This window comes from Pelophylax lessonae (assembly GCF_965119305.1).
Source record: "Pelophylax lessonae genome assembly, chromosome: 1".
NCBI classification, from domain to species: Eukaryota; Metazoa; Chordata; class Amphibia; order Anura; family Ranidae; genus Pelophylax; species Pelophylax lessonae.
In genome coordinates, this window is record NC_138768.1 from 56,684,785 (window position 1) to 56,973,142 (window position 288,358).

A 288,358-nucleotide genomic window follows, 5' to 3' on the forward strand; every position below is an offset into this window, starting at 1 on the left:
CCTATTACTGTCACATGGGATGTTTACATTCCTTGTGACAGCAATAAAAGTAATCAGAATTTTTTTTTTTAGGGAACAGTGAAAAAAAAAAAAAAAATAAATAGGAAAAAAATATATTTTACGTAAGTCGCGCCCGCAAATGTAAAAGGTGTTGAAATCACAAGTGTTAGGTATCGCCGCGATCGTCAGAGTAAGAGCAATAATTCTAGCAAAAGACCTCCTCTGTAACTCTAAATTGGTAACCATTAACATTTTTTAAAGCGTCGCCTATGGAGATTTTTAAGTACCGTAGTTTGTCGCCATTCCACGAGTGTGCGCAATTTTAAACCGTAACATGTTAGGTATCTGCAAAAATTGTTTCAAAAAGGTTTAGGGCTTTTAAGGTGCATTATGAAAAAATATAAAAAGAATTAATAAAAACAGTTATCAATCTTGTTGGGATAATACCACAAACAATTCCTCACAATACCACAAACAATTCCTCGACATGTTTCGCTGTATATGTATAGCTTCTTCAGGAGGATTTAGTTTGGATAATGCTCATACATGCTAGTGAGAAAACATAACACACATAAAAATAATTGAATTACTGCATAGTATTTGAAAAAAATATTTTTTAAAGCAAAAAATCACATTGTTATTACATATTTTGGACAAGGAAATGTATGCTTATAATTGCTGGAACCAATTAAAGAAACAACAATTCCTATAGTGGGTGATTTGTCTGTAAACTTCCAGAAAAGTCTTTATTCTTTATTCAGTGAACCTAGATTCAGGAGGACCCTTAGGATTTTAAAACAAAAACAAATGTCGGAGGGATTTGACATCAGTGCACTGCAAGAGGCAAATCAGGCCCCCGAGTGGTGATACACCTATGGGAGGGACATAATATAATATAATATAAAATAATATATCTCTCATAAATCTTTATCAGAAAAAATAATTAAATAATGTTTGGCGTGCCTTATTGATTCATAAAAAAGGAGAGAAAAGAAAAAACAATAATTGCCTTATCTCATATGTTTGTTTCAAATCACAACTTACTAATGGTATAAGAAAAGCTTATGCCGGAACCAGGAGGAGATTACAGTGGTGGATTCCACTCCAGGGGAAAACCAAAGCTGGACTATCACCCATCTAATAAAAGGAAGGGAAGGGGGATAATAAAGTACTTATTTGAATAATAAAATATTCCCAATAGATTCCCAATAGACAATAGGAATTATTTGAGGTATTATCCCAACAAGATTGATAACTGTTTTTATTATTCCTTTTTTATTTTTTCATAATAAAAATTGGCCATTTTAATATAATGTGTTTTCTCTGATCTTCTGGCACCTTAAAAGCCCTAAACCTTTTTGAAACAATTTTTGCAATTATTTCTGGGTGTGGTGCATTTAACCTATTTGGTACTCTCGTCTATATTAAATACAGTATATACCATGTTAGGTATCTATTTACTCGGCGTGACATCCTCTTTCACAATATACAAAAAATTGGGCTAACTTTACTATTTCTTTGTTTAAAAATTCAGTGAAGCATGTTTTTTTTTAAAAAAAAATTGAGTTTGAAAGACCGCTGCGCAAATACTGTAATGACATAAAATATTGCAACAACTGCCATTTTATTCTCCAGAGTCTTTGCTAAAAAATATATATATAATGTTTGGGAGTTTTAAGTTATTTGCTAGCAAAAATATGGATTTTAACTTGTAAACAAGTGTCATAAATAGGCTCGGTCCTTAAGGGGTTAATCGCATCCCAGTCTTAGTCCGTAGGGTTCAATAGTGAGTTGGCCCACCCTTTGACGTTATAACAGCTTCAACTCTTCTGGGAAGGCTGTCCACAAGGTTTAGGAGTGTCTATGGGAATGTTTGACCATTCTTCCAGAAGTGCATTTGGGAGGTCAGGTACTGATGTGTACAAGAAGTCCTGGCTCGTATTGTCCACTTTAATTCATCCCAAAGGTGTTCTATTGGGTTAAGGTCAGGACTCTGTGCAGGCCAGTCAAGTTCCCCCACCCCAAACTCACTCATCCATGTCTTTATAGACCTTGTTTTGTGCACTGGTCCAAATCATTTGGTGGAGGGGGGGTTATGGTGTGGGGTTGTTTTTCAAGGGTTGGGCTTGGCCCCCTGGTTCAAGTGAAGGGAACTCGTAAGGCGTCAAAATACCAAGACATTTTGGACAATGTCAGGTTCCCAACTTTGAGGGAACAGTTTTAGGATGGCCCCTTACTGTTCTAACAAAACTTAGCACCAGTGCACAAAGCAATGTCCATAAAGACATGGATGAGCGAGTTTGGGGTGGAGGATCTTGATTGGTCTGCACAAACCTTGTGCACAGCCTACCCAGAAGAGTTGAAGCTGTTATAGCTGCAAAGGGTGGGCCAACTCAATATGGAACCCTACGGACTAAGTCTGGGATGCCATTAAAGTTCATGTGCGTATAAAGGCAAGCGTACCAATCCTTTAATGGGTATTTTATTGATATTTAAATAAAATTACTTTTTCTTACACAAAAATGTAATTAGTATCAATATTCAAATACAAGACAGTACCATATATTCAGCAGCATGGTTTCCAACCATAGACATACACAAACGTTTACACTATATAAGGTAAATCTCCGGCAGAACTTGTGTCCAAATATTAGACGAAGTGTTATCGCGTCTACAAACTAGGGGAAAGATTTATGTCATTTTTATTTATTTATTTTTCTTTACTAGTAATTGCGGCGATCAGCAATTTTTAGTGGGACTGCGACATTGCGGCGGACATATCGGACCCCTAACTGACATTTTTGACACATTTGGGGGGACCAGTGACATTACTACAGTAATCAGTGCTAAAAATATGCACTGTTACTGTAATAAGGACACTGGTAGGAAAGGGGTTAACACTAGGGGCGATCAAAGGGTTAAATGGATGCCTGGGGGATGCTTTCTAACTGCGTGGGGGATGTTACTTATGAAATGAACACAGAGACCTGTGATCCTAAATAGGAGGAACACAGAATTCCTGTGTTCATTGCTGACAGAACAGCGGTCTGCCGTGTTTACAACAGCAGACCACCGCTCTGTCACCACAGGGAGCGATCACGGGTGCCCGGCCCCACAGAGCAGCTTCCTTTCTGGCGAATGGGCACGCGCACCCCTATAATCGCTGCCGCGAAGCGACGTACAGGTACGTCGTTTCGCGGGAACCTGCCGCAGTATATCTGCGGCGGCTGGTCGGCAAGTGGTTAAAAAAACACTAGTTTACATGGAGCCTCAAAATTCACAACAGAGGCACAAATACCACAACTACTTCCCCCTTTAATTTCTATACAAGAATCTTGGCAGCCTGTCTGTCTTCTAATGTAGACACACAGCATGTGCTTCTAATTTGTTAGCCTTGTTTCACACCTGCAGGTGCGACCAAGCTCGGGTGCATTTCAGTGTGTTCCTGCACACTTGTAGGGCAGCCCATTTATTTCAAACATGGAAAATAAGTCCATTACTTTTTTTCTAAAAATGTGCCGCTACAAACTGCTTGATTCTGAGGCAGCATGCGGTTTTGCGCATACATTTTTAGATGCATGGGGTTGCCAGTAACAAATAATGGCACCAGACTTTATATTCTTGGGATTTTTGAAATAAAAAGAAATGGCATGTTTTTTAAGGTTTCTTACTGTTTGTTAGTACTATGTACATACTTTAAAGTGGAGTTCCACTCAAAAGTGGAACTTCTGCTTTAAGTGGTCCTGACCCCCTGACATGTCACATTTGGCATTTCATTTTTTGGGGGGAGGGGGTACCTAGTTTTGACAGGTACCCAATCCCACTCCCGCTCGGGCCGCCTAGGTGCCTCGAGCAGAAGTTCTCTTCTCCCCCTCCCTCCCTGCTGTAATGATATTCCGCACTGGACACACAAAAAGCTGTTACAAGCGGCCATGTTGTTCAGTCATTATAGGTCAGCCATGACAGTCTTGCAGAACAGTTATACACGCAGCGATATTAATCCCTGCCTCATGTAATTCATTGAATGCATACGAGCCGTTATCTCAACTCAGGGACATAAAACATATCATTGAGTCCTGGCAGGATGTCTGTTTCTTCCGTCCACGCCTATCGTAAAACTTTGAACAAATCCATTAAGGATAACCAGAACTAATGGGGGTCGTAAGTAGCGATCAGAGAGCTCTGCCAATTCAAGACTTAATGACAAATATACACACGATTCATAAAAGCAGAGAGGAACATGACACATTAAGAAAGTATATATTTGGATGGGAAATTTCATACTGAACAAATTAAGACCATGCATGACCACCCTATCACATATAGAATAGAAGATAGCTGTTAGATATTCCCTGGGTGACATCTGAGATATTCTGTGTTTGGTATTCCTGGATGCAAAATGACATGCTGAATGATAAACTATCAGTTTAAAGAATGTAACCAATACATCATTTAAGATATGAATAGTGGTATAAAACTGTCTAAAGAGGAGGGTCTTGATGCGGTCATAACCCCAGGACAGCCCATGGCCACTCTGTTTAAATTGGTCAGGGGCATCTGTCAACACCCCTTTGATCCCAAAGAAAAAGGGTGACCCCTAACCAGTGAGGAGTTCTCATGGTAACATCAAAGAAGGAACATCTATTTGAGATCACACCTGGCTCATCGATTGAACTCTGATAACACCCAGGATATTGACTGCAAGTATTTTTCCTCCTCAATTCTGCCTTATTTTTATAATTGCTAAATTACGTCTCTAATTCTTTGAAACACCTTGTTTCTGTAAATATTTTATGTAGCACTGCCCCCTTGAGGACTGCTAAATTCTTAACCTTCATGGGTCCCTCTGGGTTACTGTTAGCAACTGCATGCACAAACGTAACACTTTACTTTCCGGCTCAGTCAATGATCAGTCTAGGGGTTGTAGTTGTTTTTGTTTTTTTAATTTAAATAGGGATAGAATTAGGGAAAGTGTGGGATACTCCAAAATTGAAATATTCACAGTTGATGAGGAATCTGAAGGTGCAGCCAAGCTGCAAATTCACCTTGCCACTAGATGAATTGAAGGTAAAGACTCTGTAATGAAGACTTGATTGAGCAACTGTCTTCAGGGTACTCGCCTAGCACCCCCTTTCATTCCACTAGCTTACACCCATCCTCTGACTACTCTTCTCTGGGGTGACCTCCTCACAGGTCAGACCCTCAGACACGATCCCCTGTACTCACGATACTGTTTTTCTAGGTTCTCCGGTGTCTCAACCCCTCTAGTCAGCTCTCCCGGACCTCTGGGTTCAGCTCCTTCCTTCTGGTTTCCCAGGCCAACTGCCTGTGACCACATGCCACCAATGCAGAGAAGGAGACAGCCATCACCCTCCTTCCGGGGCTCTGCTCACCAGCCAAAGGCCCCCCGAGCACATGTGCTCCTGGCTTTTATATGACACCCCAGAATGCACCGAGACAACCAGTCTGTGCCAATCACTGAGGCTGTATCAAAGCCTGTGTACCCATTGGCCTGGTTTCCTCCACTGTCCAATATGCCTCTCTATTGGACCAGTGTGGACACTCCCTAGAACAGATGAATCACACACTGAGCACTATGAGCATACCTAATTCACAGATCCTGCTCTCTGTTAAGCAGAAATCAATATAGAATTTGCCTGCTGCTCCTCTGATAGGCAGACAGAGCCAATACTATACTCACTCTCTAGCACCTACCTAGGAGGGTGCTACATTTATTTGCACCAACTTTGACCTTTTCACTATTAAAACCTTATTTTGAAAAGTGTTAGCCTTGTCCCTAAGCTCTTAATGCAAGATAACAAAGAACCTGTCTCTTAAAGAGTGCTATTGTATAGAATAAATCCTTTTAACATACCTGTCTGTGGTGACAGACGATTATTCTAAAATCATAATTGGTATTTCTAAAATGACGAGCTTCCTCCGGACTCGGGCTAAACGGAGGTGATGGCATGTAAAGGGTTGATTGCTTAATTAGCCCTGTGGCAATCGCTCTTAGCCTGCTGGCACCTAGATTGTGGTCCCGCAAGCTGGAAAAACTTTGTGCAGGATGCAACTGAGATTGGCATTGTTACGTAAGTGACGGCAGGGTGTGAGATTGGCTGTTCCTTTGTCACGTCCGTCACACCTGCAATCATCTGGGACACGTCACAGGTCCCAGAAGATTGCCCGTCCATTCAGAATGCGCAGCGCGACTCGCACATGCGCAGTGCACACCTGGCTGTGAGAGGACAGAGAGATCCAAGGCTCCCCCCCGGCCGCATCGCTGCACCGTGGGACAGGTGAGTCCCTTTTTATTAGTAATGGCAGCGATCAGCGGTTTATAGCGGGACCCCTAACTGACATTTTTTACTTTTTTTGGGGACCAGTGACATTAATACAGTAATCAGTGCTAAATAATAGGCACCTTTACTGTATAAATGACACTGGCAGGGAAGGGGTTAACACTGGGGGTGATCAAGGGGTTAATGTATGCCTGTTGGTGCTTACTGACTGTGGGGGGGAAGGGCTCTGTGACAGGCACAGAGAGTTCGGGGTTTCAACTTAGCTGAAACTCCTGATCTCTCCCTGCCTGTGTGACAGAAGACTCGCCTGCTTTGTTTATATAAGCAGGCGGGTCTTCTGTCAGTTTCTCTGACGACCGCGGGAGGCCAGCAGCGATCGCCGCCGCTCCTCCCGCTGCCTGCACCCACTGCGTCTAATCACCGTGGGAGCGCCGCTTTGGCGGCGCACGCGCACCGCCAAGACCTCGTGCACAAAATCAAGTAGATATACGGGATTTTGAGCAGCCGAGCAGCCCTGCTGCAGTATATCTGTGTGGGGCAGTCGGCAAGTGGTTAAAGGTTGTTCAGAAAAGACGTCAGCCCCAGGAGTGCATTGCCAGCTGACTTCTGGACTTGCATTGTGTAGCACTGCAAAGTAAGAAGCAGAGCCTTAATTTGTAGTGAAAGCAGGGCTTTTTTTCAGCTGGAACTTGGGGGAACTCTGCTCCACCACCTTTGGCTCAGGCCCTCTGCTCCTTGCTCATCACTATCTCTTGTAAAAACAGAGGTCTGGCTTCCTGTGTTTTCCAAGTGCAGTATGGGGACAAAGGAGATGCCGGTGCCTGGGGTGCAGTGCTAATGCTGACACCCCCACTGGATGATCTCCCTGCAAGTGAGAGAGGCAAAGTCATCTACGGTGTGAGGAGAGGTACTAGAGAAGAAGAGGGGTAAAAGTGAGATGTGGATGGGGGATGCAGAGCTAAGCAGCTGTGTGTAACGCTCCTGTGTTTTATGTATGATGTGGATTTTCAGCTGCAGAAATATTCCACTTCAGTAGTCATGTAGAGAAATGCTGAGACACCATTCCCAACTCTCAATGACTCATCATGTGTGGAGGATCTCAATTCAGCAATTAAATACACACACTCAATTGGATGTTTCCTAGAGGTGCTTATGTATATAGTAACACAGTGATGATAGGCTGAAGAGACAGGTTGGGTAGAGATGGTAGATGACAGACACTTGAAAGGAAATGTTCTTGAAAGTAAGATAGTAGCAGATGAGATGCAGATAGGTTTAGCAATCATGTATGGTAGCAGATGACAGAGTAGCAGGTGGACATACAAGAGAGATCAACCCAGTGCAAGAACAGGTGGTAGTAGGCTCAAGAGCTAGCAATCTTAGATAATGCAGATGTAGTAATAGTCCTTAGTATGCAGAGCTAGATAGTGTAAGCTTTACTATGAAAGTTATAGAGGTTTCCCCACGGGGTACTTATCACTAATAGCAATGTAGCAGAGGAGAGGTTCGGCAAGAGCGGATGATCCGGTAGCGGGATACAGGGATCAGCGCAGCGTGGTTCCGACAGCGAGGTAAGCTTGCAAGCATGAGAGCTTCAAGACAGGTTAGCATCAAGGCACAAAGCATACTCCCATACTCTGCACATAGCACACCCCTGAACTCTGCACTGTATATGTAGCACACTCCCGTACTCTGCACGTAACACACCCCTAACTCTGCACTGTATACGCAGCACACTCCCGTACTCTGCACGTAGCACACCCCTGAACTCTGCACTGTATACGTAGCACACTCCCGTACTCTGCACGTAACACACCCCTGAACTCTGCACTGTATACGCAGCACACTCCCGTACTCTGCACATAGCACACCCCTGAACTCTGCACTGTATACGCAGCACACTCCCGTACTCTGCACGTAGCACACCCCTGAACTCTGCACTGTAAATGTAGCACACTCCCATACTCTGCACATAGCACACCACTGAACTCTGCATTGTATATGTAGCACACCCTCGTACTCTGCACGTAGCACACCCCTGAACTCTACACTGTATACATAACACACTCCCGTACTCTGAACATAGCACACCCCTGAACTCTGCTCTCTGTGTGTAACTCCACTGAACGCTGCACTCTGTACATAATGCACTCCTGGAATTTGATGCCCCTTTATGACCCTCTCACTGTTAGTGAAATTTTGACCAGTTTGGGGAGGAGGTTTTGGGGGGGGGGGGGGGATTTGTGGTTGAGTTCCTGCACCGTTTTCTGAGAAAAAAAAGCCCTGAGTGAAAGTATATGACTAACCCAATGTACATATATAATTCTGAATTAAACTAATACAAAGTATAGCACTAATATACAAAGTTTTTAAATTATCAACATTTTTCAGTAAGATTATTAACAAGCTGATCTTTTTTATATGTCTAAACATAAACATTGAAATGACTATTTATTTTCTTTAATACCAGACAGCATATCCTTACAAACATTGACTTATACTTATTGCGTAATGCTATTTTCCCTAGCAGGTAAGAACGCGGCGTAAACAATCATGCCGTCTTGCTTGGATTTGCAATCTGCTCTTTTCTGGTACAGCCAGACTCTGTCTACTCTCCGCCTTCTACCGGCTTCAATTTATATTAATTGCTCACAATAAATTCACAATCGGTGGCACATCATTTGAAGAGGGGCTGCTTAACATTTTCTCTTGGCAGGCTGGAAATGATTGGGTGGGTTGCTGAATGTGATATAATGCCGGTGTAAAGGACAAGCAGAGGACTCGGCCCAGGAGTAAATAATACGTTGTCATTAGTTTTGTCACTAAACCAGGAATTATGTAATAAGTCATCCCGCTATCAGCACAGAGCAATTAATTCAAAGCCGACAGAATGTGGGAGTTCAGACAGCATTCATCCCAGTTACTCCTATTTCAATTTGCTTACAGCATAACTCCAGTTTCTTTTTAAAACTGGTATAACATATTATTGCTCCAAAAGCCATGCAGTAAGTTTAGATGATCAAACATTACCTTTCCTTTTTTTCTTCAGCAGATTTTCTATCCGTACCAGAAGTTTGTAATTTTTTTTCTTCTTTGTAGCCATGGCAAAAGTACACAATTTTTTTATTTCTCCAATAGTTCTCATAACTTAGCTTGGGAAATTACCTCCCAAAGGCTTGCACAGAGGCGGATGTCAAATTACAGACATCTGCTGAAATGCCCCAGTTTCATCTTTAGTCGGATTACTTGAAAACGATGTTAGGATAAATTCACAGCTGCTTTTTTGGCCGAGCTCATGTACTGTAGCTGTGGGAAAGTCAGCAGAGTTTGCCCGATGATTAGCTGCGGGAGGCATCCCCATTGAAAGCAATGGGAGGCTGCCAGCTCCGGCAGTGAATTGCGTGAAATCGCTAAGCACAGACTTCCTGTGAGTTATTGACCCTGGATGCAGACTCTACGTCCAGGGCCAATCCCTCGCAAGTAATTGCTGCAAAGCTATTACATGAGAGTGGCTGCAATTAACTGCTGGCAGCTTCCCAATCCCATTGCTTTCAATGGGGCTGCCTTTTCTTCCATCTATACTCTGTCGGTTGAAAAACACAGGTCTGGATGTAGCCTTACTTAAGCCCCGTACACACGTACCGATTGTCGGCCGAACGATCGGCCGTCTTTTGTCCGTTGCTGTCCTGTCGGCTGAAAACTGCAAAAGACTGCACATGAATTTTGTCGGCCAACAACAGCCGACTGCAGAAGTGATGTCATGTGATGGTTAACTTTCTGTGTCTTTTTTCTTTTCTGAGCATGCCCAGTCGTGCTAATCGGCTGTTTGTCGGCCAAATTCTGTACTGACTGGCGAACAATCGGCCGTTCTGGTGTTGGCCAACAAAAATTTTAATGCCTGCACGACAGATTCTGTTCGGCCGAAAATGCGCTGTCGGCTGTCGGAAGCATCATACTAACAAGCCGACAATCGGCCGATCGTTCGGCGGCCGAATATTTACGGCCGACAATCGCTACGTGTGTACGGGGCTTTAGCTAAAGGAAAGCAGGGTGGGGGGAGAATATTACAATGTTTCTTATTACAACACTGTGAGGCCATATAAATATCATAGTAGGAAGACCCCTCCAATTAGCATTTATTTTTTGGCAAGGTTACGGAATGGCAAATCTCATTATCTACAGAACAGAAATGTGAGAAGATGTTTTGGAAAACATTGGAATGTATATAGAGAAGGACCAGGGAAAAAAATATACATTGGGTACAAACCTGTGTACCAAAGATCTGTAAACTTACCTATTTTCAGGCTGCTCTGGTCTGATCATGTTGTCCCACTGCAGGGGAGAGGAGAGGGGACACCGACAAGAGTTGGGCCATTGAAGCCTATGGGTGAGGTCACACATCCAGGCATTACCAGCCATTGTTGGAGTGCTCTCTCTTCTACCTTGCAGCCGATGATGGCTGACACAAGGGAGATCACAGAACCGTAGCGGCCTTAAAATAGATAAGTATACAGATCTTTTTTACTTTCTTACCCGGGGGGGGAGCATTTGTGAGAGTAGTTAGGTAAAGATCAGAACTCTACTGTAAGTATGCATCAACTTGCCAAAGTCTTCTCTTGAGGTTATCCTCACAGGGGTTGATCAGCATTCTTCTTTCCTAATCAAAAACAAAAACTGGCTTCCCCATTGCAGCACCAATACTCTGGCCTCAGCTTTTGGCCCATGTCTGTTTCTCCACAGATTGTTCTTTCAAACTCTGTGCACATATGCACCCCAACTGGATGCTCTCAGCAACACTGGCTCACTCTCTCTGACAGCATAACATGGACCCAGGGTTGCAGGCTTCATCCCTTTCAACTCTCTACAATGCTTTTGGTCTCCAGGACCCAATCTTAAAGCGGTAGTATCATCAATTTTACAACATTGCATTATCCAAATGATCTGTGTCAGTATTATATTACCCACCTTTTACCCTGCCTGTCACTGCAGCCGTTCTCCTTCGATTTAGATCACTGCAGTCAACTATGTCACTCGCGCATGCTCATTGTGATCTTTTTTTTCCGGCAAGATAATGAGCTTGCCGGAATATTTCAGTGTCTATTGCGGGGCTGCGTCATTTCCTCTCCTAGACGTCAGCCCCATGCTCCCGCGAGACTCCAACCTTCCCCCATTAAAAAAAAATTGGGGAATGGTCCAAATGGTGAATGAAACCAAAACAAGGCTTGGTTTCAGCGTTTACTGCGCATGCGCGGGATTTAGTAACATTACTCGTACTGTGGGCGGAAATACAGCAGCGATCAGCAGAAGAAAACCACAGCAAGGATGGCGCTGAACTTTCCAAAAATCCGAACATAAAATTTGAAATAATACAGGTTAGGAAAACGTACAATTGATTGCTTTCACTCAGTTACATTGAAAATTACATGTTACTGGTGTTGAATGCATTTAAATGATATGCTATGACTGAGTTTACTACCGCTTTAACTGCAAGACCTGTTTTCTTCCACTCAGAACAAACATCCCGGTGCCCCTCATTCTGCATACAGAATATATATGCATTTTACTTCCTGCTCTCCACTTTCTTTCTCCGCTGGGGTCCCCCAAGGTTTTGTTCTTGTACCTCTCCTATTCTCAATCTACACCTCCTCCCTGGGTCAGTTGATTACCTCATATTGTTTTCAACACTATTTTTATGCCGATGACACCCAAATCTATATCTCCACCCCTAAGCTTACTCCATCAGTCTCCTCATGCATCATTCATTTACTAACAGACATATCAGTCTGTATGTCACACCACCTCCTCAATCTCAATCTATCCAAAACTGAGCTCATAATATTTCCTCCCCCTACGTGCCCCTTCCCCTGGTATCTCTGTTAAAATCAATGGATCAACTATCAACCCATCCCACATGCCAAGGTCCTAGGTGTAATCCTAGACTCTGAACTATCCTTCCGGCCCCACATCCAATCACTGTCCAAAGCTTACTGCCTCAACCTTCGCAACATAGCCAAGATATGCCTCTTCTTAACCAACTACACCACAAAGCTTCTAAATCAATCCCTTTTCACCTCTCGCCTCAACTACTGCAACTCCCTCCTCATTGGCTTACCTTTACATAGGCTATCCCCCCTTCAGTCCATTATGAATGTTGCTTCCAGGCTCATCCACCTTACAAACTGATCAGTGACTGCTACCCCTCTCTTTCGATCCTTCCACTGGCTTCTGCTCACCCAACGAATTAAATTCAAGATACTAACAATACCTTACACAGCCATCCACAACTCTGCCCCCAGTTCATCACGAAACTAGTCTCGAAATACCAACCAAATCTTTCTCTTCATTCCCCCCAAGACCCATGCTCTCCAGCTCCCTTATCACCTCCTCCCATGCTCACCTCCAGGTTTTCTCCAGAGCCTCTCCCATCCTCTGGAACCCCTTACCCCAAGTTATCCGACTATCTCCTACTTTGTCGACTTTCAGATTATCCATAAAAAACTCATGTCTCCAGAGAATCCTATCTGGTCCCCACCTAACAACTGTGCATTTATTTTCTCCATCGGTCGATCCCCACAGTTATTACATTTTGTATCTCTTGACCCTCCCTCTTAGTTTGTAAACTCTAATGAGCAAGGATCTCTGATTCCTGCTGTATTAATTTGTGTTATAATTGTGCTGTCTGCCCTACCCTTATGTTGTAAAGTGCTGCGTAAAATATCGGTGCTATACAAATGCTGTATAATAATAAAAAAATAATAATATAGATTTCAGTGCAGCAGGTGCTCATTCTTATGCACATGTGCAGGATCATGAGCATTGAAGCCTAACAACGTGCAAGGACTAGAATGCACAACCACATGAGTATTGACGTGCACGTGCCCGAGCGCGTACACGTAGGCATACGCATGCACACACGTCCACAGATCGTGGCGCTCAGCAGTCTGCCTGGCCTCAGTGCTGGATTGACTTCAGTTCTGGTTCCTGTGTTCCTGGTCCTTGAAAGTCTGCTAACCTTGTTTCTGACCCTGCTGCGTCTGTGTCTTTATTCACCCCCTGCTTGTTATGTCTGCTGCTCGCTTGTGTTACCAACCTCGGCTTGTATTTCTTGCCACATCTCTGCCTCTTGACTTGGTACCTCACTGCCAGAATGTTACCAACTTCTGCCTGTTTGAACTTGATGCTGACCCTGAATCTGTCTGCTTGGTTTCTGCTGAACAAGGCTTGTGAGCTGAGCAGACTCCATACCACCACTGGAAGGACTTCTTTGTTTCCAAGCTTCAGCTCACTACAACAGCTTCCTGGCACCCTTCCACTGCCCTAGCAGTCCCAGTCTCGACTACCAGGGGTGCTTGGATGGGAATAGCGCAACAGGACACCCTTGTCATCTCGACACCTTTGTCATCTCAGGCTCCAAAGTCAGGTACATGACACTGCCCATTCTTGAGATAGTGCCTTATGGAAACTTTAGAACACTGTTTTTGTGCTAGTATACATGCTTGCGAGATGGAAGAAAACATTTGTAATCAACATATGGCCAGGCACTTGTTAAGGCAGCAACTGTCAGACCTTGGTGGGCCTTTAAACATTTATTCCCAGCTTACTCCCAGCTATTTTATCTACTTTTATCTAATAAGACCAAACCTGAACTTGATCTTAAATGGCATAAAAGGCAACCCTGGTCATTAGCCTGAGAACATCGTCATATTAAAGCAGAGTTCCACCCGGGAACGTTTTTTTATATAAAAATACCCCCGGGACAGTCAGGGCTAGTGCATTCCACAATGGCTAGCCTCTGAACTGTCCCGGGTTGCACTTACCTTTTAGAAGAATTACTTACCTTGAAAATGTATTGTCCAGCGCTGCCATCTCAGGTGTGGGCAGCTTGAAGCCAGCGCGATCCTCTTCTGTGTCCTCTTCCGTCTTCTTCGGTCCCACAGTGCACTGCACCAGCCCCGAACTGCAGGCATGCCCAGAAGCTGTTTAGCAAGGTATGACAGCGCATGCACCGGAACTGACGTTGGGGCCGGTGCAGGCGCATTGATTCCTGGGAGCGATGGCGTTCAGCTTCCAGGAATCATTGCAAGCCAGGAAGTGCCGAATCGCCGTGGCCGCCGAGGGGAGGAAGAGGAAGTAAGGTGAGTATATTTTCTTCTAAACCAGGTAAGTAAAAAAAAATAAAAAAATTGTCATTATCCATTTGTTTTTCAGGTGACCCCGGGCATGAAGATGGAGGTAAGTATCATTTTAGGGTGGAACTCCGCTTTAAGATGATGTTTTTCATTGTCACAAACAAGAGAACTGATCAAGAGGACAGAGATCCAGATGCATGATGCTGGATACAGGGGAAAACATGTTTCGATCTGCAAGAGACCTGAGATTGGGGGGTGGGGGGGGGGAGTTTCACCTTACAGCAGGACAATGACCCTAAACACTAAATTAAATATGCACTGGATCCAGAACTGGAAAGTCCTATGGATCAGTCATAACTCAGACCTCCAGGCATTGGAGAATTAGAAGAAAATCCTAAAACAAAATAATTAATCAACAGTCCTCATCCAACTTCACAACATCTGAGAAATTTCAGTATGGATATTTCTCAAATACTGCAGGATCCAGATATGTAACTACTGTATGTTGGAGGATAATATCAAAAGAATCATAGCATTAATTTAAAACTAATACCACATAATAACTCAGAGTAGAGAATACTTATGCCACTAAGAAAGGTCAGCTTTTTTTATTTAATGTACTCACGTCACAATAAAAAATATTTTTATATTTTATTATAAAATAACAAGTATGTTGTGTAAAACAGATAATTCAAATCCCAACAACATCTATTTGAATTCCAGGTAACACTACAAAATGTGCATAGTAAGGTAAATGCATAGCATTGTAAAAGCAAAACAGTACTCAGTGGTTTTTCATGCCGACCTTCATGTCACTACAATGTCCAGTAGAGATGTGAAGGTTGCTGGGAAGAACCACCTGGGGAATCAGGAGAACAAGACTCCTGAAAATGTTGGTTTCCCAAAAGACTTCAGAGGAGGATTCATCCTGGAAGGAGCTGCATCCTGATGGTATAGGCAGCAGTAAATATAGGTATTCCTTGTTACTTCTTTACTAGGGAAATCTCCCAAGTGGAGTCAAAGCCAGCAATAAAAGCTTGGCAAAAGTTCTAATTCCCTTCATCTCTGTGCACAACTGAAGTTTTAACTTGGAATTTGGATTTGAGGTAGCGTTTGGATTAATTTTGTAGTAGAGTTGGGTTTGGTGTTGGTTCTGTGTAATGCCCACCAAAATATGGTGTGCAGGAGGGTGTTGGGGAATACCTTCCTTCATGTGATAATGCTTGGACATGCTTTCTCATACCCAAAAGCACTGTCCACAGAAATAGGCATAACAGCACAGGAAGGGGGAGTATAAAGTGATCAGGGGATATTCTTTATATTAAATCAGTCACTTTGCGCTGAATAAGCAAGTTGACAGTGTCTCTTAAAAGTAAAATGACTGGTTGGCTTACCCTATAATTGCATTTCACACATCATTCACTTAGGCAAGGACTTTATTCCAAACATGGATATTCTAACCTAGGAAAAAAAGGTGGCTGAGCAATATAAAAGCGTTCAATCACCTTAGCAATTGGCGTCAGGAAAAATCTTAAAATTATCGTGTACAGTGAAATTGCACAGCTTTGAAGTTTTTCTATTTGAGAATATTTAGGGAATCGGAAACTTTATTGCAATGCCAGCAGTCCCATACAAAGCTAAAATCAATGACTACATCCAAACAAACAACGGCATTGTATAAATTCAATTCACGTCCTAAGCTTCCACCAGACTGTGAACCAAAAGTGACATAACAAACAGCTTGGTGACAAATACATTTACAGATATTTATTTAGCTAAGGACGTTGTTTAGAAAAAGTAAACAGGTTTCAGAAATTATTCAGAGCAATGTCAATAGAGCGAGTGTGACTTGCATGATTCATTGCATCCACTTAAAAAGCAAATTATTATTTGCCATATTTCCAGTGCTGAATATGTGAAGGAGACAACCTCCCAAACTCAGAAATTACCACTGTCGCCTCAACTTTTAGAATTATTGTGTTAACCTAGCAAACTTGTTTAAAGGGAAAATATAATTGTTTTGCAGTCAATTTTATTATATATGTACAGTATCTCGCAAAAGTGAGTACACCCTTCACATTCTTGTAAATATTTTATTATATCTTTTCATGTTACAACACTGAAGAAATTACACTTTGCTACAATGTAAAGTAGTGATTGTACAGCTTGTATAACAGTGTACATTTGCTGTCCCCTCAAAATAACTCAACACTCAGCCATTAATGTCTAAACTTCTGGCAACAAAAATTTGGCCCCAAAGTGTCAATATTTTGTGTGGCCACCAATATTTCCCAGCACTGCCCTAACCCTCTTGGGCATGGAGTTCACCAGAGCTTTACAGGTTGCCACTGGAGTCCTTTTCCACTCCTCCATGATGACTTTACGGAGCTGGTGGATGTTAGAGACCTTGCGCTACTCCACCTTCCATTTGAGGATGTCCCACAGATGCTCAATAGGGTTTAGGTCTGGAGACATGCTTGGCTAATCCATCACCTTTACCCTCAGCTTCTTTAGCAAGGCAGTGGTCATCTTGGAGGTGTGTTTTGGGGTCGTAAACCATTGGTGAGCCTCAAAAACAGGAAGGGCAGATTAGAGTTTGCCAAACAACATCTAAAAAAGCCTTTGATTTATGATTGTTAATCTGTCCCATTACTTTTGGTCCCTTAAAAAATGGGAGGAACATATACAAACTGTTGTAATTCCTACACTGTTCACCTGATTTGGATTTAAATATTTGTAATACCCTCCTCTAGTTAAGCTGCTAGGCAAATTTTGTTTTTGGTTCCACTGCAGTGAGTGATTGTTTATTTTGGTCTGCTTGGTGTTTCCTGAGCTGAGAGTTTGATTCCTCCCACCTGCTTCTAAAAGAAGTTTCCAGACCATAGGGCAGGGAGATTTAAATGATAAGTTGAATATTTATCATGCCCCAGCCAATCCCTGGAAGGAGACATCCAGAATGTGACCGGGGAGGTGTCAGGAAAGCCGAAATGTGCCCAGGCACATAGTTTTACGCAAGCACAGAATTTCCATTAGCCGCACTCATGCACGTCCACTGGCGAGCAAATCGGCATGCACTCCCGCCACTAAGACTGGCGCCAAGTATGTTTTTTGAATCATCACTTGGAGTTCTCTCAACAGTTTAATTCATGAGCATGGACAATTTTTGATTATGTGTATGTAGCAATCGCACTAGCTATAAATATCGCACAAACTATATATATAAATGTCAATATATTTCTGTCATTGTGCAAATTTTTTGTATTTAATTAATTGGGACATTTATGTTTGATTCACTATTTTAATTTTGCACAATATTTTATGTCTATGAGTTTGATTTATTTTTGGATATGATCATTCTCCAGTCAATATAGTATACACTTGTGGTTTATATGTTTGAATGTAGAGATTTTGGTTGGGCACTAGTAGCGCGGCAATTCATTATAAAGTGAATAACTCTTGCAAAGATTTGGGATTGTGGCCATTGTCAGCAGCTGAGCTCATTTAGTCCGGATTTTAAGCAGCTTGCAGGATTACAACAATTTTGAATGTGTAAGCAGCTGATAAGTGCAAATAAGTCATAGGCTTCTTTCACATGGTCCGCCTCCATAGGCGGATCCGTGCTGCTCAGCGGGGGATCGATACACTGATCCCACAGGCAGATGACAGCTCCCTCTCCACTCTGTGTGCGGAGAGGGAGGTGTCAGAGCCCCATGCATCTCTATGTGGGAATCGGATGAGAGCGGACCGCCTGTCCGCTCTCATCCGATCCCATCCGATCTGATCCCCTGGACGGATGGAAAATAGGGTTTCCATCTGTCTGGATTTCACAGGCAGGATCAGATGCGGATGGCAGCGGGTGTAAGAGGACATGTCTCCGCTGACATCCGTTGCCCAATAGGGATGCATGGGGAATCCTTTCAGATCCGCCTAAAAAACTGACAGGCGGATCTGATCGGATTGCTCATGTGAAAGAACCCTTAGCCTTTGGTTATTTATTTTTCGATAGACAACCATAATTTGTCAGCATTATGGGTGAACCAATACTTCATCGGATCTAGGAGTGTGGCTATATAATTGATGGAGATCAGGTAGGTTCATGCCTCTTTTTTTTTGGTAGTGATTAAGATTGCTAATGCAATTCTTGTTTTTTTACCTTGCCAAATTAGATTGTTGAGTTTGGAGTTAATTTGTTGAGTTTTGGAGTTTGGAGTTAATTTGTTTAAAAAATTTAGAAGGTAATCGGATGGGGAGAGCTCAAAAATAGTAAGGGATTTTTGGTAAAGTTAGCATTTTAAAGGCCACCATTCTACCAATCCATGATAATTGAGTTTTTGTATATGTTGAGAATCTTCTTGAATTTGGATTTAAAGTTTGGGGAAATTTCAAATAATTTGGAGGTCAGGTAAGCAAGATGAACTCCCAGGTATGAAATGGAAGGTTGATCCCAAATATACTTATAATTGAGATGTAGATTCTCAATCGTTTTTGAATGTTGAATGTTCATTGGTAATGTGAAAGATTTTGTACTATTACCCTTTTAGTAAGAAACACTTCCACAGTTGTCTAGAGCCTGTTGAACCTCTGACAGGGATTTTTCTGGGTTCGATAGCGATAAAATGATGTCATCAGCGAACAGTCTCCTTTTGTGTTCAGTTTGTCCAATCCTGATACCACTAATATTAGGGTTGTTTCTAATGGAGACTGTAAGTGGTTCAATAGCTAAGGAGAATATTACAGGTGAGAGCGGACAACCTTGTCTTTTACCATTTGTCAAATTAAAACTTTTAGAGATACTTACTGAGGTGAACACCCTGGCCGAAGGGTGTTGTATAAAGGGACATTATGGTTCTGTGAATAAAACCTGTAAGACTAAACTTTTTAGAGTTTCTGAAATATACCCCCAATTAACTTTATTGAATGCCTTCTCTGCATACAAACTAAGGAGCAGAGAAGGCATTTGACTGTGATCAACGTAGTTGATTAGATCGATCATGCGCCTGGTACTGTCTGGGCCTTGTCGGCCTTTTACAAAACCCACTTGATCTGCTTCTTTTAGGTTTGGTGTCTCATCCAGAAGGCGGTTAGCTAATATTTTGGCAAATATTTTTATTTCTGAATTTAATAGCGATATGGGCCTGTCGTTTTGAGGGGAAGAGGGATCTTTACCAGGTTTTGGGATTGTAATGATGACTATCTCTAACGTTCCTTTAGGGAATGGGTTATCGTTAGCTACTTGAATAAAAAGATTTGTTAGGTATGGAATTAGGGTATGCTTTATAGTCCATCAGCCCCAGGGGCCTTATTTAAAGGTAAGGAGCGAATAACTTTGCTTGTTTCTTCAACAGTAATTGGGTCATTACGTTTTTTTAATGTGTCAGGAATAATAGAGGGTAGATGAACTTTATTTAGAAATGTTGTTATTTCAATAGGAAGGGGTTGGGGAGTTTTGCCATCCTTGTTCAGGTTGTATAAGAGCTCATAATACTCTGAGAATGTTTCTGCTATCTCTTGTGGATTATAGATGGTTTTTCCCAACTTATGATGTATTCGTTTTGAAATTTTATGTTTGTTCTGTCTATGTCGTAGTTGGGAAGCTAGTAATTATCCTGCTTTATTATTTTGGGAGTAGTGGTTCTGTTTTTTGAGGTAGTTAGAAATTTGCTCTTACATCATTCCTAGCAGTGTTTAACTGTTGAAGGAGGGCGGTATTATTGGTAGAGAATTTATGGTTTTCCTCAAGTTTGGATATGTTATCCATAAGATTATTAATTGTTTGCAGTTTTTGTTTCTTTTTTTTTTCCCTAGATGCAACTTATATTAGCAAACCTCTAATGTAGGCCTTATGTGCACACCAAAGATTAGCTATAGAGGTAGTAGTTTGATTGTTAATTGTGAAGAATTCCTTTAATCTTTCAGACAGATGCTTCTCCCGGGAAAGGATATAAGTATTGTTTTTTCAAAGTGATGTATTATTGGGCAATTGGTTTAGTGCGATTTTTAGTGAGATTGGTGCATGGTCTGACCAAGAGATATTATGAATTTGTGCATCTGTAATTTTCTGCAGGAGAAGTCTATCTGTGATAAAGAAAACAATACACGAGTAAGAGTTACCCTTACCCTTAAGGTGACCCTTTTGTATTTTTCTTTTTTACTTCATAATTTTTTGGATGAACTGGTTAGGTTTTTTGTTAGGAACATATATGTTAGCGATTGTGAAAGTTGTGTTGTCGATATTAGCCACCAAAATCAGATATCTTCCTTGCGGATCAGGTTTAACATCAAGTAGTTGAAAGGTGACAGTGTCCTTTATAATGGTAGCCACACCTCTTTTTTTTTTTAGAATAGTTGGAGAAGAACATGAGAGGGAATTTTCTGTGTGAGAACTTGGGTGCTGTCACTCGCAATATGGGTCTCTTGTATGCATGAAATGTCGCTGCTGGTTTTGAGAGCATCATTCCATAAGGATTTCCTTTTGTAAGGCTTATGCAACCCAAGACAGTCCTTTCCGAAAAGCAAACAGAGACAAATAAAAAAAAAAACTTAAAACTGAAGAAAGCATTGGAAGAGGACTTATAGGCTGGTAGTGAAAGAGAATATAGACATTTATCAACCAGGTGCCCTTGTTGTGGGTTCTTCTCTGGAGGGTGTTTGTTGATAACGTTAGCTTCTCCTTTTGGTAGTAACCCCCAAGATTGGAGGATTTTAATGCCATCTTCAATTGAGTATATTTTGTGAGAGGAGTTGCCCCGTTCGATCATCAATTTTATGGGAAATCCCCAGTTGTAGATGATTTGATAAACCGGTGGCCCCACAATACCACAGATTGAAGCAGGGTGTTATATACCTTGTTCCACATATACTGCGCTTCTCTAGAGACTTTTGCCACAGGGTAATTTAAAAAATGACAGGCAGAGGAAGAGGCAGGCCCTTACGCAGGGGTGCCATGCATGGCACACGTCCTGAACTTGGTCGTGCAGCGATTCGTTGCCAAATACCCTGGGGTCCAGGACATCTTGCGGCAGGCCAGGAAAATCTCAGGCCATTTCAGAAGATCTTACACAGCCATGGCTCGCCTTGCTTGACATTCAGCGGCGACACAACCTGCCCGTCAGGCGTCTTATTTGTGACTGCTCAACGCGATGGAACTCAACGTTGCATATGCTTGATAGGCTGCTCCAGCAGAAACATGAAATTAACGACTACCTGTACGAACTCTGCAGCAGGACAGGTTCTGGGGAGCTTGGGTTTTTTTCACTTCGCCAGTGGCTGCTTATACGCAATGTAGGACTTCTGCAGCCATTTGATGAGATCACCAAACCGGTTAGTCATGGCCAGGGTGCCATCAGTGACATCGTACCTTACGCCTTCTTTCTAGAGCGTGCATTGCGTTGTGTCATTGATCAAGCCGTCGAGTAGCAGGAGCAGGAAGATGAGAAAGGCGCAATGTTGGATGAATTCCCAGGGGGTGCTACTCCATCTGAGACAAGTCAACAACAGGAGTCTGAAGAGGAGTGAGGGGGATGGTGCCGGGGCAGATGAGGAGGAGCAAGAAGAACATGCTTTAAACCTGTCTGGATCCCTGGTGTTGTCCGTGGATGGGGGGAAGAGAACGAGGAAGAGATTTTCCTGCATGATGAGCTGGAGCAAGGCCACTACACCGCGTCCAGTTTAGTGCAAATGGGGGCCTTCATGCTCCAGTGTTTTAAGGGGGACCCCCGTATAAAAAGCATAAAGGGCAAGGACCAGTACTGGGTGGCAACGTACTTAGACCCCCGGTACAAACAAAAAATGGCGGAAATGTTACCACCATCACAGAGGGAGGTTAGAATGCAGCACTTCCAAGCCTTGCTGCGAGAAATGCTGCATTCTGCTTTTGCATGCACTGGCAGAGGAATTTCCACACACAGAGAAACAGTTGCGGGTAGCAATCCAACAGCGCCTGCAAGAAGAGGGCGGTTTGAAGATGTGTTGGTCACTTCAGATATATATGAGATCCTTCTTTCAGCTGACCCATCCACAGCTGTACTCCGGATCCAGCATCTGGGAACGCGTAGACCGACAGGTGTCCGACTACATTGGGTTAACGGCCGATGTGGACACTCTGAGGAGTGATGAACCCCTGGACTACTGGGTGGGCAGGCTTGACCTCTGGCCAGAGCTTGCACAATTTGCAATGGAACTATTGGCTTGCCCCCCATCCAGTGTCCAGTCCGAAAGGACGTTCAGCGCAGCAGGGGGGATCGTGACCGATAAGCGCACTCGCCTAGCTCATGACAGTGTTGACTCACTTTATAAAAATGAATGAGGCATGGATCTCTGAGGAATTCAAAACAGATGACCAGTAGACCATGTTTGATTACAATTCCTCATGACAGGCCACAAATATCCGCCATACCGCCATCCACCCACAACAATTCATGGTCCTTGTCTTCGGTAAATACAGCGGCATAAAAGGCATTTCATGTCCATTGAATGCCTAATTTTTGGGGCCTTTCATGGCCGACAATTATTTTTTCTGTCAATGCCTAATGTACCTCCAGCCACAGAATACAACGTTCTTAGCTGTCAGGTAAACCCATGTGGGCTAATTTTTGGGGCCATTTTTTGGCCGACACTTACTTCTGTATCCTGTGAATGCCTAATGTACCTTCAGCCACAGAATACAACATTCGTAGCTGTCAGGTAAACCCATGTGGGCTAGTTTTTGGGGGCTTTTATGGCCGACACTTACTTATTTAGCCTGTGAATGCTTAATGTACCTTCAGCCACAGAATACAATGTTCTTAGCTGTCAGGTAGACCCATGTGGGCTAATTTTTGGGGCCTTTCATGGCCGACACTTACTTATTTATCCTTTGAATGCCTAATGTACTTTCAGCCACAGAATACAACATTCTTAGCTGTCAGGTAAACCCATGTGGGCTAATATTTGGGGCCTTTTATGGTAGACACTTACTTATTTAACCTGTGAATGCCTAATGTACCTTCAGCAACAGAATACAACGTTCTTAGCTGTCAGGTAAATGCATGTGGGCTAATTTTTGGGGCCTGGAATGGGCGACACTTACTTCTTTATCCTGTGGATGCCTAATTTTTCAGGCATGGAATTGAAAATCAATGGGTCTGTAAACGTTCCGCCAAATTGTGGAATGGATGCGGACCCATTTTACAGATGTGTAAATGGACCCTATATGTATTTGACATGTATTTAACGCCTGCTGTCAATTCTGGCTGATATAGGAAAAAAAATATATTTTTTTTTGCTGGAAAAAAAATAAAAAAATTTTAGGGCAACTTTTCCAATTGCAATACTTCTGTTATGACGTTGTCCATGTGGTAGGACTATTTGTGCACAGCTAGTAAGTCTTTTGTGGCTGCAAATATGACCTAAAGGTTTTCAAAGTTCGCCTCCCATTAAAGTCAATGGGGCCCCCTGGCGAACTTGCGGTTCCCGGACATTTGAGAAAGTTTGCGGCTAACGTCCGTCCATCACTATTACTTATCTTGGCTCAACCTAAAGTGGAACTAAAGTCTAAATGTAACAAAATGTTAGCAATCAGGCTCTTTATTGTGGAAAAGAGACATGTAATGTCTGTCCTGCAGTAAATAAATGTACCTGCTTGCAGTTAAAACTTTTCTATGTTTCTAATTCAACATAAAGCCCCGCCAACCTCTGCACTAAGTCTCTTTTCATGGCCTTCAGCTGCCAATACCAGAACTACAGTGTGGAATGGAGGCTTTGCCTTTTGATATTTGAATGATGGGGTTGGGACATTGTTCCAGGAGGGGAAGGGACATAATGCTGAAAGAGATCCACAGGGATCCATACGAAGACAAATGTGGGTCCTGCAGGCATCACAAGGTGCTTTCATTGTCGTTACCTTGGAAATGTATTAGGTCAGGTCAGGTTGATTATATTAAGTGTGTTCCCTGTGGTGGCCCTGCAGTTACAAATTTACAGGCACCATACAGGGAGACTGTCATAGTAAAATACAGGTCTGCCAACTGCATGTAAATCCCGGCTGTGTGAGTTCCTTCCGTAGGACTGGATTTTATAATTGTAGCAAGATCTGCATTAATGACCCTTTTTGCATCTGCTGTGAGTTTCCCCAGAAAGGGGGCTTCAAATTATTCCAGTAAATTGGCAGGAGCTGTGTCTTAACCTGGGGAAATCATACCTGTTGTGCTTTCACAGCAGCCTAATTTAAAGTAGCTCTATCTGTAATTTTATGCAAGAGTACATTACTGATATGTAAAACAGGACTGCTGCACTTTGTACATTATCCTAAAAATTGCATTAAAACACATCATCCCATACTGTGCTGTTCTCTGGTCTACATCAATCTCTATACTGTGTTACATATATGATATACCCCACACCCTGACCGTTGTAATATACATTCCATACAACAGACCCCGAACCCTCCACTATATTTTCCATATCCAACATCCAGAACACTGTACTATTCATTCCATAATCTGTACTCAGAATGATATAAACAAGAAAATAGTGCAGCGCTAAATTAAAAATGAACACAATAAATGTATAATGAATAAATAAATACAATATACATAAAAAATAATGAATTAGATGAAAAATGTCCGTAAAGGCAAACAGATATTGAAATCAAAATCATTGATCCATACGAGAAAAAACACCACTGGTGAAAAGAGAGATGAGTATTGTAGATAGAGGGTGACCAAGATGTTCCTACTTCACACCCACAGTGAGTACCAAAATCTGTTTACTAGAATTCAATGACCACTAAGTTATAAGTGGTCTGATCAGGTTCAGGGAAGTAGGTCTCCCTCAGACCATGTAAACTAGATCCACTCAGAGAACTCTGTCCACTCTCAAAAGACAAAAATCAAAAAAGCGTTTCCATAATGCAGTATCCAACTAACACTTATTGATAAAATAAATGATTGCACTTACAAGATCCAGTACTTGAGAACATCATAAAAGCATAAACAAGCAGAAATCAGACATGTGAGGCGTTCCTGCAGATAGGAGTTACATGATGACTGATCACCGTCATAGGCCTCAACTTACGCGTTTCGTCACAAAGAACGTCGCCTGGGGATAGGTCTAGACGGCGTGTCATCTAATGAATTAACATGAATAAAACATACAATGTAAAATTTATAAATATTGTTTAAAAATATTGTTTAAATAAAGCAGGAACCAAAGAACACAGGAACAACGCAAAACTAAACCATGATCTCTCAAAGCAGTACAGAAGATAAAAAATGGGGATATAGGCATTATGGTCTGTTTCCTTAAAGTATGCGGTAGTAATAATTTGTCCAATATTCAGATCCAGGAAATGTATCTAAAAGTCACTAACCTCGCACTGTAAGGAAATGCCCCTATCATTCTGATTCAAGTTCTCAAAGAATAATTCAAGGGAATTCTGATCGCCCTCCCACAGAAGGAGGACGTCCTCAATATACCTTTTCCAGAGCTAATTGCTCTGGGGGGTTGTTCCAAATGACCTCCTTCTCCCAATGGGCCATGAATAAAGTGGCTATACTCGGGGCTAATTTAGTACCCATAGCGACGCTGCAATTTTGTAGATAAAAATTCCCACCGAAAACCAAAAGTAATTTTGACCAGTCGAGAAATCAGTAGCTTTAACAATAAATTCCTCTGGATCTTTGGTAGGGAAACATCCTGTTCTAAATAATACTGGACAGCCTCCAAACCGTGTTAATGAGAGATGATAGTATATAAAGAGGCCACGTCAGCTGTGGCCAAAATATAACTATCTCTCCATTCTATACCTTGCAGTAAATTGATAACTTGAGCTGTATCTCTAAGGTAGGATGGAGTCTTTACTACCAATGGCTGTAAGAACTCATCAACATATATCCTAATTTTGGCAGTCACTGAGTCAATACCACTGATTATAGGGCGACCCGGGGGTTTAGAAAGATTTTTGTTGATTTTCGGTAAATAGTACATGACCGGGACCCTAGGGGATACAGGTATCAAATATGCTCTTTCCTTCTTATTAAAAATACCTAATTGAAAACATATACATTTGATACCCCAGACCATTAATGCTGTATTATACATTTCATACCCAAGACTTAGAACACTGCAGTATATACTCTATACTCCATACCCTGAACGCTGTACTGAACATTCCATACTGCAGACCTTGAATGCTGTGCTATACATTCCATACCCAAGAGCCCCAATGCTATACTATACATTCCATGCCTCATACCCTATATCATGTACTGTACATTCCACACTCCAAGCCCCCAACACTAAATCCCATACCCCAGATCTTAAACAATGTACTTTATATTCTATACCCCAGACCCTGAATGCTGTACTATACATTCCATACCCAAACTCTAAATGCTGTATTATACATTCCATACCCTAGACCAGTGCTAGGGCAAGGTAATCTAGAGCCTAGGGCGAACATGCCAAACTGTGTGCCCCCACCCCTTAAGATGTATGAGCATTATGTGCCAGCAAGAATTCCCTCTCCCCCAAAAAAATTAAGCAATAATCTGCACGCTTACCCCCAATCATAATTCCCTGAGTTCATTCCCTGAGCTGAAATCCCCCCTCCCAGCACAAATCTTTGCCCCCCATTCCCCAAATCTACTCAATATAAATGCCCCTCCCCCTCTAGCACAAATCTTCTACTCCTCTTTGAGTACATATCGTCTCCCTCTCCCCCCGCTCTAAATGCCCCCTCCTAGCACAAATCCACCCCCTAAATGTCCCCTTCTAGCAGAGATCTCCCCCCCCCCCTCACCATATCACCTCTTGCAGCACAAACCCCCCAAATCCCCCTCCCAGCACAAATCCTCTTCCCCCATTCCCCTAAATCACCACTCCAAGCAATTCTTATCCCCTGCCCCCCCTAAATTGCCCCCCCAATACAAATCCCCTCCCCCTCCATCTCCTCACAGCGACCCCCACCTCAAATAAAGCCACAGTACCCAGGGCAGCCGTCCCTCCTGCCCACCCCTTGTCCCTGCCCTGCACTAGACCCTGAAAGCTGTACTATACCTTCCACATCCCAGACTCTGAATGCTATGCTATACATTCCATACACTAGACCACTGCATTCTGTACACTGTGTTATACATTGCTACCTACCATTAGAAAGTTTCTGTGACATAAAAAAATCTTTGCCAGTTAAAAAAAAAAAAAAGACACACCTGTCTAGTAATATTAATATTGAACATTGTAATAACTGAAACATATTTACTTTTTAAGTAGTCTGATGTTGGCAGTCATCAGTCACTCAGATTGTGCATTTTCCTTGATGATGTCATCTTTAAGCCAGCATATCAGCTATTGCATCATTAATTCAGCATTCCCTATATTTGGTGGATCTGCTCGGTGGATGCTTCAGTCTGTCACTGTCCATGGCATTGCCAGTATTCATAACTGCTCCCCTAAACATTGAGTTAAGGCTTATGGGATATGTAGTTCTAAGTGAGGAGTTCTAACTATTCTTTTTTGGTTGCTAGGTTAAATGGGGGAGGGCGGTTTTCATAGTGGAGAGGCTTTTGCCTGGAGATCATCTTTAATTTAGGCAAATCTAAAATTTAAAAGTTGTTTGGATCTAGTGCCAGGGAATCCAGGGCTGTCTTAAGAACAAATAAGTGTACAATTGCTGGCAATTAACTGCAAATGGATGCAGCAACAGGATGAGCAACAGATGAAAGAAATTGGCGCAAAAAATACTAAGAAAAAACGTCACGAAGTGATCTGTGCATAATCAATTGTAAATCTATAAATGACATAATAAATAATAATATTGAATAAAAAAGTGCATGGTGCTAAATTAATTAATTGATTAAATATGTGTAGCACTGCCCCCTAGGGAGCTGCTGAGTGTGCATTCCCCCGGGTTACCCATAGCAACAGTCTGTAAAACGTATCACTTTAAGACTTGGCTCAGACAATGAACAGTCCAGGGGATTTGGTTTTTCTTTTTCTATTTTAGAACTTGATTGGGAGATGGGATGAGTGGGATACTCCAACTTGAACTATGCACAATTTCTGAGGACAACTGACTGTAGTGTATGTGGCAAGGCCGCTGCTTCACCTTGCCACTGAAGTGAAGTAAAAAATATGTTCCTGAATGAATTCCTCTTCAGGGTCCTAACCTGGCACCCCTTTCTCACTTCCAGTGCATGCTAGCCCCTTGTCAATTGACTCTCCACTGGAGTGGTCGCCTTCCTTGGAAGACCCCTGGCAAGCTTCCCGGTACTCACGGACACTGTTTTTCCCTGGGTTGATCTGCCTTCAGCTCCACTCAACAGTATCCTGGACCTCCTGGCTCAGCATCACACACTTGGTCCCCTAGGCCGGCCGCCTGTGACCACCTTCCTTCCTGACAGAAGGAGAGACAGCCGTCACCCTCCTCCTGGGATCTGGCTTCCCGCCCAAAGACACCCTGTAACATGTGCCCATGGCTTTTATGACCCATGCCAGAATGCACCACTGCTGTGCCAACCAACTGGGGCAGCCACAAAAGCCTGTGTGTCACTGGCTGGGTTTCCTCCACTGTCCAACAGGCTCTCCCATTAGATACAGTGGGGACACTCCCAGAGCCCAGATGAATCACACCCTGGACACATGCAGCAGGCATAACTAATAACCAGGCTCCCCTGATAAGCAGATAGAGCTGCTAAGCTTTTACCAACCTAGCACCTACCTAGAAGGGTGCTACATCTGCATAACTTCTATGTATGTGATCATCCTAAATGGTGATCAAACATGCATATCTAATGGATGTGTAATATATGCTAGCCAAATTCTGTGTGCTAATCTGTGCAAACACACTGAATAAATTCTGTGTAATAATGTGTGCAAATGCGCTGAATACATTCACAACAATTCATAATAGGATCAATGCTAAAATCATACAAAGAATTCCATAAATAAAATAATTGTAAATCATTAGTAATCCCAAAAAGTCCCAAGAAAAGTCCAATAAGGTGCAACAAGAAAAACGTGCAGAAAGTGTAAACTGTGATAAATCTTCAGAGACAATGTGCGCCGTGAAGCACCCTTTGTGCTGCTTCCACCATTCACCCCAAACTGACTCACCAGATGGAGTAGCTGGTAAGATTATAAACCAGCAGTCACCTCTGTGCTGGCCACTCAGCCCCTCCCACTGTAGGCCTTAGATGGTAATCACATGGCGGTGATAGATCCATTGGAGCTGGGTAGAAAACGGGTGAAGCTGAACTGACTGACCGGGACAGCCGAGTGCCGAACATCCCCAGTGATGCAGGAGCATGGGGAGACACATCGCCTGTTTGGCAGGATAATTACTATCGAGTGAGAGAGTACCTGGTGCAATCCTAAATCGCAAGTATAAATCTACATCTATTATACAATGACCGCAGATAGGATCACAAGTACACTATTACTCTGGGATTACAAATATCACGCTGAAGAGTGATAAGAGCTCCAACTGCCGGCGAAGATTCCTCCCTCAAATACCAATGATGGGGCACTATTCCTTCTCCTGATACCAACAATCGGGCAATATTCCTCCCTCGATTACCAATGATGGGGCACTATTTCTTCCCCTGATACCAGCAATGGGGCAATATTCCTCGCTCGAATACCAATAATGGGGCACTATTCCTTCCCCTGATACCAACAATTAGGCAATATTCCCCCCCCCCGAATACCAATGATGGGGCACTACTTCTACCCCTGATACCAACAATGGGGCAATATTCCTCTCCCGAATACCAATGATGGGGCACTATTCCTTCCCCTGATACCAACAATGGGGCAATATTCCTCCCTCGATTGCCAATGATGGGGCACTATTTCTTCCCCTGATACCAATAATGGGGCAATATTTCTCCCTCGAACACCAATGATGGGGCATTGTTTACTTCCATTGATGCCAGGGGATTTTCTACGTTCACTGGCCACAGTCCAGCCTCCTCAAAGTCTGAATGACAGTATACTGGCCCTTTCTTTATAAAGTTTGGAGACCCCTGCCCTAGAGGAGGACAACGAAGATGAAAAAAGGCGTCTAAAGCTGCGTTTTGAACCATCTTAATCTGCGTTTATGTGTGTTCAGGCGTTTGGTGTTATTGCATTCTACTGGCCAGAGTATCAATTTATTCTGGCTATTAGAATTCATTAACCACTTGCCGACCGCCGCACGACTATCTACGTCGGCGGTCAGCCCCTCACAGGCAAACTAACGTAGGGCTACGTTGCTTGCTTGTGAGGGTCTAGGGAGCGAGCGCGCGCCCCCCGGGGCGCGCTCCCGCTCCCGCGTGGTCACGGACCCCCCCCGCGCGTGTGACCAGCGGACCCGATGTCCGCCGGTCACTCGGCGATCGGCGGGGGAGAGGGAGAATGTCAGGCAGCTTGTGTAAACAAACTGCCTGTCATTCTCCTCGCTGCAAAGACACTGATAAAACGGATCTGGTATGTAGATCCGTTGATCAGTGTCCTTACAGCTAGAGCCACAGCCAATCACAGTAGAAACCACGCCCCTAGGGACACACACAGCCCCTCCCTTCCAAATAAAGTTAACCCCTTCACTACCAGTGTATTTTTACAGTAACAGTGCATATGTATAGCACTGATTACTGTAGAAATGTCACTGGTAACCCCAAAAGTGTCAAAAATGTCAGTCAAGGGTCCGATCTGTCCGCCGCAATGTCGCAGTACCGCAAAAAAAATCGCAGATCGCCGCCATTACGCGTTAAAAAAAAAAACAACAAAAATGACAAAAATCTTTCCCTTTGTTAGTAAACGCGATAACTTTTGCGCAAACCAATCAAAATACGCTTTTTGCGATTTTTTTTACCAAACATAGGTAGCATAAAATAAATTGGCCGAAAATTTTTAAAAATTTTGATTTTTACATTTTTTTTTGGGGGAATTTCATATAAAAAAATGTGAAAAATATTGCTATTTTTGCAAAATTGACGCTCTTTTTTTGTTTATAGCGCGTGATCAAAAAATCGCACAGGTGATCAAATACCACCAAAAGAAAGCTCTGTTTGTGGGAAAAAAAGGACGTCAAATTCGTTTAGGTACAGCGTCGCACGACCGCGCAATTGTGCGTTAAATTCACGCAGTGCCGAATCGCAAAATACCCCCTGGTCGGAATGGGGGTAAAATCTTCCGGGGCTTAAGTGGTTAACATACAAACGTGCCTAAATGCACTTGCATTAATGTACGGTAATGTGTGTTTATGCACGTTTGGCGTTTTTTTCACCCAAACGCTCCCCTCCTGAACACGCTGGTGGTGCGTTTGCTTTTCTGCCTGCAAACGCTCCTGCCTCTAAGTGCATGGACACTTAGGCTAAAAAAAGGGACATTTAGAGGCAGAAAAAAATAATAATAATCAAATACCTGTAAAAGCAGTGTTTTTGATGTCTCGTGTGCATGAGGCCTTAAAATTGTTATTTATTTATTAATTTATTTATTTATTTTTTTAAAGCTCAATTCAAACTATGGATTTTATAGCATAGTTACATGAAAATATGCATATCCCATACCTGGCCAATACCCACTGAGGCTGAAAATCACTAGTCTTTTGCATCAGATGAAGCTATCTTGCATGTCCCATACCAAGTTGCTGCCCTGCTGCATAGTTAGCACAGGAGGTCACCTGCCCTGCATTGGTGCCATTCACAGAAAACAGAATGCATTTTCTCAATGAATGCAAGGAGTTCTCAGATTGGACTAAGAGGAGATTGTGATGTCACCGCCCCGCCTCTCCTCTTCTGTATACTGTGTTGTACATTACATTGTCCTGACTAATATACTCTATATAGTGTGTAGTACATTACATAGACAGACCTGACCCTTGCATGTGGACGGGGCTTACTGAGCCCATGTGGGGACCCAGAGAAAGTGCTCGCTAGTGCCCCCAGAGGATAAAAAGCCCAGGAAAGCCTAACCATCACAGTTAAAGCATTAAGGCCTCCTCCCCTGCTCCTCTTTAACAAATGGCACATTTTTTTGGGTGGAAAGCAGGTACCTGGTTTTGACAGGTACCCGCTCCCACTTCCACTCTGGATGCCTAAGGGATCCAAGTGGAAGTTCTCCTGTCCCCACCCCTTGCAGTTTTCTGGGACACGTGACAGGTCCCAAAAGACTGTGGGACCATTCACAATGCACAGTGCAGCTCATGCATGCACAGTGGGCAGCTGGCTGTGAAGCCGCAAGCTGTCACAAGCGAGTGCCCACAGTTAAGATGGCAGTGCCAGGGACCAAAGACCCGTGGAAAAAAAGGCTAGGGTGGGCACAGCGCTGAATCCTGGGACAGGTGAGTATCTGCTTATTAAGAGTCAGCAGCTACAGTTTTTGTAACTGCTGACTTTTAATTTTTAGAATTATTTCTGGAGCTTCTCTTTAACCCTTGCTTCTCAAGACTTACCAATAGTGTTGAGCGAACACGGACTGTATTATTCGTGTTCGTACCGAATAATTGGATTTTTTGTACCCGAACACGGACACGGACACTTTACTGTATGTTCGGGTAAAAATCCGTGTTCGGTCGTTTTATTTCCGGGTTTTGCATGCTTTGGCGCTCTTTTCATGGCGGGCTTTCAACAGCCAATCAACAATCGTTTAACTGGTGTGCCTTAAGCCATCCCAGCCATGCCTGCAAATGTCTCAGTAGCTGTGATTGGCCGTCTGAAGCATGTGACCAAGTCTTTATAAGTTCCAGGCAGCCGCAGCGTCTTCATTCTGCTGCTTAGATCAGGGACAGAGCACACATCAACGTGCTGGCTGCTGATTAGGGAAAGACAGGCAGGAAAAAACCATTTGTGTCCGGATAGAATTGAGGGACAGGTCGGAGTGTTTAGGCAGGGCGAGTTGTAGGCATTTTAGGGATAGAGTCTGCTGAATTATAGGGTCAGTGTCTTCTACAAAGTACAATCGATATTGCTGTGTGGGGTGGGGTGACTCTGCACTCAATCCTTATCTACGATCTCTTCTCAATCCTGTTAGGGAGAGGCTGCTGCTGCTGAATTTTAGGGAAACTGTGTTCTACAAACTATAATCGATATTGCTGTGTGGTGTGGAATAGGAGATAGGCAGGTGTCAGTGATCCACATCCATTTTTCTGTGTGTGAGCTGCAGTGAACACAATCTTTTTGGGGTGCAGTGAACAACGTCCTTTTTGGGGTGCAGTGAACAAAATCTTTTTGGGGTGCAGTGAACAAAATCCTTTTTGGGGTGCAGTGAACAACATCCTTTTTGGGGTGCAGTGAACACAATCTTTTTGGGGTGCAGTGAACAAAATCCTTTGTGGGGTGCAGTGAACACAATCTTTGTGGGGTGCAGTGAACACAATCTTTTTGGGGTGCAGTGAACAACATCCTTTTTGGGGTGCAGTGAACACAATCTTTGTGGGGTGCAGTGAACACAATCTTTTTGGGGTGCAGTGAACAAAATCCTTTTTGGGGTGCAGTGAACACAATCTTTGTGGGGTGCAGTGAACACAATCTTTTTGGGGTGGAGTGAACAAAATCCTTTTTGGGGTGCAGTGAACAACATCCTTTTTGGGGTGCAGTGAACAAAATCCTTTTTGGGGTGCAGTGAACACAATCTTTTTGGGGTGCAGTGAACAAAATCCTTTGTGGGGTGCAGTGAACACAATCTTTGTGGGGTGCAGTGAACACAATCTTTTTGGGGTGCAGTGAACAAAATCCTTTTTGGGGTGCAGTTAACAACATCCTTTTTGGGGTGCAGTGAACAAAATCCTTTTTGGGGTGCAGTGAACACAATCTTTTTGGGGTGCAGTGAACAAAATCCTTTGTGGGGTGCAGTGAACACAATCTTTGTGGGGTACAGTGAACAGAATCTTTGTGGGGTGCAGTGAACACAATCTTTGGGGGGTACAGTGAACACAATCTTTTTGGGGTGCAGTGAACAAAATCCTTTGTGGGGTGCAGTGAACACAATCTTTGGGGGGTACAGTGAACACAATCTTTTTGGGGTGCAGTGAACAAAATCCTTTGTGGGGTGCAGTGAACACAATCTTTGTGGGGTGCAGTGAACACAATCTTTTTGGGGTGCAGTGAACAAAATCCTTTTTGGGGTGCAGTGAACAACATCCTTTTTGGGGTGCAGTGAACACAATCTTTTTGGGGTGCAGTGAACAAAATCCTTTGTGGGGTGCAGTGAACACAATCTTTGTGGGTTACAGGGAACAGAATCTTTGTGGGGTGCAGTGAACACAATCTTTGGGGGGTACAGTGAACACAATCTTTTTGGGGTGCAGTGAACAAAATCCTTTTAGGGTGCAGTGAACACAATCTTTGTGGGGTGCAGTGAACAAAATCCTTTTTGAGGTGCATTGAACACAATCTTTGTGGGGTGCAGTGAACACAATCTTTGTGGGGTACAGTGAACACAATCTCATACTTCTGAAGATTTGAGGGTGCTGCCTGTTCCATACTCCTCCTCCTACTCCTCAACCATCCTTTTAGGGGTACAAACAATAGTAATTGGGGCCTAGGGTGGTGGTGTACGTGTGAGATACATACACTTTCTTTTTGATCATATTTTCTATTCCGCTATTCAATTAAAACCTTTGGGGATCAATTAAATTGCGTGATAGTCTGTGTCGGTACGTGTGAGATCCACCTTTCCAAGTTTTTGGGGTTCATCTCATACTTCTGAAGATTTGAGGGTGCTGCCTGTTCCATACTCCTCCTCCTACTGCTCAACCATCCTTTTAGGGGTACAAACAATAGTAATTGGGGCCTAGTGTGGTGGTGTACGTGTGAGATACATACACTTTCTTTTTGATCATATTTTCTATTCCGCTATTCAATTAAAACCTTTGGGGATCAATTAAATTGCGTGATAGTCTGTGTCGGTACGTGTGAGATCCACCTTTCCAAGTTTTTGGGGTTCATCTCATACTTCTGAAGATTTGAGGGTGCTGCCTGTTCCATACTCCTCCTCCTACTCCTCAACCATCCTTTTAGGGGTACAAACAATAGTAATTGGGGCCTAGGGTGGTGGTGTACGTGTGAGATACATACACTTTCTTTTTGATCATATTTTCTATTCCGCTATTCAATTAAAACCTTTGGGGATCAATTAAATTGCGTGATAGTCTGTGTCGGTACGTGTGAGATCCACCTTTCCAAGTTTTTGGGGTTCATCTCATACTTCTGAAGATTTGAGGGTGCTGCCTGTTCCATACTCCTCCTCCTACTCCTCAACCATCCTTTTAGGGGTACAAACAATAGTAATTGGGGCCTAGTGTGGTGGTGTACGTGTGAGATACATACACTTTCTTTTTGATCATATTTTCTATTCCGCTATTCAATTAAAACCTTTGGGGATCAATTAAATTGCGTGATAGTCTTTGTCGGTACGTGTGAGATCCACCTTTCCAAGTTTTTGGGGTTCATCTCATACTTCTGAAGATTTGAGGGTGCTGCCTGTTCCATACTCCTCCTCCTACTGCTCAACCATCCTTTTAGGGGTACAAACAATAGTAATTGGGGCCTAGTGTGGTGGTGTACGTGTGAGATACATACACTTTCTTTTTGATCATATTTTCTATTCCGCTATTCAATTAAAACCTTTGGGGATCAATTAAATTGCGTGATAGTCTGTGTCAGTACGTGTGAGATCCACCTTTCCAAGTTTTTGGGGTTCATCTCATACTTCTGAAGATTTGAGGGTGCTGCCTGTTCCATACTCCTCCTCCTACTCCTCAACCATCCTTTTAGGGGTACAAACAATAGTAATTGGGGCCTAGTGTGGTGGTGTACGTGTGAGATACATACACTTTCTTTTTGATCATATTTTCTATTCCGCTATTCAATTAAAACCTTTGGGGATCAATTAAATTGCGTGATAGTCTGTGTCGGTACGTGTGAGATCCACCTTTCCAAGTTTTTGGGGTTCATCTCATACTTCTGAAGATTTGAGGGTGCTGCCTGTTCCATACTCCTCCTCCTACTGCTCAACCATCCTTTTAGGGGTACAAACAATAGTAATTGGGGCCTAGTGTGGTGGTGTACGTGTGAGATACATACACTTTATTTTGATCATATTTTCTATTCCGCTATTCAATTAAAACCTTTGGGGATCAATTAAATTGCGTGATAGTCTGTGTCGGTACATGTGAGATCCACCTTTCCAAGTTTTTGGGGTTCATCTCATACTTCTGAAGATTTGAGGGTGCTGCCTGTTCCATACTCCTCCTCCTACTGCTCAACCATCCTTTTAGGGGTACAAACAATAGTAATTGGGGCCTAGTGTGGTGGTGTACGTGTGAGATACATACACTTTCTTTTTGATCATATTTTCTATTCCGCTATTCAATTAAAACCTTTGGGGATCAATTAAATTGCGTGATAGTCTGTGTCGGTACGTGTGAGATCCACCTTTCCAAGTTTTTGGGGTTCATCTCATACTTCTGAAGATTTGAGGGTGCTGCCTGTTCCATACTCCTCCTCCTACTGCTCAACCATCCTTTTAGGGGTACAAACAATAGTAATTGGGGCCTAGTGTGGTGGTGTACGTGTGAGATACATACACTTTCTTTTTGATCATATTTTCTATTCCGCTATTCAATTAAAACCTTTGGGGATCAATTAAATTGCGTGATAGTCTGTGTCGGTACGTGTGAGATCCACCTTTCCAAGTTTTTGGGGTTCATCTCATACTTCTGAAGATTTGAGGGTGCTGCCTGTTCCATACTCCTCCTCCTACTGCTCAACCATCCTTTTAGGGGTACAAACAATAGTAATTGGGGCCTAGTGTGGTGGTGTACGTGCGAGATACATACACTTTTTTTGATCATATTTCCTATTCCGCTATTCAATAAAAACCTTTGAGGATCAATTGAATTGCGGGATAGTCTGTGTCGGTACGTGTGAGATCCACCTTTCCAAGTTTTTGAGGTTCATCTCATACTTCTGAAGATTTGAGGGTGCTGTCTGTTCCATACTCCTCCTACTCCTCATCCATCCTTTTAGGGGTAGAAACAATAGTAATTGGGGCCTAGTGTGGTTTTGTACGTGCGAGATACATACACTTTTTTGGATCATATTTCCTATTCCGCTATTCAATAAAAACCTTTCTAGGGCAAGATCTTAAATTACAGAAATATGAGGAGACCGTCAAATAAGGGCCGTGGCCTGGGTCGTGGTGCTGCTGGTAGAGCTCCTGTTGCAAGGAGAGGACGTGGTCGATCTGTGCCAGCTACACGCACAAGTGAAACACCTTCCTCAAGTGTGAGTAGGCGACAGAACCTGCATCAGTATTTGGTAGGGCATCATACGCCCCTAGAAGTGATGAGGCCAGAACAAGTGGAGGCGATAGTAGATTGGTTTGCTGCTGACAGTGCCTCCAGTTCCTTCACATTGTCTCCCACCCAGTCTACTGCAGAAAGGTCACAGTTGGCACCTGCAGCCGATGTCCAACCGTCTTTCACCTCACCCCCTTGCAAATCAGGCAAGCAGTCTGAGCCCCAAGCCATACAGCAGTCTCTTCTTCTTTTTGATGACTCTGTCAGCAGGGTTTCCCAGGGCCATCCACCTAGCCCTGCCCCAGAAGTGGAAGAGATTGAGTGCAGCGATGCCCAACCACTTATTTCTCAAGATGAGTACATGCAAGGATCATCGCAGCATGTCTCCGATGATGAAGAAACGCAGGTGCCAACTGCTGCGGCGTTCAGCATTGTGTGAGACCGACAAGGAGGGCAGGGGTGAAGACTGGGTGGAAGATGATGTGGAGGACGATGAGGTCTTTGACCCCACATGGAATGAACGTCATGCAGGTGACCTGAGTAGTTTGGAGAAAGAGGCGGTGGTCGCACAGAGCCACCAGCACAGCAGAAGAGGGAGCAGGGTGCAGAAGCGGAGCGGCCGTGCCCTAGACACTACGCCCGCTACTGCCCAACGCAGCAAGGGAACGAGCGCACCAAAGTCAGCTCAAAGGAGTTCTCTAGCCTGGAAGTTTTTTAGAAAATGTGCTGATGACAGGACACGAGTGGTTTGCACCCTGTGCAATCAGAGCTTGAAGCGAGGCATAAACCTTCTCAACCTGAGCACAACCTGCATGATCAGGCATCTAAGTGCAAAGCACGAGCTGCAGTGGAGTACACACCTTCAAAACCAAGAAACGTCTCTGGCTCATCCTGCTTCCTCTTCTGCTGCAGTCTCGGCCGCTCCAGCCACATCTGTAGTGATACCGGCACCTGCCACCCCGCAAACAGACGATCTGTCAGCAACACCACCACCTGGGTCACCAACAACCATCTCCACAATGTCCCGTGGAAGCGTTCAGCTTTCCACCTCCCAAACACTTGAGAGGAAGAGGAAGTACCCCCCTACCCACCCGTGATCCCTGGCCCTGAATGCCAGCATTTCAAAATTATTGGCCTTTGAAATGCTGTCATTCTGTCTGGTGGAGACGCACAGTTTTAAAAATCTTATGTCGGTGGCTGTCCCACAGTACGTCGTGCCCAGCCGCCACTACTTTTCCAGGCAAGCCATCCCTTCCCTGCACAACCAAGTGGGGGAAAAAATCAGGTGTGCACTGCGCAACGCCATCTGTGCCAAGGTCCACCTAACTACCGATACGTGGACCAGTAAGCACGGTCAGGGGCGTTATATCTCCCTAACGGCACACTGGGTAAATGCAGTGGCGGATGGGCCTGAGGCGGATAGCAATTTGGCGCATGTCCTTCCACCACCGAGGATTGCAGGGCGCTTCAGTTTGCCTCCTGTTCCTAACTCCTCCTACTCCGCTTCCTCATCCTCTACCGCCTCCTCATCCGGACAGCGTAACACCTTCACCACCAACTTCAGCACGGCCAGGGGTAAACGACAGCAGGCAGTTTTACAACTTGCCTGTTTGGGGGACAAACCACACACCGCGCAGGAGTTGTGGAGGAGCATGGAACAGCAGACAAATGAGTGGTTGCTGCCAGCGAGCCTCAAGCCCGGCCTGGGCGAAATCTCATACCAGCTCTGGGCCTAGCCGGTTTGACGCACATCCCTTGCCTGGCGCATGTGCTGAATTTGGTGGTGCAGAGGTTCCTTAAAAACTACCCCGATATGTCAGAGCTGCTGCAGAAAGTGCGGGCCGTTTGTGTGCACTTTCGGCGTTCTCACCCTGCTGCTGCTCGCCTGGCAGCGCTGCAGCGTAACTTCGGCCTTCCCGCTCACCGCCTCATATGTGACGTGCCCACAAGGTGGAACTCCACCTTGCACATGCTGGAAAGACTGTGCGAGCAGCAGCAGGCCATAGTGGAGTTTCAGCTGCAGCACGCTCGCGTGAGTCGCTCTGCGGAACAGCACCACTTCACCACCAATAACTGGGCCTCCATGCGAGACCTGTGTGCCTTGTTGCGCTGTTTTGAGTACTCCACCAACATGGCCAGTGGCAATGACGCCGTTCTCAGCTTAACTATCCCACTTCTATGCCTCCTTGAAAAAACAATTTGGGCGATGATGGAAGAGGATGTGGCACAGGATGAGGAGGAGGAGGAGGATGAAGAGGTAACATTTCCAAGGCTTTCAGGGCAGTCATTCGCAAGGGGCTCCGAGGGTGGGTTCCTGCACACACAAACGCCAGGGACACAATTGTCCAGCAGGGGCACAGTTCTGGAGGATGAGGAGGATGAGGAGGAGGAGGAGCTGGAGGAGGAGATGGAACCATGTTCACAGCAGGGTGGCACCCAGGCCAGCTCATGGCCATCACTGGTGCGTGGCTGGGGGGATACAGAGGACACGGACGATACACCTCCCACAGAGGACAGCCTTTCGTTGCCTCTGGGCAGCCTGGCACACATGAGCGATTACATGCTGCAGTGTCTCCACAACGACCGCCGAGTTGCCCACATTCTAACTTGTGCTGATTACTGGGTGGCCACGCTGCTGGATCCCCATTACAAGGACAACGTACCGTCCTTAATTCACTCACTGGAGCGCGATCGCAAGATGCGCGAGTACAAGCGCACGCTGGTAGACGCCATGCTGCCCCGCTGTCCCATCTGACAGCGGGGCCGCAGTGGAAGCACAAGGCAGAGGAGGAGGAGGTCGCCAACGCAACCAGGGCACCGCCAGCACCTCAGAAGGCAGGGTTAGCATGGCCGAAATGTGGAAAAGCTTTGTCAGCACGCCACAACAAACAGCAGCACCAGCAGCTCAGATGGAACGTCTTAGCAGGAGGCAGCATTTTACCAACATGGTGGAGCAGTATGTGTGCACACGCCTACATGTAGTGAATGAGGGGTCTGCCCCCTTCAACTTCTGGGTCTCCAAATTGGGCACATGGCCTGAGCTTGCCCTTTACGCCTTGGAGGTGCTGGCGTGCCCTGCAGCCAGTGTATTATCTGAACGGGTATTTAGCACGGCTGGGGGCGTTATAACAGACAAGCGCAGCCGCCTGTCCAGAGACAATGTGGACAAGCTCACGTTCATTAAAATGAACCAGGCATGGATCCCACGGGACTTTTCCGTACCTTATGCAGAATAGCAATGGATACCGACCTTACCCACCCATTGTTCCATTTTTGCTCTCTCACTCTTTTGGGGTGTACCCTCATTTAAAATTTGTGAAAAGAAGCAGTGTTGGCTACCTCGTCCTCCTCCTCAGGGCCAGATTAACGTAGGGGCTATTGGAGCTGCAGCTCCAGGCCCCTACCTTTTATATAGGCCCCGGGTTGGCCATATTCACTGTTACCGCTCTTCTGTCACTTGTAAACACAGAAGTCTGGCTTCTATGCTCGCTTCCCCAGGCAGCACCCTCAGAACCTCCCCACACAGCGCAAAGGCCGGACAAGGAGGGACAGTTGCCGATGCATGGATGTGTTTATGGGCTTCAGAGACAGCATCCCATGTTGAATTAGGCATGCATGGCTGCACCCTTCCTCCTCTGGGTGCATGCCAAGGCACGGCCCTTAAGGCCCTTCAAAATCCTCAGCACCAAGCCCATGATGCTCTTAATCCGGCCCTGGTCCTCCTCCACCGCCGCTTCCACCTACACCGCCCATAGGTGTGCGCAGCCTATTGCATTAAGGTGTGCACCCCAAAGTTGAAATACACATGCATGTGTTTTCCAGCAGGGAGAGTAATGTATCGGGGCCATGTACCTGTAGGCAAAGAGAAATAGAGCAGAGCAGGTCCGAGGGAGATCTTTCCCATCTCCTCACTGGCAATGCTATGTGCCCTAGGTGATTAGGGTGTGCCCAGGCACACCCGGCACACCCTGTGCGCATGCCTATGTCACCGCCACATCCACCACCACCTCAACCTCCCTCCTACTCCATATGGGCCTCGTCCTTCAGAGATGAAGAAGAACATTGTTTTATTTTTCTGTTTTTTTTTGTTGTTTTAAGTTATTTCCCTATCCACATTTGTTTGCAGAGCACTTGCCATGCTCTTAATTACGTTTTGCTGCCATTTTCAGCACTCTAGCCCTTTCCTTTGGTGTTTTAGAGCCATTTTAGTGCCTTAAAGTTCGGGTCCCCATTGACTTCAATGGGGTTCGGTGTCCGGGAAAAGTTCGGTAAAAGTCCGGGACACGGACCCGGACTTTTTTTTAAAGTTCGGCCGAACCCGTCGAACACGGACATCTAGGTGTCCGCTCAACCCTACTTACCAACACTGCAGGGAAATATAACTAAACAGTGCAATATACTGTGGGCTTTATAAATAAGTGCAACCAAAGCAATGAGAACCACAATAAAAACATGTAAAAAAACACATAAAACAGTAAACCTCTTGGAAGCCACTTCCATACATTTACGCTATAAGCTATGTTGTGTATTGCATAGTCCTGACAAAAGTGTTTATGTTATCAAAAGCTGAATGTTGCTGTTTAGTTGGGAACTAAAGACGTTCTTTAAGGCCCCTTTCACACTAGTGCGACTTTTCCGCGATTTTGGACCGCAAAATCGCATGACAAGTCGTTTTCCATTATTTTCAATGAGCCCCATTCATATCAGTGCGTTTTGAAGTCGCACCGACTCCAAAGTAGTTCCTGCACTACTTTGGCACGATTTTAAAGAGAGGCCCGGAGTAAAGGAGAGAAGAGACATGGACGGAGGGCCGGCATGACAGGGGTTAAAGGGGTTTGGGACAAGGAGGAGTTTTTAGCCCAGTACTATAGTAAATATAAGTGTTGGGACTTTTAATTGGTGTTTTGGCCAGGAAGGGGTGGAGCTATAGGGAGAGGTCAAGCTAGGGACCTCAGGAAGTCTTCAGTCGGAGGAAAGCTGCATTGGAGAATATTTCCCACCCTCCCTCCCATTTTCTTGTTTTTTCTGACTTTTGGTTTTGTGGTCCACTGCCCTTGTTTTTGTTTTAACAGAGGCTTTCTTCTTTTGGGGTGTTTCTTTGTCATGGCAACAAGCGGGGTACAAGGTCCTGGTAGGTTAGTATGGTGCAAACTTATACTTGGTAGGGACCCGTCTGAGGTACGGCTCCCTGATGGTGCAAACTTATACTTGGTAGGGACCTGTCTGAGGTACGGCTCCCAGTAGTTGGTATTTTGGTACCTGCGACTGGTTGTCTCCGAGCCGGTGCTGTGGCGGCTGGAGGCCTAATTAAGTCAGACGCAGGTACCTCCTTCTATGATGCCTACCGGGACCTTGAGGCTCCAGTAAAAAAACTGGGTTTAACGTGTTATTTACCTGTTATGTATACAGTTTGTTAATAAAAGGCTGCTATGGCCATTTAACTCCAACCTGTGGTCATGTGGTTATTTATAATGGAGGAGGAGAGTGATGGTCAGAGCAGAATGGAGACAAATCATCTTTAATCCCCTAGTCATGCGTTTTGAGGTATATAGCCATAGCCATTGCTTTTTAAATCGTGTCAAAATCGTGGCAAAGTCACGGTAAAATCGCGTCGCATAAGTGTGAAAGGGACCTAATAGCTTCTGTTTTTAAAAATTAAAAGTCAGCAGCTACAAATATTATAGTAACTATGTAACTATGTAACTATGTTTTAAAGCGGAGTTCCACCCAAAAATTGAACTTTTGCTTTAGGTACTCCTGACCCCCTGACATGTCATACTTGGCTTGCCATTTTTTTTGGGGGGGGGGAGCGGGTACCTAGTTTTGACAGGTACCCACGCCCACTTCCACTCAGAGCACCGCGGTGCCTCGAGCGGAAGTTCTCCTCTCCCCCTCCCTCCCTGCAATCTTCTGGAACACGTCAGAGGTCCCAGAAGATTGCCCAGCCATTCAGAATGCGCAGCACGACTCACGCATGCACAGTGCGCACCCAGCTGAGCTGTGGAGCTGCAAGCTCTCACACCTGGGTGCCCACACTAGTGATCCTGGTGCCGCCAAGAGGAGAGGGAGAGGGTTGAGGCTTGGGGCGGACACATCGCTGGATCCTGGGACAGGTGAGTGTGTGTTTAATAAAAGTCAGCAGCTATACTTTTTGAAGCTGCTGACTTTGAATAAACACAGAAAAGGCTGGAACTCCGCTTTAACAAATAGGAACTTACCAGCCCATGGAGTTCATAGCTGTCTTCCCCGGTGTCAATTCTTCATCGTGCCTCTGTGTTGGAAGTGGGAACCAGCTGTGACTTCCTGCAGTCTCCTGAGACATGTGATGTTGCGCCACTGTAACACTGGTCCTGTAGTCTCCTGGGATGTGGGATGTGTCCCAGGAGTCTATGGGTGGGAGGAGAGAGGACTAAACTGATGTCATCCTTGCCTAGGCAAGGATTGAGGAAATGGAAGTGGGTATCTATCAAAAAAGGTACACCCCCACCAAAAATAGACTGCAAATCTGTTATAGGGGGTGAGAAAAGGAGGATGAGCGGTATTTCACTTCTGAGTTAGCGTCTACATTAAGGTTAGGCTCATTTTTTTCCATGCAGTGATTACCTGCGAATGATTGGCCCTGGACTGAGACAGATTGCAATGTCCAGGGCTGACCATCCACAGGTAATCGCTAAATGACTGATTATGTTGTCAGGGTACCAGGAAACCAGACCACACGAAGATGCAAGTAAAATATAGCAGTTTATTGGAGCAATACAATAAATGCACAGCAACAGTGAGGAGCGAAATCAGGAACAGCCGGGGTCAAGTCCAGAACGGGTAGTCATCTAAGTCGGGATCGAGTCTAGAAGCGGGTAGTCATCCAAGCCGGGGTTGAGTTCAGAGGCGGGTAGTCTACCGATGCGGAATCGAGAGCCAGGAAAGTCGTCAGCCAAGGCAAGTTATGCACGGAGCAACATGGAGAACAGAAGACTGCTACCAGTGATGCACCTTGGAGCACAAGGGCAAAGGACTGCAAGCCAACAGGTGATATATATAGTCAGGTGTGCAACATCATCACTGAGCGATGCCCAGGAAGCAGGCAAGTGATGATGCAAACAGAGTTTATAAAAGACAGCAGTCTGCACATGTCCAAGATGGTTGCCAACAGGAAGGCAAGGTAAGACCTTGACAAACATGCAAACTGCCACAAATAGGTGGGGTGCTGTCAGCCTGTCATTGGATGAGGCTTCCCGCAACTAATCCTATGAAAATGCCGCTTAGTCTCCCATGGGTAATCACAGTCTGCCTCACTTGCAAATGTGAAAGGGGCCTCAAACCAGTCTCTATTTTGGCCTGGGTTTACCTAATTACAAAGTATCTTCAACTACAACAAGTATACAGAGCTTGAAACAAAAATACCTTTATTGATATATGAGCAGAAATAAAATCTTAGCGGAACACTATATTTCTTTCAGTCACCCGCTGGAACGGACTGCTGAAATAGAGTTTAGCAGGGGTGATTTAAAGCATGTTTGGTAATGTGACAAGATTCTTGCATTGAGTAATAAAAGTTGATAGATGTTATTGCCTCCCTGATATTCCTCTGATGTTCTTACCATTAATATGTTATGGATTTGTGTACTGAAGAGTGATAGCGGGATTGCTTCATTCAGGATAGCTAGAGAAGCCTTGAAGTCAACCCGCGTAAACCATTTCAATAGGTGATTGTGCTGGAACCTTTTGACCCGCCATCGTGTGTTGTTCAATGGTAATTTGTAATGCATGAAGCTGCTTTCCCGAGAAAAGAAATATTTGTAATAGAACTTCAAGAAAGTTTGGTGATAAAAATACTGCAGCATATCTATCATAATCTACATCGGCGTTCCTCAACTTTATTTTCTCACACCCTTTGAAAGTATGCAAAATTTCAAGGCACCCCAGTCTAAAATGTTCAAAACATAAATGTTACTTAACAAACCTCCTGAGCCTTGGACAAGGCAAATAACGTAAAATCAGTCTGTATATGCAGTAAAGCATGCTTGTTCTACTCACTATGCAATTTAGGGATTAATCCTCTGCATTGTGTAAAAAGGCTATTTGATTCTGTCTTTTCTGACACTCCTCTTCTTCCACTGTCCCCAATCCATCTCCTGATAGAACAGAGTATTAGAAGTACTCTGCACATGCTCAGTTTGGTGTGTATTGCTAGAGAGTTTTTTTTTTCTTGGGAGGATGCATGTGATCAGCACAGGGCCAATCAGCACTGTCCAGACAGAGAGTCAGGGGTCCTGCAGCCTCATAAGACAGTCAGAGGAGAATGAAAACTCCTCCTACAAGCTTTAACCAGACACTGATGGAAGTCATAAGACTGCTATATACTGCTGATGAGAAAAGGTATTTAGCAGTTTATATTTACTAAAATAATTGCATTTCCATGTTCTGTGTACTGTGGGAGACCTGATATAGTGAATGCAGGGTCCTGGGTTTAGTAACACTTTAATATCACTTTACATCAGAAGCCCCCATTGACATCAGAGGTCCCCCATTGCATGAGAGTCCCCCTTTACGTCAAAGTCCCTGCATCACTTCAGAGCCCCCCCCCCCATCATGTCAAAGTCCCCCATCCTTCACATTAGAGCAGTGCTGGGACAAGGTCACATGGTGCCCAGGGCGAAGATGGCAAACTGCGCCCCCCCCCAGTTCAGATGCTTGATCGTTCTTACAGGCTTCTACTGGCTTGCTCGGGCAATCGGGGAGCCGGAGAAGGAATCCGCTGGCGGTGTAAGTTCACCATAGAGAATACTGAGGACCAGATGGTCCCCAGCAATCGCTATGGCTCTCGAAAGGCCCGAGCGCAACATTATGTTGTCACGTCCGGCTTGCTGGCAGTTGTAAATACTGCCGTGATCTCGGATAGAAAGGCGGAGATTTTTCTTTTTTTTTTAATCTCAGTCTTTCCTGCCTAGAGGAGAGATGTAGGGACTTATAAACCTCAGATCTCTTTGTAAAGAGGACCTGTCATGTCCTGTTCTTATTACAAGGGATGTTTAAAATTACTTGTATTAGGAATAAAAGTGATAAACGAAATATATATTTCAAAAGAAAATGTAAAAATATAGAAATAAAATAAACAATAAAAAAAAAAAATGTTTTAAAGCGTCCCATTTATTTCACAGTCCTCCATCACATAGGCCACCAATCTCACAGTCCCCTCTTCATATCTGAACCCTACCTTTTGGCTACAGCAGCGCTGCAGAGGGCAGGAGGTGGAGGAGGTAGGGAGGATTTAAATTTCCATCTTCTCCCGAATACTTGAAGCAGTATTGCATGTTGCCTGCCCTAGATCAGAGTCATGCCTTTTTTGTACTGCAGGTGAGCCGGCTAATTTCACCATAGCAACAAATGACACCACCAGTCCAGGCCCTAGAGCAGGGATTCCCAAACTACGGCCCTTCAGCTTTTGAGGAACTACACATCCCATGAGGCATTGTAAAACTCTGCCATTCACAGACGTGGACTAGGCATGATGGGAATTGTAGTTCCTGAACAACTGGAGGGCCATAGTTTGAAGACCCCTGCCCTAGAGCATCATTGGTTGTTTTGGTGCTAGCAGCATGTCCGCCATTCAACACAATGGCAACTCATGATCCTGATCCAAGGGAAACTGGCTCCTGCGCTCGTGGCACCCTGCGGGAACCTGATGAGTAGGGATGATCGAACTTTTGAAAAGTTCGGTTCGACCAGAACACCCGAACTTCACGAAAGTTCGGTTCGGATTTCAGAACCCCATTGAAATCAATGGGACCCGAACTTCTGTAATCAAAAAACACCATTTTTAAGCCCTAAAACCCAATAAATGCCCCTAAAAAGTGCCTAGGGTTCTGGGTCATGCCCCAGGGACTATTAATCACACAAAAAAAAGTTCTTAAAAATTGTCGTTTTTGATAGATAGCCAATTATTGAAAAAAAAAAAAAAAAAAAAAAAAAAAAAGAGATTTCTTTGGATTTAGTGTCTGGGGGGTCTAAAAGGTGTACCTGTGAAGTTTCAGCTCTGTAGCATGTCCAGAACCAGAATTACAGCATACCAAACCTTCAAAAATGACTTTTTTGCTTAACCGCACCTTTCTTTTGCTCCTAATCAACGGCTCAGCCAATGTGTATGATGGGGACATAATGCAGTGCACTGGGAACAAGATTAGAGGTTTTTTTGGAAAAAGGTGCTGTCTCTTTAAATGTGCATATAATTAACGGGTGTATTTCCACAATGGGGCTTTTATTACCAAATGTTTCAAGAAGTCCAAAGATGTATGTAATTGCACTTTATTTCATGTAAAATGGTGTTTGGTGCACTTTAACTTGAAATCTCACAAGAAACAGACATATATGCACGGATACATTGAGGGTTAGGGGTAGGGGCCACAATGTAGTGCAGAGTGAACAAGATTAGAGATGTTTTGGATGAATACTGTTGTCTCTTGACTTTGAATAGAAGTAAAGGATGCTTAAAAATTGGGCATTTGGTGGTGCGGACGATGCCTTGACACCATATCCCTATGAAAGTGCTGGTAATGAAAGCAATAATTGCCTTTGTAAGGAAAAAAATTACAATGATATGCATCTGTGTGACAGGTGCGCAAAAATTGTTGTTTGGGTGTTGGCGGAGCCATACCACTGTAAGCCCAAAGAGCTGGTGTTGAAGAAGGCGTAAAAATTATGAAGGTGTGCACCTGTGGAACAGGTGCGCAAACATGGTAGTTTTGGTGTTGGCGGAGCCTCCCCACCATAACCCCAAAGAGCTGGCTTTGAAGGAGGCCCAAAAATTGTAAAGGTGTGCACCTGTGGAACAGGTGCGCAAACATTGTCGTTTTTGTTTTAGCATAGCCTCCCCACCTTAACCCCAAAGAGCTGGCGTTGAAGGAGGCCCAAAAATTGTAAAGGTGTGCACCTGTGGAACAGGTGCGCAAACATTGTAGTTTTTGTTTTAGCATAGCCTCCCCACCTTAACCCCAAAGAGCTGGTGTTGAAGGAGGCCCAAAAATTGTAAAGGTGTGCACCTGTGGAACAGGTGCGCAAACATTGTCGTTTTTGTTTTAGCATAGCCTCCCCACCTTAACCCCAAAGAGCTGGTGTTGAAGGAGGCCCAAAAATTGTAAAGGTGTGCACCTGTGGAACAGGTGCGCAAACATTGTCGTTTTTGTTTTAGCATAGCCTCCCCACCTTAACCCCAAAGAGCTGGTGTTGAAGGAGGCCCAAAAATTGTAAAGGTGTGCACCTGTAGAACAGGTGCGCAAACATTGTCGTTTTTGTTTTAGCATAGCCTCCCCACCTTAACCCCAAAGAGCTGGTGTTGAAGGAGGCCCAAAAATTGTAAAGGTGTGCACCTGTGGAACAGGTGCGCAAACAATGTCGTTTTTGTTTTAGCATAGCCTCCCCACCTTAACCCCAAAGAGCTGGTGTTGAAGGAGGCCCAAAAATTGTAAAGGTGTGCACCTGTGGAACAGGTGCGCAAACATTGTCGTTTTTGTTTTAGCATAGCCTCCCCACCTTAACCCCAAAGAGCTGGTGTTGAAGGAGGCCCAAAAATTGTAAAGGTGTGCACCTGTGGAACAGGTGCGCAAACATTGTCGTTTTTGTTTTAGCATAGCCTCCCCACCTTAACCCCAAAGAGCTGGTGTTGAAGGAGGCCCAAAAATTGTAAAGGTGTGCACCAGTGGAACAGGTGCGCAAACATTGTCGTTTTTGTTTTAGCATAGCCTCCCCACCTTAACCCCAAAGAGCTGGTGTTGAAGGAGGCCCAAAAATTGTAAAGGTGTGCACCTGTGGAACAGGTGCGCAAACAATGTCGTTTTTGTTTTAGCATAGCCTCCCCACCTTAACCCCAAAGAGCTGGTGTTGAAGGAGGCCCAAAAATTGTAAAGGTGTGCACCTGTGGAACAGGTGCGCAAACATTGTAGTTTTTGTTTTAGCATAGCCTCCCCACCTTAACCCCAAAGAGCTGGTGTTGAAGGAGGCCCAAAAATTGTAAAGGTGTGCACCTGTGGAACAGGTGCACAAACATTGTCGTTTTTGTTTTAGTATAGCCTCCCCACCTTAACCCCAAAGAGCTGGTGTTGAAGGAGGCCCAAAAATTGTAAAGGTGTGCACCTGTGGAACAGGTGCGCAAACATTGTCGTTTTTGTTTTAGTATAGCCTCCCCACCTTAACCCCAAAGAGCTGGTGTTGAAGGAGGCCCAAAAATTGTAAAGGTGTGCACCTGTGGAACAGGTGCGCAAACATTGTCGTTTTTGTTTTAGCATAGCCTCCCCACCTTAACCCCAAAGAGCTGGTGTTGAAGGAGGCCCAAAAATTGTAAAGGTGTGCACCTGTGGAACAGGTGCGCAAACATTGTCGTTTTTGTTTTAGCATAGCCTCCCCACCTTAACCCCAAAGAGCTGGTGTTGAAGGAGGCCCAAAAATTGTAAAGGTGTGCACCTGTGGAACAGGTGCGCAAACATTGTCGTTTTTGTTTTAGCATAGCCTCCCCACCTTAACCCCAAAGAGCTGGTGTTGAAGGAGGCCCAAAAATTGTAAAGGTGTGCACCTGTGGAACAGGTGCGCAAACATTGTCGTTTTTGTCATAACCAAAATGAGGTTCTGTGAACGTAAAGAGAATGAGAGGAGGGTTTGAGGGTGGCACCATGGTCCAGGCTTAAACTGAGGCTCAACTGCCACATCACAACGATAGCCTAGTCTACAAGGTCTGCATCAGGTGCATCAAAGCTTGATATCCACGACTGATTCATCTTAATGAATGTCAAACGGTCGACTGAGTCGGTGGAGAGTCTAGTTCGATGGTCTGTGACGAATCCTCCTGCTGCGCTGAATGCCCGTTCCGATAGGACACTGGAAGCAGGGCAGGCCAACAACTCCATGGCATACTGGGCCAGTTCTGGCCAGTGGTCTAATCTTAAGACCCAGTATGCCAGTGGATCGGATTCGTCACATGAAAAGCCCTCTGTGTCACTTTGTGCCCGCACGTAATCGTCCACCATGTGATGCAGACGGTGTCGATGCGAAGTGGCAGCTGAGAGGCCTGGGCGGTGAGGACTAAAAAAAGACTGAAAGGCATCCGTCAACCGCACGCCTTCTCCAACGCTCCTCTCGTGACCACCAGTAGAATCCATGGTAGGTTGTCCCCGCCCCTGCACCCTACGGGAGTCGGGGAACATGTTCACCAGATTCCTCTTGAGACTGTCCTCAAGGGATTTGATCCTGTGGACTCTATGGGTGGATGGGAAAAGCTCCGAGACTTTACACTTGTACCGGGGGTCAAGTAGGGTGGCCAACCAATAGTGGTTAGTCTCTTTAATGGCCTTGATTCTGGGGTCCTTTCGCAGGCTCTGGAGCATGATGTTTCCCATGCGTCGCAAATTAGCGAAGGCCTGAGAAGCTGACTCCTCGGGGTCACTCATAACGACATTATCTTCAACGGGCTCCTCCTCCTCCCAGCCACGTACTACTCCAAAGTGTCCCGAGGGAGTCAAACGAGGCCTTGCAGATTGCCGCATGTCTTCCTCCTCCTCCTCCTCAAACCCTGCAAAAGTTCCCGCAGAATCGTCCTCCTCCTCCTCTTCCACCCCTGGATCCTGCTCGGGCCTCTGGGAGCTAGGCATAATGGGGTCAGGATTCTCAGGATAAAGGGGGCCTTGAGAGGCAAGGAAGTCCTCCTCTTCCTCCTGCTGCTCTGCCTCCAGTGCCCTGTCCATAATGCCACGCAGAGTGTGCTCCAACAAAAACAGTACCGGTAGGGTGTCACTGATGCATGCGCTGTCCCGGCTGACCATCCTTGTGGCCTCCTCAAATGGCGAGAGGACAGCGCATGCATCCTTAATCAAAAGCCACTGCCGTGGTGAAAAGAAGCCCAGGCGCGCAGAGCCAGTGCTGGTGCCGTACTCGCATAGGTATTCATTGAGGGCCCTCTGCTGCGTGTACAGGCGCTGCAGCATAGCCAAGGTGGAGTTCCAGCGGGTGGGCATGTCACAGATGAGGCGGTGTACCGGCAGGTGAAACTCGCGCTGCACTTCGGCCAAACGTGCAGTGGCACTGTACGACCGCCTGAAGTGACTGCACACCCTTCTTGCCATCCTTAGCACATCCTGCATTCCCGGGTACGAGTTCAAAAACCGCTGTACCACGAGATTCAGGACATGCGCCAGGCATGGCACATGGGTTAACTTTCCCTGACGAAGGGCGGCCAGGAGATTTGACCCATTATCAGTAACCACCATCCCTGGCTGCAGCTGGCGTGGTGTCAACCACCTCTGGGCCTGTGCCTGCAGAGCCCCAAGAATCTGAGGGGCAGTGTGCTGCCTGTCCCCTAGACACACAAGCTGCAGCACTGCGTGACACCTTTTGGCCTGAGACATAGAATAGCCCTTTGAACGTTTACGTGGTATCTCATCATATTCAAAGGACCATTCTGCAGAGGAGGGCATGGAGGAGGTAGAGGAGGAGGAGCAGGAGGGGGTAGAAGTGATCGATCTACCCGGATCAGCGACACCACCAGCTGTTTGCAGACGTGGGGGCAACACTGGCTGCAGCACCGAGCCCTGGCTACAATCCCTTCCACTGGCAAGCAGTGTCACCCAGTGAGCAGTGACAGAAATGTACCGTCCCTGCCCATGTTTGCTTGACCAAGTGTCAGCCGTCAAGTGTATCTTACGGCTGACTGACTTGGCCAGGGACGACACTACATTGCCTTCCACATGTTGGTATAGGGATGGCAGGGCCTTACGGGAAAAGTAATGCCGACTTGGCACCTGCCACTGTGGAACTGCACATTTTGCGAAGTCACGGAAGGCAGCAGACTCTACCAGGTTAAATGGTAATAGTTGCAGAGCCAGTAGTTTAGCCAAACTACTGTTTAGACGCTGGGCATGTGGGTGGCGGGGAGTATACATTTTTTTTCGTTCCAGCATGTGTGGAATCGAAATTTGGCATCTAGATGATACAGCTGGTGGTGTGCTGGAGGTAGATGCGACACTGCCTGCTATATCATCATCCCTGCCAGTGGAGGCTGCCAACAGGTGACGAGTGACTATAGCAGGGCCAGGAACAGACTGATGTGCAGGTGGAGCAGGTGGAGCAAATGGAGCATGAGGAGGAGCGCGAGGAGAACTAGGAGGCCGACTGACCAATCTTTGGCCCTTTTGTGGTTTCTTTAAATGCTCCTGCCAACGGGCCGAGTGGTGGGTTGTCAAATGCCTGTTTAGGCAGCTTGTACCCAGGTGGTTGACATTTTTGCCACGTTTTATACCCTTCTTACAAATCTTGCAGATCGCAACTGTTTTATCTGCATGGGATGTCTCAAAAAAGGCCCAGCAAGATGAGGTGTGTATAGTGGCCCGGGAGACAACAGGTGCGGCCTTAGATGGAGTAGGCCGTCTGCTCTCCCCTCTTGCTTGCTCTGCCTCCTCCTCAACCTCAGACCCAACATCTGACTCCATCAAAGACTGAGCATCAGGCCTGGCCTGGGAGACAACAGGTGCGGCCTTAGATGGAGCGGGCCGTCTGCTCTCCCCTCTTGTTTGCTCTGCCTCCTCCTCAACCTCAGACCCAACATCTGATTCTATCAAAGACTGAGCATCAGGCCTGGCCTGGGAGACAACAGGTGCGGCCTTAGATGGAGCGGGCCGTCTGCTCTCCCCTCTTGTTTGCTCTGCCTCCTCCTCAAACTCAGACCCAACATCAGACTCCATAAAGGACTGAGCATCAGGCTGGAGTAGATGGCCGACACTGTGGTCAAACAGCTCAGCTGACTCCTCTGCCATGTCTGAAATTGGGTCTAAGGGAGGACATGAGGTGGACATGGACTCATCTGTATTTGTTCTGACAACTGCAGAAGACTGACCACTTTTCTCTGCCTGGGTCACTGTAGTTGCAGATGATGCCGATGATGAGGGTTTGTTCATATAGTCCACCACCTCCTGTACATACTGTGGACGTATAGCTTGGCCACTGCCGGAGAACAATCCAAATGGTGGCCTGGCTGAGGACTGACCACCACGTCCACCCCTGCCTCTAGACACCCTAGAAGCTGTGCCCCTTTCCGCAGCAGGGCCACGTATGCCTTTTCTTGGTCTACCAGGCATATTTCTCAATGATGCGTTGGCAACTGTGTGCGGTGAAAAACGCACACTGCTATGCGACCCACAGTTGTCGCTGGATACAGCACAGCAGTTGCGGTTCACGCACAGTAGCAAAGCCTTTTGCACAGTGGACCTAACGCTTTGAACAACAGGCGTTAGGTTGTCACTGATGCGTTAGCAACTGTGTGCGGTGAAAAACGCACACTGCTATGGGACCCACAGTTGTCGCTGGATACAGCACAGCAGTTGCGTGTCACGCACAGTTGCAAAGGCTTTTGTACAGTGCACCTAACGCTTTGAACAACAGGCATTAGGTTGTCACTGATGCGTTGGCAACTGTGTGCGGTGAAAAACGCACACTGCTATGCGACCCACAGTTGTCGCTGGATAAAGCACAGCAGTTGCGGTTCACGCACAGTAGCAAAGCCTTTTGCACAGTGGACCTAACGCTTTGAACAACAGGCGTTAGGTTGTCACTGATGCGTTGGCAACTGTGTGCGGTGAAAAACGCACACTGCTATGCGACCCACAGTTGTCGCTGGATACAGCACAGCAGTTGCGTGTCACGCACAGTTGCAAAGGCTTTTGTACAGTGCACCTAACGCTTTGAACAACAGGCGTTAAGTTGTCACTGATGCGTTGGCAACTGTGTGCGGTGAAAAACGCACACTGCTATGCGACCCACAGTTGTCGCTGGATACAGCACAGCAGTTGCGTGTCACGCACAGTTGCAAAGGCTTTTGTACAGTGCACCTAACGCTTTGAACAACAGGCGTTAAGTTGTCACTGTATTTTGCTGCCTAGCAAGCACGTATACCTGCTGTGATACAGCAGCACTGTGCCACGTGCTCACTAAACAGAACCCTCACACTTTCCCTACAGAAACTACATTTTCAAATCTAACTAATGTAGTACAAAGTTCCCTAACTACACTAGATATCCCTTTCCACTAAATAGAAAGCTCCATACAGCAGAAGACTGACACTGTCCCTTAAGTTTTTTTTTTTTTTTTTTTTTTTAACTCTAAGAACCAGCACAATCGCTGTATCTAACTACACTGGCTGTAAGCTAAATACAATTCTGCTATATGGAGCTTTAGAACCACTCGATATGTAGGAAATGTAGTGTAGCAAGCAGGAGTCAGACAGAACTGCTTCAACTCTCTTCAACAGGCTCTGGATAACTGTGCTAGGGGTTAGGCGGGGCCATCTTATATAGTGTGGGGCGTATTCACTCCTGATTGGCCTCTGGTCCCCGTAGTCACTCCAATCACGTTCCTAGGAGACTCCTGCCCCCTCATTGGCTTTTGCAGACGTTTCTGGGCCAATCACGGGCTTTTAAAGCCCAGTTCCTGTCCCAGTGCATTTTGGGCGGTTCTGGTGGCCGAATACCGAACTTTTGCCGCAAAAAGTTCGGTATTCGGCCGAATATCGAACATCCAATGTTCGGGTCGAACCGATGGTCGACCCGAACCGTTCGATCATCCCTACTGATGAGCACCCAGGGTACCATGGGACCTTGTTTGAGAAAAACTGACCTACATGACCATATCTACCCTATTACATCCATGGAAAGAGAAATTAATTATTTACTAAAATGTTCACCTGGTATGTCTGTTCTGTTTTAATACAGCTTGGTGGAGTACCTGGCATACAGCAGAGAAAACTGAGAAATTATTCTAAGCTATTTGTGGGTGGGTCTCATTGTGCCAAAATGGAAAAAGAGAGCACTCGCTAGTGCCCCCAGAGGTGGACTGAGGCTGACATTTATTGCAAAGCTGGCATTAACCACTTAAGCCCGGGAAGATTTTACCACCTTCATGACCAGAGGGTAATTTGGAATTGAGCACTGCGTGACTTTAACGGACAATTGCGCGGTCGTGCGACGCTGTACCCAAATGAAATTTACGTCCTTTTTTTCCCACAAACAGAGCTTTCTTTTGGTGGTATTTGATCACCTGTGCAATTTTTTGATCATGCGCTATAAACAAAAAAATAGCGACAATTTAGCAAAAATAACAATATTTTTCAAATTTTTTAATATGAATTTCCCCCCCAAAAAATGTAAAAATCTAAATTTTTTAACATTTTAGGCCAATTTGTTTTCTGCTACATATGTTTGGTAAAAAGAAATGGCAATAAGCGTATTTTGATTGGTTTGCGCAAAAGTTATTGCGTTTACAAACTAAGGGAAAGATTTTTGTCATTTTTATTGTTTTTTTTTTTAACAAATAATGGCGGCGATCTGTGATTTTTTTTGCCGGACTGCGACATTGCGGCGGACAGATCGTACCCTTGACTGACATTTTTGAAACTTTTGGGGGTACCAGTGACATTACTACAGTAATCAGTGCTATACATATGCACTGTTACTGTAAAAATGACACTGGCAGGGAAGGGGTTAACTTTATTAGTGATGCAGTGGCTAAGTGTGTCCGTAGGGGCGTGCTTCTTACTGTGCAGGGATGTGGCTTTTCATGTAACAGCAGAGATCTACGATCCTACATAGCAGGACCATATGATCTCTGCTATTACACAGGGGAGAATGACAGGCGGCTTTGTTTACATTAGCCGCCTGCCTTTCTCCCTCTGTAACGGACGACCGCGAGTGACCGGCGGACATCGGGTCCGCCGGTCACACGTGCCGGGACCACAGTGAATGAGCGGGGGCGGGAGCGCGCCTTCGGCGGCGCGCGCTCGCCCCCTATTGGCTCGCAGGCGAGTGACGTACCCATACGTCACTTTGCCTGCACGGGGCTGACCGCCGCAGTATATGTACTTGCGGCGGTCGGCAAGTGGTTAAGGCAGCTTTCCTACTGAAAAGCCATCATTCTCTAAAAGAACACAATTAACTCTATGTAATCCGTGGCACAGTTCTTTAAAGGAGTTGTAAAGGCAGGAAGGTTTTTTATCTTAATACATTCTATGCATTAGGATAAAAAGCCTTCTGTGTGTAGCAGCCTTCCCAGCACCCCCTAATGCTTACCTGAGCCCCATCTTTGTCCAGCGATGTCCACGGGTCCCTCGGCCCTCAGGGACTCTCCCTCCTGATTGGCTGAGACACAGCAGCGACCCCATTGGCTCCTGCGGCTGTCAATTAAAGTCAGTTTGACAATCAGGAGAGAGAGGGGATGGGGCCGAACGGCAGCTCCGTGTCTGAATGGACACCGGGAGCTGCAGCTTGGCTCAGGTGTCCCCATAGCAAGCTTCTTGCTGTGGGGGCACTTGACAGGAGGGAGGGGCCAGGAGCAGCAAAGAGTAACCTTAGAAGATGAGGATCCAGGCTGCCCTGTGCAAAAACAACTGCACAGAGGAGGTAAGTATAACATGGATGTTATTTAAAAAAACAATAAACAAGACTTTACAATCACTTTAACTCTTTACACTCTGTACACTATGGATAACAGTTCTTCAATACACTTCATAACTCTTATCTCTGCATTGTGCAGCATTTCTGAGTCGGTACTGCTAAGCTTGTAGCAGACGCCACCTCTCCAATAGCCCATTACTTCACTCCCAGTGACATTGATTCATACATTACACTTGAATATTTGGAAACTTGGCTCTTGTACAACACTCATGCAAATTATTTTCTCAGGCTTCACTTCATGTTCCATGACTGCCATGCTGGGTCCCTAGGATATCTAGTGCAGCGACTTGGACCCAGTATTGCAGTTCTGGTCGCTAGGGAGAGAACCTAAGTACACAAGCGCCTTCACTACCAGGGCCCTCGTTTACCAATGCCAAGTCACACCACTGGTGACCCATTTGGTCCTTTGAGGTAGTCATACCTTGAATAAATGTGAAAGTCCTTTTAGTCCATTGTCCATACCTCTGGAACCCCGACTGGGCTCCCACAAGGGGTGATTAAGTGCAAAATAATGAATCACTTCCTAACAGTTTTTTTTTGTTCCTTGGATGGAGAGAGATGGAATTGAACCTCCGGCCATCCCAAAATGTGACTCCCTCCCTTTTTAAGTGTTTGCCCCAGCAGAGGGTGGTACTTTCCAAAAAAGCCCAGGAAAACCTGGGCAGCAGAGTTAACCCTTGCCTCCCAGGGAGTACCACCTCAGCAGTGCTACATGGTTACTCTAAATTCTAACCACATACTGTACATCAACTAGAAAACAGTATAACATTTTCAACAAACATAAAATATCCACCTTCTTACATGTTGCCTATTTTGTCACTTTTGGGTGGAACTCCGCTTTCATTTTAGTGTATGTGCAATAATAAAAGCTTCCTTCCCCTGACAATGTCCTTCCTATGACGAAGCACATTGGCTGGATACTAACATTTATAGGTAAAGTTGATCCAGGGAATATCCAATTGCCTCTCGGGGGATTAGTAAGGAATTTTTTTCCCCTGCTGGAGCAAATTGGTTAATGCTTTACTGGGGTTTTTTTTTTTCCTTCCTCTGGATCAACTGTGGATATAGGATTGTGTACTGTATTAAGACTGGATGTGTACTGTATTAAGACTGGATATTTGTTTCCCCTTTCATTGGTGGAACTAGATGGGTGTGTCTTTTTTCAACCAGAATAACTATGTAAATATGGAGCCTGGCCAATGACGACATCACGCCCGCCAGCCAGATTGTGGCAGTGCTACAGGATTTGATCTCTCAATTGCTTGTGAGTATTACTATTTTTTAAATTGCTGATGGTTTAAATTAGGGATAGACTGATATGTTTTTTTTCACAACATATCGGTATCGACCGATATGCACCGATAATTTGTACATTTAAAGTTTTTAAAAATAAAGAAAATTTTTGACACAAATCTGGTACTGAACATGTTAATTTTTGTTTAATGCTTAATGGCTGGATTGCTGGCACCCTGTGGTGGGTGACTGGCTGGCTAACACCCTGTGGTGGGTGGCTGGCTGGCACACTGTGGTGGGTGGGTAGCTGGCTTGCTGGTACAGGGTCTGTTGGCGGCTGGAGGGTACAGTGCCTGTGGCTGGCTGGTACAGGGCCTGTGGGTGACTGGCTGTCTGGCACCCTGTCTGTGGGTGGCTGGCTGTCTGGCACCCTGTGGTGGGTGGCTAGCTGGCACCTTGTGGTGGGTGGGTGGGTGGCTGGCAAAGGGGCTGTGGGTGGCTGGCTGGTACAGGGCCTGTGGTAGGCTTGTTGGCTGGTACAGGGCCTGTGGCTGGCTGGCTCGCTGGTACAGTGCCTGTGGCTTGCTGGCTGATACATGGCCTGTGGATGTGGGTGGCTGGCTGGCACCGGGCTGCTGTGGGTGGGTGTATGGCTGTGATACACTTCCGTGAGACTAGTTCCCGACTCCAGATGAGGCTGTCCAAGGCAAGGGAGGTGGCCTAAGAAGGCAGAATGACGGCACAAAAATATTGGCAACATCAGGCAGTTTCCGGGCCGATACCGATATATCGGGGAAAGTGCATATCGGCCCCCGATATATCGGCCTTGCCGATAATCGCTCTATCCCTGGTTTAAATAGTATTACACAATGTGATTTGTCTTTATGTTTTTTTCCATGGTGTTTGTGAGCTCTGTTGGTTACTCTGACTGACAACAAATGGTCTCTGCTATATAAAAAGTGCAAGGGTCTGTGGCGCTGCCAAGGGAGAGGGGCTACACAGTGTGCAATATTAATGCGCACAGCGCATATAAATGTAGTGTCAATGGTCACATATGGGAAATTAATATGTAAAGTGACCTAGTGCCTAAAAATACATAAATACATCCAAATAAATACACATGAATAAATATAAAATCCTGCAATTGAAATATATTGTAAATGTGTATACACAGTTGTGTTAATAATAAAGGTGAAAACTTAATGGTGTAAAATCTAAAGTGTCCCAGTGCTGTGAATAAATAATCACATCCAAATAAATATATAAAGGTGATTACTGAATCACAAATGTGATATTAAAGTGATCAAGTGAAATTGGTGTTGGGATGAGACCCAAAATATATAAATATATAAATATAGTAGCCGTTCAATGAATAAGTGTGACATCAACAAATCCGTGCTAGTATACATATCAGTGCAAGCATCACACTTAGTAATCCATGCAGATATCCAACAGAGACAGGTGGTAAAATTGTGGCAGTATTCCTCCCAAGTGATGGTAGGCCAGGTGCCTCGGTTATATTCAGAAGGAGGCAGCAGCCCTTTTCGTTATCCATAGCGCTGAATTTTTTTCACTTCAAATGGTCTCTGCTGTTTTTGGCTTGTGGATTCGATTGCTCTTTATGTGCTGCAGATCATTTTTATCTTGGAGAACCTATTCATCTGATAAGGATGGTTTGGCACACTAAAGCAGCTGGCACTTGAATAGAGCGGACTTTTGGCACATCATATTAAAGATATCAACATACACTGCCTGGCCAAAAAAAAAGTTGCCACCTAGAATTAACTAAGCAACTAACTAAACTAAGCTTGCAGTAACTATCCTATTGGATGGCTATTGGACTATTGGATAGTGACTGCATGTGCCCAAAGAATGAGGTCAGCTGACTACCCAAATACACTGAATTACCAGGATATTCCATCAATGGATTTTTTTCTTCCCTGATGGCATGGACATATTCCAAGATGACAATGCCAGGATTCATCAGGCTCAAATTGTGAAAGAGTGGTTCAGATAGCATGAGACATCATTTTCACTCAGGGATTGGCCACCACAGAGTCCAGAACCCCAGTGAGAATCTTTGGGATGTGTGGGAGAAGGCTTTTCGCAGTGGTCCGACTCTCCCATCATCAATACAAGATCTTGGTGAAAAATGAATGCAACACTGGACGGAAATAAATCTTGTGACATTGCAGAAGCTTATCGAAACAATGCCACAGCAACTGCTAAAGGCAGTCCAACGTGTGTAAACAACAACTCACCCTAGCTCCACCGCTGTCACGTACCTGGAGATGGAGCCTGACGTGGAGAGGAAGGCGATCTCTTACACCTCCGGCCTAGTACCCCTGATAATGCAAACAGGAGACACAGAAGCCTGGAGTGGCACAAGTGCCTAGAAGTTCAGATGGTGAAGGCTGCAGATGAGGTCCGTGCGTACTTGGATGCAGACTGGATCGTGATGCAGACAGCAGGTACTTGGCAGACTGACTGGTCACAGGCAGCAGATGCTTAGCAGGCTGGCAGATCACAGGCAGCAGAGTAGTCAGGTTCAGGCAGGAGTTGGCAACGGCAGACAGGCAGACAGCAGGATAAAGCGGAGACGTTGTCGAAGAGCAAGCCAGGGTCGGTTCAGGCAGAGTTCAATCGTGGTCAGACGGATCAGGACAGCAACAGAGTAAACACCAGGAACAGGAAACAGGAAGCAGGAAGCTGTAGACCATAAGGCAAGGTCCTAGTGCAGCAGAGGTGTTTATATAGGTCATTTGGCACCACTTAGTGGCAGGTGTGGAAAGTGAACAGGAATCCAAAGTCCATAGGTTTGGCTAAATAGGCTTTCTCCGTTGGTTAACAAACACTCTCCGTCTGCACATAACTATGTGCCTGGGCTTACTTCTTCTTCCCTGACAACCGCACTGTGGTAAGAAAAAGAGCTAAGTGTCGGTGCTCAGGCTGAATGTCCAAACCAAATATTATATGAATAAACCCGGTACACGAAAAGGCTTCTTCCAAGTAAAATTCTTGTTTCCAGCATGGATAGCAGTGACAACATTACAAATTCTGACACGTTTCGGCTTTAAGCCTTCCTCATAGCATCAAGTCCAACGTGTGTGACCTTTTTTTTTTGGTGGCGATTTTTTTTTTTCGGCCAGGCGGTGTATTTATGAGACCAAGATAATATTGAGACCAAGATAAACTTATTTGGTTCAGATGGTGGGAAGTGTGTGTGTGTGGCGGCAACCAGGTGAGGAGTATAAAGATAAATGTGCCTTGCCTACAGTCAAGCATGGTGGTGGGAGTGTCATGGTCTGGGGCTGCAAAAGGGCTGCTGGCACTGGGGAGCTACAGTTCATTGAGGGAACCATGAATGCCAACATGTACTGTGACATACTGAAGCAGAGCATGATCCCCTCCCTTTGGAGACTGGGCCGCAGGGCAATACTCCAACATGATAACGACCCTGAACACATACCTCCAAGATGACCACTGCCTTGCTAAAGAAGCTGAGGGTAAAGGTGATGGACTGGCCAAGCGTGTCTCCAGACCTAAACCCTATTGAGCATCTGTGGGACATCCTCAAATGGAAGGTGGAGGAGCTCAAGGTCTCTAACATCCACCAGCTCCGTGATGTCGTCATGAAGGAGTGGAAGAGGACTCCAGTGGCAACCTGTGAATCTCTGGTGAACTCCATGCCCAAGAGGGTTAAGGCAGTGCTGGAAAATAATGTTGGTCACACAAAATATTGACACTTTGGGCCCAATTTGCCCATTTCTACTTAGGGGTGTACTCACTTTTGTTGCCAGAAGTTTAGACATTAATGGTTGTGTGTTGAGTTATTTTGAAGGGACAGCAAATTTAAACTGTTATACAAGCTGTACACTCACTACTTTACATTGTAGCAAAGTGTCATTTTTTCAGTGTTGTCACATGAAAAGATATATTAAAATATATACAAAAATGTAAACCACTTGATATGTGTATTGTACCACCACTAAGTGTTACAGCTATGTGTACATGAAGTTGTATTATTATCTTGAAAAATCCAATAACAATTTTGTTGTGAGGGGTAATACTCACTTTTGTGAGGTACTGTATATATAAAACCATGTGTTTATTTAACCACTTCAATACAAGGCACTTTTACCCCCTTCCTGCCCAGGCCAATTTTCAGCTTTCAGGACTGTCGCACTTTGAATGACAATTGCGCGGTCATGCAGCACTGTACGCATTTAAAATTGTGTTCACACAACTAGAGCTTTCTTTTTTTTTTTTTTTTTTTTTGGTGATTTTTAATCACCACTGTTTTTTTTTTTAATTTTTGGTAAATAAACGAAAAAAGACAGAACATTTTAAAAAAAACATGTTTTTCTTCATTTCTGTGTAAGATTTTGCAAAGGGAACTCTTTATTACTACATATACTCAAGCTTACACTGTAGGGATCGTTGGCAATTGGTGAGTGCAGATGTCCACATTAGGTTGTACAGCTGACACTGCTGAGGTTTGCTTCAGCTCACCGTGGCCAGATCAATACACTGTGCAGTTTTTTTGCTACTTGCTCTATTTTCTGTATCATACTGGTATATGAGTGATCCCAGGTTGTGTGTTCTTATATTAACCCTTCTGTGTAGTCTGCTCTTATTACGATCTGTGTTCGATTTTACATATTATGCAACAATAAAGAGGTCACTGCGATCTGCCTAATTCCCTTCCTCCACTATAGAACTCCTTCGGGTTTCTGTTCCCCATTTGAAACAAACAAAAATAAAATTCCCAGTTCAATTTGCTAACCAGCTGATGGTATTACAGGTTAATTTGGTTGGTAAGCAAACTGGTTAGCAAATTGAACTGGGAATTTTATTTTTGTTTGTTTCATGTGCGTTGCCCTTCCATGTGTTCTTTGCTATGAAGGCCAGTTATAGGTGGGGGCAGAGGCCATTTTATTTGTTGTTAATGTGTACTTGTGAGTGGACATACTGGATGCCTTTGCTGTAATACCATCAGCTGGGCTTCCATTATGCCCCCAATTACCTTTCAGGAGGGTTGGGCCACCTCCAGGCTCACCTGCCCCCTAACTATCCATTAGCTTGCATGTGCTTCCACTGTGAAGACTCTTATAAATTCATTAGAATTAGGACTGCAGGTAACACAGGGTGCCGTGGAGTGGCCCTGCAGCTTACACATGCGTTTGCAAATGTGTGCTAACTAAACCCCTGTTTTGACGCAAACTGTTAGACAGGTTAATTTGGTTGGTAAGCAAACTGGTTAGCAAATTGAACTGGAAATTGTATTTTTGTATGTTTCATGTGCGTTGCCCTTCCATGTGTTCTTTGCTATGAAGGCCGGTTATAGGTGGGGGCAGAGGCCATTTTCTTTTTTCTGTTCCCCATTTCCATTATGGCATGAAAGGAAGCCATCCATTGTTTACAACTGTCATGTGACCTTCTGTGATTGGTCACAGCGGTCACATGGTACCAGCAGCGTATCAGACAGATCATGCCGCAGTGTGGCCTCATGTTTGAGGAAAGGCCCTCCTACCCTTTAACAAGATGACAGCCAGGCGGGCCTTTTGTCGACCGCGCTTTGGGAAACTGGTTAAAAAACACTGAGGGGTTTTATTTATCAAAACTGGAGAGTGCAAAATTTGGTGCAGCTGTGTCTGGTAGCCAATCAGCTTCTAACTTCAAATTTACTTTCTACTTCAAAATTATGTGCAAATTTGTGTTGGTCTATCACACAAAATCCCAATAAAATACATTGACGATTTTGGTTGTAACATGACTAAATTTAGAAAATTTCAAGGGGTATGAATATCTATCTATCTATCTATCTATCTATCTATCTATCTATCTATCTATCTATCTATCTATCTATCTATCTATCTATCTATCTATCTATCTATCTATCTATCTATCTATCTATCTATCTATCTATCTATCTATCTACAGCTACTGTATCTTTATAAATAAATATATATATTATATTATATTATATTTCATATATATATATTTTTTTAATGTAGGAACCTTTCCTAACATTCTTCCCTATGTACCTTGGGGTGACCTAGTCTAAGGAGCTTTAGTTTGTGCCCGACTATTTTTAATTACATCATCCATAAAGCAAAATATGTAATTCCATTCTAATTCTTAATAGGCATTTTTTCTTTGACTGGAGCTCCACAAAAATATCTGTTTTTATTTTAAGTCGTCAGGCCAAGCCTCTTATTACTGAAGTACGAATGCAATAGAAATTTTTATACATGACAGAAGGCACTTGAAACTGTAAGGTGCCTCTTGTGGTCTAAGGCAACGCTAACAAAATAAGCCAGGAGACTCTCCGAGAAAATCATTTAGCCTCTCCCTTAGTGGCAGGTGTCACAGCGGAGCACCTTCCTTCACTGTCGATAAAATGTTCACTTGCTTTGAAACTAATTGCCTGTGTTTGCTTTCATCGATTTTTAATTGTAGGTAGTGGAACCAGCCTTCTAAAAAAATGTTCCCAGAAATATTTCTTACAGCTACTAAAATAATAATAACAGTAAAACAAGTAGGTTGCAGTGTTCTTTATTAAGTGTTTCACATTCATGTGGTATTACTATGTGGGAGATCATTCTATTAAATCACCTCTAATTTAGGAAGAATGTGTAATTATGTATATTAAAGTATTTCAGGACACACTACTCACAGTTCGAAGCCACATAGAATGTACAGGTGATTTTTCATGGGAATGCAGGGAAAAAAAAAAACCTAATTTGCAAACAGAAATTGGATGACTTCACATTGTGAAGTTGAAGATTTAATAATAATTCAGCTAGCTATTACAGACTAATAATGGCACTGAATTATACTAAGTACAAACAGAGGTGTTTTTTAAGTATATGTATAGCCATTTTTTCAACACTTTGAAGGAACAGGTTTAATCCCCCATCAATTTATTATTTGCAATTTGCATCCCAATGGAGAGATTACACTTGATTTCCAGTCCCGGAGACGCTGCAAGAAGTAAGAAAATCTCTACAAAATAAAGGGTACGCCCCTCTTAGACAGTTTTCCCTTTTGAACAGATTTCCCCTCACCTCTTATTCTGGCTACAACTCAAAAATGTTGGATTTCCCATAACTTTCAGTCTCAGTGACTGTGGTCACCAGGGGGAATCTCTTCAGAGGGGACACCGACAGCAATAAAAAAAAAAAAACCTCACATGGGTTATAAACCCTTCCCTGCTCTATCCAAAACTAAAAAAATGGCAAAACATACATTAATAAAGCGGTAATTGAAAGATCAATTGTTTGTTAGCCATATTGGTAACATTTGTGGATTTTCCAACAGGATAACCTCCCATCTAGAAGTGACAGGTCCTCTTTACAGATTATTGGTTGCGTCAGTAATGGGGAGATATAGTAGTACATTGGTTTTCAGCACCAGAGTTTCTAAATGCCCTGACCGCTTTAAAGTGCATGTGAACCCAAAATCTCTGTATACATTTTTGTGAATTCATTGCAAAGTTTCTTACCTGGAGGAGCGCCAATAAAAGCACTTCTTGTTGCAGTCTGACAATGCAAAAGCCGATGCTTTACAATTAGCAGAAGCATTGTAAGCTTCCAGGGTTTTTTTTGTCAAAACTTAATTGAACAAGCTGAAGTTAGAAGCTGATTGGCTACAATGCACATCTGCACTAGATTTTGCTTTCTTCAGTTTTAGTAAATCAACCCCTATGTCTGAATGGACTCCCATAGATGCACAAGGTAGATGTCACCCTAAAGCCTCGTGCACACGCACCGATTGTTGGCTGACCGATCAGCCGTCTTTTGTCCAGTGTTGTTGTGTTGGTTGAAATGTGATCTACACTGCACACTAATTTTGTCGGCCAACAGCAACCAACTGCAGAAGTGATGTCATGTTCTGGTCTACTTTTCGTGTGTTTTTTCTTCTCTGAGCATGCCCAGTCTTGCTCATCTGACTTTTGTCAGCCGAAATCTGTACTGACTGACGAACAATCGGCCGTTCTGGTGACGGCCAACAAAAATTTCATAGCATGCACACCAGATTTTGTTCGGCCGAAAAGTCGCAGTCGGTTGTCGGAAGCATCATACTAACAAGCCGACAATCGGCCGAGCGGACGTTGGCCGAAAATTTACGGCCAACAATCGGTGCGTGTGTACAGGGCTTTAGACTGACTTAAGCAGCATCAACTCTGTCACAGCACAAGGACAACATCTTAATACTACCTATTTCAAGTATAAGGACAGTTTTTGCAGACAGAAACCTGATTTTGTAATGGGGTCACTACTGTCTCCAATTGTAAGTAACCCGTACACGGAGGACTTATAGAGGAGAGCTTTGAACTCATTCATTGGAACAACACAAAGTCATGGGTTTAGGTATATGGATGATACATGGGTCAAGATATGAATATCAGAAGTAAAAGAGTTTGAAACATCATGTCAGCCATTATGGCGTGCATGTGAATGCATGGGCACGTCCAACACGGTACGGTACGATCACCTAACTTCTGGATAGGATCATTGCTGAATGGACTTTCAGTCAGAGTTCCTACAACTCCTGAAAACTTATGCTTGACCTTGTTGTTGACCCGGCTTTTGTCTGTCCTACCTCTGGATTATCCTTTTCTGCCTATATTTGCTGTTCATCTTTGTTACTGACCTTGGCTTGGACTTTTTACCAAGATTTTGCTTATGGACTTGTAGGCAGGGGTTAATTGGTTGCCCCTCTGTTTTGCTTCAGTCTATTTAGCAAGGAAGCTCAGAACTCTGCAGTGTATAAATGTGCTGACAGATATAACAAGCAAGATACAAGATGCCTAGCAAATAAACAAAAACTAACGTCTGTAAACAGTAGCAATACAGTTAAAAGTTACATTACTCAGGTTAGAGTGGGTTCATGATCTGTGTAGCAATGAGGACTCAGGCTTAATCTATAAGCATTGCTGGGGATTAGGCGAAAGCGTCTTCAGGTATCTTCTTGCTGGTACAGGCCTTCCTTCCTTGGTGTTTTAGGCATTATGGAGTCTCTATTAGTTTCAGCTGTTGGCTTTTATTTGGGAAGTTTCAGGTTGTCAAGCTTTTGTCGACAATGGCTACAAACTTGTTTACCGTAGTTACAGAACAACAGACTGCTCCAACTGTAGTTGTCAATTAGAGAGGCATTCTGAAATTGTACCTCAAGATGGCATTCTGGTATCATACATGCCTGGGTTATATATATGTCAGACAAACCAAGCTATGTGCCCAGGGTACAGACTTATTTACCGTAGTTACAGAGACAATAAAGACATCTGTCAACTGAAATACAGCAATAATTAATTGTTCCCATTGTATCTAACAGCATTTGAGAAGTCCACTCAAACACTCAAAAGTAACCTAATTTCTGACTCAAGGACCAACTACTAAACATATTGTGCCATGTACAGTAATGTTTGAATAAAAGACAAATTATATATTGTTTATCAAACGCAACACACCCTTTAAGGAAGGTTTCTGCTTTAAATCTTTCCAAGAAGTGAGGTGACTTCACATCCTTCCTGGCAGAATACCTTATAAGCTGTGGGTGGAGACCAGGCAGGGGTTGTAGAAAGCCGATGAGAAGGACAGAGTTTAACTGGAGAGATGGGATAAGGACCTGAAATGATTTTTTTGCTACTGCAGGATTGGCATCCATGCTACTGGGATCTGAAGGTACACTGAGAAATAGATAGAGTCCAAACTGGGGAGACCGCTCCAGGTGAGACAGGAATCAGGTGCCGGTCGGATCCGTAATCCAAAATCACATGAAGCAAGAAGGAATGACCGCACTTCCGATAAAGTTGAAAAATGGAGTGTATTTATTCCACATCAAACGAATGGCAAAATAGAATACATACACACTGTGAATGCAGGACAAAACGGTAGACGCGTTTCACGACTAGATGTGTCACTTACTCATTACCAAGGTTACCTTGGTAATGAGTAAGTGACACATCTAGTCGTGAAACGCGTCTACCGTTTTGTCCTGCATTCACAGTGTGTATGTATTATATTTTGCCATTCGTTTGATGTGGAATAAATACACTCCATTTTTCAACTTTATCGGAAGTGCGGTCATTCCTTCTTGCTTCATCTGAAGGCACACTGCCACATAGAGAGGACTAATATTCTATGAGAGAAAGAGAATGCACTTAATAGAACTGTGACAATGAAACACAGCAAGGAAAGTATGGACAGAGCCATGCAAAAAGGTTAAACGGAGATCCAAGTAATATAACTAGTTAATTGACTTTATTGATTAAGCCTCGAAAAAGAGACACACTGTTGCAATATTAAATAACCAACTCCACCAAACACCAACATTGATAGTGACAGATTGTGATAAATACACTATGTAAAACAAACAGAACTCTTGACCCTAATAAAGTGCACTGGTAGCATGGAAATGATCCAGATCTGCTGTGTAGCCAAGCAAGGTATGGATGCAGCAAGCTCAATTCTCAGTCACGAGTGTGCTAACCCCTATGGGGTGGTCCTTACCTTGCTTGGCTACACAGTAGATTTAGATAATTTCCTTGCTTCCAGTGCACTTTATTAGGGTCAAGAGTTCTGCTTGTTTTACATAATGTATTTATCACAATCTGTCACTTTCAATGTTGGTGTTTGGTGGAGTTGTTTTCATCAATATTGCAACCGTGTGTCTCTTTTTCAAATCTCAATCAATAAAAGTCTTTTAACTAGTTATATTACTTGGATCTCCATTAAACCTTAATGCATGGCTCTGTCCATGCTTTCTTTGCTGTGTTTCATTACATTTTGGGTATTGATCCTCATCTAATTTTAGATGAGTTAATGATCTAGGGTGGTTATCTATACTTGATTTGACTACCACTGCACCTCAACTAGTGGTTTTTCCATTACTTTTTATCTTACAGTAAACTGTGACAATGGACTGTATCAAAAAAACGGAGTTATGTCAAGTCTGTGGCTGCTTGAAGTGTCTGAATTGGATTCCTGCTTCTGTCGGGGATGTAAAGTGAGATAGCACCCCTGTTAAGCCAGTGCTAGACTGGTGCATCTCATGAAGAAACACACACAACACACAATAGGATAAAGGAACCTGGTGAAGCAAAGTGCAAATCTAGATGGGTAGGGGACTGGTGATGGATAGGGAGGTAGGAGACCTATCTGGTAACAAGTGGAAGATATCAAGAGTTGTCCTCAACAGAGGAGAGTTGTTGCTAAGGGTGACCAGGAGTATGGTGAGATGTGTGCTCAGGGTGCACCTTGTCTATGACACACTATATGTGCACATGTGTGGCAGAAATGGAGTTCTGAGTGGGTTGTGGACTGTGTGCAGCCTGGGAGTTAGGACTTATTGTGGCCTGTCTTAGGCGGCTCCCATAGGAGAGCATGTGGGTGACTCAGTCATGCGATTAGACTTGCCTACAGATTTGGTACTTATCTGCCGGCACATTGCTAACCTGTACAATTTGGTACTTTTCTGCTCAGCTGTTTCTGAACCTGGATTGTGACCCATCTCTGCTCATAACTGAATTTGGTGCAATCTGGAGGCCCTGCCCATCTGATACCAGTGCTTCCAAGTTCCAGTCTTCAGGTTTAGTCCTCTAGAACTTGTGCCCTTCCATCACCCTAGCAGAGCCTGTCTTGATTTCCAGGGGGCTTGGAGAGCAATTGTGCACCTTGGGCTCTTCTAACAGATACATGACAACAAGCTTTTAATGATCACATTTGAAAAACATATAGACGTAAACAAAAGGTTTATATGGGAATGCACAAAAATGCAAATGACCCTTTTTCAACTGTGTAATGCATACCATAGTGAGGGGTGAAAGTGTGACTTGTCTCCAGGAGACCTATCCGTAAAGAACATTATATGCTTTTTAACTCTCCCACCTCCCATTAATCGCTTCTCGGCCTTTTGGCTAAGATCAAGTGTAGTATCGACTTTAGCCCTTAGGGGTGTCTCTGCTTTACGGCTAGGACGTTGAGAAACATTTGTATCTATCCAAGCCATTTGGTCCTTGTGGGGTACCCTCTGCTCGGCCTTGTAGGATCGTTGATTAAATTCAGCTTCACCTACTCGCTGCTATTGGGTTAGAGGCTTAGCCCCCACAAGGAATGAGATTGCGATCTTCCCTCCTCCCCCCCCACTCTGCGCTACTACCTTCGGGCAGTAGGCGCACAAGGGCCTTTTTAAAGGCTGCAAAAGAGTGAAGACGCCGAGGAATAAGAAGGAAGCCGCCGAAGTTCTCCTGAAGCGACTACCGACGAACTCCTCCGTCATGGGGAAGAGCACCGGGAAGAAAAAGAACGTCCCCGCCACTTCTGCCAAGACTCCGGGAGAAGTCGCCTCAACCTCCCCCCCCACCCCGGCCGCCACAAGCAAGCCGGGCTCAGCAAGGCCAACCAGGTCCGCAGACGGGCTTCCTACCCTGGAACCCTGGATGAGGCAGACAGTGGTGCTGCAACTGAAGGAGGTGGACGGAAGAGTTCCCGACATGACCCCGGAAATCTTCGGCAAGAAGATGATCCTCGAACAGGGGTTCAGCAAGGCGGAGACACTGTCCGTGCAGACCTTCATGAAAGGTATATTCTATATAACTTTTGTGTCTTTACAGGTCTGTAGAAGATACTGGGAGGCGGTGAAGAATTGTGGCCCGGAATCCCCTTTCCGCAACTTCGTTGCGAACACTCCCATTCAACGGGATGAAAGGCGGGTAACGGTGTCCATGAGGAACCCCCATACCCCAGGAAAAGACATCGCCACCTACCTCCAGAGGTTTTGCATCGTGGCCAAAGACCCAGTCCGAATCCTCGATGTCAACGGCTTCTGGACAGGTAAGTGGGCAGTTTCTTGCAGGTTAAGGAGAGAGCCTTCGGGGGATCTCCAACACCTGAAGTCCCACTTCTCTCTGGGAGCCTCCGCAGGACTCCTGTACTACGCAGACATGCCCCATACCTGCCACAGGTGTGGCAAGCATGGTCACGTAAGTATGGAATGTCAGGAACCTTCTTGCAGGTTCTGTCGGGTTGCAGGCCATGAGACCAAGGATTGCCCGAGGTCCAAGACCTGTAACCTCTGCGGATTGGCGGAGCACGTCTACAGAGACTGCCCCCAGAGATCCCGGTCCTACGCTGGAGCCCTGCTCAAGGGCAGAGCCCCAGACAGCGCTGGGAAAAAGAAGCCAGGGGAAAAGACTGCGAAGGAACCTCGGAAAGCCACTGGTGAGTCCCCCCCTCCCCAGGCCCCTACCACCTCCTCCGACCCATCCCTCCCCAACCCCCCTGAGTCGGAGGTGACCTCACCTGCCCCTGCCCCTGCCCCTCCCCCCCTCCCAGCCCCCCCCCGCCCTGTCCTCCATGGAGGACTTCCCCACCCTGCCCACCGCCCCCCCCCACCCCACCCCCCACCAGCAAAGGCCGAAAACGGAACCTAGACAGCCCGACAACTGAAGAACCCACCAAGCGGCCCACCGTGGCCCAGCAAGATGACATCGCTGGACTGGACCCAGTGGTGGAGGACCTCGAGGACCTTGAGTCTGCGGGGGAAGATGAAGGAGAAATGCAGGAAGGTAAGGATCTGGCTCCCCCAGAGACTGACCTCACCCAGGACCTGATGGACAGCATCCTCGAGGAGAACGGCCTGAACCAGGACACTGGACAGGCACAAGAGGCAGTGGAAGAACCACCCCCCCCTCAGGGGAGGTAAGTTCAGCCCACCTGCTAGCTAGCCCCTTTATCTCCTTTACATGATGGCAGAGATCTCCATCTTTTCCATTAATGTTAGGAGCATCAGGGATGCGTCTAGAAGACAGGTGGCGCTGACTTTTCTTTCCACTCAGCAGAGTGATGTCTACATGCTCCAGGAGTGTGCCCTACCCTTCTCGAGGAGGTACACTCATCTGTCCTCCCAGTGGACCCATGGTCCCTCCTACTGGTCCGGGGGTGTCGATTGTAAGTCTGCAGGGGTAGCCATTCTTGTCAGGGGTGGTCGTTTCACGGTTGACTCCGTCCAGGAGCTCGTCTGTGGCCGTCTTTTGGTCGTAGACGGCTCATGGGCGGGAGAGCCAGTTAGGCTCATCAACGTGTACGCCTCCCCAGATAGGAATGAGCGACTGGAGCTTTTCCAGACCCTGCGGACCCAACTCGTCACCACCAGGGCAGTAGTAATCGGCGGTGATTTTAACTGTCCGATTGAGGAGGATGGGCGCAGCTCCAGCATGTACACAAAGCTCGACACCACGTCTAGGCTGCTCAAGGAGATGATTGCGGAGGCTTCCTTGAAGGACGCCGTGGGATCCATAGGGAAAGGTTCCGTGAACTATTCGTGGTGCCGTCCTGATGGATCTGTGCGTTCTAGGATAGACTTCGTGCTCACCTCCAAGACAGTCAGACATCGCGGGTTCTCCATGGTCCCCTGCTTTTTCTCTGACCACAGGGCCATTCACTTTCGGGGTGACCTGGGCGAGGGCTTTGCCCCCGGTCCGGGCTCCTGGAAGCTGAATGGTACCCTGCTGGAAAATGAGGAACTGCTGGAGGAACTCAGGGAGGCCTACATTACCTGGAAGGAGGACAAGAGGTTCTTCGGAAAGGTAAGCGACTACTGGGAGTTTGTGAAAGTCAAGCTACGCAGCTTCTTTCAGGCAAGGGGACGCCAGCAAGTGTGTGCCAGGAAGAGGGAACTCAGGAGACTGCAACGCCAGATGCAGTCCCTGCAGGACCTTCACCACTGCGGCTGGGACGTTAGGCAGGACCTGGAGGACACCAAGAAGAGCCTGAAAGGACACTTCGAGGAAGAATCCAGGCACCTCGTCTTCCGTTCCAAGGTGGAGAATCTTGAGAAAGGTGAGAAATGTAACTCTTTCTTTTTCAGGAAACTCCACTCAGGACACACTCCCTTGTCTGAGCTGCGGGACGAGACCGGAACACTCCAGAAGGGGAAGGAGGCTGTGATGCAAGTGGTCAGCGACTACTACACCAACCTCTACTCCCCGAAAGAAACAGATACGGCTGAGGCCGACAGGTTCTTGTCAGGTATCACTAACCAAATTGATCCTGCAGGTATGTCGGCAATCAACGCCCCCTTGGCGCTGGAGGAACTGCACTCTGCCGTCAGATCCTTTAGGCAAGGCAGGACCCCGGGCTGCGACGGTCTCCCAGCGGAGCTCTATGTAGCGCTGTGGGATCTCGTTGGCCCGGACCTGCTCGAGCTGTACGAGGAGATGGTGGTGGAGGGCACAATGCCTCCGTCGCTGAGGGAGGGGATGATCACGATTTTGTATAAGCGTAAGGGGGAGAGAGGGGATCTGAAAAATTGGCGTCCCATCTCTCTCTTGAACGTGGACTACAAAATCCTCGCCAAGGTTCTGGCCAACAGGCTGAAATCTGTCATCGGACAGATCATCCACCCGGATCAGACTTGCGGCATTCCTGGTCGCAGGATTGCGGACAGCCTTGCGCTTGTCCGGGACACGGTCCAGTACATTCGAGGCCGCCGTGTGCACGCGGCCCTGGTCAGTCTTGACCAGGAAAAGGCCTTTGACCGTGTCTCCCATGAGTTTATGTGCAGAGCTCTGCGCAGGTTTGGTCTTGGGGACATGTTTTGTTCGTATGTGAATGTGATGTACAATGACATTTGTAGTACGGTGTTGGTGAATGGCTGGAAAACTGACCCTTTCCCTGTTCTCTCTGGGGTCAGACAAGGCTGCCCTCTCTCACCTCTGCTTTTTGTTTGCTGTATAGAGCTCTTTGCCGAATGCATCCGACAGAACCCAGAGATCAGAGGGATCACCGCACCGGGACCGGACAGAAGGGTTGTCAAGTGCTCACTCTACATGGACGACGTAACGGTGTTCTGTGCTGACCAGCGCTCCATCGACTCGCTCGTCCAGACCTGTGAGGACTTCGGCAAAGCTTCAGGGGCAAAAGTCAACTGCGGGAAGTCAGAGATCATGCTCTTCGGAAAGTGGTTCCTGCCTTCTTCTGCATCCATCCCTTTCAGCGTCAGGGCGGACTTCATCAAAATTCTTGGAGTTTGGTTTGGAGCTGAGGGCGCAGCCCTGAAGTCTTGGGAGGAGAGACTGTCCAAGATGAGACAAAAGTTTGGACTATGGAGCCTCAGAGAACTCACCATCGAAGGGAAAACACTGGTACTCCGCAGCGAGATCCTCCCTGTGTTGCAGTACCTCGCCCAGGCCTGGCCCCCCCGGGTCAACACCTGCAAGGCCATCACCAGGGCGGTGTTCCACTTCATCTGGGGCTCCAAGATGGACAGAGTGAAGCGAGCAGTCATGTTCAAGGAACCCCTCAAGGGCGGTAAGGGCGTGCCCGACATCGCAACGTTACTGGGGGTGTTCTTTGCCTGCAACTGCATCCGCAGAACTTTGATTGACAGAACTTCGGCCTCTGGAGGCAACTCCATGTCCCGTTTTTTCCTCCTGCCTCTCTGGAGGTCCCTTGGATGGGACAAATGGGACAGCTCCATCCCCTACAACTGGGACACTCCTTGGTACTACTTGGACACTTTCAAGTTCATCAAGGAGCTGGGGCTGCATGGAGTTAAGCCCGACTTGTGGAAGCCAAAAACTATCTACAAGTTGATCAGAGCATCGGACATTGCTGAGACTGTTCCAGGCCTCCCTTCAACCACTTGCAAAGTGGTCTGGAGGAATGTTTCTTCAAAGAGACTCACCAACAGGCATAAAGATCTGGCGTGGATGGCTGTCCAGGGAGGGCTGCCACTCAGGACATTTATGCATGCCAGAAACTTGTGCAGATACAGGCACTGCCCCTTTTGTATCATCCACGAGGAAACGTCCTTTCACGTTTTCTGGGAGTGCTCATTTGCACAGAGCCTGTTGAGGGCCTTGGAACCTGAACTTAAAGACTTTGTTTCACAGACTGCCATCACACATTTTGCTGTGCTGAATGGACTTTTTCATGGTACTTTTACACAGGAGGACATTGACAACGCCTGGCGGGTGTTGTGTTGCTTTAAGGACGCTTTATGGTGCGCCAGAAAGCGCCTTATCCACCAGAGGGAGAGGATGTCCATTGAGGACTGTCGCAGACTGGTTCACAGTCTGCTCAGAGACTATAACCTGATGGATCTCATGGAGGAAGAGGAGGTCTGAAGATTTCCCCTTCCCCCACTCTCCCTTGTGTGTCTTTTTCCATTCAATAAAGCTTCGGCCTGTGATTTCATTCCCCTCCCCTTACCCCTCTCTCCCACCCCCCCATCACACCTGTTGCTTTTTTGAAATGTTACAGTATTGATTCAGTTTGAGTAACATAACGTATAGACAATGTTATTTAGTTTCATGCTTCAGGGGTATTGCGGCGTCATGCATGATGTGATGGCTCGGGGTATCCTTACTCCGCACAACACATCAGGCATCATACCGCAGAATGAATGTATGTGATTGAATGTATTTATTAGTATGACCGGAAATGTATTGTAATGTAGTGTATTTATGCGCTGCGTCGCAGTACAGGGGAGAATGTACCCCGACAAAAGTATTGTTTTTTGTATATCTTTTATGCAAATAAAGATTACATTTTCAACCAAAAAAAATCTGTTCTTATCAGTTTAATATCTGATACGTCCCCTATCTGGGGACCATATATTAAATGGATTTTTAGAACAGGGAGATGGAAGAAGAGCTTGCTCTGTCCACTCCACGCATCGACCTGGTATTGCAGTACCTCCAGGACCGGTGCACCCCTTTCTTATGCAGTTTTCAAAAAACAGATTCAAATGAAAAACTTGACAAGAAGGTCTCTCTGTCTTTTGCTTGCAATGTTGTTTGCTTGTGTTCTTTCTTGTAAAGTTGTTCGCAGTCCTTTTATTTTGTTTTGCAATAAACTGTCCAAAGGCTAAATATATTAAAATAAAAATAATAATATTAAAATAAATATGTAACCCAGAGCTGGGCATTAACATGCATGCATTAAAGAAGATCTAAACTTTAACTGAATGGCATTTAGTTTGCTAAAGTATTGCGTATCATAAAAAAAGTGCCCTTTTCACTTTTTAATCCTTTTTTTTTAAATCTCAGCACTGCTGTTCTCTTCCTGCCTCTTTCAGTCACTTCTTTCTATATTAGCAGGGTTGTTCGTTGTCTCGGGAGCATGTGTGACAGGGTACCACCATAGAGGAACAGTTGAGAGACAGTTGCCGCCCCATAACAGGATCTGTTTAAACACAGACTTTTAATGAGAACTTTACCCTCTTCATGAACTTTATGTCAGTCCTGCCCCCCCCCCCTTTCCCTTTATATGGGGAAGGCGCCCTTTTTTGTGGACCCTTACTGAATTACCTTTTTCTGGCCAAGGCCAGAACGACATGTATAGTGCCTGGAGCCTCTTGGGATACCCACTTCATGGGTTCCAGGAGGATGCAGGATATTCTACAGCATGTGCGGTGTGCTGTGTCATCAGGGGAACTGACCATTTATTCATGGTTTTGCAGCAGTGTCATCATTATCACGGGGGCCCTGCACAACCCAGAAGAGACAGCTGGCAACCCTTAGTGATGTTAGAAAAAGATGGTGGTGGAGGACTGGGTGTATTGTGGCAAAGTAGCGGATTCCTAGAGAACACAACTGGATTACCAGGCACAACCCGGCTATTGTCAGGGTGTCGGGAAACCAGACCACACGAAAATGCAAGTAAAATAAAGCAATTTATTTATGCAACAATAATAATCACACAGCAAGAGAGAGGAGCAAAATCAATAACAGACGGGGTCAAGTTCGGAAGCAGATAGTCATCCAAGCCGGGATCGAGTCCAGGAACTGGTATTCTTCCAAGCCGAGATAGAGTCCAGAAGTGGGTAGTCTGCCGAAGCTGGGTCTTTGTCTGATGCGGGGTCGTCTGCCAATGCAAAATCCAGACCCAGGAAGGTTGTCAGCCAAGCCAAGTCATGCACGGAGAAACCACAAAGACCAGAGGACTGCTAGCAGTGATGCACCTTGGAGCACAAACGCAAGTGCAAGGTCTGAAAGCCATCAGATGATATATCTAGTCAAGTGTGCAACATCATCACTGAGCGATACCCAGGCAGCAGACAAGTGATGATGCAAACAGAGTTAATAAGAGAAAGCAGTCTACATTTGTTCAAGATGACTGCCAACAGGAAGGCAAGGTAAGACCTTGACAGCTATATAAATCAGAGGGAAAAACATGTAAAAAGAAGGAGGGATAAAATAGGAAGGGGGGGGGGGGGGATTATGTTTCTCTTCAATTGCAGGACCCCCAGGTGTTTTTTAATGAAAGCTGTAGATGCAAAAGAACTGAATTTCTTGAATAAGCCCAGTCTTTTTCTCCTTATCCAGTTTTACCACCAAAAGCTTGCAGAGTTCTATGTTAATATTGTAGAACATTTTCTCACATTTTCTATAATGTGTTGTGATTTGTGAAATAAAAATTAGCTACACTTTTCACAGAGATGATTAAAACAACTGTGATCATTCCCAAGTAAATAGTACGCCTACAAGAGTCTAACTTTGTCTAAACTAAAAAATATGCAAGAGGACAAATAATCTGTGACCAGATTTAATGCCAATTGCCAATTACTTGAAAATGTGCCCAAACACTGTCCTGTTTTCCACAATTGCTCCATATCTTATAGTTACTAATTAGAGATTGTTTGGGATGGGCCCCATCTGTAGATTTACTCTAACAAGCGAGATGTCTGAGTGGGCATTTATTTTTCTGGCATGGCAGCACTGTGTAATTATCACCATCATTTTCTTTCCCCAAAACATCATGAAAGAGTTTTCAAACAAAACAGATTGTGAGGCCGCACAAAAACCAAACACCAACTCAAAATCTGTTAATCTTAAAATTACAGTAAAGAAATGCGAATGCTGTAATTAAAGGGTTATAATGAAACATATTATTAAACAAATTCATTGATTTCACCAAGAATTTTCTATTGGCTCTGCTTTCTAATTTTACCCCCATGTGGAGACGTGAGAGCATCTAATATGCAAATCTGTCGATTCCCGATTCTCAGCAGCTGCACAACATGAAATCTGCATCCTCCCCTGGACTTGTGAACATGCCTGTCTATTTCTGGCCACCATAATGGTTATGCCGGACCATTCTGACTCTCTAGGAAAAGCTTATTGAGGGCTTCAATATGCACAGCAGTCTTAATATTGCAAATTTTTATGCATCCCCCTAGATAATCAGCCGGCCTATTGTTGGCTGTGAATACCACTGTGTTTTTCTTCATTTATGGTAAACTGCATGGCTATATCATATACAAAATGATGAGAGGTGCGTAATAGCCTGAGACATATGTACATACTGCTAAGGTAACACCCATTTATATAAGAAATATCAATATTATCACTACTCTTCCTCCTTTAGTTCCTAGGTTATTATAAATATCTACCCAAGAGATGGTTTTCCCACCTCAATATCTGCCTTGGGCCTACCATCATCCCAGCTAATATATAACTGCATATATATAATGCCCTGCATGCCGCATGTACCCGGTGTTATCTTTGAAGTGTAAGAAACATCAAGTTGAACACGGTTCAACCCAACTCATATCCATTGTCGCTCGTTTGCAATTTCCCTATCAAGCAATCATTGGTATGTATCACTGATAATACTGATAATAATAACAATCATTCAAGTATGTCCCTGGGAGGATATAATATATTATATCCAGTGCAAATGGAAAAGCCCATTTTGATTTTATTTTATTTTTACATCAAAATAACAGGCTATATAAGCCATATGTCCAAACATTGCTACTTAGGTTATCCTTCCGGGATCCCACACTTGCCCGGGAGGTGACATTGCTATCTCTGGATTGAGTTGACGCCAGCCCATGTGATATATCCCCCCACCAGTTGGATTTGGGCCCATATTTGTGAGAAAGCACTGGGATATATATTTAGAGTTTATGCATTCACATGAGATGGTGGGAGTGTTATTCAATAGTTTATATTGGTGTGTTTACAATATATGTGTTATCGCTGTCTTTGATCTGTTTTTTCTTCTAGATTAATTCCTGCTGAATAGTACTCCTGATGAAGCGGATTCCCCGCGAAACATGTAGAGTAAGATTGGAGGCAGACAAGTGGTCCCTCTGTATGAGGAGCTACACGAACATCCAATCTAATGCTAGAGGAATTCTCACTGTTTAACCGCTTGCCGACCGCCGCACGACTATATACTGCGGCGGTCAGCCCCTCACAGGCAGAGTGACGTATCGGTACGTCACTAGCCTGGGAGGGTCTGGGGAGCGAGCGCGCGGTCACGGACCCCCCCGCGCGTGTGACCGGCGGACCCGATGTCCGCCGGCCACTCTGCGATCGACGGGGGAGAGGGAGAAAGTCAGGCAGCTTGTGTAAACAAGCTGCCTGTCATTCTCCTCGGTGTAAAGACACTGATCACACGGATCTACTATGTAGATCCGTTGATCAGTGTCCTTACAGCTCAAGCCACAGCCAATCACAGTAGAAAGCACGCCCCTAGGGACACACACAGCCCCTCCCTCCCAAATAAAGTTAACCCCTTCACTACCAGTGTATTTTTACAGTAACAGTGCATATGTATAGCACCGATTACTGTAGAAATGTCACTGGTAACCCCAAAAGTGTCAAAAATTTCAGTCAAGGGTCCGATCTGTCCGCCCCAATGTCGCAGTACCGCAAAAAAAAAATCGCAGATCGCCGCCATTACGCGTTAAAAAAAAACACAACAAAAATGACAAAAAAATCTTTCCCTTTGTTAGTAAACGCGATAACTTTTGCGCAAACCAATCAAAATACGCTTTTTGCGATTTTTTTTACCAAACATAGGTAGCATAAAACAAATTGGCCAAAAATGTTAAAAAATTTTGATTTTTACATTTTTTTGGGGGGGAATTTCATATAAAAAAATGTGAAAAATATTGCTATTTTTGCAAAATTGACGCTCTTTTTTTGTTTATAGCGCATGATCAAAAAATCGCACAGGTGATCAAATACCACCAAAAGAAAGCTCTGTTTGTGGGAAAAAAAGGACTCCAAATTCGTTTAGGTACAGCGTCGCACGACCGCGCAATTGTCCGTTAAAGTCACGCAGTGCCGAATCGCAAAATACCCCCTGGTCGTTTAGCAGCCAAATCCTCCGGGGCTTAAGTGGTTAAAGTGTTTTGGTTTATTTCATTTCTAATGGCCTAGGTGCCGTTAGTGGACTAATACACCATTATATGTGTTGTTTAAATTCCCCCTTTCTTATGGGTTGGTGTTTTTTAATATTCAAAAATCAAATCAATCAATAAATCAATAAATGTGTATTTAAAAAAAAAAAAAAAATTATGGAGTTTTAAGTCTTTGAGGTACCAATTATTATTATTATTATTATTATTATTATACAGGATTTATATAGCGCCAACAGTTTGCGCAGCGCTTAACAAAATGAAGGCAGACATTACAGTTACACTACAATTTGGAACAAAAGGAATCAGAGGGCCCTGCTCGATTGAGCTTACAATCTAAAAGGGAGGGTCAATTGATACAAAAGGCAATAGCTGTGGGGGATGAGCTGATGGAGCAAGTGAAACAGCGTTATTAGTTAGTAGCCGGGTAGGCTTCTTTAAAGAGAAGGGTTTTCAGGGATCGTCTAAAGATGGATAGATTAGGGGAAAGTCGGACAGATTGGGAAAGTCCTCAGTGCCTCAACCCAATTTCCCAAATGCTATATGAACTTTACTTAATATCTATGTAGCACACTTTGACTGCTTATTGAGGGCCTGTTAACGGTAGAACTGTATACATAGTTTCTAGGTGCCTTACAGGGGAGGTTTGAGCCAGGGGGGGGGGGGGCAATTGCCCCCCGGGCTGCTCTGATGCCCCGTTTAAAGGTTGCACTGCTTCTGCCGAAAACATGCCTGAAGGATTACTGGTGATGAGAAGTAAAAAGTCCCCACTTCTGACCCACGGAGTGCGAAATGAAGACGAGGACAGAGCGCAGACCCCAAGCATGGATAGTGCACTTTTTGTCTGAGTAGAGGATGGTTCCCTGCCCCACTGGAGACTCTTCTCCCTCAGGCAGTCTCAGATTCCCCCAACTACCCCTGCTGACTCGCTCTGTGAGTAGAGAGTACCTGGAGTGCAGCTTCAGCCTGGAATGGTGGCCAGGAAGAGGGAGAGTGGGAGCGGGGCCAAGTCCCTGCACCATGGGCCTCTGGTTTGTTCTTGCTCCCTGGGCTGAAAGTTTCCAGTCAGCCCCTGGTGCCTTACCATGTTACTACGAACGGATTAGCTCCCAAACCCTCAGTACAGCCCCCTTGAAAAGCTATAAAGCTCCTACCTTCCTCTGTAGCCAACATTTGAGAACCCTTTTGTGTAATTTATAAAGACAGGTTCATTCTCGGCCCTTCATTAGATTTTCTGCTGAAAGTCATGTCTAAATTCTATTTCACCTTAGAATGGTCTCTTCCAGTACATTTTCCTGTTGCTGAAACTAAAGAGGATAGGAAATAGCACACCTCAGATCTAAAGCAGCTCATTGGCTGGTACCTTTTGCCTTCAATAAGAACAACAGAAGGATTCTTTGTCATAGACATGTGCATGACAACAAAATTAGTTTAGTTTCCATTCGTTAATCTAGATCTTTTGTTTAGTTAAATTCAGTTGATTCGTTCAATTCGTATTTGGAATTCAATTTATGTCCTTTTCAAATTTGCTTTGGATTTACCTTTTTTTTTATCTATTCGAATTGTTCGAATCGATAAATTTTGAATCGGTCAAATGGAAAACTTTAGATTTTTTTTTTTTATTTGAATGTGGCAAAGTGAACAGACAAAAGAAAAATCTTCATCAAATGATTACAATGACTCTTTAAATCACCTTTGGCTTAACAAAAACAGCATTATTGTGAAATGGTACTCTAATAACATACAGAGTCTTTGATTTCAGAAATATTTTTTGGTTCAACTGGAATTGGATGTAAATTTTGATCTGAATTTCAATTCTAATTTCCGAAATTCGGACGAATTTCGTTACGTTATTCAGAGCATTCGGTAAACTTCGTTTATACTGTAATTCGGGTATTCGGATATATCCGAATCTCCTAATAATGACAAATTTGGAACAAAACGAACCGCATGTGTCTATGTCATACCATTAGGCACAAAAAAAGAGGCAAGTTACCTTGCCAAAGACCATTAGCGCTTGGCTTCTGTGGACCATCAAAGTCTCCTACAGAATTGTTGGTTTATATCCTCTAGTAAGACCGAAGGCGCATTGAGTGAGAGGCGTGGCAACATTGTGGGCAGTGGCAGGAAATCTGGCAGATGTCATATGCAGGGCTGAGAGTTGGTCCTCTCAGAACACATTTGCCACCCATTGTAAGCTGGATGCAACAATTGTTTCCATAGGTGTGCACAGCCTATTGCATTAGGGTGTGCACCTCAAAGCTCAAACACATATATGTGTATATGTACTGATGGTGTCAGTAGGGCAGAGAGTGGTGTCAGGGCAGTGGATGGTGTCAGTAGTTTTATTTTTTATTATATCTTACAATGTTAGTATTTTTTATAAAATTGTAGGAGCCATTAGGGGGCTTTGCTGAAATATCAGGGGTTCAAACAGGGAGAATCTGCTCCACACAGGGTTATTAGGGTGTGCCCAGGCACACCTGGCACACCCTGTGCGCACGCCTACGATTGTTTCTCATTCTGGTTTTAAGAATCTGTTTTCTGTGATTGTACATGTCTGAGTAAATGTTTATCATTAGCAGCACTCACCTATGTTGTTTTATTTTATGTATTTATTTATTTATTTATTTATATGTTGTTTTATTTTGTTTGCTATGTATGTCTTATTTTTAGTGATATGATGAGGTGCCTGGAAAATTAAAAATTCCTATAAGATACTTGCCAAAATGTTCCTTTCCTGATGCCTCACCATGTCACCTTTATTATCCACCCATGTATCACTTTCTTGGACACATTTGCAAATACATGTGTAAGCTGCAGAGACCACGTCAGTATTATTTGCAGTCCTAACACTGCATTGAAGCCGACATCAATGCACTGTATATTTGGGCAACTACTGTATGTGGCAAATGAGGTTTAATGTTGATAAATGTAAAGTTATGCACGTAGGGGCTAAGAATATGCATCCCTCATACATACTAGGTGGAGTATAACTGGGGGAATAAGTGATGGAGAAGGATCTGGGTGTTCCGGTAGATCATAAGCTTAATATTAGCACACAATGCCAAGCTGCGGTTTCCAAAGCAAGCAAAATTCTTTCTTGAATTAGGAGAGGTATCATTTTGCCGCTGTACAAATCATTAGTTAAACCTCATCTGAAATACGCAGTTCAGTTTTGGGCACCAGTTCACAAAAAGGATATTGGGTAACTGGAGAAAGTGCAGAGAAGGGCAACCAAACTGAGACTGGGGGCTGGCTGACTTCCATGCACCTCTTATAATCCTTCAACCTTATTTTTTTCTTGATACAGGGATAGAGACGCCGGGCACTACCTGCTGGGGTCTCACTTAAAGTCCCACCTAGCCTATTGTGTTTAAGCCACCAGGGATGGAGACGCCTTGCCTACAGCTTGGTGCCTCATATAAAGTCCCACCATGCGATTTTCGGATGCAGTCTGATTTAACCTTAGTTTTTCCGTATACAGGGATGGAGACCAATAGCATGACCCGCTTGTCTCACACAAAGTCCCAAATAGGAAATTAGGGATTGAAAGGCATTGTGCTTTACAGGCCATGCCCCATATATAAAATCCCAATCTGTCTTAATACTGCATCCACCAAGGGGATGGTGGTGTAATGCTTCTCAGCTGGTCCTTTCCAGTTTGTACCATCGTTACAACTTAGTTATTTGAGTTTTGAGACAACAGACCAGTCATGGATGGGGGTGGGTTGGGGGAGGCTTGGGCTTTCTCCCTTCCACCTGTTCCCCCATCCATCCATTAGCAGCCATGTGCTCCCAGTGTGGAGACACTAAATTAGGAAGTGTTAGGACTGCAGATAAAACAGGGTGCCGTGTAGTGGCTCTGCAGCTTACACATGCCTTTGCAAATGAGTGTCAACTAAATCCCTGTTCTTTGTATCATGAGACAGGTCTACTTGGTTGGTGACAGACTGGAGGGTGAGTACATCAGACTGGGGGCTGGCTGGCTTCCATGCACCTCTTATAATCCTTCAACCTTATTTTTTTTTACCAAACTGAGAAGAGGCATGGAGGAGCTCAGCTATGAGGAAAGATTAGAGGAACTGAATTTATTCTCTCTTGAGAAGAGGAGATTAAGGGATGATATGATCAACATGTATAAATACATAAGGGGGTTCATATAGTGAACTTGGTGTTGAGTTTTTCACTTTAAGGTCATCACAGCGGATAAGGGAGTACTCTTTTTTCCTGGAAGAATGAAGATTTAATCTCCAAATACGCAAAGGCTTCTTCACAGTAAAAGCTATGAAAATGTGGAATAGACTCCCTCAAGAGCTGGTTCTGCCCAGTTCAGTAGATTCTTTCCTAAATGTATATAACATAACTGGATACTAATATTTATAGTTATAGTTTATCCAAGGAATATCCAATTGCCTCTTGGGGAATCCGGAAGGATTTTTTCCCCTGCTGGAGCAAATTAGATCATGCTTTATTGATGTTATTACCTTACTCTTGATCAACTGTGGGTATAGGATTGTTACATTTTTTTTTTTAATTTGTTTTGTTTTCCCCTCTTTCTTGGTTAAACTAGATGGACTTTGTGCCTTTTTTCAAACAGACTAACTATGTAACGATGTAACTCTATAAATATATTTTTGTTTTTTGAAAGGTCTTTGTTTCTGTATTGTTATTGAAAATTTCTAAGTAGAGACTCACAACAATATCAATAACACATAACAGGTCATATACAGCGAATCATTGGAGAACATTGCAGTATAGTAAGTTCAACAACTGGCCAACGTGGCCAACAGGGGACGTAGGGACCACTGCTACAGGGTCCCATAGGAGCCCTTAACGACAGCAGTAGGAGGAGCCTTGCAGGGCAGCAATAGTGGTCCCAACTCTAAGGAACCAGGGAGAACAGCCAGCCGGCAACAGCTGACATTAACTAAGACACACACACACACCCATTCCATCACACACGCGCACGCACCTTCCCCAACCCTCCACAGTCCCAGCCCCGGGTGGGGGGGGGACAGACACTACATCATAGTCAGGCCATACAGTCCCTGATTCACAGGGGATCCTCACGGCCTCACTCAGCCGACAAGCTCGAAGGCAGAGGGGTACCTGCCCAGAACGAATCATCAATATCAAGCCAGGGCTGCCAAAGTTTAGAGAATTTGCCAGGACACCCTCTACTCTTGTAGATCAATTGATACAGTGGTACATCCCCTCTTACAGTAACATAGAACTGCTGTACTGTGGGCAGTTCAACACTCTTCCACTTCAACAGAATAACTTTTCTAGTATTAAACAGTAATATGTGGACCAAGACCCGAGCAGGAACACGGTGTACAAAGTCATTCAATATGCCCAGCAGACCAACCTCTGGAGTATGGGGTACCGGCAGGTTTAACTTATCATCAATAAACGTAAAAATGGACGTCCAGTAATGCTTTATACGGGGGGCAAGACCAGAACATGTGGAGGAGGTCTGCTGCAGGACAGCCACATCTAGGGCAGGCGGCTCCCGGGGCAACACCCATATGGACCAACTTGTGAGGAGTATAATGCAGATGATGAATACATTTAAACTGTATGAATCTGTGGTAGGAACTCATAAGATCTTGAAAGCACACCTCAGAGACCTCGTCCCACCCCTCTTCGGACAGCGCAGGAAGCAGTGTGACCCACTTTCGCATGGCCATTTGAAAGGGATCAGCACTAGCCGCCTGCAACCTCGAATAAAACATAGTGACCAATTTAGTTACCTCCGGGATGGACAACGATTTTTCCACAGGGGATTCCGAGAGCTCCAGGGTCAACCCAGCAAACTGTGCCCGGGCGGCATGGCGTAGCAACAGATATTTAAAAAAGAAACGGTTACCTTCAGGTCATCAAAAGAGACAAAAAGGTTTGACCTAAAGACATGGGAGACATGCGTCACCCCAAGTCCTGACCACCAACGAAAGTCTGGGTGACCCTGAAGCTCGGGGAAATTGGGATTATCCCACAACGGGGCACCAGGAGACACCATGGGGCCATCCGACAGCATCACATTGCCGGCATGCCAGGCCAGCTACCCAACCTCGATGGGTGAGACACGAGAGCAGCGTCTGTATGACAACCTGTGTAAGGCATCCACAGCCGCTGCCCTCGAGCAGTGCATGGCCAACACAAGGGGGTGGTGGAGGAGTTCCCAGGAGAGTCACCAAGCCAGTCATAGATATACGTCAGCTGAGACGCTATAAAATACTTGTAAAGATCAGGACAGGCCAGACCGCCCTGGAATTTTGACGCTTGGAGAGAGGTCCTAGCTATATGAGGGCGAGCCCCCTGCCAAAAAAAGAAGTGAGAGTAGAATCTATCTTATGAAATAAACGCTTGGGCAAAAATATAGTTGATGTGCGAACAACATAAAGGAATTTAAGTAAATCATCTTGAAAATATTAATCCTACTGATTAAATTCAGGGGCAGAGAGGACCAGGTGCGCAGCCGAACCTCCATATGCGATATTATAAGTTGAACATTTAGGGAGCAATAGGTCGAGAGATCGGAGTGCACCTGTATCCAAAGGTACTTAAAGGTGGGAGACAGGCGAACCCCAGACCTGTGTAGGTAACTGAAGTCCGCGGTCGGGCCAATCGGGAAAGCCACCGATTTGTCCCAACCCACTCTGAGGCCTGACACCCACCGAACTCCTCCACCACCCCCAGCAAGGCTTCAAAGGATGACTCACGACCATCTAGGTAGATCAGCGCGTCATCCACGTACAGCAAAATTTTCTCCTCCAGATCACCATATATTTTTGTTTTTAATGTGAACTGTTAGACAGGACAATTTGTTTTTTTGCAGGCTGGCTGGTAAGTTGGATTGGGAATTTTTCTTTGTTGTTGTTTGACATGAATCGCTGTTCCATGAGCTCCATGCTGTTAAGGCCAGTTATAGATTTGGGCAGTTGTCATTTTTTGTATCTCGTTCTTGGAACATGTTATCGGAGCGTTGGCTGCAGAGAAGGTTAAAATCTTTATGGCTAATTAAGGGGGCTATCCAGGGGGTTTTGGAGGCAGAGCTGTTACATCTGTAGTGACATGGTGACGCACCAGGAATTTGAGAGGATTTTTTAGTTTTACTGTGTCTATTTTACCATTGTATTTTGGTATTGTTGATGCCGTCTTACTCTTCTGGGCGTGTTGCCTGAGAAAAAACAACCCTTCTTTCCGCTTGGGTGTGTCAGAGAGTGCCATACTACCCTGTGATTCGCTAACACCAGGAACAGGGGAATCCAAACATCAGCAGCTCCTTCAGGGTTAAAAAACAAAAGTGGTTCCATTCTCTGAAATAAGTAATGTCATTATTCCTTCACAGGAAGTTCTCTGCAGGAACTAGTGATTGATGAATCTGTCCAGGTTTGATTCCCTAAGGGCTTGGAAATCATGTTAGAAATTTGGTGAATTTGAACTTAAAGGGGAATCCCAATGACGTCTATGCACTATATGAGGCACATCTTGTTGTTAAATTCATGTTGTTTGTAGGGGTAATGGCAAACTATTGTCAAAAATAGCCAAGGGAAGCTTGGCACTGCCATAGGGGACATAAACAATGCAAAAAAAAAAAACTCTACAGCAGGTATTTTCATGTAGCTTCATGAGCAACATTGAAAATACACAACTCATTAGCGGCTACCCATATCGCCATTGCACAACTTTGGAAATCCCCGACAGTACCCGCTATAGACTCGATATTGAGTCAACACACAGGCCCACTACAAGAAATTAATAGCATACAAATACCACAACGTAGAACTATACCATAAGAAATGGGACTCTTGGAATTCCTTCCCAAGGGCCAAGTCACACATATATTGCTCCACGCCCTCACCAATACAAACCTAGTCTGGAAAATTTGCACCTAATTAATCATTAAACGAGAAGTCTCGGATTCTGCTTATTGTGATTACATTCTCCGGTTTACTGAAATATTCCTCATATCCCGGCTTCTCCCCGGGACGCTCCTGATATAGGGTAAGGGTTGGCCTCAGATTGTTCCCAGTGGGGAGACCAACCCTAGTCCCGGCAGGGAACCCTATACTTCAACTAGCCGGGAGACTGGAACTTTCCTGGATGATAAATACGCAAGTGTATCTTGTATTGATTAGTTCTGATTAGTTATGATGTACTGGATATAATCTCTTTGGCCTACTATTGTTCATGTATAACCAACATATTGACATGTGTATCTCTTCCTGTTTGTTATATTTTTTATTGTGAAAATAAAAATTTGAAGTAAAAAAAAACGAAAATACACAACTCCTTTAACCGCTTGCCGACTGCTCACAGTATATTTACTGCGGCAGTCGGCCCCTCACAGGCAGAGTGACGTAGGTCTACGTCGCTCGCCTGTGAGGCTCTGGTTAGCGAGCGCGCGCCCGCGGAGGCGCGCTCCCGCTCCCGCGCGGTCACGGACCCCCCCGCGCGTGTGACCAGCGGACCCGATGTCCGCCGGTCACTCGGCGATCGGCGGGGGAGAAGGAGAATGTCAGGCAGCTTGTGTAAACAAGCCACCTGTCATTCTCCTCGCTGTAAAAACACTGATCACTCGGATCTAGTATGTAGATCCGTTGATCAGTGTCCTTACAGCTAGAGCCACAGCCAATCACAGTAAGAATCACGCCCCTAGGGACACACACAGCCCCTCCCTCCCAAATAAAGTTAACCCCTTCACTACCAGTGCATTTTTACAGTAACAGTGCATATATATAGCACTGATTACTGTAGAAATGTCACTGGTAACCCCAAAAGTGTCAAAAATGTCAGTCAAGGGTCCGATCTGTCCGCTCCAATGTCGCAGTACTGCAAAAAAAATCGCAGATCGCCGCCATTACACGTTAAAAAAAAAAAACACCAAAAATGACAGAAATCTTTCCCTTTGTTAGTAAACGCGATAACTTTTGCGCAAACCAATCAAAATACGCTTTTTGTGATTTTTTTTACCAAACATAGGTAGCATAAAACAAATTGGCCGAAAATTTAAAAAAATTTTGATTTTTACATTTTTTTTTTGGGGAATTTCATATAAAAAAATGTGAAAAATATTGTTATTTTTGCAAAATGTACGCTCTTTTTTTGTTTATAGCGCAAAAAGTAAAAATCGCACGGGTGATCAAATACCACCAAAAGAAAGCTCTGTTTGTGGGAAAAAAAGGACGCCAAATTTGTTTAGATACAGCGTCGCATGACCGCGCAATTGTCTGTTAAAGTAACGCAGTGCCGAATCGCAAAATACCCTCTGGTCGTTTAGCAGGAAAATCCTCCGGGGCTTAAGTGGTTAATAACATGATTGGGGATGCCTCACATCTGTATGTGGTTTTACAGAACAGTTTTGATTTTTACAGACAGTCTCACCGACAGAATATACTGGCAGTGCATATTTGGCTGTGGAATTGCCTTTTGTTTTGCATTCAGCTTGGCTTACATACAGCAGCAGCACCCAATCTGATCCATTTCAGTTTGAAAAAACAATACTTTTTTAAGAAGCCTTAGCAGAGATACATGCTTTGTCTTCAAAGGGTAATAAGCCTGCTTGGACTGGCAGACAGAAATTGGCCAGCCTTTTACTGTGGCTGTCCATGTTGTTGCTGATGCAATACTGTCCTGCCTCTGGTTCATTTCCTTAAGGTTGCCATTTAGAATTAAGAGACTGCAGATGATGTAGCAGTGGGGCATTTTTAATGAGGGAGAATTAATCAAAATATACTAGAGACAAAGAGCATAGGTTGGGGATTTATTAAAAGGATTAAGAGACCACAGATGACACAGCAGCGTAGAATTGGTCAGTAGCAGGATAGTTTTAATCAGAGATAATAGGCCTAACAAGTGTATAGCTAACTTTTATTTTATCTATGGTAATAGGGGGTGAGTGGATGTGAGTGGGGGTGAGTGAATGTAAGTGATGCATACCTCCCAACTTTTGAACTTGGCAATGAGAGACACTAAAAGAGGAATACAACCTGCGGTGCGCAAATTGTGGGTGTGGCCAATAGCGTAGCAGAGGGAGGGGCTTAAGGGATAGGGTAAACAAAACCCAGACTTCCTAGTACTCATAAAATATGCTTTGATTGCTCAGCCTACCTTAAAGAAGAACTTCATTAAAATAGTCAGAGACTGCATAGCAACCAGCAACTGTTGAGACAATGAAGACTTTGGTGAGAAGTATAAAATGTACAGTCTTGTGTATATAGTGCAGGAGTGTGTAATGTACAAAATGCAGGAGACAGGAGTATGTAATGTACAGAATGCAGGAGACAGGAGTATGTAATGTACAGAATGCAGGGGACAAGAGTATGTAATGTGCAGAATGCAGGAGACAGGAGTATGTAATGTGCAGAATGCAGGAGACAGGAGTATGTAATGTGCAGAATGCAGGAGACAGGAGTATGTAATGTACAGAATGCAGGAGACAGGAGTATATAATGTACAGAATGCAGGGGACAGGAGTATGTAATGTACAGAATGCAGGAGACAGGAGTATGTAATGTACAGAATGCAGGAGACAGGAGTATGTAATGTGCAGAATGCAGGAGACAGGAGTATGTAATGTGCAGAATGCAGGAGACAGGAGTATGTAATGTGCAGAGCGCAGGGGACAGGAGTGTGATGTACAGAGCGCAAGAGACAGGAGTGTAATGTACAGAGCGCAGGGGACAGGAGTGTAATGTACAGAGTGCAGGGGACAGGAGTGTAATGTACAGAGCGCAGGGGACAGGAGTGTAATGTACAGAGTGCAGGGGACAGGAGTGTAATGTACAGAGCGCAGGGGACAGGAGTGTAATGTACAGAGCGCAGGGGACAGGAGTGTAATGTACAGAGCGCAGGGGACAGGAGTGTAATGTACAGAGCGCAGGAGACAGGAGTATGTAATGTGCAGAGCGCAGGGGACAGGAGTGTAATGTACAGAGCGCAGGGGACAGGAGTGTAATGTACAGAGCGCAGGGGACAGGAGTGTAATGTACAGAATGCAGGGGGCGGACTCTGCACCATCCACCCCCCCAGCTCTATACACCCCAAATGCCCATCCCAGCTCCATCCACCCCCTCACCGGCTCTATACACCCCAAATGCCCACCCCAGCTCCATACACCCCCCTAGCTCCATCCATCCCCCAGCTACACACCCCCCCTCAGCTACATTCGCCCCCTTCCCAGCCTCCCATCCCAGCTCTATCCATCCCAAACACCCTGCCCAGCTCCATATACCCCAAATGCCCAACAAAGCTCCATCTACCCCCCAGCTCCATACACCACAAATTGCCACCCCAGCTCCATCCACCCCCCTAGCTACATCCCTCCCCCCAGCTTCATACACCCCAAATGCCCACCCCAGCTCCATACACCCCTCCCCTAGCTACATCCCTCCGTCAGCTCATTCCACCCCCCCAGCTACATTCACCCCCTTCCCAACCTCCCTTCCCAGCTCTATCCATCCCAAACACCCACCCCAGCTCCATATACCCCAAATACCCAACAAAGCTCCATCTACCCCCCAGCTCCATACACCACAAATGGCCACCCCAGCTCCATCCACCCCCCTAGCTACATCCCTCCCCCCAGCTTCATACACCCCAAATGACCCCAGGTCCATACACCCCTCCCCTAGCTACATCCCTCCGTCAGCTCATTCCACCACCCCCCCCCAGCTACATTCACCCCCTTCCCAACCTCCCTTCCCAGCTCTATCCATCCCAAACACCCACCCCAGCTCCATATACCCCAAATACCCAACAAAGCTCCATCTACCCCCCAGCTCCATACACCCCAAATGCCCACCCCAGCTCCATCCACCCCCCCTGGCTAAATACCTCCCCAGGTCCATCCACCCCCCCCAGCTACATCCCTCCCCCAGCTCTATCCACCCCAAATGCCCACCACAGCTCCACACATCCCCCCCGGTCCATCCAACCCCCCAGCTACATCCCTCCCCCAGCTACATCCACCCCAGCTCCATACACCCCCCCGGCTAAATCCCTCCCCTAGGTCCATCCATCCACCCCCCCAGCTACATCCTCCCCAAATGACCACCCAAGCTCCATACACCCCCCTGGCTAAATCCCTCCCCCAGGTCCATCCACCCCCCCAGCTAAATCCACCCCAGCTCCATACACCCCCCCCCCCGGTTAAATCCCTCCCCCAGGTCCATCCATCCACCCCAGCTCCAAACAAACACCCCCCCCAGCTACATCCACCCCTTCCCCCCCGGTTAAATCCCTCCCCCAGGTTCATCCATCCACCCCAGCTCCAAACAAACCCCCCCAGCTACATCCACCCCTCCCCCGGTTAAATCCCTCCCCCAGGTCCATCCATCCACCCCAGCTCCAAACAAACCCCCCCCAGCTACATCCACCCCTCCCCCAGGTACATCCATTCACCCCAGCTCCATACAACCCAACCCCCTCCCCCCCCTCGGCTAACACCGCAGCAAGAGGTAGGGAGTTCCAAAAGGGACACTAACCTCTCGGGAGACAGGGAGATCCAGAGAGTAGACAGATGACAGGGATCGCAAAGACCTCAACTCCCGGGTCCCGCTGCACCGCCCGCAGGTCCTGCTACTCGGCACTTCCTGTATGTGTCAGGGGAAGATAACTCCGCGGCCGCCCGACACAGACGGTAGTTAAAAAGTGCAGGAGTGAATCTCGCTGCAGCATTAACTACAGACTGTGTCAGGCGGCCGCTGAGTTATCTTCCCTTGACAGAACGGTTCCTCTGATTGTTCCCCGCTGCAGCGATCGCGGCCGGCGCTGAGACGCACGATCGGGAGGCGGAGCTGGGAGGAGGAGGGGGGAGCAGAGATGGCCGGCCACATTTTCCGGGACTTCAGCCCGGCTCCCGGGACCGCGGGACTCCCGCCAAATTGCGGGACAGTCCCGCGGAATCCGGGACGGTTGGGAGGTATGAGCGATGTAGTGTTAGTTGGTTTAGGTCTGCTCAAAGACCAGATGGTTATGAACAAGTGAATGCGTCAGCACTCCAAATTTATCAAGATAAAATAAAAAGCTGCTTAAGCAAAAACCATATACACTTTTTAATTATAGAGAGTGGTGGTTTGTATGGTGTATGTGGGGTTGTTAGTTTTAGTTTATTTCATTTATTGTTCTTTGTATTTGTATTTCTTCTTTCATGTGTGTGTATTTGATCATTATTTGTATACTGTTGCTTTAAATGTTTTCTTTTACTTTTTAACTGTCTGATTTTTTTTATCTGTTAGGCTCCATTCACACCTGGGCGTTTTTGAGTGTTTTTCAGCTCCAAAAACGCAAAAAAAAACATTCCAAAACGCCCAAAAAGTAAAACCCCATTCATTTAAATGGCCCCTGTTCACATCTGAGCGTTTTGCAAAACGCCTGTAGCTGAAAAAAGTACATGAGCTTCTTTTTGAGCTGATTACCAGCGTTTTTGATAGATGTCAATGCCTGCCTTCAAAAATGCCTGAAAAAAACGCCTGAAAATCGTGGTAAAAATCGCAGTAAAAATCGTGGTAAAAATCACGGTAAAACGCTACGCTCAAGTGTGAATGCAGCCTAAAGCTAAAAATAACCAGGGGCTGTTTTTTAGCATTATAACCAACCCAGAATAATTTAAAGGGCCACCAAAATTACCTTAAAGCATACTGCCTAACTTTTTGAGATGGGAACGAGGGACACCTATTAGCAAAAGTATGTAGGCAAAGGAGACACCCCCCTGCCATGCCCCCTAAAGAAGATTTATATTAAAAAAAAAAAAGATTAGTTAAACCCACAAGTGCTTTTTTTTTACCACTACTATTCCTTTAGTGTCGGTTCACACTATGGCGATCCAACTTCGGGGGCGACTAGTGAAGTCACCATGCACCGCGACTTTGGTGCGACTTGCACGGACTTCACATAATGGAAGTCAATGCAAGTCGATCCGACTTTGGTCAAAAGTAGTGCAGGAACTATTTTCTAAGTCGGAGGGACTTGAGTCGCTCCTATTAGAACGGTTCCCATAGCACTGAATGGATCGCAACTTGTCAGGCGGCCAAGTCGCCTGACAAGTCGCGGTGGTGTGAACTGGGACTTATGCTGGCTTTTGAAAGTTACAAATGCAGCAATTTAGAAATTGGATAAAAGGTTAGTACTGGGAAACACTTTTTGAAAGATAAAAAGTGCATTTTATAAACAGCTATATAGATCAGTTCAAAATGAGGGACAAATGAGGAGGAAAGAGGGACTTTGTTTTAAATCAGGGACAGTCCCTTGATATCAGGGACAGTTGGGAGCTATGAATCATGCCACATCAGCAGGTGACCATACTGTCCAGACAGACTGGGTTCAAGGAGGTATGTTAATGCATAAAGAAGCATTTTTTTTACATAGTTACATAGTTAGTGAGGTTGAAAAAAGACATCAGTCCATCCAGTTCAACCTATGATGTGTGTGTGTGTTTGCTGTTAACCGTACATTGTATACCCCTGTATGTTGTGGTCTTTAAGGTGCCAATCTAATCGTTTTTTGAAACTATCAATGCTCCCTGCTGATAACAGAGCAATAACCCTTCCCCACTCTATCCAAAACTAAGAAATTGTTTGTTCTTATTCATACATTTTAACTAAGTAAAATTGGCTATCTAGGTCTAGCTTGTCCCATTGCCTTTAAAGGCCCCAACCCATGTCTTGTTATAGTTGTTTGTTCATATGTTTTTAACTGTTGGTTAATGTATGTATATTCTTGATTTTTCATAAATATTCCAAACCAGGTAAACAATAAAGTCCCATGGTGTGTGGTTATGCTGGATGCCAGGCATGACACTTCCGAGTTTCACTAGGCCTGCTTCATTCAGACTATTGAGCGTCTACCTCCCCTTTAACAGCATTATGCTTATATTACATCATTTATGTATTCATTTCTATAATGTCTGATCAGGTAAATTGCAGATAATTTCCATTTTCAAGTACCGTTATGTCTTTACTGCTCATAGATCCTCAGTGCAGCAAGATAAGCACGAGAGAGTATTTTGAGTTCAGATAAAGGTACATTGTGATCATTGAATGGTTTGAATGGATACATCGGAGACTGTAATTTTGTCCTTGACATTTATGTGCAAGTAGAGTGGCGAAGGTGTAGGCAAGGCTTTGTTGCAGACGAGGTAACCATGTATTGTAGATGTAAACTGAATGACATTTCGTTTTCTAAAGTGTTATGTATCATAAGCAACTGCTAAAATAAATAAATAAATAAACAAAACAAATAAAATACTTTGTTTTTTATGCTTTGTTGCGTCTTAGTGTTGCTGATATTTTGAAGCCTCTTCCAGTCTATTTGCATGCACTGCAGTGATGGCTGCATGGCATATCCCAAAGTGGGTTTCCTGTTGATGGTAACAATGGACCATGCCTGGGTAATTAGAGTTAAAAAAGCCACTTTTCTCCATCAAAAAACAGGGTGACAATGCAGCAGATCAATTAAGAGACATGGACAGAACGTTATCATACTATAACAAGAAGTGCCTGAACATGGACCTTCATGACAGAATCACTAGGTAGAGAATTCATTTAAAGTTGAACTCTGGGCAGAACAGAGGTAACAGAAAGTTTAGGCCTGCAGGTAAGATACTGCTATGCAATCCTGGTCTTTTGGAAGGGTGGAACCGGGTCCCTGGTTGTGACCACAGATCGCAGCTAAAGGTGGCAGTGACAGAGTGACAGAGGACTAACTCCCCTTATACCACCCAATAGTGTCCCCAGATGGAGATGTATGGGCTATATATATGCAGGAGAATGAAATGAATGGTATGGCAGGAGACAGTACGTGCAGTAGAGGAGTGGGGGTTGGGAAAGTGGCCTGTATTGTGGACAAGAAATGTGGAAGGTATAACAGCATGCAGCATGTTCAAGAGAGGAGTGTGGAGGGTATGACAGTGGGCAATATGTGCAGGAGAGAAGTGTGGAGGGTATGACAAAGGGCAGTATGTGCAGAAGATATGACAGGGGCAGTATGTGCAGGAGAAGAGTCTGGAGGATGTGACGGGGCAATATGTGCAGGAGAGGATTGCAGAGATTATTATGCGGAGCAGTATGTGCAGGAGAGGAGTGTGGAGGGTATTACAGGAGGCAGTGTGTGCAGTAGAGTGCACAGGTCATTATGGTGGGCAGTATGTGCAGGAGAGAAGTGTGGAGGGCATGAGAGAAGGCAGTTAGTGCAGAAGAGGAGTGCCAAGGGTATGACAGGAAGATATTATGGGGGGCAGTATGTGCAGGAGAGGAGTGTGGAGGGTATGATGGGAGCAGTATGTGTAGAAGAGGACTGTGGAGGGTGTGATGGGGGAAATACATGTCGGAGAGGAGTGCTGAGGGTATGATGGGAGCAGTATGTGAGGGAAAAGCATGTGGAGGGTAAAATGGGGTTAATATATGCAGGAGAGGAGTGCTGAGGATATGATGGGGACAGTATGTGCAGGAGAGGAGTGCGGAGGGTATGACTGGGACAGTATGTGCAGGAGAGAAGTCTGGAGGATATGGCAGCAAACAGTATTGTGAAAGAAGAGTGTGCAGGGTATAACAGCAAGCTGGAGGTATACCTGCTTAGAAGATTAGAAGATGGCAGAAGGTATACCAGGGGGCAGTATGTGCAGAGAGGAGTGTGGAAGATATGATGGTGGGCAATACATACGGGAGAGGGGTGCTGAGAGTGTGACGGGGCAGTATGTGGAAGAGAGGAGTGTAGAGGATATAACAGGGGCAATAGGTGAAGGAGAGGAGTGCTGAGGGTATGACAGGGTAGTATGTGTAGGAGAGGAGTGTGGAGGATATGCCAGCAGACAGTATTGTAGGAGAAGAGTATGCAGGGTATAAAAGCAGGCAGTATGTGCATTTTAGGAGTGCAGAAGGTATGACAGGGGGCAGTATGTGCAGGAAAGTAATGTGGAAGGTATGACGGGGCAAAACGTGTAGAAGAGGAGTACAGTTGGTATTGTAGGGAACAAATCTGTGCAGGAGAGGAGTGTGAAGTGGATGGCAGCAGACAGTGTGTGCAGGAGAGGAGTCTAGGGTATGACAGGGAGCAGTGTATGCAAAAAAAGAGTGCTGGGGGGGTTACATACGGAGTTAGGGACTGGGCACTGAGGGGGGTAATGTTTATTTGCTGTGGCAGGTCACCGAGGGGTTAATTCACACACTGTATACTTGCCACTGAGGGGCTGATGCACTTTCTCTTGTAGCAGATCGCTTGGGGGGGGGGGGGGGGGGATTCAGAAAGGGCACTGTTCCAAATGTGTTAACAAAAAACACAGAAGTTAAAACATCAGAATGACAGCCAAACAACTAGTATTTTCAGAAAGAGACGTCAGAGATGGCAGCCTCCTTACTCATGACACTTTTTCTTCACCCACCACTTCCTTTCCCAGTGACCAAACAGAAAGAAAGGAGGTCACCTAAGTGGGGACAAAGCCGGCAACAAAAATGGTTGACAGAAGATTGAACCCTTCCCCACTGACGAAAGTTCCAACCCATTCTCAGGAACATAGGTTCTAAACCTTTCCCACTGATGGAGATTCCAACCCTTCCCCACTGAGGAGGTTCCAACCCTTTCCTACTAACGGAGGTTCTAAACTTTCGCCACTGATGGAGATTCCAACCCTTTCCCACTAACAGAGTTTCTAAACCTTCTCCACTGATGGAGATTCCAACCCTTCTCCACTGAGGAAGGTTCCAAACCGTTCCCACTAATGGAGGTTCTAAACTTTCGCCACTGATAGAGATTCCAATCCTTCCCCCGCTGAGGAAGGTTCCAACCCTTTCCCACTAACGAAGGTTCAAAACTTTCCCCGCTGATAGAGATTCCAACCCTTTCCCACTAATGGAGTTTTTAAATCTTCCCCACTGACAGAGGTTCCAATCCTTACCAATTTATCATGAAGGTTTCAACCCTTTCCCAGTGACGGAGGTTCTAACCCTTTCCCACTCTCTAATAAACATGCTTTATTTTGCTATTGTTGTGCCCACTAGAGCACTTCTGACTAGCTGTCCTTGTGATACATCAGGATATGAAGGGAACTATACCCAGGGAGACAAAGACAGCCATAAAAACTCAATAAAGGTCCTAACTCTACCCAACTTTAAAAAAAAAAAAAAAAGTTTTGACAGAAAGTCTACCCTGATTTCGTTTTTAGTGGGTTAGTAATTATTTGTAGGCATCTGAAAAAGTATTGCACTGTTGAATGTAGGGATGCTAGCACATCAAAAAGTGTAGAAATTATTTAAACTAGTGGAAACTATTCACAAGCTGACATAGCAGAAAAACCCAAATGCTGCATTGTAGGTGTGAGATGTATTTTTTAGCTCCCTGCAGCGGTTTATTGTGTTTCATCTGAAACTTAGTCATGGAACACTGCGGACATTTGTTAAGTTAACGCCCCATTCATCATCTCCACCAATGCAGAATTAAATGGCATCATCTGATAAATTGCAATCAATACAAACATTAAAAAACCCAGTTGAAGGCTACAGTCTGACTGACAGCTGGAGCTGAATGCCAATGAGCTGCGAGGTGTTATGCTTTATAGCTGACTGCTCGGGATTATCCAGAGATTCATTAAGGGAGTGTTAATATGTGACAGGATCGGGATTAACACCTTGTCGGGCTAATTAGTGCCCTTAGGATGGTAAGGTGAGGGTAAGAAAGCCGTGGAATATTAAATGTGTAAATCAGAGGTATTTTACATGCACCTGGTTAAATTCGGGTCAAGTATGCCGTTTTAGATTTAAATAACCATTTAGATGGCTTGACTTGTGCTTAAAGCTGAACTTTGGGCAAACAGCTAAATACATATAAGGTAGCTGTTTTAACTGCCAAGTGATTTGCATTTTGGTGCTTCCAGTTCTGAGCATTGTACAGCAAGTTTACTTTTATTACATTCTTACCCAGATTGCTTTATTAATTTAGGACTTTACCAGTTGTTGCTTGTGCTCCATGGGCCAGGGGGGGGCTTCAGTTCAGACGGACCACACCATCCCCCCCCTTGACCCCACCAGCGTGCACACCATACCACCCCCCTCCTGTTGTTGGCTCACTCACCTGAACTGACGTGGAGGGCAGGCAGCGGCGGTGGCGGTGGCTTTCCCCTGCAGCGGCATGGCCTCTCCTTTCGGCTAATCAGGAAATGGGTCTCAGGACCTGCTTCCTGATTGGCTGGGAGAATCAGTGTGATAAAAGCGAATATTCACTCACTATTGTCACACAACTGGGTGGGCTCAGGGCGCAGTGCTGATGTCCATCCATGTGACATCCATGTATATATGTCAGTAAGTAAGTTAGCAATGCGAGAGGAGACTGAAGGAGTGAGGTGAGGAGTAGACAGATAGATTTGAGTGTCATCGGCGTAGAGATGGTATTGGAAACCGTGGGCGGTTATCAAGTGACCGAGGGAGGAGGTGTAAATAGAGAAGAGGAGGGGTCCAAGAAAAGAGCCTTGGGGAACCCCCACAGAAAGGGGCAATGGGGAGGAGGAGGTAGAGTTGTGGGTGACACTGAAGGACCACTGCGATAGGTAGAAGGAGAACCAAGATAGAGCAGAATCTTGGAGGCCAAGGGAACAGAGTTTATTAAGAAGGAGCGGGTGGTCAACAGTGTCAAAGGCCGCAGAGAGGTCATTGGTCGAATGTTCTTAAACATTTCTGGTCAAATGTTCGTAAAGTAAGGCCCGAAGTAAAAAAAAAATAAGCGAAGGGCCTCATGAGGGGATTTACTGGGCCACGGGCAGTTAGGGGTTAATGACATCAGGCCATGTAGGTCAGGTCACGGATTGGGCAGGGCATTTTGTAGGTGGGGTCTACAGTAGGGTAAGTGGGGGGGGACTTTCTTTCCAGCACATTCCTCGAGGCAGCAAGAAGAAAGGATCCGCTTGGTTTTATCTCCCTGTGCTTGCTGCTGCGATCGCCTTTTGATGGGGGATTTGGAGGCTTTCATCTCTCGGCTGCGGGAGGCAGCGGCGTCTCGTGGGACCCAGTGGCTTGAACGTCACCTGGAGGCGGCCATGGCGGAGGACATTGCGGAGGTGGGGGAGCGGCATTCCCGCGCTCGGCGGTCACGGCCGCCGGATCGCTACAGCCCGGATTTCTCCCCTGGAGCTCAGCGCCACGATGGGAGCCCCGGTGGGGACCCTCCAGGGCCGCCATCCCAGCGTTCGCCTGCTGGGGGCGGCGGGGCCTCTGGGAGGAATCCTCGGCGTCGGCGGAGCTCCAGTGGGTGGGGCCATTCTCGTGCAGGGCCTCCGGCCCCGCCCGCTCGTCCAGATGGAGGAAGTGCAGCGGCTGCCCGTGGCGGTGAAGACCGGCCGCCCGGGTCAGCTCGGCGGGGGAGAGGTACCAGCAGTCGCCCTGGCCAGTCGGGAGGAGCGGCCGGCGCTGCTACACCGCTCATGTCCGGTGCGGCGGTGGCCCCGGAAGAGGATGCGGAGGCTGGTCGAGGCAGGAAGCGTCAGCGGAAGTCGGTGGGGGACGTCAGTTCCGGTCATCGGCGGGGGGGAGGCGGAGCGGAGTGCCCCCCCTGCGCTTGCTGGTTCCAGGTTGGTTGCGGTGGAGGAAGATCCAGAGGTCCGGTCGGAGGGCGAGCTGTCCAGTTCCGAGGAGGGAAGTGCTCCTGGTCCGTCGTCTGCTGTGGCTGCGGGACCCGCGGCCGCGGGGTCTCAGTCAGGTGAGCCTTTGTCTTTGCACCCTTTGTCTGTCCGGTCTGCTTTGTCTGCGTTGGTGGGGGCGTTGGGGGTGGAGCAGAACCGGGGGGGGCCCGCAGTGGCGGGGGGGCTCCGGGGGGATGGGCTCTCCGCAGGTCACGGAGGGGAGGGCTTCAGGCGTTTGCTATTTTTGCGAGTGTGGTGGGCGAAAAGCATCCGGAGCATTGCTCCGCTTTGCTTTGCTATCTGGATGCGATCGGGGAGGCCCACAGGGTGTATGGGGGGGTGGCGTGGCTCCGGTATGACGAGCAGTTCCGTCAACGGAAGACTGTTCGCCCGTCGTTGAGGTGGGATCATAAGGACATTAGTTTGTGGATGCGCCTCATGACGTCTGCCCGGGCGGTACCGTCTTCCTTTCCGAGCGGGGTCGGCGGTCCCTCTTCCCCAGGACAGCCGGCCGCGAAGCGTCGGGGTTTCTGTTGGCAGTTCAATGAAGGGACGTGCCGCTTTGGAACTGCCTGCAAGTTGAAGCATGAGTGCTCCGGTTGTGGGGGCTCTCACCCCTTCTCCCGTTGTTTTAAGCAGGGTAAGCCCCGTACCGGGGACGCTCAGCACAAGAGGGACGACGCCGGTGATGGTGGAAAGGATGCGGCCTTTCCTAAGTAGGTATCCGGACCGGGCGGCTGCCCGCTTGCTGGAGGAGGGGTTTTCGGTCGGTTTCCGCATTCCTCGTTCTCTTGATGGTGTTCCCTCTTTGGCGGATAATTTGCGTTCGACTCGGCTGAACCCCGGGGTGGTGTCCGACAAGTTGGCGAAGGAGGTGGCTTTGGGCCGCATGGCGGGTCCTTTTGATGCGCCGCCCTTGGCTGATTTGGTGGTTTCCCCGTTGGGTTTGGTGCCGAAGAAGGAGCCGAACAAGTTTCGAATGATCCACCATCTGTCCTTTCCGAAAGGGGGTTCGGTCAATGATGGGATTGATCCGAGTGCCTGTGCAGTGTCGTACACGTCTTTTGACGCTGCCATTTGTTGGGTTCGCCGTTATGGGCAGGGTGCGTTGCTGGCCAAAACGGATGTGGAGGCCGCGTTTCGTTTGTTGCTGGTGCATCCGAGCAGCTTTCGGTTGTTGGGTTGTAGGTGGTTGGATGCCTTTTATGTCGATTGCTGCTTGCCCATGGGCTGCTCCATCTCCTGTGCGTTTTTTGAGACCTTCAGTTCGTTCGTGGAGTGGGTGGTACGGGAGGTGTCGGGGGTCAATTCGGTCATCCATTACCTGGATGATTTTCTGTTTATTGGCCCCCCGTCTTCTCCCTTGTGTCGTGTCTTGTTGTGGCGGAGCGTTTCGGTATTCCTTTGGCGGCTGATAAAATGGAAGGTCCAAAGACCACGATCAGTTTTTTCGGCATTGTCGTTGACTCGGTGGTGATGGAATGTCGCTTGCCGGACGACAAATTGCGGGACATGAAAGCGGAGATCTGCCTTTTGGTGGGAAAACAAAAAGTGCAACTTCGTCGGTTGCAGTCGCTTCTCGGCAAGTTGGCGTTTGCATGTCGGATCATGCCTATGGGTCGGGTCTTCAGTCGCCGTTTGTCGGCCGCTACGGCGGGGATCCACTCTCCGCATCATTTTGTCACGCTGTCGGCGGACCTGGTTGACGACTTACGGGTCTGGCACGTTTTTCTGTCAGCCTACAACGGTCGTTCGCATTGGCTGCGGGGTCCGGTCAGCAACTGGGACATTGACTTGTTCACGGATGCTGCGGGCTCCGCGGGGTATGGTGCTTACTTGGGGGGCCGTTGGAGCGCCGAGCGCTGGCCGGCGACTTGGCGGGAGGAAGGTTTCTTGCGGAACTTGTATCTGTTGGAACTGTTCCCCGTGGTGGTCGCGGTGGAATTGTGGGGGGAGGTCTTCCGTGACAAAAAGGTGCGTTTGCACTGCGATAACATGGGGGTGGTGCAGGTCATTAACAGCTTGTCGGGTGCTTCCCCGCCGGTGATTCGGCTGTTGCGCCATCTTGTTTTGTGTTGCTTGCAGTTAAATGTTTACTTGTACGCCGTGCATGTCCCAGGTGTTACCAACTCGGTGGCGGACTCTTTGTCTCGTTTTCAGATGGACAAGTTTCGGGAGTTGGCGCCGGCTGCGGAGCAACGGGGGAAGCCTTGTCCATCGGAGCTCTGGACGATTGCTTTGGGATCGCCACCGACTTGATCAGACGGTCCTTGAGCGCCGGCACTTGGGCGGCGTATTCAAAGGTATGGGGGGAATGGCGGGCCTTGTTGACTCGGACAGGAGTGGAAGGGGTAAGTATGGGCTCTCGTTCTCTTTTATTGTATTTCGTTTGCTTGAATTTTGAACGAGGGGTGTCAGCGGCGGCCATCACTCGGAAGTTGGCTGGCTTGGCGTTCTTGTTCAAAATGTCTGGGTTGGAAGATTTTACCAAGGATTTTGCGGTACGGCAGGCTTTGAAGGGGTACAGGAGGGGTGTGAGGCGCCCGGACGGGCGTAGGCCGGTCTCCTTTCACCTGCTGGGGGAGTTGGTGGGCAGGTTGGGGTGCACCTGCTCCTCGGTATATGAGTCGCTTTTGTTTACAGCGGCTTTTGTTTTGGCCTTCTACGGGGCATTTTGCATTGGGGAATTGGTTAGCCCTTCTAGGAATGTGCACGGCGGAATACAAGACGGGGAGGTGCGTTGTTCTGACTCGGCTGTGGTGATCTTTCTGAGACGTTCCAAGACGGACCAGGATGGCAGAGGTGTGTATGTGCGCCTGTACCGGGTGGGGGGTTCCTCTCTTTGCCCAGTTGTGGGGGTGGAGGAGTTCAGGCGGGTGCGTCCGTCGGTGGCGGGTTCATTTTTGATGCACAGGGATGGTTCGGCTCTGTCTAGGTTCCAATTTGTGGCTGTGTTTCGAAAGTGCTTGTCCGAGCTGGGTCATGATGCAGGTAGTTACGCTTCTCACTCCTTCCGCATCGGGGCGGCTACGGAGGCGGCCAGGTGGGGTGTGGATGAAGCGACGTTGAGGCGGATAGGAAGGTGGGAATCTTCTCGTTTTCGTTTGTATGTTCGTCCTCATTTGGTTTAGATGCTTGTGTGGTTCGGGGGGTGGCCAGTTGTTTTGATGTTTCATTGCCGTGGTGCTGTTTTTTTTTTTTTTCTTTACAGGGGGAGCTGCATGCCTCGTGTGGATCTTAGGACACTCGTATGTGTATTGGGGGGCCAGGAGGGCTGAGGTGAGGCATGACGCGAGGCAGTTGGGTTTTACTAAAGAGGAGGCCACCGTCCAGTGGATTGGCGTCCCGGGGTTGCTTTGGTGCAGGGTCCTGCCGGAGATCAATCGTTTTGTACAGTTGGACAGAGCCCCTGGTATTTTGGTGGTACATGCAGGGGGCAATGATTTGGGGGTCAGGTCCATGCGCCACCTTATCCGGGACATTAAATACGATTTTCTTCGGTTGCGCTTGGCCTTTCCTGACACGGTGATCTGGTCGGAGATTGTCGGCCGCACGGCTTGGCGTTTTGCCAGGTCGGTCGCCAAATTGAACAAGGCCCGCATCAAGGTCAATGCGGCGGTTAGCCGTTTTGTCATTAGGAACGGGGGGTTGGTGGTCAGGCATCGGGAGTTGGAGGTGGATACCTGGCGGTATCTGCGTGGTGGTGGGGTTCACCTGAATGCGGTGGGCAAGGATTTGTGGTTCCTCGGCATTCAGGAGGGTGTCCAGCGTGCCTTGCGTTTGTGGAGGGGCTCGCAGTTGTAAGGTGTCACGCCTGCGAGCGGTGGCGGTTGGGGGTCTTTGGAGGCGGTATAAAACAGTGTTGGTAAAAAAGTGTTTAGGGTGACCCATCTAGGTATGGAGCCCTCTGGTATCCCGGTTAAGAGTGGATATTAACCGGAAGTGGTAGGAGGTATCAGTGGTCAAGTGGGTTGTCCCTGAGCTGGTGTTGCACGGCTGGGGACCGTTTAACGGATTACGCTGATACCAGGTTAATTGGAATCTTGTGCCTCCCAAGACCAACAACTTATTTATGGTACTGGAATATTTATGGTTATGTTAAAATGTGTTTTGGTTATTTTGGTTATTTGTTAATAAATGGCCCACCGGGCCAATTTTCTCCAAAAACTGGTGTCACTGGTATTTTGTTTAGGTTAAGTATATGGTTGGGGCTAACAGGGAGTAAGCCTTAGGAATAACCTAATCAAGTAAGGCCCGAAGTAAAAAAAAAAAAAATAAGCGAAGGGCCTCATGATGGGGTTTACTGGGCCATGGGCAGTTAGGGGTTAATGACATCAGGCCATGTAGGTCAGGTCACGGATTGGGCAGGGCATTTTGTAGGTGGGGTCTACAGTAGGGTAAGTGGGGGGGGACTTACGGTCTTTCCAGCACATTCCTCGAGGCAGCAAGAAGAAAGGATCCCCACCCTCCCGCCCTGTTTGTTGAGGATTGTTTGCGGTGGGAATTTTAGGGGACGCTTTGAGGTTGGAGGGGTTTTGTTTTGTTCAGTTAATTGATGTTGGCGGTTGGGGGTCTTTGGAGGCGGTATAAAACAGTGTTGGTAAAAAAGTGTTTAGGGTGACCCATCTAGGTATGGAGCCCTCTGGTATCCCGGTTAAGAGTGGATATTAACCGGAAGTGGTAGGAGGTATCAGTGGTCAAGTGGGTTGTCCCTGAGCTGGTGTTGCGCGGCTGGGGACCGTTTAACGGATTACGCTGATACCAGGTTAATTGGAATCTTGTGCCTCCCAAGACCAACAACTTATTTATGGTACTGGAATATTTATGGTTATGTTAAAATGTGTTTTGGTTATTTTGGTTATTTGTTAATAAATGGCCCACCGGGCCAATTTTCTCCAAAAACTGGTGTCACTGGTATTTTGTTTAGGTTAAGTATATGGTTGGGGCTAACAGGGAGTAAGCCTTAGGAATAACCTAATCAAGGATTTCTACGCTCACAAAATACACTTTCATCTTATAACATCAGCATTTAATACCAATACAAACAATAGTTATAAAATCCAATATAAAAACTTATTTGAAAAATGTCCTTTCAAGTTCTGTCTGTCTGTGTCAGCATCCCCTCTGCTATTAACTTTCAAAAAAGACTACATATCCCATGGTACCTTACTGCCTGTAAACAGTGATTCCTGCACTGACTCTGCCTTCTGAAACTCCTCCTCTCAGCATCTCTGTAGTTCAGAAGGCATGCTCTGTGTAATGTGTGACACAGCAATGCCTACTCACAGGGCATAATGAATACATGTCACAGAATTCAAGGAAGTAAATGCGTGGGGATCTTCACAAGTAAGTGATCAATATCTTCAGGACAGAGGCACAGCTATAGGGGTTGCATTTGCAACCTAGCCTCGTGCTTCAGGGGGCCCATGCAGCCCCCCTGTCACGTTTGTCTACACCTGTATCTGGATGAGAGGAGCAGCAGGGGCAGCGGCATATAGCGAAACTGATAACCTACACTTTCACCCTGCTCCTGAATGCCTGTGGGAGTGAGGAGAGGAGATGAAGGCACTCAGCGACTGCAGGACCAACGTGCAGAGTATAAGATCCGCTATATGCCGCCCCACCTATCCAGCCTGGTGCTAGGTGTTTCTGGCAGTCTTCAGCCACCTCTACCCCTAGCTTCACCCACGACTCTAGCTCCTGCTTCTTGCCTCTAGGCTCCTCCTGTAACAATGGCCCTTTATCATACTGCCCCCCGTCATCTGTCACACTGCCCCCCTCACCTGTTACACTACCCCCCTAACTGTCAAATTGCACTCCTACCTGTCACACTACCTCCCTCTTATCACACTGCCCCTACCTGTCGCACTGCCCCCTTCTTATCACACTGCCCCCGTAATACTGTCCCCTCATCACACTGCCTCCCTTTCACTCTGCCCCATCACATTGCCCCTTGTCAAAATACCCCCTGTCATACTTCCCCCCTCCTGTCACACAGCCCCCCCCCGTCATACTGCAATCCCTCTTGTTACACTAACCCACATCCTTTTACGCTGCCCCCCTCCTGTCACACTTTCCAGTTACCCATCTCATGTCACATTGCCCCACTCCTGTCACAATATCACTCCATGATACTGTCCCCGTCACATTGCCCCCCACTTATCACACTGCCCCATCATACTGCCCCTCCTGTCACACTTCTCTATATCATATTGCCCCTTCTTGTCACACTGCCCCCCCCCCTTTCACAGTCACCCCCTCTTATCACACTCCCCCTTCTGTCACACTTCCAAGGTACCCTTCTCCTGTCATACTGCCCCCCACCTGTCACACTGCCCCCTCCTGTCACACTACCCACCTGTCACACTGCCCCCTCCTGTCACACTGCCCCCTCATCACACTGCCCCCCTCTGTCATACTTCCTTCCTACTGTCACACTGCTCTCATCCCACTGCCCCCCTCTTATCCCACTGCCCCCCGTCATTTTGCCCCTTTCTTGTCACACTGCCCCCCTCCTTTCAAAGTGCCCCATCTTATCACACTCCCTTCTTCTGTCACACTTCCCAGGTACCTTTTTGTCAGACTCCCCTCCCCCACCTGTCCCACTTCCCTGTCGCACTTTCTCCACTCCTGTCACAATACCCCTTGTCATACTCTCCCCCTCTTGTCACACTTCCCAGGTACTCTTCTCTTGTCACACTGCCCCCCTCTTATCACACTGCCCCTATCATACTGGCCTTTCTTGTCACAGTGCCTCCTTCCTTTCACAGTTCCCCCTATTAGGACACTCCCCCCTACTGTCACACTTATCAGGTACCCTTCTCTTGTCACACTGCCCCCCCTGTCACACTGCCCCCCCTGTCACACTGCCCCCCCTTTCACACTGCCCCCCCTCCTGTCACAATACCCCCCTCATTCTGTCACCCTACTGTCACACTATCCCCCGATCATTCTGCCCCCCGTCATACTTCCCCCTCCTGTCACACTGCCTATCCATCATACTGCCCCATCTTGTTACATTGCCCCCTGCTTTCACAGTGCCCCCTCAGCACACTTCCCCCTCATGTCACACTGCCCCCCTCCATTCAAACTGCCCCTCTTTTTACACTGCCCCCATTATCACACTGCCCTCTCTTATCACACTTCCCCCCTCCGGTCACACTGCCCCCCTCTTGTCACAATATCCCCTGTCAAACTGCTGAAGTGAGATGAAATCCCTGCAAATTAGGGGACCTCCATGGGGACCCCCAAGTCACCAGAACTAGTGTCCCCATTGGAAGATTTCCCCTCTATTACTTTTCTGGGGACAACCCAAAATGTGGGATTTTCTTTTACTTTCACTTTCAATGATAATGGTAAACAGGACAAATAGAGAGGGTGAATCTCCTTAACAGGGGGCACAGACAGCAATAAAAAGTGGCTGACAAGCATTCCAATTCCTTTACACTCTATTCAAAACTTTTAAAAAAAGTTTTGCCTTTAGTTATACTTTAAGTACACTTATCCTCTAACCTCTTCCCATCCATCCTGGCATCTCTTTAAATGGGTTGATATGCTGGGGAATGGGGGGGGGGGGGGGGGGAGTGTGACGGACTTCCCAATCACATGACCACTGAATTTGGCTTTCACAATGGTCACAGGATCAGGAGCCCACCTTGCTGGCTCCCATTAATGATTAGAAACACTAAAATGCGGAATTATTTGATATTCTCTCAAAATGAAGTGTATATTTCAATAAAAGGTATGAGCAAGTGGAAGGCATTTGAAACTCTGTTTTCTTTTACATTTGATAAAAGGTGAAAAGTTGTTTTATAAAGAATTCTGAGATAATGATCTTGGCAGAGACTTGTGTTCATATGCTGTGTCAGAAGTGTGAGTTGGGAAATGGTGTTCTGAGACTGGGTCTTCTTCGTACGCCCCGGGAAGTCACACTCAGCAAGGTGAGGAGCTTAGCTCCGAGACTGCAGGGGAAGCACAGGGTGAAAGGAGGTGTTGATTATATACATGGATCTCATTTACTGCACAGATTGTTTCTGGTTAGAGATAACATGCTGTGTAGTTACACACCAATCTTCTCATTATCAATGTGTATACAATACATGTGCTGCTATTGTTCAGGCACAGGTGACATATATACTTGACATGTCATTCATGGCTAACATGTACGCTTTGGTTGGAAAGACCAACTTCTCTATTTACTACATGTCCCTGTTCTATCCATATTATTTACAGTATCTAGGTCCACAATACTCTATAATCTTTTAGTGGATTCATACCATACTCCTCCACCCTACTTGTAGGCAGGTTGCCTACTGTGTGTAGTCAGGGGAAAGGGGTTAATGTTTTTGCTGCTTTTTCCCACCAGCTTCCCTCCTGTGTAATATAAAAGGGAAGGGGTTCGGATCCTGGAGAGGTGGACTCAGGGGAACACTTGGAAAAAGCATCGGGAATCTACGATAAAGACTTGCTGGGACCTATGATCTGCCTGGAATGCCGAATTGCCGAAAGAATCCTTCAACATTGACTTCTCTGTTAGAGAACTGCCAAGTTTGGGCTTTGCCCTAAGAGACTTCACCTGTGCAGATTACCTGTGGCAGCCACAGTTAGGTTCAGCTGAGAATGGAATGGCATTACATGTAAAACATGTTACCAAGTTTACAGTAAATGTTGATTCAACTGCTCTGAGCCTGGTCTGAAGTTTTTGCTTCTTGCTAAGGTGTATACGTAACATCACTACAGCAAAGGTTCATGAGAAAGCATGAGGAAAACTGCAACCAGTCATTGGTGTGGTACCTGGTAGGTGACAGATTCTCCGGAAGCGAGGGGGTTGGTGATTGGACTCCCTCCCTAGCTGACCTTCTCCTTCGGTCACCTGGAGTGGCCTAGCGGTACAGAGTTCTATGCATAGTCACTTGCTACGGAAAGGGAAGAGTTAACTGAGAGCACACATTAGGTTCGCACTATGTACTGGTGGAATTGACAGTGGCTCTGCCTGTCCCTCCGAATGCAACACATACTGTACATCTCTATAAGTATGTAGAACATGAAACAAAGAAGTTTAAGGAGGAACCCTGTATCTTGGATACTGCACACATGTGGCTCATCATGGAGTTAGGGGACCACCTTAATGTTTGACTTTTCACATGACTGCTGCTCGTGCCTGGTTCCCAGGCATTGATGAGCATGCCCTTGGGTGAAGGTTTACCCCAGGCAAGGCTTAGTAACCCTGTTCAATGGCTGACGTAGTCCAAGAACCCACTCTGGGGGGGAACCTTTCATGAGACCCTTGCTTGGCACCCAACAAGAAAGGGAAACATGGAGGACTTGACCAACCACTAGTCCACCCCCCCTTACATCAACTGGCGCCCAGTGTTGAGCTACGCCTTATACATGCACCTGAAGACCACACCCATGGAGACCATGGTTGTAGTTACTTCGTTTTCTAGACTCTGCCAAGGTTTGCCCCATAACAACCCATGTGAACAGCACATGCCAGCTTACTTGTTGGCTCCTGCTTAGGTACCTTCACCGGATTGGCAGAGAAGTCGATAAGGGGTGTATATAGCAACACATCATGGATCCTCCATGTAACGTGCTAAGAGACACTATGCCCGGACAGCAGCTGCCATTGAAGATCCCATCTACCACTAACACCGGCACATGGTATCTGCCTGTGGTAGGTTTTGCCCAATGTCACACAGGCACTTGCAAAGATCTTCTAGTCATCCGCCCCACCTGTCGGAGATGCCTGTCCCTCCTCCACCCACGGGATCGCTGTCCTCAATACGAGGTGCTCCTGTACAGACCCATGGAGGAGATCAAAACTGCAGCTACCCTCGACTACAGCAGCCTGCCTGTGACTCCTGCAAGGACCAGAGCAATCATCCACCAGGATCAAGCCAAGATTCCATACCTATCACGTGCTCTATAAGACCACACCCAAGGAGACCATGATTGTAGTTACTTAGTACTGTAGTTTTCTAGAATCTGCCCAGGTTTGTCCCATGACAACCCATGTGAACAGCACATGTCAGCTTACTGATTGGTTCCTACTCAGGAACCTTTACTGGATTGGCAGAACATTTGATAAGGGGTGTATATAGCAACACATCTTGGAATGACGCACAGGTCCTCCATGTAAATGCTACGAGACACTATGCCCAGACAGCAGCTGCCATTGAAGATTTTATCTACCACTAACAACAGGGCATTGTATCTGCCTGTGATAGGTTTTTCCCAATGTCGCACAGGCACCCGCAAACATCTTCTAGTCATTCGCCCCCCCCTGTCAGAGATGCCTGTCCCTCCTCCACCTGTGGGCTTGCTGCCCTGAATGCGAGTTGCTCCTGTGCAGACCCATGGATGAGATCGAAGCTGCAGCTAACGTCGACTCCAGCAGCCTGCCTGTAACTCCTGCAAGCATCGGATCCAGCATCCACCAGGATCTAGGCCAGGATTCCACAACCAACACTGAAGAATTCTCCCAGGACCTCTCCAAGGACCTGGGGTGGAGCTGCTGCCCTGTTCACCAAAGGCTGGGTCTCCAACTGCTCTTTCCCTGGAGACCATATTGGACAAGGTTTCATTGCCACCAATTCTGGACTTGTCCACCATGGTTACCCCAGACAGTAACGGCCTGTCTATCTTTGATTCATTGGTACTGACTCTTCTGCAACCTCTGCTCCTGGATACTACTACACAGACAGAAGTGCCCACTACTGATGAACAAGCTCCATGCTACCACTAGACCGCTCTGAGACACCCTAGGGGATCTGGTGGGACGAGCTGGTGCTCGACAGCAACGAGAAGTCTTCACCATCACCAGAACCCATCGTACCCTATCTAGCCATTCCTCGGGCACCTCCTTAACCCAATACAGCACCGTTTCCTGAAACGTTGTTCCTTTAACTTGTACCCTACTGTCCATCGTATCCTCGGAAGACAACCCACCACCAGGTGACCCATTCCTCTGCTAGATCTTGACTTATGGTCTGCCTGGTATGCTGAGTTGCTGCAAGAACCCTGCAACATGAACTTCTCTGTTAGAGCACCATCAAGTTTGGACTTTCCTCTAAGAGACTTCACCTGTACATGTAACATGGGGCAGCCACAGTTAGGTTCAGTTAGGCATGGAATGTTATTACATGTAAAACATGTTACTGAGTTTACAGTAAAAGTTGATTCAACTGCTCTGAGCCTGGTCTGAACTTATTCAAAGGGGTGCATGTGAGGTCTAGGCATACTACTAAAGAACTCAGTCTGCAACCATAGTAAGTGGTATGTGTAACATTACTACAGCAAAGGTTCATGAGTAACTACAAGGAACAGCAACCAGTCATTGGCATGGTACCTAGTAGGTGACAGGTTTTCCAGTAGCGAGGGGGTTGGTTCTTGGACTCCCTCCCTACCTGTCCATCCCAGTCAGTCACCGGGAGTAGACTAGCATTATGGAGGTCTATGCCTGGTCATTGCTATGGAAAGAGAAGCGCCGGCATGCATGATGTCCGTGCTATGTGCTCGATGGGACCCCATTTTGTTACTGGGAGTGAAGAATAAGAAGTACGCTGACAGTGGCTCTGCCGGCCCCTCCGAATGCAACACAAAGATCAATAATAATGTGTAGAACATGAAACAAAGAAGTTTAAGGAGGAACTCTGTATCTTGGGTACTGCATACATGTGGCTCATCATAAGGTTAGGGAACCACCCTAATGTTCGACTTTTCACATGACCACGGCTCCTGCTGGTCCACAAGCATTGGGGAGCATGCCCTTGGGTGAAGTATTACCCTGCACAAGGGTTGGTGACCATATTCAATGCCTGGCGTAGTCCAAGAACCCACCCTGTGAGAACCTCTAGTGTGACACTTGCTCAGCGCCCAACAAGAGAGGGAAACATGGAGGATGAGGATGTGATGAACCACCAGTCAACCCCCCCCCCCCCCACCCCTTAAATTCTACATCTAAAACTTACCCTGTCTCTACATAGGCACACTTAACACAATCTATATAATATTTTTTATTTTTTGAAATAACAGTGAATTGAATAGATGCCCATATCTATTACGCGCACATTTTCACTGCAGCCTTGTCATCCTGTGAAAGGTTGTGAAATGATAACATATCTACTAACAGAATTGAAAGGTCATAAAACTAGATTACAAGGCTCAGAAGAAAGATTGCTAATGTTATGAAGGTGGTTTTTACTTCACAAGTTCCTTCCTACCTCTTTCTTGCATTCCCTCTACCATTCACTTGTAACCTTTCTTTTCATCCTGATTACTGATTTTAGCATGCCAATGCAGAACCCACCCTCCCTGCCAATGATTCTACGACACAGAGAGGGTCACACCACTAACGAGCCATGCTCATAAAAAGTATCTTGAGGATGCTCTCAATATACCATTGACTTGTCGCACTTAATCCTGTTTTTTATGCTTTTTACTTTGTTGATGCTATTGTACTGAACTGTATGCATCCAGTGATTCCTGTGTTGTGATATACGTTTATCTCTGTATTATAAAAATACAATAAAACCATATTCTTTAAAAAGAAAAATGGTAATAGCAAAATGTTTGACCTTGAAATCCCATCTTGTACTGCGTAACCTCCTCTGTAGCCAGCCATTTAAGCCTGGCCTATACCTTTGAAATCATTTATTTTTATTGCTAACTAGTAAAAATGTACCTGACAATAGAACTGGTGAAATTGAAGTTCAAAAGTTGAAGTTCATAACATTTTTGGCAGTACAAATAACGTTTTTTCTAATACTGACTATACTTGGATGATTAGGGCTAGAAAGTATATAACGTACTGTATAGCACAACATGCAGAGAGAGAGTGGTCAGTGAGAAGCATTCTTTCTCTTACTAACAACCAGCCATTGATGGTCAGTGGGAAAACCCCTACTAAGAGCATTGGTGTCAGTGATGGCACTTACCTGAAACACATCCTTCTGTCCTGTGTACTGGTGCCATAGGCTTTGCTGAGTGATGTCTGTGCTGGAACTATGCAGACACCATTGGGCTGGATATCAATACACCACCCAGGGTGGGGCACACTCGCATCCCCACCCTACATACAGGTTTGGGGTAAAGTTAGGGTAAGCTTAGCATTCCTCCTCTTACTGACCACCAGTCATTGATGGTCAGCAGGAAATAGCCCTTACATTGTGCCTTACTAAGAGCATTGGTGTCAGTGATGGCAGTTACCTGAAATACACCTCTCTTTCCTGTATACTGGTTCCATAGGCTTTGCTGAGTGATGTCAGCGCTTGAACTATGCAGGCACCATTGGGCTGGATATAAATCCATCACCCAGGGTGGAGAATACTCACTGCCTCACCCTAGGTAGAGTGTTTTGGTAAGGTTAGCATTATTCCTCTTACTGACTACAAGTCATTGATGGTCAATGGGAAATACCCCTTACACTTTGCCCTATTAAAAGCATTAGTGACAGTTAGGGCACTTACCTGAAGCACACACCTCTGTCCTGTGTACTGCTGCCTTAGACTCTGCTAAATGATTTCTGTGCTGGAACTATGCAGTCGCCATTGGGCTGTATATGAACCCATTACCCAGGGGGCAGCATACCCACTGCCCCACCTTAGGTAAAGGGTTTGGGTAAGGTTAGCATTCTTCCTCCTACTGATCACCAGTCATTGATGGTCAATAGGAAATACCGCTTACCACTATGAGTTATTAAAAGCATTAGAGTCAGTTAGGGCACTTACATGAATCATACTCCCTGGTCCTGTTTACTGGTACCATAGGATCTGCTAAATTATATCAGTGCCGGAACTATGCAGACATTGCTAGGCTTGATATCAATCCACTGCCCAGGATAAAGCACATCCCCTGCCTGCCCCCCCCCGCCCCCCTTGGTACAGGGTTAGGGTAAGGTTAGGGTTTTTAATTGTTAAGGTTATGGTTATAATTATAATTATTATTATTATGGTTTGGTTTGATTGAGGTTAAAATATTAGATTAAGTGTGTAGAGCATGGGTGTCCAACCTTTTGGCTTCTCTGGGCCACATTGAGTGTAGATAAATTTTCTCGGGCCGCATATAAAATATATACTATAGTTAAGGTATATAAATAATAAAAACGCAGCTTCGCCCTTCCCATGCTAAAGCCCTCCCCCAGCACTAATTTCACACAACTAGTGGATGATCCCCTCCGAGGCAGCCTCTGTGGATGTGCCCCTGACTTGACTTCCTTCCTCCCCAGCAAAAAAAAATTGTCATGGGGCAGTGGGCCGCATTGCCTGCGGTTTTGGGCCGCAGGTTGGACATGCCTGGTGTAGAGCCTAAACTTTTCTTTTAAAAAAGGGGGGGGGAAGGGGGGGATCCGCGCTTAGGATAGAGTACTAAGGTATTGGCTGCTGTCCACCACAAGGGTATAGCTCAAAGAGATATACAAGAATATATAGGGGAAGGTGAGGTAGATGGCGCTGCCTATAATAAATAGTATATCTTAAATAAACAATTGGTAAGTAATAACAGAAATTGATAGATAATAATGATATTGTACAGTATACAGTTGCATAGCAATAAATATAAACACAAAAATGTGCAAGATGCAAAGGAATAAATATAAAGTGCAAAGTGAACGCTGAATAAGTATTTGGCAAATGGGTGTCACTAAATAAAGTGACTAGCGTGAATGAAAAGTCATAAAGAATCAATAATGCGTGATAAATATATAGAAGTGGTACTCAGATAAATTTGATCAAAAAGTGCAAGTGCAAAGGAATATATAAGGTGCAAGGAGGGTCAAGAGATCATCACGTGAATTACCATTTCATTGATTATTTAAATAATATTTTGGACTTTAGTCACAATTACTCACGATGTTTTCACACCAGCCATGTCATATTTTTAAAGGAGTATAATTTATTAGTATGCAATTTTTGTATGACTGTTTTTTAAATGCTACATGTAAAGACTACACTGTATATATATATATATATATATATATATATATAATTAGCACAAGCACTTTTGTATTTTTTGCAATGCAGCACTTTACACTATTCAGAAGCTCTTTGCAAAACCATAGCCTTCAATCAATCATGAACCGGAAGCTTTTCGATGCACACTGCCGTGTATGTGTATTCTTTATTTTCAGGTTATTAGAAAGAGGTGGCATAATTGTATTGAACTGAACAACAGCTCAATTTATGCTCTTCCCTTTCTCACCGCACTGGAGCAGAGAGCCGTTACTTGGTTTTGTGAAGCCCATTTACGTTTGTTTTTACCTCTGCTTTTATAACCGCAATATACATTGTTTGTTTTACTTTCTTGATTTCGTTAGTTACTTTTCTCATTCGTTTCCTTCATTCTTTAATGCTTTGTCCTTTTGGTCTAAGACTAGTTTAAAAAAAAAAAAAAAAGGGCCTGGAAAGGGTAATCTGGACATACAGAGGGTTATGGGAGACACATACATTGGACAAGCAGTGCAAGGACCATCCCAAACAACATAACGCCAGGTTTAGAGGAAATGTATAACATTAATGTATGTAGTGGTTTTGTAAATTTTATTTTTATGTATTTATTATGGTCATGGCTAAAAAGTATTATTATTATTAATAATAATAATAATAATAATATTAATAATAACATATTCAAATGACCCAAATAAGAAATAGTGCAAATAAGCAGTATTTTATCCATCCAGCAGATGGAGTGCTAATCTCCTTTTCAAGTCATTAGCATGATTACTTTTCAGCCGTGCTGAAACAAGGCCATTGTTTACAGAGTAATGGTAAGAGGAGTGAGTTTAATTAAATTGATTTTGCAGCAAATTTGCAGATTTTGTTGTTGGAAACTCTTTTGAAGTGCTTAAGTGAAATCTGGGTGTGTTTTATTGGGGTTGTTTCATTTATTTCATTTAGCCCAGGTTTACACTGGTGCAACTTGGGATGCAACTTGCAACACACAGAGTCTCATGAGAAGTAAAATCACATTATGTTCAAAGGTGGCCATTCCAATCAGTGCAACTATAAAGAGAAGTATGGTCACTTCGCTGCTCACCTTTCACCCAGCCCTCCCTACTGTAGTTCACATCTCCCCTTCAAGACAGGCACAGTCTTCTCTTGCAGATTTACAACATCGTGTCTTGGATTCATGACAAGGAGCTGTCATTGATTGAAAGGCTATGTGCAAATGTTTTAAAGGCTGGTCTGATGCCTAAACATGTTGCATTTATAATCGATGGAAATCGCAGATATGCACAAAAATGCCATGTGGAGAGACAAGAGGGGCCTTCTCAGGGATTTCAAAAGCTTGCAGAGACACTGCGTTGGTGTTTAAACCTCGGAAATTTGTGAAGTGACAGTTTATGCTTTTAGCATTGAGAATTTTAAGCGCTCAAAAGAGGAGGTCGAAGGCTTGATGGAACTAGCTTGTCAAAAATATACCCGTCTTCTGGAAGAAAAAGATAAACTTCAGAAGCATGAAGTTTGTATTCGAGTACTAGGAGACATGACTTTGCTTCCACTTGACATCCAGAAACGTATTGCTCAAGCTGTCCTAGAAACAACTAACTATTCTAAGTGTTTTTTGAATGTTTTCATTGCTTACACATCCTGGCATGAGATCAGCAATGCAGTCCGAGAGGCAGCTTGGGGTGTCCAAGAGAGACTAATGGACCCCAGTGATGTTACTGAAAATCTTCTGGACCATTGCCTGTACCACATTCTCCAGACCCTGATCTCTTTATACGCACATCTGGTGAAGTTCGTCTCAGTGATCTTCTATTATGGCTGACATCACATGCCTGTTTGGTGTTCAAGTCAGCCCTGTGGCCTAAGAACACTTTTTGGAACCTTTGCACGGCTATCTTAAAGCGGAGTTCCACCCTAATTTTGAACTTCACATCATGCATATCTATATCCCTATCTAAACTCGATTTGGCTATTTTTTTTTTTTTTTTTTTTTTTATGTTCCCTTACTTTATTTTTAATAAAAAATAACTTACCTTCCTCCCACTTCCTCCTTATGCAGCCACGGCCGCCGACGTAATTTCCTGCTTTGCATAGACTCCTGGGAGATGAGTGTCATCAATCCCATGAGTCAATGGGCCTGCACCGGTGTCCCTCATCACTTCCGGTGCAGGCACGAGAACAGCTTCTGGGCATGCGCAATGACACGGAACCAGCTGTGGGATGACGCGCCTGCACCGGAAGTGACGAGGTATAGCATTCTGGGACTCGCAAAATCCAGGAAGAAGGACACTGTGGCTTCAGCTGCCCACACCGGAGATGGCCACGCTGGACAAGAACTTCACAAGGTAAGTAATTCATCCTGCAGGTACACTAAACAGGGGACAGTTTAGAGGATATCGTTGTTTAAATGCACTAGCCCTGACTATTCTAGGGGTATTTTTTGGTAAAAAAAAAAAATTTGGCTGGAACTCCACTTTAACCACTTGCCGACCAGTCACGTTGACTGTACTGCGGCAAAGTGGTTCGTTATCGTCTGGCGTCCTAGACCTACGTCACCAGACATTCCCCTCTCTGGGCGGCGCGCTCCCGCTGTATTCAGTTACAGCGGGAGTCGGGCCTGGGGAGGAGCGGTGGTGATCACCGCCGCTCTTCCCCGATCGTCGGGGATCTAGTGTGGAAATCCGCCCGCTTGTGTAAACAAAGCGGGCGGATCTCCTAAGAGACAGGCAGGATCAGATTGCAGGGTTCACCATAGCTGAACCTGCGATATGTCCCTGTGTCACTCAGTCACCTCCCCCCACACACGTTAGTAAGCACCAGGAATACATTAACCCCTCCCTCTCCAATAAAAATTAACCCCTTCCCTGCCAGTGTCATTTTTACAGTAACAGTGCATATGTATAACACTGATTACTGTAGTAATGTCACTGGTACCCCCAAAAGTGTCAAAAATGTCAGTCAAGGGTCCGATCTGTCCGCCGCAATGTCGCAGTCCCGCAAAAAAAATCGCAGATCGCCGCCATTACTCGTTAAAAAAAAACACCAAAAGTTACAGAAATCTTTCCCTTAGTTAGTAAACTCAATAACTTTTGCGCAAAACAATCAAAATACGCTTATTGCGATTTTTTTTTTTACCAAAAATATGTAGTAGAAAACAAATTGGCCTAAAATGATAAAAAAAATTAGATTTTTACATTTTTTGGGGGGGGAATTTCATGTAAAAAAATGTGAAAAATATTGTTATTTTTTCAAAATTGTCGCTCTTTTTTTGTTTATAGCGCAAAAAGTAAAACTCGCACAGGTGATCAAATACCACTAAAAGAAAGCTCTATTTGTGGGGACATAAATTTAATTTGGGTACAGCGTTGCATGACCGCGCAATTGTCCGTTAAAGTAAAGCAGTGCCGAATCGCAAAATATGGCCTGGTCAGGAATGGGGTAAAACCTTCCGGTCATAAAGCGGTTAAAAATACGCTCATTGAGAATTTTTTTGTCAAAGACATGTAGCTATATACATTTTGGCCTAAATATATGACAAAAATTGAATATATTGGATATTTTTTAACTGTCAAAGTAGAAAAATATTGTTATTTTTTCAAAATTGTCGCATTTTTTAATTAATATCACAAAAAATGAAAAATCGCACAGGTGATCAAATACCCCCAAAAGAAAGCTCTGTTTGTGGGAAAAAAAGGACGTAAATTTCGTTTGGGTACGGCATTGCATGACCGTGCAAATTGTCAGTTAAAGTCGCACAGTGCCGAATCGCAAAAAGTGGCCCAGACGTAAGACAGCAAAATCCTCCGGTGGTAAAGTGGTTAAGATATCAGTACAATCACAATGCCATTCAGAAAGCCAGAGACCTGTACAGTAAAGAACTAGCTAGGCTTCAGAAGGAAAATAACCTGGACTGGGTACCTATGAAACTGTGGGGTGTAGACTATTGTGATGAAGAAGATAGACCATTGTGATGAAGAGGAGAAGACAAAGGCTTATCAGAGACTGCTGCAACAATGCAGAACAGAGAAAGAAAGGACACAGTATTTTCTACAAGCACTGGAAAGGAAAAGAGGGGGATTTCTACTGACACTGTGTGCCAGTTATATGGGATGGAAAATGACTTGTTCTGTAGCACAATTTCACAACTCTTCTCCTCGGGTATGAAAAACATGTCAAGTTTTGACAGTTTCCTTAAAATAATGGTAAGTGTGATTATTTATAACCACAATTAGGCTCCATGTACACGGGACGTTGTTAAAAGTCCCTTGGAATGCTGGAATTTTTAGGACTTTTGAAACGTCCGTTCGGTCGCGTTTGTAACTGCGTTTAGCAGGCGTTTGCGTTTAGAACCGTTCCTAGAGGTCAAAAAAATTATTCCCCTTTAAAATGGAAAAACGTGAACGCTAAACGCGGGTCATCGCGTTCGGACGCGTTCAGACGCGCTTGTGCATTTGAAACGCCGGGAAACACATGTTCGAACGCAAATAATTGCATTCTAAAAACAGTCCCTGAACGCAACTGCCTGCAAATGACTGTAAACGACCTGGTGTACATGGACAGATAAGATAAAATGTAGATGGGTTCAGGGGCTTCTGAAAAAAACGCCCAACTGCTCCTAAACGGCCATTTCCAGCGTCCCGTGTACATGGAGCCTAAAGCCAGTGCTTTCCATAAAGAAAGCCTCAAAACATGACCTAACAGTGTTTTCTGTGGACTGGAGCTGAGAAACATTAAAACGTATCTAAAGCCATGACTTTTTAGGTTTCATATAGTGTATGGAAGATTTAGCAGCCCTGTCAGATTTTACTGCTGTTTTTGTATCTGCTGGGGGGAATGACCCAGTTTTTCCCTAGTGATTGTTCGGAAAATTTTGAGTTTTGTCACTGGAACAGAAGTAGAGGGAAGGCCTTTCAAAGGGGATACTTGTTGCAGGCATGGATTGCTCTCACTTCCGGTGTAACGTTAAAAAACCCTACCTCGTGAAAATTCCCTACCCTCGTCACTTCCTGTGAGGGTACGCCATTCAACAGCTGAGCCGCTTCCCAGTGTGCATGCTCACAGCTGCGACGGGTAGGGAATTTTCATGGGGTAGTGTTTTTTAACCTTACACCGTGACATTTATTGGCTGTTGCAGTGTGTCCCACTGCGCATGCCCAGCCGCTAAATTAAATCATCTCGGAGACTTCCCTCATCAGCAGGTGAGGCCTCCCAAATGAGTGACAGGTACGTTCTAAAACCCTGTAGCCGTGATTTGTATTTTCATAGACCCGCTGCCGATTAAATTTTCCTGGAGCAGAGATGAGGGAAGTCTGACCGGTTGGAGCCGAGATGATTTCCCGCGGCAACAGCTGATGAATGAGGCGGGGTTCCGTGAAGAAACACTACCCTGTGAAAATTCCCTACCCTCCGCAGCTGTGTGCATGCGCACTGGAAAGCGGCTCAGCTGATGTATGACGTACCCTCACCGGAAGTGACGAGGGTAGGGAATTTTCACGGAACACCGGTCTTATTTTTGAAACACAGTGAAGAGGGATTCGCCCATTCCTCTCACTTCCTTTCATATTTCTGAAACCCAGTATAGGGGGATGCGCCCAATGGGACAAACAGGGCAAAAGCAAACAGGATTTAGTACTTTCCTTCTCTGTCCAAAACTTAAAACAAGATTTTGGCTTTAAATACTTTGAGGTGGCTTTTATTAGAACTCGAGCAACAATAAATCTACTGTATTGCCCAGTGTGACCATTCGGGGTAGCAGTACTCTTGCTCCAGCTCTCATAAATCCCAATGTTATGAAAATAAATGGTCATACCTAATGAAAATTTAGGTCAGATACTGTAAATCAGGGATCCTCAAACTACAGCCCTCCAGCTGCTGTGGAACTATGTGTCCCATGAGGCATTGTAAAACTCTGACATTCACAGACATGAAAAGGCAGGATGGGAATTTTAGTTCCTGAACAACTGGAGGGCCATAGTTTGAAGACCCCTGCTGTAAATCCTCTGTAAAGCAAACTTGTTCTAGTGTTAGATGTCCATAAAACCAACCATTCATTGCCCGCTCAATTGTTACTAATGATGTAACAGATAAGAGCATTGCTAGTGATAATCTGGGTCATCTAAGGATCAAGAATAACTGTTTGGAACAGTTTATTCAATAGCATTTATTGCTGTAATTTCCTAGCATGATGGGAAACATGCAAACATGTTCAGTTCACTTTACAAAGAGAAAGCAAAATTTTATTTTTAATTTATATCCCTTAAAATATTGTTGAAATTACAAGAAAAAAATTTTCATCAAAATCATGATGTACTAATGGCTTTTAAAAGGCAGGTACTGTAATTGTATCTACATATGGTAGATAAACTGCACTTGAGAATATTAAACATTTTCTATGAAAGAAAAAAAAGAGAAGTATGGACTATTTTTTTTTGTTGCACATTTATGTTTACCTAGGTGGATGCAGCATTAGTGATGTCGCGAACCTAAAATTCGCGGTTCGCGAACGGCGAACGCGAACATCGGCAAATGTTCGCGAACCGGCGAACCGGGCGAACCGCCATAGACTTCAATAGGCAGGCGAATTTTAAAACACACAGGGACTCTTTCTGGCCACAATAGTGATGGAAAAGTTGTTTCAAGGGGACTAACACCTGGACTGTGGCATGCCGGAGAGGGATCACGCAAAAAAAAGTTCTTAAAAATTATAATTTTTTGATAGAGAGCCAATTATTGGAAAAATTAAAAAAAAATAAAAATAAAAAATTTCTTTGGATTTAGCATCTGGGGGGTCTAAAAAGTGTACCTGTGAAGTTTCAGCTCTGTAGCATGTCCAGAACCCCTAAAAAACAGCATTTTTCTTATATTTTCAGGAATATGGCTTCTCTGCGGCTGGCTTTTTCTCTTGCAGGCATTTAGCGGGCATTTTTTTAGGCAGGCATGTCATTTTTTGTATTTAGTGTCTGGGGGGTCTAAAAAGTGTACCTGTCAATTTTCAGCTCTGTAGCATGTCCAGAACCCCTAAAAAACAGCATTTTTCTTATATTTTCAGGAATATGGCTTCTCTGCGGCTGGCTTTTTCTCTTGCAGGCATTTAGCTGGCATTTTTTTAGGCAGGCATGTCATTTTTTGTATTTAGTGTCTGGGGGGTCACAAAAGTGTACCTGTCAAGTTTCAGCTCTGTAGCATGTCCAGAACCCCTAAAAAACAGCATTTTTCTTATATTTTCAGGAATACGGCTTCTCTGCGGCTGTCTTTTTCTCTTGCAGGCATTTATCGGGCATTTTTTTAGGCAGGCATGTCATTTTTTGTATTTAGTGTCTGGGGGGTCACAAAAGTGTACCTGTCAAGTTTCAGCTCTGTAGCATGTCCAGAACCCCTAAAAAACAGCATTTTTCTTATATTTTCAGGAATACGGCTTCTCTGCGGCTGGCTTTTTCTCTTGCAGGCATTTATCGGGCATTTTTTTAGGCAGGCATGTCATTTTTTGTATTTAGTGTCTGGGGGGTCACAAAAGTGTACCTGTCAAGTTTCAGCTCTGTAGCATGTCCAGAACCCCTAAAAAACAGCATTTTTCTTATATTTTCAGGAATACGGCTTCTCTGCGGCTGTCTTTTTCTCTTGCAGGCATTTATCGGGCATTTTTTTAGGCAGGCATGTCATTTTTTGTATTTAGTGTCTGGGGGGTCACAAAAGTGTACCTGTCAAGTTTCAGCTCTGTAGCATGTCCAGAACCCCTAAAAAACAGCATTTTTCTTATATTTTCAGGAATACGGCTTCTCTGTGGCTGTCTTTTTCTCTTGCAGGCATTTATCGGGCATTTTTTTAGGCAGGCATGTCAGTTTTTGTATTTAGTGTCTGGGGGGTCACAAAAGTGTACCTGTCAAGTTTCAGCTCTGTAGCATGTCCAGAACCCCTAAAAAACAGCATTTTTCTTATATTTTCAGGAATACGGCTTCTCTGCGGCTGGCTTTTTCTCTTGCAGGCATTTATCGGGCATTTTTTTAGGCAGGCATGTCATTTTTTGTATTTAGTGTCTGGGGGGTCACAAAAGTGTACCTGTCAAGTTTCAGCTCTGTAGCATGTCCAGAACCCCTAAAAAACAGCATTTTTCTTATATTTTCAGGAATACGGCTTCTCTGCGGCTGGCTTTTTCTCTTGCAGGCATTTATCGGGCATTTTTTTAGGCAGGCATGTCATTTTTTGTATTTAGTGTCTGGGGGGTCACAAAAGTGTACCTGTCAAGTTTCAGCTCTGTAGCATGTCCAGAACCCCTAAAAAACAGCATTTTTCTTATATTTTCAGGAATACGGCTTCTCTGCGGCTGTCTTTTACTCTTGCAGGCATTTATCGGGCATTTTTTTAGGCAGGCATGTCATTTTTTGTATTTAGTGTCTGGGGGGTCACAAAAGTGTACCTGTCAAGTTTCAGCTCTGTAGCATGTCCAGAACCCCTAAAAAACAGCATTTTTCTTATATTTTCAGGAATACGGCTTCTCTGCGGCTGTCTTTTTCTCTTGCAGGCATTTATCGGGCATTTTTTTAGGCAGGCATGTCAGTTTTTGTATTTAGTGTCTGGGGGGTCACAAAAGTGTACCTGTCAAGTTTCAGCTCTGTAGCATGTCCAGAACCCCTAAAAAACAGCATTTTTCTTATATTTTCAGGAATACGGCTTCTCTGCGGCTGGCTTTTTCTCTTGCAGGCATTTATCGGGCATTTTTTTAGGCAGGCATGTCATTTTTTGTATTTAGTGTCTGGGGGGTCACAAAAGTGTACCTGTCAAGTTTCAGCTCTGTAGCATGTCCAGAACCCCTAAAAAACAGCATTTTTCTTATATTTTCAGGAATACGGCTTCTCTGCGGCTGGCTTTTTCTCTTGCAGGCATTTATCGGGCATTTTTTTAGGCAGGCATGTCATTTTTTGTATTTAGTGTCTGGGGGGTCACAAAAGTGTACCTGTCAAGTTTCAGCTCTGTAGCATGTCCAGAACCCCTAAAAAACAGCATTTTTCTTATATTTTCAGGAATACGGCTTCTCTGCGGCTGTCTTTTTCTCTTGCAGGCATTTATCGGGCATTTTTTTAGGCAGGCATGTCATTTTTTGTATTTAGTGTCTGGGGGGTCACAAAAGTGTACCTGTCAAGTTTCAGCTCTGTAGCATGTCCAGAACCCCTAAAAAACAGCATTTTTCTTATATTTTCAGGAATACGGCTTCTCTGCGGCTGTCTTTTTCTCTTGCAGGCATTTATCGGGCATTTTTTTAGGCAGGCATGTCATTTTTTGTATTTAGTGTCTGGGGGGTCACAAAAGTGTACCTGTCAAGTTTCAGCTCTGTAGCATGTCCAGAACCCCTAAAAAACAGCATTTTTCTTATATTTTCAGGAATACGGCTTCTCTGCGGCTGTCTTTTTCTCTTGCAGGCATTTATCGGGCATTTTTTTAGGCAGGCATGTCATTTTTTGTATTTAGTGTCTGGGGGGTCACAAAAGTGTACCTGTCAAGTTTCAGCTCTGTAGCATGTCCAGAACCCCTAAAAAACAGCATTTTTCTTATATTTTCAGGAATACGGCTTCTCTGCGGCTGGCTTTTTCTCTTGCAGGCATTTATCGGGCATTTTTTTAGGCAGGCATGTCATTTTTTGTATTTAGTGTCTGGGGGGTAACAAAAGTGTACCTGTCAAGTTTCAGCTCTGTAGCATGTCCAGAACCCCTAAAAAACAGCATTTTTCTTATATTTTCAGGAATACGGCTTCTCTGCGGCTGGCTTTTTCTCTTGCAGGCATTTATCGGGCATTTTTTTAGGCAGGCATGTCATTTTTTGTATTTAGTGTCTGGGGGGTCACAAAAGTGTACCTGTCAAGTTTCAGCTCTGTAGCATGTCCAGAACCCCTAAAAAACAGCATTTTTCTTATATTTTCAGGAATACGGCTTCTCTGCGGCTGTCTTTTTCTCTTGCAGGCATTTATCGGGCATTTTTTTAGGCAGGCATGTCATTTTTTGTATTTAGTGTTTGGGGGGTCACAAAAGTGTACCTGTCAAGTTTCAGCTCTGTAGCATGTCCAGAACCCCTAAAAAACAGCATTTTTCTTATATTTTCAGGAATACGGCTTCTCTGCGGCTGTCTTTTTCTCTTGCAGGCATTTATCGGGCATTTTTTTAGGCAGGCATGTCATTTTTTGTATTTAGTGTCTGGGGGGTCACAAAAGTGTACCTGTCAAGTTTCAGATCTGTAGCATGTCCAGAACCCCTAAAAAACAGCATTTTTCTTATATTTTCAGGAATACGGCTTCTCTGCGGCTGTCTTTTTCTCTTGCAGGCATTTATCGGGCATTTTTTTAGGCAGGCATGTCATTTTTTGTATTTAGTGTCTGGGGGGGTCACAAAAGTGTACCTGTCAAGTTTCAGCTCTGTAGCATGTCCAGAACCCCTAAAAAACAGCATTTTTCTTATATTTTCAGGAATACGGCTTCTCTGCGGCTGTCTTTTTCTCTTGCAGGCATTTATCGGGCATTTTTTTAGGCAGGCATGTCATTTTTTGTATTTAGTGTCTGGGGGGTCACAAAAGTGTACCTGTCAAGTTTCAGCTCTGTAGCATGTCCAGAACCCCTAAAAAAGAGCATTTTTCTTATATTTTCAGGAATACGGCTTCTCTGCGGCTGTCTTTTTCTCTTGCAGGCATTTATCGGGCATTTTTTTAGGCAGGCATGTCATTTTTTGTATTTAGTGTCTGGGGGGTCTAAAAAGTGTACCTGTCAAGTTTCAGCTCTGTAGTATGTCCACAACCCAAAAAAAACAGCATTTTTCTTATGATTTTTAGTAGAAAACTAATGCAGTGTCTTTCCAGCTGTCTTTTTTTCTTTCTGGCAAGCTGAAATATGATATGCCAAGGCAAACATGCCTATCAGTTGAGCTATGACACAGACAACACTGCACACATGGGGAAATATGTAAAACAAAAAACAGGAAAAGGAAATTAGGTGACGGTCACAAAACATGATATTGTGATTGGCCAAATAAAAAGTCACCTCGCGATGAGGTCGCGCCAAAGTCGCGCTAAGTCGCGCCAAAGTCGCACTGGAAGCGACGCTACTTTAGTGGTAGCGGCAGTGTAAACCAGCACTAAAACATCCAGTGTGTGAATACGATCAGGTATGATGTTTTATCGGTCAAGTAGTGTAAGGGTTACGCCCGTCGCCCGCTTCACAGTGACAGACCAAACTCTGACAGACCAAACTCCCCGTTTAACAGTCAGTCAGTCCATTTGCAAAACCGCAAACTCCCAATTTGCACAAGGTTGGATACCAAGCTAGCCATGTCCCGTTCCTTGTCCTCACTGACATCATTGAAGGTCTCTTCCTCCACCCAGCCACATACAACACCAAGGGTCCCCGAAAGGTGAGAACAAGCCCCCTGGGACGCCTGCTGTGGCTGGTATTCCACCTCCTCAAAGCCACCTTCCTCCTCTGACTTCTCTTCTTCAGACTCCTCTCTCTGCGTTGCCACAGGTCCAGCAATTGACAACGACAAGGCTGCTTCTGGTGGTGATGAGGACCACAACTCTTCCTCTTCATGCTCATCTACAGCCTGATCCAGTACTCTTCGCAGGGCACGCTCCAGAAAAAACGCATATGGGATGAGGTCGATGATGTTGCCTTGGGTTCGACTGACCACCAGGGTTGTCATCTCCGCAAAAGGACGCATGAGCCTACAGCCATTGTTCATGAGCATTCAGTAACGCGGCCAAAAAATACCCAGCTCCGCAGAAAGAATGAAAGAAAATGAATGTTTTTTTTTATGAAAAATTATCCTGCGGATCGCTTTTGGTCTGTACACAATGAAGCAACGACCTTATCATCTGGGGTGTGCCAACACAATCCTAGAGGTGATCGCTTCATTGTGATACGCAAGCCCCTTCACCACGACAAGGTAACGATCACGAAGGGGAATTGACACATGTATGTGCCTTTTTTTTTGTTTTTTGTTTTTTTGCAGCCACAGTGTAGCACCAGAGGCCAGAAAAATTAGGCATGTACACATGCATGAAAAAGTAGGTATTGTTGCAGCCGCTGCTGTAGCAGCGGCCTGAAAAATTGAGGTTTTAAGGCAGAAAGTGCACTAAAACATTGCTGCTTGAACCGTAGTTGGTGGCGGAGACGTCACGTAAGTCATCCGGCATGCAGAGAATGATTATATACAGCAGCGTGTGGACCATTTTTAGGCCAAGGCATCTCAGTCATCACCAGGCCTTTTTTAGTCAAATGCATCCCCCACTGTCAGTCCCTTCGGGATCCATGCCTCATTCATCTTAATAAACGTGAGGTAATCAAGACTTTTTTGACCTAGGCGACTTCTCTTCTCAGTGACAATACCTCCTGCTGCGCTGAAGGTCCTTTCTGACAGCACACTTGAAGCGGGGCAGGCCAGAAGTTCAATGGCAAACTGGGATAGCTCAGGCCACAGGTCAAGCCTGCACACCCAGTAGTCAAGGGGTTCATCGCTCCTCAGAGTGTCGATATCTGCAGTTAAGGCAAGGTAGTCTGCTACCTGTCGGTCGAGTCGTTCTCTGAGGGTGGACCCCGAAGGGCTGTGGCGATGCATAGGACTAAAAAAGCTCCGCATGTCCTCCATCAACAAGACGTCTGTAAAGCGTCCTGTCCTTGCCGGCGTGGTTGTGGTGGTAGGAGGAGGATTACTTTCACCTCTTCCCCTGTTGGATTCCCGTTGTGCTGTGACATCACCCTTATACGCTGTGTAGAGCATAGTTTTTAACTTATTTTGTAGCTGCTGCATCCTTTGCGACTGCCGGTAATTGGGTAACATGTCACAGACTTTCTGCTGAGGATTCCTATCACTATTTTGAAGAATGTTTGTACAGCACTTTTTGGTGTTTGGTATTCATTTTGAGTTGAGTCCTCTAAAGTGTAATGCCACTTATTGAGAGAAAAAAAAAACATTCCCCTTATGGTTATCTATTACATTACAAGATACAATGCGATTAGAGGAGAAGCGTTTTAACCTCAGGCAACGTGGGGTGTTCTTTACTGTTAGGGCTACAAGATTGTGGAATTATCTACCACAAGAGGTGGTTTCTGCGGGAAGTATGGTGGCTTTCAAAAGACTTAATGGCCATGCACACTATGGGATTTTCTGGGGACTTTTTCTTCGGATTTGCCTTTTCTGTGTGGTGCGGGGGCCTGCCAGATTGCATGCGGATTGAAGGTGTTTGGGTTTGACCTCGTATTATCTGGTTTTGGTGAGTCTGGGGGAAAAAGTCTTCAGAGAATCTTGGTGTGTATGGCCCATTAGACATACATCTCAAGGATCAGAACATTCAGGGGTATGAGAGATGATTACGGCCACACACCTACACAGGTTGAACTGAATGGACTATTGTCTTTATTCAACTTCATCTTATACCGGGGGTCTAGTAGCGTGGCCACCCAGTACAGGTCGTTCTCCTTCAGCCTTTTTATACGAGGGTCTCTCAACAGGCATGACAGCATGAAAGACCCCATTTGCACAAGGTTGGATGCCGAGCTACTCATGTCCAATTCCTCGTCCTCACTGATGTCATTGAAGGTGTGTTCTTCCCCCCAGCCACGTACAACACCACGGGTACCAGATAGGTGACAACGAGCACCCTGGGATGCCTGCTGTGGTTGGTGTTCCTCCTCCTCAAAGCCACATTCCTCCTCTGACTCCTCTTCCTCACACTCCTCTTCCAGTGTTGCCGCAGGTCCAGCAATCGATGGTAAGGCTGTTTCTGGTGGTGGTGATGGTGACCACAACTCTTCCTCTTCCTCTTCACGCTCATCTACGGCCTGATCCAGCACTCTTCGCAGGGCACGCTCCAGGAAAAAAACATATGGGATGATGTCGCTGATGGTGCCTTCAGTGCGACTCACTAGGTTTGTCACCTCCTCAAAAGGACGCATGAGCCTACAGGCATTGCGCATGAGCGTCCAGTAGCGTGGCAAAAAAATACCCAGCTCCGCAGAGGCTGTCCTAGCACCCCGGTCATACAAATACTCGTTGACCGCTTTTTCTTGTTGGAGCAGGCGGTCGAACATTAGCAGTGTTGAATTCCAACGTGTCGGGCTGTCGCAAATCAAGCGCCTCACTGGCATGTTGTTTCGCCGCTGAATATCTGCAAAGTGCGCCATGGCCGTGTAGGAACGCCTGAAATGGCCACACACCTTCCTGGCCTGCTTGAGGACGTCCTGTAAGCCTGGGTACTTCTGCACAAAACGTTGCACAATCAGATTCAACACATGTGCCATGCACGGCACATGTGTCAACTTGCCCAAATTCAATGCCGCCAACAAATTGCTCCCGTTGTCACACACCACTTTGCCGATCTCCAGTTGGTGCGGGGTCAGCCACTGATCCACCTGTGCATTCAGGGCGGACAGTAGTGCTGGTCCGGTGTGACTCTCTGCTTTCAGGCAAGTCAACCCCAAGACAGCGTGACACTGTCGTATCCGGCATGTGGAATAGCCCCTGGGGAGCTGGGGGGGTGCAGTTGGTGTGGAGCAAGACGCAACAGCAGAAGAGGACTCAGCCGAGGAGGTTAGCAAAGAGGATGGAGTAGGAGGAGTAGAGGAGGTGGCAGCAGGCCTGCCTGCAAGTCGTGGCGGTGTCACCAACTCCTCTGCAGCAGAGCCACGCATTCCATGCTTGGCAGCCGCCAGCAGGTTTACCCAATGCGCAGTGTACGTTATATACCTGCCCTGACCGTGCTTTGCAGACCAGCTATCAGTGGTCAGATGGACCCTTGCCCCAACACTGTGTGCCAGACGTGACATGATTTCCTTTTCCACAATAGAGTACAGGTTGGGGATTGCCTTTTGTGAAAAATAATTTCGGCCGGGTACCTTCCACTGCGGTGTCCCAATAGCGACAAATTTTTTGAAGGCCTCAGACTCCACCAGCTTGTATGGTAAAAGCTGGCGGGCTAAGAGTTCCGACAAGCCAGCTGTCAGACGCCGGGCAAGGGGGTGACTCTGCGAGATTGGCTTTTTGCGCTCAAACATTTCCTTCACAGACACCTGACTGTGGGCAGGTGACGAGCAGGAACTGCTGAAGGTGAGAGGCGGAGGGGCGGGTTGTTGATAGGGGGCATGGAGGACAGCAGTGGTTGACGTGGCTGAAGATGCTGGACCAGGAGGAGGATGGTGGCTTTCAGTTTGTGTGCTGCTTTTACTCATGTGTTGATCCCATAGGCGTTTGTGATGTGAGATCATGTGCCTTCGCAAAGCAGTTGTACCTAGGTGGGTGTTGGACTTCCCACGACTCAGTTTCTTTTGGCACAGGTTACAAATGGCATCGCTGATATCAGAGGCAGACACACAAAAAAAATGCCACACTGCTGAGCTTTGCAAGGACGGCATTCTGGTGGTGGCAACAGCTTGCGTTGATTGGCGTGCTGTCTGGCTGACCCCGGGTGCCGAATCTACATGCTGTCTGACTGCGCCACTAGCTCCTTGCGATGACCTCCTCCCCCTGCTTCCAACTCGTCTCCTCCTCCTCTCTGTCTCCCCATCTGAACTTTCCCCCTCTTCTTCTGCTCTTCGAGCAGGCACCCAGGTGACATCCACAGACACATCGTCATCATCAGCCGCTTCACTTGACAACTCAGCAAAGGCAGCAGCAGCAGGTACAACATCATCATCATCACAATGTACGTCCATGTGTATAATGCTGCCTGACTGAGACATATCCCCGTTATCTACATCCTCTGGCACTAATAGTTGCGCATCACTTATTTCTTCAAACTGATGTGAAAATAACTCCTCTGACGGATCAAGTGAAGCGGCTGTGGTGCTAGTGTTGGTGGTGGTGCCGGCGGGCTGGCGAGTGGTAAATTGAGAGGTGCCCGAAGCTGAGCTGGAGGAGGATGGTGCATTAAGGTTCCGAGCGGAAGCTGTAGACGATTGGGTGTCCTGTGTAAGCCAGTCAACTATGGCCTCAGAATTTTTTGAGTTCAGGGGCTGTGGTGGCCTCTGAACACTGGGCATTATTCTAGAGCCTAAGGAAATCACAGCACCACGACCACGACGGCCCTTGCGGGGTGGCCTGCCTCTGCCTGTCATTTTTTTTTTAATGTGTTGTTACTGTTGTACTATGAGTGCAAGCTGCTGTGCCACCTTATATATCAGTGGTGGGTGGGCAGTGGCACAGTACACTCTCTGTGGACCTGACAGCAGTCACTGGCACCCAGGCAACTGCAATTTAAAAAATATATATATTTTTTTTTACTTTGCAAGCTGCTGTGCCACCTTATATATCAGTGGTGGGTGGGCAGTGGCACAGTACACTCTCTGTGGACCTGACAGCAGTCACTGGCACCCAGACAACTGCAATTTAAAAAATATATATATATTTTTTTACTTTGCAAGCTGCTGTGCCACCTTATATATCAGTGGTGGGTGGGCAGTGGCACAGTACACTCTCTGTGGACCTGACAGCAGTCACTGGCACCCAGGCAACTGCAATTTAAAAAATATATATATTTTTTTTTACTTTGCAAGCTGCTGTGCCACCTTATATATCAGTGGTGGGTGGGCAGTGGCACAGTACACTCTCTGTGGACCTGACAGCAGTCACTGGCACCCAGACAACTGCAATTTAAAAAATATATATATATTTTTTTACTTTGCAAGCTGCTGTGCCACCTTATATATCAGTGGTGGGTGGGCAGTGGCACAGTACACTCTGTGGACCTGACAGCAGTCACTGGCACCCAGGCAACTGCAATTTAAAAAAATATATATATTTTTTTTACTTTGCAAGCTGCTGTGCCACCTTATATATCAGTGGTGGGTGGGCAGTGGCACAGTACACTCTCTGTGGACCTGACAGCAGTCACTGGCACCCAGGCAACTGCAATTTAAAAAAATATATATTTTTTTTTTTACTTTGCAAGCTGCTGTGCCACCTTATATATCAGTGGTGGGTGGGCACACAGTGGCACTGCAGTGGGCACAGTACACTCTGTGGACCTGACAGTCACTGGCAGCCCAGGCAACTGCAATAATAAAAAATATTTTTTTTTTCAATTTATTGCAACAAGATGCTGTGCCAACGTATATATATCAGTGGTGGGCAGTGCACTGCAGTGGGTACAGTGCACTCTGTGGACCTGACACAGCACTCACTGCAATTATGACAGAGAAAAAAAAAATATTTTTTAAAATGCCAGGTACTGTGCCTGTGCCACCCGAAATGAGTGTGGTGTGCACACAGTACAGTCTGTGGTAGGTCTGTGGCCTCTCACACACAGCGGGCAGGCAACTGCAGTGTACAATAGATATATATATATATATATATATATATATATAAAGAAAAAAATCTATTACCTTACCAGCCCTTGAAAGGGCTTTTGGGGACACTATATATATATATATATATATATATATATATATGTATATATATAAATAAAAAAATCCTCAATTACCAGCCCTTAAAAGGGCTTTTGGGGACACTAGATAGATATAGATATATATATATATATGAAGAAACAACTCAATTACCAGCCCTTAAAAGGGCTTTTGGGGACGCTAGGTATATATATATATATATATATATATATATATATATATATATAAAAAAAAAACCCACAAATACCAGCCCTTAGAAGGGCTTTTTGGGGTGCTGATATTACAGCAGTAGTGGACCAAGAACACTGCAAGACCAGGAACACTGACTAACTGTCCCTAGCTTAACAGCAGCAGCAGCAGCAGCAGCAGCTCTCCCTACTCTCACTACACACACTGCTTCAGAATGATCTAAGATGGATGCTGCCCTTGCTTATTTATAGGAGGTGGGAGGGTGTGGGAGGGAGGTACGCTGATTGGCTGGAAATGTGTCTGCTGACTGTAAAGTTCAGGGTCAAAGTTTGCCTCAATGATGTCTTATGGGGGGCGGACCGAACATCGCATATGTTCGCCGGCAGCGGCGAACGCGAACATGCTAAGTTCGCCGGGAACTGTTCGCCGGCGAACAGTTCTATACATCTCTATGCAGCATCTGTCCCCTGCCGGTGTTCTATCAGATCTCCCTACCCCATTAGAAATCCATACCCTCGTCATTTCCGGTTCAGATCAGCTGTGGATTCGTCATGCATCAGCTGTATGCATCAGCTGTAGCTGCATCACACGTCCTAGCGCTTGCGCGCAATAGGTAGGGAAATTTGATAATATCGCAACGGTCGGGCACACGTCCTAGTGCGCATGCGCGGCAACGGATCGAGCAGTGGGTAGGGAGATCTATTATAACAAATATCCATCCGATCTCCATGCCCTACACTGCACCGACCCAACAATGAGACATAGCCATCAAATGGACAGTGGGCATATTGTCCCATTGTCAGGTCGGTGCAGTGTGGGGCATGGAGATCGGATTGTCCCATTGTCGGGTCGGTGCAGTGTGGGGCATGGAGATCGGATGGATATTTGTTATAAGAGATCTCCCTGCCCGCTGCCCGACCCGTTACCGTGCATGCGCACTAGGATGTGTGACGCGGCTACAGCTGATGCATACAGCTGATGCATGACGAATCCACAGCTGAGCTGAACTGGAAATGACGAGGTATGGGTTTCTCATGGGGTAGGGAGATCTGATAGAACACCTCTCTAACACTGAGAACTGAGCAATCTAACACTGTAAATCGCTCGGTTCTCATTGCTCCCTGCCAGTTAGCAGCTCTCTGCTCTGCCCCCTCCTCGCTCACTGGAGCGATTGGCTGTGGAGGGGGTGGGAGCGGCCGGCTTAGGCTCTGAGTGGCTCTGCTGAATCGGCTCTGGGACGTCAGCTGACAGTAGGCTTCAGCCCGCTGTCTGCTGAAAATGGGTCTCAGGAGTGCAGAAGAAAGTGCACTTCTGTGATCCATAGAAGAAGTACAGCCAAACAAGCTTTGGCTGTACTTCTCCTTTAAGATATTACAACTTTAAAAAAGGTCCCTGCACCACTTCAGTGTGACTTCAGTGCGATTTCAGCCCCATAGATTCCTATGTTAAGCCATAGAAGTTGCATCAGCATTAACTGTTCTTTGTATCTGTGTATTTTTTATGTATATTTGTGCTAGGTTGCTTTTCTCACTGTCAGTTCTTTTTTCTTTCAGTGGGGAAAAGGTATAATGACATGATTAAAGTGGGACTCTCTTTCAGTAAATTAAAAACTTAATTTCCCACAATCATCTTACCAAATTCAATGATGTTTTGGACTCATTCTTTATCAGGGGTTTGGTAGGGGGAGACAAAGGGAGCTGCAAAGCAAGCTGCTATGCTGTCTCTGTAACGTGGAACTAAACTTAAACCTGAAGATTTCTTATGCTATAGGTGTAGCCCGGGAGCGGACTACCATTATCTGACACTGCAGACTTATTCACTGCTCTCTCAGACTGTCTTAGTGTTGGTGTCGTATTTTAGGCATCACACTCCTGAGACTGAAAGAAAAGCATTGTGGGAAATGTAGTCTTCTAAAAGGATATTACTGCGCTGCTGAACAGTTTAAGAGCTACACCTCCCAGTACGCCATTCGCTCCAGAAGAGAATTTTGGGAGCGACTATAAAGGGATCTGCTGAACAGGCCCGCACTCTTTTGCTTCCCGGGACCCATTGTGAACTCACAGGAGGGACATCAGGATTGGTGAGAGAGCACCTGCTCAGAGTCCAGTTACCAGTTGCTACAGTTTCTCTTAAACACTGAAAACAGACACTCTACACTTGGATCAGTTAGTGGATCATTAATTCAAATCAGCTATCCTGCATTGCCTGTTTCACACTGTGCTACACTGGGGAATCTTTTGTTCTTTAAGCTCCAACTGCTAGGGAAGATACGAGCAAGGCCTTGAACATGGTATCAGGACAATATCCCCCCGACAATATCCCTCCAGACATTATCCCCCGGGACAATATCCCCCCGGAAAACATCCCCCTGGACACAGGGTTAGGGTTAGGGTAAGAGGGGGGATATTGTCTAGGGGGATATTGTCCAGGGAGGATATTGTCCGGGGGGATGTTGTCCAGGGGGGATATTGTCCATTGAGGATATTGTCCGGGGGGATGTTGTCCAGGGGGGATATTGTCCATTGAGGATATTGTCCGGGGGGATGTTGTCCAGGGGGGATATTGTCCGGGGGATGTTGTCCGGGGGATATTGTCCGGGAGGATATTGTCCCAGAATCCTTGAACATACTGAACATTGCTATATCATTGCTCTTAAAGGGGACACGTTACTGGTATCTAGATTACCTCATCTCTCATTAGGATACAGGTACTATAGGCCGGCCCTGGGTTCCCCTTTAGTAAGAGCGTTTCTCATAGCAATTTAAAGCTGAGAGATTCATTCACTTACTGTAAGATATTGTGTATATTTGGTGTATTTACTTGTTACTATAACTGCTTGTTAACTGCTCTTTAGTGTTATTTCAACTGAGCCCTGGCTGTTTATCCAGGGCCTAGTTGATTAATACTCTTTTTCAATCCTTCTTCTTAAGTAAAATCAAGCTAAAGAGTTAAAACCTATCTGCATTATGTCAGTGTGTAATTTTAAGGTATACACAACATGTCTGAACCTGGAGTGTCAGGAGGGCTGGACGGTGCACAGGGTCAAAGTGGCACAGAAGAACATACAATTACAAGCAACCCCCAAGGGGGGCAGTGCTACATTTGGGGGCTCGTCCAGGATGTTATTCACTGCTGCAGGCCCTAGTCAGCCTAGTCACAAGCCAATGAGAGAAAAAGAGATGGACTCAGTTGCTGCAGCCGCCTGGGGAAGGGCTCAGGGAGCTCGGATAGAGCAAACCACTGTCCTGGAGGTCTCAGGAAGTGAATGTACAGAGAAGGAGATCTGACAGTGGATGAGGGCCTTAGTGCCAGAGCAGAGGGCCTACATCTTGGATGTGAATGTAGAGTTTACTCTGGACTATCTGTGGGTGTTGATGGAGTGGCAGGAAGATATACCTGCCTGTTTCCGAGAAGAAGAGATAACCTTGACAGAAGGAGTAATTGCTCGAGTGGTCTCGCTGCAAGAGAGGGAAGAGACCACAGAGGGGCTACCATTACCGCAAGCCAGTGCAGGGATAACTAGGTCAGTTAGAGCAGACTCCTGTGGGACCGGTGCCTCCATTTCATTCTATATGGACATGAGCCGGCTAGTCAAGAGCTTGGTGAAGAATGGTTCCAGTAGTGGGGGCCAAGGATATAGGAAGCTCAGGTTCTTTTTTTAGGGCAATTGGTGACTCTGGCTGGATAAGAGTAATTTAAGACCTGGATGAGTCAGGCCACTCAGGCCGTAGAAGAGTGGAGTTTGCCAGAGGCTGTGAAGAGACAGCGGCTTAGTGAGAGCCTCAGGGGCCCAACGGTTGAAGTGATTCGTAATCTGTGGATGGGAAAGAAGGACTGTGTAGCTATGGATTACATTGATGCTTTGTATGCTGTTTTTGGAAAGGTAGAGAAGACTCTGAATCTGTTGTACAAGTTTAATCACACTCACCAACAAAGAGGAAAGAGACTTTCTCAATACATCTCTCGGGTGGATAGGATGTTACACCAGATCATTCTCAAGAGGGGCATAGACCCCGAGGATGCTGACCAAGCTTGACTAGATCAGGTCCAACAAGGGGCCAATCTAAATGATCCCATTGTGTTGAAATTACTGCTGAAAGGAGCACGGACAGTCCCAATTTACCCAGAACTGATGAGAGTAAGGGGGAGGAAGCTTTGTTAGAAGAAAAGAGTCAAGGGGCGAGAGAGCCAATGGCGGAAGAAGGAGAGAGCTTCTATCCGTGTTGTTTATGCAGAACCTAACTTCTCAGATGAGGACAGTGAGACCGAAGCAGATCCAGAAGGGCGTGAGAGCCCAGACAACAAAAAGTCAGATGACGCTCCAAAAACGGCAGAGTTGATGACTCAAGCTGCTCAAGTTCAAGACATCAGTTACTTACTTGGGGCATGTAGTCTCGGCAAATGGAGTAGCCACTGACCCGTGGAAGCTGGAAGCTGTTACCACTTTTCCACGACCAAGGACATTTAAAAAACTGAGGTCCTTTCTAGGATTTTGCTCCTATTATAGAAGATTGTGAGACCCCTGAACGATTTGTTACATTGAGAATGGAATAAAGAGTTGCAGAAGTTGAGTCCAGGGAGCAACGGCCGTTGGGGCCTAGAAGACCACCTGAATCTGTTCAGGATCAATGGACTTCGAAGTATGAACAGGCTTTTAGACGTTTGAAGGGGAGCCTTACAGAAGCCCCAGTTCTAGCCTATGCTGACCCTTCCAAGCCTTACGAGTTACATGTGGACGCTAGCCGAGATGGGCTCGGAGGAGTGCTGTATACAGGACAGAACAGGCCAGAACTTGGCCCTGAGCCCCGGGGTCCAGGCCTCCATCCTTTTTTATAGCACACAGGCTTGGGAGTTGGACCCCAGAAAACCCATCACTGGAACACAATTAACTCCAACCTTCCCAGCTGAGGCAGCATTTACCACTCCCTGCCAACAACTCATTCATGGCATGGCAATGTGGTCATCAGGTGTACTCAGCGCTCCTCAATACACACCCAAGACCTCCGCACAGACATAGTGCAGAACAAGATATGGTAAGTCAGCAATGGGGAAGAATCATCTGCAGAGATACCATAAGCAATACTGATGACTAGTCCATTGCCCACAGCCTGCCTTTTTTTGGGTGCAATTTCCATATTATAGTTTCCATGTAAAGCAGAACTAAAGTTCTGCTATTTTTCACTGTGAGCAAGCAGTTTTTTATACACTTACCTGCCTGTTTGCTGCATTCCCCAGCATGTATACTGAGCTGCACATGACCAGCTCAACTTACAGTGACTGGCCCAATCCCTGTGTGCCAGACTGTTATCATTCTGCGCCGGCCAATGAAGATGGCCGAAAAATGGCACACTGAAAAAGATGCTGGCGAGGGACAGGGACTGTTGGAGGAAAGGTGAGTATTAGCTGCTTTTAGTCCCACTTCAAATAAACCATAGTGCTCTGCCTTGATTTGCTTCTGCAGTATAAGGGCTTGTTCTGGTATCAATGTATACTACCCTCTGAAAAGTGTTCTGCGATGGCAGGTATCAGCGACTGGCTGGTGTTCAGGAGGTGCTACTGCTGCCTCCTGGGACCTGTTATTTCTTCTTTAAAAGTGATTGTATACCCTTACATATACCCCGTGAGGTGACTGGCCTCAAATGATACAAAGATAGTAAACAAATCCTCCTACTTAAGTTGTACCTGTTTTTCTGATGTATTCTCTTCTCGACACCTATTCAAACTCCAGAATTTAGAAAGCTTGTCTGAGCTGTCAGAAAAAAGGGGGCCGAGACCTAAAGTTACACTGTGCAGAGTTCAGTGAGGAGAGCTCTGAGATCTGATTGGAGGGAAGGGACACCCCCCCCCCCCCACTTCACACAGCACACAGGAACAGAGCTGAGACTGTCAATCAGCTAAGCAGCGTTCGAGCATGCATGGTCTTGGTCTTCCAATTTTTTTGGGACTAATACTGTACTTATTAAATGAAAATCATTAACTCTGGTATTATATGAGAAAAATATTTGTTTGTCTCTTCGGATAATTTTGCATGAACTGTCACGATCAGCTCTCGAAAGCTGTGCACTAACAATCAGATTATCACACGATCTATTCCAAAGCGGTATTTTTCATCTGATTTTCTAATCGTGTATTAGGTTTAAGTGCTCTGATAGAGACAAGTACACACTATAGAGGCATATGCTTTGTTCCTATTTCATGTCTGAGGTTTACAACCACTTTAATCTCTTGCCAATCGCCCCATGTACATATACTACGTGGCGGCGGCCCCCGTGCGCAGAATCACATACATGTACGTCATTCTGCTTTTCTAGGTCTGGGGCATGCGCACTTTGCCGGCGACCCTCTCCAGCTGTGATTGGACACAGTGGGAGCCAATCAGCAATTTTGACGAGCTCGATGTCCACAGGTGATCGTTCGGAACACAGGCAGAACATTCTGTGACAAGGGAAGGCTGTGACCCTGTGTTCCTTCAAAGCAGGAACACAGATCTCTGCCTTCCCACAGTAAAATCACTTCCCCCACACAGTCAGCAAGCACTCCCTAGGAACACAGTTAACCCTTTGATCGCCCCTGATGTTAGCCTCTTCCCTGCCAGTGTCATTATTACAGTGACAGTGCATATTTTTAGCACTGATCACTATATTAGTGTCATTGATCCCCGAAAAGTGTTAATTAGTGTCCGATTTGTCTGCCACAATGCCGCATTCCCGCTGATCGTTGCCATTACTAGTAAAAAAAATAAAAAAAAATTCTGTAAATCTATCCCATAGTTTGTAGACGCTATAACATCTGCGCAAACCAATCAATATACGCTTATTGGTATTTTTTACCAAAAACATGTAGCAGAATATATATTGGCCTAAATGAATGAAGACATTTGTTTTTGTACATTTTTTTATTGGCTATGTTTTATAGCAAAAAGTAAGAAATATTTTTTTGTTTTTTTTTAATTGTTGGCCTTTTTTTGTTTACAGCGCAAAAAATAAAAATCTGCAGAGGTGATCAAATACCACCAAAAGAAAGCTAAATTTGTGGGGGAAAAAAAGGACATACATTTTATTTTTTTTTGTGAACAGCATCGCACAACTGCGCAGTTGTCAGTCAAATTAACGCCGTGTTGTATCGCAAAAAATGAAGGGGGGTAAACTTTCTGGAGTTAAACAGTTTCATTGCCAAGCGGCACTTTTCCATTGTGAGACCATGCAAGACCAATTGCAAGCCAAACGTTTCGTTAGCGGTTGCGGTACGGCCTCATTGATCTCAGTAGTCAACTTTGACTGGCTTTGAATGGCTAGGGGGGGAGTTTGGCTCAGCCACCTGTTTTTACCACCCCCATCCCATCAGTAAGGAAGAGCCCTTAGGGCTTATGTAGATGTGCTTTGTTTTCTTGGGTTTGGGGTGGGTTTACTAAAGGCAAAAAGACTGCGCTTTGCAAGCGCAGTTGCTCCAGTGCTTAGTAAATTAGGTGAAGTTTCACTTTGCAAAGAATTCCCAATTACACAAAATAAAGGAATAAAAAACATTTTTGCTTCCACATGATTGGATGATGGAAGTATGCAGAGCTTCCCATCATTTACTACAATTAGGCAGAAATGTGTGAATATGACATCAGAAATTATTTTATGTAATTGTAATAACACAAAATGACCGTTCAATGAAGGAGGCTCCTAATGTTCTTTTAGGACATTTCCTGGCTGTAGTCTAGAATCATGAAGGTGGAAATATGGTGTATGAATTTAGGACGCTGTGTAATCTTTGATAGGCTGCAACTGATCTTAGCATTAGCGGGGATACTGCGGTGTAACAAAGGCGTGATAACAGAAAGATAACAGATTTCGAGTCCTTGGCATTGGTTGAGGGATTTAGGAGAATCTATGTACAATCTATGTTCTTAGTAGGGGGATTTTAACTTGCAAACCTGAAAGTAAAGATAAGCATATATATATTTCATCCCTGTATTTATCTGTTTGCCTAAAGTTTAACTTTAGGTTTAAAGTGGTTGTAAACCTCAGACATGAAATACACTACCGTTCAAAAGTTTGGGGTCACCCAGACAATTTCATGTTTTCCATGAAAACTCACACTTGTATTCATCAAATGAGTTGCAAAATGAATAGAAAATTTAGTCAAGACATTGACGAGGTTAGAAATAAGGATTTTCATTTGAAATAATAGTTTTTGCCCTTTAAACTTTGCTTTCATCGAAGACTTCTCCATTTGCAGCAATTACAGCCTTGCAAACCTTTGGCATTCTAGCTGTCAAATTGTTGAGGTAATCTGAAGAAATGTCATCCAACGCTTTCTGAAGCACCTCCCACAAGTTGGATTGGCTTGATGGGCACTTCTTAAGAACCATAAGGTCAAGTTGCTCCCACAACAGCTCAATAGGGTTGAGATCTGGTGACTTCGCTGGCCACTCCATTACAGACAGAATACCAGCTGACTGCTTCTTCCCTAAATAGTTCTTGCATAGTTTGGAGGTGTGCTTTGGGTCGTTGTCCTGTTGTACGTGGAAATTGGCTCCAATTAAGCGCTGTCCACAGGGTATGGCATGGCGTTGCAAAATGGAGTGATAGCCATCCTTTATTTAACTGATTGCCCGACCGCCGCAAGTACATATACTGCGGCGGTCAGCCCCGTGCAGGCAAAGTGACGTACCGGTACGTCACTCGCCTGTGAGCCAATAGGGGGCTAGCGCGCGCCGCCGGTGGCGCGCTCCTGCCCCCGCTCGTTCACAGACACCTCCTGGTAGTAGGAAGTTACAACAAAATATAGAGTCGTTGGAAAAAAAGAAAAACATTATAATTAGACCAGCGGACAAAGGGGGAGGAATCGTTATTTTAGACAAACATGATTATATGGAAGAGTTGGATCGTATCGTACATGATAGTGAGACTTATGAAAAATTAAAGAGTAACCCATTGAATAACTTAAAAGCTAAACTTACCAAAAAAATTAAGAAAGCCTATAAAGATGATATTCTTAACAAAAAGGAAATTAGATATTTGGTACCTGATGCACCGAAAATGCCCATAATATACCAGGTACCAAAGATACATAAGAGGCTAACCAAACCGCCCGGACGCCCTATTATTAATGGAATCAAATCCGTATTCGCAAGAGTCGGAGAATACATAGACTATCATTTGCAGCCGCTTGCACAAAAAACAACATCCTACCTCAAAGACAGCAAAGACGTAATAAATTACATTGAAAGTTTGAGTATTACCGATAATACGATTTTAGCCAGTGTGGATGTGAACTCACTTTACACGAATATTAAACAAAAAGACGCTTTGGCAGCAGTAAAATGGGCTCTGCAGGAAGATAAATCCTTACCCTCATCTCAAATTGATTTTATTTTAGATATTTTAGAATTGGCAATGTGCAATAATTATTTTTGGCACTGCAAGCACTTTTTTAAACAAATCAAAGGCGTAGCGATGGGGGCTAAATACGCACCTACAGTAGCTAACATTTTTATGAACAAGTGGGAAACGGAGTACATTTTTAAACACCCCCACCCACAGCTACAAGGCTTCAAGCGCTATATAGATGATATTTTAATTTTATGGGAAGGATCGCAAGAATCTTTGGCAGAGTACATTGAACACATGAACGACAATAGGTACCAAATTTCGTTTACGGCCACCATAAATCAATCAGAAATCAACTATTTAGACTTAACTATCCTCAAATCCGGCAATCACATGTCCACAAAAACATTTTTCAAAAGTACTGATAGGAATAGCTATATTCCAATAAATAGTAACCACCATCCTAAACGGCTATCAGCGGTACCGAAAGGGCAAATGCTCAGGATTAAAAGAAACTGCAAGTCAGAGCAAGACTATTTAACACAATCAGAGGTATTAATACAAAGATTCCAAGATAAAGGGTATAAACCATCAACTCTACACCATATTTAACAAAAAGTTCTGAAATTAGATAGAAAGGAATTATTAAAACCAAGTAAAAAAACGAACACACCTTATCAAATGGCTTTTTGTACAGAGTTCAGTAAACAGTATAAACAACTAGAAAAGATTTTTAAAACACACTGGCCCATTTTACTGAGAGATCCAACTTTTAGCAAGATTTTACTCAGAAAACCACAGTTTATATATAGAAGACCCCCCATTTTAAAAGACAGACTGGCCAAAAACGTACCGGACCCCCCAAAAAAATTGAATACATTTTGGGACCAAAAAGGGTACTTTAGGTGCGGCAATTGTGTTATATGCCGCACATGCAAAACAAACAACAAAAAAAGAAAAGAAACACAATTTCAATCTACAGTTACGGGACAACAATTCCAAATAGATAAGTTCATTACGTGTAGAAGTACACACGTCACTATTGGAATGTGAGTGTGGTCTCCAGTACGTGGGACGCACAACAAGAGAACTCCGCATCAGACTAAGGGAACACATCAAAAATATCAAAAACGGGTTAGAAAAGCACAGTTTGTCTAATCACTTCCGTATCTGCCATAACAAGGATCCACGCAAGTTGAAATTCTGTGGGATAGACACCATCATAAAACACTGGAGGGGCACAAACATGACAAGAGCTATCTTACAGAACGAAACTTGGTGGATACACAAAATAGGAAGTATGGCACCTAAGGGTTTAAACGTAGAAATCGATATTAATTGCTTCATAAATGATTTTTAATTCCAAACCCTATTTTAATCCCAATTTTTATTCTTAAATTATTATAACACATCCCTGATGAAAGTGAAATTATGGATTCTCAAGTACATTTGAAAAAAAATTTAAAAAACCAAATCGGTAAGATTTGTCATAAATTGGCACATGTGTGGTCGCAGTATAGGCTATAAGATGGAAACAGTTCCCTATTTAGACCAGTAGGGGATAACATATTAACTTAAGCACTCAGCAATTTATTAATTAATCACAATTTACTTACAAAGTTTATAAAATCAAGCATGGTCACTTTAAGAGCAAATAGGTGCTTATTATATTATCATTAATTTAAAGGTTATACAATGCATCACAATGATCCGTTGGGATCAGTAGCAAATTCTTCCGCCATAGGGGGGTTACCGAGATAGACATTTTCTAAAGGCACCACTAGGGGGCAACATCAAATATCCAGGACGTGCAGCATTAATCATAATGATCGACAATTCTAAAAATATAAATATACTTAATTAATTGTAAGAAGACACCCCATTCAAATAGTAAATAGTAAAAGGAAACCACTATTAAGATGTAAATAGATTTAGAAGTGTACTCTAATATCCGGAATACCGGAAGAGCTACACAGCACGGCTTCATAACACGAGTGGCACCCTCAATTAGCCAGCTACAGATGACGCTGTGTCCACAGCGAAACGCGTCTAGCCATTGGCCGAGAGGCAGCCACATGACTTCCGGTCGGTGAAGTGAACGCTGTGGAGCAGCTTACCACCGTACCGAGGATAGAAACTACGATACAGGCTTTTATTGTTCTATGTTTGTGAGTATCCCTTTGTTTTTAATGAAATAAATGAATTTTAAACGGTCCTCACTATGTTGAGCATTTTATTTCCATGAGGACACCAGGGATTACTACACCATGAGAAAGGATCGCTTCCAACCTACAGCTTAACAGCCCTACAGGAGTCAAAGGAATTCAGTATCAGCACATTCTGCTTCTATCAAACCACATAGTGGTAAGTAGATACCCAAAGGGGGAGACCCCAAAGCAGCAAGGAACAAGCATCAAGCTTCTGTTTTCCATTGAAGGACTGTTATATGGACTGTATATTATGCACTAAGGACGCACTTTATGTTATGATTTTTATTGTATGAGTTTTACATGGTAATATCTGCACATTTTATTGCTTTTTTGCGCAGACTTCACTTTATATTGGCACTTTACTTAAGCAGCACAGATGAATTTTTAAGGGCACATTGTATTTATTATAGGTATTTATTATCAGTATTTATATATTTTTTAGCAGCGCTGCAAACACTGACCTCACATCCGCGAGAGTGACCGGCGGACCCGACGTCCGCCGGTCACTCGCGATCGTCAGTTACAGAGGGAGAAAGGCAGGCGGCTAATGTAAACAAAGCCGTCTGTCATTCTCCCCTGTGTAACAGCAGAGATCATACGGTCCTGCTATGTAGGACCGTAGATCTCTGCTGTTACATGAAAAGCCACATCCCTGCACAGTTATAAACACGCCCCTAGGGACACACTTAACCCCTTCCCTGTCAGTGTCATTTTTACAGTAACAGTGCATATGTATAGCACTGATTACTGTAGTAATGTCACTGGTACCCCCAAAAGTGTCAATAATGTCAGTCAAGGGTCCGATCTGTCCGCCGCAATGTCGCAGTCCTGCAGAAAAAAAATTGCAGATCGCCGCCATTACTCGTTAAAAACAAAAACAACAAAAATGACAAAATTGACAAAAATCTTTCCCTTTGTTAGTAAACGCAATAACTTTTGCACAAACCAATCAAAATACGATTATTGTGATTTTTTTTACCAAACATATGTAGCAGAAAACAAATTGGCCAAAAATGTTAAAAAATTTTGATTTTATTTTTTTGGGGGGAATTTCATATAAAAAAAATTGTGAAAAATATTGTTATTTTTGCAAAATTGTCGCTCTTTTTTTGTTTATAGCGCATGATCAAAAAATCGCACAGGTGATCAAATACCACCAAAGTAAAGCTCTGTTTGTAGGAAAAAAAGTACGTCAAATTCGTTTAGGCACAGCTTCGCACAACCTCGCAATTGTCCGTTAAAGTCACGCAGTGCCGAATCGCAAAATAGGGCCTGGTCAGGAAGGGGGTAAAATCTTCTGGGGTTTAAGTGGTTAAAATCCATTTTACCTTGTCCAAATCTCCCACTTAACCAGCACCAAAGAAACTCCAGACCATCACATTACCTCCACCGTGCTTGATAGATGGTGTCAGGCACTCCTCCAGCATCTGCACTTGTTCTTCATCTTACAAATGTTCTTCTGTGTGATCTAAACACCTCAAACTTAAGTTCGTCTGTTCATAATACTTTTTTTCCAATCTTCCTCTGTCCAATGTCTGTTCTTTTGCCCATCTGACCCTTATCCTTTTATTGGCCAGTCTCAGATATGGCTTTTTCTTTGCCTTTCTGCCTAGAAGGCTAGCATCCCGAGTCGCCTCTTCACTGAGACGTTGATACTGGCGTTTTGCGGGTACCATTTATTGAAGCTGCCAGTTGAGGACCTGTGAGGCGTCTATTTCTCAAACTAGAGACTCTAATGTACTTGTCCTCTTGCTTAGTTGTGCACTGGGGCCTCCCACTTCTCTTTCTATTCCGGTTAGAGCCCGTTTGTGCTGTTCTCTGAAGGGAGTAGTACACACAGTTGTAGGAAATCTTCAGTGTCTTGGCAATTTCTCACATGGGAAAAATTTCTCAGAACAAGAATAGACTGTTGAGTTTCAGAAGAAAGTTCTCTTTTTCTGGCCATTTTGAGAGTATACTCGAACCCACAAATGCTGATGCTCTAGATACTCAACTAGCTCAAAGGAAGGCCAGTTTTATAGCTTCTCTAATCAGCACAACAGTTTTCAGCTGTGCTAACATAATTGCACAGAGGTTTTGTAATCAACAATTAGCCTTTTAACACGATTAGCTAACACAATGTACCATTAGAACACAGGAGTGATGGTTGCTGGAAATGGGCCTCTGTACACCTATGTAGATATTCCATTAAAAATTTGCCGTTTCCAGCTAGAATAGTAATTTACCACATTAACAATGTCTAGACTGTATTTATGATTAATTTAATGTTATCTTTATTGAAAAAAACAGTGCTTTTCTTTCAAAAATAAGGACATTTCTAAGTGAACCCAAACTTTTGAACAGTAGTGTATGAAGCATATCCTTCTATAGTGTGTATTTGTCTCAATTAAGAGTACTATAAGTGGCATTTCTGTCTGCGGCTTTATTCCTCTGCTACACCAAGAGGAAAAAAAAAGGATAGGAGTGGGAGCTCCAGCACTCAGCCTGTGATTGACAGCCTCGGCTCTGTTCCTGTGTTCTGTGTGAAGAGGGGTGTATCCCTCCAATCAGTTCTCAGAGCTCTCTTCACTGAGTCCTGCAGAGTGTAAACTCAGCTATCTTTTTTTCTGGATGCTCAGACAAGCCTAATAAATGTGGCACTTTGTAGATTGAGGCAACTGCAGATAAACAGGTACACCTTATGTAGGAGGATTTGTTTAATCTCTGTGTATCACCTGAGGCAACCTGCTTCACAAGGTATATGTAAGGACTTACAACCACTTTAACTGTAGTCTAGAAAAATTAGGTCTCCTGCCCTGCCCAACAGGGCTATGATCTGTGACAGAGCTGTGTATATCTTAAGACTGGATGGGCAGAAACCAAAATCCTTTGGCAGGTAAAATAAGGTTCCGGCACCAAATCAGAAGCACATCACAAACCCATAAGCATAAAATCATAAGCAGCACAGCCACTTACAAAGCTTGATGAAAGCTCTGCAAATACTTTGTAATAGCCAGTCACACTGCTCTTATACAGTAGGGATCGAAAATTTGTGCACCCCAGGTAAAAATTTATATTAATGTGCATAAAGAAGCCAAGGAAAGATGGAAAAATCTCCAAAATGCATCAAATTACAGGTTAGACATTCTTATAATATGTCAACAAAAGTTAGATTTTATTTCCATCATTTACACTTTCAAAATAACAGAAAACGAAAAAATGGTGTCTGCAAAGGTTTGGTCACCCTGCAGAGTTAATATCTTGTACTCCTCCCTTTGGCAAGTATCACAGCTTGTAAACGCTTTTTGTAGCCAGCCAAGAGTCTTTCAATTCTTGTTTGAGGTATCTTTGCCCATTCTTCCTTACAAAAGTCTTCCAGTTCTTTGAGATTTCTGGGCTGTCTGTCACGCACTGCTCTTTTAAGGTCTAATCATAGATTTTCAACTATGTTGAGGTCAGGAGATTGTGAAGGCCATGGCATAACCTTCAGTTTACGCCTCTTGATGTAATCCCCCGTGGATTTTGAGGTGTGTTTAGGATCATTATCCATTTCTAGAAGCCATCCTCTCTTTAACTTCAGCTTTCTCACAGATGGCATCAAGTTACCATCCAAAATTTGCTGAAATTTTATTGAATCCATTTTTCCTTCTACTCGTGAGATGTTCCCCGTGCCACTGGCTGCAATACAACCCCAAAGCATGATTGATCCGCCCCCATGCTTAACAGTTGGACAGAGGTTCTTTTCATTAAATTCTGTGCCCCTTCTTCTCCAAACGTATCTTTGCTCATTCCGTCCAAAAAGTTCAATTGTAACCTCATCAGTCCACAGAATTTGTTTCCAAAATGCATCAGGCTTGTTTTTATGTTCATTTGCAAAGTTCAAACGCGGATTTTTGTGGTGAGGACGTAGAAGAGGTTTTCTTCTGATGACTCTTCCATGAAGACCATATTTGTACAAGTATCTCTTTATAGTGGAATAGTGTACCACAACTCCAATGTCTGCCAGATCTTTCTGGAGGGATCGTGCAGTCAAACGTGGGTTTTGAATTGTTTTTCTCACAATCCTGCGAGCTGTTCTGTCTGATATTTTTCTTGGTCTTCCAGATCTTGCTTTAACTTCCACTGTTCCTGATAACTGCCATTTCTTAATTGCATTCCGAACAGAGGATATTGACATCTGAAAACGCTTTGCTATCTTCCTATAGCCTTCTCCAGCTTTGTGAGCGTCAACTATTTTCAGTTTCAGTTTTCTAGACAACTTCTTAGACGATCCCATGGTGCTGATTGTTGGGGCAAGGTCAGATGAGTCTGGGCATCTAAAACCTTTGAGATTGACATCACCTGGTCTTCCCAGACGATCATTGAGAGCAATCCATGACACTGGCAGGTCTCAACTTTGCAAAGGGGGCAGTGCATGCTATAAATTCTGCAGGGTGCCCAAACTTGGTTTTCTGTAATTTTGAAAGTGTCAATGATGGAAATAAAATCTAACTTTTGTTGACATATTATAAGAATGTCTAATCTGTAATTTGATGTCTTTTGGAGATTTTTCCATCTTTCCTTGGCTTCTTTATGCACATTAATTCAAATTTTTACCTGGGGTGCCCAAACTTTCGATCCCCACTGTACAAGTTGAAGCCCATGTGAAACTGGCCTAATGATCATTTTCTAAGCTAATGGGCAATGAGATTATCAAACAAATTGCATAGATGTCAAGCACTGCCCTCAGGCACATGTACCATATCAAAACAAAAATTGTAAAAATTCTGTTAGACAGAGAGCAGCGATTTAATTATGCTTTAAGGGCAACATTAATATGCAAAATTCCTTTAAATAACATGCCTGAGGAATGTCCTTAACCTGCTTGTAATGTTGCAAACTGAAATTTAGAAAAAATGCTGTTTAAATTGCAAACTTTAAAACTGTAAACAATGGCTGGGGATTCACTTCATGTATTCCGGACCCTTATCCTAGATGAAGGTCTGACATAGATGGTAATGGGAACCCTAAGAAGAAAAAATCATGTTGTGGGGTCCCCTTCCCCCAAATAGTATAACAGACCCTTTGACTCTGGCAAAAAAAATTGGCTTGTGGTTCCACTAAAATTTTATACCAGACCTTAATCCTGGGTGAGGGTCTGCTATGGATCAAGGCGTTGCAGGGGCTCGCCCTGCTTGTAATGGACTTTAATGGCATTGCATGAGACATGCAGTGCCATTAACCACTTGCTGACCACCCCGTGCAGATTTTACTGCGGCAGGGCGGCTTGGCTGTGCATAATCACGTAGATCTACGTGATTATGTGCACATGGCGCACCGCTGAGACTGTGCTCCCGCTGCGAATAGACAGCGGGAGTCAGACATTGGGAGGAGCGGCAGCTATCGCTGCTGGCCTCCCGCGATCTTCACAGAAACTGACAGTAGACCCGCCTGCCTATGTAAACAAAGCAGGCAAGTCTTCTGTCACACAGACAGAGAGAGATCAGAAGTTTCAGCTAAACTACAACCCCGATTTCTCTGTGCCTGTCACAGAACCCCCGCACACAGTCTGTAAGCACCAACAGGCATACAATTAACTCTTTGATCACCCCCAGTGTTACCCCCTTCCCTGCCAGTGTAATTTATACAGTAACAGTGCATATTAGTTAGCACTGATTGCTGTGGTCCCCAAAAAGTGTCAAAAATGTCAGTTAGGGCTCCGATCTGTCCGCTGCAATGTTGAAGTCAAAATTGCTGATCGCCCCCATTACTAATAAAAATAAATAAATAAAAAATCCAAAAATCGATCCCGTAGTTTGTAAACGCTATAACATTTGTGCAAAGCAATTAAAATACGCTTTTTGGGATTTTTTGTTATCAAAAATATGTAGCAGAATACAAATTGGCCTAAACTGATAAAAAAATTTGATTTTTAAAATTTGTTTATTAGATATGTTTTATAGCAGAAAGCAAAAAATATTGTTTTTTTTTTTTTTTCCCAAAATTGTCGCTCTTTTTTTGTTTATAGTGCAAAATCTAAAAACTGCAGAGGTGAGCCAATCACACAAGCAGGAAATGATGTTTCTGGGGTGTGGTCAGTATACATTCTGTGTACAGAACAGCTCCAGGCGGCCATATTGCATTGCATTTTCAGAAAATTACAGTGGCTGCAGATTGAAAAGGAAAGGTAATTTTTAATAACATTCAATTACAATATGATTTGTGTTACAATTATATAGGCTATATTGTTTTTTTCTTTCTTTTTTGTTTTCCCCCCCACAAAAGTGGAGTTACCCTTTAAAAATATTGTTTTTATTGTTTATTGCACAAAAACAAAAAAAATCACAATGGTGATCAAATACCACCAAAAGAAAGCTCTATTTGTGGGGAAAAAAAAGAACATCAATTTTATGTAGGTACAACGTCGCACAACATGCAATTTTCAGTTAAAGTAACAAAGTACAGTATCACAAAAAAAGACCTGGTCATTAAGGGGGGTAAACCTTCCGGAGCTGAAGTGGTTAAAGCCCTTTCCTGCCAGGCCAAACTGTCCCAGGCCCACCCCTTTCATTCCTTATATGTCAGTCCTTTCAATCATGGAGGTTCAGCATCACTTAAGTAGAGATGTCGCGAACATAAAATTTTATGTTCGCGAACAGCGAACGCGAACTTCCGCAAATGTTCGCGAACGGGCGAACCGCCATAGACTTCAATAGGCAGGCGAATTTTAAAACCCAAAGGGACTCTTTCTGGCCACAATAGTGATGGGAAAGTTGTTTCAAGGGGACTAAAACCTGGACTGTGGCATGCCGGAGGGGGAACCATGGCAAAACTCCCATGGAAAATTACGTAGTTGACGCAGAGTCGGGTTTTAATCCATAAAGGGCATAAATCACCTAACATTCCTAAATTGTTTGGAATAACGTGCTTTAAAACATCCAGTGTGTGTATACGATCAGGTATGATGTTGTATCGATCAGGTAGTGTAAGGGTTACGCCCGCTTCACAGTGACAGACCAAACTCTGACAGACCAAACTCCCCGTTTAAGGCACCGCAAACAACCGCAAACAGTCCATTTGCAGTGGGCACAGTACAGTCTGTGGACCTGACACTCACTGGCAGGCAACTGCAATTATATTACAGAGGTAAAATTAAATTAATTTTTTATCTGCAAGGTGCTGTGCCACCCTATATGAGTGGTGGGCAGTGGGCACAGTACAGTCTGTGGGCCTGACACTCACTGGCAGGCAACTGCAATTATATTACAGAGGAAAAATTAAATGAATTTTTTATCTGCAAGGTGCTGTGCCACCCTATATGAATGGGGGGCACTGGCAGTGGCCACAGTTCAGTCAGTGGGCCTGACACTCATTGGCAGGCAACTGAAATTATATTAAAGGGTAAAAATTAAATGACTTTTTTTATCTGCAAGGTACTGTGCCACCCGATATGAGTGGTGTGCACACAGTACAGTCTGTATATATATATATATATATATATATATATATATATATATATATATATAGAAAAAAAAATAAAAGCAGACTGATCTACCAGCCCTAAAAAGGGCTTTTTGGGGTGCTGTCAGGATGCTTTCCTTACAGCAGGAGTGGACACAGAACACTGGCCTAGCTAATGATTTCCCTATTAATTCAGCAGCAGCAGCACTCCCCCTGCTTTAACTAACTCTGCAGCTTCAGAATGAATCTAAGATGAATGCTGCCCTTGCTTTTTTATAGGAGGTGGGAGGGTCTGGGAGGGAGGGTATGCTGATTGGCTGGAATGTGTCTGCTGACTGTGAGGTACAGGGTCAAAGTTTGCTCAATGATGATGTATAGGAGGCGGACCGAACATCGCATATGTTCGCCCGCCGAGGAGAACACGAACAAGCAATGTTCGCCAGCGAATAGTTCGGGACATCTCTACACTTAAGGTGGTCTGCATGCAAATACTGGCTGCTAGGACCGTTTACCCCAGCAGGCTGACATCCACCCATCAGGGCATTTAGATATTTGCATAACTCCTCCCAAGAGCCAACTCACTACTTGCATCAAGGCTGAGTGCTCTTGAGAGGAGTACCGCAGGAGGGTACTGTGATGTTTTCAGGAAGCAATGTACAGAACCTTGCTGGCTCCTCCCACTGGTCACGATCTGCCTGCATTGCATAGTGAAACACGGGGACCCAGTATATATTGGACTCCTCTAATATAAGGTGCATAAAGAAAATTAAAAAAAATATATATCAGCATGTTGATGGAGGGAGAAAGGAAACAGCGAAAGCAAAATATAAGCAGTTTAAACTTCATCTTTAAGGTACTAATACATACCTCCCAACTTTTTGAGATGGTAACGAGGGACACCTATTAGCAAAAATATGTAGGAATAAGACACTGACAAATATATCTACATACAGAATTGCTGGATGAGTCCCACCTTTGATGAACTAGTGAAACACAATATAAATCCCAACCTGTGGCTTCACCAGCAGACAGAACTTCCCGAATCCATATTTCCAATCAAACACCAATCCTAACCTTTTATACCCCGGCCTGGAATAAAACCACACAACAATCGCTCCGTCTCCTCCATATTCAATTAATATTTATAGAATGTTCACATTATGTTTCTGTGCGTTCGTATCATTTCCAGTATTACTTCAACTTCACTGGAGCGTGCCGCTGGGGCCCCACACCTTGTTGAATCAAACAATCCATATCTTTTGTTCGGTTTCCGAAAGCACTCATCTACTGATGATAATGTAACTGTTGGTGCGGAAAATTACCTTTCTTTCTTTAAATCTGATAAATATTAAATGGAAAATAAAACGCTTTGTGTTGCAGGTAATTAAAGCTGGACAGATTTTACACGGTAAATCATAAAAAATGAATAAAAATTAAAATACACATTCTTCTAAAGATTTTCAGTAATAATATAGTCCCTGTGATATGTGTAATTAGAAGAAATAGACATTTAGATATTTATGCAACATTTGGTGACCATGTTTTTGTATTATTATCATCAACCCTTGCCTCCCCTCCTCCTCCTCCCATCCCCTCAACCCCCCCCCCCCATTTCCTTCCTCTCAACCGTTCCCTCCCCCTAAACCCCCTCCCACTTTTCCTCTCACCCCCCCCCCCCCTCATTCCTTTCCACTCGCCCACCTCCTACCTCCAATTCCCCTTCCTCTCAACCCACTCCCACTCTCTCAACTCCCTCTCACCCCCCCCCCCATTCCCTTCCAGTCAACCACCTCTTATCCGCAATTCCCTTCCCTTCAATCCACTCCCACTCTCTCAACTCCCTCTCACCCCCCCCCCCCATTCCCTTCCAGTCAACCACCTCTTATTCCCAATTCCCTTCCCTTTAACCCGCTCCCTCTCTCTCAATTCCCTCTCACCCCCCCCCACATTTTTTTCCACTCACCCACCTCCTATCCCTAATTCCCTTCCCCTCAACCCACTCCCACTCTCTCAACTCCCTCTCACCCCAGCCCCCATTCCTTTCCACTCAACCACCTCCTATCCCCAATTCCATTCCCCTCAACCCACTATCTCAACTCCCTCTCACCCCCCCCCCTATTTCTTTCCAATCGCCCACCTTCTATCCCCAATTCCATTCCCCTCAACCCACTCACACTCTCTCAACTCCCCTTCCCCATTCCTTTCCACTCAACCACCTTCTATCCCCCATTCTCTTCCCCTCAACCCACTTCCACCTCCATTCCCTTTACATCAATTCCCTTGCACCCCCATTACCTTCCCCTCAACCCACCCCCATTCCCTCAACCCCCTTCCACTCCCCATTCCTTTCAATCCCTTCCTGACCCCCCCCCCCATTTCCTTCCTCTTAATGCCTTCCCACCCTCCGTTCTCTTTTTTTTCAGCCCCCTTCCAGCACCTATTCCTTCCCCCTCAATCCCCTCTTACACCCTATTCTCTTCCCTTTAACCCCCACCCAGCCCCCATTCCAATCCCCTCATGGTTCTCATTCCCAAAACCCCTCAATCCCCTCCCAGCTCCAATTCCCTTTCCCTTAATCCCCTTGCAGAGTTTATTCCTTTTCTCTCAACCCCCCCCCCCCCCACAATCCCACACCCATTACCTTCCCCTCAACCCCCCACTATCTCTATTATCTTCCCCTTAATTTTCTTCCTTCCCATTCCCTTTACCCCCCCCCCCCCCCCGAGCTCCCATCCCCTCAATTCCCCCCCCTCCCCCACTCCCTTCCCCTCAATTCTCCCCCTCTCCATTCCCTTCCCCTCAATCCGCTCCCAGCCCTTATTCCAATTATCAGTCCCCCCCTCCCCCATTCTCTTCCCCTCATATTACTGACCTCTTCTACTGAAAAAGCTGGTTGCCTGTCTGCCATCATGGCGATCCCAAGGCTTTAATACTTAAAAGTGAACCTACAGAGATGTATTTATTCTTTTTTTGTTTTGTTTTTTTGGTCATGCTTCAGTTTCATGGTTTTCATTACTATCATGATTGATGAGACGGTTATGGTGGGGTGGAATCAGGATTGGTGTTTGTGGGGTTGTACAGTTCCATGCAAGAAGAGCAGAAGAAAGAATCGTCCTGGGGAGCTGGGGTTGATTTACTAAAATGGGAGAGTGAAAAATTTGGTGCAGCTCTGTATGGAAACGAATCAGCTTCCAGGTTTTTTTGTCAAAGCTTAATTGAACAAGCTGCTTCGCTACCATGCACACCTGCACCAGATTTTGCACTTTCCAGTTTTAGTAAAACAACCTCAGTGTGACTTTTTTAAGCACTTGCCGACCGCACGCTGTAGTTTTACTACAGCAGGCTGGCTCGGCGGCGCGAATCGACATAGGGGTATGTTGGTTCGCGGGAGCGCTCCTTGGGGATGCTGATCCACGGGACTGGCGGCCATGATTGCCACTGGGCACCTGCGATCGCTCCCTGCTGAGAGAGAACGACAGTCAGCTGTTGTAAACAAAGCAGACCGTTGTTCTCTCTGAAATGATCACAGAGCGCCTGTGATCCTTCTATATAGGATCACAGGTCTCTATGATCATTTCACAAGCCCCCCCCATACAGTTAGAAAACACTCCCCTATGCTCACAATTAACCCTTTGAGCACCACTGTTATCCCCTTCCCTGCCAGACACAAAAATATACCCCCTGATTGGTATACAATATTGAAGGACAGAGAAAAGTGGGGCTCTACGGGCCAATGGGAGGAGAAGGATCACACCAAAACCGATATATATATATAAAAACAATTTTCATTTTATTTAGCTTACAAATAAAAAACATGGGCAATCAAGCGCATGTTAGCAAAAACAAAATACATGAAGAATTTGTATATAAAACCAACTAATAAGAGTCATTAGGATAGAAAAACATCCCAGTAGGGAGAAACCAAAGCCTGTATAGGATGATAGGTAGTTCTCAGATGGGGCGCGGTCAATGTAGGTCCCCAGCAAGCCGACGCGTTTCGCTCAAGGCTTCCTCAGAGACCATGACAGACCGGTATTTCTACAAATAAAATGATGCCAGTGTCATTATTACAGTGCATATTTTTAGCACTGATTACTGTAGTAAAGTCACTGGTCCCCCCCAAAAGTGTCAAAAATGTCAGTTATTGGCCGATCTGTCTGCCGCAATGTCGCAGTCCTGCTAAAAATTGCAGATCACCGCCATTACTAATAAATAAAAAAAACACAATAATAAAAATTACATACATCTTTCCCCTAGTTTGTAGATGCAATAACTTTTGCGCAAACCAATCAAAATACGCTTATTGATGGGGGTTTTTTTTTTTGACCAAAAATATGCAGCAGAATGCAAATTGGCCTAAAAGTATGAATTTTTTTTTTTTTTTTTTGGGAATATTATATAGCAGAATGTGAAAAATATTGTTTTTTTCAGAATTGTTGCTCTTATTTTGTTTATAGTGCAAAAAATAAAATTTGCAGAGGTGATCAAATACCACAAAAAGAAAACTCTATTTGTGGGAAAAAAAGGATATCAATTTTATTTGGGTACAGCGTCGCACGACCTTGCAATTTTCCGTTAAAATAACGCAGTGCAGAATCGCAAAACATGGCCTGGTCATTAAAGCGGAGTTCCAGCCATTTCACTCACCTGTCCAACGGTCCAGCGATGCGGCCGCCCGAAGCCTCGATCCTCTCCCTCGGCGCCGGCATCACTGCTGTGGGCACCGGGCTGTGACAGTTTGCGGCTTCACAGCCGGGTACGCACTGCGCATGCGCGAGTTGCGCTACGCGTCGTGATTGGCCGGCAATCTTCTGGGACCTTTGACATGTCCCAGAAGATTGCAGGGAGGGAGGGGGAGAGGAGAACTTCCGCTCAGGGCGCCGCGGCGCTCCGAGCGGAAGTGGGAGCGGGTACCTGTCAAAACTAGGTACCCGCTCCCCCCCAAAAAAAATGACATGCCAAATGTGGCATGTAAGGGGGTTAGGACCACCTAAAGCGGAAGTTCCACTTTTGGGTGGAACTCCGCTTTAAGGGGACAAATCCTTCTGGTTCAGAAGTGGTTAAGGGTTAATAATTACCTGCAATTGTGTTCACTTTCACATTAGTGAGCATTCATGTACCTACCATGAACAATATACCTGATGCGAGGTCCACTTTAAGTATAATTTAATATTATTAAAAATCTATCATTCTAAAACGCCAGGAAAATAATGTGTTGATTTTTATGTTGTCCCTTTTCTTCTTTCTCTCCATACTAATATTTCTCATCTCAGAACTGTCTGTTACTAATGCGTTAGGAGACCTGCTGATATTTCTATGTAGTCACAATCAATGCGGCTTTCTCCGACATTAAGACAACTTTCAATTCCCCATGATCTCATTGGGCTTATCCGTCACTCCATATTAAAGGGCATAGCATTTAGCATCATCTTGCCGGCTGACAAATCTGCACATTGGTGCATTTAGAGAAAGTCAAATCAGTTAGCCGGGTCTGGCCCTGCGATAAATTTTACATTTTGTACGGTGGAAAAATACCAAGCGAACGACTATATTAGCAAAAAGAAAGCAACGCAAATGGGATTTTCTTTCCAAAGCTGTGTGATGTTAAAGGGAATTTATAATAGTTTTCTGTCAGCTTTAAATGGATGTTTTACATCTCTTCATTGTAACTGCTTGTTCAGAAAATATTTATCCTTTAACCACTTCTGGACCAAGCCTTTTTCTGACACATATTGTTTACAAGTTAAAATCTATATTTTTAGCTAGAAAATGACTTCGAACCCCAAAACATTATATATATATATATATATATATATATATATATATATATATATATATATACATACATATACACATATACACACGCACAACCCAATTCCAAAAAAGTTGGGACACTGTACAAATTGCAAATTGTGAGTAAAAAAAGAATGGACTAATTTACAAATCTTATATTTTATTCACAATATAATATAGATAACATATCAAATGTTGAAAGTGAGACATTTTGAAATGTCATGCCAAATATTGGCTCATTTTCGATTTCATGAGAGCTACACATTCCAAAAAAGTTGGGACAGGTAGCCATAAGAGGCCTAAAAAGTTAAAAGTACATATAAGGAACAGCTGGAGGACCAATTTGCGCTTTATTAGGTCAATTGGCAACATGATTGGGTATAAAAAGGGCCTCTCAGAGTGGCAGTGTCTCTCAGAAGTCAAGACGGGCAGAGGATCACCAATTCCTCCAATGCCGCGGCGAAAAATAGTGGAGCAATATCAGAAAGGAGTTTCTCAGAGAAAAATTGCAAAGAGTTTGAAGTTATCATCATCTACAGTGCATAATATCATCAAAAGATTGAGAGAATCTGGAACAATCTCTGTGTGTAAGGGTCAAGGCCGGAAAACCATACTGGATGGCGGTGATCTTCGGGCCCTTAGACAGCACTGCATCACATACAGGAATGCTACTGTAATGGAAATCACAACATGGGCTCAGGAATACTTCCAGAAAACATTGTCGGTGAACACAATTCACCTTGCCATTTGCCGTTGCAGGCTAAAACGCTATAGGCCAAAAAAGAAGCCATATCTAAACATGATCCAGAAGCGCAGGCGTTTTCTCTGGGCCAAGGTTAATTTAAAATGGACTGTAGCAAAGTGGAAAACTGTTCTGTGGTCAGACAAATCAAAATTTGAAGTTCTTTGTGGAAAACTGGGACACCATGTTATTCGGACTAAAAAGGACAAGGACAACCCAAGTTGTTAACAGCGCTCAGTTCAGAAGCCTGCATCTCTGATGGTATGGGGTTGCATGAGTGCGTGTGGCATGGGCAGCTTACACATCTGGAAAGGCACCATCAATGCTGAAAGGTATATCCAAGTTCTAGAACAACATATGCTCCCATCCAGACATCGTCTCTTTCAGGAAGTGCCGGCTGGTTGCTCGGGTCTCCCGGTGGGACAGGAGACTCGGGCAAAGGCGACATTAATCGTGCCCAAGTAGTTCTATATTTGTGCATTTTCCAACATGACAATGCCAGACCCCATACTGCATCAATTACAACATCATGGCTGCGTAGAAGAAGGTACTGAAATGGCCAGCCTGCAGTCCAGATCTTTCACCCATAGAAAACATTTGGCGCATCATAAAGAGGAAGATGCGACAAAGAAGACCTAAGGCAGTTGAACAACTAGGAGCCTGTATTAGACAAGAATGGGACAACATTCCTATTCCTAAACTTGAGCAATTTGTCTCCTCAGTCCCCAGACGTTTGCAGACTGTTATAAAAAGAAGAGGGGATGCCACACAGTGGTAAACATGGCCTTGTCCCAACTTTTTTGAGATGTGTTGATGCCATGAAATTTAAAATCAACTTATTTTTCCCTTAAAATTATGCATTTTCTCAGTTTAAACATTTGATATGTCATCTATGTTGTATTCTGAATAAAATATTGAAATTTGAAAGTTCCACATCATTGCATTCTGTTTTTATTCACAATTTGTACAGTGTCCCAACTTTTTTGGAATTGGGTTTGTATATATATATATATATATATATATATATATATATATATATATATATATATATATATATACACACACACACACACACACACACACACACACACACACACACACATATACATATACATATACATATACATATACATATATAGCAACTTTTTTTAACGGTTACTAGTTTAGAGTTACAGTGTAGCTCTTTTTTTAGAATTATTGCTCTCACTCTGGCGATCGCATCAATACCTCACATGTGTGGTTTAAACGGAACTTTAATTTGCAGGCGCGACTTCAATATGCGTTTTCTTTCGTGCGCGAGCTCACGGCGACATTTTTAATTTTTTTTTTCCTATTTTTTTTAATTTTTTCATTTTAGCAATTTTAAAAAAAAATAATCTGATCCTATTCATTGCTGTCACAAGCAATGTAAACATCCCTTGTGACAGCAATAGGCAGTGGCGGGTACTCTTTATGGAGGGATAGGGGGTCTAAAAGATCCCTCCACTACACTTCAATGTATTCAAAATGCCAAAATCTGTATTTTTGAATACTGTCACTTTTTTAAATTCTGTGCCTTTAGCCGCCGCTTCCAGGTTACTACATTGGAGACCCAGATCGGGACTCCAAACAGCCGGCGGAAGTGCCGGCTGGTTGCTCGGGTCTCCCGGTGGGACAGGAGACTCGGGCAGAGCCGCAGAAGGCGCCATTAGTCGTGCCCAAGTAGTTCTATATTTGTGAATAAGTATCACAGTGTAAATGTAGACTGTTCCACTATACACAGACTTTCCTTTATTGATGGGGAGAGGGAGAGCCGGGATCCCAGGCACATAGATACACACACACACACACACACACACACACACACACACACACACACACACACGTGTAACGCTTTACCAGAGGGACAAGATCTATGCTCAAATCCAATAAAAGACGTGACAAGTGATGCAATGCGTCAGGTGGGGCCAGTGACATCATCTACAGTGTCTCTGATACCTGGAAGTTGGTGAGGAGACAATCAGCCAAGTTTTATCTTGTTTAATGCACTGTCTAAAGATGTTTAAAATGTGAGTGTGTACATTATATTCTTAAAATTAAAAGATTATGGTTTCAACAATATTGCGCTACTATGAACTCTTCCTTACGTCTCCTGAGGAAAATGGGAAGCATGAGGAGGGGATCTAGATAGTCCCAACAGGGGACCACTGTTGAGAGGAGTGGATCTAGATCAAGGGTCTTCAAACTATGGCCCTCCAGCTGTTCAGGAACTACAATTCCCATCATGCCTTGTCATGTCTGTGAATGTCACAGTTTTGCAATACCTCATGGGATGTGTAGTTTCGCAACAGCTGGAAGGCCGTAGTTTGAGGATCCCTAGATAGTCCCAACAGGGGAACTGCAGGTGAGATGGATCGTATCAGGCGGAAGTATACAGAACCTGAAGACCATTTATATATGCAAAAAGATACTGTTTGACCGGTCTGGTCATTCCCTAAGGTGAGCGGCCAAATCACTCAATGGTGGTTACTTATTCAGGAATATAGAACTACAGGTGCATCACATAAAATTAGAATATCATCAAAAAGTTTATTTCAAATTTATTTCAGTAATTCAACTCAAAAAATGAAACTCATATTTTATATAGATGCATTACACACAGTGATATATTGCAAGCATTTTTTTTCTTTTAACTTTGATGATTATGGCTTACAGCTAGTGAAAACCCAAAATTCAGTATCTCAGAAAAGTAGAATATTACATAAGACCAATAAAAAAAAAAGGATTGTTTATACAGAAATGTTGACTTACTGTAAAGTATGTCCATGTACTGTATAGTATGCACTCAATACTTAATCAGGGCTCCTTTTGTCCAAAGTCAGCGCAGTCCTCTAGCAGGAAATCCTAGAGCACTTTACGTTTCCCGCTGCTGACCAGCTTTATGGTGATGCTGATTTCATTTTCCAGCAGGACTTGGCACCTGCCCACACTACCAAAACTACCAATACCTGGTCACATGATCATGGTATCACTGTACTTAATTGGCCAGCAAACTCACCTGACCTAAACCCCATAGAGAATCTGTGGGGTATTGTCAAGAGGGAAATGAGAGACACCAGACCCAACAATGCAGATGAGCTGAAGACGGCTATCAAAGCAATTTGGGCTTCCATAACACCTCAGCAGTGCCACAGGCTGATCGCCTCCATGCCACGCCGCATTGATGGAGTAATTCATGCAAAAGGAGCCCCGATCAACTATTGAGTGCATACTATACTGTACATGGACATACTTTTCAGCCAACATTTCTGTTTTAAAAAACCCTTTTTTTTATTGGTCTTATGTAATTTTCTGAGATACTGAATTTGGGGTTTTATTTGGGTGCAATTAGCCATTTTCCCTACCCGGTGTCAAGTGACTCATTAGTGTTACAAGGTCTCAGGTGTGAATGGGGAGCAGGTGTGTAAAATTTGGTGTTTTCGCTCTCACTCTCTCATACTGGTCACTGGAAGTTCAACATGGCACCTCATGGCAAAGAACTCTGTGAGGATCTGAAAAAAAAGAATTTTTGCTCTACATAAAGATGGCATGGGCTATAAGAAGATTGCCAAAACCCTGAAACTGAGCTGCAGCACGGTGGCCAAGATCATACAGAGGTTTAACAGGACAGGTTCCACTCAGAACAGGCCTCACCATGGTCGACCAAAGAAGTTGAGTGCACGTGCTCAGCGTCATATCCAGAGGCTGTCTTTGGGAAATAGACATGCAGTATGAGTGCTGCCAGCATTGCTGCAGAGGTCGAAGGGGTGGGGGGTCAGTCTGTCAGTGCTCAGACAATACGCCACACACTGGATTGAATTGGTCCTCATGGCTGTCGTCCCAGAAGGAAGCCTCTTCTAAAGATGATGCACAAGAAAGCCTGCAAACAGTTAGGTGAAGACAAGCAGACTAAGAACATGGGTTACTGAAACCATGTCCTGTAGTCTGATGAGACCAAGATAAACGTATTTGGTTCAGATGGTGTCAAGCGCGTGTGGCAGCAACCAGGTGAGGAGTACAAAGACAAATGTGTATTGCCTACAGTCAAGCATGGTGGTAGGAGTGTCATGGCCTGGGGCTGTATGAGTGCCGCCGGCACTGGGGAGCTACAGTTCATTGAGGGAACCATGAATGCCAATATGTACTGTGACATACTGAAGCAAAGCATGATCCCCTCCCTTCAGAGACTGGGCCGCAGGGCAGTATTCCAACATGATAACGACACCAAACACGCCACTAAGATGACCACTGCATTGCTAAAGAAGCTGAGGGTAAAGGTGAAGGACTGGCCAAGCATGTCTCCAGACCTAAACCCTATTGAGCATCTGTGGGGCATCCTCAAACGGAAGGTGGAGGAGCACAAGGTCTCTAACATCCACCAGCTCTGTGATGTCATCATGGAGGAGTGGAAGAGGACTCCAGTGGCAACATGTGAAGCTCTGGTGAACTCCATGCCCAAGAGGGTTAAGGCAGTGCTGAAAAATAATGGTGGCCACACAAAATATTGACAATTTGGGCCCAATTTAGACATTGTTACTTAGGGGGTGTACTCACTTTTGTTGCCAGCGGTTTAGACATTAATGGCTGCGTGTTGAGTTATTTTGAGGGGACAGCAAATGTACACTGTTATACAAGCTGTGCACTCACTACTTTACATTGTAGCAAAGTGTCATTTCTTCAGTGTTGTCACATGAAAAGTTAGAATAAAATATTTTCAAAAATGTGAGGGGTGTACTCACTTTTGTGAGATACTGTATATATATATATATATATATATATATATATATATATATATATATATATATATATATATATATATAATTCTGGGCAGCCGGCCTGCACTGTAGCAGTAAAGCTACAGTGCGCAGTTGGGAAGCCTTCAGCCTTGATACAAGCAATGGGCTGGTTCTTCTTTTGCAAAATCAAAGGTTTTTATATCGGTATAATCTGGTGAGTTTATAAACAAAGCCAAAATCCAGATGAAGAAATGGTGCTATTAGCTATGCATGGAGCAGGATGGTTACAGTGTAAACAAAAGTTTCATTACACTTTAAAAACGATACATTTGGCTTTTCTTCTTAGCATCCGTATAGCTCTTTCATCTCCATATTCTCTTATCTTTATTTGATTAATTGCTGATGAAAACCAACATTATTTCTGGCTCTGCTGGAGATCCCATTAACAGAGTCTGTCAAACTACATAACAGAATAATACGATTTATCTCTGTCACCTAAAGGGTTGTTTGTGCTTAACTGAAACTTTGTTATTTCATATATTACTCTTCTTTCCCAATGACAGCCATGAAAAATTGGGCTTTTTTGTCTTTCTTCCATTTAATGATCTATTCTCGTGAAGCAATGCTAATTTAATAGATTTGTTATTTTTTTCTGTTTTAAAGGGAAGCTATGATGTATTTTTGGGAGGTGCGCATTTTGTATCATTGTAGTATTTAAAGAAAAAGAAAACTCTAAACAAAATCATTCTGTAATCTCATAGCAACAACCCATGCTGTGTTACCCTCTTGGCGCCGAGCGCACGCAAATATGCGGCCTCTGGATGGGTGGGCCTTGGCGCAGAGCGACCGCATTTTTGCATGCATCAGTGCAAATACTAGAGCTGTGCCGAGAGCCAGTTACTGGCAGCTAACGGAAAGCTCCTGATCGTCATTTGCTGTCCAATCATGTGGCCGGTGTGACTGCCAATCACAGTGGTCACATGACCATAAGTCCTGCCCCCTTTCCAGCATTCTAGACTCCTTAACCACTTCAGCTCCGGAAGGTTTTACCCCCTTAATGACCAGGCCATTTTTTGCGATTCGGCACTGCGTTATTTTAAAGAACAATTGCACGGTCGTGCGACGCTGTACCCAAATACAATTGAATCCTTTTTTTCCCACAAATAGAGCTTTCTTTTGGTGGTATTTGATCACCTCTGCGGTTTTTCGATTTTGCGCTATAAACAAAAAAGGGGGACAATTTTGAAAAAAAAAAAAACCTATATTTTTTACTTTCTGCTATAAAACATTCCCAATAAAAAAAAATTAAAAATCTATTTTTTTTATCAGTTTAGGCCAATTTGTATTCTGCTACATATTTTTGGTAAAAAAAAATCCCAAAAAGTGTACTTTAATTGGTTTGCACAAAGGTTATAGCGTTTACAAACTACGGGATAGATTTTTGGAATTTTTATTTATTTTTTTTTATCTTTAATAGTAATGGCGGCGATCAACGTTTTTTAGTGGGACTGCGACATTGCGGCGGACAGATCGGGCTCCTAACTGACATTTTTTACACTTTTTGGGGACCAGTGACATTACTACAGTAATCAGTGCTTCTCTTGGCAATATGGTCTTAAAATGTGTTTATTTTTTTACGCAATCCATAGACAAAAGATGAAACAATAAAAATATGCTTATTTTCTAGTTTGACCAGTGTAAGTTTTAAACAGCAAAGGTTTCTGTCAATATAAAGCGCACATTTTCTATCATTTCTCCTGTGTTCTATAAGATTAAAAAAATGTTTCTATAACAAGGCATAGTGAAGTTATTTGCAAATGAAAACAGTGTTTAAAAGTGTGTTTCATTTGAAATGCATCAATAAAATAAATAAATAAACTAAGGAGCAAAGGAATACAAATTAAAAAAAGCTTAACCTCTTAGATTGTAAGTTCTAACGAGCAGGGCCCTCTGATTCCTACTGTATTGAAGTGTATTGTATTTGTACTGTCTACCCTCAAGTTGTAAAGCGCTGCGTAAACTGTCAGCGCTATATAAATCCTGTATACTAATAATAATAATTATTAATGGTAAAAAAAAAGCAACAATAGATGATAGCTAAAGAGAATCGGGGGGGGGGGGGGGGGGGTTGTTAATTAGGGTTGACTAGAGGTTTTTGTTTTGTCTTTTACTTGCACGGTCACTTTAACCGACATCATATACAGATCTAAGGTCATCCCTTTGATCTGCTATGAACCAGAGAAGTTACAATGAAGCAATACTAGCATTGTTATATTTTAACTGCTTGATTATAATTCTGCTTGAGAAAGATCTGTTCCTGCGTACATAAAACAAGTTATGGCTGTCAGAATGACAGCCAGGATTTGCTGGTAAAAGCAGCTGGACAGCTGATGAAAAGGAGGAGTGGCAAGGCGTATTATATAAAGTTAGTCGGGGGTGGGGGGGGGGGGTGTCCATAACTGGTTAAAAATAGAAACATTGGTGCTAGCTGCAAAAAACATGTTAGCTGATTTTTTTTTTTGTGTGTGTATGTATGTAAATTGACGCTCCTGTATAAATGCTTGCCATAAACAAATAAGTATATAAATAAAATATTTATCACTCGTGGATATTTATTTTATATTTATAAATAAAATAATATTGGCTTGAATCCATTTTTTTTATTTTAGTTGTTTTTTAATTGTATGCATCTTCAAGCTGTCATATATATATTATATATATATATATATATATATATATATATATATATATATACAGTGGGTACGGAAAGTATTCAGACCCCCTAAAATTTTTCACTCTTTGTTATATTGCAGCCATTTGCTAAAATCATTTAGGTTCATTCTTCTTCCCCATGAATGTACACATAGCACCCCATACTGACAGAAAAACACAGAATTGTTGACATTGTTGCAGATTTATTAAAAAAGAAAAACTGAAATATCACATGGTCCTAAGTATTCAGACCCTTTGCTCAGTATTTAGTAGAAGCCCCCTTTTGATCTAATACAGCCAGGAGTCTTTTTGGGAAAGATGCAACAAGTCTTTCACACCTGGATTTGGGGATCCTCTGCCATTCCTCCTTGCAGATCCTCTCCAGTTCTGTCAGGTTGGATGGTAAACATTGGTGGACAGCCATTTTTAGGTCTCTCCAGAGATGCTCAATTGGGTTTAAGTCAGGGCTCTGGCTGGGCCATTCAAGAACAGTCACAGAGTTGTTGTGAAGCCACTCTTTCATTATTTTAGCTGTGTGCTTAGGGTCATTGTCTTGTTGGAAGGTAAATCTTCGGCCCAGTCTGAGGTCCAGAGCACTCTGGAGAAGGTTTTTGTCCAGGATATCCCTGTACTTGGCCGCATTCATCTTTCCCTCGATTGCAACCAGTCGTCCTGTCCCTGCAGCTGAAAAACACCCCCACAGCATGATGCTGCCACCACCATGCTTCACTGTTGGGACTGTATTGGACAGGTGATGAGCAGTGCCTGGTTTTCTCCACACATACCGCTTAGAATTAAGGCCAAAAAGTTCTATTTTGGTCTCATCAGACCAGAGAATCTTATTTCTCACCATCTTGGAGTCCTTCAGGTGTTTTTTAGCAAACTCCATGCGGGCTTTCATGTGTCTTACACTGAGGAGAGGCTTCCGTCGGGCCACTCTGCCATAAAGCCCCAACTGGTGGAGGGCTGCAGTGATGGTTGACTTTCTACAACTTTCTCCCATCTCCTGACTGCATCTCTGGAGCTCAGCCACAGTGATCTTTGGGTTCTTCTTTACCTCTCTCACCAAGGCTCTTCTCCCCCGATAGCTCAGTTTGGCCGGACGGCCAGCTCTAGGAAGGGTTCTGGTCGTCCCAAACGTCTTCCATTTGAGGATTATGGAGGCCACTGTGCTCTTAGGAACCTTAAGTGCAGCAGAAATCTTTTTGTAACCTTGGCCAGATCTGTGCCTTGCCACAATTCTGTCTCTGAGCTCTTCAGGCAGTTCCTTTGACCTCATGATTCTCATTTGCTCTGACATGCATTGTGATCTGGAAGGTCTTATATAGACAGGTGTGTGGCTTTCCTAATCAAGTCCAATCAGTATAATCAAACTCAAATGAAGGTGTAGAACCATCTCAAGGATGATCAGAAGAAATGGAAAGCACCTGAGTTAAATATATGAATGTCACAGCAAAGGGTCTGAATACTTAGGACCATGTGATATTTCAGTTTTTCTTTTTTAATAAATCTGCAACAATGTCAACAATTCTGTGTTTTTCCGTCAATATGGGGAGCTATGTGTACATTCATGAGGAAGAAGAATGAACTTAAATGATTTTAGCAAATAGCTGCAATATAAAAAAGAGTGAAAAATTTAAGGGGGTCTGAAAACTTTCCGTACCCACTGTATATATATATATATATATATATATATATATATATATATATATTATTATTATTATTTTACATACAGTAATCTTTGTTTTTCAAGTAAATAAGAGAAGTATGGGAATTTGTTTTTTTAACTCATACTTACCTAGGTGGGTGCAGCATTTTTTTTTGGAAAAGGGGAAGGTTGTTCTCACTTCAGCGGGACGTAAACTAAAATTGTAAAAAGGGACGGTTATAACCCAAGCCATCTGTGTCCCATATGGGAGATTTGTCCCATAGCCAAAACAGGAAGTGAGAGAAAATCCCTCCAAAGTGAGAAAAACCCAGGGTGTCACTAGAACTAGTGTGCCCATTAGAAGATTTACCCTCTTTTTGACTGTCCTGATGTCAAATCAAAATTTGGGATTTTCTTTTACCTTCACTTTCGGTGATAACAGAAAACAGGACAAATAGAGAAGGGTGAATCTCCCTAACTGGTATATAGACAGCAATAAAATCAGACAGGTGTTCTAATCCCTCTCTAGTCTGTCCAAAACAAAAAAGGTTCAGCCTTTAGTTACACTTTTAATATTTACAGTTGCTTTTCTTAAAGTGATTACAAAGTCTCGTTCTTTATCATTTTTTTTTTTTTAACCTCCCTGGCGGTATGATTCTTTTGGATTTTAGGTGCTGAAAGCGGTACCATTATTTTGCATGTAATTCTTGCGAATGAGCAGCCCAAACCAACTGTATACATTTATTATATATATATATATATATATATATATATATATATATATATATATATATATATATATATATATATATATATATATATATATATATATAAATAAATAATGTATACAGTTGGTTTGGGCTGCTCATTCACAAGAATTACATATATATATATATATCTCTATCTCTCTATATCTCTATCTCTCTATCTCTCTCTCTATCTCTCTATATCTCTATCTCTCTATCTCTCTATCTCTCTCTATATCTCTCTATCTCTCTATCTCTCTATCTCTCTATCTCTCTATCTCTCTATCTCTCTATCTCTCTATCTCTCTATCTATCTCTATCTATCTCTATCTCTCTATCTATCTCTATCTCTCTATCTCTCTATCTCTCTATCTCTCTATCTCTCTATCTCTCTATCTCTCTCTATATCTCTCTATCTCTCTATCTCTCTATCTCTCTATCTCTCTATCTCTCTATCTCTCTATCTCTCTATCTATCTCTATCTATCTCTATCTCTCTATCTATCTCTATCTCTCTATCTCTCTATCTCTCTATCTCTCTATCTCTCTATCTCTCTATCTCTCTATCTCTCTATCTCTCTATCTCTCTATCTCTCTATCTCTCTATCTCTCTATCTCTCTATCTCTACATAAAAAGTACAGTAAAACTGCAGGAAAGGGCACTGGGGGCAAAACTAATGTGATGTTTCTTTATTTTGAATGGTATCAGTGTGTTTGGTGCGTTTTTACATTTGAATTTGCCGCCGGTTCCAACCCCCTGCGAACGTCACGTCGCAGGAGACGGAAGCCCGGGCACGGAGAGGATCGGGAGGAAGATCCACCGCGAGACACCACCGAGACACATCGCTGGATCCCGGTGAGAAGGTAAGTAACCTTTTACAGGATCCAGCGATGCTTCTGGAGGTACCCCGAGTGTGGCTCGGGGTTACCGCTTTTGGCTCTGAAATGTAACCCAGAGCCACGCTCGGGAATACCGCTAAGAAGGTTAAATAAACACGTTATACTTACCACCTCTGTGCAGTTGGTTTTGCACAAAGTGACCCAGATCCTCCTCTTCTCGGGTCCCTCATTGTGGCTCCTGGCCCCTCCCTCCTATCGAGCTTGCTATGGGGGCACCTGAGCCATTTGGCCCCGCCTCCCCTCTCTCCTGATTGGCTGAAGAATTGAAGAATTCCTAGAGCACTATCGGTAAACTAAGAAGACAGCACAGCAGGTAAATGTGTTTTGAGCTTTCACTTGTCTAATTGAAACCTTTAACTGAGTTATCAGCTAAGGAAGGAGACACTGCTGTTATGACTGACTGGAGTACTGTAATAATTTTGATACCGACCTTTATTTGGTCCTCTAACTGACTTCCATGGAATCCCAGAGGATCGGCTTGATTAATGTTTAATATTATGTAGCGCTACCCCATAGGAGCTGCAGATTTAACTGGTTCTTTTCCAAAACAGTGCAGAGGCTACCAATAACACAGGCCATCCACTCTGGATCCATCAGACAGTTTAGGGGATGTCTTTTTAAGATATATTGTTGTAGAACTTGTAACAGGAGAGTGGTTGGGATGGTTTGGGAAACTCCAAAAATGCTGAGTTATAACAAAAGGACATACTTCACGAACTGCAACTTCTTTGAGCAATCTTTAACCCAGTGACCCTGGGGGAAGTCCAAAACTGAGACGCTGTAAGAGCAGTCTCAGAGAAAAAAAGCTACCACCGGCCCTCAAAGTACAAAAGCACAGTCACTGGGTTCTTGAGCTTGTTTAAGTAATCACAGCATCCCAGGGCAGCTACCCCTCCCAACTTCCACCAGGTGTTCCTTTGAGACTTATCTAAACCAGGTACTTAGCTTCAGAAGAAACGAGGAATAAGCCCCCAGCTCTGCTACAGCTGGGACCTTTGATGAACAGTAGTAGACTCCAGCAAGACGGCCTCACAGGGGCAGAAGACCCTGAGGCTGGGAACTTCTCCAATAGGACAAGAACACGGCTGCTCCAGACCTCAGACTATTTATGTTTCTCCCCAGCCACCTACTAGGCACACTTCTCCAGGGATTGGCTGAAGCCCAAAAAAATATTCAAGCTGCCCATTTTACTCTCCCAGCCCTCTATGTTCTGCAAGCTTCCAGAATGCAGGGGAAAGCAATCAAACCTGCAGCCTGTGAAACCTAGAACAGCCCAAAGAACAAAGAAATCAACAGCTGTTCCAAAGACTACAGAAGAGCCAAAAGTGAAAATTTCTTAGCTTCCTATATTAGGAGGGTGCTACAGTTAGATTTAATAACTTTGACATGATAGTGGGGCAACTTAGGTGTAGTGGGGGGAGATGTCATATTTTGACAGAAAATTTTAGAATAAGGTGACCAGACCTTTAAAATTGTATCCCGAGGCTCCCTACTGGCTACACCAATTTTTAATGGAGGAGGGACAGGAGTGGAGCAGGGGGTGGGTATAATAACCACATGCAAAGTGTGCAATGGCAAAGGTTGGGTGTATCCAGAGTATGCAACGGGAAAAGCTTGAAGGGGTATGGTTTAATAACATCTGAACCTACTTTGCTCTGGGTCAGGAGTGCAGGCTTAGGTGTGCACTGTAGGTCACCATCACAAGCAAGGGTAAGCGTCAAATGATCCACATCCTTACCAATCTTGGATACAGCTGGAAGCAGCGACACCTCTCCCCTCCCTCCCCCTGCTCCAGGCCAATCACAGAAATGTTGCTAAAATGGATTATCCTGCAGCCAACTGTGCTGAAGAGACCATTATTAAAGTTGGAAAATAATCAAGGACAAGTTCTTTTAACCTTGGGACAAAATCAGAGACATTTTATTTCCAGGGACATCCCCCGAAAATTAGGGACTGTATCCAGAAACCAAGAACGTCTCTTCATCCTATTTTAAAACCTAAAACAACGTGTCAAAGCCCTACAATGAAACCTTCATTCCCAGCTCAAGCGGATTAACCCTAAAAGTATCTCCAAAAACTACCTGTTAGGTAACAATTTTCACTCTGGGTGTTATAAATGTCACACGCCTGGACTCCCATACCATTCCATATTTCATTTCTGTAAATTACTTCAGCTCTATTCGTCTGACTTAAGCACTGATCATGAAATGAAAAGTTTTTTGAGACATGTAACCACCAACAGTCAAGTCAATCTCCAGCTCGATCTGTAGAGTGGGGTGGGGGGGGGGTAGGTGACGTCACTGCTCTCTAATAGCGCAACATCAACCGTACAAAATGTCAGACTGGACACAGGGGGTCAGGTATGACATTGGCACTTGTTAGTTTTCCTCCGTTGTTACTGTAACCTCCTCATGGATGATAATGAATGAGAAAAGGAAGTGTGAGATTGTATTCGGTTATAGGAGACGTGTTCAGTTATGCAATCCTTCATCAGATACTCTGGTGAGTATACAAACCCCAACAATGGACTTATTTGCTACCTTTCCGTCTGTTAAATATTTCATTGGTGGCATTTTGTTATGTGCTAAAAATGTACCCATTTATTCAGCTCTGTCCTGTGTTAGCTTAAGTAGGCCAATTAGACTTCCCAGTTCTGATCTTGGGACTACAGAATGGTTAAAGTGGTAGTAAACTCCGTATTTTTATTTTAACCTACAGCTTATAATAAAGTTTGCCTGTAGGTTAAATGAATATCTCCTAAAGATGCACTGTTTAGGAACTATTCTAGAAAGCCGCAGCTGGTGATGTCACAGGCGCATGGTTACATAGTTAGGTTGAAAAAAGACACGAGTCCATCTAGTTCAACCAATAAAAGAGAAAAAAAAAAAAAAGACATACAAATCGAAATATACCCAATCCTATACCCGCAGTTGATCCAGAGGAAGGCAAAAAACCCCAGCAAAGCATGATCCAATTTGCTACAGCAGGTGAAAAAATTCCTTCCTGATCCCCCGAGAGGCAATCGGATATTCCCTGGGTCAACTTTACCTATAAATGTTAGTATTCAGTTATTTTATGTACATTTAGGAAAGAATCCAGGCTTTTCTTTAAAACAATCTACTGAGCTGGCCAGAACCACCTCTGGAGGGAGTCTATGAAGAAACCTTTCCGTATTTGGAGATAAAATCTCTTTTCCTCTAGACATAAAGAGTGCCCCCTTGTCCTCTGTGATGACCTTAACCAAGATCACTATATGGGCCCCTCATGTATTTAAATAGGTTGATCACATCCCCCCTTAATCTCCTCTTCTCAAGAGAGAATAAATTAAATTCCTCTAATCTAATTCCTCATACCCATGCCAATCCTTCAGAGCTCTGTGCCGCAGCCATGACTCCTGCATGTAGGAGTGACGTCATCATGGCTCGCCCATTCAAGAGGCTGCAGCCCGCAAATCCGGAAGGCCAGGTGAAGATGGAAGCCTCTGCAGTGGTGACAGTGAGCAGCAAAGTGGCTCGTTATCGTCCAGCGACGTAGACCTACGTCTCTGGACAACGCCCCCTCTCGGCGGCACACACGCCGCCGGAGGCTCACTCCCGCTGTATTCAGACACAGCGGGAGTCGGGCCAGGGGAGGAGAGGCAGTGATCACTGCCGCTCTTCCCCGATCGTCTGGGATCGAGTGTGGAAATCCGCCCACTTGTGTAAACAAAGCAGGCGGATCTCCTATGTGACAGACAGTCACAGATTACAGGATTCAGCATAGCCGAACCTGCGATCTGTGCCTGTGTCACACAGTCCCCTCCCCCCACACACGTCAGTAAGCATGAGGCACACATTTAACCCCTTGATCACCAATAAAGTTAACCCCTTCCCTGCCAGTGTCATTATTACAGTAACAGTGCATATTTATAGCACTGATTACTTTAGTAATGTCACTGGTACCCCCAAAAGTGTCAAAAATGTCAGTTAGGAGTCCGATCTGTCCGCCGCAATGTCACAGTCCCACAAAAAAAAAATAAAACCCAGATCGCCGCCATTACTAGTAAAAAATAAACAATAAAAATGACAGAAATCTTTCCCGTAGTTAGTAAACGCGATAACTTTTGCGCATACCAATCAAAATACGCTTATTGTGATTTTTTTTACCAAAAATATGTAGCAGAAAACAAATTGGCCTAAAATGTAAAAAAATGTTGATTTTTAAATTTTTTTCGGGAATGTTATATCAGAATGTAAAAAATATTGTTTTTTTTCAAAAGTGTTGCTCTTTTTTTCAAAAATTGAAAAAAAAAAAAAAAAAAAATCGTACAGGTAATCAAATACCACCAAAAGAAAGCTCTATTTGTGGGGGGAAAAAAGGACATAAATTTCCAGTCTTAAAGCGATTAAAAATACACTCATTGAGAATTTTTTTGTCAAAGACATGTAGCTAAATACATTTTGGCCTAAATATATGACAAAAATTGAATATATTGGATATTTTTTAACTGTCAAAATAGAAAATGTCAATTTTGTCGCAAAACTTTTGCTCTTTTTTTATTAATATCGCAAAAAATGAAAAGCACAGAGGTGATCAAATACCACCAAAAGAAAGCTCTGTTTGTGGGAAATAAAGGACGTAAATTTAGTTTGGGTACGGCGTTGCATGACCGCGCAATTGTCAGTTAAAGTCGCGCAGTGCCAAGTTGCAAAAAGTGGCCTGGACGTAAAGCAGGAACATCCTCCGGTGGTAAAGTGGTTAAAGAATCAGCAACCCAGCACTAAATTCCGAGTCCACCTGCAGTCCACCATTGGGTTGTGGTCAAGGTCCTTATTGGTGCTAAGCAGCTCTGGGTTCAGTTTATGCCCCCTCACCTGGCTAAGCAGAATCTGGCACACAACAAGGCTTGCACAATTCTGCCCCTTCCCACGATCATTGTGAAAGAATTTCAAAAACATAAAATAAATAAAAGATAATTTTTTTCTTCAGACTTCGTACATTAGTTGGAGGCACGGCCATGAATACAGGGTACTGATGGGTAGAGTCTGGGCTTTTGTTTCCCCCAGAGCATAAAAACCTGATACCAGGAGGATACCAGGGTCTCCAGAGGAAGACCCAGTTAAAGCGGTAGTATCCCGCTTTTTGACACTTTTACCTACAGGTAAGCCTATAATAAGGCTTACCTGTAGGCAGGGCCAGATTAATGTAGGGGCTATTGGAGCTGCAGCTCCAGGCCCCTACCTTTTATACAGGCCCCGGGTTGGCCATATTCACTGTTACCGCTCTTCTGTCACTTGTAAACACAGAAGTCTGGCTTCTATGCTCGCTTCCCCAGGCAGCTCCCTCAGAACCTCCCCACACAGCGCGAAGGCCGGACAAGGAGGGACAGTTGCCGATGCATGGATGTGTTTATGGGCTTCAGAGACAGCATCCCATGTTGAATTAGGCATGCATGGCTGCACCCTTCCTCCTCTGGGTGCATGCCAAGGCACGGCCCTTAAGGCCCTTCAAAATCCTCAGCACCAAGCCCATGATGCTCTTAATCTGGCCCTGCCTGTAGGTATAATTAATATCTCCTAAACCGGCACGGTTTAGGAGATATTTGCAGTGCATGCAGCCGCTCACGCGAGCGGCGCATGCGCTCTGAAGGTCCGGGGGGACCTTCAGTTTTCCTAGCCGGCATGCGCGGGAGTGACGTCATCGCGGCTCCGGCCAATCACAGAGCCGGAGCCGCCGAACCCGGAAGAGACGCTTCCGGATCATGGCGGCGCCTGCAGCGATGTCCGGGGGTCCGTGTCGGGGCTTCGTTCTAAGGTAAGTAATGCATAATGAGCTAGTATGCGATGCATACTAGCTCATTATGGCTTTGTCTTGCAGGTTTTTTTTTTTTTTTTTTCATTTTCGGGTTTACAACCGCTTTAAGGGACGTTTTAAAAGTGGTTGATTCACCAACAGTGAATGTTTAGAAAAAGTCACATCCTCTGCTTTATACATATACCCCAGAACGTTTGTACAGCCAAAACTTTTTTTAATCGCTTGACCTCCGGAATTTTTCCCTCCTTCATGCCCAGACTATTTTTGCAATATGGCACTGTGTTACTTTAACTGACAATTGCGCGGTCGTGCAACACTGTACCCAAATATATTTGTTGTCTTTTTTTTCCCCATAAATAGAACTTTCTTTTGGTGGTATTTGATTGCCACTGCGGTTTTTGTTTTTTGCACAATAAAAAAAAAAAAGACTGGCGATTATGAAAAAAAGATAATATATTTTTTACTTTCTGCTATAAAATAAATCCAATAAAAAAATGTAAAAATCTAATTTCTTCATCAATTTAGGCCAATATGTATTCTGCTACATGTTTTTGGTGCAAAAAAACCCAAAAAGCGTAGATCAATTGGTTTGTGCAAAAGTTATAGAGACTACAAACTATGGGATATTTTTATTTATTTATTCTTTACCCGTAATGGCGGCGATCAGCGACTTATTGCGGGACTGCGATATTGCAGTGGCAAATTGGACACTAACTGACACTTTTTGAGGACCAGTGACACCAATACAGTGATCAGTGCTAAAAATATGCACTGCCACTGTACTAATGACACTAGCTGGGAAGGGGTTAACATCAAGAGCGATCAAAGGGTTAACTGTGTGCCTAGCCAGTGCTTACTCACTGTCGGGGAGATGCTTTGACTAGGGGAAGGCAAAGATCCGTGTTCCTGCTTTGCAGGAACACAGGATCAATACGATCCCTTCTGACAGAATGGAAATCTGCCTTGTTTACATAGGCAGTCTGCAGTTCTGCCTTTGTACTGCGTAATCAGCGGGTGCCCCTGGACATCAAGTCCATGGTACTCGTCGTTGGGCGATCACAGTGTGTGTGATCACAGTGGGAGCAGGTCACCAGCGGTGCGTGCCTCAGACCTAGAAGTGTCAGATCACGGATTAGGTACATGATCTGGCACAGAGCGGCCACCCTGCCAGTATATGTATGGTGGGCAGTCCACAAGTGGAGTTCTGGATATTATCAATTTCCCCCTCACTTAATGTCACAGTGACTACAGTTAAACCAGACAGGAAGTGAGGGAAAAATCTATAAATGGGACACAGACAGCAATAAATATCAAGAGAGGGGTCCCAGCTTTCCCCTATCCTCCACTTCAGCTCTGGAAAGGTTTTACCCCCTCATGACCGGGGCATTTTTTGCAATTCGGCACCACGGTCATACAATGCTGTACCCGAGTTACCTTTTTACAGTTTTTTTCCACACACATTAAGCTTTTTTTTGGTGGTATTTGATCACCGCTGGGTTTTTCCATTTTTTATTATATTAAACGAAAAAAGACCGAAAATTTCAGAATATAAAATGCTATATTTTTTACTTTCTGCTATAATACATATATAATAAAAAAATGTATAAAACATCACATTTATTTATAAATTTAGGCGAGAATATATTCTGCTACATGTCTTTGGTATAAAAAATCCCAGTAAGTGTATATTGATTTGGTTTGCATGGAAGGAATAGCGTCTACAAATTATGGTGTATATATATATTTCTCTATCGCTCATTGACAGACGTAGTCTTCTTGATTCTCAAGAGCTGGGTTATGTTGTCTCGCAGGAGTAGGACTAGGCAGAAAGACAAAACGTTCTGGCTCCACCCTAGGGGGCAGTCCCAGAGGGTATATCCTCCCTCTCTCTGCTACAGGGAATCAGTTTTTTTCTGTCTAGTCAGGAGTAAGGACCTAAGTTCCTTGCTGGGATCTTTTGGTCCTGGCAAGACTTTTTTCTTTAAGAAAAAGACATTTTTTAGGTAGTTTTTCTCCAGTGTTTTTCCTGTGAGATCTTCAAGCAAAAATGCCGGACTGGGCGACACTTGTGGTCACCCCAGCCGGCCTACGAGCGCGCGCAGACCATGGCATTGCGCTTGGTCGGCCGCGACACATTCAAGTAAGTATGCGGGGCCGGGCGATGGGCTGGATGTTGAGATCCAGTGGTCACCCCGGTTTTCTGCCTACGAGCGCGTGCAGACCAGAGCTCCGCGATGGGTCGGCCGCGACGGAGTCCCAGTGGAGGGACTGACCTTGCGAGTTAAAAGTCTCGCTTGGACGCCAGGAACCAGAGAGTCGAGGCGTCCGGAGTGGTCCACAAACCCCCACCCCGGTGGAGAGGGTATTGTGAAGAGAGGGTGCCTGTCGGTTCGGTATGGTGAGTAAACGTTCCCTTTTTTTTTCCTCATTATGAGGCAGTATATATTATGGGCCCCTCCATATATGGTCAGTATATATCTGATACTTACAAGTCCCCCTTGTAATACAGCATGTGTTTGTGGGAAGTGGACTTGGTTTGAGAGCTAACACTCTATCCAGCAGACTGTAACATTACAGCAGACATAGGAGGTATAATCCTACCTTATTTGTAGTGTATCTCCTGTAGATCCATATATCGCCTCTTAGCAGAGATGCAGGTGGATGTGCTGGGAAAACGATTTTGGCGGTCCGCCGCCATTTTGCCGTAGACCAAGTGCATGTATGTCCTCAGGTCACGCCGGCCGCCATGTTTTTGGAGTCTTATGTCTCTTCTATGGGGGCGGCCATGTTTTGTGAGCCCAGCTACCTCGTGGAGAGCTGGGAACGCCGGAAGGCGTACACAGGGGGCGGAGCCACGTCCTTCTACCCGGGAAAAAGCAACAGCTCCTTCCAGTCTGTGTAAGACAGACGCTGACTGCAGTTGGTTGGAAACTGCACTGCATCGGTTGGTGAGCCTTGGGGGTCCCTCTCTCTCTCTGTGGGATCGAGAAGCAGGTACTCTGAGGGGCGCTATTGCGCTAGGGGGAGACACACAAAAAAAAAAAAAAAAAAAAAGAAAAAGTTTTTTTGTTTTGCTGGCAAAGGTGTCCTGAATTAACATGGACCCTGCCACTCATATATCTCCTCCGGATCCCCTCGAGGGGTCTGCGGGATCCTCCAGCACCCCACTGACAATTGAATCATTGTCAGCTATTATGGAAACTTTTGTGTCCCGGGTGGAAGTGGCTTGTCAGGGACAGGGCGCAAGAAAGCGACCCCCGCCTAACCCCTTATTATCTGAAACCTCGGATTCAGACTCTGAGCCTATTTCTGCAGTTGCAGGTACTTCATCTGGGATTGGTGTCTCGGGTCCTGTCTCTTCAGACAGTGAGGAGGATGTTTCGGCATCCGCCATAGCCCGAGAGGAAGCGTTGGTAAACGCACTCATTGTATCTGTTCAAGAAACCTTAAGATTACAGGGTATTCCATCGGAAATAGCTGAAACTGAAATCCCTTTTGGGACTAAAAAACGCATCAAAGTGGCGAAGGTTTTTCCATTGCCCAAATGTTTTGGCAATCCAATCGAAGAAGAATGGCGTCTGCCAAAACGCACTTTTACTATTTCTAAACGCATTGACAGGCGTTATCCGTTTGAGGAAACCCTCATTAAGAAATGGACAGAACCACCTGTGGTGGATTCACCAATTGCTAGATTGAATAAAGCCACGGTTATTCCTCTAGAAGACGCTCCGTCTTTTAAAGATCCAGTGGATCGCAAGATAGAAGCTATGTCTCGCACCATGTTTTCCTTGATTGGATCAGCTTTCAGACCAATAATAGCTATTGGTCTGGTTTCGCAGGCTGTAACTGAATGGACCAAGTGGTTACGCCGGGACTTAGAAGAGGTCCCTCAGGCGGTATCAGATTTGTTGGAACAAATGATACAGGGGTTACAGTTTGTGTGTGATGCGGCGTTAGACGCCACTCCATTTTTGGCGCGAGCATCAGTCTCAGCAGTGGTTCTCAGGCGTACACTGTGGCTAAAAGGTTGGTTAGCCGACCAAGGTTCCAAAAAAGCATTGGTTAATATCCCCTTTTTAGGAGAGCGTCTATTTGGAGCCAACTTAGATGAGATCATTAAGGATCTCACGGGTGGAAAGAGCACCTTTTTACCGCAAAATTTTAAAGGTAAAGGAACTCGTCAAAGACGAGGGCCTTCTTTTTCGGCTCACAAGAGGTTTTTTCGTCCCGCGGGTGAAAAAAACTAAGTCCTCCAAAGCTCCTGCAGGAGGCGTCAGGGGTCATTGGTCGGGCAAGCAAAAGCCCGCCCCCTCCAAACCTGAAGATAAACCGTCCAAAGCCTGAAGGTGCGCCCCCACCCATAACTGGGGTGGGGGGACGTCTTCGCCGGTTCCCGGATCCATGGCTTTCCAGAATCCCGGACAAATGGGTTTGCGAAGTCATAAGGTCAGGGTACAAGATCGAGTTTCGATCTCTCCCACCGGCGCGATTCTTCCCTTCCAATATCCGACTATCCTCAGATCGTTTAGAAGATCTGCGGAGAGCAGTCACAGATTTACTACAACAAGGAGTGGTAGTCCACGTTCCTTGGACAGAACGGTTTCAAGGGTTTTATTCAAACCTATTTACAATACCCAGGAAAGAGGGCAAAGTGCGTCCAATTCTGGACTTAAGAGCACTCAATTCTTTTGTCAACATAAGAAGATTCAGAATGGAGTCCATTCGCACAGTAGCAGCCTTCCTGCATCCAGGGGATGTCCTAGCGTCCATAGACATCAAGGACGCCTATCTTCACATTCCCATTTTCGCAGGACATCAGCGGTTTCTACGCTTTTCCGTAGAAGAGAACCACTATCAGTTTGTGGCGTTACCTTTCGGTCTCGCCACGGCTCCGCGGGTCTTCACAAAGGTGTTGGCCCCAATGTTGGCACTTCTGCGCCAAAGAGGCATATCGATCCTTGGTTACCTAGATGATCTTCTGCTTCATGCAGAGTCTCCTCAGACCTTGCTACAAAACATAGAAATTACTATGATTTCTTTACAGGAATTCGGGTGGCTGGTGAACCAGCAAAAGTCATTTCTGGTTCCCACCCAGAGGCTCGAATATCTGGGTCTAATTCTAGACACAGTCAGGACAAGAGTTTTTCTTCCGGTAGGGAAACTCCGAAAGATTCAATCAGCAGTCCAGTTGTTACTGTCCAACAGCTGGTCTTCCTTTCGGACTTGCATGAGGGTTCTGGGGTTGATGGTGGCTTCGTTCGAAGCAGTCCCATTTGCCCAGTCCCATACCCGAATTCTTCAGCAAGAGATTCTTCTCAGATGGAATCGGAATCCGGAATCCCTGGACAATCAGATCCGATTGAGCAAACAGACCAGAGAGTCTCTGGTCTGGTGGCTTCGGTCTCCGATGCTCAGCCAGGGAAAGTCATTTCTGCCAATATATTGGACGATAGTGACCACGGATGCCAGTCTATCCGGATGGGGAGGAATTCTCGGTCAGTTATCTGTCCAGGGACTTTGGTCCCCGGAAGAATCCAGGTTACCGATAAATGTATTGGAACTGAGAGCGATCAGACTTTGTCTGATTCACTGGACCGAGCAGCTCCAGGGCAGCCCGGTTCGGATCCAGTCGGACAATGCCACGGCCGTGGCTTATGTCAATCACCAGGGGGGCACCAAGAGTGTCCGAGCGGCCAAAGAAGTGGCTTACATTCTTCGCTGGGCGGAACGATTTGTTCCAGCAATCTCTGCGGTGTTCATTCCGGGGGTGGAGAATTGTCAGGCAGATTATCTCAGCCGTCAGACTCTGGATCAGGGGGAATGGTCCCTCCATCCAGACGTTTTCCACCAGTTGTGCCTACGGTGGGGCACCCCGGATGTGGATCTGTTGGCATCACGATTCAACAGGAAAGTTCAGAGATTCGTGGCTCGCTCCCGCGATCCTCTAGCAGAAACCGCAGACGCACTGATCGCCCCGTGGGGGCAATACCAGCTAATGTATGCCTTTCCTCCTCTCGCGTTACTGCCAAGACTTCTTCGCAGGATAGAGGAGGAAGGAATTCCAGTAATTCTGGTAGCTCCGGACTGGCCTCGTCGAGCTTGGTACGCCGACATGGTCAGACTGGTGGCGGACGTCCCGTGGAGACTTCCTCTCAGGGAGGATCTACTGTCTCAGGGACCGATCTTCCATCCTGCTTTACGATCGCTGGCTTTAACGGCCTGGCTATTGAGACCCAGGTGCTGAAGGACAAAGGTTTGTCAGCTTCAGTTATTCCTACTCTAGTTGAAGCAAGGAAAGCGACTTCCAGAAAGATTTATCATCGCACATGGAAGTCCTACATTGCATGGTGTGAACCTTTGGGGTTCCGTCCTCGGTCTTATTCGATTAGTCGAATATTGGCTTTTCTGCAACAAGGGGTTGAGAAGAAACTGGCCTTGAGTACTATCAAGGGTCAGGTCTCAGCATTAGCTATCTTCTTTCAGAAGCCTTTGGCTACTCATTCCTTGGTGCGGAATTTCATCCAGGGGGTGCGACATCTGGCTCCGCCAGTGCACGCGCCGTTACCCCCCTGGGATCTTAATTTAGTATTGTCGGTTCTTCAGAAACCTCCCTTTGAAGATATTAGGGAGATTCCTCTACCTACGTTGTCCCAGAAGGTGGCCTTCTTGGTGGCTATTACTTCTGCACGCAGGGTGTCAGAACTGGCCGCATTATCTTGTCGTTCACCATATCTGGTGGTTCATAGAGATAAGGTGGTTCTTCGTCCGAATCCATCCTTCCTACCAAAAGTGGTTTCAGAATTTCATCTGAATGAAGAAATTGTGTTACCTTCCCTGTGTCCTAAGCCCAGTCATCCGCGAGAGTTTGCTTTACACTCCTTGGATGTGGTCCGGGCGATCAGGGTATACTTGAAAACGACAGACTCGTTTCGCAAGACGGATTCACTTTTTGTGATCCCAGATGGACCCAAAAAGGGGTTGCCTGCATCTGCCGCGACCATTTCCAGATGGATCAGACAGACGGTAGTACAGGCTTATTCTATTAAGGGTCGGGAGCCCCCGTTCCCTGTTAAGGCACACTCCACTCGGGCACTTAGTGCGTCATGGGCCTTTCGCCATCAGGCGTCAGTGGTCCAGGTGTGCAAGGCGGCTACCTGGTCGTCGGTGCATACCTTTACTAAACATTATAAAGTTGATGTAATGGCATCGTCTGATGCCTCGTTTGGCCGCAAGGTTTTGCAGGCCGCAATTTGAGGAGACCAGTGGTCTACCTCAAGGGTTTTTTCCGTTGGAAAATTTTTCTTTAGTCTCATTCTTTGTTTATAATGAGCCTTTAAAACTTCTAGTTTGGCACCGGTTGGGCCTTCTAGATTGGATTTGATTTTGTCAATCCCACCCCTCATTTGTGGCACTGCTTCTGGATGTCCCAGCTCTTGAGAATCAAGAAGACTACGTCTGTCAATGAGCGATAGAGAAAAATGGATTTTTGTAAGATCTTACCGTAAAATCCTTTTCTCTTAAGCTCATTGACAGACGTAGTACCCGCCCCTCTATCATTGAGTTGGGTTGGGTTAAATTCTCTGTTACTGCTTTAGAACAGAACTGATTCCCTGTAGCAGAGAGAGGGAGGATATACCCTCAGGGACTGCCCCTAAGGTGGAGCCAGAACGTTTTGTCTTTCTGCCTAGTCCTACTCCTGCGGAGACAACATAACCCAGCTCTTGAGAATCAAGAAGACTACGTCTGTCAATGAGCTTAAGAGAAAAGGATTTTACGGTAAGATCTTACAAAAATCCATTTATATACACTGCAATTTTTACTTATTTATTTTGTTTATACTAGTAATGGCGGCAATCAGCGACTTATAGTGGGACTGTGATAGTGTGCCTGGCAATCTGACACTAGCTGACACTGGGTGAGAACTGAATGACTAACACTAACATCTCCAGTGACACTAAAACAGTGATCAGTTATATTACTACACACTGTCACTGTACTTAAGACAGTGGCTGGGAAGGGGTTAACATCAGGGGCAATCAAAGGGTTAACTGTGTGCCTAACATATGTATTGTGTGTACTGTATGCTGCTTTTACTAATCAATGTGGCTGATTTTTCTCCCTGCTTTGCAACGAGAATTTAACCACTTCTGGTTTCAGAGCAGACATTTAATCAAGCACGTCAAGGACGTCATGTGACCCGCGGCCATCTCTCACCCTTCCGGGTTGGCGGATCTGATGCACGCTCGCTCGCAAACTCTGAAGATATGCGCAATACTCTCTTCTGAAATGTGAGTTTTTATGATTCATGGAATAAAGACATTTTAGAGTTCATACAGAGAGCATTAGATCGTTCTTTTCTTCTCTCTTATACAATATGGTAATATTGCCTGACAGGGCTGCTGTTAGAAATTGCAGGGCCCCGTACAGACTACCTGGCAGGGCCCCCCCAAGAAAATATTAAAGATATATTTAGATAAAATTACAACAAAATCACTATTATCAGACACAAATATAACATAACTCGCATAATTCCTGCTAAATCTAAAAAAAAAAAAAAAACTATGTTAAATAAAAAAGAAGATGAGATGAGAAAAATATACAAGCTGGGCAGTTGGAGCTCAGTGATCAGAGAGACAGAGAGAGAGAAACAAAGTTACAATTTACAAATAAACTCCTGAGCAGAGATAAGTGCTGGGAGGGGGCCCACACAGGGAGGGGGATTAGTGAGGGACAACTGTCTCTTTCTCAACAGATAAAAGTTGATAGCAGGGAGAGGGACAGATCAGATTCAGGTGATGGAGGAAGATTTCTGTATTTATTGTCCATCACCAATCCCCCTCTCTGTGTGGGCCCCCCTGTGAGCTTGGGCCCCTTACAAGAGGGCTGGTGGTCCCCCCCTATCAGCGGCCCTGTTGCCTGAGGAGCTGACAGCGCATTGGAGGTGCATTCATTGATACCGTTAAGGAAGGAAGTGTGAGGATGTGCAATATTTATTTTGGGATGACATGCTAGTTGACCCTGTAGGGTCTCTTTGATAAGGTGAGCGGCAGTGTGAACAGGTGGTGGGTTTGCATGAGCACTCGCGTGGACACAAGAAGCATATGGACACCTGATATCATTGGGACTCTGTAAAGATTTATTATATTATATGATACATTGTTTACCACTAGGATTGCGCTGCACTATTTTTTATTATTTAATCAAGCACGATCTGTACTCAGTTAATTGCTTTGGAGGGCAGGGGAGACATCAGGGGTCTAATAGACCCCTGATTCCTCCATAAAGATTACTTTTAACCTTCCCAAAGCTACCACAAGGGGGGGCTTGTTCGCCATCTTATGATAGCAATAAAGTTAACCACCGGAGGATTTTGCTGTCTTACGTCTGGGCCACTTTTTGCGATTCGGCACTGTGTGACTTTAACTGACAATTACGCGGTCATGCAACGCCCTACCCAAAGGAAATTTACGTCCTTTTTTCCCACAAATAGAGCTTTCTTTTGGTGGTATTTTATCACCTGTGTGATTTTTACTTTTTGCGCTATAAACAAAAAAAACGTGACAATTTTGAAAAAATAACAATATTTTTCACATTTTTTTATATGAAATTCCCCCCCAAAAAAATGTAAAAATCAAAATTTTTCATCATTTTAGGCCAATTTGTTTTCTGCTACATATTTTTGGTAAAAAAAAGAAATTGCAATAAGCGTATTTTGATTGGTTTGCGCAAAAGTTATTGTGTTTACTAACTAAGGGAAAGATTTGTCGTTTTTGGTGTTTTTTTTCTTAACGAGTAATGGCGGCGATCTGAAATTTTTTTTGCGGGACTGCGACATTGCGGCGGACAGATCAGACCCTTGACTGACATTCTTGACACTTTGGGGGTACCAGTGACATTACTACAGTAATCAGTGCTATAAACATGCACTGTTACTGTAAAAATGACACTGGCAGGGAAGGGGTTAATTTTATTGGAGAGGGAGGGGTTAATGTACGCCTGGTGCTTACTGACGTGTGTGGGGGGAGGTGACTGAGTGACCCAAGGACAGATCGCTGGTTCAGCTTTGCTGAACCCTGCAATCTGACCCAGTCTGTCACTTAGAAGATCCGCCCGCTTTGTTTACACAAGCGGGCGGATCTCCAGACTCGATTCCCCGACGATCGGGGAAGAGCAGCGGCGATCGCTGCTGCTCCTCCCCTGGCCCGACTCCCGCTGTGACTGAATACAGCGGAAGCGAGCCTCCGGTGGCGCGCGTGCGCCGCCGAGAGAAGGGAATGTCTGGCGACGCAGGTCTACGTCGCCAGACATTATCGAGCCACTTTGCCGCAGTAGAGCTCTAAATTAAAAATATAAATGTATTATAACTAAATAAAATTAATACAAATAAAAAGAAAAAACCACCAAAAAGTAACCCTTTCCGTACATAGAAGCAAAAAAATAAATAAAAATTGCGGCAGCCACTACTTTCATTCTCCAGGACCTCTGCTGTCTGAAAATATCAAATGTTTGTTTCTTAGTAACGTTCTAGCAGAAAAATGCAGCTTTTAAAATGTGTTTAAAAAAAACCTCAAGTGGTTAAACTTCAGCTCCAAGCAGGTGCAGCTTGCTTTGACAAGAACCCATTTTCTAATGAACATTTTACAAGAAAATAATAGTGGAACCATTACTACAACTTATCACTTATGTATACAAAACAATGTATCACACTGTCAGGATGGGATAAGCAGTACTTTTAAATTTCTGAGACCTACATTTATGTGTAGCCCAGTCATGTCTAATTGAAATCATTTTTTATTATCAGAACAAAGCACTCCTTTCACATACACAGACCTCTTCAAATCGTAATGTAGTTTTAGGAAAATAGCCCTTACGGTGTATGAGGTCTCAAGTGCCTCTAACAGTCAGTCAATGTGAAGAACTAAAGAAAAAAATTAGGTTTTTTAAATGTTTTTTTTTTTAATTATGTTCAGGACTAAAATATATACATATTTTGGAAAAAAATATAAATATATATATATATATATACAGTAGTGGGATTCAAAAATGTAAGTAACCAGTTCCGACTTTCCCAGCAGAATGACCGGCGTGCCCCCTTTCAATGCAGAGAGACCAGCGTGCCCCCTTTCAATGCAGAGAGACCAGCATGCCCCACTTTCAATGCACAGTGACCAGCGCAGCGTGCCCCCCTTTCAATGCACAGTGACCAGCGCAGCGTGCCCCCTTTCAGTGCAGAGAGACCAGCGTGACCCCCTTTCAATGCACAGTGACCACAGCATTGCCCCCCAATCATTGCAGAGTGCCCAAGGCATTGCCCCCAATCATTGCAGAGTGCCCACAGCATTGCCCCCAACCATTGCAGAGTGCCACAGTATTGCCCGCAATCATTGCAGAGTGCCCACAGCATTGCCCCCAATCATTGCAGAGTGCCCACAGCATTGCCCCCAATCATTGCAGAGTGCCACAGCATTGCCCGCAATCATTGCAGAGTGCCACAGTATTGCCCCCAATCATTGCAGAGTGCCCAGAGCATTGCCCCCAACCATTGCAGAGTGCCCACAGCATTGCCCGCAATCATTGCAGAGTGCCCACAGCATTGCCCCCAATCATTGCAGAGTGCCCACAGCATTGCCCCCAATCATTGCAGAGTGCCCACAGCATTGCCCCCAATAACTGCAGAGTGCCCACAGCATTGCCCCCAATAATTGCAGAGTGCCCACAGCATTGCAGAGTGCCACAGTATTGCCCCCAATCATTGCAGAGTGCCCAGAGCATTGCCCCCAACCATTGCAGAGTGCCACAGCATTGCCCGCAACCATTGCAGAGTGCCCACAGCATTGCCCCCAATCATTGCAGAGTGCCCACAGCATTGCCCGCCATGATTGCAGAGTGCCCACAGCATTGCCCCCAATAACTGCAGAGTGCCCACAGCATTGCCCCCAATCATTGCAGAGTGCCCACAGCATTGCCCGCAATCATTGCAGAGTGCCCAAAGCATTGCCCCCAATCATTGCAGAGTGCCCACAGCATTGCCCCCAATGATCATTGCAGAGTGCCCACAGCATTTGCCCCAATAATTGCAGAGCGCCACAGCATTGCCCCCAATGATCATTGCAGAGTGCCCACAGCATTGCCCGCAATCATTGCAGAGTGCCAGCGTTCCCCCCGCGAGACCCCTTTACTTACCTCACGGACGGTCATCACAGCAGCTTCTCTTCGGTCGCCAGCTCCCTGCGTCTCCTCAGTACTCCCGCCTCCTTGGCCAATGGCACGACGTTTGCCTTTTGGCCAATCAGGAAGCAGGAGGACCCGCTCCCTGATTGGCCAGGAGGAGGATCCATGTGACAATAGCGAATTTTCATTCGCTATTGTCGCAGATTTGGCGGGCTCGGCCTCGGGGCGCACTGCTCTGCTGCTCCCTGGCCGCCAGCTTAGAGGGATTCAGCCGGTTCTGCGAACTTGCAGAAAGTTTGCAACCGGTTCCATAGAACCGGTGCAAACCGGCTGAATCCCACCACTGTGTATATATATATATATATATATATATATATATATATATATATATATATATATTGTTTTAATTTACATGAGTATAAAAGCTTTTTGTTAAGAAGCTGTGCTATGCTCTTCTATCTTCTTCTTCTTCTTGTGTATGAGGTCTCAAGTCTCCTTGTCAGTTCAGTAACAGCCCCTTACAGGCTGGAACTCACATTCCCTTATAGCACATGTGGAGTGAAACAGTGTTTAAAATCTGTCCTTCTGCTTCCTCTGTGGCCACTGATCCCAGCACAACTTCTTCAGGCAATACCAGCCCACCTGGCTGCAGCTGCCTCGTTCTCCAGCCCTCCTGGTGGTCTCTCTCTAGACCTGTCCCCACGACTGACTCTTCGCCAGCCCCCCAGCTGTCTCTATGTAGATCTCTCAGGGGAAGGGCAGAAGACTTAAGCTCACCACTATCTTCAAGGGGGGCATGTGGCAGTCTCCCCCCTTTGTAGTCCCCCCCCCCCCACGTGTTGCACCACTCAGGCTGTCCTCTCTTTGCTCCCGTGCCTCCAGGATAGCTTCCACCCTTCTGTCTTTGGCAGGATCCTTCCAGCACCCAAGCCCCTGACCAAGGCAGGTCACCCCCCCCCCAGACTATGGGGCACCCCTCAGGGCCACCAACAGCCTCTTCAACACTATCTCCATCTTCCACCCGACCATCCCTACTGGCATGGCTCGTGTCTGTTTATGGGGTTATCTCAGTCCCTTGCCAGCCCACTACTGGGGATTGGCTGAGGCTCCATAAATATTTATGGCAGCTTCTCCTGACCCCCCATCCTCTAGTTCTAGAAGATTCTCCAACCTTCCAGATGGGGGGGGGGGGGAGGCACCAGAGAGCTTCCAGGATGAGTCATCCAGCCTTGAACTCCAAAACACTGACCCAATTAAGACTCACAATTTTACAGCATGAGTCAGAGATAGATTATTCTACACTACACTAATTCTAGCACATTCTAGACCAGGGGTCTTCAAACTATGACTCTCTAGTTGTTCAGAACTACAATTCCCATCATGCTTAGCCATGTCTGTGAATGTCAGAGTTTTACAATACCTCATGGGATGTGTAGTTCTGCAACAGCTGAAGGACTGTAGTTTGAGAATCCCTACTCTAGAAGGAGCTACACTTATATAGTAAATAGGAATAGGAACTAACCTCAGCAGAGGAAGGCGATTTTAGACCTGGAAACAGGTCTAAACTGGAGGTGAGCGCAGTGGTGAAAGGAGGTGGAAGTCAATGCACAATTGTAATAACTGCAATCCACAAGGGTGAAGGTGGAAAAACTGCGGAATATAAGAAGCACATTTAAAAGGGAAAAATATTTGAAAGAAGAAAAGCACTACTAATTAAATTATAGTCATCTGGGACTGTAACATTTCTTTTATTTTATTGTACACAAGAAAGTTTGTCACTGGATAATGATAGCAGTTTTGTGGTTTGAAAGTAAGTTTTTGGTTTAAATATATTAATTGGATTGTACACGGATAGGCGCAGCCAACATTTTTGATTTTATTTAATTTACAGTTGTGGGAACACAATTATTTAGTTGCAGCCATCAGAAACAGGGTAGAAGTGAAGGACACAGGTTAGGGAGCGCGGAATAATACACACCTGTTTCATTCACAAACTGAAGCATAGTAAACAACAGTTTACTATGCCTCGGTTATGAATGAACAGAGTCAGTGATTGGTACGAATCAATAACTATTCATTAAGACAAGGAAGGGGTCGGGTTAATGACACATTTACCTGCCCCTTCCCCGCTCTCCATCCTGAAAAGATCAACCCTCAGCAGCCAGCAGGGAAGGGGAGGCGAAACCCTGCAGAGCTGCTGGGGATAAAAGGGCACCGGGGGAGTACACAGGAACCCCATCACAGCAGAAGCAGGATAAAAGGATCGGCGGGGAGGCATGTAGTGGAACCGATCCCCTCCATTTTCCTCATCCAACTATTAAAGGCCACACAGGGGGATAATGGAGGGGATCGGTTCCTCAATATGCTGACCCTGCCACTCTTCCTATCCAGGTGTAAAAGGGGCTGCATAGGCCCCCTGGAGAATGTAGAGAGGTCACAATTGCGACCCCCTGTACATACAGTGAGGGAAAAAAGTATGTGATCCCCTGCTGATTTTGTATGTTTGCCCACTGACAAAGAAATGATCAGTCTATAATTTTAGTGGTAGATTTATTTTAATAGTGAGAGACAGAATAACAACAAAAATATCCAAAAAAATAGCATTTCAAAAAAGTTATAAATTGATTTGCATTTTAATGAGGGAAATACGTATTTGATCCCCTATCAATGAGCAAGATTTCTGGCTCCCAGGTATCAAGTTGAGATTAGGAGCACCCTCCTAAAGAGAGTGCTCCTAATCTCAGCTTGTTACCTGTATAAAAGACAACTGTCCATAGAAGCAAGCAATCAATCAGATTCCAATCTCTCCACCATGGCCAAGACTAAGGAGCTGTCCAAGGATGTCAGGGACAAGATTGTAGACCTACACAAGGCTGGAATGGGCTACAAGACCATCTCCAAGCAGCTTGGTGAGAGGGTGACAACAGTAGGTGCAATTATTCGCAAATGAAAGAAACACAAAATAACTGTCAAATCTCCCTCAGTCTGGGGCTCCATGCCAGATCTCACCTTGTAGAGTTTTGATGATCATGAGAATAGTGAGGAATCAGCTCAGAACTACACGGGAGAATCTTGTCAATGATCTCAAAGCAGCTGGGACCAAAGTCCCCAAGAAAACAATTGCTAACACACTACGCTGTGAAGACCTGAAATTCTGCAGTGCCCACAAGGTCCACCTGCTCAAGAAAGCACATGTACAGGCCCATCTGAAGTTTTGATGTTTTAATGAACACCTGGATGATTCAGAGGAGAACTGGGTGAAAGTGTTGAGGACAGATGAGATCAAAATTGAGCTCTTTGGCATCAACTCAACTTGCCGTGCTTGGAAAGGAGGAATGCTGTCTATGACCCCAAGAACACCATCCCCACCATCAAACATGGAGGTGGAAACAGTATGCTTTGGGGGTATTTTTCTTCTAAGGGTACAGGACAAATTCACTGCATCAAAGGGACGATGGACGGGGTTATGTACCATCAAATCTTGAGTGAGAACCTTCCCTCAGCCAGGGCTTTGAAAATGGGTCTGTCACTGAGCTTACCTTTGTTGGAGTCTGTAACGCAGGGATGTACGCTCACCCTTGCATATATCCACAGTCCAAGGTGACCAGGTAAGAAAGCCATCTGGGCTGTGAATCTGTGCACAGGGGCTTGGCAGGGAAGGTGCTCCAATAAGCAGGACCGGCAGGAATACAATGGGAAGGGAAGTCCAGGAATAACAGTAGTCACTGGATGACACGAGTCCGGATAAGGATCAGGAGATGAGATGAAGATAAGGTCGCAGGAACAACAGGGAGCGAAGGGAAGGATGGAAGCCGGAGTCAGTCTGGAACACACACTTAGGAAATAGCATCACAGGAACAAAGTCTGTCAAACAGGAACAAAGATCAGCAATGAAATGACACTGCTCTAACCGAGAGGCAGTGTTTTATAGCTTGCTTAATTGAGCAATTAGCTTCAGGTGGATAATGAGAGACAGGAGTATACTCAGGTGAAGTCCAGCCCCCTAGTGCTGCAGGCAATACCAGATTAACAAGACTGGATCCATATGAGCTGAAGTGTGGCTCAGAGGTAGGATAAGAGGACAGAAAGTCAAAGTACACAGGTTCAAATCCCATGTCAGGTACTTAACGGTGGCCACGTCTGTAATACACAGCGAGAACCGTGACAGGGTCATTGATGGATATTCCAGCATGACAATGACCCAAAACACATGGCCAAGGCAAAAAGGAGGGGTTTAAAAAAAAGCACAGTAAGGTCTTGGAGTGGCCTAGCCAGTCTCCAGACCTTAATCCCATAGAAAATATATGGAGGGAGCTGAAGGTTCGAGTTACCAAACGTCAGCCTCAAAAATCCAATGACTTGGCGAGGATCTGCAAAGAGGAGTGGGACAAATATCCTCCTGAAGTGTGTGCAAACCTGGTGGCCAACTACAAGAAACGTCTGACCTCTGTGATTGCCAACAAGGGTTTTACCACCAAGTTATAAGTCATGTTTTGCAAAGGGTCGAATATTACAAAGGGGGTTGTGAAACTGTAGAATAATGAGTAAAGAAACCCATATCTAAATTTAGGACGTTATTTTTATTTTTTCGAGGTCAAATAGAAGTGTAGCACCCAACAGGTAGGTGCTAGGTAAATGTATAGTGGGCCTTGTCTGCCTAACAGCATGACCATGATTTCTTTGGTTAGGGTGTCATGGTTTCCAGGTGTGCCTGCTGAAGGGGAAGTCACCCCACTGGCTTCTGTGAGAGGCTTCTCATAGGGCAGTGGAGGAAGCCCAATTAGGGGACACATTCAGGCTTGTAACTACCCCAGAAGGCAGATTATGCTGCAAAGGATTCTGGGAGTGGGTATAAGTTTGGGGGAAGCGCGTGACCCGGCGTCTTTGGCGGGAGCAGTGTCCCAGGAGAGAGAGAACGGCTGTCTCTCCTCCTTTCTGAGGAAGGCGGATGTCTCGGGGTGTCGCTCGAGAATCCAGAGAGTGCTGAGTTGAGCTGAGGGGATCCGGTGTGTGAGGTGTTCAGTCCCAGGAAAGCCTACACAGGTCGTGAGTACTGAGGATTGCCCCTGGGGGTCTGCCTGGAGAGTTAGAGGAGACCACTCCGGAGGAGGTTCTGGGATCCAGTGTCAGCTAGCTGTAAAGGGGGTACCTAGGCTGAGGACCCTGAAGTAGAAAAGGGGGTACATAGTCAGTGGACCCTGAAGAGCTAAAGTGTAAAGGGGGCACCTGCAGTTTGGGCCCTGAATTGTGCAGAGTGCCAGTTTAGAGTTGCAGCTATACAGTAATACAGCTACCTCAAGCCAGTGCCAGGCTGGAGAGGGTGGTCAGTGACTTTGCAGTGCAGCAGTGTCAGTAGTTCTATGCTTCACAGTCCTGTGTCTTCAGGACCTAGAGTCGAGGATTCAGCACTTCAGTCAAGATACAGTGTGTTCAAAGCGTCGGCTGGCGTCAAGGCAGCGTTAACAGACATTTTCTGGATAAAGTCCTAAATTTACATATAAAAGACTCAAGCTAATGCATTTCTGTTTTCAATATTATGGCTCGGTTCGGATATATGTGATGCGGGAACTCTGCGAATCCACTGCGGGTTCTCGCATCGCATTTAAATCGCAGGCAGTTCACACAGCCATATGCGAATCGCTGGGGGTGTCAATACAAAGTTAACGACACCCCCAGATCAGTTTGCTTATTGCAGTGCGAACTGACAGTTCGGACATGAATCAGATCGCATAGGTGTGAACCACTATGCGATCTGATTCTGCTGCGGCCCCAAAAAAGGAAGAGACTGGAAGAGAGACAAGAAGCAGGGCTAGAAGCCATTCAGTTGTGCTGCAGTGCAAAGAGTAAGCAGATAGAAGGAGAGTGCAGAATAACAGAGAGATGGGCTCATCTATGTGCTACTTCCCTTTTCACTGTCCAGTCACAGGCTGGGGGAGGGACAAGATCTGTGAGTGTCTCTATATTGTTGAAGGAATATAATCAGGTCTCCTGCCTTGCCAGATAGGACAGTGCTGTGCAGCAGAACAGGGGTAATCGCAATACTGGATGGACAGAAAAAAATCTTATGGCAGGCAAAAACAACTCTCCTATATGTACAGTCAGGTCCATAAATATTGGGACATTGACACAATTCTAATCTTTTTGGCTCTATACACCACCACAATGGATTTGAAATGAAACAAACAAGATGAGCTTTAACTGCAGACTTTCAGCTTTAATTTGAGGGTATTTACATCCAAATCAGGTGAAAGGTGTAGAAATGACAACAGTTTGTATATGTGCCTCCCACTTTTTAAGGGACCAAAAGTAATCGGACAGATTAACAATCATAAATCAAACTTTCACTTTTTAATACTTGGTTGCAAATCCTTTGCAGTCAATTACAGCCTGAAGTCTGTAACGCATAGACATCACCAGACGCTGGGTTTCATCCCTGGTGATGCTCTGCCAGGCCTCTACTGCAACTGTCTTCAGTTTCTGCTTGTTCTTGGGGCATTTTCCCTTCAGTTTTGTCTTTAGCAAGTGAACTGCATGCTCAATCGGATTCAGGTCAGGTGATTGACTTGGCCATTGCATAACATTCCACTTCTTTCCCTTAAAAAACTCTTTGGTTGCTTTCGCAGTATGCTTCGGGTCATTGTCCATCTGCACTGTGAAGCGCCGTCCAATGAGTTCTGAAGCATTTGACTGAATATGAGCAGATAATATTGCCCGAAACACTTCAGAATTTATCCTACTGTTTTGTCAGCAGTCACATCATCAATAAATACAAGAGAACCAGTTCCATAGGCAGCCATACATGCCCACGCCATGACACTACCACCACCATGCATCACTGATGAGGTGGTATGCTTTGCATCATGAGCAGTTCCTTTCCTTCTCCATACTCTTCTCTTCCCATTGCTCTGGTACAAGTTGATCTTGGTCTCATCTGTCCATAGGATGTTCCAGAACTGTGAAGGCTTTTTAGATGTTGTTTGGCAAACTCTAATCTGGCCTTCCTGTTTTTGAGGCTCACCAATGGTTTACATCTTGTGGTGAACCCTCTGTATTCACTCTGGTGAAGACTTCTCTTGATTGTTGACTTTGACACACATACACCTCCCTCCTGGAGAGTGTTCCTGATCTGGCCAACTGTTGTGAAGGGTGTTTTCTTCACAGTTGTTTTCCGTGGTCTTCCGGGTCTTTTGGTGTTGCTGAGCTCACCGGTGCGTTCTTTCTTTTTAAGGATGTTCCAAACAGTTGATTTGGCCACACCTAATGTTTTTGCTATCTTTCTGATGGGGTTGTTTTGTTTTTTCAGCCTAATGATGGCTTGCTTCACTGATAATGACAGCTCTTTGGATCTCATATTGAGAGTGGACAGCAACAGATTCCAAATGCAAATAGCACACTTGAAGTGAACTCTGGACCTTTTATATGCTCCTTGTAAATGGGATAATGAGGGAATAACACACACCTGGCCATGGAACAGCTGAGCAGCCAATTTATCCTATTACTTTTGGTCCCTTAAAAAGTGGGAGGCACATATACAAACTGTTGTAATTCCTACACCTTTCACCTGATTTGGATGTAATTACCCTCAAATTAAAGCTGAAAGTCTGCAGTTAAATCACATATTGTTTGTTTCATTTCAAATCAATTGTGGTGGTGTATAGAGCCAAAAAGATTAGAATTGTGTTGATGTCCCAATATTTATGGAGCTGACTGTATTTTATTTATGTATTTAACAAGTTTGCCCGGAGTTCTGCTTTAAGAATAGGCTCGTTACAGTAACAAGATAATAAGTGGGATGAAAATATATCAAACGTTCCCTGCCGGCTTTAGTTCTGACAATCCATAGCTGACCCGTATATTTTTTACACAGCATTGTACATCGATCAGGTCAGCGGGTACAAGATAGGAGCACATAGTGTATAGGAAAGCTGTTTAACTGCTTATGTAAGAAATTACTAGGCTTCAGCATATGATTCATAGGCAGGATGACCTTTTAAAGCTGAAATCTTAAAGATTACTGTAGATATTGAAGAGATTGAAAAGGAAAAGCTTTATGTTCCCGGTAATAACTATGTTTCATAGCTCAGATGTATCAATCAGCAGAGCCCAGTAATAAAGGAAGCCAAACGAGTGGTGTAAAGGTTATTGTAATTATAGAATATATATATATATATATACCGTATCTCACAAAAGTGAGTACACCCCTCACATTTTTGTAAACATTTTATTATATCTTTTCATGTGACAACACTGAAGAAATGACACTTTGCTACAATGTAAAGTAGTGAGTGTACAGCTTGTATAACAGTGTAAATTTGCTGTCCCCTCAAAATAACTCAACACACAGCCATTAATGTCTAAACGGCTGGCAACAAAAGTGAGTACACCCCTAAGTAACAATGTCCAAATTGGACTCAATTAGCCATTTTCCCTCCCCGGTGTCATGTGACTTGTTACTGTTACAAGGTCTCAGGTGTGAATTGGGAGCAGGTGTGTTAAATTCGGTGTTATCGCTCTCACTCTCCCATACTGGTCACTGGAAGTTCAACATGGCACCTCGTGCTCTCTGAGGATCTGAAAAAAAGAATTGTTGCTCTACATAAAGATGGTCTAGACCATAGGTCAGCAACCCGCGGCTCCGGAGCCGCATGCGGCTCTTTTCAACCTTTGCCGTGGCTCCGGGGTGGATGCTAGCGAGGGGAGGAGGCGCACTGTGCGCCCCGACACTCCCCACTGTGGCGCAGTACTGGCTGTGATGTCGCGTGGGGGGCGGTGCATGCGTTAGTCATGCACCGTCCCAACATCACCTTCCCGCCCGCTGTCAGAGAGGAGGGCAGCAGCACGCCTGCAGGTCTAGTCGAGGAGGAAGAAGACGTCCGTCCAGACTCTCATCAGCAGCAGCACGCCAGGCACCAGTGTGAGGTAAGTGAAGTGATGCCTCGGGGGGGCACACACTGCATTGAAGGGAGCACGCACGCACGCTGGTCTCTGCATTGAAAGGGGCATGCATGCTGGTCACTACATTGTAAGGGGCATGTATGCTGGTCACTACATTGTAAGGGGCATGTATGCTGGTCACTACATTCTAAGGGGGCATGTATGCTGGTCACTACATTGAAAGGGGCATGTATGCTGGTCACTACATTGTAAGGGGCATGTATGCTGGTCACTACATTGAAAGGGGCATGTATGCTGGTCACTACATTGTAAGGGGCATGTATGCTGGTCACTACATTGTAAGGGGCATGTATGCTGGTCACTACATTGAAAGGGGCATGTATGCTGGTCACTACATGGTAAGGGGCATGTATGCTGGTCACTACATTGTAAGGGGCATGTATGCTGGTCACTACATTGTAAGGGGCATGTATGCTGGTCACTACATTGTAAGGGGCATGTATGCTGGTCACTACATTGAAAGGGGCATGTATGCTGGTCACTACATTGTAAGGGGCATGTATGCTGGTCACTACATTGAAAGGGGCATGTATGCTGGTCACTACATTGTAAGGGGCATGTATGCTGGTCACTACACTGAAAGGGGCATGTATGCTGGTCACTACATTGAAAGGGGCATGTATGCTGGTCACTACATTGTAAGGGGCATGTATGCTGGTCACTACATTATAAGGGGCATGTATGCTGGTCACTACATTGAAAGGGGCATGTATGCTGGTCACTACATGGTAAGGGGCATGTATGCTGGTCACTACATTGTAAGGGGCATGTATGCTGGTCACTACATTGAAAGGGGCATGTATGCTGGTCACTACATTGAAAGGGGCATGTATGCTGGTCACTACATTGTAAGGGGCATGTATGCTGGTCACTACATTGAAAGGGGCATGTATGCTGGTCACTACATGGTAAGGGGCATGTATGCTGGTCACTACATTGTAAGGGGCATGTATGCTGGTCACTACATTGAAAGGGGCATGTATGCTGGTCACTACATTGAAAGGGGCATGTATGCTGGTCACTACATTGTAAGGGGCATGTATGCTGGTCACTACATTATAAGGGGCATGTATGCTGGTCACTACATTATAAGGGGCATGTATGCTGGTCACTACATTGTAAGGGGCATGTATGCTGGTCACTACATTGAAAGGGGCATGTATGGTGTATATAGCATTAAGGTAAGAAACAATATATGCAGTGTTATATTTGTTTTAAATGTCGCAATGGTTTTGCGGCTCCCAGTTTTTTTTTTTCCTTCGGAAATGGGTCCAAGTGGCTCTTTTTGTCTTAAAGGTTGCAGACCCCTGGTCTAGACCAGTGATGGGGAACACTGGCACCCCAGATGTTTTGGAACTACATTTCCCATGATGCTCAGCTACACTGCAGAGTGCATGAGCATCATGGGAAATGTAGTTCCAAAACATCTGGGGTGCTAAGGTTTGCCATCAGTGGCCTAGGCTATAAGAAGATTGCCAAGACCCAGAAACTGAGCTGCAGCACGGTTGCCAAAACCATACAGCGGTTTTGGCATACAGCGGTTTTGGCAGCGGTTACACAGCGGTTGAGTTCCACTCAGAACAGGCCTCCGTTGGTTATAATTATCATTTTTCAAATGTCTATGTGTATTCCTTTTGTAGAAAATAAAGAATTGAGAAAGGTCCTAAAAACATTATGCCAATGCTTGTCCAAATAGTTATTTATGGATATATACAGTGGTGATTGAAAGTTTGGGCACCCCAGGTAAAAATTTATATTAATGTGCATAAAGAAGCCAAGGAAAGATGGAAAAATCTCCAAAAGGCATCAAATTACAGATTAGACATTCTTATAATATGTCAACAAAAGTTAGATTTTAATTTCCATCATTGACACTTTCAAAATTACAGAAAACAAAAAAATGGTGTCTGCAAAAGTTTGGACACCCTGCAGAATTTATAGCATGCACTGCCCCCTTTGCAAGGCTGAGACCTGCCAGTGTCATGGATTGTTCTCAATCATCGTCTGGGAAGACCAGGTGATGTCAATCTCAAAGGTTTTAAAAGCCCAGACTGATCTGACCTTGCCCCAACTAGGGATGATCGAACTTTTGAAAAGTTTGGTTCGACCAGAACACCCGAATTTCCCGAAAGTTCGGTTTGGATTCCAGAACCCCATTGAAATCAATGGGACCCGAACTTCAGGAATCAAAAAACACCATTTTGAAGCCCTAAAAAGTGCCTAGGGTTCTGTGCCTAGGGTTCTGGGTCCTGCCCCAGGGACTATGAATCAGGCAAAAAAAAGTTCTTAAAAATTGTCGTTTTTGATAGAGAGCCAATTATTGAAAAAATTATTGAAAAAAAAAAAGAGATTTCTTTGGATTTCGTGTCTGGGGGGTCTAAAAAGTGTACCTGTGAAGTTTCAGCTCTGTAGCATGTCCAGAACCAGAAAAAAAGCTGATTTTTTTCCTTAGAATTTCAGTAGCGCAGGGATGGTGTTACCCTTCTTTCACACCTAGGCGTTGTTTCAGGCGTTTTTGGGGCATTTTTTGAAGGCGTTTGGAGGCAGGCATGACATCTGAACTTCTGTATAGGGGTATATATATATATATATATATATATATATACCCCTAACCCAGAATCTGCATAGTGGGGTCACCCTGACATGGCAGCGTGGGGTCACCCTGACATGGCAGATTTCAGTCACCCTGGCATGGCAGAGTCAGGTCACCCTAAACTACACTACGGTCACCCTGACATGGCAGAGTTCGGTCACCCTGGCATGGCAGAGTCAGGTCACCCTAAACTACACTACGGTCACCCTGACATGGCAGAGTGCGGTCACCCTGGCATGGCAGAGTGCGGTCACCCTGGCATGGCAGAGTCAGGTCACCCTAAACTACACTACGGTCACCCTGATATGGTAGAGTTCGGTCACCCTGACATGGCAGAGTCAGGTCACCCTAAACTACACTACGGTCACCCTGACATGGCAGATTCAGGTCACCCTAAACTACACTACGGTCACCCTGACACTTAAAAGTATCCCTACAAAAACTAGATTATTGAATCTAACTATAGTGGTATATAGTACCCTAACTACACTGCATATCCCTTTCCTCACACTAAAATAACAGCTCCATACAGCAGAAGATAATTGCAAAATGACACTGGAGCTTTACAAGCAGCAGGAGAAACAAAAATGCTTCCACTCTCTTCCACAGCCTCTGTATTACAGTGCTAGAGGTTTGACGGGGCTATGTTATATACTGGGAGGCGTATTCACTCCTGATTGGCCTCTGGACCCCGTAGTCACTCCAATCACATTCCTAGCAGACTCCTGCCCCTCAATTGGCTTTTACTGATGTTTCTGGGCCAATCACGGGCTTTTAAAGCCCAGTTCCTGTCTCATTGCATTTTGGGCAGTTCTGGTGACTGAATTCCGAACTTTTACCGCAAAGAGTTCGGGATTCGGCCGAATTTCAAACACCCAATGTTCGGGTCGAACCGATGGTCGACCTGAACCGTTTGATCATCCCTAGCCCCAACAATCAGCACCATGGGATCTTCTAAGCCAGGGGTGTCAAACTCAATTTAATCGCGGGCCGCATCAGCATTATGATTGCCCTCAAAAGGGCCAGTTGTATCTGTAAGACTAGATGTCAAGAGCATCCCCTACCCTTACATAAGATGTCAAGAGCCTCTCCACCATCAAAAGTTGAGTCCCCCACCCTCCCTTACATCACAGTGCACCTCCATTACCTTGTGATGCTGCTTGGAAGAAGCTGGAGGCATTGCTGGAAAGCAGAAAGTATAAGGTCTGGAGGAGGACTGGAGCTCTCCTGCAGCTACAGGAGAGGTGCGAGGGCCACATAAAGCGGCCTGGAGGGCCGGATTTGGCCCGCGGGCCTTGTGTTTGACACCTGTGTTCTAAGCAGTTGTCTAGAAAGCTGAAACTGAAAATAGTTGACTCTCACAAAGCTGGAGAAGGCTATAAGAAGATAACAAAGCGTTTTCAGATGTCAATATCCTCGGTTTGGAATGTAATTAAGAAATGGCAGTCATCGGGAACAGTGGAAGTTAAAGCAAGATCTGGAAGACCAAGAAAAATATCAGACAGAACAGCTCACAGGATTGTGAGGAAAACAATTCAAAACCCACGTTTGACTGCACGATCCCTCCAGAAAGATCTGACAGACACTGGAGTTGTGGTACACTATTCCACTATAAAGAGATACTTGTACACATATGGTCTTCATGGAAGAGTCATCAGAAGAAAACCTCTTCTACGTCCTCACCACAAAAATCAGCGTTTGAACTTTGCAAATTAACATCTAGACAAGCCTGATGCATTTTGGAAACAAGTTCTGTGGACCACTGAGGTTAAATTGAACTTTTTGGCCGGAATGAGTAAAGGTACGTTTGGAGAAGAAGGGGCACAGAATTTAATGAAAAGAACCTCTGTCCAACTGTTAAGCATGGGGGTGGATCAATCATGCTTTGGGGTTGTATTGCAGCCAGTGGCTCAGGGAACATCTCATGAGTAGAAGGAAAAATGGATTCAATAAAATTTCAGCAACTTGATGCCATCTGTGAGAAAGCTGAAGTTAACCACTTGCCGACCGCCGCAAGTACATATACTGCGGCGGTCAGCCCCTCACAGGCAAAGTGACGTATGGGTACGTCACTAGCCTGTGAGGCTCTGGGGAGCGAGTCACGGACCCCCCCATGCGTGTGACCGGCGGACCCGATGTCCGCCGGTCACTCGGCGATCGTCGGTGGAGAGGGAGAAAGGTAGGCGGTTAGTGTAAACAAGCTGCCTGTCATTTTCCCCTGTGTAGAAACAGTGATCATACGGTTCTACTATGTAGGACCGTTGATCACTGTTCCTACAGCTCAAGCCACACATGTCAAGTCGCACAGCAAGTCAAAAGCCATTAATTTCAATTTGGCCCGTTCTAACTGTTGCGACTTGAGTCGCAGCGACTTGAAAAATAGTTTGTGCACTACTTTTGGGCCGACTTTAGTGCGACTTCCTTCTATATTGAGGGACAAGTCGCACTGAAAGCCGCAAACAACTTACACTACAAAGTCGCGCTAGAAGTAGCACGACTTTGTAGCCGCAATAGTAGAAACGGAGCCTTAAACACCATGGCTTACCTGAGTATTGTTGCTGACCATGTCCATCCCTTTATGACTACAGTGTCCCCATCTTCTGATGGCTCCTTCCAGCAAGATAATGCACCATGTCACAAAGCTCCAATCATCTCACCACTGGTTTCCTGAACATAACAATGAGGTCACTGTACTCCAATGGCCTCCACAGTCACCACATCTCATCCAATAGAGAACCTTTGGGATATGGTGGAACGGAAGATACGCATCATGAATGTGCAGCCGACAAATCTGCAGCAACTGTGTGATCCTATCATGTCACTATGGACCAAAATCTCTGAGGAATTTTTCCAACACCTTGTAGAATCTATGCCATGAAGAATGAAGGCAGTTCTGAAGGGGGTCCAACCCAAGACTAGGAAGGTGTACCTAATAAAGTGGCCAGGGAGTGTTTTGGATTTGGACCAGAACAGTCCTCAGATATATCTACTGCCTTTACAATTTTAGTATATGTCCTGCCGAAGCGAGGACATTAATGTGCTCACATTGAATAACCAAACTCTGACAGTCGTCAAAATAGTTAATTCTGGTTTATTTGTTCCTCTTTTGTCCTTATAAAGACTGAGGAAAGTCATAAACAGGAAATAGTCATATATAATACGTATAAGGTGGTGATTGGATGATTGGAGGACATGGACATGACGAGGTCTAATTTTGGGTGTTGTCTCCCTGTTCAAGCGCCATCTTGCTTCTACGAAAGGAGGGGTGATCTAATTGCATTTTGAGTAAGGTAGTAAATCTCAGCAGTAACATATATACATATATACATAAGGTATGCACCATAAGGTGAAATAGGCATTTCACTAATATAACCAGTATTGCATCCATTACAGGAGTGTATACTGTACAGTATGAGGATGTACTACTCCATCCACAAGGCCCACCCAAGAGAGGGACCTCACTTAAAGGAGTACTAACCCCTGCTTACAACCTTAGTGGACATCTCAATGCATCCAGGGCCGGTGCTTCCACTAGGCAAACTAGGCAGCCGCCTAGGGCGCATTGCCACCTAGGGGCGCAGCCAGGAGTCGTCTCTCTCTCTCCATCATGAATTCTCCATCATAAATGATTACTGTGAGGTGAGGGGCGGAGATGGGGGGGAAGAAGGGACAGCGAAAGATGCCAAGTGCCTTTTGGGGCCCCTCCACCACGGTTGGAGGGGCCCCAAAAGGCAAGAAGGGAGCCCCTCAGAGTGCTGCCTGCATGATGATCCTCTTCAGGTGGAGCTGAGCGGCCTTAACCCCGGGCAGGAAGTGACTCTCTGCACTGAGCTGGTGGGCAGCCGTTTATTTCCCTGGGTCGGTATTAAGCAGGGAGCGGAAGAGAGCTGAACCTGAGCCAGAGCTCGGCACTGGAGGGCGGAACCTTTACTGGGGCAGAAGCGATGAGGCACCAGAATGGTCTGAGGAGGTTGGTGATGAAGGACGTGTGGAGCTCTCTGACTGCTGCTTTTCCCTCCACCAGGAGCCACCGCGTTTAACAAGGGTTCGGGGTCATCAAGTGTGCCATGAGGAATTGGGGTCCCTGGGTGTGCCATGGGGGATTGGGGTCCCCAGGTGTGACACAGAGAAACATCAGCGTCCCCAGGTATGACACGGAGGAACATCAGGATCCCCAAATGTGACATTGAAAAACATGAGGATCTGACATAGAGGTACATCCGGTTCAGTGAGTATGACAGCATGACATGGAGTAATTTTGGGGTCCCATGGGGGTGACATGGAAAAACATCAAAGACCCTGGGTGTGACATGGAGGGACATTAGGGACCCCGGGTGTGAAATGGAGGAATATGGGGGTCACTGGGTATGACAGCATAACATGGAGGAACCATCAGATCAGGGTCACATATAGCGCTTTTCCACTGCATGGAACCGTACCGGTTCGGCACGCTTTTGTGCTTTTCCACTGCTGGTACCGCATGGTATAGGGTCGGAACGGTTCAGTACGGTATGGTATAGGTTTGCTTTTCCACTGCATGGAACCGAACGGTACGGTACGGTACGGCTCTGAAAAAACAGTACCTACTCGATTGTGGTTCCAACAGGTACCAAACTGGTACCATATCCCACAATCCTTTGCATGCAGTCACTACTAGCCACTGATTGGTCAGAGAATCCCACCCACCCCGTTGTTATGCCACCCACTTAACTTTAGTACTACTTTAGTGGAAAAGCAAACCTATACCGTACCGAACCGTTCCGACACTATACCATGCGGTACCAGCAGTGGAAAAGCAAACCGGGCCAAGCAGGGCCGAGTAGAGCCGAGCCGGTACGAGCCGGTACTTGCAGTGGAAAAGTGCCAATATAGCGCTTTTCCACTGCATGGAACCGTACCGGTTCGGCACACTTTACCACTGCATGGAACCGAACGGTACGGTACGGTACGGCTCTGAAAAAACAGTACCTACTCGATTGTGGTTCCAACAGGTACCAAACTGGTACCATATCCCACAATCCTTTGCATGCAGTCACTACTAGCCACTGATTGGTCAGAGAATCCCACCCACCCCGTTGTTATGCCACCCACTTAACTTTAGTACTACTTTAGTGGAAAAGCAAACCTATACCGTACCGAACCGTTCCGACACTATACCATGCGGTACCAGCAGTGGAAAAGCAAACCAGGCCAAGCAGGGCCGAGTAGAGCCGAGCCGGTACGAGCCGGTACTAGCCGGTACTTGCAGTGGAAAAGTGCCAATAGAGGAGTTTTTAACCCCTTCCCTTTTTTTGGGGGGGGGGGCGCAAGTAGCTGGTCTTGGCTAGGGCATAAAATAGTCTAGCACCGTCCCTGAATGCATCCAACGAAAGAGTTGACATTACTTCCCTTTAGGAAAATCTTCCATTTATAGTTTGTCTTTTTCCACTTTCAAAGGCATCCTGGATTATTTCCATCAGTGTTCCTTTCTCAGAAATCCCTTCTCCTCGATAAAAGAGAGACAATTCAAAAACATTGATTGTAATTTCCTCTTACAGTAGGCCTCTGCTGTGCATTTAATAGCACGATCAAGCAATTTAATAAAGCCGCATTGCTGCCTATTGCATATAATGATACGATCTCGCTTATTTCTCCAAGTGCCCTTCAACTCTATGACATTTCTTGTTTGATTGAGAGGCCTTTTTATTTTTTTGGTTCAGCCCCCTGACGACGAGGCATGGCACCGTTTGACTTTTTTTTTTTTTTCGAAACCTAAAAATATCCTATTCTTTGGAATTGATGTCTCTTTTGCAACAGCAGCAGCATACAGACTGTATCAAAAATCAACATGCCGTACCTCTTAGTACCTTTTTATATGATAATAGGTGGCTTTAAGCACTGGAAAGTGTCACATTAGGTGGCAATGATTATTCACAGAGAGCAATTCGTGATCACAATTGGCCGACGTGCTATATACATAAAAGACGCGTTTAGAAATATTACAATCATTTAAATGTATGCAATTGCTCTCGAGGTGGAAAAAATAAAAAAATAAAATGTTTTTTTTTTCCAGGGAAATATCACTTAAAGTGGAGTTGTTCCGTATGGAAAGGGAGGAAGGTAAATGGGTGTTTAAGATGCATACAGTTTAATGCTCTGTTTTGTCTATGTAAGTTCACTGCTCTTATGCTTAGTAGTCACGTTGGAGAAAAAAAATATTTCTCTAGACTCTGGAGAGGAAAGTGTTTGTTGCGTGTGTGATATTCATTGAAAATCGCTAAAGTAATGATTTTCCCACATTCACCAATTACGCGGTAATATAAAACCTCTTAAATACAGTATTTCCTGTTTATGGTAAGAAATTATACTTGGGATGAAGCACTCAGTGTAATATTTTAGTACAAATTGGCTGCTGATTTTATTCCGTGGGTTCAGTTTTGTTTTTTGCTCTCTGGATCAACTGTTGGTATAGCAAGGCTTTTTTTCAGCAGGAACATGAGGGAACGCAGAGGGGATGCAGTTCTGGCATCTCCAGCACTAAATGTATGTAATGGCAAGGGGTGCTGGGGTGTGCTGGGTTGTCCATTGATGCTGGTTGCTGAGGGATCTATTGTTCCTGGAGGAGATCTATTTTTGCATTGCAATCTATTGTTTCTGGGGAGGTCTATTATTGGTTCTGGGGGAGGGGGGGGGGCTTATGTTTCTGGGGGGTCAATTTTTGCTGAAAGAGATCTGCTGTTGAGGAAAGACTCTATTGTTGCTGGCTGCTGGGGGATCTATTGCTGGAGGGCATCTATTTTGCGTGGTAGTCTATTGTTCCTGGTGTTGGATCTATTGTTGCTGTTTGGGCTTATGTTTCTGGGGGGGGGTCAATTGTTGCTGAAAGAGATCTACTGTTGGATGGGTCTATTGTTACTGGCTGCTGGGGCATCTATTGCTGGAGAGAATCTATTTTTGCATGGCAGTCTATTGTTGCTGGTAGAGGATCTAATGTTGTTTTGGCTTATGTTTCTCGGGGGTCAATTTTTGCTGGAAGAGATCTATTGTTGAGGGAGGGGTCTAGTGTTTTAGGCTGCTGGAGGAGCTATTGCTGGAGGGCATCTATTTTTGTGTGGCAGTCTATTGTTGCTGGTGGGGATCAATTGTTGCTGAAAGAGATCTACTGTTGAAGGAGGGGTCTATTGTTACTGGCTGCTGGGGCATCTATTGCTGGAGGGAATCTATTTTATTTTTGCATGGCAGTCTATTGTTGCTGGTAGGGGATCTATTGTTGTTTTGGCTTATGTTTCTGGGGGGTCAATTGTTGCAGGAAGAGATCTACTGTTAAGGGAGGGTGTCTGATGTTGCTGGCTGCTGGGGCATCTATTGCTGGAGGGAATCTATTTTTGCATGGCAGTCTATTGTTGCTGGTAGGGGATCTATTGTTGTTTTGGCTTATGTTGCTGGGGGGGGTCAATTGTTGCTGGAAGAGATCTAGTTAGCTGATGGGAAATCTGTTGTTGCTGCCAGGGTCTATTGTTGTTGGGGTTCATTGTTGCAGGGGGAATCTGTTGTTGATAGGAAGGGTCTTTTGTTGCTGGCTGCTGGGGGATCTGTTGCTGGAGGACATCTATTTTTTCCATGGCAGCCTATTGTTGCTGTGGAGGTTTATTGTTGCTGGTGGGGGATCTATTGTTGCTGTTTGGGCTTATGTTGCTGGGGGGTCAATTGTTGGGGGGGGGTCTATTGTTGCTGGGATGGCTGCTGGGAAATCTGTTGTTGCTGTCAGGGTCTATTGTTGTTGGGGTCCATTGTTGCAGGGTGGAAATCTATTTTTGCTGGGAAGGATCTTTTGCTGCTGGCATCGGGAGATCTACTTTACTGCTTTTCTTGTTATTAACAAATTCCACATCGCCACAAAATGATACTTGGATCTGTATTCTCTACAAGGGGCAGTACTGGGAGGTGGATAAGGGGTGGAACCAAGGGATGTTGCTCAGAGGTGGGTGGGGGGCGGAGACGAGAAGTGACTCAGAAAGGGGAGTTCCTGCACCTATTCTCTATGAAAAAAAAAAGCCCTGTGGCATAGGATTCTATATATGGTGGCTTTGAGTTTATTTATTTATTTTCTGTTGGTTGGACTAGATGGACTTGTGTCTTTCAACCTAACTAAATAACAGATAAAAGTTAAAGTGATTTTAAACTCTCAATAAAAAAATAAAATAACAAACATGCAGTGCCGGGACAAGGGGTGGGCAGGAGGGTTGGCTGCCCTGGGACCAATGGTTTATTGCAGGAATGGAGGAGCCCTTACCTTAACTCTAAAGCGAAGGGAGGGGGGGGGGGTGCCATTTGGCATCTTTGCCCTGGGCGCTGGATAGCCTTGTCCCGGCACTTCAAACATGTTATACTCACCTGCTCTGTGTAATGGTTTTGCACAGAGCACCCCCAATCTTCCTCTTCTCGGGTCCCCCCGACAGCTCTCCTGGCTCCTCCCCTTATTGATTGTCTCTATAGTAAGTAGCTTGCTCTGGGGGCACTCGTGTGGGCTCACTCCCGAGCCGCACTCTGTGTGTCCATTCATGCACAGGGGGGGATTTACTAAAACTTGACCACAGAAAATCTGGTGCAGCTGTGCATAGTAACCAATCGGCTTCTAACTTCAGCTTGTTCAATTAACCTTTGACAATAAAACCTGGAAGCTGATTGGTTACTATGCACAGCTGCACTAGATTCTATGTGCACCAGTTTTAGTAAATCCCCCACCCCACAGGGTGCAGCTCGGCCCTGCCCCTGCTCCCTCCTCACTGACGGTGATTGGCTCCTGCTATTGCCTCTCTGTCCATTGAGGAGGGAGAGAGTTGAGGGAGCTGCTGCTTTTGTGCACATTGCTGGATCGAGATTGTGCTCAGCCAGGGATTTTTTTCGCAGAGAATAGGTGCAGGAACTCACCCCCTTCCAAGTCACCCCTTGTCTCCGCCCTCTACCCACCTCTGAGCACCGTACCTTGATTCTATGCCCAATCCATCTCCCAGTAACACCCTTTTAAGACAATACAAAACCAAGTATCATAATGTGTATGGAATTTGTTAATGATAACAAGAAAAGCAGGAAAATAGATCCCCTGTAGCCAACAACAACAGATTCACCCGAGCAACAATAGATCGATCCCAGCAACAATGGACCCCCTCCCCCAGCAACAATGCACTCCCAACAGCCAGCGTCAATAACATCTCCCCCAAAAGTAGATCCCTCCCAACAATGATTGACCCTCCATAAACATAAGACCCACCCCAGCAATAGTAGATCCCTCTCCAGCATTTATAGATCCCCGGAAGCCAGCATTAATAGACCCTCCAGCATCCCTTGCCACATTCAGTGCTGGAGGTGCCGGAACTGCGTTCCCCCACGTTCCCACTGAAAAAAGCCCTGTGCCCAGGTAAGTATGGGGGAATGGGGGGGGGGGGGGGGCTGCATCATACCCTAATGCAGAGAATGAAATAAGGTAAAAAAAAACCTTTAACCACTTTAGTCTCAGTTCACATATATGAGAATTGGAAGCATTTCTAACCGAATCCAGTTCGCATAACATGTGAATCGGCCAGCTTTTAATAGAGCCGGTTAACACATGTGCGGGGCAGCTGCGGTGTGGTTTTAAAAAAAGGGTTCTGTGCGATTTTGGGTTCATGTGCAATTTCAGGTAAAAATTTGCACCTGAACCGGTGAACAGAACCGCACCGGACTGCCGCACTAAAAAACATGGCTGCATGTGTGAACCAAGTCTTAGAGTGTATCTAAACCCAAAAGTAAAACTTTTATTATCTTGTAGTGTACCAATCCTTAAAGTAGAACTGAAGGCAAAAAGTTTTTTTTTTTTTTTTTTTAATTTTGGATAGTTTAAAGGGAGGGTTATTACTCATGTACGTTTTTTTTTTGTCCATCTGTGTCCCGTTGGGGAGATCTCCCTTCACGTCATGTCCTATAGCTAAAAACAGGAAATGAGAGAAAATCCCTCTAAAGTGAGGGAATCCCTTGTTGTCACCAAAGTTTGTGTCCCCATTGAAAGATTTCACCTCTATTCCTTTTCTGGGGACAGCCCAAAGTTTTGGATTTTCTTTTACTATGGTCCAACTATATAGCGCAGGCACACCCCTGCGCTATATAGTTGATGGTAGAGCTAAATAAAATTGCACTCTCGGTAATAATGGAAAACATGAGAAATAGAGAGGGGGAATCTCCCTATTGGAGACACAGACAGCAATAAAAACTGACATGGGTTCTTATCCCTCTCCACTCTATCCACTTTTTTAATTTTGGATAGGAGTAGCGGGGGTTAAAATTCCAATCTTTCACTCTCAGTAATAATGGAAAACAAGTCCCCAACAACTTTCTATAGAATGTACCATGTCTGCAATCTCTAACCATCTCATGTACTATGTCTGCAATCTCTGACCATCTTACGTACCATGTCTGCAATCTCTGACCATCTCTCATACCATGTCTGCAATCTCTGACCATCTCACGTACCATGTGTGCAATCTCTAATCATTTCACGTATCATGTCTGCAATCTCTGACCATCTCACGTACCATGTGTGCAATCTCTGACCATCTCACGTACCATGTGTGCAATCTCTGACCATCTCACGTACCATGTCTGCAATCTCTGACCATCTCACGTACCATGTGTGCAATCTCTAACCATCTCACGTACCATGTCTGCAATCTCTGACCATCTCACGTACCATGTGTGCAATCTCTAACCATCTCACGTACCATGTCTGCAATCTCTGACCATCTCACGTACCATGTGTGCAATCTCTGACCATCTCACGTACCATGTCTGCAGTCTCTGACCATCTCACGTACCATGTCTGCAATCTCTGACCATCTCACGTACCATGTCTGCAGTCTCTGACCATGTCACATACCATCTCTGCAGTCTCTGACCATCTCACGTACCATGTCTGCAGTCTCTGACCATGTCACATACCATCTCTGCAATCTCTGACCATCTCACGTACCATGTCTGCAATCTCTAACCATGTCACGTGCCATGTGTGCAATCTGACTATCTCACGTACCATGTGTGCAATCTCTGACCATCTCACGTACCATGTCTGCAATCTCTGACCATCTCACGTACCATGTCTGCAGTCTCTGACCATGTCACATACCATCTCTGCAGTCTCTGACCATCTCACGTACCATGTCTGCAGTCTCTGACCATGTCACATACCATCTCTGCAATCTCTGACCATCTCACGTACCATGTCTGCAATCTCTAACCATGTCACGTGCCATGTGTGCAATCTGACTATCTCACGTACCATGTGTGCAATCTCTGACCATCTCACGTACCATGTCTGCAATCTCTAACCATCTCACGTACCATGTCTGCAGTCTCTGACCATGTCACATACCATCTCTGCAGTCTCTGACCATCTCACGTACCATGTCTGCAGTCTCTGACCATGTCACATACCATCTCTGCAATCTCTGACCATCTCACGTACCATGTCTGCAATCTCTAACCATGTCACGTGCCATGTGTGCAATCTGACTATCTCACGTACCATGTGTGCAATCTCTGACCATCTCACGTACCATGTCTGCAATCTCTGACCATCTCACGTACCATGTCTGCAATCTCTGACCATCTCACGTACCATGTCTGCAGTCTCTGACCATCTCACATACCATGTATGCAATCTCTAACCATCTCACCTACCATGTGTGCAATCTCTGACCATCTCACGTACCATGTGTGCAGTCTTGGACCATCTCACGTACCATGTGTGCAGTCTCTGACCATCTCACATACCATGTCTGCAGTCTCTGACCATCTCACGTACCATGTGTGCAGTCTCTGACCATCTCACATACCATGTCTGCAGTCTCTGACCATCTCACGTACCATGTGTGCAGTCTCTGACTGACTATCTCTTGTACCATGCCTGCAGTCTCTGACTATCTCTTGTATCATGTCTGCAGACTATGACTATCTCTTCCGACTATCTCACGATGATCCGGGATCCGCCGCGGCGCGGAGTACCACCTTCCTGAAATGAGTTTTTGCAGGTTGGGATGTCTGTTAAAGATGCTAGAAGCTTAAAGGGTAACTTCACTTTTGTGGGGGAAAAAAATCAGCAAGCAAAGAAACAATATAGGGTATACAATTGTGACACAAATCATATTGTAATTGAATGTTATTAATAATGACGTTTCCTTTTCAGTCTGCAGCTGCTGTAATTTTCTGAAAATGCAATGCAATATGGCCGCCTGGAGGTGTTCTGTACACAGAATGTATACTGACCACACCTCAGAAACAGCATTTCCTGCTTGTGTGATTGGCTCACCAATTTTCCCAGAAGTCTGCCTAAGATTTCTGGCATACCCTGCAATAAAAATGTCATTTTTGGTGAGATACACCCAATAGGAACATGTCTAAAGGGATGCAGGCCCAGCAGAATTCTTCATTAAAGCCCTGTAGCTGAACAGCTGATAGATAATTATAAAACCACTCCCATTAGACCCACTCAGCACAGAGAAACAAACAATGATTTCTTCAGAATAACAAAAGGTAGGAATCTGCAACAAAGTTTGTTAAATTCCTTGTAATTGTAGCACTGCCCCCTTGAGGGCTGCTGAATTCCTCACCTTTTCGGGTTCCCTCCGGGTTACCATTAGCAACTGCATGCAAAAACCTAATACTTTCATTTCCGGCTCAGTCAATAAACAGTCTAGGGGTTGTTGTTTTTGGTTGTTTAATTTTAAATAGGGATGGGAGAAGGGAAGAGTGGGATACTCCGGAGCTTGAACTATTCACAATTTCAAGGACTTCTATCTGAAGATGCAGCCAGGCTGCGAATTTCACCTTGACACTAGCTGAATTATAGATACTTAGTCCCTGAACAACGGACTTGGTTGTACACTATCTTCAGGGTACTCGCCTAGCACCCCCTTTCACTCCATGACACTCCATGACACTCATCCTCTATATACTCTACTCCGGAGTGGCCCCTCACAGGTCAGGCCCTCAGACACGAGCCCCCTGTACTCTGATTCACGATACAGTAAACCCCCCTCCATTGCGGGGGTTACGTTCCGGACCCAGCCGCGAAAAGTGAAATTCCGCGAAATAGAAAAACCCTATTAAAATGCATTGTAGGCATGTTTTTTTACTGTCACTGTACGTGTAGAAGCATTTTAAGGTCTTTAAACACACTAAAACAATAGAAACCCATTTAAACACATAAAAGATACTAAGAGACATAGCAAGAGCTATGGAAAACACAAAAATATTTCATTTTTAATGATTTATATAGTAAAATAACATTACAAAAAAAACAGCGAATTACCGGGACCGCAAAAACTGAACCGCGATGTAGCGGGGGATTACTGTACTGCTTTTCAGGTTCTCCTGTGTCTCAGCCCCTCTAATCAGCTCTCCTTAACCTCTGGGTTCAGCTCCTTCCTTCTGGCTCACCAGGCTGACTGCCTGTGACCATACACCCACCAATGCAGAAGAGGAGGCAGCCATCAACCTCCCTCCGGGACTCTGCTCACCAGCCAAAGACCACGAGCACATGTGCTTCCGGCTTTTATACCACACCCCACAATGCACCAGGACAGCAGTCTGTGCCAATCACTGGGGCTGTATCAAAGACTGCATACCCATTGGTTAGGTTTCCTCCACTGTCCAATATGCCTTCCTATTGGACCAGTGAGGACACACCCCTAGACCAGATGAATGAGGCTGTACTTTGGAAAGATACGATTCTCTCATAAAAACAATCGTTATATCAAAGTGGAAGCAGTTAAAAAGCTTTTGTCTTCATTTTTTTGTTCTTCGCGTCTAAATTCTGGTTTAGACCAGGATGAGGTCACAGCCCGTCCGCAGCACATATTATTATTATTACGTATTACACAGGATTTATATAGCGCCAACGCAGTGCTATACAATAAAAAAGGGGGCAGCACAATTTACAATACAGTTCAATACAAAAGTAATAGGAGGGCCCTGCTCATGGAGCTTACAATCTAAAAGGAGGGGGACGGGGTACAAAAGGTAGTGACTGCAGGGGGAGGATCTTATGGAGGTGACTCGGGGACAGTTCTTAGGTGGAGGTGGGGTAGGCTTTCCTGAATAAGTGAGTTTTCAAGGGTCGCCTAAAGGCAGACAGGGTAGGAGCTGACTGGACATACTGGGGTAGGGAGTTCCAGAGGATGGGAGAGGCTCTGGAGAAGTCCTGGAGGCGAGCGTGGGAGGAGGTAACTGGGAGGAACGGAGAGGACGATTTGGGCGATATCTGCAGATGAGGTTGGTGAGTGATTTTGTGTATGGCCTTGTATGTTGTGGTTAGTATGTTGAATTTTATACAATGGGGGATGGGAAGCCAGTGAAGAGATTGGCAGAGAGAGGACGCAGTCACGGATTGGTTAGTAAGGTGTATTAATCTGGCAGCACCATTCATGATAGACTGAAGGGGGATAGTCTGTGTAAAGGTAGGCCAATGAGGAGGGAGTTGCAGTAGTCAAGAAGGGAAACAACAATGAGTGTATAAGTTGTTTTGTGGTGTCATTAGTTAGGAAGGGGCATACACACCAAGGCTCTCTGTCGGTACCCTGGCAGAGAGCCCTGTGGCATGGGTTAAGCAAAGTGAAGTTCCCCTTTAAATGATCTTGTCACTCATGGCCAGTATTTATCTAGCAGGCATGTTTTCCTTTAACTACTTGCCAACCGCCCGCCGCATATATACTGTGGCAGGGCGGCCCTCCTGCACGAACCGACATAGGTCTACGTTGGTCGGGCGCCTGCAGCTAGGAGGTGAGTGCGTGCCGCCGGCGGCGCGCTCCCGCCCCCACTCGGCAGCAGGGACTCCAATGCACGGGGCAGGCGGCTCCAATTGCCGACTGACACCCGCGATCGCTCCCCACTGAGAGAGAAGGACGGTCGGCTGTTGTAAACACAGCTGACCGTTCTTCTCCCTGAAATGATCACAGAGCGCCTGTGATCCTTCTATATAAAATCACAGGTCTCTATGGTCATTTCACAAGCCCAACCCCCATACAGTTAGGCTCACATTTAACCCTTTGATCACCCCTGGTGTTAACCCCTTCCCTGCCAGTGTCATTATTACAGTAACCGTGCATATTTTGTAGCACTGATTACTGTAGTAATGTCACTGGTAGTGTCAAAAATGTCAGTTAGGGGTCCGATCTGTCTGCTGCAATGTCGCAGTCCCGCTAAAAATCGCAGATTGCCGCCATTACTAGTAAAGAAAAACAAAACAATAAAAATGACATAAATCTTTCCTGTAGTTAGTAGACATGACAACTTTTGTGCAAACCAATCAAAATACGCTTATTGCGATTTTTTTTTTTACCAAAAATATGTAGCAGAAAACTGGCCTAAAATGTTAAAAAATTTAGGTTTTTAATTTTTTTTTTAGCAGAAAGTGAAAAATATTGTTTTTTTTTTTTTCAAAATTGTCAGTTTTTTTTTGTTTTTTTGTTTTTGCGCAAAAAAATAAATAAAAAAAAATAAAAAAATCGCACAAGTGTACAAATACCACCAAACGAAAGCTCTATTTGTGGGGAAAAAAGACATCAATTTAATTTAGGTACAGCGTCGCATGAGCATGCAATTGTCCGTTAAAGTAACGCAGTGCCAAATCGCAAAAAATGGTCTGGTCATTAAGGGGGTAAAACCTTCCGCTCCATAAGTGGTTAAGCAGAGTGACGTTCCTCTTTAACCACTTGCCGACCGCTCACTGAGCTGGTACTGTAGACCTACGTCGCTGGTCTCCTCCCCTTGTGGGCGGCGCATATTTAGACACAGCGGGAGTCGGGCCAGGGGAGGAGAGGCGGTGATCACCGCCTCTCTTCCCCGATGTGTAAAAAAAAGCGGGCGGATCTCCTAAGTGACAGGCAGGGACAGATTACAGGATTCAGCATAGCTGAACCTACGATCTGTGTCTGTGTCACTCAATCTCCTCCCCCCACACACGTTAATAAGCACCAGGCATACAATTAACCCCTAGATCACCAATAAAGTTAACCCCTTCCCTGCCAGTGTCATTATTACAGTGACAGTGCATATCTTTAGCACTGATTACTGTAGTAATGTCACTGGTACCCCCAAAAGTGTCAAAAATGTTAGTCAGGGGTCCGATCTGTCCGCCGCAATGTCGCAGTCCCGCAAAAAAATCACAGGTCGCCGCCATTACTAGTTTAAAAAAAACAATAAAAATGACATAAATTTCCCGTAGTTAGTAGCTCCGATAACTTTTGCGCAAACCAATCAAAATACGCTTATTGCGATTTTTTTACCAAAAATATGTAGCAGAAAACAAATTGGCCTAAAATGTTAAAAAATTTAGATTTTTAAATTTTTTGGGGGGGAATTTCCTATAAAAAAATCTGAAAAATATTGTTATTTTTTCAAAATTTTCCCTCTTTTTTTGTTTATAGCGCAAAAAATAAAAATCACACAGGTGATCAAATACCACCAAAAGAAAGCTCTGTTTGTGGGGGAAAAAGGAAGTACATTTAATCTGGGTACAGCATCGCACGATCGCGCAATTGTCCGTTAAAGTAACGCAGTGCCGAATCGCAAAATATGGCCTGGTCAGGAATGGGGTAAAACCTACCGGTCTTAAAGCGGTTAAAAATACGCTCATTGAGGATTTTTTTGTCAAAGACATGTAGCTAAATACATTTTGGCCTAAATATATGACAAAAATTGAATATATTGGATATTTTTTAACTGTCAAAGTAGAAAAATATTGTTATTTTTTCAAAATTGTCGCCCTTTTTTTATTAATATCGCAAAAAAATGAAAAGCGCAGAGGTGATCAAATACCACCAAAAGAAAGCTCTGTTTGTGGGAAAAAAAGGACGTAAATTTTGTTTGGGTACGGCGTTGCATGACCGCGCAATTGTCAGTTAAGTTCGCACAATGCCAAGTTGCAAAAAGTGGCCTGGACGTAAAGCAGGAAAATCCCTTGGTGGTAAAGTGGTTAAATGATCTTGTCACTCATGGCCAGTATTTATCTAGCAGGCATGTTTTCCTTAATACATGCTCCACCACCAGGGGGCAGTGTGGTAGAGGTGATAAAACCCTTGCTATCTCACAGCAGGCATGTTAGTTCAAAAAGAAAGTGGAGGCTGACTTTGAGAAGGAATGATAACTGCTGGAAATTGCTGCATTAGTTCTACCAAGTATGTAAATTGTTGAAATCCTACTTTAGGGATTAGCACATCAATCACGAAGCAAAGATTGTTCAAATATATTTAAAGCTGAACTTCAGGCAAACAGCTAAATACACAGAAGAAAAACAAATTGGGGGGGGGGGGGGGGCTGTTTAAGCTGCCAAATTATTTGCACTATTGTACATTCGGTCCTGAGATTTACACAGCTCTGTCCTATAGCACAGCCCTGTCTGTTAGGGGTGGAGACGTAGATTTTCTCAGTTCTATATTTGCTGCAGTTACAGGTCTTGTCCATCTCTCAACCTGTGACTGGACAGTGAAAGGAGAAGTAGTAGCGCTCATCTCTTGATCATCCTATTATCTACTCCAAACAGCATTCTTGCACTGCAACACACCTGGTTGGTTCTCTGTGCTGCTTCCGCCCCCCTCCAGTCTGAGCTCTGCTGTACAGGGACTGCAAGAGAGGCTTACAGAGAATGATCTGCAAAAGAGAAAATATCCAGTGAGTGGCAGTTGTGTGGAGAAAAATGGAAAAATGCCTTGTTGATGTCAGAGGAGAATGGGTAGACTGGTTTGAGATAATAGAAAGACAACAGTAACTTAAATAACCACTCGTTACAACCAAGGTATGCAGAATACCATCTCTGAACGCACTACACATCAAACCTTGAAGCAGATGGGCTACAGTGGCAGAGGACCATACTGGGTGCAATTCCTGTCAGATAAGAACAGGAAACTGAGGCTACAATTAGCACAGGCAAACCACAATTGGACAATAGAAGGAATGAACGGCCGCTGGTGCCGTTCCCTCAGAGCCCCGTGCCGTGACCGTCGGCTCCCACGCGCGTGCGTGGGAGTGACGTCACCGCGGCTCCGGCCAATCAGATGGCCGGATGCCGCGATCCCGGAAGACGGGCGACTGAACATGTCACCCGTCATACAGGAAAGCGGGGTCTTCGTTCTTTGGTAAGTATTGCATAATGAGCTAGTATGCGATGCATACTAGCTCATTATGTGTTTCTCTTTCAGGTTGAAAAAAAAAAAAATTGGTTTACAACCTCTTTAATAGCTGTGTGTTGAGTTATTTTGAGGGGACAGCAAATTTACACTGTTATACAAGCTGTACACTCACTACTTTACATTGTAGCAAAGTGTCATTTCTTCAGTGTTGTCACATGAAAAGCTATAATAAAATATTTACAAAATGTGAGGGGTGTACTCACTTTTGTGAGATACTGTATCTTTTTTTAAGTTTTCCATAGTAGGGAAGGCGTTCAGACCCTGTCATATTGTTTGAGATTTCATATCACTTCCTGCCCCGAGGAAATAACAGGAAGTAAGGGGAGTAAGTGAAGGATTCCGTGGAGCAAAAACAATTGCTCATTGTCCTCCACATGGTGTGCAAGCTGGTGTGGTCCGGTGGGAGTATGGTGTGGTCAGCCAACATCCCCTCCGCCCCGGCCCATGGAGCTCCAGCCACCACTGAACATAAAAAAAACCTCAGCGCTCACTCCGTCCCACATCTGATGGTGTACACACAGTACCTAAATCAATGCTGCCCTCCTCAAGCATGGAGACTCTAGGCAACACTGTACAGAAATACAGGAAGGTGCAAACCACCACCAAATTTTATTTGCAAAAATTGCCAAAAACATACTGGCAAACATGAGAAGGTACAAGCATATCACATCTCATCTTCAGCTCAGGCGGTGCCCAAATCACGGTTGGAAATTTGACGCGTTTCAGGGGAGTTGCAGCTCTGAGGAAGGTGGCTTGTCCCCGAAACGTGTAAGACTTTCCAACTGCAGTGATTTCAACTCTGGAGTTGAGATCTGATATTCTTGTACCTTCTATGTTTTTGGCAGTTTTTAGCAAATAAAATTTGGTGGCGGTTATCAGCATTGGTTGTTGTGTTTAACCACTTAAGCCCCGGAAGATTTTCCTCCCTTCCTGACCAGGGCCTATTTTGTGATTCGGCACTGCGTGATTTTAACAGACAATTGCGCGGTCGTGCGACGCTGTACCCAAACGAATTTGACGTCCTTTTTTTCCCACAAACAGAGCTTTCTTTTGGTGGTATTTGATCACCTGTGCGATTTTTTGATCATGCACTATAAACAAAAAAAGTGCCACAATTTTAAAAAAAAAACAATATTTTTCACATTTTTTTATATAAAATTCCCCAAAAAATGTAAAAATCAAAATTTTTTAACATTTTAGGCCAATTTGTTTTCTGCTACATATGTTTGGTAAAAAAATAGCAAAAAGCGTATTTTGATTGGTTTGCGCAAAAGTTATTGCGTTTACTAACTAAGGGAAAGATTTTCGTCATTTTTATTGTTTTTTTTTTTTTTAACGAGTAATAGCGGCGATCTGCGATTTTTTTTGTGGGACTGCGACATTGCGGCGGACAGATCGGACCCTTGACTGACATTTTTGACACTTTTGGGGGCCCCAGTGACCTTACTACAGTAATCAGTGCTATACATATGCACTGTTACTGTAAAAATGACACTGGCAGTGAAGGAGTTAACTTTATTGGAGAAGGAGGGGTTAAGTGTGTCCCTAGGGGCGTGCTAACTGTGATTGGATGTGGCTACTTGTGTAAGAACAGAGATCAACGGTCCTACATAGCAGAACTGTGTGATCTCCATTCTTACACAGGGGAGAATGACAGGCGGCTTTGTTTACATTAGCCGCCTGCCTTTCTCCCGGTGTAACCGATGATCACGAGTGAGCGGCGGACATCGGGTCCGCCGCTCGCACGCGCGGGGGGGGGGTGTCCGTGAGCGAGCGGGAGCGCGCCTCCGGCGGCGTGCGCTCGCTGCTTAGAGCCTCACTGGCTAGCGACGTACCCCTACGTCACTTTGCCTGTGAGGGGCTGACTGCCGACGTAGATAGTCGTTAGGCAGTCGGCAAGTGGTTAACGACAGATTTACAGGCAGCTGCTCCTGGGCGAAATGCCGTACATGTACAACGCAGGAGTCTAGGGAGCGAGCTCGCGCTCCCGCCCCTGCTTGTCACCGGGGAAGCCGATGCCTGTGTCAGGCGGCTCCGATTGCCGCCTGAAACCCGCGATCGCTCCCCTTCTCCCTGGGATGATCATAGAGATCATGTTATCCTGCTATATAGGATCACATGTCTCTATGGTAATTTCAGAAGCCACGCCCCCCCCCCCCCCACACAGTTAGAATCACTCCCCTAGGCTCACATTTAACTACTTGATCACCCACAGTGTTAACCCCTTCCCTGCCAGTGTCATTATTACGATAACAGTGAATATTTTTAGCACTGATTACTGCAGTAATGTCACTGGTTCCCCCCCCAAAAGTGTCAAAAATGTCAGTTAGGGGTCCAATCTGTCTGCCGCAATGTCGCAGTCCCGCTAAAAATCGCAGATCGCCGCCATTACTAGTTAAAAAAAAGAAAACAATAAAAATGATAAATCTTTCCTGTAGTTTGTAGACGCGATAACTTTTGCGCAAACAAATCAAAATACGCTTATTGCGATTTTCATTTTACCAAAAATATGTAGCAAAAAACAAATTGGCCTAAAATGTTAAAAAAATTAGATTTTTAATCTTTTTTTTTTAATGTCATATAGCAGAATGTGAAAAATATTGTTTTTGTTTTTTTCAAAATTTTTGCTCTTTTTTTTGTTCATAGCGCAAAAAAAAAATTGCAGAGGTGATCAAATACCACCAAAAGAAAGCTCTATGTGTGGGGGAAAAAAAGGACGTCAATTTTGTTTGGGTACAGCGTCGCGCGACTGCGCAATTGAGTTAAAGTAACACAGTGCCAAATTGCAGAATAGAGCCTGGTCAGGAAGGGGGCAAATCCTTCCAATCTTAAAGTGGTTAAAAAGTAACTCCACTTTTGTTGAGGAAAAAAAACATTCCCCTCTGGGTGATCTCTGTACATTGCAAGGATTTTAACAAACTTTGTTGCAGATTCCTACCTTTTGTTATTCTGAAGAAATCATTGTTTATTCCTCTGTGCTGAGTGGGTCTAATGGGAGTGGTTTCATAATTATCTATCAGCTGTGGCAGCTGCAGAGCTCTAATGAGGAAATCTGCTGGGCCTGCATCCCTTTAGATTTGTTCCTATTGGGAGAATCTCACCAAAAATGAAATTTTTGTTGCAGAGGATGCCAGAAATCTGACTTGTATCTTAGTGCAGACTTCTGGGAAAATGTGTGAGCCAATCACACAAGCAGGAAATGATGTTTCTGGGGGTGTGGTCAGTATACATTCTGTGTACAGAACAGTGGCCATATTGCATTGCATTTTCAGAAAATGACAACAGCTGCATATTGAAAAGAAAAGGTAATTTTTAATAAAATTCAATTACAATATGATTTGTGTCACAAATTGTATACACTATATTGTTTTTTTTATTTGCTATTTTTTTTTCCCCACGAAAGTAGAGTTGCCCTTTAACCACTTCCATACCGAGTCATAGTAATATGACGTCGGCATGGTGGTTGTACGGATCCGGGCGGGCGTCATATGACGTCCGCCCGCTCTAGCTGATACTGCGCGCCCCCGGGGGGCGCGCAGCGCGGCGATCGGGGGTGAGGCTCGTCCCTCGGACATAGCCCATCCCTGATCAAGGTAAACAGCCAATAGAAATTGGCTGTTTACCACGTGATCGGCTGTGTCAATCACAGCCGATCACATGAGCGGCTCCAGCACGAGCCGCTCGTTCTCTCTGCAATGCGCGCCCCCGGGGGCGCGCAGAGCAGCGATCAGGGACGAGGCTCGTCCCTCGGACAGAGTCGATCCCCGATCTAGGTAAAGAGCCAATGAAATTGGCTCTTTACCACGTGACCGACTGTGTCCAATCACAGCCGGTCACAAATGTCAACAGAGAACACGGTAACTAGCTGTCACCGTGTTCTCCTCCTCACACACTGATCCTGTGTGAGGAAGAGAGTGTGGTAACAGCTAGTTACCAATCATAGTGCACCCCAAACACACTGATTGCCCCCCCCAATAAAGAGCACCTGTCACTAGCCCATCAAAGTACCCGAGTACCTGTCACCAGCACATCAGGTACTCTGATGACAGGTACTCGTGTACTCTGATGACGGGTACTCGGTTACTCTGATGACGGGTACTCGGGTACTCTGATGACAGGTACTCGGGTACTCTGATGACAGGTACTCGGGTACTCTGATGACGGGTACTCGGGTACTCTGATGACGGGTACTCGGGTACTCTGATGACAGGTACCCGGGTACTCTGATGACAGGTACTCGGGTACTCTGATGACGGGTACTCGGGTACTCTGATGACGGGTACTCTGGTATTCTGATGACAGGTACTCGGGTACTCTGATGACAGGTACTCGGGTACTCTGATGACAGGTACCCGGGTACTCTGATGACAGGTACTTGGGTACTCTGATGACAGGTACTCGGGTACTCTGATGACAGGTACTCGGGTACTCTGATGACGGGTACTCGGGTACTCTGATGACGGGTACTCGGGTACTCTGATGACGGGTACTCGGGTACTCTGATGACGGGTACTCATGTACTCTGATGACGGGTACTCGGGTACTCTGATGACGGGTACTCGGGTACTCTGATGACAGGTACTCGGGTACTCTGATGACAGGTACTCGGGTACTCTGATGACGGGTACCCGGGTACTCTGATGACGGGTACTCGGGTACTCTGATGACGGGTACTCGGGTACTCTGATGACAGGTACTCGGGTACTCTGATGACGGATACTCGGGTACTCTGATGACGGATACTCGGGTACTTTGAGTACCTGTCAACGGAGTACCCGTCATCAGAGTACCTGAGTACCTGTCACCTACCCATCAGAGTACCCGAGTACCTTCCACCTGCTCATCAGAGTACCTGACGCCTGAAGTACCCGAGTACTTGCCGCCTGCTCATCAGTACCCATCACTACTCATCAGTACTCATCAGTACCTATCACGTATCAGTATCACCTATCAGTATCAGTACTTCTCATCAGTACCTATCACCTGCCTGTCACCTGCCCATCAGAGTACCCGAGTACCTGTCACCTGCCTATCGGAGTACCCGAGTACCTGCCACCTGCTCATCAGTACCAGAGTACCTGTCACCTGCCCAACAAAGTACCCGAGTACCTGTCGCCCTTCATACAGCCACCATGTCTAAGTCCAAAAAGGTTTATATACGTCCTCCGTTTAAACCTAAATACCGGTGTTATGGCAGCAGATAGCTGCCATAACCCTGGTATTTTTTTAAACGGTGGACGGTTGGCTTTCCGATAAAGGTGGTCCCAGCAGCGGATTTGCCGTGGGATCACCCTTCTGGGATGGCGGAAGAGGTGCCCCCCTCCCGCCGCGTCCGGTCCTTTTCTCCGCTTACCGGACCCGCCGGCAGCGGGGAAAACGATCTGGTCCCGGATCCTCACAGACAGGATGTCGAGTGAGGGCAAGCTTGCCCTCACTTGACTCTATGGTCTTGGAGGACCGGAGCTACGGAAAATGTTGTTGCCTAGCAACCGGTTTAAAGGTCCTTTTTTTTTTTTCATTTTATATAATAATTTTTTTTTTTCTTTCTATCTTTTAGTGTACTTGTGAGATCTGAGGACTTTTTGACCCCAGATCTCACAAAAAAGAGGTCCTGTTGTGCCTATTTCTATTACAAGTAATGTTTACATTTCTTGTAATAGAAATAAAAATGATCCTTTTTTTTTTTTTTTTTTTGTTAAACGGTGTAAAAATAAAAAATAATAAATAAAATAAATAGTAAAAAAAAAAAAAAAAAATTAAAGCACCCTGTCCCCGTTAGCTCGCGCGCAGAAGCGACGCATACGGAAACCCCGCCCACATATGTAAACGGTGTTCAAACCACACATGTGAGGTATCGCCGCGATCGTTAGAGCAAGGGGAATAATTTGAGCCCTAGACCTCCTCTGTAACTCAAGGATGGCAACCTGTAGAAATTTTTAAATTGTCGCCTATGGGGATTTTTAAGTACCAAACTTTGTCGCCATTCCGTGAGCGTGCGCAATTTTGAAACATGACATGTTGGGTATCTATTTACTCGGCGTAACATTATCTTTCACATTATGGAAAAAAATTGGGCTAACTTTACTGGTTTCTTATTTTTTAATTAAAAAAAGTGAATTTTTTCCAAAAAAATTGCGTTTGGAAGACCGCTGCGCAAATACAGTGTGATAAAAAATATTGCAATAATCTCCATTTTAATCTCTAGGGTCACTGCTAAAAAAAAATATATAATGTTTGGGGGTTCTAAGCAGTTTTCTAGCAAAACAACTGATTTTAGCTTGTAAACACCAAATGTCAAAAATAGGCCTAGGCAAGTGGCTAGGATGCATGATGGTGCGCCTTGGATGTTAGGCCCCTCTATATGGCTAGGCTGTGAAAAAGTCTCACACATGTGGTATTGCCATACTCAGGAGGAGTGGCAGAATGAATTTTGGGGTGTCATTTTTGCTGTGTACATGCTATGTGTTAGGAATATCCTATAAATTGACAACTTTGTGTAAAAAAAAAAAGTTTTCATTTTTTTCCCACATTTTCCAAAAACCTGTGGAAAAAAATGACATGTTTAAAGGACCCATAATGCCTCATAGAATATACGTTGGAGTGTTTTCTTTCCAAAATGGGGTCATTTTGTGGACTTTTCCATTGTATTGGTGCTCTAGGGCCTTGAAAAGTGTGATAGGTAGTAAGAAAGTTTTATGTGTATTTATGCTCCTAGAACGCCTGAAGGTGCTTCTTGGACGTGGAGTCTCTTTTTGTGGCCAGGCTGTGTAAAAGTCTCACACATGTGGTATCGCCATACTCGGAAGGAGTAGCAGAATGTATTTTTGGGTGTAATTTTTGCTGTGTACATGCTATGTGTTAGAAATAGCTTATAAATTGACAACTTTGTGGGAAAAAAAAGAAAAAAAAATTTTTTTCTTCATTTTCCCAAGAATTGTGGGAAAAAATTACAACTTCAAAAAACCCACCATGCCTCTTACTAAATACCTTGGACTGTCTACTTTACAAAAAGGGGTCATTTGGGCGGTATTTGTACTGTCCTGACATTTCAGGGCCTCAAGAAAGGAGATAGGCAGTCAGTACTTCTGGTGTGATCAATTTTCAGTAATTGGTACCATAGCTTCTAGACTCAATTACTTTCACACAGACTAAATAATATACACTAATTTGGGTTAATTTTACCAGAGACATGTAGCAGTATACATTTTGGCCCAAATGTATGAAGAAAAATTAATTTTTTGCAAAATGTTATAATTGAAACTAAAAAAAAGTGTTTTTTTTTCAAAATTTTTGCTCTTTTTTTGCATATATCACGAAAAAAAAAAACCCCAGTTGTGATCAAATACCACCAAAAGAAAGCTCTATTTGTGTGAAAAAAATGATAAAAAATTTGTTTGGTTACAGTGTAGCATGACTGAGCAATTGTCATTCAAAGTGTGAGAGTGCTGGAAGCTGAAAATTGGTCTGGGCAGGAAGGGTGTCAAACTGCTCTGTATGGAAGTGGTTAATGGAGTATAATTGCATATTTATTGCACTTTGTGACCCCATTCTCACTTTTATTTGGCCTTTAAAAGTGTATATATGCGTCTCACTGGGATAAGGCAGCTTTCTCTCTATTTACACACGTTTTTTTTTTTTTGTTTTGTTTTTTGGACGCAAAGGTTTTTCACTTAGTCCCGGTTCAAACATATGCGATGCGGGCAGTGGTGTATTTAATGTGTATAAAGAAAAAGTGCGCTGGATGAAGTAAGTAAAAAAGCAGCAACCTTAGAGCCAATAGGTGATATGAAATAAAAAAAGAAAATCAGGTGCGCTAAATTCACATATGTCACACGTCAAGACTTGGGTGTGACACTATAATGAGTGACCAACCAACCTCTATAGTGTGTACCTGAGTTGATGTGCACTAAGAGGGTATATGGTGTTACCAGATACCCTGGTGCTAGCAAATGATAAGTGATGGATAAAGTAATGGTATATCAATGTGATAATCTCAACATAATCAAATGGTGCTTCACAAATAATTCCAAATAAAGTCCAAAACTCCAGTGTGAACCACCTAAAGTGTATATAAACCCCTGGGGGGTACACAAGTCCCAAATTCCCACACAAATAATGATGCAATCCACAAAGGTGTATTGGGTGAAAATGTGAGGGTGCAATGGTTCCACCACCTTGATGGGGATTGGCCTCTTACCATAGGAAAGAGGTCAAGGGCGGATAATCAACCCAGTGATGTCCTAGGGGTCCCGGGGATCACCATGGGATGTGCAGACAAAATTGGCCTCTTACCAGATCACTCAAAGTGTGGGCAAGTTGTCTCACTCTTGGTATTATGTCCCAATCCCGGTCCTCTATCTTCCTGGGAATTCTCTCTATTATCCCGGATGGAGGCCTTAACTTGTGGCTCATGAAAATAAATCAGACCATAGTGCAGTACCTTGGGTGGTTTTATTAACAAAAGTAGATGCACTTACATTTAGACGGTCCGTTACGAATCACAAAAACCAATTCCAATAATAGAGAGGCCGAGACCACCTGCAGTGCGGTCCGGCGACTAACGATGACGGCGCGGCGCTCCTCTCTGACGCGTTTCCACTCAATAGTCGTCTACGGAGATCTCTTGCCCACACTTTGAGTGATCTGGTAAGAGGCCAATTTTGTCTGCACATCCCATGGTGATCCCCGGGACCCCTAGGACATCACTGGGTTGATTATCCGCCCTTGACCTCTTTCCTATGGTAAGAGGCCAATCCCCATCAAGGTGGTGGAACCATTGCACCCTCACATTTTCACCCAATACACCTTTGTGGATTGCATCATTATTTGTGTGGGAATTTGGGACTTGTGTACCCCCCAGGGGTTTATATACACTTTAGGTGGTTCACACTGGTGTTTTGGACTTTATTTGGAATTATTTGTGAAGCACCATTTGATTATGTTGAGATTATCACATTGATATACCATTACTTTATCCATCACTTATCATTTGCTAGCACCAAGGTATCTGGTAACACCATATACCCTCTTAGTGCACATCAACTCAGGTACACACTATAGAGGTTGGTTGGTCACTCATTATAGTCTCACACCCAAGTCTTGACGTGTGACATATGTGAATTTAGCGCACCTGATTTCCTTTTTTAGTGGTGTATTTAAGTTTTGTGCTGCCTTAGGCCTGACTAAGTTTGTGCACCCCCTAATTTAATTATGACCCACCCCTTCCTGTAAAGGCCACACCCCTTCCTGTTTATGACCCGCCCTGTCATCTGTACACCACAGACCACAACCACAGTCTATCTGTGCCCATCAGCATAGCCTTATCAGTTCCCATAAGTTCAGCCCCATCATTGCCGCCTCATTACTGCCCATCGGTGCAGCCTCATCAGTGCAGCATATCAGTACAGCCCCATTGGTGGCCACCAGTGTAGCCTATCAGTGCCCATTAGTGCAGCCTATCATACCGGCAGGTAGCAGTGTGACTGCTTTATGGGGATGCCAGACTGATTTGCCTCCTGGACCCTGCCCTCTAGTCCAATTCGCCCCATAATACTGGCATTAAACTAAAAGTGTAGTGCAAGCTGGCATGGACCCTTTTCGTGTGGGAGCCGGGAGGAGGCTGGTTTTTTTAATGTGGTGTGCAGCTTTTTTGCTGCCCCCCTGCAAAGTGCCACCCTAGGCCTGGGCCTTGTTGGCCTAGGCCAAGATACAGCACTGGATGCGGGAACCCTGCGAATCCACTGCAGGTTCCCACATCGCACTCAACTTGCAGGCAGTTCACACTTCCATATGCAATTCGCTGGGAGTGTCAATACAAAGTTAACGACACCCCCAGATCAGTTCGCATATCATAGTGTGAACTATCAGTTCGGACATGAATCGGATCGCATAGGTGTAAACACACTATGTGATCCGATTCTGGTGCGGACTCAAAAAAGGGCCCTGTGCGTGTTCTGTCTGAATCCGATGCGAATTCAGCCATACAATCTGTATGGCTGAATTTGCATTGCACAGACATCGCATGTGATTTGCAGAGCAGTGCCCTCCGAATCACATGCGATGTCTGTCATTGCTATAGTGTGAACCGGGACTTAGTCTCCATTCTCATATTGGTGCTGCAATTCTTCCCACTTTTCCACGATTCCAAATCACAGCAAATCGCAGGATGCCCACGCAATTCCTGTCACTTCCAATGGAACCCAAAACGCGATGCAATTTTGCCGCAATTGTCGTCCGACGAATCACCGTAAAATTGCGCAAACAGAATCATGGGAAGCCAGTCACAAAAAAAAAAGTACAAGAACTTCTTTTGGGTAACAGGCATCCTGCGATTCTGTTTGCGCGGTTATACCGCGATTTGTCGGGCGACAATTGTGGCAAAATCACACCGCGTTTGGGGTGCCATTGCAAATGACGGGAATCGCGCGGGCGTCCCGCAATTTGCTGTGATATGGAATCGCGCCGATTCTGCCCGTAATCCGGGATGCTAATATGTGAAGGGAGCCTCATTTATTACCAAGTGTTTAAAGCAAACTGTTTTTTTTTCCTTTTGGGATATAAGTTTAATATAAATAAATAAAATTAAATCATTGTAAGCCTCCCTGTCAGAGTTAAGTGGTTTGTCTCATTCCTGTAACTACTACATCTGGTAGAGAGCTTGCTCTTTTAAAAAAAAAAAAAAAAAAAAACAACAGACTTACTGGCTGGATCACCAGGTGAAATTAAAAGAAAGCCTAAAAAAGGAAACAAATGCAGCCATCACATTTAAGAAATGGTAAGCTGCAATATAAATGCTTGCCCTTGTGTTTAATACTGCTTTAAAATTGATCTTGAGCTTAACTAGTTTTAAATAAATGTTGGAACAAATGCCATCCTTGATTAATTAAATTGGCAACATGGAGCTATCATAATAATCTAACAATTAGGTTTTCTAATGTTTAAACACTCCTTTTCTCTGCATGGAAGCGTTTGCAGCTTGCCAACAAGACAGTGGCTGAGTGCTGAGTAGTGATCGACCGATATCGTTTTTTTATTGCCAATACCGATATTTTGGTCATCGCATATCTGTATCAGCCGATATTTTCGAACATTAAAAAAAAAAAAAAATAATAATTTTTTACAGGTACTCTTGTGGAGAGATCTGGGGGTCTAAAAGACCCCAAACCCCTCCTCTGCACTTAAAAGCATTCAAAACGCCAAGTTTGGCTGTTTTGAATGCTGTCATTTTTTTTTAATTTGGTGCCGAGTACCAGGAAGTGATGTCATGACATCACTTCCGGGTTTTTACATGGAGACCCGATCAGAGCCGAATGCAGCTTTAATCGAGTCTTCTCTTTGGCGGCCGTGCAGGCTGGTTGCTCGGGTCTCCTGGTGGGACGGAAGTCCCGGGCAAGCCACAGAAGGCGGCAGGAGGGGGGGGGGGAATGTCCCCTCCCGCTCCTTGTAATGACAGCCGAGCGGCTTCTCAGCCTCAACGGTTGTCATTACAAGACAGCCGACCGTCGGCTATGGACCCCGGTACCGGGGTGATGCCTCTAGCTGAAGGAATCACTCCAGTACAGCACTTTCCCGAAATATCAGCAATATCCGTAACCTCCGGGGCGAATTCCGATATATCGGGGAAAGTGCATATCGGCCCTCAATATATCGGCTTTGCTGATAATCGATTGATCTCTAGTGCTGAGTATAACAATGATACAGCAAGCTGTATTTCCTCACCTTTGTATATAGAGAGTAGGGATGATCGAACTTTTGAAAAGTTTGGTTCGACCAGAACACCTGAACTTCCCGAAAGTTCGGGTCCGGATTCCAGAACCCCATTGAAATCAATGGGACCCGAACTTCGGTAATCAAAAAACACAATTTTGAATCCCTAAAACCCAATAAATGCCCCTAAAAAGTGCCTAGGGTTCTGGGTCATGCCCCAGGGACTATTAATCACACAAAAAAAAGTTCTTAAAAATTGTCGTTTTTGATAGAGAGACAATTATTGAAAAAATTATTGAAAAAAAAAAGATTTCTTTGGATTTAGTGTCTGGGGGGTCTAAAAAGTGTACCTATGATGTTTCAGCTCTGTAGCATGTCCAGAACCAGAAAAAAAAAAGATTGTTTGTATTAGAATTGCAGTAGAGCAGGCATAGGGCTCCGCTATTTTCACACCTGGCCATTTTTGTTGCAGGCATTTTTTTGGGCATTTTTTGGGCATCTTTGGAGGCAGGCATAACATCTGAACTTCTGTGTAGGGGTATATATACACACACACATGTATGTATATATACACATACACACATATAGGTGTGAAAGTAACAGAACCCTATGCCTGCGCTAATGAAATTATTTGCAGGCATAGGGCTCCGCTCCTATCACACCTATATGTGTGTATGTGTATATATAAATATATGTGTGTGTGTGTATATATATACCCCAATACAGAAGTTCAGATGTTATGCCTGCCTCCAAAGACGCCTAAAAAATGCCCAAAAAAACGCCTGCAACAACACACCTGGGTGTTTTTGTTGCAGGTATTTTTCTGGGCATTTATTGTATATATACATTTTTTTTTTTATATATACATACATGTGTGTGTATATATACCCCCACACAGAAGTTCAAATGTCATGCCTGCCTCCAAAGACGTCCACAAAAAAGCCCAATAAACGCCTGCAACAAAAACGGCCAGGGGTGAGAGGAGCGGAACCATATCCCTGCTCTACTGCAATTCTAATACAAATGATCTTTTTTCTATGACAGAGCACACATCATACGTGCTGGCTGCTGATTAGGGACAGACAGGCAAAAATCATTTGTGTCCGAATAGAATTGAGGGACAGGTCGGAGTGTTTTAGTGCTGTGCTGACTGTGATAATACACTGCTGTGTTCACATGTGCTATTATTGAGTGATTTCAAAAGTTATACCCTTTTTTCTATTCCACCTTTCAATATACACCCTTGGGTTAAAAAAATTAAATTGTGGCATAGTCTGTACTAATCTAGTTAAAAATGAAAAACTTAAAAGGGGAATTTTTTTTTTTGACTGATATAAGACACTGCTGTTCACATGTGCTATTGATAAATCACCAATTTTATATCATATTTTCTATTCCGCTATTCAATCAAAACCTTTGGGTATAAACAATTCAATTGCGGGATAGTCTGTGTCGGTACGTGTGAGATACACCTTTCCAATTTTTGGGGTGCATCTCATACTTCCGAGGATTTGAGGGTGCTGCCTGTTCCGAATTCCTCCTACTCCTCTTCCTGCCTTTGGGGGTACAAAAAAATAGTAATTTGGGCCTAGTCTGGGTCTCTACGTGTGAGATACATACACCTTTTGATATCATATTTTCTATTCCGCTATTCAATCAAAACCTTTGGGTATAAACAATTAAATTGCGGGATAGTCTGTGTCGGTACGTGTGAGATACACCTTTCCAATTTTTGGGGCGCATCTCATACTGCCGAGGATTTGAGGGTGCTGCCTGTTCCGAACTCCTCCTACTCCTCATACTGCCTTTGGGGGTACAAAAAATAGTAATCGGGGCCTAGTCTGGTTCTGTACGTGTGAGATACATACACCTTTTTTTTGATAATATTTTCTATTCCGCTATTTAATCTACACCTTTGGGTAAAAACAATTAACTACTTGCCTTCTGTGCACTTAAACACCCTTCCCATCCAGGCCAATTTTCAGCTTTCAGCGCTCTCACACTTTGACTGACAATTGCGCGGTCATGCTACACTGTACCCATATGAAATTTTTATCATTTTTTTCACACAAATAGAGCTTTCTTTTGGTGGTATGTAATCACCTCTGCGATTTTTATTTTTTACAAAAAAAAAGAATAAAGACAGAAAATTTTGAAAAAAAAAAAAAAGTTTTTCTTATTTTCTGTGAGTAAATTTTGAAAATAAATGTTTCTCCTTCACTGATGTGCGCTGATGAGGCGGCACTGATGGGCACTGATAGGCTGCACTGATGGGCACTGATGAGGTGGCACTTATGGGCACTGATGAGGTGGCACTTATGGGCACTGATGAGGAGGTACTAATATGCCGCACTGATGAGCACTGATAGGCGGCACTGATAGGCGGCACTGAGAGGCGGCACTGATGAGCAATGACAAGGCGGCACTGATGAGCACTGAGAGGTGGCAATGCTGGGCACTGAGAGGTGGCACTGCTGGGCACTGACAGGTGGCACTGCTGGGCACTGACAGGTGGCACTGCTGGGCACTGAGAGGCGGCACTGAGAGGTGGCACTGATGGGCAGCACTGATGGGCACTGATAGGCGGCACTGATGAGCACTGAGAGGTGGCAATGCTGGGCACTGAGAGGTGGCACTGCTGGGCACTGACAGGTGGCACTGCTGGGCACTGACAGGTGGCACTGCTGGGCACTGAGAGGCGGCACTGAGAGGTGGCACTGATGGGCAGCACTGATGGGCACTGATAGGCGGCACTGATGGGCACTGGCGGATGGCACTGGACACTGACGGGTGGCACTGATGAGCGGCACTGATGGGCAGCACCATCAGTGCCCACACTTAGTGCCCATAGTGCTGCCAGTCAGTGCTCATCAGTGCCTAGATGAGCAGGCACTGATGGGCACTGACTAGCAGCACTATGGGCACTGATTGTGGGCATTGATGGGGGGCACTGATGGCGGGCACTGTGGGCACTGATGGGGGGGGTACTGTGTGTGTATTTTTACCTTTAGTAATCAGGGCACTGGTGATCGGTGCCCTGATTACATTCTCCTGTGTCCCAGGCGCTGTGAGGCTCCCCCTCCTTCCTCGCACTGCAGGCTCCGTGTGAGGAAGGAGCGCCGGCGATGAGAGATGATCTCATATGTTTACATATGAGATCATCGCTCATTGGACGGCCCGATCACGTGGTGAATGGCCGCTGTGATTGGCCATTCACCACGATCTGGACCCTTGGACACGGCCGACACAGATTTTCCCCGCAGCGCGCTCGCGGGAGCGCGCTGGGGGCGTGTCACTGGGAGGCCGTTTAAGAACGGCCTCCCGAAAATTCAAGTCCGCGCTGCAGCCGTATATAGGCTGTAGCGCGGATGGGGGGTGGTTAAATTGCGAGATAGTCTGTGTTGGTACGTGTGAGATACACCTTTCCAATTTTTGGGGCGCATCTCATACTGCCGAGGATTTGAGGGTGCTTCAGTCTGCCTCCTGCTTGTTCCGAACTCCTCCTACTCCTCATCCTGCCTTTAGGGTACAAAAAATTGTAATCGGGGCCTAGTTTGTGTTTGTACGTGTGAGATACACCGTTTTGTAAAATTTGTCCTATTCAGCTATTCAATATACACCCTGTTTGAGTGTAAAAAATTAAATTGCGGGATAGTCTGTATTGGTACATGTGAGATACACCTTTTTAAATTTGTTTGGCGCATCTCCTTCTACCGCCGAGGATTGCAGGGCGCTTCAGTTTGCCTCCTGTTCCCAACTCCTCCTACTCCTCTTCCTCATCCTGCCTTTAGGGTACAAAAAATTGTAATCGGGGCCTAGTTTGTGTTTGTACATGTGAGATACACCGTTTTGTAAAATTTGTCCTATTCCGCTATTCAATATACACCCTGTTTGAGTGTAAAAAATTAAATTGCGGGATAGTCTGTATCGGTACATGTGAGATACACCTTTTTAAATTTGTTTGGCGCATCTCCTTCTATCGCCGAGGATTGCAGAGCGCTTCAGTTTGCCTCCTGTTCCCAACTCCTCCTACTCCTCTTCCTCATCCTACCTTTAGGGTACAAAAAATTGTAATCGGGGCCTAGTTTGTGTTTGTACGTGTGAGATACACCATTTTGTAAAATTTGTCCTATTCCGCTATTCAATATACGCCCTGTTTGAGTGTAAAAAATTAAATTGGGGGATAGTCTGTATCGGTACATGTGAGATACACCTTTTTAAATTTGTTTGGCGCATCTCCTTCCACCGCCGAGGATTGCAGGGCGCTTCAGTTTGCCTCCTGTTCCCAACTCCTCCTACTCCTCTTCCTCATCCTGCCTTTAGGGTACAAAAAATTGTAATCGGGGCCTAGTCTGTGTTTGTACGTTTGAGATACACCGTATTATAAAATGTTTCCTATTCCGCTACACAATATACACCCTTTTGGAGCGTAAAAAAATAAATTACGGCATAGTCTGTATCGGTACGTGTGAGATACACCTTTTAAATTTGTTTGGCGCATCTCCTTCCACCGCCAAGGATTGCAGGGCGCTTCAGTTTGCCTCCTGTTCCCAACTCCTCCTACTCCCCTTCCTCATCCTCCCTTTAGGGTACAAAAAATTTTAATCGGGGCCTAGTCTGTGTTTGTACGTGTGAGATACACCGTTTTTTATCCTTTTTCCTATTCCGCTATTCAATATACACCCTTTTGGGGTAAAAAAAATTAAATTGCGGCATAGTTTGCATATTTGACTGTGAGATACACCCGTGCGATACTGTTGTTGTTTTGTTCCGCTATTCAATAAACACCTTTCTAGGGCAAGATCATAAATTACAGAAATATGAGGAGACCGTCAAATAGGGGCCGTGGCTTGGGTCGTGGTGCTGCTGGTAGAGCTCCTGTTGCAAGGAGAGGACGTGGTCGATCTGTGCCAGCTACACGCACAAGTGAAACACCTTCCTCAAGTGTGAGTAGGCGACAGAACCTGCAGCAGTATTTGGTAGGGCATCATACGCCTCTAGAAGTGATGAGGCCAGAACAAGTAGAGGCGATAGTAGATTGGTTTGCTGCTGACAGTGCCTCCAGTTCCTTCACATTGTCTCCCACCCAGTCTACTGCAGAAAGGTCAGAGTTGGCACGTGCAGCCAATGTCCAACCGTCTTTCACCTCACCCCCTTGCAAATCAGGCAAGCAGTCTGAGCCCCAAGTCATACAGCAGTCTCTTCTTCTTTTTGAGGACTCTGTCAGCAGGGTTTCCCAGGGCCATCCACCTAGCCCTGCCCCAGAAGTGGAAGAGATTGAGTGCAGCGATGCCCAACCACTTATTTCTCAAGATGAGTACATGGAAGGACCATCGCAGCACGTCTCCGATGATGACGAAACGCAGGTGCCAACTGCTGCGGCATTCAGAATTGTGGAGACCGACAAGGAGGGCAGGGGTGAAGACTGGGTGGAAGATGATGTGGAGGACGATGAGGTCCTCGACCCCACATGGAATGAAGGTCATGCAGGTGACCTGAGTAGTTTGGAGGAAGAGGCGGTGGTCGCACAGAGCCACCAGCACAGCAGAAGAGGGAGCAGGGTGCAGAAGCGGAGCGGCCGTGCCCTAGACACTATGCCTGCTACTGCCCAACGCAGCAAGGGAACGAGCGCAGCAAAGACAGCTCAAAGGAGCTAGCGTGGAAGTTCTTCAGAAAATGTGCTGATGACAGGACACGAGTGGTTTGCACCCTGTGCAATCAGAGCCTGAAGCGAGGCATAAACTTTCTCAACCTGAGCACAACCTGCATGACCAGGCATCTAAGTGCAAAGCACGAGCTGCAGTGGAGTAGACACCTTCAAAACCAAGAAACGTCTCTGGCTCATCCTGCTTCCTCTTCTGCTGCAGTCTTGGCCTCTCCATCCACATCTGTAGTGATCCCGGCACCTGCCACCCCGCAAACAGACGATCTGTCAGCAACACCACCACCTGGGTCACCAACCATCTCCACAATGTCCCGTGGAAGCGTTCAGCTTTCCATCTCCCAAACACTTGAGAGGAAGAGGAAGTACCCCCCTACCCACCCGCGATCCCTGGCCCTGAATGCCACCATTTCAAAATTCTTGGCCTTTGAAATGCTGTCATTCCGTCTGTTGGAGACGCACAGTTTTAAAAACCTTATGTCGGTGGCTGTCCCACAGTACGTCGTGCCCAGCCGCCACTACTTTTCCAGGCAAGCCATCCCTTCCCTGCACAACCAAGTGGGGGAAAAAATCAGGTGTGCACTGCGCAACGCCATCTGTGCCAAGGTCCACCTAACTACCGATATGTGGACCAGTAAGCACGGTCAGGGGCGTTATATCTCCCTAACGGCACACTGGGTAAATGCAGTGGCGGATGGGCCTGAGGCGGATAGCAATTTGGCGCATGTCCTTCCACCACCGAGGATTGCAGGGCACTTCAGTTTGCCTCCCGTTCCTAACTCCTCCTACTCCGCTTCCTCATCCTACTCCGCTTCCTCATCCTCTACCGCCTCCTCATCCGGTCAGCGGACACCTTCACCACCAACTTCAGCACGGCCAGGGGTAAACGACAGCAGGCAGTTTTAAAACTTGCCTGTTTGGGGGAAAAACCACACACCGCACAGGAGTTGTGGAGGAGCATGGAACAGCAGACAAATGAGTGGTTGCTGCCAGCGAGCCTCAAGCCCGGCCTGGTGATGTGCGATAACGGGCAAAATCTCATAGCAGCTCTGGGCCTAGCCGGTTTGACGCACATCCCTTGCCTGGCGCATGTGCTGAATTTGGTGGTGCAGAGGTTCCTTAAAAAATATCCCGATATGTCAGAGCTGCTGCAGAAAGTGCGGGCCTTCTGTGCGCACTTTCGGCGTTCTCACCCTGCTGCTGCTTGCCTGTCAGCGCTGCAGCGTAACTTCGGCCTTCCTGCTCACCGCCTCATATGTGACGTGCCCACAAGGTGGAACTCCACCTTGCACATGCTGGAAAGACTGTGGAGTTTCAGCTGCAGCACACATGCGTGAGTCGCTCTGCGGAACAGCACCACTTCACCACCAATAACTGGGCCTCCATGCGAGACCTGTGTGCCTTGTTTTGAGTACTCCACCAACATGGCCAGTGCCGATGACGCCGTTGTCAGCTTAACTATCCAACTTCTATGCCTCCTTGAAAAAACAATTCGGGCGATGATGGAAGAGGATGTGGCACAGGATGAGGAGGAGGAGGATGAAGAGGTAACATTTCCAAGGCTTTCAGGGCAGTCATTCGCAAGGGGCTCCGAGGGTGGGTTCCTGCACACACAAACGCCAGGGACACAATTGTCCAGCAGGGGCACAGTTCTGGAGGATGAGGAGGAGGAGATGGAGGAGGAGATGGAACCATATTCACAGCAGGGTGGCACCCAGGCCAGCTCATGGCCATCACTGGTGCGTGGCTGGGGGGATACAGAGGACACAGACGATACACCTCCCACAGAGGACAGCCTTTCGTTGCCTCTGGGCAGCCTGGCACACATGAGCGATTACATGCTGCAGTGTCTCCACAACGACCGCCGAGTTGCCCACATTCTAACTTGTGCTGATTACTGGGTGGCCACGCTGCTGGATCCCCGTTACAAGGACAACGTACCGTCCTTAATTCACTCACTGGAGCGCGATCGCAAGATGCGTGAGTACAAGCGCACGCTGGTAGACGCGATGCTGCTGGCATTCCCACCTGACAGCGGGGCCACAGTGGAAGCACAAGGCAGAGGAGGAGGAGGAGGAGGAGGAGGAGGAAGAGGTCGCCAACGCAACTAGGGCACCGCCAGCACCTCAGAAGGCAGGGTTAGCATGGCCGAAATGTGGAAAAGCTTTGTCAGCACGTCACAACAAACAGCAGCACCAGCAGCTCATATGGAACGTCTTAGCAGGAGGCAGCATTTCACCAACATGGTGGAGCAGTATGTGTGCACACGCCTAGACGTACTGAATGACGGGTCTGCCCCCTTCAACTTCTGGGTCTCCAAGTTGGGCACATGGCCTGAGCTTGCCCTTTACGCCTTGGAGGTGCTGGCGTGCCCTGCAACCAGTGTATTATCTGAACGTGTATTTAGCACGGCTGGGGGCGTTATCACAGACAAGCGCAGCCGCCTGTCCAGAGACAATGTGGACAAGCTCACGTTCATTAAAATGAACCAGGCATGGATCCCACGGGACTTTTCCGTACCTTGTGCAGAATCGCGATGGATACCGACCTTACCCAGCCATTGTTCTATTTTTGCTCTTTCTCACTCTTTTGGGGTGTACCCTCATTTAAAATGACTGAAAAAAGCAGTGTTGGCTACCTCGTCCTCCTTCACCGCCGCTTCCACCTACACCGCCCATAGGTGTGCGCAGCCTATTGCATTAGGTTGTGCACCCCAAAGTTTAACCACCTTGGCGGTAATCCCGAGCTTGACTCGGGGTGGATTTTTCATTGCAGGATCGGTAAACCCGAGTCACGCTCGGGGTGGATGTGCAGAGAGCGCAGCGGTGTTCTCTTACCTTCTCCTGGCGATCCAGCGATGATCTCTCATTGCTGAGATCGCCAGCCGAGAGTCCCGCCACTCCTCCGTCCTCCGTCGGTGTGATCACTTCCTAGTTCCGTTCCCTGCAGCAGCAATGCTGCATGGGAGCGGAACTAGGGAGGGAAATTCAAAAAAAAAAAAAAAAAAAAAAAACGTTGAACAAAACACAAAACACATTTTATATTATATATATATATATATATATATATGCATATATATATATATATATATATATATATATATAAAATTATATTATTGATTCAATTATAATTCATGCGTTATATATTATTTGTTATATTGCAGCCCATTTGCTAAAATCATTTAAGTTCATTCTTCTTCCTCATGAATGTACACATAGCACCCCATACTGACAAAAAAACAAATTGTTGACATTGTTGCAGATTTATTAAAAAAGAAAAACTGAAATATCACATGGTCCTAAGTATTCAGACCCTTTGCTCAGTATTTAGTAGAAGCCCCCTTTTGATCTAATACAGCCAGGAGTCTTTTTGGGAAAGATGCAACAAGTCTTTCACACCTGGATTTGGGGATCCTCTGCCATTCCTCCTTGCAGATCCTCTCCAGTTCTGTCAGGTTGGATGGTAAACGTTGGTGGACAGCCATTTTTAGGTCTCTCCAGAGATGCTCAATTGGGTTTAAGTCAGGGCTCTGGCTGGGCCATTCAAGAACAGTCACTGAGTTGTTGTGAAGCCACTCCTTTGTTATTTTAACTGTGTGCTTAGGGTCATTGTCTTGTTGGAAGGTAAACCTTCGGCCCAGTCTAAGGTCCAGAGCACTCTGGAGAAGGTTTTTGTCCAGGATATCCCTGTACTTGGCCGCATTCATCTTTCCCTCGATTGCAACCAGTCCTCCTGTCCCTGCAGTTGAAAAACACCCCCACAGCATGATGCTGCCACCACCATGCTTCACTGTTGGGACTGTATTGGACAGGTGATGAGCAGTGCCTGGTTTTCTCCACACATACCGCTTAGAATTAAGGCCAAAAAGTTCTATTTTGGTCTCATCAGACCAGAGAATCTTATTTCTCTGCATCTTGGAGTCCTTCAGGTGTTTTTTAGCAAACTCCATGCGGGCTTTCATGTGTCTTACACTGAGGAGAGGCTTCCGTCGGGCCACTCTGCCATAAAGCCCAGACTGGTTGAGGGCTGCAGTGATGGTTGACTTTCTACAACTTTCTCCCATCTCCAGACTGCATCTCTGGAGCTCAGCCACAGTGATCTTTGGGTTCTTCTTTACTTCTCTCACCAAGGCTCTTCTCCCCCGATAGCTCAGTTTGGTCGGACGGCCAGCTCTAGGAAGGGTTCTGGTCGTCCCAAACGTCTTCCATTTGAGGATTATGGAGGCCACTGTGCTCTTAGGAACCCTAAGTGCAGCAGAAATCTTTTTGTAACCTTGGCCAGATCTGTGCCTTGCCACAATTCTGTCTCTGAGCTCTTCAGGCAGTTCCTTTGACCTCATGATTCTCATTTGCTCTGACATGCATTGTGATCTGGAAAGTCTTACATAGACAGGTGTGTGGCTTTCCTAATCAAGTCCAATCAGTATAATCAAACACAGCTGGACTCAAATGAAGGTATAGAACCATCTCAAGGATGATCAGAAGAAATGGAAAGCACCTGAGTTAAATATATGAGTGTCACAGCAAAGGGTCTGAATACTTAGGACCATGTGATATTTCAGTTTTTCTTTTTTAATAAATCTGCAACAATGTCAACAATTCTGTGTTTTTCTGTCAGTATGGGGTGCTATGTGTACATTCATGAGGAAGAAGAATGAACTTAAATGATTTTAGCAAATGGCTGCAATATAACAAAGAGTGAAAAATTTAAGGGGGTCTGAATACTTTCCGTACCCACTGTATATATATATATATATATATATATATATATATATATATATATATACACACACACACATATATCTATATATAATATATAATGCATGAATTATAATCTAATCAATAATATAATTTTATTATATATATTATATATTAAATAATAAAATAATAGTATTGATTCGATTATAATTCACGCGTTTGTGTTTCAAATTTATCACATCTGGGATGTCTACTAGACTCTTGTTTTGGTCAGGTTTAAGTCAGTAATTACTAAGAATTGTAGGCCTATAATACATAACGCCAAATTTCCATGAAAACAATTGTACCGCTTTTGGTATGTAATTCCTGACATAATCATACCGTCAGGGAGGTTAAATACACATGCATGTGTTTGCCTACATGTACATGGCCCCGATACATTACTCTCCCTGCTGGCAAAGTGAAATAGAGCAGAGCAGGTCCGAGGGAGATCTTTCCCATCTCCTCACTGGCAAACAGAGCGATAATGCTAATGTGCCCTAGGTGATTAGGGTGTGCCCAGGTACACCCGGCACACCCTGTGCGCACGCCTATGACACCGCCACATCCACCACCACCTCAACCTCCCTCCTACTCCATATGGGCCTCGTCCTTCAGAGATGAAGAACATTGTTTTATTTTTCTGTTTTTTTTTTTTGTTGTTTTAAGTTATTTCCCTATCCACATTTGTTTGCAGAGCACTTGCCATGCTCTTAACTACGTTTTGCTGCCATTTGCAGCACTCTAGCCCTTTCCATTGGTGTTTTAGAGCCATTTTAGTGCCTGAAAGTTCGGGTCCCCATTGACTTCAATGGGGTTCGGTGTCCGGGTAAAGTTCGGCAAAAGTCCGGGACAGGGACCCGGACTTTTTTTTCAAGTTCGGCCGAACCCGCCGAACACGGACATCCAGGTGTCCGCTCAACTCTAGTCCTGAGCACTGCAGACCAGGACCATCCCACAAAAGCTGGAGTTTTGGAGTTGACTGACCCAGTCATTTAGCCATTACAATTTGGCCCTTGTCAAAGTCACTCAAATATTTTCACTTGCCCATTTTTTTCTACTTTCAATACATCAACTTTAAGGGCAAAGTGTTCTTAATATACTGCTTAACCACTTGCCGACCGCTCATAGTAATATTACTGCGGCAGGTCGGCTCCCCTGGGTCCAGCGAGGTAGACCTATGTCGCTGGACCCCTAGTGGTCCCGGTGGCGCGTGCGGGAGTCAGGGCGGAGGAGGATCGCCGCCTCTCTTCCCCGATTGTCAGGGAAAGTGTGAGAAGATCCGCCCGCTTGTATAAAGAGAGATCTTCTCTGTGACAGACAGGGAGGGATCACAGGATTCAGCATAGCTGAACCTGCGATCTCTGTCTGTGTCACAGAACCCCCCCTCCCCCCACACAGGTCAGTAAGCATGAGGCTCACATTTAACCCCTTGATCACCAACAGTGTTAACCCCTTCCCTGCCAGTGTCATTATTACAGTAACAGTGCATATTTATAGCACTGAATACTGTAGTAATGTCACTGGTACCCCCAAAAGTGTCAAATGTCAGTTAGGGGGTCCGATCTGTCCGGCGCAATGTCACAGTCCTGCAAAAAAAAAAAGAAGATCGAAGATCGTCGCCATTACTTGTAAAAAAAAATTAAAAAACAACAAAAATTACAAATCTTTCCTGTACTTAGTAAATGCGATAAATTTTGGGCAAACCAATCAACATACGCTTATTGCAATTTTTTTTTAGCAAAAATATGTAGCAGAAAACAAATTGGCTTAAAATGTTAAAACATTTTGATTTTTGAATTTTTGGGGAATGTTGTATATCAGAATGTGAAAAATATTGCTTTTTTTTTCAAAATTGTCGCTCTTTTTTTCAAAAATTAAAAAAATTGCACAGGTGATCAAATACCACCAAAAGAAATCTCTATTTGTGGGAAAAAAGGACGTAAATTTTGTTTGGGTACAGCGTCGCACGACTGCGCAATTGTCCATTAAAATAACACAGTGCCGAATCGCCTGATCGGGAAGGGGGTAAAATCTTCCGGTCTTAAAGTGGATAAAAATACACTCATTGAGAATTTTTTTGTCAAAGACATGTAGCTAAATAGATTTTGGCCTAAATATAGCACAACAATTGAATATATTGGATATTTATTAACAGTCAAAGTAGAAAATGTAAAGTTTTCGCAAAATTTTTGCTCTTTTTTTATTAATATCGCAAAAAAATAAAAAAAGTGCAGAGGTGATCAAATACCACCAAAAGAAAGCTCTGTTTGTGGGAAAAAAAATAGGACGTAAATTTAGTTTGGGTACAGCATTGCATGACCAAGCAATTGTCAGTTAAAGTTACGCAGTGCCAAGTTAAAAAAAAGTGGCCTGGTCATTGAGCAGCAAAATCTTCCAGGGCTAAAGTGGTTAATATACCCCACCTACTTTCATGTGCCATTGTAACAAGATAATCAATGTTAATCACTTTACCCGTCAGTGTTCAGTTATGACAGCAATATGACATTTAAAATAATTGTAGACTGTCCTTTTTTTTTCTCTGACTTCATTAAACAAATATTAAGAAAAAAAAAATACAAATGGGCTATAAAAACGACACTTCTTTTTCTAAAAACATATTACCATATGTTGTATAATAGCAAGACAATTTGTAATTTAATTTCACTAAAAAATGGCATTTTATTTTGAATCGGCAGCTGCTGTAATTTTCTAAAACAGTTCTAAAAAAATCATCATGTTATTTTCTTGCATCTCTTAGTTTACAAGCCACCTCAAGAAATCTCATTTCCTTCTTGCATGATTGACTCACTGTTTTTTTTTCTCGAAAGTCAAAATTCAGGCGCTCACTGCCATTGGAGTTTCTTTGGGATTGGTGGGACATGTTTGACCACTCTTCTCTTCCCAACATCCCACAATCACAGTGCAGTTTCTTCTTGACAAGCCCGCCGCTGCCATGAAAGCCTTCCTATATTCAGGAGTAGTTAGTAATTGTTCTGTATCCCTCATCAAAAAGTTTTCCTGGTCCCTTGAGCTTCTCTCCAAGGTCCATACATTCTCTGCAGGAGATGGAACCATTATTTCCTAAGGACTTTTCTGTCTTGAACCTCATCCTTTCTGTAAGAGTCGGTTCACACTACTTCGGCTTGGGACGCAACTTGTGTGCCCTCAAGTCGCCCCAAGTCACTTGTCATTACAAATTCAATGTAAATGAATGAGAGCCGTCTTAATATGCACTACTGAAGTCGCTCCGACTTCAGAAAAGGTTCCTGTACTACTTCAAGGCGAACTCTATCCTCTATGCAGTCATTGAGCATGGACTCCCATATTGTTGAGTGGATTAGGCAGTGGCTGAGTGACAGACAACAGAGGGTTGTAGTCAATGGAGAACATTCAGAACAAGGTCATGTTACCAGTGGGGTACCTCAGGGATCTGTACTGGGACCAATTTTGTTTAATATCTTCATAAGTGATATTGCAAAAGGCCTCGATGGTAAGGTTTGTCTTTTTGCTGATGACACAAAGATATGTAACAGGGTTGATGTTCCTGGAGGGAAACGCCAAATGGAAAAGGATTTAGGAAAACTAGAAGAATGGTCAGAACTCTGGCAACTGAAATTTAATGTGGATAAGTGCAAGATAATGCACCTGGGGCGTAAAAACACAAGGGCAGAATATAGAATATTTGACACAGTCCTGACCTCAGTATCTGAGGAAAGGGATTTAGGAGTAATTATTTCAGAAGACTTAAAGGTGGGAAGACAATGTAATAGAGCAGCACGAAATGCCAGCAGAATGCTTGGATGTATAGGGAGAGGTATAAGCAGTAGAAAGAGAGAAGTGCTTATGCCGCTGTACAGAACACTGGTGAGACCTCACTTGGAGTATTGTGCGCAGTACTGGAGGCCATATCTCCAGAAGGATATAGATACTCTAGAGAGAGTTCAGAGAAGAGCTACTAAACTAGTACATGGATTGCAGGAAAAAACTTACCAGGAAAGGTTAAAGGACCTTAACATGTATAGCTTGTAAGAAAGAAGAGACAGAGGGGATATGATAGAAACTTTTAAATACATAAAGGGAATGAACTTGGTAAAGAAGGAGAGCATATTTAAAAGAAGAAAAACTACCACAAGAGGACACAGTTTTAAATTAGAGGGGCAAAGGTTTAAAAGTAATATGAGGAAGTATTACTTTACTGAGAGAGTAGTGGATGCATGGAATAACCTTCCTGCAGAAGTGGTAGCTGCAAATACAGTGAAGAAGTTTAAGCATGCATGGGATAGGCATAAGGCTATCCTTCATATAAGATAGGGCCAGGGACTATTCATAGGATTCAGATATATTGGGCAGACTAGATGGGCCAAATGGTTCTTATCTGCCGACACATTCTATGTTTCTATCCGACTTGTGCACATAGACTTCAATGGGAGTCGCCTCTAAAGCCCCGTACACACTATCAGATTATCGAACGATCTGTCGTCCGTTTTTTGTGGCATGCTAGTCTGATGTGGAAAGTGAAGACGTTTTTTTTCATACAAATTTTCCCGCACGACAGAATTCTACTTCAGAAGTGATGTCATGTGTTGGATTGTTTTGTATGTGTTCTTTCGTCTCTGAGCATGCCTAGTCTTGCTCTTAAGATTTTTTTCCGTCGAAATCTGTACTATTGAGACGAAAATCGGACGTTGTATTACGGACAACAAAAATTTTATAGCCGAAAAGTCAGAGTCGGCTGTCGAAAGCACCAAACTAACAATCCGAAAATCGGCAGATCGGTCGTCGGACGAAATTTCCCTTCAGATTTTCTTATCGTGTGTACGGGCCTTTAGTCGGATCCTTATCTATTTTCAAGCGACTTGTTATCAGACTTTCCAGGAAGAAGAAAAAGATTAGCCAGGCATTCCCCACAGACAAAGTCGCCTATCATTTAAGTCTCTTACAAGTCTCTTCAAAGTCGCTCCTTCATGGGGCGACTTTCTGGTCGCGGTAGTGTGAACCAGTTCTTAGTGTGCTACACCACTCTTTCAAAGTATTTTATTAGAGTTATGTACATACAATAGATACAACAGAAGTGTAAAAAAGGATACAACAAAAATGTAAAGAAGATAGAGTCCAAATATAGAGTGGGCAAATGGTATACAAGATATAGAGAGTCAATAAGCGATAATGAAAAGTTAATAAGTATAATAAATAATGTAGAAGTGGAAGTCAATAGGGTTGCAAAAATAGGAATAGCGTGTCCGTGTCCTCCCTATGGGTCACCCCAAATGGGTTCAAGCTGTGACCCAGAAGGAGAACAGGTAATGGGAACCTTCACCACACAACTATTTCATTCCTCGCTCTGAACGTCTACAATTTGAATACATTAATTTGTATCAAAGGAATGAATGGAAAACTAGAGTTAATACCCAAGACAGTCACTATGAGTACCTCTTGAAGCCATTTGGCTCTTGTAACACCTCTGTAACACCTCTGCATTCTTCAAGCCTTTTGTCCACAAAACCTTCTAGGATCTCTGCAAATATATTGTTTCCTTCTTAGATAATATACTAATTTTCTCCTGCAGCTGCTTACACAAAGACATCATGTCTGTACTATATTGCAATGCCTCCTTGAGAATGAACCCTATGCTAAGGCCAAGAAGTGTCTTTTCATACTGCCTGCTGTGCCTTTTCTGGGCTATATAATATCCAAAGGTGTTTTTTTTTCATGGACCCTGAAAGAAATGTTGCCATCTTCAATTGGTCCTTGCCCGGCAGTTGCAAAGCTACACAGTGCTTTTTAGGGTTTGCAAATTACCTACAGTTCATTAAAGTGGAGTTCCACCCTATTTTTATACTTACCTCCATCTTCTCGCTCCGGGTCACCTGAAAAAGAAATGGATAATCGCATATTTTTTTTTTTTTTTTACTTACCTCGTAGCGAAGAAAAAATACTTACCTTACTTCCTTCTTCCTCCTTCCTCGGCCGCGGCCCGTCGTCACTTCCTGGCTCTGCAATGATTCCTGGGAGCTGAACGTCATAGCTCCCAGGAATCATTGCGCCTGCACCGGCCCCGACGTCAGTTCCGGGTCGCGCGCGTCATCCCCTTCTAAACAGCTTCTGGGCATGCCCAGAAGCTGTAGAGGGATGACGCGCGCGACCCGGAAGTGACGTTGGGGCCGGAGCAGAGCATCGTGGGACCAAAGAAGGCAGAAGAAGACGCCAAAGGGGATCTCGCTGGCTGCAAGCTGCCCACATCTGAGATGGCAGCGCTGGACAAGATGTTTGCAAGGTAAGTATTTGTCCTAACAGGTAAGTGCAACCCGGGACAGATCAGAGGCTAGCCATTGTGGAATGTACTAGCCCTGACTGTCCCGGGGGTAATAAAAAAAAAAAAAATCCAGGGTGGAACTCCGCTTTAACAACCACAAAGCTCCTATTGTCCCTATTGCAGTTCCTTTGGCATCCCAATACAGTTGAGGCATTCCATGTTTGAAGCAAGCCTTCCTTTCTGGTCCTGCACTATTGAAACCACACATCACAAAACCCTTCTGCAAAGTGCGAGATATGTCCTTTTTCAGGCCCACTGTAGGGATAAGTACCCCTGCACCTTCTTCTCAAAGAAATTCTCTCCAGAGAAAAATTAGTCTGGATTGCGAATCTCTTGCCATTAAACTGGCTCTTGAGGAGTGACAATATCTCCTAGAATGCTCACCTCATGGTATCTCGATCTACACGAACCATAAAAGCCTTCAGTTACAATTGGCCCCTTGCCTAAACTCCAGGAAAGCTTGTTGGCCCCTTCTTTTCTCTTTGTTTTTTTGACTTATCATCACTTTCAAGCCCCAGGCCACCAACTCCATAGCGGACTTTCCCTTATGCCCCTTTGACACTCAATATTCCAGAATGCTGGTGAGCCAGAAGTCATTATTCCAACCACTCATAACTTGGCCATGATCTCTATCCAAGAATCTTCTATTCCCCCTGGTAAGAAAACTTCTACATTGAGCCCACATGACATGTGAGGTTCCAAATAACTCTTCTTTCTCAATTTTGCTGGTGGCCTAATCTCCAAAAGAATGTAGAGGACTATGGAAAGATTTTGCAATTGGCAGCCAAGTCTACCACACATGCAGCAGTCCTCTTCTATTGCTACCCAATTTTAGAGAATCATGGCACCATGGATCGTATTAGCAATCTTTTCTGATGGCAGTTGCATATCATTGTTCTTCAATGGTACATTTCATTCTCCTTCTCTTTGCCCTCAGCCGCAGCAGCAGGGCCGTCTTTAACACAGGGCAAAAGGGGCAGCTGCCCCGGGCCCAGCCATTGTTGTGGGGCCCAAAGCAGCTGCCCCTTGAGCCACATTGCCCACAAATAGTTGATAAGTGCATTTGGTTGGGCCCAAGAAAATATTTGCCCAGGGTCTAATCAATACTAAAGACGGCCCTGCGCAGCAGTGGTGTCCATATTCAACCAGGAATTCTTCAGACTTCATGGCATGCCAACATACATTGTTTCTGACTACAGAATCCAGTTCACTACCTATTTAAAAAAACTGCTGATCTACTGGGATTTTTTTTATGTACCACCATCTCTTGGGTTTACAGAGAATGGTCTGGAAAAAGAGAAAATTTCCAGTGAGTAGCAGTTGTGTGGAGGAAAATGCCTTGTTGATGTCAAAGGAGAATGGACAGACTGGTTTGAGATGATAGAAAGGCAACAGTAACTCAAATAACCGCTCATTACAACCAACGTATGCAGAATACCATCTCTGAATGCACAGCGCATCGGACCTTGAAACAGATGGGCTACAGCAGCAAAAGACCACACTGGGTGCCACTCCTGTCAGCTAAGAACAGGAAACTGAGGCTACAATTAGCACAGGCTCAACCAAATTGGACAAAAGAAGATTGGAAAAATGTTGCCTGGTCTGATGAGTCTCGATTTCAGCTGCGACATTCAGATGGTCGGGTCAAAATTTGGTGTAAATAATATGAAAGCATGGATCCATCCTGCCTTGTATCAATGGTTCAGGCTTATGGTTTAATGGTGTGGGGGTTATGTTCTTCTGATGGCTTCTTCCAGCAGGATAATGCACCATGTCACAAAGCTCCAATCATCTCACCACTGGTTTCTTCACCATGACAATGAGGTCACTGTACTCCAATGGCCTCCACACTCACCACATCTTGTCCAATAGAGCACCGTTGGGATGTGGTGGAATGGGAGATTCGTATCATGGATGTACAGCCAACAAATCTGCAACAACTGTGTGATGCTATCATGTCACTATGGACCAAAATCTCTGAGGAATGTTTCCAACACCTTGTTGAATCTATTCCACGAAGAATTAGGGCAGTTCTGAAGGCAAAAAGGGGGTCCAACCCGGTACTAGCAAGGTGTACCTAATAAAGTGGCCGGTGAGTGTAAATGTTCCATACATGCAAACCACAAAACAAGAAGGAAGGAGGCTGACATTTCAGTGCAAGCATCTCTGAGCAAGACAAGACAAAATAATTCAAAATGCATTCATTTTAATGGAGTCGGTTATTAAGATCATCTTGGAAAAGGCTTAAATTCTAATTTTTGTTTAGCAAGCGGTAATTATTGTCAATACAAACTCTCTCAAATTAATCAGCAAATCTCACTAATTCATTTAACCTTTATTTTACAAAAAAAACATCCAAATAGCATATTAGAGAGGCAAATCTCCATCAATATAATTATGATCCAGGAGCATTAGGAAAATAATTATTTAGCAATTCATCCCATTATTAGAAACAGAAACTTTTTCACATCTGTGCAGAAAAAAATCCTTTAGAGAGTGCATAGTTTTTGGGTTTGGGGAACTGTCAAGCAAATTTAAAGCGGAGTTCCACCCTCTTTTTCTTCTTTCCGGATTCCTGTGGGGAAAAGCATGTTAAAAAAGAATTGGACATTTTTTTTTTTTTTTTGGGGTCACTTACCTTATTTTAGGGGCATCTCTGTCCGACTTCCTCCTTCTGTGGCCGTGGCCCCAGACGTCACTTCCAGTTTCGCATTGCATCCTGGGAGATGTGAGTCATCAATCCCAGGATGCAATGGGAATGGCCGGCCGCTACTCTGATTGCCGATCGCAATCTACAGAGCATGCGCGAGATTGTGATTGGCATTCTGGGAGCCAGAAACCAGGAAGAAGGACACAACTGCTTCAGACACCCACACCGCAGATGGCCGCGCTCTGCAATCAATTTTAAAGGTAAGATTTTATCTAAATTGAATTACTGTCTTGTACTGTAATGTGGGGTTTGTGTAATTGGCATTAGTTTAGGATTAGGGGGGTATTTTTATCTAAAAAATGTTTTTGTGGCCTGAACTCCACTTTAAGTACTCTCTGCCTAACAGGGAGCAGTGATCCATTTATAGGGTCTGCTCAGTGTGATCAGATGTCTGCCTGTTTCACACTGATCCAATAGGACGGGGCTTATTGGACAGTGGGAGGAAACCTGACAAATGGGAGCATGGCTGTAGATACAGCCCTGGCCATTGGCAGAGGAAAGAGCCTCAAGGCATGCTGGGTCACTGTATTTATACCAAGAGAGCACATGTGCACAGTGTCATCGGCTGGAGAGCAGGGGCCCGGAGGGAGGGGGGGGCTGCTGCCCCTTCTCTGTACAGGCTGTCATGCAGCCTCGGTTGGGTGACCTGAGGGCCGGAGTTACAGAAGCTGCAACCCAGATGTCCTGCAGTAATCCATTGATAGAGTCTGCTCAGTGTGATCAGATGCTACTCATGTTGTCTGCCTGTTTCACACTTGTCCAATAGGGTGGGGCATATTGGACAGTGGGAGGAAACCTGACAAATGGGAGCATGGGTGTAGATACAGCCCTGGCCATTGGCAGAGGAAAGTGCCTCAAGCCATGCTGAGTGACTGTATTTCGACCAAGGGAGCACGTGTACATGGTGTCTTCAGCTGGAGAGCGGGGTGCCGGAGGGCTGGGGCTGCTGCCCCTCCTTTGTACAGGCTGCCATACGGCCTCAGGTGGATGTTCCTGGCTATTGTGGGTACAGATTCCTGTCTAGGGGCCTGTTTAGTGAGGGCCTTCCCTTACAGCTAGTGAAGTCAGTGGACGGGTGCCAGCTAAAGAGGATACTTGACATTGAGTCTGTTGCCAGAGCGAGCAAAGGACTTTACTTCCATACAGATGCAGCAGGGGAGGACTGGGCAAGGGGGCAGGGGGGCAATTGCCCCTGGGTCGCTCTGATGCCCCGTAAAAAGGCTGCACCGTTTCTGCCACAGACTTGCCTAAAGGATTCCTGGTGAAGAAAAGTAAAAAGTCCCCGCCGCTGACCTACTGAGTGCGGGTTGAAGACAAGGACAGAGCGGAGGCTGAGTCCATGCCCCACTGGAGACTCTCTTCCCCCTGCCAGCCTCAACCAAGCTGTCTCAGCTCCCCCCAACTGCCCCCTGGCCGGATTCAGCCAGTGAGTAGAGAGTACTTGGAGCAGGGCTTCAGCCTGGAATGGGGGTCAGGAGGAGGACAGGAAGAGGGAGAGTGGGAGGGGTTTGAGTCGCTGCACCATGGGCCTCTGGTTTGTATTTGCCCCCTGAGCTGAAAGTTGCCAGTCTGCCCCTGAGATGCAGTATGGTTCAGCAGAGGGTCTGCTATCCAGTTCATTCAAGTGAGGCCAAGTGAGAGTTGTCCTCCTGTGTGCAAAGGTAAAGTTGGAGTACCCTACTAATCCCTTCTCTTATCCAAGTTCTACCAATAAATACAAAAAAACAAATCCCCTAGACTGGTCATTGGATAACGAGTGGATGAGTGTGCACCTGGCTGTGTGAAAATATCCAAGCAATTGGCTTTAGGATAATCATAGGGAGACCCAGGAAAATCTATACCCAGCGTCCCCTTTGGGGGAAGTGCTAAATTTGTGTACTTCCAGAAACTGTCCTTAGCCCAAAAGAAAACTGTGGCCATCACATCCAAGCAGTGGTAAGCTGCGGTATGTTACATTTTTGTTCTAGAGTTTAATTATGTTGGGTGTTTAAAGAAACCTTCAGGCCTAAAATGTGCAATTTAACAAGTGTGCAAAAATGTAAAAAAATCTTCAACAGTAAAAGGGTTAATAACTACTTAAAGTGGTTGTAAAGCCACTTTATCTTATTCCTAGAATCCCTTGTGACCTTCCCTGTGTTAAGTTATGTGCCCCAGTGTATGTGCTTTATAAAAAATATGCAGCTTCATACCTTATTTCAGAGCGCCGATCAGCGCTCACTAGCCTGCCTGCCACTCTCCTCCCCCAATCTGAGAACTAAAGTGGGAGGGGCTGAGAATCCCCCACTGATGTCAGCTGGCAGTCACAAGAGTGCGGGGCGGCCACATGAGCGATGCTCTGAAATATGGTGTACAACGGCTTATTTTTTTATAAAGTGCATATACTGGGGCGCATAACTTAATCTAACACAGGGGAATCTAGAAATAAGACCCCTTTCACACTTATGCGACCTAAAAGTGTGATTTTACCAAAATTTTGCTGCAATTTTGACGCGATTCTGCCCCGATTTTGACTGGACTTGAAGCAATGCCTTTGCCTATGAACCTCAAAGCGCAGTAACATGGGCCCAAAGTAGTGCAGGGACTACTTTGCAGTCCCAAGTCGCACAAGTGTGAAAGGGGCCTAAGACCCCTTTTTTTAGCAGTATTTAGGTTTATAGCAGCAGGAGGGGGGGAGCACTGAGACTAGCTGACAGCAAGGGAGGGAGGGGAAAAGGAAACACAGCAGACTGACTGAGACACTTAAACTGACCACGGTATCATAGATCAGCAGCCATGATAAAGGTGGTCAGTTTACGGAGTGGAGGGCAGCACCAGACAGGATCAACCAGGAGTTTTAGATTATAGAAAGGGACAAATTACACAGCACAAGCACTGTGCTGTTATTCATGCTTTAAAGGAACAGGATATTTTTTTTTTTGTTAGGGTTACAACCGGTTTTTTTTTTTTTCCATTGAAAAATTTTTATTGATTTTTAGGAGATACAAACAAACATAGTCATAACCAAAGTCATTGCATAGTCTATCATGGTATACACAGTAGAGTGATATTGTGATATTAGCATACAACAGAATAACATACAGCCGAATAACAACATCACCGAATAACATTGTAACATGGTCAAAGGCAGTGTATGTAAATACATTTAGATACTCAGAGATATGTGAAATCTCAATTGCTCTCTCGGTACCCTGTCCATATTCTCTTGCTCCCTGTCCAAATTTATGATATAAACAATATAGGTCTTGTACTAAGCATCGTTTGCGATTCTAAGATCGAGGAAGGCTATTGAATAGGGAGGGTAGATAGGGAAGGCCAATGTGATGAGGATGCGTACAGTAGTGTGGTGGAGGTGGAAGGAAAGGGAGGCTAAGAGGGCTGAGGAAGGGATGAGAGGAAGGGGGAAGTGGGCAAGAAGGAGCGGGGGGGGAGGGGGAGAGGGGAGGAGGGAGGGGGAGGGAGGAGGAGAGGGGGGGAGGGGGTTGACTAGAGGGAGGAGGAAAAGGGATGAGGAATGGGAAGGGAGGGTAGAGGGGGAAGAGTGGTAGGTGCCAAGGGGGCGAGAAGAAGCGAGGAGTCACCAGGTAAGGAGGGGGGAGTAGAGAAAGGGAGAGGAAGAAGGAGGAGGACAAGAGGGAGAGGAAGCGTAGGAAGGGAGCGGGGAGGGAGGTGGGGGTGAGGGGTAGGAAGGGAGAGGGGGGGGGATGACAAGAAGCGGTAGGGGGGGAAGATAGAAGATAGAAGGATACGAGTAGCGGAAGTAAGAGGGAGAGAGGGTGGAAATGGGGTAGTAGGGGGAGAGGAAGAGAGTTAGGCAAACATCATACAAGAAGAGGGGGGGGGGGTACCAGGAGAGCTTGAGTACAACAACCTGGAGGCTTCCAGGCAAACATACCTAGGGCCTCTGCCATATGGCATGACTACTTGATAGAGTCCTATATTTGAAGGTAGTGTATGCCTTGCAATGACAATAAACATCAAAAATAATAATAATAAAAAATAACAAAAACAACAGTGAGTCAGCAGAGCACCAATGAGTTCTAGCAATCATATAAACATGTAATCAGTGTTTGTCCGATACCCAAGAGGTTCATCTGGACCAATTTTTGTCAAATCTGACACCTCGTCCCGACTTGTAGGCAAGCAGCTTTTCATAGGCAAAGTTAGTTTTTACCAACGCGATAGCTTCTGAGGCGTTAGGAGCCGCCGTTGATTTCCATTGTCTAGTTATGAGGGTGCGGGCCGCCAGCAGTATGTGAGTGACCACATTGCAGCAATCTAGAGGAAAGGCCTCAGTCCCTATGTTTAATATAGCCAACGCTGGAGAGGGGCGGGTCAGCACCCCAGTAATACTGGAGATTATGGAGAACAATTTGTTCCAGAAGCTCCTCAGGTGTCCACAGGACCAAAACACATGAGTGATATGGGCCACCTCACCGCATCCTCTCCAGCATAGAGGCGAGTAATCAGTCATAAATTTAGACAATCTATACGGTGTAAGATACCATCTCAAATTTATCTTTTGCGACAGTTCCCAATGGTTAGTGCATGACGAGGATTGTCGTACGGACCGAAAAGCTGCCTGCCACTGCTTGTCAGTGAACGTGGTATCCAGGTCCTTCTCCCATTTCAGAAAGGGGACTGTTTTACTATATTCCTCTTTGCGTTGAAGGGAGTTGTAGAAGAGGGATGTTCCTTTGACCGAGCGTAAGCCGCCCATTAGGAACTTCCAACCCTGTGTCGGTATGTATATGTGAGGCGTAACTAAGGAACGAAGGAAGTGAGCTATGCGGAGGTACAAGTAGTGTTCGGTGGATGGAAGCGAATATTCTTCCTGCAGGCTGGCAAATGATTTCAAACTATCTCCCGACAAGATGTGGTCTAGGGTGGCCATACCTCTACTAGTCCAGTGTCGAAGAGAGGTGTGGGGGATAGCAAGCTCCAACACCCCCATCGGAACCGGTACCCTTGTCATCAGGGAGTGTTGGAGCGCGTTCGCCCTGAACTCGCGCCAGGCCAAAAGAGAAGCCTGGACCGAGACAGGGAGCACTTTCAGTGTTCTGGGGCTCCACACATCCGCCAAAAGCATCATCCGCAGGGGGAGGGGAGAGCAGATCTCAGCCTCCATGTTGCTCCATACAGTTGGGAACGTTGGGTCCACCCAGTGCCTCAATGAGGCCAAATGGGTAGCCACAAGTAGTCCTTGATGTCAATCATGCCCATTCCCCCTGCAGACCAACGCTTGATCAGGAATGAATGAGCGCTCCTAGGTCTCTTGCCTCTCCATACTAAGCACTTGAGTGCCACCTGTAGTGACGCCAAAATTTTTCGGGGTATCGGGATCACCAGAGTCCGAAACATATACAAAATCTGGGGTAAAAGTAGCATCTTGAACGAGGCAAGGCGGCCCGACCAAGTGAGTTCAGAAGTGGAGATTCTACGACATTCCTGCTCAATTTTTGTAATGAGGGGCGGGAAATTTGCCTCAGCCAGCAGTTCCACCTTGGGTGTCAGGTGAATTCCCAGATACGGGATGCTGTTTTGCTTCCATGTATAAGGGTATAAGCTCTTCAATTTTTGGCACAGATTTTGGGATAGGCTAAGCGGCAAGATTAGAGATTTCGCAAAGTTGGCCTTGTAGTAAGAGACTAAGCTAAACTGCTGCAGCAGGGAATGCATGGCAGCCAGGGACCTCTCAGGGTCTGACATGAGGACAATGACATCGTCCGCGAATAAACTTATAACATGTGATCTAGAGGAGGTGGTGATACCCCTAATGTTCGCGGAGGACCTCACAGCCTCTGCCAGAGGCTCAATGAGCAGATTAAAAATAGAGGGTGACAATGTGCAGCCCTGCCTCGTCCCGTTCGTAATTGGAAAGGCCCTAGAGAGCATATTGGAGTTATAGACCTTCGCCGAGGGGTTGGAGTACAGCGCCAGTATAGCCTGTAGTATGGGGCCCTGAAATCCAAACTTCTGCAACACTCTAGACATATATAACCAGTGGACCCGGTCGAATGCCTTCTCCGCGTCCAATGAGAGTAGCAGAGAAGGCACCCGACCGGACCCAGCCCTGTCCACAAGTCCGATGACCCTCCTGGTTGCATCTGAGGCCTGGCGGCCTTTGATAAAGCCCGATTGGTCCGAATTGATAAGATCCGGTAGGATGGGGTGAAGTCTAAGGGCCAAAACCTTTGCGTACAATTTCACATCTGTGTTCAATAGCGATATTGGCCTAAAAGTGGGAGGAGAGGTAGGGTCCTTACCGGGCTTGGGCAGTGTTACAACATACGCTTGAAGTAATTCAGTAGGCATAGAGGCAGAGGACACAGCTGCCGCGTACAGCTTGGCTAGGTGTGGACTGAGGGTCGACATAAACTTTTTATAGTATAGGTTGGGGAGGCCATCCGGTCCCGGAGACTTCCCCGTCGGCAGTGTACGGATTGCCCGTTCCACCTCCTCAGCCGAAATCGGGGCGTTCAAGTCCCGTAGCTGAGAAGTGGAGAGAAGCGGTAGGTTGAGAGAGTCTAAAAAGGAAGAAATGATTGCCTCCGTTGGTTGTGGGGTATCTGGATCATGTTTTAAATTGTATAAAGTTTCGTAATAATTGGCAAAGGAGTCAGCAATTTCTTGGGGGTTCGTGATTTTAGTATTATTGGTGGGGTTTATGAGATATGCTATTTTACTTTTGAGTCGTTTAGCTTTTAACTTGTTAGCCAGCAACTTCCCAGCCTTGTTACCGGCCGAGTAGTGTGACAATTTGAGAGCTCGGAAATATTTGTCCTGCTGGTCCACCAGGAGATCCCGCAAGGTGGACCTATGGTCCTTTAATTGTTGGGCTAGACGCGGGGATGGGGAAGATTTGTTGAGGGGTTCTAAGCGGGCGATCTCAGCCATGAGCCCGTCCAGGCGCCGTGTCCTCTGCCTCTTAAGTTGCGCACACAGTTTTATAAGAACACCCCTCATAAAAGCCTTGTGGGCACACCACACTATCGTGGGATCAGAAACCGACCCCGCATTATGCTGGAAGTACTCCTCAAGGTGCCGCCTAATGTGGGAGGCATGTTGAGGAGAGTCCAACACCTGACTGTTTGCCCGCCACAAATAAGTAGGGCTTGGAGAACGATATTCCTGAAGCGTAACCGTCACCGGGGCATGGTCCGACCAAGTGATGTTGTGAATGGTCCAGTTCTGGACAGATTGCAACAAGTGTTTGTCAACCAATACCATGTCTATGCGGGAATATACATTATGCCTTTGAGAGTGATAAGAGTAGTCACGTTCGCCTGGGTGAAGGCACCTCCAAGCGTCAAACAAGTCCACCTCATGAAGGAGGGATTGTAAAGCAGGGAGTGGGCGTCTAGGGTTGGATGAAGTGTCCAGGGTGAGGTCAGCCGTTAAATTAAAATCCCCACAGACCACCACAGATCCATATCTATGCTTGTCCAACATACGAAACATTTTTCTCCAGAAACACAATTGGCGGGTATTAGGGGCATATGCATTGAGCACCGTGTAGGGGGCATTATTCATTTCGCATTGCAGGAGTATGTAGCGCCCATTTGGATCTACTAAAAGATTGCGCAGGGCAAAGGCAACAGAGTCTCTAATTGCAATGAGGACACCTTTGCGTTTCTGCGGGGCTGATGACGTAAAAACATGTGGGAAGTTTCTGTGGGACAAAGTTGGTGGTCGGAAACTCTGAAAATGGGTCTCCTGGGTGCACAAGACATCGCTCTTGAGCTGCAGAGCTTCCTTCCACATGGAGGACCGCTTGGCCGGGTGGTTTAGGCCACGAACATTAAAAGATGTGATAGTAATAGTCATGGTGAAAGTTTAAGGAGAAGAATCGCGTTACCTGGATCCCGGCTGCACCTGAGGATTGGCAGAGGTGACTCCCATAGGCGTATCCATGGCCCGGGGAAACTTCGATCCGGGGGATCCGGAGGCTGTCTGCTGAACTCCAAAGCTGGCTCGAAACTGCTGCTGACCCACATCAGGAAAAAAATAAAAAAGAAAAGTAGTGGAACAAAGGAATAAACTTGGTTAACGTTCGGCAAAGTTAAAAAAGGGAGATGAAACTCGTAAGCAGGTATACTGCACATGTTGTAAGGGGGTAAAGGCAGTCAGAGTGGTCAGACTCAGGGAGGGGAACTATTGCTTAAAGCCGGAGACGGCTGTCCCTTGGATGATTTCTTCCCCTTCTTTTTGTGAGATACAGTGTGCCACTCCTCAGGTAGTGGGGAAATACGGCCAGAGGGCGCCAGTGGGGCGGAGCTTTGATCAGGCAAGATACCCCAGGTCTGTAGAAGCCGCAAACCATCCTGCAGAGAAGTGATGACATGTGCCTTGTTGTTATAAGTGATGGTGAGCTTTACAGGGAATCCCCACTTGTAGACAATGGAATGGTTTCTCTTGTGAGTGACTTTTGTGAGTGGGTGGAGAACTCTTCTCTTCTTTAACGTGTGCTGAGATAGGTCTGCAAACACCTGGATTTTAGAGTAAGGGTCAGAGACCGGGGTCTTTTTGCGGAATGCGGTCATGAGGTTATCTTTGACATGGTAAAAGTGCACTCTCATGATAACGTCACGTGGCACGTCATCTGGCAAATATGAGGGCTTAGGGAGCCGATGAATCCTGTCGATGACAAGCTCAGACAGCGGGGTATCTGGGAGTACTGACAAAATAAGGTCTCGGGCGTATTTGTCCAGGTCCCCAGTGTGTACTGATTCTGGGACCCCCCTAAGCTTCACATTGTTCCGCCTAGAGCGGTCTTCCATGTCTGCAATTTTGGATTTCAGTTGCTCTATCTCATCCTCATGTCCATAGTGGGAGTCAATAAGCTCATTATGAGATGCAGCGAACTCCCCCATCTTGCTCTCCACTTTGTCCATGCGGCCTCCCAGGGCCTGCACCTCCACCTTAAAGGAGCGGACACACTCCATGAAATCTGCATGCATGGAGGCTCGCAGGGACATCATCATGTCCTTAAGCCTGGGCTCCGAGACCGGGCGCTCACATGTGGGGAATGTGTCAATATTAGGGGACAGCTCCCTAGTGGAGTCCATGGAGGAGTGCCCTCCACAGCTTACCTCCGCCGCATGTGCTTCCTCTGAAAGCCGAGGTTTACTCTTTACCGGACTCCTGGATAGCGGGGTGGAGGCCGCAGGGGACCTAGGCTGGCCCGCCTTCTGTGCCGAGGGCTGAGGAGAGCTTTGTGATGCCGGGGATGAGCCGCTGGAAGAGGCCGGAGACCCGCCGCCGCCATCTTGGCTGCGCTGTCTTTCCTGGGTCATGAAAAAATGTTGAAGTTGGCGCGGCTGGCCTGCATCCTTCTTCTTCCTGGCCATCACGAAGGTGGGTTAGTCTCCTCCGCTTGTTGTGGCAGCGAAATGGGAGCTGAAGGGATGATTGGGACGCCGATGGATGCCGATTGTCTCCCTGGTCCGGCGGAGCTGTAGGTTCAGACGTCCATGCAGCTACGCGGAGACCACGCCCCCCTCGGGTTACAACCGCTTTAACTGCAATAAATTAAAGTATTATATCTGCTTAGGGCTCAGATTTAAAAACAAACTCCCACAGAATCCCAAATAACATGCAATAATTCTGCATATAAAGGTTATGAAAAAATAAATTAACCGATAATTAAACCAATTCATTTGAAAAAATTTTGGGACTTTATATGAGGTACTGCCAATTCCGGGCAGATTACCTCCATCCCTGTTGCTTAGCAAAGAAAGGGGGGAAGGGGAAGTAAAAAAGGGTGGGAGATATAATTTCATAACAACTGGCATGTTAATAAATAACAAGGGTAAAAAATATATAGCCATAATTATTAACCAATACTATAAAGCCAGTTGTTGGATGAAAAAAATAAAGGGAGGGGGTAAAGGGGAAAATTCGGGACTTTGAATGAGGTGTGTGGTAACGATTGGTACATACATAGGTAAAATACACAGGTAGGTCTCATATGATGATAAAAAACATTTTATTGGCGATGTCATCGACAGACATAAGAACATCATAGTATAAATATAATTGATACGGCAAGTAAATGGTAATAATTAAACCAAATCATATACATACATAATCATATACATTTACTTCCCCTTCCCCCCTTTCTTTGCATATAAAGGTTGGAGAAATAGGAAAGTGAAAAAAAAAATAAATGTTATTTTGTTAAATCCGCTGCTTTTTTCTCCTGTGTAAAATATGTAATATTGTACTTTCAATCGCCTAAATATTCTGTTTTTCAAAGATTACTCCACTTATTCACAAACAAATTTAAAACAACAAAAACAAAATCACACAGACAGTTTTTGACAAGTCCAAAAAAAAAATTTTTGTAAGAACTTACCATAAAATTCTTTTCTCTGAGTCCTCTGACAGTCGCCGCCCACTCATACAGTCTTCACTTATGGGTATTGACCTCTTATCCATAGGAGCAAGCTAGGCATAAGACTTGGTAAAAACAAAAAATTTGCATAGACACACCTGTAGGGGGCTGTCCCTCTGGTGCAGTACCCCCCTGCTATCAGCATTCCCAACTCAGTTTGGTAGCAAGCAGTTAAAAGTCCAAGAACCCCTAAAAAGAGGGGCGGGGGCGGGGGCGGCGACTGTCAGAGGACTCAGAGAAAGGAATTTTACGGTAAGTTCTTACAAAAATTCCGTTTTCTCTTACGTCCTCTGACAGTCACCGCCCACCAGACTTGTATAAAGTACTCGAAATTTCTACATGAGTAAAAGTACAAGTGCTTGATCAAAAAGTGACTTAAGTAGAAGTGGAAGTGCTCGCAGAAAAAGTTACTTAAGTGGAAGTACTAAAGTATTCAACATTTTTTTTACTTAAAGCTGAGTTCCGGGCACAAAAACAAATTTTTTTTTTGTGCCCCTCCGCTAGGAATGCCTCACCTGAAAAGGAATTGGATAGTTAATTTTTTTTTTTTGTTTACTTACCTTGCAATTGAAGATCGAAGATACTCACCTCAGAGTACTTCCTCCCTCGGAGCCGCGGCTCACCCCGTCATTTCCTGCCTCGCTATGATTCCTGGGAGCTGAACGTCACAGCTCCCAGGAGTCAATGCGACGGCACCGGCCCCGCTCGTCATTTCCAGGCGACTCGGCATTCCCCTGCTAAACAGCTTCTGGGCATGCCCAGAAGCTGTTTAGGAATGCGGCGCCGCGCCGGAAGTGACGAGAGGGGCCGGTGCGGCGCATTCTGGGACAAGAAGACGTGGAAGAAGACACAGAAGAGGACCGCGCCGGATTCAGCTGCCCACAAGAGAGATGGAAACGCTGTGGAAGAAATTTTCTAAGTAAGTATTTCTTCTAAAAGGTAAGTGCGAACCGGGACAGATCAGAGGCTAGCCATTGTGGAATGTGCTAGCCCTGACTGTCCCGGGGGTATGTTTATTAAAAAATGACATCTGTGCCCGGAACTCCGCTTTAAGTATTGCAAGTAGTTTTTTCAAAAAAATTGCTACTTAAGTACTAAAAGTAAAAAGTACCAGTAGTTTTGAAAAAAAAATTCTACTCAAGTACTGAAAGTAGAAGTAGAAGTACTGTGTTATGTAGTTATTAAAGAAAGAAGTCAAAAGTTTGAACATCATATTGTTTTTTATTATTTGAATTTATTTCAAATGATTTATTCAAATGATTAACCTAAAGGACAATCACAATTCCTTAGGCTGTAACTCTTTGTAAACAAAAAACAGATAAAGTATGTCCCTCCCTTCCCCTTTTAAAGCATCCCTCCTTCTCTTCCCTGCCTGTTTTTTTTTCTCCACAGCTTATTGGTGCGCAAAATCATATATAAACCAATGTGATATACAACAATATATTCCAATAATGAAATAAAGGAAGAGTGTATGAAATCTAAGTCAATAAAAAGTTCAAAATATTGTGAATCTTCAAATATATATATATCATATTCATATGTGACAAAACAAGATGAATATAATTTCATATCTGCTGTTAATGGGAAAGAACCTCCCAACCAGGGCCGGCCTTAGGTGTTCAAGCGCCCTGTGCGAGCTGATCCTGTGGCGCCCCCACCAGCGCCCTGCTCATTTTTTCTTGCACTTTTTTTGCACTTCATTTGACTTTTCTTTTTTATGATCACTACAAACTTAGCCCCCCTTACATTAGAGACCCCCCTTACATCAGAGACCCCCCAACGGAGCCCCCCTTACAACAGAAACCCCCCAACGGAGCCCCCTTACAACAGAAACCCCCCACAGAGGCCCCACTTACATCAGAGACCCCCCACACAGAGCACCCTTACAGCAGAGACCCCCCAGCCCCCACAAAGAGCCCCCTTTACATCAGAGACCCCCCACACAGATCCCCCTTACATCAAAGACCCCCCACACAGAGACCCCTTACATCAGAGACCCCCATACAGAGCCCCCTTTACATCAGAGACCCCCCCCCACACAGAGCTCCCCTTACATCAGAGACCCCCCCACAGAGCCCCCTTACATCAGAGCCCCCCACACAATGCCCCCCTTACATCAGAGACCCCAACACAGAGCCCCCTTACATCAGAGACCATCCCCACACAAAGCCCCCTTACTTTAGAGACCCCTCACACAAAGCCCCCCTTACATCAGAGACCCCAACACAGAGCCCCCTTACATCAGAGCCCCCCCCATAGAGCCCCCCACAGAGCTCCCCTTACATCAGAGCCCCTCCACACAGAGCTCCCCTTACATCAGAGCCCTCCCACACAGAGTCCCCCTTACATCAGAGACCCCCCCCACACAGAGCCCCCTTACATCAGAGACCCCCACACATCAGAGACCCCCACACAGAGACCCCTTACATCAGAGACCCCCACACAGAGCCCCCTTACATCAGAGACCCCCCTTACACCAGAGACCCCCCACACAGAGCCCCCTTACATCAAAGACCCCCACACAGCGCCCCCTTACATCAGAGACCCCCCACACAGAGCCCCCTTACATCAGAGACCCCCCACACAAAGTCCCCTTACTTTAGAGACCCCTCACACAAAGCCCCCCTTACATCCAGAGACCCCAACACAGAGCCCCCTTACATCAGAGACCATCCCCACAGAGCCCCCCTTACATCAGAGCCCCCCACAGAGCTCCCCTACATCAGAGCCCCTCCACACAGAGCTCCCCTTACATCAGAGCCCTCCCACACAGAGCCCCCCTTACATCAGAGACCCCCACACAGAGCCCCCTTACATCAGAGACCGCCCACACAAAGCCCCCCCTTACATCAGAGACCCCCCCATGTTTCCCTTAACCAAGATGGCCGCCAGTGCCTCGATCGCACTGCGCACGTGCCTCTACTGCGCGGCCGCCGGAATCCCCGCCTCCCAGCGCTGAGACGTCAGTGCATGGAGACAAGGAGGGGAGGAGTGGAGTGGCCGAAGGCCGCCACACATGTCAGAGCGCCGAGAGGCGCATGTGGCAGCACTCCACGCCGGCCCAGCGGAAGCCGGGCCCACACCTAGGCAACCGATGCTTAATGTCGGAAGGCCCATGACGCACTCACCGCCCTGGTAGAGTGTGCCTTGACAGGGAAGCGCGGCACCCGTTCCCTAATTGAATAGGCCCTATTGTCTGTCTGATCCATTAAGAAATGGTTGCCGCAGACGCAGCCATACCCTTCCGAGGGCCCTCGGGAAGGACAATAATTTTTTTCTTATTTTCTATAATTAATTATATAATGTGCTGCACAAAATATATGTTGTATAATAGATCAGTGTATCTAAATCCGTGATGTGCAAAAAGTTGATAAAAAAGTTTATATAATTTTCTCCTAACAAGTGCGTATATTACATATATATATATGTCCCATATAAATACAATAAGTATTTTTAACTCATCATATCTATTTATTTATTTTTATTGATTGATTATTTTTAGCACAATACTGTATATTTTCATTTTATTTAATAGGAAATATTTATAGTATTTATGGGACATATATATATATATATGTAATACACACGCTTGTTAAGAGAAAATTATATCAACTTTTTGCACATCACGGATTTAGATACACTGATCTATTATACAACATATATTTTGCACAGGACATTATATAATTAATTATTCTTTCACACTTACCTTAATGGGGAGTGATTAGTGCAAACGGCATACCTTTTTTCTACCCATAGAGGCTCGCAGATTATTTGTTACTTTTTAATTTCTATTTATTACACTGTCCCTTTCGTTTTTTTTTTTTTTAAAACATCCATTGTAATAGAGATAAGGATGACAGGTCCTTATTATGGAGAGATTTGGGGTCAAAAAAAAAAAAAAAAGAATTTGATCTTTTGCTTTAAAAAAAAAAAAACAAATGTAATAACATCTAGCCTGGACCAGAAGTAAAGTCATGACTCAGAGAGTTTCTACTCTTTGATCGCCTATAGGAGCAGCCGGCCGCACTGTCTGCGGAAACAGTAAACCCGAGAAACACCGGCGAGCGGTGGAAGAGGTCCTGAGTAGTGTTGAGCGAACACGGACTGTATTATTCGTGTTCGTACCGAATAATTGGATTTTTTGTACCCGAACACGGACACGGACACTTTACTGTATGTTCGGGTAAAAATCCGTGTTCGGTCGTTTTATTTCCGGGTTTTGCATGCTTTGGCGCTCTTTTCATGGCGGGCTTTCAACAGCCAATCAACAATCGTTTAACTGGTGTGCCTTAAGCCATCCCAGCCATGCCTGCAAATGTCTCAGTAGCTGTGATTGGCCGTCTGAAGCATGTGACCAAGTCTTTATAAGTTCGAGGCAGCCGCAGCGGCGTCATTATGCTGCTTAGATTCAGGGACAGAGCACACATCAACGTGCTGGCTGCTGATTAGGGAAAGATAGGCAGGAAAAAACCATTTGTGTCCGGATAGAATTGAGGGACAGGTCGGAGTGTTTAGGCAGGGCGAGTTGTAGGCATTTTAGGGATAGAGTCTGCTGAATTATATAGGGTCAGTGTCTTCTACAAACTACAATCGATATTGCTGTGTGGGGGGTGGGGTGAATCTGCACTCAATCCTGATCTACGATCTCTTCTCAATCCTGTTAGGGACAGAGTCTGCTGAATTTTAGGGAAACTGTGTTCTACAAACTACAATCGATATTGCTGTGTGGTGTGGGATTGGAGATAGGCAGGTGTCAGTGATCCACATCCATTTTTCTGTGTGTGAGCTGCAGTGAACACAATCTTTTTGGGCTGCAGTGAACACAATCTTTTTGGGCTGCAGTGAACACAATCTTTTTGGGCTGCAGTGAACACAATCTTTTTGGGCTGCAGTGAACACAATCTTTTTGGGCTGCAGTGAACACAATCTTTTTGGGGTGCAGTGAACAAAATCTTTTTGGGGTGCAGTGAACACAATCCTTTTTGGTGTGCAGTGAACACAATCTTTGTGGGGTGCAGTGAACAAAATCCTTTGTGGGGTGCAGTGAACACAATCTTTTTGGGGTGCAGTGAACAAAATCCTTTTTGGGGTGCAGTGAACAACATCCTTTTTGGGGTGCAGTGAACACAATCTTTTTGGGGTGCAGTGAACAAAATCCTTTGTGGGGTGCAGTGAACACAATCTTTTTGGGGTGCAGTGAACACAATCTTTGTGGGGTACAGTGAACAGAATCTTTGTGGGGTGCAGTGAACACAATCTTTGGGGGGTACAGTGAACACAATCTTTGTGAGGTGCAGTGAACACAATCTTTGTGGGGTGCAGTGAACACAATCATTGTGGGGTGCAGTGAACTCAATCTTTGTGGGGTACAGTGAACACAATCTCATACTGAAGGTTTGAGGGTGCTGCCTGTTCCATACTCCCCCTACTCCTCATCTAGCCTTTTAGGGGTACAAACAATAGTAATTGGGGCCTAGTGTGGTTGTGTACGTGTGATATACATACACTTTTTTGGGATCATATTTTCTATTCCGCTATTTAATCAAAAACCTTTGGGGATCAGTTAAATTGGGGGATAGTCTGTGTTGGTACGTGTGAGAGAGATCCACCTTTCCAAGTTGTTGGGGTTCATCTCATACTTCTGAAGGTTTGAGGGTGCTGCCTGTTCCATACTCCCCCTACTCCTAGCCTTTTAGGGGTACAAACAATAGTAATTGGGGCCTAGTGTGGTTGTGTACGTGTGATATACATACACTTTTTTGGGATCATATTTTCTATTCCGCTATTTAATCAAAAACCTCTGGGGATCAGTTAAATTGGGGGATAGTCTGTGTTGGTACGTGTGAGAGAGATCCACCTTTCCAAGTTGTTGGGGTTCATCTCATACTTCTGAAGGTTTGAGGGTGCTGCCTGTTCCATACTCCCCCTACTCCTAGCCTTTTAGGGGTACAAACAATAGTAATTGGGGCCTAGTGTGGTTGTGTACGTGTGATATACATACACTTTTTTGGGATCATATTTTCTATTCCGCTATTTAATCAAAAACCTCTGGGGATCAGTTAAATTGGGGGATAGTCTGTGTTGGTACGTGTGAGAGAGATCCACCTTTCCAAGTTGTTGGGGTTCATCTCATACTTCTGAAGGTTTGAGGGTGCTGCCTGTTCCATACTCCCCCTACTCCTAGCCTTTTAGGGGTACAAACAATAGTAATTGGGGCCTAGTGTGGTTGTGTACGTGTGATATACATACACTTTTTTGGGATCATATTTTCTATTCCGCTATTTAATCAAAAACCTTTGGGGATCAGTTAAATTGGGGGATAGTCTGTGTCGGTACGTGTGAGAGAGATCCACCTTTCCAAGTTGTTGGGGTTCATCTCATACTTCTGAAGGTTTGAGGGTGCTGCCTGTTCCATACTCCCCCTACTCCTAGCCTTTTAGGGGTACAAACAATAGTAATTGGGGCCTAGTGTGGTTGTGTACGTGTGATATACATACACTTTTTTGGGATCATATTTTCTATTCCGCTATTTAATCAAAAACCTCTGGGGATCAGTTAAATTGGGGGATAGTCTGTGTTGGTACGTGTGAGAGAGATCCACCTTTCCAAGTTGTTGGGGTTCATCTCATACTTCTGAAGGTTTGAGGGTGCTGCCTGTTCCATACTCCCCCTACTCCTAGCCTTTTAGGGGTACAAACAATAGTAATTGGGGCCTAGTGTGGTTGTGTACGTGTGATATACATACACTTTTTTGGGATCATATTTTCTATTCCGCTATTTAATCAAAAACCTTTGGGGATCAGTTAAATTGGGGGATAGTCTGTGTCGGTACGTGTGAGAGAGATCCACCTTTCCAAGTTGTTGGGGTTCATCTCATACTTCTGAAGGTTTGAGGGTGCTGCCTGTTCCATACTCCCCCTACTCCTAGCCTTTTAGGGGTACAAACAATAGTAATTGGGGCCTAGTGTGGTTGTGTACGTGTGATATACATACACTTTTTTGGGATCATATTTTCTATTCCGCTATTTAATCAAAAACCTTTGGGGATCAGTTAAATTGGGGGATAGTCTGTGTCGGTACGTGTAAGAGAGATCCACCTTTCCAAGTTGTTGGGGTTCATCTCATACTTCTGAAGGTTTGAGGGTGCTGCCTGTTCCATACCCCCCCTACTCCTCATCTAGCCTTTTAGGGGTACAAACAATAGTAATTGGGGCCTAGTGTGGTTGTGTACGTGTGATATACATACACTTTTTTTGGATCATATTTTCTATTCCGCTATTTAATCAAAAACCTTTGGGGATCAGTTAAATTGGGGGATAGTCTGTGTCGGTACGTGTGAGAGAGATCCACCTTTCCAAGTTGTTGGGGTTCATCTCATACTTCTGAAGGTTTGAGGGTGCTGCCTGTTCCATACCCCCCCTACTCCTCATCTAGCCTTTTAGGGGTACAAACAATAGTAATTGGGGCCTAGTGTGGTTGTGTACGTGCGAGATACATACACTTTTTTTGATCATATTTCCTATTCCGCTATTCAATAAAAACCTTTGAGGATCAATTGAATTGCGGGATAGTCTGTGTCGGTACGTGTGAGAGAGATCCACCTTTCCAAGTTGTTGGGGTTCATCTCATACTTCTGAAGGTTTGAGGGTGCTGCCTGTTCCATACTCCCCCTACTCCTCATCTAGCCTTTTAGGGGTACAAACAATAGTAATTGGGGCCCAGTGTGGTTGTGTACGTGTGATATACATACACTTTTTTTGGATCATATTTTCTATTCCGCTATTTAATTTAACTGGGCCTCCATGCGAGACCTGTGTGCCTTGTTGCGCTGTTTTGAGTACTCCACCAACATGGCCAGTGGCAATGACGCCGTTCTCAGCTTAACTATCCCACTTCCATGCCTCCTTGAAAAAACAATTCGGGCGATGATGGAAGAGGATGTGGCACAGGATGAGGAGGAGGAGGAGGATGAAGAGGTAACATTTCCAAGGCTTTCAGGGCAGTCATTCGCAAGGGGCTCCGAGGGTGGGTTCCTGCACACGCAAACGCCAGGGACGCAATTGTCCAGCAGGGGCACAGTTCTGGAGGATGAGGAGGATGAGGAGGAGGAGGAGCTGGAGGAGGAGATGGAACCATGTTCACAGCAGGGTGGCACCCAGGCCAGCTCATGGCCATCACTGGTGCGTGGCTGGGGGGATACAGAGGACACGGACGATACACCTCCCACAGAGGACAGCCTTTCGTTGCCTCTGGGCAGCCTGGCACACATGAGCGATTACATGCTGCAGTGTCTCCACAACGACCGCCGAGTTGCCCACATTCTAACTTGTGCTGATTACTGGGTGGCCACGCTGCTGGATCCCCGTTACAAGGACAACGTACCGTCCTTAATTCACTCACTGGAGCGCGATCGCAAGATGCGCGAGTACAAGCGCACGCTGGTAGACGCCATGCTGCTGGCATTCCCATCTGACAGCGGGGCCACAGTGGAAGCACAAGGCAGAGGAGGAGGAGGAGGAGGTCGCCAACGCAACCAGGGCACCGCCAGCACCTCAGAAGGCAGGGTTAGCATGGCCGAAATGTGGAAAAGCTTTGTCAGCACGCCACAACAAACAGCAGCACCAGCAGCTCAGATGGAACGTCTTAGCAGGAGGCAGCATTTTACCAACATGGTGGAGCAGTATGTGTGCACACGCCTACATGTAGTGAATGACGGGTCTGCCCCCTTCAACTTCTGGGTCTCCAAATTGGGCACATGGCTTGAGCTTGCCCTTTACGCCTTGGAGGTGCTGGCGTGCCCTGCAGCCAGTGTATTATCTGAACGGGTATTTAGCACGGCTGGGGGCGTTATAACAGACAAGCGCAGCCGCCTGTCCAGAGACAATGTGGACAAGCTCACGTTCATTAAAATGAACCAGGCATGGATCCCACGGGACTTTTCCGTACCTTATGCAGAATAGCAATGGATACCGACCTTACCCACCCATTGTTCCATTTTTGCTCTTTCTCACTCTTTTGGGGTGTACCCTCATTTAAAATTTTTGAAAAGAAGCAGTGTTGGCTACCTCGTCCTCCTCCTCAGGGCCAGATTAATGTAGGGGCTATTGGAGCTGCAGCTCCAGGCCCCTACCTTTTATATAGGCCCCGGGTTGGCCATATTCACTGTTACCGCTCTTCTGTCACTTGTAAACACAGAAGTCTGGCTTCTATGCTCGCTTCCCCAGGCAGCACCCTCAGAACCTCCCCACACAGCGTGAAGGCCGGACAAGGAGGGACAGTTGGCGATGCATGGATGTGTTTATGGGCTTCAGAGACAGCATCCCATGTTGAATTAGGCATGCATGGCTGCACCCTTCCTCCTCTGGGTGCATGGCAAGGCACGGCCCTTAAGGCCCTTCAAAATCCTCAGCACCAAGCCCATGATGCTGTTAATCCGGCCCTGGTCCTCCTCCACCGCCGCTTCCACCTACACCGCCCATAGGTGTGCGCAGCCTATTGCATTAAGGTGTGCACCCCAAAGTTGAAATACACATGCATGTGTTTGCCAGCAGGGAGAGTAATGTATCGGGGCCATGTACCTGTAGGCAAGGAGAAATAGAGCAGAGCAGGTCCCAGGGAGATCTTTCCCATCTCCTCACTGGCAATGCTATGTGCCCTAGGTGATTAGGGTGTGCCCAGGCACACCCAGCACACCCTGTGCGCACGCCTATGTCACCGCTAGGCTTGTGACGGTATCAGATTTTCATGCTGCGATTAATTGATTAAGGTTTTGCCACGGTATACGGTATTATCACGGTATTCTATTATTAAATTTAAATTATTAAATTTCCACCTCACTTCAATTTCATTGCTGAATTTAGGGGCTTTGGTTCACTTATGCACATTATTATATAGTCAGTCAGTACAGACTCTGTGAACCAGGCCTAAAATAGGTCATCAAGCAGTGTCTGGCCTAACTGGTGATAACTGGTTCTGGCGCTCGGCTCCGATCCGATGGCCTGGTCATTAAGAGGGCAAATCCTTGTGGTCAAGAAGTGGTTAAACCTGAAGGAGGTGTTGTTTATAAATTACTTTACTATTGCTTTAGGCCTGGTTCACATGTATGCGGGTTGGTGGTTCACATTTGCACAGGCATAGCAGCCCATTGATTTGAATGGGCTGCTATGCCCTCATTTTCCGCAGAAAAAAGGTGCATGCAGCATTTTTTTAAAATTCAGTGGCCTTGAAATCCATCCTGCTTTTGCACCATGCGACTAACCTGCAGTTCCTGCTCTGGCAAGCTTTCTGCATTTTTTGTATACGTGGGCACGGCATTTAAAAATAAACAGTTTGCGTGTGCAGCAACGGCAGGTAAGTCGCATGGTGCAAAAGAAGGATGGATTTCATGGCCACTGCATTTTTTTAAATTCTGCATGCACCTTTTTTCAGCTGAAAACGCAGGCATAGCAGCTCAAGCCCATTCACATCAATGGGCTGCTATGCCTGTGCAAATGTGGGCCCCCAACCCGCATACATGTGAACCAGGCCTAAAGCAATAGTAAAGTCATTAATTGGTTAAACCTGCAGGAGGACCGGTGTTTTTATCTATTAATGACTTTACTATTGCTTTAGGCCTGGTTCACATGTATGCGGGTTGGGGGCCCACATTTGCACAGGCATAGCAGCCCATTGATGTGAATGGGCTTGAGCTGCTATGCCTGCGTTTTCAGCTGAAAAAAGGTGCATGCAGAATTTAAAAAAATGCAGTGGCCATGAAATCCATCCTTCTTTTGCACCATGCGACTTACCTGCCGTTGCTGCACACGCAAACTGTTTATTTTTAAATGCCGTGCCCACGTATACAAAAAATGCAGAAAGCTTGCCAGAGCAGGAACTGCAGGTTAGTCGCATGGTGCAAAAGCAGGATGGATTTCAAGGCCACTGAATTTTAAAAAAATGCTGCATGCAACTTTTTTCTGCGGAAAATGAGGGCATAGCAGCCCGTTCAAATCAATGGGCTGCTATGCCTGTGCAAATGTGGGCCGCCAACCCGCATACATGTGAACCGCCAACCCGCATACATGTGAACCACCAACCCGCATACATGTGAACCAGGCCTAAAGCAATAGTAAAGTCATTAATAGATAAAAACACCGGTCCTCCTGCAGGTTTAACCACTTCTGGATCGCAAGGATTTGCCCCTTTAAAGACCAGGCCATCGGATCAGAGCGCCAGGACCAGTCATCACCAGGTAGGCCAGACACTGCTTGATGGCTATATAATAATGTAATGTGGGCTGCTAGGCGTGTGTGTGTGTATATATATATTTATTAGAGCTGCACGATTCTGGCCAAAATGAGAATCACGATTTTTTAGCTTGGAATAAAGATCACGATTCTCTCACGATTCTCTGTGTAACAAAAAAAAAAAAAATTGGGATAACTTTACTGTTACGTTTTTTTTTTTTTTTTTATTCATTAAAGTCTAATCATTGCGTTTGAAAGACTGCTGCGCAAATACAGTGTGACATAAAATATTACAACAATCGCCATTTTATTCTGTAGGGTCTCTGCTAAAAAAATATATAAAATGTTTGGGGGTTCTAAGTACTTTTCTAGCAAAAAAAAAACTGATTTTAACTTGCAAGCAGCAAGAGTCAGAAAAAGATCCAGTCTTTAAGAGGTTAAACTTCCTTTCTCCCTGGCAGAGGGAAGGAAAAGATACAAATGTAATCATTTTTGTTTATAGTTAGGAGACTTAATGCTGAAAGGTGTTAGCTGAGTGAGTGAATGAGTCATCCAGCTCACTGAAATGTATCAATTCACAAGTCAGGCAGACTTGACAGAGAAACTCGGTATTTTAAAAATGCCACAATAACAATACCGTGGCTATGCAATACCGCGATATATCGAATTACCGAAAACCGGCATATGTCTAGTCACCGCCACATCCACCACCACCTCAACCTCCCTCCTACTCCATATGGGCCTCGTCCTTCAGAGATGAAGAAGAACATTGTTTTATTTTTCTGTTTTTTTTTGTTGTTTTAAGTTATTTCCCTATCCACATTTGTTTGCAGAGCACTTGCCATGCTCTTAATTACGTTTTGCTGCCATTTGCAGCACTCTAGCCCTTTCCTTTGGTGTTTTAGAGCCATTTTAGTGCCTTAAAGTTCGGGTCCCCATTGACTTCAATGGGGTTCGGTGTCCGGGAAAAGTTCGGTAAAAGTCCGGGACACGGACCCGGACTTTTTTTTAAAGTTCGGCCGAACCCGTCGAACACGGACATCTAGGTGTTCGCTCAACCCTAGTCCTGAGCCACTCAGACTGCTCTCATGAGACAGCCAGAAGCCGGTTAAAAAAAAAAAACAGGGTTTTTGCTAATATCTTCAGCCATAATCCTGTTAAACTACTTGTAAACCGCAATATATATATATATATATATATATATATATATATATATATATACAGTATATATATATACATGGCCTTGCGAAAGTATTCGGCCCCCTTGAACTTTGCGACCTTTTGCCACATTTCAGGCTTCAAACATAAAGATATAAAACTGTAATTTTTTGTGAAGAATCAACAACAAGTGGGACACAATCATGAAGTGGAACGAAATTTATTGGATATTTCAAACTTTTTTAACAAATAAAAAACTGAAAAATTGGGCGTGCAAAATTATTCAGCCCCCTTAAGTTAATACTTTGTAGCGCCACCTTTTGCTGCGATTACAGCTGTAAGTCGCTTGGGGTATGTCTCTATCAGTTTTGCACATCGAGAGACTGAAATTTTTGCCCATTCCTCCTTGCAAAACAGCTCGAGCTCAGTGAGGTTGGATGGAGAGCGTTTGTGAACAGCAGTTTTCAATTCTTTCCACAGATTCTCGATTGGATTCAAGTCTGGACTTTGACTTGGCCATTCTAACACCTGGATATGTTTATTTGTGAACCATTCCATTGTAGATTTTGCTTTATGTTTTGGATCATTGTCTTGTTGGAAGACCAATCTCCGTCCCAGTCTCAGGTCTTTTGCAGACTCCATCAGGTTTTCTTCCAGAATGGTCCTGTATTTGGCTCCATCCATCTTCCCATCAATTTTAACCATCTTCCCTGTCCCTGCTGAAGAAAAGCAGGCCCAAACCATGATGCTGCCACCACCATGTTTGACAGTGGGGATGGTGTGTTCAGGGTGATGAGCTGTGTTGCTTTTACGCCAAACATAACGTTTTGCATTGTTGCCAAAAAGTTTGATTTTGGTTTCATCTGACCAGAGCACCTTCTTCCACATGTTTGGTGTCTCCCAGGTGGCTTGTGGCAAACTTTAAACAACACTTTTTATGGATATTTTTAAGAAATGGCTTTCTTCTTGCCACTCTTCCATAAAGGCCAGATTTGTGCAGTATACGACTGATTGTTACTGCCCAGGGACTCACCACCACCGCTGCAGAAGGGGAGAGAAAACACCACCCACCCTTACTTTAGAAGTGGAGGCTATAGGCATCATCTACTGACCTTTAGCCTTTATCAGTGCACATTGAGGATATGCCTAGCCCTAGCTGGGGGTCATATGAAATCATGCAATGGGCTGGATGTGGCCCATGGGCCATGGTTTGAAAACACCTGCACCAACTCAGTGTAAAAAATTCAAACTACTAACAACACACAAAGCCATCTACAACTCTGCCCCCAGCTAAATCACCAATTTAATCTTGAAATACTGCCCAAATGGTCAACTCCACTTCTCCCAAGACCTTCTACTTGCTAGCCCCCTCATCACCTTCTCCAAGGCTCACTACCAGGACCTTTTCAGAGCCTCTCGCATCCTCTGGAACTCCCTACCTCCTACTCCCTTTAGTTAATCCCTGAAAATGAATCTCTTAAAGTGGAAGTAAACTTGCTCTTTAATCAAATTACTGTCATGCAGGGTATTTATGACAGAAGAGTCCCTATTAGTCTTTTCTGCCATAAATGTATCCTTTTGCCTGTCAGCTGTCATGTTCACTGAGCTGCGCATGCGAACTTTTACGGCCCCCGATTGGCCCCCGATCCGTGCTGTGGTAATGTGACTCCCGTGCGCATGCCTGGGAGTGCCATCATCCCGTCGTTGCCTGTGAAGTGGCCAAAGGCAAGGGACCTAGAAGGAAGACCAGGCAAAGATGGAAGCACCGGGGGCAGGGCCGAGACAAGGGGTGTGCAGGAGGGGCGGCTGCCCTGGGCACTGTGGTATTATGTGAAGAAGGGGGGGGCACCACAAAGAGATCAAGCGGCAGGGGATTTGGGGGGGGGGGTGTTAAGAGTGGTGATTTAGAGGGATTTGTGTTGAGAGGGGGGAAGAAGATTTGTGCTAGGAAGGAGGATTTGTAGGGAATTTGTACTGGCAGGGGAAATTTGAAGTGGGGGGGGTGTATTATTAGGGGAAATTTTAGGGGTAGAGGATTTGTGCTGGGGTGGGGGGGCATTTGAGCTGGGGGGGATTTGGGGGATGGGGGCAAGAGAGGGGGGATTTCAGCAGGGGGGGATGATTTGCACTGGGAGGAAGGGGAATGTATGCCTGTGGGGTAAGCATGCAGATTAGTGCTCATTGTTTTTCTGGGGGAATGTTTGCTGACACATAATCCTCATATATCTGGGGGGGGGGGGGGATGCAGTTTGGCATGTTCGCCATGGGCTCTGGATGACCTCGTCCCGGCACTGGCTGGAGGACACCATATGACATGTAAGCCTGTCATAATGTACTAATATGCTGCGCATACTAGTGCATTATAGCATAACCCACCTGGGGGGGGCCTTAAAAAAAAAAAAAAAAGCCGACTTTATTTCCACTTTGAGCCTGCCCTGCCTCCCCCTAAAAACTGTACTTTGACCTTTTCCATCAGCTCATTCCTCATGTTTTGTACCTCTTCCCTATTTTAGATTGTAAGCTCCACAAGCAGCCCCTCGTTACCCTCTTGTATTGAATTGTTCTATCTCCCTTTATTTTGCGAAGTGCTATACTAATCCTGTATCCTGAACCTCTCCTTTTCCCCCTGACTTCCATTTGTTTGGAACAAGCAGAGGAAGGTGAAGGTGACCAGATTTTTAAAATTAAATCTGGGGACATATTTTTTTTTTTTATTGGCAAATGGCACAGCACTGCATTATACACAGAGAGCTTGGCACAGGACTGCATAATACACAGAGAGCTGGGTACAGGACTGCATAATACACAGCGCGATGGAAACAGGACTACATAATATACAGAGCTCTGGGTACAGGACTACATAATTCACAGAGAACGGGGCAAAAGACTACATAATACACAGACTGCTGGGTACAGGACTGCATAATACACAGAGTGCCGGGCACAGGACTACATAATACACAGATCGCTGGGCACAGGTGTTCATAATTCACAGAGCGCTGGGTACAGGACTACATAATTCACAGAGCACTGGGCACAAGACTACATAATACACAGAGTGCTGGGTACAGGACTGCATAATACACAGAGTGCCGGGAACAGGTCTTCATAATTCACAGAGCGCTGGGTAAAGGACTACATAATTCTCAGAGCACTGGGCACAGGACTACATAATACACAGAGGGCTGGGCACAGGACTGCATAATACACAGAGTGCTGGGTACAGGACTGCATAATACACAGAGTGCTGGGCACAGGACTACATAATACACAGATCGCTGGACACAGGTGTTCATAATTCACAGAGCGCTGGGTACAGGACTACATAATTCACAGAGCACTGGGCACAAGACTACATAATACACAGAGTGCTGGGTACAGGACTGCATAATACACAGAGTGCCGGGAACAGGTCTTCATAATTCACAGAGCGCTGGGTAAAGGACTACATAATTCTCAGAGCACTGGGCACAGGACTACATAATACACAGAGGGCTGGGCACAGGACTGCATAATACACAGAGTGCTGGGTACAGGACTGCATAATACACAGAGTGCTGGGTACAGGACTGCATAATACACAGAGTGCTGGGTACAGGACTGCATAATACACAGAGTGCTGGGCACAGGACTACATAATACACAGATCGCTGGACACAGGTCTTCATAATTCACAGAGCGCTGGGTACAGGACTACATAATTCACAGAGCACCAGGCATAAGACTACATAATACACAAAGTGCTGGGTACAGGACTGCATAATACACAGAGCGCTGATCACAGGACTGCATAATACACAGAGCACTGGGCACAAGACTACATAATACACAGAGTGCTGGGTATAGGACTGTATAATACACAGTGCACTGGGCACAAGACTACATAATACACAGAGTGCTGGGTACAGGTACAGGACTGCATAATACACAGAACACTGGGTACAGGACTACATAATACACAGAGTGCTGGGTACAGGACTGTATAATACACAGTGCACTGGGCACTGGGCACAAGACTACATAATACACAGAGTGCTGGGTACAGGTACAGGACTGCATAATACACAGAACACTGGGTACAGGACTACATAATACACAGAGTGCTGGGTACAGGACTGTATAATACACAGTGCACTGGGCACTGGGCACAAGACTACATAATACACAGAGTGCTGGGTACAGGTACAGGACTGCATAATACACAGAACACTGGGTACAGGACTACATAATACACAGAGTGCTGGGGGCACAGGACTACATAATATATAGAGTGCTGGACACAGGACTGCATAATACACCGAGTGCTGGGTACAGGACTATATAATACACAGAGTGCTGGGTACAGGACTATATAATACACAGAGTGCTGGACACAGGACTACATAATACACAGAGCGCTGGGCACAGGACTACATAGTATACAGGAGGACGTTAGGCACAGAGTGCAGGGTTCAGAGGTATACACAGAGGACACTTCTGCCCCCACATCCATAGCTCACCTCTGCACCCTTCTCTCACAGATTATCTCTGCAGCCACCTCTAGTCTTAGCCCTTCCCCCACAACAGCTAAACTCTCCATCTCTCCATGCAGCTGCATCAGCTGTGACCCCCGCTCCCCCACTATCCTCACCTGTGTACAAACAAGCCCCCCCCATCTGCTCTTCTCCCGGTCTCAGCCCTCCACATGGACAATTTTTGGCTCTGCCTCTCCTCCACTAAACAGCAGCAGGAGAGGCAGTGAGATCGTCCAGCAGGGGGCGTCTGCATCTGAGCCACCAGGCTGTTTCTCAGCTAGCATGGGATGCCCTGTCTATATTAATCCAGTCCTGAATCTGGGACCAAATCCGGGGACAGACATGGATTGGGGACAGTGTCCTCAGTCCGGGGTCTGACCCCAGAAACCATATTGGGAGCAAGCATGAGAAGGTTGTTACATTCTTACATACAATGGGACCATGGAGAATGAACATAGCTGCCCTCTTACAATACGTTAGATCATAGCAAAAAAAAAAAAAAGGAATTTGGAGATTTAGAGGGGGCTGAGAACAATAGAAGGTACGCTTTTTTATTTATGAGTACACAATTATTTATTTATTTATTTTTTTAACCAGAGTTCAGTGTCGCTTAAAGAAAAAAAAATCCTATACTAATATTCAAATTAATATACTAATATTTAAAAGATATTTAAAAAATAATAAAATGAATATACTAATATTTCAAAAATATTTTAAAAATAAGTCAAACTTATAGATGTTATTTGTTGTAAAATACAGTACCTGACAAATCTTCATCTGAGACACTTCCAAGTCTCCACCCATAGAGGGCGCTCCTGCTTATCCTTTCGGACACACAGTGGCACTGAACACAAAGCCTGTGCATTGCAAAGTCTGTCCTTTTCTTCCCTGCAATCCTCATTAGAATCCTGTTCCTCAATCTCCCTTCCCATTTCCACATTTTCATTCCCAAGCCCTCCACATCTCCTGATCAATGGATACACACACACACACATCAGACTCTAAGCTCACATACACTGCTGCTGGACCTCTCTGCTAACAAGTGAATGCCTTTTTTTAACCTGTTCTCCCAAGAAAATAAAAGGAACCTGGGATTTTTCTATTTTGTATTTTTTGCTCCTTTTTTTGGCTTTTTTATGCTCAACATGGAACTAACTCATAGATGATCTGCCCCAAAGGATTTAATTCTCTCCAGGATTTTTGGATCTATTTAGAATCTTATCATTTTTTCTTCTTTTTTTGGATGGTTAGAGCCTGCAGCTTTCCTTCTTGAGCTTTTGAGTGAGTTGGATCTATCGGATTGTGCTGTGTTGGGTTGAATTAACTTTGCCTGCTACTACGACAAGCTACAGTCTAACCTAATACTGGGTTCTGCATGAAGGTGCCAGGGCTCAGGGTACCAGCCTTCAGAGGTGCATGTTGAAATATGGAGGGATGCCTTGGATTGTACTCATTGCCAAAGCTGGGAATTGTCATGCTTCTGACATTGCTGGGATCACATCTATCACAAGCTGGTAAGTCACATCTTCTACTCTCTGCTGTGTGGATACAGCAATCCTTGCATCCCTCCAAGGAGCTATCCCTTTTCATTTTTTGCTGTACTTTTTACTATGCTGTATTTTAGCAGGCACTTTGGAAAACATATACATATTAAAAAACCTAAACCTTGCACCTGCAGCAAGGATACAATGAATTATTTAAAGCTTGTCTCTCAAGGTTTCTTGGGATTTGATGGATGATATATAGTAAATTATCACATGTTTGTAGGAAATTATGCATCCCTCCCCCCCTCATCCCCAGGCTTCAGGCACTTTGGCACAGTTGTGAACTGCTCTAGTATATAGAATACATTGCTACAGCTGTGGATGGGTGTACCCTATAGCTATAGGTCAACACACAGCTGTCAATTGCTGTAGCATATAGAGAATCCCACTATAGCCTTACATTGCTGTAGCATATAGAGAATCCCACTATAGCCTTACATTGCTGTAGCATATAGAGAATCCCACTATAGCCTTACATTGCTGTAGCATATAGAGAATCCGACAATAGCTTTACATTGTTGTAGCATATAGAGAATCCCACTATAGCCTTACATTGCTTTAGCATATAGTGAATCCAACTATAGCCTTACATTGCTGTAGCATATAGAGAATCCGACAATAGCCTTACATTGTTGTAGCATTTAGTGAATCCAACTATAGCCTTACATTGCTGTAGAATATAGTGAATCCCACTATAGCCTTACATTGCTGTAGCATATAGTGAATCCAACTATATCCTTACATTGCTGCTGTAGCATATAGTGAATCCAACTATAGTTTTACATTGCTGTATCATATAGTTACCCTACAGAGCTGTAAGTTGCTATAGCATATAGTGAACCTATACAGTTTTAAATTGATATAGCATAGTGTTTCCCTATAGAGATTTTAGTTGATGTAACATGTATTTAGCCTATACAGCTGTAAATTTCTGTAACATATAGTTACTCCATACAGCTTTACATTGCTTTAACATATAGTTACCCCATACAGCTGCAAATTGCTTTAGCCTATAGTTACCCTATATAGCTGTAAATTGCTGTAATATATAGTTACCCCATACATCTTTCCATGGCTTTAGCATATAGTTACCCCATACAGCTTTAAATTGCTTTACCATATAGTTACCCTATACAGCTGTAAATTGCTGTAGCTTTTACCTGCCCGATATAACTGTGAAATGCAGTAGCATTTAGTTATCTTGCAACTGATAAAATTGCTGTAGCATATAGTTGCCCTATACAGCTGAAAATTGCTGTAGCATATGCAGCTTTAAATTGCTTCAACAGATACTTACACACTATAGAGCTGCATATTGCTTTAGCATATAGTTACCCTATACAGATGTAAATTGCTGTAGCTTTTAGCTGCCCGATATAGCTGTAAATTGCAGTAGCATTTAGTTATCCTGCAACTGTTAAAATTGCTGTAGCAACTAGTTACCCTATACAGCTGCGAATTGCTGTGGCATATAGTTACCCTATACAGCTTCAAATTGCTGTCGCATATAGTTCCCCTATAGAGCTGTAAATTGCTGTGGCACATAGTTCCCCTATAGAGCTGCGAATTGCTGTGGCATATAGTTCCCCTATAGAGCTGTAAATTGCTGTGGCACATAGTTCCCCTATAGAGCTGCGAATTGCTGTGGCATATAGTTACCCTATAGAGCTGCAAATTGCTGTGGCATATAGTTCCCCTATAGAACTGCGAATTGCTGTGGCATATAGTTACCCTATAGAGCTTCAAATTGCTGTGGCATATAGTTACCCTATAGATCTGCAAATTGCTGTGGCATATAGTTACCCTATAGAGCTGCACATTGCTGTGGCATTTAGTTACCCTATAGAGCTGTAAGTTGCTGTAGCTTTTAGCTGCCCGATATAGCTGTGAATTGCTGTAGCATTTAGTTATCCTGCAACTGCAAAATTTTCTGTAGCATATAGTTACCCTATACAGCTGCGAATTGTTGTAGCTTTTAGTTACCCTGCTACTACTTAGAAGAACTGTAGCATATACTTACTTTACTAGAGCTGTGGATCCTTATAATATAGAGACAGGCACACTAATACAGTTGTAAATTGCTGTGCTATATAGGTACACTAATTTAATTCTGAAATGCTGTAATATAAAGGTACGGAGCTACAGGAGGTACCTTATTGCTTTTAATTGCTGTAATATACATAGGTACCCTACTACAGCAATTGCTGTAATATACAGGTATACCACCAGATTTCTATATTGCTTTAACATATATAGGTAGTCAGGTACCCCACTAGTATGAAATGCTGTAATAAACAGAGTTCCTTATTGCTGTAACATATACAGGCACCCTAATGCTATGAAATGATATACAGATACACACCACTGAAGTTCTATATTGCTATACCATGTACAAGTACTCTGTTACTACTATGAAATGCTGTAATATACAGGTACACTACTTCTATAAGAAATGCTAAAATAAACCGGTACCCTACTTCTATATAAAATGTAATATACAGGCATACCATTACAGTTGCATATTGTTTTACCTTATACAGATACCCTACTATACTACCCTATTATGACATGGTATAGGTCACAGGTACACTACTACAGTTCTATATTATTATATATGGACACCCTACTAGTATGAAGAGCTGTAATATACAGGCACTCTACTACAGTTCTATATTATTATATAGCACCCTACTAGTATGAAGAGCTGTAATACAGGCACACTACTACAGTTCTATATTATTATATACTGACACCCTACTAGTATGAAGAGCTGTAATACAGGCACACTACTACAGTTCTATATTATTATATATGGACACGCTACTAGTATGAAGAGCTGTAATATACAGGCACACTACTACAGTTCTATATTATTACATATGGACACCCTACTAGTATGAAGAGCTGTAATATACAGGCACATTACTACAGGTCTATATTATTATATATGGACACCCTACTAGCATGAAGAGCTGTAATACAGGCACACTACTACAGTTCTATATTATTATATATGGACACCCTACTAGAATGAAGAGCTGTAATATACAGGCACACTACTAGAGTTTCCTATTGCTATACAGGTTCTCTGCTATTACTATGAAATACTGTGATTTACAGGCACTACTCATTTTTTATTGCTATAACATATACAAGTACTGTTCACTACTGCTATTACACACTCTACTACTATGAAATACTGTAATGTTCAGGTGCATTACTACTGTTATGAAATGCTGTAATATACAGGCACACTATACTAGAGTTCTACATTGCTAGCATATACAAGTTCTCTTATACTATTTTGCTATAACATACTCTACTACTATGAAATGCTGTAATATGTAGGTACCTGGTCCCTACCGCTATAAAGAAATCTGTAATGTGTAGTAGGGTAGCTACTACTATGAATTGCTGCGATGTACAAGTACTACATTGCTATGTCATTATAACATAAACAGGCACTCTACTATATGAATTGCTGTAATATTCAGGTATACTATTAGAGTTTTATATTGCTTTAACCTATACATTTACAGGTACTTTGGTACTACTATAAAATGCTGTAAATACAGGTATCCTTCTACTACTAAGAAATGCTGTAATATACAGGTACACTTCCACTACTAAGAAATGCTGTAATGTACAGGTACCCTTCTACTACTAAGAAATGCTGTAATATATAGGTGCCCTTCTACTACTAAGAAATGCTGTAATGTACAGGTACCCTTCTACTACTAAGAAATGCTGTAATATACAGGTACCCTTCCACTACTAAGAAATGCTGTAATATATAGGTGCCCTTCTACTACTAAGAAATGCTGTAATATACAGGTGCCCTTCTACTACTAAGAAATGCTGTAGTATACAGATTCCCTTCTACTACTAAGAAATGCTGTATATACAGGTACCCTACTGCAGTTCTATATTTCTAAAACACACAGGTACCCTTCTACAGCTAACAGATTGGTACAATGCTATACACCGTAAATCTGTGTACAATACAGACAATTGCCACAACTGTGGTTTGCTATAGGATGCGGCTGTGATTTGATTTGCTGTATAGTACAGGCACATGGTCACAGTGGTGACTTACTGTAGAAGATAGGTACATGTGCTTATTGAAAAAGCTTAGTGACGATATACATTATTCCATGGCAACCAATGGCATTGTAGCTGGATGTCAGATGCTTTCTGAATAGTACTATAAGATGACTGCATTTGCACTTTATCCTTATCTGCACTGCTTTATTTATCAAGCCCCTTAATATAAGCTTTAAAAGGTGTCCATATTTAACATTGGGAATATGGTGTCTCCATAGTGCCTTATTGTAAGGAAGATCCTGCTTCTCTTGAAGTTGCATGACGTGTGATAGCTTGTGCTAGTAGAATGGTGAGTGAGGGTTTAATGTCTTTCTGCTGTAAACGTGCTGTGCAATGGTAATGAGTTTCTGCAAAGGGATGCATAGGCTGAGCCTATATGCTTCCCATCAAGGATTGCTCTACAGCTGTAGTGGGACTATAAGTCTCAATATGCTTAGATCTATAGCTACACTATAACAAGTGAATCAAAAATCTCTGTATAGTGACTGTAGTGCTAACAATGGATGGCTTGCAACAATGTCTAAACGTGTAGCAGCACCACAGTCAATGTGGCCATCCACCCCAGTCCCTAGCTGGGAAGTGCCAGCAGCACAATGGTTTAAGGATCCCCCCATAGAGGGGATCAGGCTGGGCATTGGGCACTGCTGAAGAAGGTGATAACCAAGAAGGTTATTTAATGCAATTAGCAATAAATCAGAAGGGCATATAGATGTGCAGATGCTGAATCTGTTGAACTAACAATCCCAGCAGCACCACAGTCACTGTGGCCATCCATCCCAGCTTGTAGCTGGGAAGTGCCAGCACAATAATTTAAGGATCTCTCATAGAGGGGATCAGGATGGGCATTGGGCACTGCTGCAGATGGTGGTAACCAAGAAGGTTGTTTAATGCAATTAGCAATAAATGAGAAGGGCATATAGATATGCTGATGCTGAATCTGGTGAACTAACAATCCCAGCACACCCTGCAGATCCCCATTAACTTGCATTAGACCCGATCCCTAGCTCTGCTCTATTCCCTCCCATGCGTGGTGCTGAAGGGACAGCGCACAGAGCTCTATGGCAGCCTATGCACCCGACACCATGCATCCTGATGGGAATGAACTGATTCTAAAATGTCATCTAATGTCCAGGGCTGCTTGACCATCTGAACTGAATGAAGCATTTGTGTTCCCGCAGGACAAAGCTTCTGCATTTAATTCCTGCTCTGCTTTCCCCTAAGAAAAAAGGCATGGAAATGAGCATTAGAGAGTATGAAGAGCCTGTAGGAGGTGCCCACAAGGAATCTATCTATAGGTAGCAGAATCACATTAAACTTTCCCTGCTTGGCAGCCTACCACAGTTGCATCTGTTTGGGAGCTTGTGCTTTCCAAGGTTGAAGATTGAAGAATGCATTCATTTTAACTCACTGGCTGAAAGAAGCTTAGGAATGCCAGAGCAGTTGTGTGTTACTCAGAAGTGTGTGACTTTAATTAAATACTAAAATACCATCTCTTCTGTCAAGGCCAGCCAACACAGCAGGTTGTAAGAAAGTTTTAGACTACATACAGTATGGGTTAGATGGCAGCATGGACAGTGGGGTGCTTTATGGAATTTGGTTTCTTGAAATCTGATTTCTTTCTGTTGTATTATTTTCTTGACAAAATGAGCAAATCTAGTAAAAAAAAAAAAAGATATTGTAAAAGAAATGTTATTGAGTGTTATTACAGTTTTTGGAAATCGGCCTCTATGGCATTTCATCTTTCAGTGATATCACTAATCCTCCATGGAATAAGGAGTGAGGAGTAAGTACAGAATAGAGACTATTCATGCTATTTCCTTTGCAGCATAGACATGTACACAGGGTGCGCCGAATGTGTCTGGACACAACCTAACCACCGCTTGTGGCATTCATATTAGCATTATAACTTTACTTGCACACTTTTCTTTCACTGTGCCTGAAGGGAGATCAATGTGCCAACACCTTATATATACATACACAAATATATGTGTATATGTATATATATATACAGTGCCTTGTGAATGTATTCGCCCCCCTTGAACTTTGCGACCTTTTGCCACATTTCAGGCTTCAAACATAAAGATATAAAACTGTAATATTTTGTGAAGAATCAACAAGTGGGACACAATCATGAAGTGGAACGAAATTTTGTTGGATATTTCAAACTTTGTTAACAAATAAAAAACTGGAAAATTGGGCGTGCAAAATTATTCAGCCCCTTTACTTTCAGTGCAGCAAACTCTCTCTAGAAGTTCGGTGAGGATCTCTGAATGATCTAATGTTGATCTAAATGACTAATGATGATAAATAGAATCCACCTGTGTGCAATCAAGTCTCCGTATAAATGCACCTGCACTGTGATAGTTTCAGAGGTCCATTTAAAGCGCAGAGAGCATCATGAAGAACAAGGAACACACCAGGCAGGTCCGAGATAGTGTTATGGAGAAGTTTAAAGCCAGATTTGGATACAAAAAGATACAAAAAGGCCAAAACAGCACTCTCTTTTAATCCCCTTTCTCCCTTTTTATAAGTAATAACTTCTAGTGGTCTGGCTCGCACGGTCAGGGCTGCGGTTAGAAATCACAGGGCCCATACAGCCTACCTGATGGGGCCCCCCGAGCTCAGTGGTGGCCGGTCAGCCGGCCAGGGGGGCAGAACTTAAATCTGGGTGAGCACAACCCACCTGAGAACCCCCTAAATATGGTCATGTGTGTCTCTCACCAAGCAACTGAAAGCCAACAGGAGGGAGAAGGGGAGAAATTGGCTTTTAGTTGCTGGGTGAGACAAACAGAGGGCATTGTTCCTTCTCTGCTCCACCGATCCTCCTGCTGTTTGGGCCCCCTACAGGAGGACCGGTGGTCCCCCTCTATCAGTGGCCCTGTGAACAGTGGCCGGCTCTCCAGTGATTTAACACTCCCCCTAAACACTAATCTAATTAAAGCCCCATACACACACGCAGATCGTCGTCATACAAATGTTCGTCTTTTCTCCCCGGGATGTCGGTGTCTGTTGAAAAGTGCAAAGACAGCACAAGGACAGCACAAGAATTTTGTCCGCAGACTTCAGCTGACTGCAGAAGTGATGTCATGTAATGGTTAACTTTCCCTGTGTTTTTTATTTTCTGAGCATGCCCAGTCTTGCAAATCTGCGGTCTGTCGGCTGATTTCTGTACTGACAGGCAAACAATTGTCCGTTCTGGTGTCTGCAGACAAAAATTTTCATGTTTGCAAGAAAGACTCTTGTCCGCAGATTGTGTGCAGACATCTGTCGGAGGCACCATACTAACACGCATACAATCGGCAGATCTTTCGTCCGCCGACGTTTGTATGACGACGATCTGCGTGTGTGTACGGGCCTTTACAGTGCTCTTGCAACTTGAGATGCACTATTGAGTGCAACAGTATTCAGGTGGGAGGCGTTGGTCTACTGGAAAGCCAAGCCACTGTATTGTACGTGATAGCAGCGGTCCGACTTTCCTATGTGTTGCCAGCACAGGACCCCACAGAACTTAAAAGCTAAAATAACAAGTGCAGTATGATTATCACGTAGGCTAACTGCATTGCAGTAATAAATTAAGACGGTTCTGTTGGGCTTCAACATTTGGGGGCATTTACATATCTCAGGAATGAGCGTTCTTGCTACACATTTTTCAAGGAGCGATTCTCACATGATTTTGGGTGTCGCAAACGGCCAGCCCATTCATTTGAATGGGCTGCCTTATGTGCGTTTGTCACCCAAAGAGAAGCTCCTGCTCCTTTATTGATTTTTATAAGCACTGTTTGCCACAATTTCCACGTGATCCTGATGCACGACATTCGTGGCAGAATCGCATTGCATTTGGGATACCATTAAAGGATAATGGCACCCAAAGGTTTACCGCGCGTTGTGCAATGATTGCCATACGATTTGGAATCTCAGAGATTCTGCCCGCGATTCCATATAATTATATTCCATATACTTATATTACATTCAACTATCAACGGAGATTTAGACTCTTTCTCACCCATTACTTTCTAACAGCTGAATTCTGATGTGTTTAAGACTTACAAAACATCATCTGCCTTTCCACATTGGGTCTCATGCCTAAAAAGAGCCTGACAGAATCATACTTCTCACTTTCTAAGTAACCAATGAGATTCTCTCTTGCTTGCAAACCCAGCTTGGAAAAATGACAGGGCAAATCCAGCCGGTTGCTGTAGGGAGCAAGAATGGTGCTATCTTCTGACACTTCTATGCATAAGGCTTAATTATGTTGATAAAAGCCTTAAATTCCTTCTTGCAAGTCAAACTCTTTATTTGTAATACATGCACATATGTCTGTGGGCATCATGTGTAACAAGTAAATGTAACAAGTTGTGAGATTTTATACAATTTGCCTTGAAATCCTGTTAGGTTTACTGGTGCATGTTGCTGAATAAATCAACAGTGACAAGTCCCAGCATCTGTTTTATGTTCTTTATTGCTGCCCACTGTGCTGCTGTGCATCGTGCTAACGCTGCTGATGTGAGGAGTATTTATTGGCATGTTAGCTAGAGGGGTGTAACAAGGGAACATCTGTAAGATAGGATCACCGATGAAAGCTTTTTTTATTTTAATACAAAATACCCATATCTTTATTTGGTATAATTGCACCATGTGCTTAATAAATGGTGCAAATGATATGAAATCCCTTTGTAGGGTCAGGGAGAGTCTTTGAGTTTTAAGTATCTGTGGGCCCCCAGATGGGCAATACATTGTGTAGCCGAGATTTATGGGAAAATCAAAAGCTGTTTATGAGGCCATTGAGAACCATGTAACAGTGTGGCAATAGCACTGAGAAGGCTCTGCATTGCCTTCTAGTTGGGATTTCCTGCATCTGTGTCAGCTTTGCAAGAATGTAGCTGTTATGCAACAGTGTAACAGTTTCGCAGAACTTAAATATTATAGATATTACCACTAACAACATTAATGGTAATAATAATAATATTCTATACCAGCCATTCTCAGCTAGGGATCTGTGGAACCCTTTGGTTCCTACAAAGGTTTTGAGGGTTTTCTTAAACTGTGACTGACCTCTTATCTGATGGTGCCCGCAAAGTTCTAGGTCCAACGCCACTTGGCAGAGCCAGCAGCATGACACCAATATATAGTTACATAGTTACATAGTTAGTGAGGTTGAAAAAAGACATCAGTCCATCCAGTTCAACCTATGATGTGTGTGTGTGTTTGCTGTTAACCGTACATTGTATACCCCTGTATGTTGTGGTCTTTAAGGTGCCCATCTAATAGTTTTTTGAAACTATCAATGCTCCCTGCTGATACCACTGCTTCTGGAAGAGAATTCCACATCCTTACCGCTCTTACAGTGAAGAACCCCTTACGTACTTTAAGGTTAAACCGCCTTTCCTCTAGTTTTAGTGAGTGGCCACGTGTCTTATTGTATTCCCTTTCTCTGAATAGTTTGTTCCTTATGCTAGGGTCACCAGTACAGTATTTGTACATTGATATCATATCCCCCCTCAATCATCTCTTCTCCAGAGAGAATAGGTTCAGTGCTTGTAGTCTTTCCTCATAGCTGATGTCCTCCATTCCCCTAATTATTTTTGTTGCCCTTCTCTGGACTCTCTCCAGTTCCAGCACATCCTTCCTGAGGACCGGAGCCCAGAACTGGACAGCATACTCCAGATGTGGCCGGACCAGAGTCTTGTAGAGTGGGCGAATAATCTCTATTTCTGGAGTGAATCCCCTTTTTTATGCATCCCAGTATTCTGTTGGCTTTGCTTGCAGAGGCTTGGCATTGCATGCCACTGCCAAGCCTGTTGTTTACCAGTACCCCCAGGTCATTTTCCATCCTAGACTCACCCAGAGGTTCCCCCCCTAGATCTTTTCAGCTGCCTTAAAGGGTGGCATTCTGACCACCACTGAAGGGGTTCAAACCTCCTACTGACCACCAACGTTTTAGATGTTTGTCTAGGTAACATTCTGACCCCGACTGTAAGGGGTGAATTTTCCCAATGTAAAGGGCATTTTACCAATGACCACCCAATAAATTTATTTTAGCAGGACTTCCCTGAGACCTGAAATTTATTTTAAGTGTTCCTCTAGGGTACAAATTTTGAGGAAGATTACTCTAGAACAGTGATTCTCAATTAGGCATCCATGGAACCCTAGGGTTCCTCCAGCTATTGCTAGGTGTTCCTCAAACTTTTGCTGTCTGACCTCCTAATTGTTTGTGCCTGCATAGTTCCTCGGCTAGTGTCATTTGGTAGAGATATAAGCATGATACCAATGATCTTTTCAGCTGCCTGTAAGGGTGGCATTCTGACCACCACTGAAGGGGCTCAAACCTCCTACTGACCAACAACGTAAGGGGCATTTTTCATATTGACCCCCAATAGGTTGGTTTTAGTAAGGGTTGCCCGAAGCTTGCAAATAATTTTAGGGGTTTTTCCAGCAATTGCTTTTGCTCTCTGACCTCCTATTTAACGGTGCCTGCATAGTTCCTTGGCCAGTGCCATTTGGTAGAGCCAGCAGCATGACACCAATTATCTTTTTAGCTGACTGTAATATTGGTATTCTGACCACCACTGAAGGCACTCAAACCTCCTACTGACCACCAATCTAAGAGGCATTTTTTCCTATATACCCCCAATAAGTTGGTTTTAGTAAGGGTTCCTCAAAACCTGCAG

At 44.9% G+C, this 288,358-nt stretch overlaps 2 protein-coding genes and 1 pseudogene across 6 annotated transcripts in view; all 3 read left to right on the plus strand.

Annotated features, from left to right (window-relative positions):
- Positions 1-15,251: 15,251 nt before the first annotated feature.
- LOC309569293 (uncharacterized protein) lies at positions 15,252-75,533 on the plus strand (the record flags this gene model as incomplete). Its single annotated transcript, XM_082275075.1, has 4 exons — positions 15,252-15,323; positions 20,496-20,555; positions 72,927-73,434; positions 74,143-75,533. 4 exons carry the CDS (start codon positions 15,252-15,254, stop codon positions 75,531-75,533), a joined length of 2,031 nt encoding a protein of 676 aa, XP_082131201.1.
- Positions 75,534-77,477: 1,944 nt separating this feature from the next.
- On the plus strand, positions 77,478-135,679 carry LOC309569303 (dehydrodolichyl diphosphate synthase complex subunit DHDDS-like; annotated as a pseudogene). Its single transcript has 5 exons — positions 77,478-77,545; positions 103,291-103,474; positions 108,968-109,111; positions 117,272-118,022; positions 135,537-135,679. The product of its transcript is annotated as a dehydrodolichyl diphosphate synthase complex subunit DHDDS-like (transcript).
- Positions 135,680-276,983: 141,304 nt separating this feature from the next.
- DCC (DCC netrin 1 receptor) overlaps positions 276,984-288,358 on the plus strand; it is a 1,040,152-nt gene continuing 1,028,777 nt past the window's right edge. For all 4 annotated transcript variants that reach the window (XM_082267705.1, XM_082267706.1, XM_082267707.1 and 1 more), the window contains exon 1: positions 276,984-277,556. In XM_082267705.1, the coding sequence (XP_082123831.1) occupies positions 277,469-277,556 (88 nt within the window). In that variant the 5' untranslated portion in view covers positions 276,984-277,468. The remainder of the gene's footprint in view (positions 277,557-288,358) is intronic.